Source organism: Pseudorasbora parva, chromosome 15 (genome assembly GCF_024679245.1).
Source record: "Pseudorasbora parva isolate DD20220531a chromosome 15, ASM2467924v1, whole genome shotgun sequence".
NCBI classification, from domain to species: domain Eukaryota; kingdom Metazoa; phylum Chordata; class Actinopteri; order Cypriniformes; family Gobionidae; genus Pseudorasbora; species Pseudorasbora parva.
Genome location: NC_090186.1, coordinates 26,788,179 through 27,076,536, shown reverse-complemented (window position 1 = coordinate 27,076,536; position 288,358 = coordinate 26,788,179). Strand labels below are relative to the sequence as shown.

At 39.3% G+C, this 288,358-nt stretch overlaps 13 protein-coding genes across 22 annotated transcripts; 4 read left to right on the top strand and 9 right to left on the bottom strand.

Moving 5' to 3' along the window:
- Positions 1 to 2,448: 2,448 nt before the first annotated feature.
- LOC137041340 (G-protein coupled receptor 176-like) lies at positions 2,449 to 16,021 on the bottom strand. Of its 2 annotated transcripts, none has more exons than XM_067417520.1 (3): positions 14,872 to 16,021; positions 5,167 to 5,419; positions 2,449 to 3,937 (listed from the first exon to the last, which is right to left on the bottom strand). In XM_067417520.1, the coding sequence occupies exons 1-3, from the start codon at positions 15,104 to 15,106 to the stop codon at positions 2,788 to 2,790; spliced, it is 1,638 nt and encodes a 545-aa protein (XP_067273621.1). In that variant the 5' UTR covers positions 15,107 to 16,021; the 3' UTR covers positions 2,449 to 2,787. The 2 variants fall into 2 exon arrangements, with proteins under 2 accessions (XP_067273621.1, XP_067273622.1); XM_067417521.1 differs by lacking the exon at positions 14,872 to 16,021 and adding an exon at positions 11,766 to 12,166.
- Positions 16,022 to 18,354: 2,333 nt separating this feature from the next.
- LOC137041341 (acyl-coenzyme A thioesterase 5-like) lies at positions 18,355 to 37,383 on the bottom strand. Its single transcript, XM_067417522.1, has 3 exons — positions 36,822 to 37,383; positions 19,853 to 20,055; positions 18,355 to 19,717 (listed from the first exon to the last, which is right to left on the bottom strand). The coding sequence occupies exons 1-3, from the start codon at positions 37,327 to 37,329 to the stop codon at positions 19,112 to 19,114; spliced, it is 1,317 nt and encodes a 438-aa protein (XP_067273623.1). The 5' UTR covers positions 37,330 to 37,383; the 3' UTR covers positions 18,355 to 19,111.
- Positions 37,384 to 61,002: 23,619 nt separating this feature from the next.
- On the bottom strand, positions 61,003 to 74,975 carry LOC137041339 (acyl-coenzyme A thioesterase 1-like). 2 transcript variants are annotated; one of them, XM_067417518.1, is made up of 3 exons: positions 74,395 to 74,975; positions 62,675 to 62,877; positions 61,003 to 62,570 (listed from the first exon to the last, which is right to left on the bottom strand). In XM_067417518.1, exons 1-3 carry the CDS (start codon positions 74,900 to 74,902, stop codon positions 61,965 to 61,967), a joined length of 1,317 nt encoding a protein of 438 aa, XP_067273619.1. In that variant the 5' UTR covers positions 74,903 to 74,975; the 3' UTR covers positions 61,003 to 61,964. The 2 variants fall into 2 exon arrangements, with proteins under 2 accessions (XP_067273619.1, XP_067273620.1); XM_067417519.1 differs by lacking the exon at positions 74,395 to 74,975 and adding an exon at positions 68,782 to 68,809.
- A 14,724-nt stretch (positions 74,976 to 89,699) lies between these two features.
- On the bottom strand, positions 89,700 to 92,678 carry LOC137041342 (acyl-coenzyme A thioesterase 1-like). Its single transcript, XM_067417523.1, has 3 exons — positions 91,892 to 92,678; positions 91,368 to 91,570; positions 89,700 to 91,263 (listed from the first exon to the last, which is right to left on the bottom strand). Exons 1-3 carry the CDS (start codon positions 92,394 to 92,396, stop codon positions 90,658 to 90,660), a joined length of 1,314 nt encoding a protein of 437 aa, XP_067273624.1. The 5' UTR covers positions 92,397 to 92,678; the 3' UTR covers positions 89,700 to 90,657.
- Positions 92,679 to 94,154: 1,476 nt separating this feature from the next.
- On the bottom strand, positions 94,155 to 100,717 carry LOC137041345 (neuropeptide FF receptor 2-like). Its single transcript, XM_067417524.1, has 2 exons — positions 99,590 to 100,717; positions 94,155 to 94,909 (listed from the first exon to the last, which is right to left on the bottom strand). The coding sequence occupies exons 1-2, from the start codon at positions 99,958 to 99,960 to the stop codon at positions 94,498 to 94,500; spliced, it is 783 nt and encodes a 260-aa protein (XP_067273625.1). The 5' UTR covers positions 99,961 to 100,717; the 3' UTR covers positions 94,155 to 94,497.
- Positions 100,718 to 116,771: 16,054 nt separating this feature from the next.
- On the bottom strand, positions 116,772 to 120,526 carry LOC137041919 (acyl-coenzyme A thioesterase 5-like). The gene is made up of 3 exons (XM_067418591.1): positions 119,967 to 120,526; positions 118,598 to 118,800; positions 116,772 to 118,517 (listed from the first exon to the last, which is right to left on the bottom strand). Exons 1-3 carry the CDS (start codon positions 120,472 to 120,474, stop codon positions 117,912 to 117,914), a joined length of 1,317 nt encoding a protein of 438 aa, XP_067274692.1. The 5' UTR covers positions 120,475 to 120,526; the 3' UTR covers positions 116,772 to 117,911.
- Positions 120,527 to 122,183: 1,657 nt separating this feature from the next.
- Positions 122,184 to 158,452, top strand: susd6 (sushi domain containing 6). 2 transcript variants are annotated; one of them, XM_067417516.1, is made up of 7 exons: positions 122,184 to 122,446; positions 127,393 to 127,547; positions 152,952 to 153,143; positions 153,328 to 153,522; positions 154,491 to 154,629; positions 155,209 to 155,630; positions 156,632 to 158,452. In XM_067417516.1, the coding sequence occupies exons 2-7, from the start codon at positions 127,436 to 127,438 to the stop codon at positions 156,655 to 156,657; spliced, it is 1,086 nt and encodes a 361-aa protein (XP_067273617.1). In that variant the 5' UTR covers positions 122,184 to 122,446; positions 127,393 to 127,435; the 3' UTR covers positions 156,658 to 158,452. The 2 variants fall into 2 exon arrangements, with proteins under 2 accessions (XP_067273617.1, XP_067273618.1); XM_067417517.1 differs by having other exon boundaries at positions 122,186 to 122,446; positions 155,212 to 155,630.
- Positions 158,453 to 159,880: 1,428 nt separating this feature from the next.
- srsf5b (serine and arginine rich splicing factor 5b) lies at positions 159,881 to 167,870 on the top strand. 2 transcript variants are annotated; one of them, XM_067417513.1, is made up of 8 exons: positions 159,881 to 160,024; positions 160,252 to 160,380; positions 161,070 to 161,140; positions 161,353 to 161,481; positions 163,970 to 164,039; positions 165,474 to 165,547; positions 165,751 to 165,858; positions 166,691 to 167,870. In XM_067417513.1, the coding sequence occupies exons 2-8, from the start codon at positions 160,255 to 160,257 to the stop codon at positions 166,941 to 166,943; spliced, it is 831 nt and encodes a 276-aa protein (XP_067273614.1). In that variant the 5' UTR covers positions 159,881 to 160,024; positions 160,252 to 160,254; the 3' UTR covers positions 166,944 to 167,870. The 2 variants fall into 2 exon arrangements, with proteins under 2 accessions (XP_067273614.1, XP_067273615.1); XM_067417514.1 differs by having other exon boundaries at positions 159,926 to 160,024; positions 160,255 to 160,380.
- Positions 167,871 to 186,659: 18,789 nt separating this feature from the next.
- slc10a1 (solute carrier family 10 member 1) lies at positions 186,660 to 223,063 on the bottom strand. The gene is made up of 6 exons (XM_067417512.1): positions 222,931 to 223,063; positions 218,318 to 218,730; positions 200,556 to 200,760; positions 191,721 to 191,899; positions 191,390 to 191,589; positions 186,660 to 186,887 (listed from the first exon to the last, which is right to left on the bottom strand). The coding sequence occupies exons 2-6, from the start codon at positions 218,725 to 218,727 to the stop codon at positions 186,832 to 186,834; spliced, it is 1,050 nt and encodes a 349-aa protein (XP_067273613.1). The 5' UTR covers positions 218,728 to 218,730; positions 222,931 to 223,063; the 3' UTR covers positions 186,660 to 186,831.
- LOC137041335 (uncharacterized) lies at positions 208,939 to 215,914 on the bottom strand. 2 transcript variants are annotated; one of them, XR_010898082.1, is made up of 3 exons: positions 215,841 to 215,914; positions 209,252 to 215,623; positions 208,939 to 209,034 (listed from the first exon to the last, which is right to left on the bottom strand). XR_010898082.1 is itself a non-coding variant. In XM_067417511.1 (2 exons), exon 2 carries the CDS (start codon positions 215,414 to 215,416, stop codon positions 209,528 to 209,530), a length of 5,889 nt encoding a protein of 1,962 aa, XP_067273612.1. In that variant the 5' UTR covers positions 215,417 to 215,623; positions 215,841 to 215,914; the 3' UTR covers positions 208,960 to 209,527. The 2 variants fall into 2 exon arrangements, 1 of the variants encoding a protein (XP_067273612.1); XM_067417511.1 differs by having other exon boundaries at positions 208,960 to 215,623.
- A 3,341-nt stretch (positions 223,064 to 226,404) lies between the features above and the next one.
- max (myc associated factor X) lies at positions 226,405 to 233,621 on the top strand. Of its 4 annotated transcripts, none has more exons than XM_067417508.1 (5): positions 226,405 to 226,614; positions 226,935 to 226,961; positions 230,074 to 230,181; positions 231,624 to 231,747; positions 232,242 to 233,621. In XM_067417508.1, the coding sequence occupies exons 1-5, from the start codon at positions 226,579 to 226,581 to the stop codon at positions 232,427 to 232,429; spliced, it is 483 nt and encodes a 160-aa protein (XP_067273609.1). In that variant the 5' UTR covers positions 226,405 to 226,578; the 3' UTR covers positions 232,430 to 233,621. The 4 variants fall into 4 exon arrangements, with proteins under 4 accessions (XP_067273609.1, XP_067273607.1, XP_067273611.1 ...); XM_067417506.1 differs by having other exon boundaries at positions 226,412 to 226,614; positions 231,609 to 231,747; XM_067417510.1 differs by lacking the exon at positions 226,935 to 226,961 and having other exon boundaries at positions 226,413 to 226,614.
- Positions 233,622 to 235,238: 1,617 nt separating this feature from the next.
- fntb (farnesyltransferase, CAAX box, subunit beta) lies at positions 235,239 to 255,134 on the bottom strand. Its single transcript, XM_067417503.1, has 12 exons — positions 254,925 to 255,134; positions 253,515 to 253,579; positions 248,588 to 248,660; positions 246,515 to 246,606; positions 244,278 to 244,424; positions 244,097 to 244,180; positions 243,709 to 243,795; positions 241,604 to 241,733; positions 241,076 to 241,208; positions 240,838 to 240,949; positions 236,134 to 236,248; positions 235,239 to 236,021 (listed from the first exon to the last, which is right to left on the bottom strand). Exons 1-12 carry the CDS (start codon positions 255,021 to 255,023, stop codon positions 235,899 to 235,901), a joined length of 1,260 nt encoding a protein of 419 aa, XP_067273604.1. The 5' UTR covers positions 255,024 to 255,134; the 3' UTR covers positions 235,239 to 235,898.
- A 2,459-nt stretch (positions 255,135 to 257,593) lies between these two features.
- On the top strand, positions 257,594 to 285,208 carry rab15 (RAB15, member RAS oncogene family). 2 transcript variants are annotated; one of them, XM_067417505.1, is made up of 8 exons: positions 257,904 to 258,003; positions 259,666 to 259,702; positions 277,166 to 277,226; positions 277,307 to 277,367; positions 277,467 to 277,544; positions 278,983 to 279,072; positions 283,718 to 283,783; positions 283,958 to 285,208. In XM_067417505.1, exons 3-8 carry the CDS (start codon positions 277,180 to 277,182, stop codon positions 284,114 to 284,116), a joined length of 501 nt encoding a protein of 166 aa, XP_067273606.1. In that variant the 5' UTR covers positions 257,904 to 258,003; positions 259,666 to 259,702; positions 277,166 to 277,179; the 3' UTR covers positions 284,117 to 285,208. The 2 variants fall into 2 exon arrangements, with proteins under 2 accessions (XP_067273605.1, XP_067273606.1); XM_067417504.1 differs by lacking the exon at positions 259,666 to 259,702 and having other exon boundaries at positions 257,594 to 258,003; positions 283,958 to 285,206.
- Positions 285,209 to 288,358: the final 3,150 nt, after the last annotated feature.

Genomic DNA, 288,358 nt, shown 5'->3' with positions numbered 1-288,358 from the left:
CAATTACATCATTCCTGCGTTATCCTCGATTTATTGACAGAATATGAATCAGTTCTATATAGCTCAACACAGTCTTGTTGTTTAAATCTCGTTTTCTTGATTTACTATGCCTAATATCGATTTTACGGCAGTGTGACTCATAGTAGCTGCTGAGCGAATGCACAGAGCATTATAAAATATAACTTCCAAAACACTCTAATGTATCTAATATGATAAAACAGCGCTGCATAGCACGACCAGAAGAAGTGGAAGCGGTCGTCTGATGCATAATAAAAGCTCTGTAAAATCAAGGTGTAACGGAAACATACAAAAATATTAATAATACTTAATATAAAAATGTAATACTTATAAAAAAGGATTCTAAAGTTTGAAATTGCTAACTCAAGTGCAAGCAAAAATTAACATCACCAGCCTCTAAGGACCAGATTTAATATCAAGGTTGACATCAGAGGCAATTATTTAATGTTTTATGAAAGTCGTTGGAAAAACCCAACAAAAAGACAGGAAATTCTCATCCAATTTAGTCAATCATTGCATGGCACAAGCTGGGTTATCGGTTGCCAAGCAACTCTAATTAAATAAACCTTTACCCAGAATTTTGATGTATTTAGTTTAGGTAAATTTGAGAGAAATGTCCTGCTTCTATCAGTCAATTTAACTAATGCTTTGAAAATTATAAAAATGGCATTATAAAAATAAAAAAAGTTTTAAAAGTGCCAAGTAAATGGATGACAATAATCACTGCATTTCCAAACAACACTTGACCTTTTTATACATTCAACCATTGTGGGGAAACAAAAGCACAATTATGTCAATTCACATAACATTTGTGGTGTAGCTAGAAATCCAAGCTAGCTGTTTCTGGATTTGGAAAACACATTAAATCTTCAAAATACACCAAGACATTTTAATTAATAACACCAAAACTGGCATCTGGCGGAAAACACACTGCCCTTTTAACTCATGTTTTCTTCTCAGTCACATGCAAGTGCCTAATCTTTAGCTTTGCCTTTGCCATAAAAGGCGATTAACTCAGAGAAACAATGATTCTTTTTTATGAAATACGTTTAATGAGACACACTTTATAATAAATACGGGTCAATTATTGAGGAAATGGCCACGCGGTAGAACAGTTTTAATGAACCACTGCCAAGAAATCGGCTTTAGAGATTTTCTGAATATTTCAGTGTTAAAACAATGTTCCTTTTTTTGCATTGTTTTGCTTGAATTTAAGTATTTCAGTTATACATTTTTAACAACCCAATGTTTACTTTAAAGGGATAGTTCACTTTAAAATGAAAATTCTGTGAACATATACTATTGAAAAATAAATAAATTCTTCCAAATAACTGATTATGTAAGAAATACAAATACAAGTATAATTAGCCAGAGAATGGCCTGGCTTTTGTAGAAAAGGTATAATTAAATGAAAGCGTGGAAGAATTATAAAAACAAAAGCCTGTGAGTCACCATGCTTACATAGTATGATTAAACTATTGTTCCAAACAACACTGTATCTCTAAGCAGAGGATGTCTTCTCATTGTGTTTCACCCCATAGAAACAGTAAATCTGATGTGTTTGTTCTCTAACAGGAGAGTCGTATCCCTCTGCAGAAGAGCTGATTAAATAATTCATAGTTGCATATTGAAATGCATTCTGTTTCCCACCAAACGGATCTGCAAATCTTGATAATAGCTGACCACAGATAAGGGCTGTGACTTGTTCTTAAAGGTAAATAGAAATAGAATCTGAACACTTCAATGCATGGGATTGAAAGTTTCTTCCCTATTTTTGGTCTTTAATAAATCATCATTCTTTAAAAAATACTAACAGCATTATTGAGTGTTAGAGTCAATAGCTGTCATTTCACCGTCTCTGATCACTATAGACCCAATTCAGTCCGGCTTTGAGCAACCTACTTCTAGCCAAAACAATCTTAAATTTGGTTACATGTTGTTTTTGCCAAAATAACTCACGAGATGTATGCTATTCCATCAAGTAGGTAAAGTCCACATGTTTAATAGAATAGTTCATTGATTACAAGGTGTTTGGTTTCATTTCTTTGACATGTTCATGTTCTAATGTCTATTCTTGGGCTATATAGTTAGACATCGACTCAGTTGTCTGAGAGCCCAAATTTGGCCTTGTTTTCAGCTAGAAGCCAGTGCTGTGTTTGGACAGCTACTACGTCTTTTAAACAAAATTGCTTGCTGGGTGTAAACCCACATTGGTTTTCCATTCCCAACACATGGCCATGGCAGCATTTTAGCACTGCAATATAGTGTACATAAAAGTTCATTTATATACTTTAATGTTGACTAAATTAGTTTCTAGCTGTTTAAACTATTTAAAATAGATTATGCTAAATAAAATGTGGACAGTGGGGGCGATGTTTCAACAAGTTCATCAGGACACATTAGTCACATTCAACACAGCATGGACATATCTACATAAAAAATATTGTGATTAATTTTATTCACCATTCCAACAAAACAAATGTCAAACAATCCATGTCTACCATATGGTGTTTCTTGCATTTCCTGTGAAAGATCAATTTCCTGTTCTGTCTGTCGGTACATGGAGATGAACGAATGTCTATTAAATCACTCAAACAGGCAGCAAGAGAGCATGTAAACTCTACCAAATTCCTACTGTAAACGTAAACTCTCCATGAGTTCTCTCCTTCATTGTTCTGCACTCATATAGAAAATGATTCCAAAATAACTTCAGATAAAAAAACAGGCAGTCTTTGCTTTTTATGATTTGGTCCATGGCACTCTTGTGTTTTAGGGGTCCACATTAGGAAAGGTACTAACTTTATTGTTTCTACTGATGCGTCTCTCGGGCCGAACTCTGGGCTGCTTGGTCTGGATCAGCTCCTCTGGTGTATTACCTAATGGAGGCAGGAGTCTTTTCTTACTGTTCCTGGTTTCAGGCAGCCATTGAGGAGGCAACTCAAACGGCCCAAAACCAAACTGCGTTGCATCCTCTGCATCCGTGGGAGTCGCGGGGGCGACCTGCGAAGAGGAGTAGGCACACGACTGAATAGGCGAATGTTTTGGTAACACTAAACCCTCTTCTTTAACCCCGTTCCCTGACTGTAGCTGACGCAGCTCTCCTCCTGGCATTCCATTCCCACCCTGTCCCTCATCTTTGGGTTGGAAGTTGGAAGCCACAGACGAAATCTCATTCTCATCCTCATCATCCTCATTTGGTCTGAAGATCTGCTGTTGACCGATATTGAACATCTCCAGGAGTTGACTGCCAGAGCGAACCACAGTCTCGCCCCCTAGTGGCCCTACCTCAGCCAGACCGCCGATGCTGACCATGTTCCTTCGGCTATAACGTCGATGCAGCCGTGCTAGCATATCAAGAAGGCAACGTCGCACAGAGCGGTTTACAGTTAGCAGAAACAGAGGGTTGGTGAGAAGAGAGACCTTTGGCAGCCACACAGCAGTCAGTTGTAACCAAGATGAGGCTTTTGCAGCCCCCAGCACGGCATGGTATATCACCAGAGCGGCGTAGGGAGTGCTGCAGAGTGCAAAGACTAGGACGATGGACAACAGAGTGGCATGAAGTTCAGACTCACGCTGTGACACATATGGAATTGAAATGCTGTTCTGAGGGGTGCGCAACGCTGCGATGATCACTTTCTTCTTCTGGCTGCTGCTTAATGCCCGGCGGATTAGTGCCATGGCTAAAAACACAACTGCCAGTGGTAAAATAAGTGTGGTAATGCTGTAAGTGACCATGTAAACCAGATGTCCGAACGACTGACCATCAGAACAAGACAAGGTGGCGTAGACATCCGTCACATTGCTTATGGCGAAAACAGGGACACTTGCCACCACGGCATGCACCCAGATGTAGATGACCAGGTCTCTGGATTTGGCATCTGATATCTTTCTCTCCAGTGGATACAACACTGAGTAGTACCTAAAAGCAAAAGAGAGGGATATAATGGGGCAGACAAAATTTTGCAGACAAAATTTAATAAGTATTTATATAGCACTTTACTATGTACTACTGTACACCCAAAAGCCCTTTCCAATCATGTCAGGGCTCTCTCCTCAACCACCAACAGTGTGCAGCATCCACTTGGATGACACAACGGCAGCCACAGAACAACGGAGCCAGTGCACTCCACACACCATATAGGTGGAGAGGAGAGAGAGTGATCGAGCCAATTCAGTGGATGGGATTATTAGGAGGCCATGATTGATAAAGGCCAATGGAGGGAATTTGGACAGGACACCGGATGCCATGGCATTTTTAATGACCACAGAAAGTCAGGACTCTTCCGAAGGACGATTGTTTCTCTTTCAAGCAGCTTTTTTTCCCCAAGCAGTTAGTCAATGCAGTGAAATCTGTTTGAGGAACCCCTGATTGCACAGGTTGTGTTAAATTTGTATTTTTTTTTTAATGAAACTTGTTCTAAATAAGAATCACTTGTTGGTTACCAGCCCTGTCTCAATTACAGAGGAGGGTCCAGCTGCGGCTTGGCGTTCCCGTCATAAAACAATAATGCCTATTGGACATTCCTGGTAGCGTCTCATCGACCAATCGCGATAAGTTTTGCAAGGCACACTGGGTATTATGTCAATTCCCCTTCCACAATTATTGTATTTAATGTATAATCTCCCCCCCTATAACCTTGATACTGTTTCCAGGGCTAAATTATTTATAATAGCACTGTAAAATGCCTTATGTGTGTGCAAAAAGTAGACGTATTTCATCGATTCATAACAGAAATCTCAGAAAATACAAAAGAAAATAAAAAAAAAATCTGTAAAATATAGATTAAGTATGTTTTATTATATGATTTGGCCCGTCATGGTGTGTCTATGATTTCTTTTTCTGAAGTGAAAAAATGTTGGTATCAAGAAAGGCTTCTGTGCTAAGCAAAATAAATTATTCAATGGATTGATAAAGGGTCTGGCTGAGTAGGTTGCTATGGAAGCACTAGTCTGTGAAACAGCTGGTGCCCATGGGTTGAGTACAACTTAAGAGATTCCAGATTGGTTCACGAGATAATTTACCTTATTTTTTATATCTTAAACAATTGTTTAATGATTGTTTGGTTGAGACTGATAATAGTGACCTCAAAGCTGAGACAATCACACTTCAGCTGGTAGCAAAAGATAAATACATGTATATCCACTCACCTGTCCAGGGCGATGACAGCAAAGCTGAGCACAGTGGCAGAGCAGAAAAGCCTGTGTAGGAACTTGATTGTTTTGCACAGCATGAGTGTATGAACCCATAGGCAACATAGGGGACTGGCATTTAGAACTATGTCAAAGGGCACACACACCAACCCGGCACAAATACCAGAATACGCCAGGTTCTTGATGAAGAGATTTGTGACAGACTTGAAGACGTTGGTGTAACAAGTGCACCACAGCACTGCGACATTACCTGGGGAGAACGAGATGAAAAGTAGAAAAGGTTGAAAGTTCAAAAGTCTATAGGTTAGTATCGAAGGACACACAATTGAATGGACTGCGATTCCCATCATGGCAATGAGTTACCTGAAGGATGCAAGCTAATTTAAAGGTCCCGTTCTTCGCGATTCCATCTTTCAAACTTTAGTTAGTGTGTAATGTTGCTGTTAGAGCATAAATAATACCTGTAAAATTATAAAGCCCAAAGTTCAATGCCAAGCGAGATATTTTATTTAACAGAAGTTCCCTTTCAAAGCCTACAGCGAACGGTCGCTTTGGACTACACCGCTGCACTTCCTGCTGTAATGACGTCACTAGAACCGTTTGTTGACTAACCCTCCGCCCACAAGTACACGCAAAATAGGGGGCGTGGTCTTGTTGCTCTCCCACGTGGATAAGAGCGCGCATTCAGCGCTTGCATCTCCCCGTTATGGTAAGAGGCGGGACCTCTCCAGGCAAAGTGCGCTAAGCTGCTGTCCAATCACAACACGGGAAGCGCTGGCCCAATCAGAACTCGTTACGTATTTCTGAAGGAGGGACTTCATAGAACAAGGAAATCATCAGGCCGTTTTTAGGACAGGGGAAACAGCGCTGTACAGATAAGTAAATTGTGTGTTTTTTTTACACGCGAAACATGAACTCATGTTATATTGCAAACATATTGTATTGTAAACATAATCAAAGCTTCGAAAACACGCGAAGAACGGGGCCTTTAAAGGGGGAAAGCCTGATTTTGGCAAGAAACAGTATGTCATTAGAGCTAATATCTCCAAGACCATATTTTGGGGATTTCCACTTGGATTTGGCCTACCCAAATTGAAAAGCTTCATAACACATACAGTGTTCTAAGTTCAAAATGTTGGTGTCATTTTACAGGAAACCCTTTGAAGTTACAGAAAACACTGCAAAAAGTCATAAACATGTAAGTATATGTTGTCTAAACTGTAATAACCCCCCAAAAAGTAGGCGCTTTTTTTATTTGTTTTTTTATTTAATACATTAATTTTTGAAAGTGTTTAACTCAGGCCCTGTGTGCTCTAGGAACCTGCAGACAGTTTGGACTATTTCCACTAAATTCCAGAAAATAGTGGACAAAAGAAGTTTGTCTGTGTCATGTTGTATGCAAGATTTATTCAAATGGATCTGAAGGGATGACCCCCCCCCCCCCCCCCGCTACCCCCTCCCACCACCATATACAATGGTATAAATGCAATATCCCAGTGTCATTAAATTAATTATACATGCTGGAAAATGCCCAAAACTGTCTGCAGGGCCCTAGAGCACACAGGGCCTGAGTTACACACTTTCACAAATGAATTTATATTTTAAAAAATCAAAAAGCGCTTAATTTTTTGAGGGGTTACAACAGCTTAGACAACATATACTTATATGTTTATCACTTTTAGCAGTGTTTTATGTAACTTTAAAGGGTTTCCTGTAAAATGACACCAACATTTTGAACTTAGAAGGTTTTTCAATTTGGGTAGGCCAGATCCAGGCGGATATGGCACCAGAGTAATTTAGTGTAAATAGATTACTTTGTGTAAAACAAATACCAAAGAGATGCATATCTCCAGAATGTAGAGAGTCTTAAGCTTTCAAAAGGTACCACATATGACATCATAGCTCCTCCACAGACATTTAAAATGGAAAATATATACATGACAATGTCATTCCCGTCCCTGTACAGGGTCCACAGAGTTTAAGTGGTTAAAGGGGGAAAGCCTGATTTTGGCAAGAAACAGTATGTTATTCATATCCAGTGATAAAAGACCCATGAGCTTCACAGCACAGAAGAATTGTTTGAATATTTAAATTGAAGCATGCATTGTAGCAAGTGATTGTGTAAGACCGGAGAAACTGTAAGATCTGTAGGAGATGGCGACTCACTGAGAAAACAAGGGAAATTAACATCTGAACTCACTCTTGTGCATTTAGCGTCTTTATCCGAGACAACATCAGTTAATCAACCAAAAATTGCCTTAATTTACATGTCTTTCCGTTCACTGCCTCTTTCCCCACCTCCCCAAAACAATTCACCCAAAATCAATATGGGTTAATATTAACAAGTGTTATACATGTTTGGTATCATTTGGAATGTCTCAGTGCAACTGATACAAAGGTCTCTTTCTCACAAAAGTAAAACAAAAGGTAACAAAGGTTGTAAAAATTATTTAAAGATATTTTGCTTATTATGATGGGTGTGTCCTCTGCCATGCATTTGGTCTTTATCTCCTGTTGTCAATAAAGGTCTATAGGACTTAATTAATGCTAATTCCCATTGCGAACCCATTGTTTACATCTGAAAGAGTTTTCTGTCTTGGTCTGGTATTTAATGGATGTTGCAGAAGGTTCAGGGTGTGATTATGTAACCAGATCAGCCTGTAATGCATTAGGTATCCTATTTCCTTGAGGTCAGGTATGCATTTCTTACTCTTTACTTCAGAGCATTTGATGTATCTGAAGTAATTTGATGTATCTGATTATGCAATTGGAATTATACATTTACATGACTAATTATAAATTATTACAATAATTTATTCAGATTTACTCTGAAATGTTTGATCTTAGTACGATCTGATGTATCCTTTGTTACCGTAAATCTGCGACCAGGGTTAAGTACGGATTGGAGCATGGGGGACATCTGGCGATTCTAGATTTCTGACTAACTGCTCCACTTTAACTAAGCAGCTACATTCTAGGGGGCCAGATAAAATACTATTGAGATAATACAGCATTATTTTATGGTACTGGCCATAACCGCTGGTTACTGTTACCACTTTAACTAAGTTGTTATATAGGCGACTGTAGGGGGCTACATGGGTCCTTTTTAAGAATAGCAACCATGAGGGGCATTGTTAAATCGCTTTAGCCATAACCTCTTGGTTAATGATCGTACTCTGTGAGTTTGTGATTGTGGGCCTGCATAACGGCCGGTGTGCGACTCTGAGAACCATATGAATTATTTCAATAAGATTAAAGAGTTAAACAGAATAATCAAATGTGTAACCAATCAGCATTTTAACCTAAATTTGAGGTCATGTTAAAATGGAGTCAGATAAAGGTTAATTGGAATTAAATTACTTTAATGCCAATCTACAGCCCTGCTGAAAAGGCCGAACGCGTAAGAAACCTTCACCCACTAATTGTAAGCAGTCATTGGGATGATTGGGTGGGCCTTACAAATGCAATACTGAGATGTTCACTTGAGGTAAGACACTGGTTGGGTATTTAACCTTTTTAAAGGAATATTCCAGGATCAATGGAAGCTAATCTCAATTGAATGCATTTGTGGCATAATATTGATTACCATATATGGGAAATACATTTTCAGTTGTCCCTCATTTCCTTGCTAAAGCAAAAACAAAAATATGTGAGACAATGGAAGTCAACAGGGCCATCATGTTAACATAATTTTAGTGTGAAAGTATAAATTATTGGAGTAAAATTATAGGGTTTTTTGCAACAGAACACCTAAAACCTGTAAAAGTCTTTAAATAATTGAAACAGCTTTACATTTTCTTTTTTTAAATACACAACAGAAGTTTTAAGTTTAACATTTATGCTTTTAAGTCCTCTAAAAAGGGGCCTATTCACTTTCTTTTCAAATTATTCACTTCCACAGTGTATTCTTTTATTAAGAAATAGAGGTCAGGTTGAAAGTCAAATGCTCCAACTTGTACTGAACCCAAAATATTATTTTAGGCACATGACAACACAACTGTAAGAGATAAGCATTTCAATACTTTCTTCATACCACAGATATGCATTTAAAACAATCAGTGAGAGCATGTTAAATGTTTTTCTTGCGGCTGAAGGAAAATGACACATGTAATTTCAAGTGGAAACTAAACTTTGAAGGAATGATGCACGGACATCCTGAATTCACACGCCTTGAATTGAAATGGAGCCTGAGGTGATTCTCTTCTTGGATGTTGATGTGAACGGAGCACTTATGGTGACAGGTGCTCTAGCCAGCCCCATTATTACGCTTGACACACTTTCTGAAGGTGCATCTTTTCCACAAAGATTGTGACTTTCATCTTTTCCCATTACCATGCAGGTGTAACGGGCAAAGCACCGAAGAATCCATCTGCAGCTGCCTCTGTGTTATTACCCTGGTGACATTTAGAGTGCACACTGACAGGGGCGGACGATTGTCCACTAGTTCCCAGAGGTCTAAGTTTATGGTTCACAGTGGTATTTAGATGTCACAGTGTGCAGCCAATAGTGCAGCCTTAACTTTTTTTAATATGTTTGAGAATTCTGAAATGTGAAAATGGATGTTGGCTGCCCCTTTCTGACTAACGTGGCTGTAATTATTATGTTTAATGAATCTTAATCACTGAAAATCAAAGGTAATGAAATGGTCAAAACATATTGTCCTCAATGATAGTTCATCCAAAAAGGAAAATTCTGTTATCATTTACTCATCTTTTGTGTTCTGCAGAAAAAATAAACTAATGGGTCTTCAGGTTTAAATCATCATGAGGGTGAATAAATGATTATAGGATTTTCATAAACTTTGAACTATCCCTTTAAAGTATTTGACTGAGAATAATTCAATATTTATGCATTTTAGTATGTAATATTCAACTTGAATGTATAAACAGCAAACATATGTTATTGGAATCTTCTGCCATCAGAAAAAAATGCTGGGTTAAAAACAATCCAAGTTGGGTTGAAAATGGACAAACCCAGAAATTGGGTTGTTTGAATGGGTCCATTTACTAAGGTTCAAACAACCACATTTCTGGGTTTGTCCATTTCCAACCCAACAGGTTGTTTTTAACCCGCATTTTTTTTTTGTTTTTTTTTAGATTGAACTGTATTCTTTTTATTTTGAGGGTACATGAGCCACGCTGTTTGTTAAATAAATGCCAATGACAGAACTTGAGTGCAATAATTACTAACCCATTGCCACAATGACTTTCTATAGCTAGTTATCACAATGAATGCCAGAAACACAAAATGTCCAACTAAAACTTGAGCCATAATCCAGTACAGAGACAGATCTTCAGATTATGAACATTTATACCATTCTGCAGGCTAATCAGTCATGTGATGTCTTATTTGTTTGAGCCTTACAAAATTGCCTTTCATCAGGAAAAAAAACCCTAAACAAGCAGAACAATGGACCTTTATATAATCAATGCTAAAATCTCATTTATTCTGAGGAGGGCTCTGAAATATTTTTCTTTCTGCAAATCTTGCATCATTTCCGTTGGCACAGAAGGGTGTGAATAAATTGCACTTAAGAAAATAAGATGATCAGTCGTGTTTCACAGCACCTATGCAATCTTTGTAAACCAAATTCAGCTTTTTGTGACCTTGGCATCATTGTAAGAGTGAGTGACTGCCAAAAACCTTGCATGTGACATCATACTGATTGTAAAAGCATTACACATCTCTGTTTGTATCGATTGAAAACAACCTCTAGTTTCTTTGCTCTTGGTTTGTCACATGGTTAATGGCTTAAATGTGATAAGCATGTTGCTGTAATGTGTAAGAATTCACAGTCATCTTAAAACATTTTCTTGGAAACATCATGGCAAATAATTTAGTAATATTATCTAAGACATTTTCTAAGTTAAATAATGTTGCTTTTAGTGAAAACAAGCAACCGCAAACTGTCATCAGAACAATTTGAATCTCAGCAAAAGTTATCCGGTTGAGTATGATGTACTGAAAAAAATCTATATAATAATGGAGGTGTCTTTAAACTGTTAACTAGTTGATTAATACAGTTAACTTTTTGAAGCAGCAACTTGCAATGGACAACTCAGGCTTGTGATTTAATTATGTTTTATTTAGGAAAGATTACTGCATATTATATAAATATATGCAGATTAAAAAGAGTTAAGGTCAATATTTAATGAACTCGTTCACAAAATGTAAAACCTGCACTTCATGCACTTTCATTGCAGAGAAGTTCAACAGTTTACAAAAGAGAAAACTAATCAGACAAAACCTCGCTAGAGAGGCCAATCTTAGAGTGTAACTAAACGAGCCAATGCAGATTGGCATGCAATGATTGCACCAGCTGCTCTTACACACAGATATAATACTCTATATAATGAGTAGCAGGTGGATTGCATATTAGCTTTTCTATTCCTGCTTTTATTTTTACCTTCTATAGAGCAAAAAATGTTGTTCTCAGAGGCAGTGAGCGAAAGGCTGCACTATTTCCTGTTTGTGTCACCACGACCATTCCCCGGCGTGCTTCAGAACCTAGGAGATAAGTTTCCCTAAAAGAGCTTACACAGGTAGAATTTTTAAAGATGACATTCTACCTGTGTGTCTCTGGATGCTGTACTCACCTGGAGCCAAGTGACGTGATCGAATCTCACGTGTCTGAGCGCAGAGCATGCTGAGGCGGTGGTCGTGGATCAGTCATGCACCCCCTGCGGGAAGATGCCCATCTCAGTACTGTAGTCAGTTCCTTTAAAGGAGCAGAGTTCCTGTGCCTCTGCCTTGATCTAACCCTTCCCAGAGGGTTACTTCGGGCAGTAGTGCAGGTGATCTGAGGATTGCGGTGAGTGCGCTTCCCTCTGGAAACCAACCCCCTGGGAACCTTCACTCCTTCCACACTACTTAATCAGTATCTGCTGCATTGTCTGCATATCATGACCCCATAAAAGAAAGGTTGCTTCGTTGGGCGAGAGAGTTAAATACTCCTCGCCTTCCCTCCTTAACCTCTTGGGACCTTGCTCTGGTGCTTAGAGCACTTCAGAACGACCCATTTGAGCTTTTGCCATCAGCAGAACTAAAGGTTCTATCTATGAAGACTTTGTTGCTAACCGCACTGGCCTCTATCAAGGCCTTGGTCGACGAATTGTGCCTAGAGTTTGGGCTGAGTAACACCCACATGGTACTGAGACCCCGGCCTGACTATGTGCCTAAGATTCCTACCACTCCCTTCAGGGACCAGGCAAGCGCTGCCCCCAAAGGAGGCAGACCAAGCCCTAACCTTGCTCTGTCCCGTCCACGTTCTGCAAATGTACGTGGACAGAACACATAGCTTCAGGACAGCTCTTTGTCTGTCATGGAGGCCAGCAGAAGGGAAAGGCTGTCTCCAAGCAGAGGATGGCCCACTGGATAGTGAATGCCATTACTTTGGCTTATCAAGCTCAAGGTTGCTCAGGTTGCAAGCTCACTCTACTGGGCTGGTTGACAGCCAACATATTCACTAGATCAGGGGTGTCCAAACTCGGTCCTAGAGGGCCACTGTCCTGCAGAGTTTAGCTCCAACTTGCCTCAACACACCTGCCTGGAAGTTTCTAGCATGTCAGGTGTGTTTAATTGGGGTTGGAGCTAAACTCTGCAGGACAGTGTTCCTCCATGAGTAGGATTGGACATCCCTGCACTAGAGATTCTATAGCTTTCATGGAGAGCTGGTATCCTCCTATGTTCTCACCTCAAATGGGTAGAAGCACCGAGAGGCCCGGGCTCATTGTTGGCTTGCTGCACCCTTAACTATGGTGATTATATTCTCCAGAGCAAATCCTGTCTGGTTCTCCATCACTCTTGGTGCCTGACATGATGGAGAATCTGGCCCCAGGCCTATTTCCTTTGTATAAATGAGAACCAGTTTTAGGTTGGGTACCATATGTGTGACCCTGAGGGGATCCCATTTGTATATTTTCCACAGTTGCTCCTAAACAGAAGCCTGTGTCTTTCCCTTATGGAGAGCACCCTTTTCTGATAAGGGTGAAGCCACCCCTAAAACCTCCTTTGTATTCCGACCCTATGGGTTTATACTCCACATAACTCCTTCGGGGTAGGATGTGGCTTCCGCAGTGTTCCTTTTCCAGTAGAAAAGGCATGCTATCCCAGTGTTATCCACTAGTCTCACTGAATGGGTCATGAGGGACAGCAGTGATTGACATTCTATGTGTTAGCCCTGTCTCATCAGGTAAAAGAAATCAAGAGGCTCACAAAGGGCACTGGAAGGGGCAACTGTCAAACAGTCGCTTTGGTAGGGATTCCTATTTGTCGGTCATTGGCGTGGCGTTGAGAGTCACCGACTAAATGGGACCATCTTGGCTATGTGTGTAACCCTCAATCCCTAAAGGAGGGAACAGAGATGCCACGTCCTGTCGCCATAACTGCTGTACCCCGCTGGGGTGCTGCGTGACCGGCTCAGATTCTCAGCTAAAAACAAATATGCAATCAACCTGATACTCATTATATACCCGCACTGCATGGCAGAGCAGCTGGTGCAATCATTGCATGCCAATGTGCATTGACTCGTTTAGTTACACTCAAAGTAGATTGGCCTCTCTAGCGAGATTCCTATTTGTCGATCAACGGTGTTGTGTCTCCGTTCCCTTTTTCATGGAACAAGGGGTAACATGCATAACCGAGATGTTTTGAACAACATCAGTATTGCTATAAAGAGAAAAAAACTCTTTATTCTTAATAACAAGTATTTAATTCTTCTCATACGTTCTCATGTTTTGACCAAGCATAAATTATTATGTATGGGTGCCATGCAAAACCAACCCATTGGGCCACTGAATCTGCATTAACGACAACAGTTGGGGCAACAGCCTTAGTCCTAATGGGTTGTTATCATGGCTATCAAAATCCAGTGTTCTGTATTTTGCGTACGTGAGTTTTTGTTGTAGGTGGCTATTGTAGATGGCTATAAAAAAAATGTTTTTAAAAAAATTATGTACTGTGCTAATTAATTGAGACTTCTTACAGCTCTTACAGGTTGTTGGCCTTGTTTGTTTCGTTGCTTCTATTGCTCTCCCCTTTTATGTAAGTCGCTTTGGATAAAAGCATCTGCTAAATGATTAAATGTAAATGTTAAATTTATTTTAACAAAGCCTTTTGAGATGGGGATTTCTCACAGTATAAATTATGCACGTCAATATTTTAAGTTGTTAACACAATGTAAAGTAAGGATTCAAGGAACATGACTTTGTAAAAATAAAAATAAAATTGTAAAATGATGTTAAATGTAAATTTACGTTGTACAAATTTTTGTGAAAAAACTGATAGCTTTTGATAGCATGACTAATTACAACACGTGCATCAGTGAAAGCTCCATAATGAACAGCCTTTGTTTACACAAACAAATCTCACCTGAAAATGCTATTTATCACGAAAAATATGTAGCCAATGCTCATGTTTATTAAATTTTCAAATTCCAAATATAATTTGTGCACCAACTGTAACCTTGAGTGGATATTCATTCACATGTAGCCTACAGTCCAAAACAAATGTCTATTAATAGTCTATTAATAATATTGGATAATGCACTTTACCTCATCAATTAACCAGTTAGATGCGACTGTTTGTGTTATTAAATATTATTATAAAGTGTTACCAAATATATTTAGAGATCATTGCAGCCCCCACACATTTGCTGACGAACAGCTAAACATTTTAATTCTCGTGTTTGTATAGGCTACTTACCCAAAAGGGAACCGATGAGGATGAAAACTTGAATGGTGGTGGTGAAATCTTTGTAGGCTCTTTCCTGCGCGTGCAGGATCTCCTCCAGCCGTGTCACCTCTTTATCCTGAGCATCAACCCACAGACCCACCGGAGACGACGCGTTTAGGAAACCTCGGTTCGAGGAGTTTAAACTTGTGGTTCCGTTTTCTGACAGTGGAAACCAGCGCTCCGCGTTTTCCGCCTCCATCATCATTCATATCTGAGGCGCCACTATAATTCTTTGGCTCAGGTCTCGCCGCGCGCACGTTATTGGTGAATAGCGCTTGAGCGTTATGATGTCGTGTCCATCATGATGAACATGCGAGCTTTCTCTAGTTTCTCCAAATTATCAAAAGCATGAAACATTTTGGGAAAACGCTGAACGGTGATCTTTCCCTAGCATAATCTCAGATAGGATTGCATCTGGCAGATTTGGTTAAATTTGCATTACGTAGCCAGGCTATCTCATCACTAACTGCCCCTTTCAGATTTGCGATATCGAAAGGCATCTTTCAGATATAAAAAGGCATGATTTCGTTTAACAGTAGCTACATAGCCTATCACAATAAAATCACAATGTCTTTAATGGAGCGATACGGTTAATGACGGCGACATTCACGCGCTTGTCACGCCACATCACCCAACTTCATTTTACTAGCCGTGTAAAACAGACGAAGATGGTATATAATAATACGGGTTATAAGCTATGCAATATTGAGCGAGCATTGGCTTAATAAAATATGTAACTGTCTGCAAATGATGTCTAAACAGTGTAGCTATAAGCCATAGACAATAAGATGGAGAAATTACCCACATACCCGTATGAGATCGTTATGAATGATCAAATCCAAGTGTCAGAAAACGAGATTTTTGTAAACGCATATCACGCTAAATATCGTGTCAGTGTGTGACCTGACTCCTGGCTTTTTAGCGTACACTACAGGCTTCAGTGAGAGTGACAATAGCGCTTTATTTCTTCAAATGAAAGGTGGGCGCTTACAATAAAACGTCACTGTATCCGATCGTTACGGCGTCTTCTAGAGGCGCGTGAGGATTTGAACGAGAAGTATTGAGCCCGTATTTGCTGCAGACACTTACTGCATGCAAAGAAAGCGATACAAGAAGAGTTTTCCTTATTGTGAATAGTAAATAATTAATCCGGTGAGCGAAACGCCAACATAATACTAAGTCTTTGCACTGCAGTGTGAATGTGCAAACCTTGAAAACAGCAGCCTATAGGCTCACACTGCACTGAATTTGTCTACGTGTTGCTTTAGTTTGTTTGTTTCTATAAAAGGAAGGTCAGTGTCCTTGTGGTCAGGGGAAATTTTAGACAACCCATGAGGAATCTCTAAAGCCTGCATAAAATGAGACAGTGGCTAGTTGTCACACAAGGATGTTGTCACAAGGGTTATATAAGGTTGTGTAAGAATTCCAGCCATCAAACACCTAATATTAAGTATTTGTGAAATCTACATGCAATACAACAGTGATGCACATGCAGCTCCGTTGTAATTTAGCAGCAAAAGGGCATATCTTGTTAGATAAAATGCTATATATAATCTACAATAGATTGCAATAAATAGTTTTGAGGCTAGTAAGCATTTTCTTCACCCTATAGTTTAATTTTTAAGATCCCTTTTCTTTCCCTAAAACCATATCAAATCTGATTTAAGACTTAATATTGTATATCCCTTAAAGGGATAGTTCACCCAAAAATGTAAATTAACCCATAATTTACTCTCCCTCAAGCCATCTTGTATATAACATTCTCGTTTCAGCCTAATACAATCAGTTATATTAAAAAATGTTCTGGCTAATCCAAGCTTTATAATGGCAGTGAATGGCCACCCAGGGGTTAATAAAGGCCTTCTGTAGTGAATCAATGGGTTTATTCAATGGGAAAAATATTTAAATATTACATATTTACAACTTTATAAAGTAAAATATAGTTTCTGCCATGCCGTCTTACACAATTAATATACGAAGAGTGTAATGTCTCTCGCAGTTCAAAACACATGCTACTTCTGATGTCATCATGCTTTTTTAATAAGTTACATACAGAAGGTTGTTTGGGATATATAACTTAATAAACGTGTTAAAATGTATATATTTCTTACAAAACCCCATCAATTTGCTTCAGAGGGCCTTTATTAACCCCCCAGAGTTGTGTGAAGTACTTTTATAATGGATGGATACATATAACTGATTGTATTCGTCTGAAAGAAGAATGTCATATATGGCTTGAGGGTGAGTAAATCATCCGTTTAGGTGATTGTTATTAATGGATAGCCTACTGCAATCTGCAATATTTTTCTCAAATAGCATCACTGCTGTTTAGACATAAGGGATTTTACTCATGCTAATACACCCTCATTATAAAAAAGTCCATGAATAGAGCGAAAGATCTCTGTAGCTCATATAACTGTAGTTACATACATGATGTAATTCCACACACAAGAACACAATCCATTCATGGTGATACCGTGCACTGCATGTTGTAGTAACAGCTCCTCTATAAATATAAAATGAACTGTTTCCAGTTAATCAACATGCAAGAACTCTTAAGAGCTTCCGCTCAAGTAGGCCGGGTTAAATGACAAGGGCTGCTGGATTTTTTCCTTGTCATAGTGCTCTCTAAATGATTTGCAAAGAGTACCACTGGAGATTTATTCAGAGAGCTCATCCATTTTCATGTAACCCCCCCATGTTGTTCTAAATTCTTTGACTTTCATTGTAAAGAAAAAAAACAGTTGTAAATTTCTTCAAAATCATCTTGAGGGTTTTGAATGAATTACAGAATTGTCATGAGTGTCCCGTTGAGGCATGGACTCCACTAAACCCCTGAAGGTGTGCCGTGGTATCTGGCACCAAGATGTTAGCAGCAGATCCTTTAAGTCCCTGGGGCCTCCGTGGATCAGACTTGTTTGTTCAGCTCATCACAGATGCTCGATTGGACTGAGATCGGGGGAATTTGAAGGCCAACACCTCGAACTCATTGTTGTGCTTCTCAAACCATTCTTTCCTTGGACCACTTTTGATAGATACTGACCACTGCAGAAATCTCAAGAGCTGCAGCTTTGGAGATGCTCTGACCCAGTCTTCTAGACATCACAATAACTTGGCCCTTGTCAAACTTGCTCAAATCCTTACGATTGCCCATTTTTCCTGTTTCTAACAAATCAACTTTGAGGACAAAATGTTCACTTGATGCCTAATATATCTCACCCACTAACAGGTGCCGTTATGAAAAGATAATCATTGTTATTAACTTTACTTGTGAACGATTGGCTTCCTAATAATCATTTGTGGATGCTGATCATTCCAGGGACAAACACATTAGGGTTTGATCAAAATCATGCAAATCAGACATAGGAGGCCACCTCTTAGAATAAGAAATATAGAATATTAGAATTACTCAAAATAATTAATAATACAACATAAAAAAACAGACATAATCTCAAGATATCTAATCATTCTTTATTGGAAGCTCCAGTATATGTTAGGTACATAAAGTAACTCACTTCCAACGGCCATGGTTGCATATCTCTGTCAGATAAACACCAAAAGTAAAGTGAGTATTTTTTACAATAAGATTCAAATGACTTTAAATAAATCAATGTTAAGTGGTCTCTACCGGTCAGATTTTTTTTAAATTAATATTTTTGCTTAAAAAATTGATAGTGACAGTAAATAATTTTACATTATTCCAAAGATTTCTATTTAAAAAATGGTGTTCTTTCCCAAAATCTCTGTTTTAGCAACATAACCGTTTTCATTCAACATTGATAATAATAAGAATTGTTTATGACAATCAAATCAACATATTAGAATGATTTCTGAAAGATTGTGTGACATTAAATGCTGGAATAATTCAGCTTTGCCAACACAGGAATAAATTACATTTTTCATTAAAATATAAAACTATTTTAAATTGTAATATTTCACAATATTACTGTTTTCACTGTGTTATTGATCAAATAAGTGCAGCATAAGTGAGCACAAGATTTGAAATGAAAAACATTTTACTGACCCCAAACTTAAACTTTAACACATACTGAATTAGTTTGATTTTACAAAAAAATTCTCCATACTTTGTATGAAACATCAGTAGATTTAAAAGCAAATCAACCATTATCAATAATTTGACCATTTTTTTTATTGCAAATCAACATTATAACTGGATGTCCTGACTCATGTACTATATGTTCCCTTTTTCTTACAACATAGATCTGCAATTGTGATCAGCAGCCGCTAGGTGTTTTTTGAAAAAATTCACAATCCTCTGCCATGCGTCTAACTGTGCTTCTGAATGAGCCTTGGGTTCCCCTCCAAACAAAACCACCTGGTTAGCTGCAGCATGAAAATTGGCGAGACAAAAGGGCATATAAGGCACCTCAATAAAGTGACCTGCTTTTTCATACCTCACCAGCTCGTAGTTATTTTTCCCATGTGCTTTGAGTCTGTCGCATGCGAGTTTTGCATAATAGGCACTTTGCCAATTCCGGTCAGCTTCTGACATTATAAACATGAAGTTACCAGAGGCACGCTCAATGGGAATAACGCTAGGAAGACCTATTTTGGACATCGGGTCATGCATGACATCCACGATATCCAAAAGGCCTGATGGTGTAATTTTTGCTCTTGTAATGTCGTACAAGAGGGGTGGAATACTGATGTCTTTGTAGTAGATGGGGACCAAAGTATTGGCATTGCATCCATTGATCCAAACAGTGGCCGATATACCAGGCAGGAAAGTTGCCATTGACAAAGCGAGATCTCCACTCTTTGATATGGACACTAGGCCAATTTTTTGATCGTTGACCTTTGAATACAACAAATGTTGGAATTTGAATTAATTAATAAATAATAATTAATAAATAAATTCTTATAAAATCTCCCATTGTAATTAGCTTCATATTATTTAGATTATGAGAACAATAAGGTTATACATACTAACCTCTGGCTGTTGTCTCAGGAAATCTATGCCTTCTTCAAAGTACTCGAGGTGAAATTTGTCAGCTCTTTTGGGTAAATCTTGGTAACCTTGAAAAGCCAAGGCAAAAACGGCAAAGCCTCGTTTTGCCAGCAGAGCTGCCCTCAACTCAAACGGACCTCCTCTAAACACATATGTATCCAATATCCCAGGAAAGGGTCCTTTACCTGAAAAATTAGAACATCAGCATTAAAAACGTACTCGGTTACTTTCGTAACCTCGGTTCCCTGAGAGAGAGGAACGAGTATTATGTATGGGGAAAACTCCTTTTCTCGAGAATATGAAGCAAAACTTTATTAATAAAGGTATCCATGTAAAGCGTAGTGCCGCTGTACGGCCATAACCCAGCGCGAGGAGCGCTCTTGTAGCGACTCAGGCGAATCAAACACACAATCGCCAGTTACATTTAACAAATATGTTTTGAAAGTTGTGCTTACTGACAGACCTTCCCCCAACACAACAGAGAAAGATTCTTCGTCACCCTGGAAACCATCTGATAAGATGTTTTATGGTTCAAAAGAATTTGGCCACATGAAGTCTTATACACAAAGAGCTTTTGCCTCAAATTATAGACAAACCATCTATAAATGAACATGCACCCCAGGACATTATATGTAAACACATAACTGTCTTGTAAAATGTTTATTCCGTATGGTATTTTGCATCTTTTTGTCTTTGTCCTAACAAAGTACTAGTTCAGATAACCTCATATATGTCATGTCTCCTATCAAATTAATGCTCACTTCACGACTTACACTTCCATGTATATCACTTATTCAGAAAATGCAGTGTGTGTTTGTTGCATTAATTATAGTATGAAGACTCAGAGACCCACTGAGTCGAACTTTCAAACAAAGAGCCATAAATCTGCTGAGGAATTTCCCGCCTGGAAATCCCAACAATCTCATTGGTTAAGTCTAACCCTGGAGGGTGGGACTTCTTCCAGACCTTAAAAGACCAGTGGAGACAATCTTCTCTCTCTTCTCTTCTCCGAAAATCTCTTGCTCTTAGGGGGGGGGGGGGGGGGGGGGGTTGCTGGCACATAAGCCATGCCACCAATGCAGGCCCTCCAAGCAGGCCTCATCTCTTCCAAAAATCTTCTCTTCTACAATCCGATCTTCAACAACACGAAGCGCCGCTAGAGAAAAGCCGCTTTCCTCTCTTCCTCGGAAAGAACCACCGGATATGCAGGAACAAACGCACACACGCGAGAAGCCACAACTAGAGCAAGTATTATCTTCCAAATTCAACTGCTGTAAAGAGGGTGTGTTATTTTTCCGTTGGGACAAGTTAACTCCGTGAAGGTCGTATTTGAGGAACTGAAGGAAAGCTGTTTCTTACCCTCCCCCACTCGTTGTCTCTCTCTCTCTCCCTCTCTCTCTCTCTTTTATCTCTCTCTAACTTCAGTCTATTCATTATTCTCTTTTATGTATTCTTTCGTTAATATCTATACTTCTACTCTCTTGATGCATATTTAGTATGTACTTTCTATGTGAATTGTAGTGTTATTTTTAGTCTGTGTTTATTAAACCTCCAAAAGACATTTAATGAGTTGAATCTGTTATTCTGCCACATACACGAAGTCAATGAAACTTGTGATCTAATGTTACCTAACTGCTTATGCTACTATGTTAGTAAAGTAAACTGTATGACCATTTGAAATATTGAACTTATCCTGATCAGTAAAGTTAATGTTTCTTATGCGCTCGTAAAGCAGTAATCCCTTATTGAGAATTGATTTGAAAAGTCTATAACTAATTTGCAGGACAAACTTAGTAGGATAATTTCAAGCAATTCCGTAAAGGGTTACTTGTATTTAATTAAACAATTTTCCCTATCGGAAAATTTTAATACGTAATGAATGACTGGCAAATAATATTCATAAATTCATGAATATTGAATATTAAATCCCTTTTGAGTTAATTATTCCCCGAGACATTAAACTCATGAGTCGTTGTTGTTACACTCTGATTGGCTGGGCGGCGGCAACTGCAGGAACCTATGGCGAGGCGGCTGAGAGGAACGAACCAATGGGGGGTGTTCCAGAAAGCCCGGCGTAAAAGGTGCTTATATTTGCATACAGGAGGCTATATAAGACCGTGATTCGCCATAGGTGTCAGGTTTTAAGATCGACTGAAGCGATACCTGAGAAGCATAAACACGGCACTGAACGTAATACTCGTTCCTCTCTCTCAGGGAACCGAGGTTACGAAAGTAACCGAGTACGTTCCCTTTCCAGAGAGGTTCCTCGTATTACGTATGGGGAACACAATGTAAAGCGCTGTGTGTGCTGACTGACCCAGAACACCCAAGCACATGTCAATAAATCCGCGAGAGACCAACAGAGGCGGCTTATAAGGGGGGAATGAAGAACCGGAAGAGTCGGTTCGTTTGAACAGCTGATCGGACATAGTCGGATCTTATGATGAATGAGAATGGTGCTTAAGGACTAATAAGTACAGGCCAAAACGTAAGGCAATCTGCCAGGGTCTATAGAGCCTAGATGGAGAGAAGCCCTGCTTGTAGAGCTGGAACCTCCAATTTGTAGAATCTGATAAAAGTGGACGGAGAGGCCCAGCCTGCCGCCGCACAGATATCTTCCAAAGAAATGCCACACGACCGAGCCCAAGATGAGGCCATGCCTCTAGTGGAGTGGGCTTTAACGCCTATAGGGCAAGTCAGGTTTTAGGATTCATATGCCAGCGAGATCGCGTCCACTATCCAGTGTGAGAGTCTTTGCTTCGTGACCGCACAACCTTTAGTGCAGCCGCCGAAGCAGACAAAGAGCTGGTCCGACTGCCTGAAGGGGGAGGTGCGCTCCAGATAAAGTCTCAAAGCTCTGACCGGGCAGAGTAGGTTCGCGCCCTGTTCGCCCTGAGATGCGGGTAATGGAAGCAGAGTAATAACCTGTGCTCTAAAAGTGGTAGAAAGCACTTTGGGTAAAGAACCATGTCTCGGTTTGAGAACAACCTTGGAGTTGTTGGGCCCGAACTTGAGACAGGACGGGTTCACTGAGAGTGCGTGTAGGTCACTCACACGTTTAACCGAGGCCAGAGCCAGCAGAAACGCGGGAAACGAGGTCCCAAATCGGGAGCGAGGGAGGGCGAGGGGGGTTCAATCTCCTAGCCCCGTTAATAAAACGTACAATGAGCTCACTTTTCCCTAGTGAATGTCCCGCGATCCGAGCGTGGTTAGCTGCTATGGCGGCGACATAAACTTTGAGCGTGGAGGGGGAACGACCCGCATCCAGTAGCTCTTAGAGAAAAGCGAGCACTTCTGCTGTTTCGCATGAGCGTGCGTCGATATTTCGGACGGCACACCAGTTAGAAAACACCGACCACTTCAGAGTATAGAGCCGCCTAGTCGCAGGGGCTCTAGCTTCCGCAATATTGTTCATAATTCTGTCAGAGAGGTTTCCCGATACCAGTTGATGGGCCATATGTGGAGGGCCCATAGTTCGGGACTGGGATGCCAGATCTTCCCCTTCGCCTGCGTGAGGAGGTATTTCCTCAGCGGAATGGGCCATGGGGCTGTGTCTGACAGCTGGATCAGATCGGAGAACCACGTTCGGTTCCTCCAGAGCGGGGCTATTAAAAGCACCGTGGATGCTGTCTCCCTGATTTTCTTGATGGTTTGCGGCAGCATCGCGATCGGGGGGAAAGCATATAGCGGGAGACTGGGCCAGGGCGTCCCTGCGTTTGGAGAAAAATATTGGGCAGTGTTGTCTTCTGAGGCGAAGAGATCCACCTTCGCTCTGCCGAAGGTGTTCCAAATTAAGAGAACCATTTGCGGGTGAAGAGACCATTCCCCTGGGGGAATGGGTCCCCTGGATAACATATCCGGACCCAGATTCAGAATTCCTGGCACGTGAGCCGCCCTCAGGGAGCTCAGGTTGTGCTCTGTCCATAAAAGGAGATGCTTCGCCATGCGGTGAAGAGAATGTGATCTCAGGCCGCCCTGGCAATTTATATACGCTACCACCGACATATGTTGTCTGTACGAACCAAGATGTGGTGGTTCTTTATATGTGGAAGGAAACCTCTCAGCGATAAGGCGACCGCTTTCATCTCTAGACAGTTTATGTGCAGCCGTTTTTCTGTTTCTGTCCACAGGCCAGAGATCGGCTTGCCCTCGTGTAGGGCTCCCCACCCGCGAGTGGAGGCATCTGTCGAGACCACTTTCAATTTCGTAACCGTGCCCATAAGCACGCCATTCCGATACCACTCTGTCCCCGTCCAAGGAGCCAAAGCTTTGACAACTTTGTGGTTCACTTTGACCGGAAGACAGCCCCATTTCCATGCGTAAGGTGGGACACGGGCGTGTAGCCAACGCTGGAGGGGACGCAAGTGTAACAGTCCCATCCTGAGCACTAACGATGCCGAGGCCATAAGGCCGAGCATCCTCTGAAAATGTTTCAGGGGAACACGAGTCCCGGCTTTGAATGAAGCCGCCATGTTCTGGACGGATAGCGCACGCTGTGTCGTTAGCCGCGCGTTCATGAGTCTCGAGTCTAAAATTATGCCCAGAAAAGATATATTTTGAGTGGGGGACAGCGAGCTCTTGGCGATATTGATCCTGAGACCCAAACAGTCTAAATGGTTGAGGAGCCAGGATCTGTGTGTTAGTAGTTGTGCTCGAGACTGGGCTATCACTAGCCAGTCGTCGAGGTAGTTGAGCACCCGCATCCCTTTCAGCCTGAGCGGGGCTAATACCGCGTCCATACATTTCGTAAACGTGCGGGGCGCCAGGGATAACCCGAATGGCAGGACCGTGTACTGATAAGCCTGCCCCTCGAAGGCGAATCTCAAGAATGGCCTGTGGTGGGGGGCTACCTGAACGTGAAAGTAGGCATCTTTCAGATCTATCGTGAAAAACCAGTCCCCGGGGTGAATGTGCGCGAGGATCTGTTTCACCGTCTCTTTTTGAGATTTATTTGGGCCGCCGTGATAACGGCGTTTGTGTGCAGGCGAGTGCGTTTGACAACGGGCTCGTTGGCTGCGAAACTGAGGTCGGCAGTCACCTGGGTGCAGGGAACTGGGAGACCAGGAGGGAGAGATGGGGGTCCGGCCGAGGCGAGACCTGACCATCTCCTCTTTCTCCTTGCGGCTAGGACGGCTTCGGAGGCTCGGGCTTCAACACAAGCTTGGGTCGAGGTCCCCGGCGTTCAGGAGGGGCGTCTAAGAAGGAGGCTTTATTCGTGTCCTTCATCTCGGTCAAATTCAGCCAAAGGTGCCTCTCTAAGACCGTCAGGTTAGCCATATTCTTTCCAATGGCTTGCGCGGTGGCTTTAGTAGCACGAAGGGCCAAGTCCGTCGCGCTGCGAAGGTCCTTCAAAACTTCGGGGACAGACTCGTCCAAAGAGGTCTGGCCTGGAACACCTGAAGGACAGCCATGGTGTGAAGGGCCGCGGAAGCCTGGCCAGCGGAGGCATACGCTCGGCCAGTGAGAGCAGAGGTGGTGCGGCAGGGCTTGGAAGGGTGCTGCGCCCTGGCCTGCCATCCTCTGGAGGAGGGCGGGCAGAGGTGCGCGGCGACAGCCTCTTCGAGGGGGGGGAAGAGACTCGTAGCCTTTTTCCTTGGCGCAGTTGACGGTAGAGAGCACTGAGGAAAAGGCGGATCTCGCGCGAGCAGAGTAGGGAGACTTCCAAGATTTAGTAAGCTCGTCATGTACCTCAGGGAAGAAAGGCGCGGGCTTCTGAGGAAAAGAGAGGCGGCGGCTTTCTAGGTACCACTCGTCCAGTCTGCTGCACGTTGGCTCTTCGGGCTGGGACCACTCGAGTCCGAGGTCTTCCACGGCCTTAGAGAGCACGCGGATAAGCTCCGCGTCAGCATTGTTTTTGGAGCTCATGGCGGTCTGCGTCGAAGCGGGGGGCTCCGAGACAGAAACTGACCACTCGCTACACGAAGCGGCAGTGGAGAGGCTGTCCTCGTCTTCCTCTGGCGACGGGCCACCGAAGGAAACCGAACAGGCCGCTCCATGAGAGGGGCGCTGTTCCTCCTGAGTGAAGGTGACCGGCGAAGGCGAGGCACGCGGGGAATGATCCGGCGTGCAGTCCCCCGACCGCTCTGGCAGCCTCTGGTCGCGGCGTTTCTTACGGCGCGGCCCAGCGGCAGGAGGAGGGACCTGGTTGAAGGTGGCGAGGCAAGCCCGAAGGGTCTGCAGCGCAATCACATCACACTCGGGGCAGCCGCCCCTGGAAAGCGCGAGCTGCGTGTGGTCCCGTCCGAGGCATGTCACACAGATGATGTGACGGCCGTTGCCGAGGAGAGGAGCTCTGCATGAGCCGCAGGAGGTGCGAGGCATTTGAAACAACGCCTTGCGCTCTTTTAGAAAGAAAGAATAAAAGGATACAGGCGCCGGATGGCGTAGCTGGAACGGCAGAGAAGGCGGAGAGGGAATCCGTTGTCCTCAGCTGCAGGTTCCGCTGGTGCTTTTCGACGGTGGTGCTTCTTCCGGAGGTCAGCGAAGGTGTCGCTGAAGGAGATAAAATCTGACACCTATGGCAAATCACGGTCTTATATAGCCTCCTGTATGCAAATATAAGCACCTTTTACGGCGGGCTTTCTGGAACGCCCCCCATTGGTTCGTTCCTCTCAGCCGCCTCACCATAGGTTCCTGCAGTTTCCGCGGCCCGGCCAATCAGAGCGCTCCTCGTGCTGGGCTATGGCCGTACAGCGGCACTACGCTTTACATGGATACCTTTATTAATAAAGTTTTGCTTCATATTCTCGAGAAAAGGAGTTTTCCCCATAGGTAATACGAGGAACCTCTCTCGAAAGGGAACTATACATTTGACAGGCTTGATTGAAATAATGGACAGCATTTGTGGGTGTTTTCAAACTGATGGGTGTTTATTAATCACGCAATGAAAATGATCCCCTTCACCCGGCCCCACCCCATGAGAAATGTAGCAGTGTTTTTTATTTTAGAGATTTTTATTGGATTTTGACATGCTTCAAAGCCTGCGATGATGGGAGACCGGACCATAAGCATGTAAATCTGTAGCCAGTTAAATATCTATAATACGCAACTATTAGTTAACAGTTTATTTCTTTCGTTAAATATAAGTGTTACAATATGTTGTAAACATTAATATATTACGTCCAAGTCTTTACCATCCCAGAAGATGATGTCCAGCTCAGGCCTTACCAGAGTCTCTATTGTGCATTATTCCCCGGTCCAACTCCAGCTTCTCCCGCTCAGCTCAATGAAAGTATAGAACAGTGTTTGTTTATTTGCATTTTGTCTTATAATTTTGAGTGACAGATGTCGCATTTGATTTAGCCTATTTTTTTCTGTGATAATTTTTAGCTGGTGTTGACAGTACATGAAAAATAAATGATTGCACGGACAACATATCCTATCACCAGTGTCTCTCTTTCTATAAGGGAAATTTAAAAGAGAGATTCTGGAAACAAAATCTAAATTTAGCTGGATCAGTCGGGTCGGGAATAAAATAATTTATAGCGGGTGAGCACGGAGTGAATTTTAAGTGTGAGCGGGAAGTTCGGAATAGCGGGAGCGGGACGAACAAAAAAGCCCCACGCAGATGTAATTTGTAGGCTATTTAAAAAAAGTGGGCCTCACTTTATATTAGGTGGCCTTAAGTACTATGTACTTACATTAAAAAATAAGTACAATGTACTTACTGTGTTCAAATTGTATTGCAAAGCACCTTTGCTGATACTGAGGTGGGATACAGGACAGGTGTGGTGGTGTGGGTCAGTTTAAGGGTAGGGTTAGGTGTAAGGGAAGTGCCAACTGTGTAATTACAAATGTAACTAAAATTAATTACAGACATAATTACATGCAGGTATTTTTTAATATGTAAATACGATGTAAAAACATGTATGTACACGATAAGTGCATTGTATCAAATTATTAATTAAAATGTTACTACATAGTGGTAAAGGCCACCTAATATAAAATGGGTACAAAAAGTGTAGAAAAAAAATAGAAAAAAGAAAGAAACAGTGAAAAGAGAGATAATGGACTGATTCCCCTTCTTGACAGAATGGTTGAGAAATAAATAGCTTTTATGCAAGTTAAAATTGGGAAAATAAAGTTCATCTTGTTTGCTCAGGGCAAGGAACTGTGCGAATGCACTAAACGTTTTGTTTACTTCAAGTGCTTGCGCTGTTGTGTTTAATAGTATCCAGGCTACACTTGAGTTAGCCTACCGACCCCTATACTGTCTTTATGGGAAATCTGATCGAATGCCACGGGAATGCGGACCAGTCAAATCCTGTAGTGTGCTATGAATGCTATGCACCCCAGTGTGCTATGAATTCTGGGATAGGGAAGGCTGTGAAGTTGTGGGAAGGTTCCATCTGCTGTACCCTTCCTTTGCCTGAGAAACGAAGGGCACATTTTGTATTTCTAAATGAAGTCGCTGGCCCTTTCCCAAATGGCACCCTAAACCCTCACGGTCTTCATCTGAGTCCGCATTTTAACAACTTAATGCCGCTTTGACTGCTGGGTAGAAGTCCTCTGCGTAGCTAGCAAACTTGTGGGCTCAGCTGCAAAGGAGGCGTTCATGAGCACCCTTCTTTAAGCTTAAATGATGAATGGGCACCCTACCGTCTTGTGGACTTGACAGGCACGTGCACGCAATGGCCATTGTAAGTCCACAAGACCGAAGGTGCACATGAAGTGTGCCATTTGGGACAGGGCCGCTCATGAATTGTGGCAGCCTTTGCCGCACCGCTGTGATGCAATCACACTTCAAATGAGGCCTTCAGAGGTGCAGCTTAGAGGGTGATCCAAAATGGCGCTCTAATCAGTCACGATTTGAGGAGCTCCTCATACTCAGTTAGAAAGGTTTTAAGATGTATATATATTTTTTCCAGATCACCTTTAATTGCTGTACTGGCTATTAAAATGGGAAAATCAGAGAAGAGAAAAAGTAGGAATGCACATGCACGACTATCTGAGCCAAGACAGACTCCACAGAATTCATGCTGTGCAAGGAAGAATTCCCATGTCTTCCAGAAACACCATGTAAGTCCCCTGCCATCAAACAACGCAAGACAGAGAGAAACTGCCATCACAACTGCCATCCTCTCACAATTTGTGGAGCTTTCTAGGCTGATTAATAATCGTTCGGATGCTTTGGAAAAGATGGTAGGGGAAACCATGTGTGATTGCTAGTATCAAAGAAACAATCAATGAAAATACTAGGCAGATCTCTTGAGTGCAAGATGTTATCGACTTTATGAGTGCTGGAGTAAAAGATTTGAAAGTGAAAATTGGCGCAACTGATTCACTAACCAGAAGAGTCAAGGTTAACTTGCATGAACAGGAGAAGCAGCTTATGCACCTTGAGGCTTACTCACGATGATGAAGTCTCAGAGTTCATGGGGTACCTGAAAGCGAATGAGATGGTTCGAGAAAAGATCATCGATGTCTGCCAGCATCTTCTGCCAGACGCGAAACACAAACTCCCGGATGTCGTGGACACCGTTCATCGTTTGGGTCGCAAACGGTTGAACGATAGCAAGCCCAGAGGAATCATCGTCCAGTTTACTTCTCCTTTTCAACGCGATGCGGTCTGGCGTGCAGCTAAAGATTCAAGTTTTCTTAAAAACAACAATTTGAAAATATCAGAGGATCTATCTACAGCGGAAAGAGAATGAAGAAACAAGCTATGGCCGTCATGGAAAAGGCGAGAAAAGAGAACAAGCGAGCTTACTTTGTGGGTGGAAGGGCCTTTTGTAAAGGGGTCTGAAATATTCCCTCCTGACTGATGTGCGTCTCTCATTAATTGTCTCTCGACATTAATATTGCGTCCACCCTTTTGGTTGACTGAAGTTCATTGATGTTCTGAAATAGAATCCTCAGTCTACAGTTCTTCCCAGGACACTGAAGACACTTATCTGGCGGTACTACACTGTTGACTGTTCTGCAAGACATTAAAAAAAATGGCTTTCACATGGGTTAAATAGTTCTATTTTAGAGCTTCTTACAGTCTGTTGTGATATGTTGTGACGTTCTAGTAGCCTATGGTTCAGACGTGCTGTCTGGCTTGTATATTACAATACAGTCTTCTAATAACTTAAACAATCCGGTATCATACTTTTATGTTCTAAATTTTAGATGTATTCAAAGTTTTATTTAATTAGTATTACATGCTGTTTTTCAATATATTGTTCCTATTTTTCGAGTTGCGGTTCTAGTGTTCGATTATTGACCAGTTAAAGGTTAGTAGCCTAAAAAAAGTTATTTGTTTAGCTTAGGTCTATTCAATTTTTTTTCCCTTTCTATTTTTTTCTCTTTAATTTCCTTTCTACTTCATGTCTTAATCTATTATTTCGTTAAATGCTAGAGGGCTACAAAATCTCACTAATCGAAACGCTATTTTCTTAAATCTCAAACAATTTAAGTCTGACTTTTGTTTTCTCCAAGAATGTCACTCAACTATAGAGGATCTTAATTTTTGGAGGTCACAATGGGGATTGGACAAATGGATATCTCATGGTACAACGCATTCAGCCGGTGTATGCATATAAAAAAAAAAAACAGTTTAAAGGAAAGGTGTTACTTAATGTAAGTGATTAGATGGACGTTATATCTGTCTCGTTACTGAAATCTCAAATTTGACATGTATTCTTGTCTGCGTTTATGGCTTTAAGCAGCAGAAAGGAAATGAAGCCTTGTTTAGTCGCATAGAGGAATGTGCTTTAAAATTATTGACTAAATACCCAAATTCCATGCTTATATTTGGTGGAGATTTTAATGTGGATTTAGATGGCAGTGTACACAGATGGCCTCCAAAACTCTCTGACAATTCTAGTTTATACTTGAAAATGTTTATGCAAAGATTTTCTTTGATTGATAGTTGGAGAGTATTGCATCCCTCTTAAAAAATGTTCACATGGTGCAATAATTCTCTTTCCTCTCAGTCCCGAATTGACATATGGCTCATCTCTAAAGAAATATGCAATACCTCTACTGATATTTTCCCATCACCATTTTCTGACCACAAGAGTATCTTTATTCGTACCCATTTTCTTGCCCCTGATAATGTGCGCGGATTCTCCTCTTACTGGAAACTTAACAACTCAATTCTCTCTTACAGTGAGGTAGAAAATGAAATTAATAAGATAATTCACAAAAATGGGAGGAGAATAGGTACAGCACCAATTGGGAATTTACAAAATATGAAATTAGCAAATATCTTAGAAATTTAGTACTGATTTGGCAAAAAAGAAAAAAGCTGATGAAAATTCCATTGTATGCAAAAATCACCAATTTGTTATCTAAAAATGTGGATGATTTACTTGATTATGTAAAAGCAGAATTGGTTGAATTACAGTGCAAACTGGATAACATATATAAACATAAAGCGGAAGGAGCGTTTATTAGATCACGCAGAAAATGGCTCGAAGAATGTGAATGAAACTCTGCATATTTTTTTTCAGATTGGAAAGACAACAAGCTAAAAATAACCAAATTCAAAAACTAAATTAACGGTACACTCTAAAAAATGCTGGGTTAAAAACAACCCAAGTTGGGTTGAAAATGCACCGACCCAACAATTGGGTTGTTTTAACCCAATGGTTGAGTTGTTCTTACCCAGCAATTGGGTTGTCTTAAGCAACATTTAACCCAACCACTGGGTTAAAACAACTCAACCACTGGGTTAAAACAACTCAACCATTGGGTTAAAACAACCCAATTGTTGGGTCGGTGCATTTTCAACCCAACTTGGGTTGTTTTTAACCCAGCATTTTTTAGAGTGTAATATCTGTGAGGACCCTAAAAATATTGCATAGTTCTGTGCCAAATTTTACAGTGATCTGTATACTTCTAAATTTTCCAAAGAACATATGAATGATTTCTTTAAATAAGTACTTAATGTAAACTAGTTAAGTAATATAGATAGTAACTTTTATGATTCCTCTATCACATTGAAGGAGATAAAGGAGGCTATTAATAATTTAAAAGCTAAAAAATCTCCAGGAACTGACGGACTCAGCTCAGAATTTTAGAAATTATTTAGTCATAGTATAGCTCCATTCTTGTTAAAGGTTTATGGGGAAGGTATAGAAAAAACATTACTTCCAGCCACATTGTGTCAAGGATTAATAACTCTTATCCCCAAATTAAATAAAGACCCCCTCTTAATAGACAATTGGCGCCCAATCACACTATAAATAATGATTATAACATTTTAGCTTTAGTCCTAGCAAAAAGATTAAAATACGTTTTGAACTCTATAATTGATGAAACGCAGTCTGGGTTTATGCAGAAAAGACACATTTCTATTTATATACGATTAGTACTAGATATGTTAGACTATTCAGAATTAATTGACAGCGATGGCTTCATTTTCTTTTTAGATTACTACAAAGCCTTTGACAAATTTTTATTTCATGCTCTTCAAAGAATTGGCTTTGGTGACTCCTTTTGCAGAATGATCCAAACACTATAAATAAACTGAAACAGCTCAGTTAACTTAAGTAATGGTACTTCACCTAGATTCTTTTTAAAACGAGGAGTAAGACAAGGATGCCCAGTTTCTCCTTACCTATTTCTAATTGCAACACAGTTCCTTAGCGCTCATATCAATAGTAGTCCCTTAAAGGGTATTACAATCGGCAACACTAAAATAAAAATAACTCAATTAGCGGATGATACAGCTTTATTCTTGAATGATTCGACAAAAATTCCAGTGGCTTTGGATATTCTTCAGTCCTTTTCTAAAGCATCTGGATTAAATCTAAATATGAATAAATGTGAATTGCTACCCAATAAAAATGTCTCTCTTTCTTCAATTCAGAATATTACCTTTAAAAATAGGGTAACATAACTAGGTATACAAATTACTAAAGACGAATGTAGGTGTTCAACAAACTTCAAACCTATCATTACCAAAACACAAAAAATGTAATTGCTGGCTATACAAAGAGATCTGTCCTTAAAAGGCAGAACACTGCTCTCTAAGGCAGAGGGTCTGTCTCGCTTGGCCTATGCAGCTCAGTCTCTGTTTGTGAACAAGCCCACTTCTAAATAAATTAATGAGATTTTAATAAAATGCTTATGGAAAAATAAGTGTCATTATATGAGAAAATCAGTCATACTAAACTCTTATAATAATGGTGGTCTGAACTTAATTGATTTTGACACCCTCAACAATACTTTAAAAATGAATTAGCTGAATCAGTACCTAACCAAACCATCTTCTATTTTCCCTCAACTTGTTTTTTCATGACTTGGTGGAATTTATTTTCTCTTAATGTGTAATTATGATATATCCAAACTCCCTATAAAACTATCCAACTTTCATCGTCAGGTTCTCTTAGTTTGGGCTTTAATTTATAAACATAACTTTTCACCACAGAGATGTTTTATCTGGAAGAATAAGAACATTTTATTCAAGAAGTAATAGCTATTTTATTATAATTGGTTCAGTAATGGTTTATTTTTGGTGGAGCAGTTGTTTAATAAGCAAGGTCTTTTGTTCAGATACTCAGAATTTCTTTCCGAATACCAAATACCAATAACCGCAAAAGAATTGGCCACATTAATGTGAGCTATTCCCTCTGGGTTATGTATGCTTTTTAAAAACTGAAATTACACCACCTCAGTATCTACTGCGTCCCTTCCCAAACCTTCTGATACCCCTGTTGGTCAAATTTGTTTCTCTGAGTCGAAAGCTAAAAACTATAAAATAAGATATCTATTTCTTAAAAATGTGATTTCTTTTCCAACAGTTATTTCCTTTTGGAATATTTTGTTTGTTAACATTCATTGGAAAAAGGTATCCCTTAACGTTAGTGTGTGTCCCGAAACGAACTTAGTTAAGAATACCTTCTTTAAGTCATACTTTCGTAAGGTTGGTCTGGACCACTCTTAGCTATACCTTATCACTATTAAAAGTTCATTCCACTAGTGGCCACCACTGTGAAAAAAGCTTCTTCATATGTCAGTCTATACGAATATAATTCTGAAGTTGTAATATACACCCAGTGTTCAATTAGGCTAGTTGAATAGTTTTTTTGTTTGGTTTTTATGCAAGGATTAAAATTGTCGTACAATTTTTGAGAGACGGTGTTAACATTAAGTGACATGGCATCTGACGCACAGGAACCAATGGCACATGTCGCGACACACGCAGTGGCACTTCCGGTTCTCATTGGCATATGTCAGTGGATAGTGACATGAAACGCTGACACTGGCAGTGACACTGAGTCGCGGACATGTCGCTGTATGTGACACTCACTGGCAGATGAGCTGAACAACTATACTAACGTAATTGTGGCACAAAAGCCAAAATAAATATCCTATTTTCGTGACTTCCCCCCCCCCCCCCTTAAATAAATGTTAATCTAACTTGTTAAATTTAGTAATATGTGTTAGTTTGTGACAAGCAGTATCTGAGTGGCATGTGCCACTGAATGATTTATGCAATGCCAATATAATTAGTTGTGAAATATTAAAGCCATGACTGAGTAGGCCTAAGTATGCAAAAAATAAATTTGATAAAGTATTTACAAATTTGCCTTAACATATCAGACTCTGATACTATCAGATACTGTATTTGCTACCGTCAAACTTGCAAACAAAATGTCAAATACACCACCCGTTGATGTTCCTCAACTGTCTTAAGTTATGATGTATCTTTAAGCTGGCTATACTGACACCTAGAGGAGAGCGTGCAGCATGATGCAAAATTAAAGCTTTACTACAGTAACGGATGCGACTGTTAATGCGATATTTGTAGTGACTTATGATGGTTTGTACGTGTTTTCTAGGATGTGCAGTTTGTGTGATCAACAACATTGGCACCAATATTGGTATTGAATAAATCATTCAGTGGCACATGCCACTCAGATACTGCCTGTCACAAACTAACACATATTACTAAATTTAACAAGTTAGATTAACATTTATTTAAGAGGGGGAAAAAAGTCACGAAAATAGGATATTTATTTTGGCTTTTGTGCCACAATTACGTGAGTATAGTTGTTCAGCTCATCTGCCAGTGAGTGTCACATACAGCGACATGTTCCGCGACTCAGTGTCACTGCCAGTGTCAGCGTTTCATGTCACTATCCACTGACATATGCCAATGAGAACCGGAAGTGCCACTGCGTGTGTCGCGACGTGCCATTGGCTCCTGTGCGTCAGATGCCATGTCACTTAATGTTAATACTGCTACTGGATTTTTTTATTACAAACACTAATGGTTGATAGCTTTTTAATGATATTATCCAAAGGTACATCAGCTGGCAAATCATTAGTCAGGAAAGGCTTAGCAGTCTATTTAAAGGGAATGATTGTGGAGGGGAGTTTAGTCAAACTTTGGCAGCGAGGCAGCGAATAGAATTGTGCTAAATCAAAGACGGCCCCATCTGCGAAGCCATTTAGTCGTGAAAACTTTAGTCCCCTGCTGCATGGGCAATCATCCCTGGTTGTGGAGTAAATCAAGACACTATGGAAAATATGTTGTAATGATTTAAATGACGCGTGATGCTCATGCGGTTGAGCATGAGATTGCTGGTTCATGCACTCATTTCAGAATTATGTAAAATTTAGGTGCCATTCTGTTTGATAAATGAAAGATCAACTATTTCTGATGTGCTTATTTTATAAAGAACATATTTTTTTCCGCATAACGCAGTGAAACAGCCCCTGCATAGAGTAAATAATCGATTCTTGAGCCATTGATATAAGCCAATTCAGCACCGCCGCCACGGACAGCACCTGTTAACGTCGCACTTAAGAAGGTTTACCTTAAGCGACCTCCTAAGGTATAGTTCGGGGGGAACACACCTAGAAATGGTATACCTTCAGTTAAGTTATACCTTTAGAGTCTTCGTAGCGCGCTAAGAGACAACGTTATCGGGAAATGCAGCCCTGGTCTTTGCAGCAGAAATTCTGTCTTACATATAAAGTGAAAGAAATTTCCTTTAAGCTCATACACAGGTTCTATCCTGTTAAGAAATTTATACAAAAATCTAAATCTGACATTGAATTAACATGCTCTTTTTGTTTGAATTCTGATGAAACTGTGGTTCACTTATTTTGGTCATGTCCTTATACTCAGAAGCTCTGAAAGTACTGTATTTGTCAAGTGTAACATTTTGCCAGGCTTCTCAATACATATGAGGAATGTTATATTTTGGGTATTTTGACTCAGACCTCATAAACGAAAATACCTGTTTTGCTATGAATTTAATCTTTTTCCTGAGCAAATTTTACATTCACAAATATAAATTTACAAACTGTCTCTGTCTTCTTAAAGGAAATTGAAAATTATTTAAATCTGATTTCAGTATCTACTAATAAGAATACTAAAAGGACTGATAGGATTTGCACTGCCTTTGATCTCTTCATGTGAACATTTGTATGTGATGTAATGGCCCTCATCTTGCTCTTCTTTTTTTCTCTTTCTTTACCTTTTTTATTTATCATTTCGATGGTTGTCTCATTTATTGTCGATGTTGTGTGTTGTATGCCTTCTTTTTGTGTGGTTCTGTTATCAGCAATAAAAAAAAAGAAAAAAGGTGCAGCTTTCACATTGGGACAGCTTCGTAGTGCCGCTATGACGTAACAGCACTTCAAATGCCTTCGAAGTGCGCGCACTTCACTTTGGGACACCGCTAGAGACATGGGCAAATCAGTTAACATCGTTGAAAAAACGCCCCTCTGATTAAGGCCTTGCCCACTGATCTGGTAAATCTATCATTACTATCCTGCGGAGATCTATACTTGGACCCTACTACCCTAAAAGTGTCAAGCAGTGTTACACTTCACTTTTTCACCACAAGGCGCCGCTACAAAACAGTCTGTATAAGTTATTGGCATCTTAATTTAGAGTTAGATTAATTTAAATACTTAAATCATCCTAGCTGAGAACCAATGCTAAATGGAGTGCCTTATGAACTTTAAAGTTATTTAAGACGTTTATACAGCAAAAATAACTGACCAGGTGGCATAAAAATAGTTCCTCTGATTCTGCCTTCGGCTACAGGAATTCTCCGGACGCCATCAGTCATGCAGTGCCTCTCGTTTGTTATTTTGGCGATGACTTTATCATCACTGACACATTCAAGGTCAACTAGAGCAGGGCGAGTTACGTCTGTTAGTGTAAACTTGCAGCTTACGACGTCTGCCTTCAGTGCCCAGAATAAGCCCATTGGTTCAACTCCGGTAAAGCTGCCACCAAGAGAAGGGTCGCGGTTGAGGTCAACTTGGCCACTTGCGTCTGCTTGGTAGGTGGCCGAAGCTTTGAAAACGAGTCCATTGTCATCTGTGATTTCAGAGCGTAAATCCACGCGTTGTTGTGGTTTTAAGCCACTCACTGTCACTTGCACTGGGTCTTCAAAAGAGCACTTATAACTTGGCAAAAGCCTAATATTGACCCCCGAACTGTAATGCATTTTCCCAGCACTTCTTGCGAAAGAGGTAAATGCAAACTTCAGCAGGGAACACATGTCGTCTGACTGTGTGAGTGTGACTGACTGACTACTGTCAGTTACAATGCTGTTGTTGTTTGCTGGCGGTTTGAAAACCAACTTTCGGTGCATTACCGCCATCAACTGGACTGGAGAGTGAAGCATTAATAATTCGAAAGAAAGAAAATAAACAAAAACAAACAAAAAAACTAAATTCTCCCTTCTATTTCTGTCTTTAAAATATTTTATAACCGTATCATATACTTTTAATTCTCTGCTTGATCTAAAAACACTTCTTCCATTTCCTACTTGCTGTAGCCTATTATTTTCCTGTCAAATGTCGAGAGCGCATTATTGTAGCGGGAAAGCACATTGCTATATTGCGCTGGCGCAAATCTCTCTCTGCTCGTGCGCGGATTATAATGCGCCAGTGCAAACCTCTTTCTGCTCGTGCGCGGAATAAAATGCGCGAGCGCAAATCTCTCTCTGCTCGCGTGCGGAATAAAATGCGCGAGCGCAAATCTCTCTCTGCTCCATACTCTGCTCGCGTGCGGAATGTAATGTACTGAGCGCGAATCTCCCTGCTCGCGTGCGAGAACTGTTCGTGCGCTCTCAAAATCAGATACGATGCTCTTGTACAATTTTTCTCTGGGATCACTCAGAGAATATGCCTGCACTTAAAACGTGTCCAATGCAATCGCGAATCTCTCCTCTTCGATTAAACTAAGCGTGTATGTGCACAGACTGTGTTCCGTGCGCTCGCAAGAGAAACTCTTCTTTACTGTTTCGTTCTCTTTGCTCTTGCCATAAACGCCGTCGAAACAGTGTTGCCAACTATTTTCCAAGGAAAGTAGCTGCCTGCCCAAAAAGTCGCTAAATGTCGTTAGATGCATATAGACAGTAAAAGGTAGACAATTAGCATATCCGTGACGCCATCACGCCGTCCTTGCGTTCAGTGTATTTTTTTACAGTCTATCCCTGCGTCCCAATTCGCATACTATCCATCCTAAATAGTATTCGAAAATAGAATTAGTATGTCCCAAATCGTAGTATGTTGAAAAGAGTATTCCAAAGATTCCCGGATGGTTTACTATTTCCGGTCCGAATTCACAGTATGGATCTATGGGCACTGTCGGTACACGATCCGTTCCACCTGCACGATCCGTTCTACGCATGCGCATAATTACGTAGTAGAAAACGTCACGGTTTTCCTACACTATCGGTACAAATGAAACACTTGACGGCAAGGCGGCACAATTTGCGTCATATTTGTGTTACATTTAACAGCATGTCTATTTTGATGCTTTTAAATGTAACACAAAATAAATAGCAAAGGACGTGAGTCGTTACATGAACGTATGATCAACCGTCAAAGACGGTTTGTGCCGTTTTTTAAAATTAATATCTGCTAATAGTTAACCTTTAAATTGAGTAATTTTGTATTAGTATGGATCTATATAGGCTATCTATATAATCTAAATGAGGAAAATAATCCCTTCAATGTTGTTTACAGAAGACAAGGGACATAATACCCTACCGCATCTGGTGATATAGACTAGTTTATGTGAATATTAAACAGCAAAAAAAAAATGCTACGAATCCTGAGTGTCCTCCTGACTCCTGTGTGTGTGGGTATGAATGGCGCTGATCCGCAGTTTACCTCAAACCCATAGGCCTACAAAGAATTGAGCTTGACAGTCGTGTGATTCCATCTCATACGAGGACATAAACGCATGTCCGTCATCTCCAGAGCCACTCTGAGAGTCACTTCATCTGCGTTTCACCGTTTCATTTGAGAAAAACCACCGTCATATCATAAACACGCAGAAACTAAAAGGTATATTCACGGCAACTCGTCAAAATGAAAGTTCGGTTTTACTTGAGAAATATATCACTGTTGTACTGTAGAATTTGTGGGAAATTTAATAGAAACTAAATTAAAATGAAAACAATAATAATATTGTTGTTTTATGAATTAATTAAGTTGCTATAACCTACTCTTTACTGGTAAATATTACAGCAAACAAACATCACAGACAATGGCAGACCAATGCAGCTCTTGCATAATGTCAATAATACTTCTATAATGACTTGTGTAAAATTATTTTCAATGTTTGATGTTGACTGCTATGTGTAAATGACTTGAAAGAAGCATTTGTTCACACAGAAGTTTTATTTATGAGTACACACACACACACACACATATGTCTCTCTCCCTCCGTCTCCCACACACACACTCTCTCCCTCTCACGCAGAGTGTGGGGTGCACAGTCACCCAGATACACCCACACTAACAAAATGTATATGGGTGACTGTGCACCCCAACTCCAGCATTTACTCTCAGGTTGAGGGTGTCTTTGCAAATTATCATGAATGTTTCCATGTCCTGGAGGTTTTCAAAAATAAACGTAAAAGGCTCCATGGCATCACAGTTCATCAACTCCAGCTCCCTCCATGCTTTCCTTCGTTCATCATGATCCATGGACATGTATTTTGGTTCTTGCACCTGGCCAGTGAAAAGCCCAACACTGTTCCTCACAATGTATTCTGCCTGGTACATATGTTTCAATGTGAGGGGCAGCTCCTCCACTTCTACTTGTTCCTCCTATGACAAAGTAAAATACCATTAATACAACATAAGATGTTTTGGGTCTTTCAAAAGGGGCCTTAAGACATATTTTCAGCATAAATTAAATAGTTATTATTAGTTATGGTTTTTTATGCTTTTATATTGTATTTTCATTAGGCTATTAATTGCGAACCTTTGTACTGTTTTTATTTGTAAGCCACTTTGGACAAAAGCATCTGCTAGCTCAAATAAACCATAACATGCACAAAGTAAATACAGGTAGGTCTCACAAAATTTGAATATTGTGGAAGTTTCAATAATTCAAATTTACAACGTGAATCTCATACGTTATGTAAATTCATTAGACACTATGCGAAATATTTATATTATGCATGTTCATTTTGATTACTACAGCTTATATCTAAAGAAAACCCCAAATTCAGTATCTCACAAAATTAGAATAGCACATACAACCAAAAATAAACAAAAATTTAATTACAGAAATTAGGACATTTTCCCTGAACTCTGTCAACACGACTCACTGTCAATTAATCGGCAGCAGTCTGCCTTTATCCAGAAACAGCTCAGATAACGTGACAGTAGTGTATAAAACTGTTACAGTCACCGACATAATATTTCTGTTCTCATCACAGCACAGAATAACAAAATACGTCCATAAGAACCTATTTATTATTTAACGTCCGTAAATTAAAACAGTGGACAGTATATTAGTTCATCATTTGTGTTCTGCATTGGGCTATGTGTAAATAATACGAAAATAAAAACTGCATGTAGGAGTGAAGAGGTTTGCTCCAGTCATGTAAAAATTTTACTGCGATTAACTCCTTACACTGATCATTGGAAAAAAGCGCATTATTGGTGTACATTAGGGATGTCAACGATTAATCGATGATCGATTAATTGTCGATAAGACATTTGATCGATAAGACTTATCGATCATCGATTAAGCAGGGTCATGCGCGTGCGTGCTGCTCAACCGCGAAACGGGAGGAAAAATTATGCGAGCGTGCCCCAGTTCTATTTGGGACCATTTTACAGCTGGAGTTACTCCTTCATCATGACTGCAAGTTTGCATGTGCAGTCGCAGCCTTTTGTTTTGTGCAAATGTAAGTTGTAATATTGTGTTTATATTGTGCAGGCCTATCTATAGCTGATTTATCTCATAAGGATGCATTTGGTTAATCATTAACGTTAGAGGCGGTAGTTAAAGCATGGTGGTGATCAGCTTCAGCTCCAACAGCAATGCACAGCTAATAATGACTATTATTGGGACTGTCATATTACACAACATTAATGAGAACACTAGTGTAATAAAACATTGTGATTGTTAATTATTTGGGTTTATTTGCCGTGTGTTTCATTGCATTGATCCAGGAGAGCACATGCACAACATGAGTCACGCATTCTGACTCGCGCATGTAACTTAGTTCAAGTGCACTTGTGCATTCGCATCAGATTGTGCTGAAGTAATTTGAAATATTACATTTTTTTTGTAATGTTATATATGTGATGAATCAGAATGCGTTTCTTTTAGTGAAATAAAACGCACTAGCAAGTGGCTTCAGTCAGTGATGGCTACCGGTTTTCATTCAGTGCTTCTGCTTTAGCGCATACAGAGCAATGCATAATAACTATGATTGGGACGATCATATTATATACCAGAAATGAGAACACTATTTTAATAAATGGTTGTAAAGTCATTGGGTTAAGGTGCCGTGTTAAGAGCGTTCTAGGAGGAGCGTGTGTACGCGTCTCCCATTCTGAATATGAATATCAGCAACTCAATTCAAGTTCACTTGTGCATTCGCAAAATTTTGTGTAGATATAATTTGTAATATTTTGTTAACTTTATATAAATCTGATTAATCTCATATAGGAAGCTTTTTGTTTAGTTAAATAATGCGCTAACAAAGAGATTCAGTGCCTTACCTTGCCTAACTTACCAGTGTTAATTCAGCGCATCCGCTTCAGCTCGCGCAGTTCAAACAGCAACGCACGACTAATAATAACTATGATTGGGACTGTCACATTACATAACATTAATGAAAACAATATTTTAATAAATCGTTTTGAATTAATTGGGTTGAGGTGACGCTTCAGCACGTTGTTCTTGGAAGTGCGTCCACACATTCTGAATAACAGATCTGAGGCGGGGTTCGTGTTGTATTACAGGTTATATTTGGTTATTAAATAAGTAATTTAATTAAATTATAAATCCATTTGACTGTTTGTTACGATCTTCTATTTTTGAATATATCACATGATGTAGCATGTTGTATACATCTATATAATGTATCCGTTTCAAGTTTTACATTTAATTCAGTAATTCACACACTTTTCCAAAATATTCTAATTTTTGGAGACCTACCTATATAGAATGCATACGTGGAAATGGTTGTCTGGTTAGTTTGGCCATACCTTGACTATTTGGGGTCGATAAAGGCTGTAAATAGGTGGTAGGGTGCCTGCCATCAGTTGTTCTGCCTCCTCTGTCCAGAAGGCAAAGCGCTGCCCTAAGTTCTGCCCATGCCTATTTAAAAGTATGGTACTGTTAATGCAGCACAATTGTAAAGCAGACATTGCAAGCAATGTTTTAGTGCTTGAAATGTGTCCTACCTTGCGATCGAGAATTTCTCCAGGATCTGGAGAGACCACCACTTCCGAATAGATGGTATGTCAGTCTGTAATATACATGTAATATTGGAGTCTTGCATTGTTTGTTTTTTAACATTCTTGGATACATACATTACATGAACTACAACTTACATCCAAAAAGTAAAACATGGCACCAGTACAGATGCAGAGGGCATACTGTTAAAGAGAAAAATAATGACTTTCTGTGATAGACAAACAATGTTTTTACAAAATGAATGCACTTTTTGTAACACATCACTTGAAGATATTAAACATTTATTTTTTGTATTGCCCTTTTTCTATTTCATTTTGGACTGACTTTAAAATAGATATTCCTAAAATTACTATTCCGCCCATTACTCCTAGCTGCTGCTACCCGTCTCCACTCACTTACCTCTCATAGCAACATTTTTAGCCATGCGTGAGACCTTCTTCTTCAACGCCGCATCCACTAGCCCGTAAACCAAATATCGCTGAACGGCATCGTAAAGGGCAAACTTCTCTGTTTTTCCTCTGAACTCCATTTTCATTCTATAAGAAAAAATATTTTTTTTCTGTCAGAAACCCTTCTCTGACACCAAATCCTGTCAGAAAATATTACATGCTACTGTCATTTCTTCACAACTTTATAAAAATCATGTATGCAATATGAAATAAGGTGAACAATTACTTTAAAAAAACAAATTTCTGTCAGAAACCCTTCTCTGACACCAAATCCTGTCAGAAAATATTACATGCTACTGTCATTTCTTCACAACTTTATAAAATCATGTAATCAATGTAACATCTGTTGTCAGTGTCATCTAGGCCTTATCACTTTATTTTTATTAGATTTCTTTTTTAGTCGTGAAGTTAGTTATAATATTTAAACAGTTTGTGCAAAAATAAAAAGTTACTCACCTCTGGAAATAGGCTTACTTTGTTGCCGAGTTGTTGCTGAGTGGATGATTTGCGGGGGGCAGTGGTATTAAACTTGACAGCAGTCTAATCAGCCAATATCTCCAAGGCACATTATGACAAGATGGTAACCTCTGGCCAATGATTTTATGATTTTCAATGATTTGACCCCAAACCCTCCCACCGAGCTCATACTCATACATGCTCCACTCGCCCATAGTCATACTTTGTAATTAACAACAATAATAATAAACATTAAAAAAAAAAACCGCCCATAGTCTGCAGCCAGACGCTTATCTTTTCTTTTGCTGTGAGTGAATGAAAGTCTCGTGGTATAAATATGCGCATGCGTGGAACAGATCGTGCAGTGTCGTAAATCGTTGCAAAACAGTATTTTCATTTGCGCATGCGCATTTTCTAAAGAGTCTACTACGCATGCGTAGAACGGATCGTGCAGTTGGAACGGATCGTGTACCGACTGTCACTACTCGATCCGTACCGGCAACACGATTTGTTCTGCGCATGCGCGAAAACTTACTCTTTGCCGCCACTTCCTGTCAGCGACAACTTTTTTGCGACAACGGTGTCACTTTCACGATTGTTATCATTGTTATCGTATCAGTATGGATTCTTTTGCGTTTTATGTACAAATACAAGAATTTCTATTGAAAGGTGAAATTTCTGACAATCCTGCAGATCGTCGGAAGGTGAAACGGGCGTCAACGAATTTTACTATCAAAGGTAACGTTAACGTTAACTGTATATATGTCATATTTGTTTTCTACAGAAGAAATACATTTTTACAGGTTTAAAACAACATGAGTAAATGATGAAACAATTTTCGTTATTTATTTATTTATTTATTTTTTATCCCTTTTACTTTACTTGTTTAGCTTCTGTATCTGGGTTTTAATATACAAGTGACTTTAATTTCTTGTAATCATTTAATTTTTATTTTGAGCTGGACCTTTTTCTGACTCCTTCTCGCTTAAAACAGACGACAGACTCTTCTACATCGGCCCCAGTAGTCAGTACATGCGGCTAGTTGTCCTGTCAGAGGAAGAGAAGAGGTCTGTTCTCACAGAGTGTCACAATAACCCTGGGACTGGTAATCACAGTGGTGTCAGAGGCACTCAAAACCGGGTTATTGCTGGCTACTATTGGTCTACAATTATCCAGGATGTGAAAGAATGGGTAATGTACTGTAGATGTGGTACCTTTTCTTTTACTTTTGCCAGTTTTATTATACAAATATCTATATTCAAGAATTTACCACCACTTTTGCCACTTCTGATTTTTAGATACCGGCTTTATTTAGAAGTTATATTTACTCTCACCACCAACTTGTGTCAACTGGCTATTTTTCTAGAATATTTTTTTTGTGCTTTTTAGGTCAGATCCTGTCACCACTGCCAGTTGAATGACCCCATCAAGACTGTTGTGCCAGTCTTGCATTCCATTAAGGTACTGCTTACAGTGTTTTAGCATACTGATGAGACTAACAACCTTGTCTCAAGCTTGTGTACAGTTTTACCAGTATTTGGCTGGTGCTATTTTTGTGCCATGCAGGTAAAAGAAGCTTGGGAGGTCCTTGGTTTGGATTTAATTGGACCACTGCCAGAAACAGCACGCAAAAACAAGTATGTCCTGACCATGACAGACCTGTACACCAAGTGGGTGATTGCAGAACCCATACAATCCAAGACAGCAGCTGAGGTGTCTGCAATAGTAACCGCAAAGATGTACTTGTTTGGCATGGTCAGGAAAATTATTACAGACCAAGGGAAGGAGTTTGTCAACAAGGTAAAGTTTTGTAAAGGTTTAATAATGTTTTCCCTTCTACTCTAGTCTCAAAATACATGTTGTTGTCTACAACAAATCCACTTACATTTAACTGATGATCCCTCTGCAGCTCAACAACAGCATATTCAGCATGCTGAAAATAAAACATGCTGTCTCCAGTGCTTACCATCCTCAGACCAACGGACAGGTAACTCTTTGGATCCTTGGATGTAAGATCTATTGTTGTCTTATGATTATTTGTCAACTTTTTAAATGCATTGATATGTGCAGGATGAAAGAACAAATCAAAATATCAAGCGTACTCTCAGGAAGTATGTGAATGATAACCACAATGACTGGGACCTCCACCTTCCCGCTGTGGTGTATGGAATCAACACTGCAAAGCAGGTTGTCTTAAAATGCTTATTTATTATATTTCTAATATCTACTGTTGTCAGTGTTATAACTGAATTAATGTATTTATTTAATATTAATGTCATGGGTGGTGTTTTTCACTTTTATACAAATGTAAATGGGAAGCTTACTATCTGATCAGTACTCCACTAGACACAGTCCCTACTTCCTCCTCTTCCATCGGCACCCACGTCTACCAGAGGTCATGAATGCCTGTCCCATGAGTGATGATTTTGAAGTTGCTGACCCAGAAGATGACATAGACACCAGAGTGAATAAGATGAAACTTCTCAATGAAACGGTTTGTATTTGAAAAATGAAGGTAAATGACGTAGTGAATAACTATAACTATTGGAATGAAACCTAGTAAGCATAGACAGATCTATGTATTTTCTTTGCTATGATTCTGCTTTATGTGTAACTGAACTCCTATGTCACTTTTACACTGTATATTACTGTATTTCAATTCAGAGTTTTCATTTTCGGGTAATATTCTTTTTTGTAGGTTCTTGGGAACATCGAGAGAGCACAGAACATGCAACAAAAGGTGTTCCAAAATCGCAAACGCAAGTTTGTGCGCGTATGTTCAATTCATGCCGGTGATGATGTTCTGCTCTCACGAGATCCCAAGAAACGGCGAACAGGAGACACTTTCACAAGCCAGCACCAAGGACCCTACACTGTGGCCAGCATTACTTCCAAAGGGGTGGCCACTATTGCTAAAGGGTCAATTTCCAAGAGAGTAAACGTGTCAAGACTGAGGACATACTACAGACTGAAAAGTAGTGTAGTGTGTTCAATAAACAGCATGTATAAGAGTTTACAATTAAAAGCTTAATTGAGAAATATTGGATATTTGTTTTTAATTTCCATTGTTACTAATTGTCATTTTTTCATCATCAGATGGACCAACTGAAAGGTTTCTTCAGGACCACAGTTATTCAAACCATAACGGTCCATTATCCACGGAGCATCCATATGCTTGTTTAAGTACAAAGTGGGAGAAGGAGTTGGGCCCTATTCAGGATGAACTGGTAAGCATTCAGTCTATTTAGTCACACTTTGCATATTTAAATGGTAACTACTACTTAATCATGTCAAATGCTCTTTAATTTTAGTTAAAGTATGTGTTGGACACAAAAAGGTCATCACGGGAGTTGATCATAAAGGAAGGCAAATTTTGCCTCACACGAGAAGACTTCTGGAGCCTGGGTTTAAGCCAATGCATGGAATCGAATGTGCGTATGTTTAGTGTCTTAATATACTGCACAAAAAACAAATTCCCAGATAATGCATAATGTTCCAACGTTCACAGAGATGTATTTGTTCTGCAATAACTTTTTAGATCGGAAATGCTTGCCTCAAGATTGTGGAGGAAACTGCACGAAAACATGTACTTTATATTACTATATCTATACTATTATATATTATATTAAGTATTTATTTTGATGCATGCATGTTTAACTTTTCATTTTCTTTCCATAAGGGAAAAAATGTTCACATTGTGGACCTCTATGTTGTTCCCACCTGGAAAGACAGAAATGTGGAGCTAGTGAATTGTTTGCCTGTAAGTTATTTTTTTGTTATCATATACTGATCAACTGAAAAAGAACAAACACACAAGTATATGATTTTTGTGCATGCATATTATTTTGTCCCAATACTATTAGGACAATGTGAGGTCTAAGGATGTCGTGCTATTTCCAGCTTGGAGCCGGCAGCAGGGTGAAGCTGACCACTATCTGCTCTGTGTTGAGTTTCTTTTTATAATCTTTCTAGTTTTAATATTTTCAAATTCAACAGGAAGGGTTAGTGCATTCAATTTTAATGGATATTAACAAAATGCCAATTGCAGGTTATGTTGCCAACGAAAAGGGAGATACTTTTTCTTGATTCTCTTCACCCTGATGGTTTTGGAGATGAGACTTACAGAACCATATTTAGGTTGAGACTAAACATATTTAATTTAACTGGCCTTGTTCCTGGCTTGTTCTTTGGTAACGATTTAAAAAAGGACCCTCGTTCTCAGGCTTAAAGTTCCTATAAGAGCCGCGTTCTCAGGCTTCAAGTTCCTATAAGAGCCTTGTTTATTTTTTTCAGGCTACAGAACTGATCATTTAATTACACATTATGTATTTTTTGTTTTCTTTGAAATGCCAGAGACATTGCAACCTTCATTGACCCGGGATCCTGGACTGAAAAAACAGGAAGAGACCTTGGGGTAAGTGTTTAATAAATAAAGAAAGTGTATACAGGTGTGGTACATGAGGGTGAGGGAATAATGTTAACCCCAAAAAATATTTAATTAGAATTCTGTAATTAATTACTCACACTCGTGTTGTTCCAAACCCATACGATTTTGTTCATCTTCGGAACACAAATTAAATGTATTTTTGATGAAATCTGAGAGCTTTCTGTCCCTCTACTGACAGCTACGCGACTGATACTTTGATGCTTCGAAAAGTTCCTAAAGACATTGTAAAAAAAAGCGTAAACAGAATGATCAGCGAACATCTCAGATTTCATCAAAAAGACATTAAATTTGTGTTCTAAAGATGAACGAAAGTCTTACAGGTTTGGAACAACATGAAGGTCAGTAATTCATGACAGAATTTTATTTTTTGGGTGAGTCAACCCTTTAAGTATGTATGTATACATGTTTAAACAAGCTATCAGTTGTTTTGAAACAAATGTTTTTTGGTCCTTTTTCAGCTTTTTCCTCAACAGAGGACAGATAATTCCTGTGCTGTCTACATGTTGATGGTAAGAATGTTTAATTTGCCAAATCTGTTAAATGATAAAAGCAAAGTCTCACAGTTATTTATATTTCACAGTATGCCCTCAGCACATGTACATCATGTCCATTGACATTCACAGAGGTAAGCTGGATTTTTACAAAAAATAAAGTGTACAAATTTGATTGCAAGTATGACATCAAACTACTGGTTTGTGTCAATTAATTTTTATTTTTGTGCATGTTTTTAGGAGGAGGTGCCATTGATTCGCCAGTGGTGGTGCATTCAGCTGATGGAGAGGTTTTGCCTAGAAGGGTATGACAAGACTCTACAGATAAAATTTTGGTGTCTTGTCTGTTTTTAGTCACTGTTAGTAAAGTGACAGGTGGTATACAAATAGTGCATATACATTTTTTCCAAAGACATGGAAAGAGATTTGCTTACTGGACAGAAGAAGCATCACAACTCCTTCAGGGAACCCTTCAGCCTGTCTTTAGGGTGGCCAAATCCACCACCAAACTGTCACCCAGCAGAAGAATTGTTGTTGAAGGGGACACTATGGTAATTGATTTAAGTGGTCCTTTATAAAGCAGTTGCATGCATGCTGGATAAATAGTTCAACTAGTTTGTGCCATTATTGTGTTTACCAGGCTCAACAGCCAGCCATTGTGAGAGACCTTCAAACAGCGTGGTACTGGGTAGACAATCACAGAGATGTATTCTGTGGGGAGGTGACAGAGCCTGCTTTTCTGAGGATGAACAGTGATGACCAACAAAATGCCCTCAGGAAGGTCCTAGGTGGTGAATCCTCTGAAGAAAAGGATGACTTTCTGTTTATATTTCAGCGGCAAGAGGACATGGAAACATTTTTGTCTCACTGTGCTGATGAACAAGGCCTGAAGGTCAATGCCATGTTCCTGAGTGAGTGAGTGAGTGAGTGAGTGAGTGAGTGAGTGAGTGAGTGAGTGAGTGAGTGAGTGAGGAGCGTGAGAGTGAGGAGCGTGAGAGTGAGGAGCGTGAGAGTGAGGAGCGTGAGAGTGAGGAGCGTGAGAGTGAGGAGCGTGAGAGTGAGGAGCGTGAGAGTGAGGAGCGTGAGAGTGAGGAGCGTGAGAGTGAGGAGCGTGAGAGTGAGGAGCGTGAGAGTGAGGAGCGTGAGAGTGAGGAGCGTGAGAGTGAGGAGCGTGAGAGTGAGGAGCGTGAGAGTGAGGAGCGTGAGAGTGAGGAGCGTGAGAGTGAGGAGCGTGAGAGTGAGGAGCGTGAGAGTGAGGAGCGTGAGAGTGAGGAGCGTGAGAGTGAGGAGCGTGAGAGTGAGGAGCGTGAGAGTGAGGAGCGTGAGAGTGAGGAGCGTGAGAGTGAGGAGCGTGAGAGTGAGGAGCGTGAGAGTGAGGAGCGTGAGAGTGAGGAGCGTGAGAGTGAGGAGCGTGAGAGTGAGGAGCGTGAGAGTGAGGAGCCTGAGAGTGAGGAGCCTGAGAGTGAGGAGCGTGAGAGTGAGGAGCGTGAGAGTGAGGAGCGTGAGAGTGAGGAGCGTGAGAGTGAGGAGCGTGAGAGTGAGGAGCGTGAGAGTGAGGAGCGTGAGAGTGAGGAGCGTGAGAGTGAGGAGCGTGAGAGTGAGGAGCGTGAGAGTGAGGAGCGTGAGAGTGAGGAGCCTGAGAGTGAGGAGCCTGAGAGTGAGGAGCCTGAGAGTGAGGAGCCTGAGAGTGAGGAGCGTGAGAGTGAGGAGCGTGAGAGTGAGGAGCGTGAGAGTGAGGAGCGTGAGAGTGAGGAGCGTGAGAGTGAGGAGCGTGAGAGTGAGGAGCGTGAGAGTGAGGAGCGTGAGAGTGAGGAGCGTGAGAGTGAGGAGCGTGAGAGTGAGGAGCGTGAGAGTGAGTGAGAGAGTGAGTGTGTGTGAGAGAGTGAGTGTGTGTGAGAGAGTGAGAGTGGGATTGGACTGTGAGGGAGGGAGTGCGAGGGAGGAAGTGCGAGGGAGGAACTGTGAGGCAGGGAGTGTGAGGCAGGGAGTGTGAGGGAGGAACTGTGAGGCAGGGAGTGTGAGGGAGGGAGTGTGAGGGAGGGAGTGTGAGGGAGGGAATGTGAGGGAGAACTGTGAGGGAGGAACTGTGAGGGAGGAACTGTGAGGGAGAACTGTGAGGGAGGAACTGTGAGGGATGGAGTGTGAGGGAGGGAGTGTGAGGGAGGAACTGTGAGGGAGGGAGTGTGAGGGAGGAACTGTGAGGGAGGGAGTGTGAGGGAGGAACTGTGAGGGATGGAGTGTGAGGGAGGGAGTGTGAGGGAGGAACTGTGAGGGAGGGAGTGTGAGGGAGGAACTGTGAGGGATGGAGTGTGAGGGAGGGAGTGTGAGGGAGGAACTGTGAGGGAGGAACTGTGAGGGATGGAGTGTGAGGGAGGGAGTGTGAGGGAGGAACTGTGAGGGATGGAGTGTGAGGGAGGGAGTGTGAGGGAGGAACTGTGAGGGAGGGAGTGTGAGGTTGAGAGGGAGTGAGGGAGGGAGTGTGTAAATAGACAGCTTAGAGTGAAATAAAAAAATAAAAGATGGAGGGAATTAATTAATTTACAAATAAATGAATTGAATGAATTTTAAAAAAAATGTCCCGTGTGAGGGAGGGACTGGGTGGGTGCAAGGGAGAGGGAGGGACTGGGTGGTTGGGTGGGAGGGAGAGGGAGGGACTGGGTGGGTGGGTGGGAGGGAGAGGGAGGGACTGGGTGGGTGGGAGGGAGAGGGAGGGACTGGGTGGGTGGGAGGGAGAGGGAGGGACTGGGTGGGAGGGAGAGGGAGGGACTGGGTGGGAGGGAGAGGGAGGGAGGGACTGGGAGGGAGGGAGGGAGGGACTGGGAGTGTGGGAGGAAGGGACTGGGAGTGAGGGAGGGACTGGGAGGGACTGGGAGGGAGGGAGGGACTGGGTGGGAGGGAAGGAGGGAAGGAAGGAAGGGACTGGGTGGGAGGGAGGGTGGGAGGGACGGAGGGAGGGACGGAGGGAAGGAAGGAAGGGACTCGGTGGGAGGGAGGGAAGGAAGGAAGGGACTGGGTGGGAGGGAGGGTGGGAGGGACGGAGGGAGGGTGGGAGGGAGGGAAGGAAGGAAGGGACTGGGTGGGAGGGAGGGAAGGAAGGAAGGGACTGGGTGGGAGGGAGGGAGGGAAGGAAGGAAGGGACTGGGAGGGAGGAAGGAAGGGACTGGGAGGGAAGGAAGGAAGGAAGGAAGGAAGGAAGGAAGGAAGGAAGGAAGGAAGGAAGGAAGGAAGGAAGGAAGGAAGGAAGGAAGGAAGGAAGGAAGGGACTGGGAGGGAGGGAGTGTGAGGGAGGAACTGTGAGGGATGGAGTGTGAGGGAGGGAGTGTGAGGGAGGAACTGTGAGGGAGGAACTGTGAGGGATGGAGTGTGAGGGAGGGAGTGTGAGGGAGGAACTGTGAGGGATGGAGTGTGAGGGAGGGAGTGTGAGGGAGGAACTGTGAGGGAGGGAGTGTGAGGTTGAGAGGGAGTGAGGGAGGGAGTGTGTAAATAGACAGCTTAGAGTGAAATAAAAAAATAAAAGATGGAGGGAATTAATTAATTTACAAATAAATGAATTGAATGAATTTTAAAAAAAATGTCCCGTGTGAGGGAGGGACTGGGTGGGTGCAAGGGAGAGGGAGGGACTGGGTGGTTGGGTGGGAGGGAGAGGGAGGGACTGGGTGGGTGGGTGGGAGGGAGAGGGAGGGACTGGGTGGGTGGGAGGGGGAGGGAGAGGGAGGGACTGGGTGGGTGGGAGGGAGAGGGAGGGACTGGGTGGGAGGGAGAGGGAGGGACTGGGTGGGAGGGAGAGGGAGGGAGGGACTGGGAGGGAGGGAGGGAGGGACTGGGAGTGTGGGAGGAAGGGACTGGGAGTGAGGGAGGGACTGGGAGGGACTGGGAGGGAGGGAGGGACTGGGTGGGAGGGAAGGAGGGAAGGAAGGAAGGGACTGGGTGGGAGGGAGGGTGGGAGGGACGGAGGGAGGGACGGAGGGAAGGAAGGAAGGGACTCGGTGGGAGGGAGGGAAGGAAGGAAGGGACTGGGTGGGAGGGAGGGTGGGAGGGACGGAGGGAGGGTGGGAGGGAGGGAAGGAAGGAAGGGACTGGGTGGGAGGGAGGGAAGGAAGGAAGGGACTGGGTGGGAGGGAGGGAGGGAAGGAAGGAAGGGACTGGGAGGGAGGAAGGAAGGGACTGGGAGGGAAGGAAGGAAGGAAGGAAGGAAGGAAGGAAGGAAGGAAGGAAGGAAGGAAGGAAGGAAGGAAGGAAGGAAGGAAGGAAGGAAGGGACTGGGAGGGAGGGACAGGGAGGGAGGAAGGAAGGAAGGAAGGGACTGGGAGGGAGGGAGGAAGGAAGGGACTGGGAGGGAGGGAGGAAGGAAGGGACTGGGAGGGAGGGAGGGAGGAAGGGACTGGGAGGGAGGGAGGGAGGAAGGAAGGGACTGGGAGGGAGGGAGGAAGGAAGGGACTGGGAGGGAGGGAGGAAGGAAGGGACTGGGAGTGAGGAAGGGACTGGGAGTGAGGGTGGGAGGAAGGGACTGGGAGGGAGGAAGTGTGTAAATAGACAGCTTAGGGAGGGAGTGAAAGAAAAATAGTAAAGATGGAGGCGATTAATTAATTTATGAATAAATGAATTGAATGAATAAAAAAGTGTCCCGTGTATTTCTTAAATGCACACATTTGTATTCTTTATAATGTAGACAAGTATGCTGAAATAAGTAGTACATATCTTTAGAAAATGAAATATTTAATGTAAACAAAAACATACATCTGTATTTCCCAAAATGGGGTCAAGCAAGTGTGAACTATTAAATCAATGTAATTAGTGCCACATAACCTTTGAATATATACATTTGTATTCTCCAAATGAGGTCTCGTAAATGTGGAGACTTAGATTCTTATAAAGATATATGATATACTATATGGTATAAATGCATCAAAACAACTACTTTACGCGTACAAAGACTCCCTGTTAATTTGTTGTTTTTTGGTTACATCTTATAAAGCATATTATAGTTTGCATTTGAATATCCCTCTACTAGTTATACAAGAGTTTAATATCCTATATGTTAAATATACAAAAACGTTTTTAAGGAACTTCATCTGTTAGTGTTTATTCAATTATTAAGGTTTATGGGAAATGATGAGCACTTATTTCACCAGCTGTGTAATATTTCTGTCACTAAGGAAAGTAAAGAACTAGATGTCTTAAATGTATTTGTATGATGGGTAAATATAAATATTCACAAAGCAAGATACCTTAATTTCAAACCTAACTGCAAAGTATTTGCTTATGATTAAAAGTTACCATCTCTTCAACCAAAAAACTCCAATAAAGAATAAATAAAGAAAAACCTTAAAAACGTCCCATATTATAGAATTATTTTTAAGGTAAATTGTAGTTTATCTTTATTTCCTTCTTTGTATCACCACATGTTCATTGTTTTGTATTGTTTATTTTGTATTGATTCATAATCATGCAATAAATTAAAAAAAACTCACGGTACGCATCTAGTGGTAGCCTAGTAACTAAAATAACAACTGCCGTAAATTGTTTTGCCATGTCAGACAGGAAGTAGATACATTTTCGCGCATGCGCAGAACAAATCGTGTTGCCGGTACGGATCGAGTAGTGACACCGACAGGCACTCTAACGGCTGATATTGCCCACAACCCATTGCGAGTTGGACGAGGATTCGATTAGAACTACAAACGCGGATAAAAAGCGTTAATAAACTACAAACATGACGGATGTGCGAGTTCGACGGTTAAGTAGAGAAGTTTAGATAAAGGGGTTTGAGTGACCAACTATCAATATTTAACCTGACAAAAAATATATTTATTCAGTGTTGTCCACATTATATTTCACATGCAGCAGCATTGTGAACTTTTGCAATGACACATTTGGCCATTAACCTTTAAATGCATCATTATATTTAAACTGCAAACACATGAGGAGAGTCTCTGCATTAAAGATCCACAAATGGCAGATCAACGAGCGGATACATTTCTCTCCGATAAGGTAGGAGATTAAACTGAATGTGAAGGATTTGAACTGTGACGAATCTGACGATGATTGACAGGGCAGATAAACGGTGACGGGATGCACGTAACTAAGCGACAGAGTCCGTTAAAGATGGCGAAGTAGTATGTCCCGAAGCTTGCATACTTTTCTCCTACACACTCAAAAGTATATACTTTTTCTTCACAAAAGGAGTACATACTTTTAGGACGTAGTATAAGTAGGCGAATTGGGACGCAGCATATGGTTCAGCCTGCAAAGGTACGTTCAAACCGTTCACACCAAGGGGGTAATCTAGTACTGCGTCCCAATTCGCCTACTTATACTACGTCCTAAAAGTATGTACTCTTTTTGTGAAGAAAAAGTATATACTTTTGAGGGTGTAGCAGAAAAGTATGCAAGCTTCGGGACATACCCTGCGTCCCAATTCGCATACTATCCATCCTAAATGGTATTCGAAAATAGAATTAGTATGTCCCAAATCGTAGTATGTTGAAAAGAGTATTCCAAAGATTCCCGGATGGTTTACTATTTCCGGTCCGAATTCACAGTATGGATCGATGGGCACTCTAACGGCTGATATTGCCCACAACCCATTGCGAGTTGGACGAGGATTCCGCGAGGATTCGATTAGAACTACAAACGCGGATAAAAAGCGTTAAAAAAACTACAAACATGACGGATGTGCGAGTTCGACGGTTAAGTAGAGAAGTTAAGATAAAGGGGTTTGAGTGACCAACTATCCAATATTTAACCTGACAAAAATATATTTATTCAGTGTTGTCCACATTATATTTCACCTGCAGCAGCATTGAGAACTTTTGTAATGACACGTTTGGCCATTAACTTTTAAATGCATCATTATATTTAAACTGAAAACACATGAGGAGAGTCTCTGCATTAAAGACCCACCCCACACATGGCAGATCAACGAGCGGCTACATTTCTCTCCCATACGGTAGGAGATTAAACTGAATGTGAAGGATTTGAACTGTGACGAATCTGACGATGATTGACAGGGCAGATAAACGGTGACGGGATGCACGTAACTAGTCCGTTAAAGATGGCGAAGTAGTATGTCCCGAAGCTTGCATACTTTTCTGCTACACACTCAAAAGTATATACTTTTTCTTCACAAAAAGAGTACATACTTTTAGGATGTAGTATAAGTAGGCGAATTGGGACGCAGCAATACTGATCGCCATCTTTAACGGACTCTGTCGCTTAGTTACGTGCATCCCGTTTATCTGCCCTGTCAATCATCGTCAGAATCGTCACAAAAAAAGACCACTTAACATGGATTTCTAAATGTTAAGTGGTCTCTTAATTTTTTTTTCCAGAGCTGTATTTGTATATGAAGAGTTCAGATGCAAAAGCCTCAAAAAGCCACTTCGGTCACATGACATCAGATATTCAATTATTTTTTCTTAATCAGATCAGTTGCACTGTTTATAACGTCCCGTTTGCATGTAAATAATTTATGTGATCACAAAATCAAGTGAGTTATCTACATTTTCAAACAAATTCATATGATATAGCTTGCTATTACATACTTTTAATAATGGGAATGCACACATATCTGTGAACTTATTACATAAATGTATTTAACATTTAATTATGCATTGTTTTTTTACAGCAAGAAACAGTTATGTATGAACTTACAACTTGCATGCAATGTAATACAATTTCCTCTTTCTTTCTGTCTTGCAGGATTACTTGCAGATTACTTTTATTTATTTAAAAAAAATTTAAATAGTATTTTTTTAATAGTTTTTTAAAAACTATTAAAACTATATAATTTATTTTGTTTAAAAGATCTCTACAATATCAAACTCAACAGCTCTTTTAAGAGTCAACCCTCACAAGAGCTTCTAGTGATTCTCAGCGAGTCTTGGCGTAAAACTGTCTTAATTTATATGTTTTAAAAACAATAGTATTTGCACAGAGTAAGTGAGACTTCCTTGTTTTACAGAAGAGAAGAAAGACCAGACCTTATATCGATGCTAAGAAAACAAGTCCTTTGTTTAGGGTGAGGAAGGAAGATGGACATCTTGTGCCCGAAGAAGACAGAAAAGTGCGCAAGTCCATTGGTATGTCTTGTATTGAAGCAATGCTGTAATATGTAGTACAAAATTTGATGTTGATCTCTCAAAGGACTATTCATTTCAACAGTGATCATTCTTTCTACTCTGATAAAATAAATCTGGGAAGAAACCCTCAATTTGTCCTTGGGGTCAATATGACCCCAATCGACATTTCATTCATTAAAAAAGAAAGTCTTTCTTTTTTTTTTTTTTTACCTGAAAAGACCAAAAGGGCCTCTCGGACTCAGTCAACCCATTCTTGTTTGTGGAGATGTAACGGAGAAAACCGAAGGCTGCAACAGCAAATATTTGTAATGGTATGTATGTGTTGGTTTGAACCCTTTATCAAACATTTTATTTAGCATTTGTTGTTACTTATTCTTACAAATCCCATAGCTCAATCAGTAAGAACATATTCCCAAAGTCTTAATAATTCACAAGATTTAACAAGTTGTCAAATTCGTATGATTCTCGTACATATAGCTCTGGAAAAAAGATCGTTGGTCTTTTCAGGTAAAAAAAAAAAAAAAAGAAAGAGAGAAAAAAGTCATAATATATAATATATAGCATTATAAAGTATACTATTTAAATAACAATATTTGGATTTTACATTAAAATGCATTTAAAGCATGGTAATTGTTGTGGCTACTGTTTATTTACAACAAATATCACATTAAAACTACCAATTGTTGTGGCTACTGTTTATTTACAACAAATATCACATTAAAACTACCAATACCGTGGTAAACGCATGGCAAGTGTTGTTGTTTATTTATTTTTATTGTGCTTCTACTACAAATGCCACGTTGGAACTACACTAGTAATTATTATTAAATATTAACAACTGTTTAAAGGTCTATAGCACGTCACGTGACAGTGTTTAATCACCCTATTAGCAAAGTGTGTTTATTTAGAAAGCAAAGAAATGCAAAGCCTCAGTGGAGATGATGACAGATACAATGCAGTGACTGAACATGATCGATAACGACAAGCAGAAAATACTTTATATCAAATATTAGGACATAATATGTATGACTACTCACCAACATGTGGCACACGTGATCTGATGCCAAACATCGCGATGTGTTCTGAATGAGACTTCTTCAGCGCGATTTCATACCGATAGAATTGCCGTCTAATGTTGACGCCAAAGGTTTCCCACTGAAAGCAATTGGGTTCCCAGTTCGTCCATCGCGTGACGCCGAGGGGTCTACCTGTGGCGTCTTCAGTGTGACGCCGGGGCGCGCGGCGCGGATAGAGACGAGGTGATTGCTTTTGGGTCTTTTCTTCTCACAATTCAATCGTTTGGCCTCGGATTAGTTGGAATTTTTCAATAAAGTGTGCCTGTTGTCTGTTACAGTCTGTGTTTTATATCATATAATACGCAAATGGGTAGGTTTAGGGCGGGGTGGGGTTTGACTGCTGTTTCAAACGTGTATCATAGCGTAAATAAATGTAAATACAATTGTGCTGGCTGATTAAATTGAGAATCACACTCCAACATGTCATAATGGAACAATTATAACCCAATAAATTCCATCATGACGATAACACATGCCCAACACGTCTGTTTATGACGTCCTAGGTTTCTCGTTGAAATCAGTGGATTACCCAGTACGTCGAAAAATGGCGATTTAGGGGTACCCTGTGCGTCAACAGTTGACGTCAGGGTCCCTTGACCGTTCGGCAACATTTGACGAGTAGGGGTGAGACTGTGTTGGAAAAGACTGTGGCTTGTGCTTAAAGCTACACTGTGTAACTTTTTTAGTTTATTCTTAGCTAAAAACACTTAGTTCTTTCAAAAATATGTGCTTATTAATGTATATTTACTACCTTTCAAGTAATAAAGTATTCTCGTAAGTTTATAATATGCCATTAAATATACATACGGGTGAGGGGTTCGAATGCCGGTTGCCATGTTGCTCCTCCATCTTGAAAGTACATTAGCCAAAGAGGGACATACCCATAAAGTCAAGCTTTGCCTTTCGCGTTTTAACACTCGATGGCACCGTGGCGAATGTGAAGAGGGGGATTGCCATGTTAATCTTGGACTAAATCAGCCACCGTAGGAGTTAAAACGAAATTGGAATTGAGAGGAACAGAAACTGAAAAATATCACACAGTGTAGCTTTAAGTATTAGTCAGGGCCTTTACCATTCTGCAGAATGTTCTTATTTGATTTTGACTTGCCACCATGTCTGTTTTGGCCCGGTCATGGTTAATCTACATCACACACACACGAAAAGAGACACCTTTTTATCACACAAAAATATTCAATGGAGCAAGCGCCCTTGGGTCCTTTGAAAGGCGCTATATAAGTTAAAGTGATTATTATTATTATTAGCTCATCTATTTATTCAATTCAATTTTAATTTAGGCTATAGCGCTTTTCACAATTGTTTTATTGTTTCAAAGCAGCTTTAGGCCTACATTAATAAAAGCAGGAGAACACACAGAAAAAAATCAGTGGACAACATAAGAAGCAGAGTACAATGACTATTAAACCATACTATACTGAGCGTAGTAAATAATGTTAAGTTTAGATAATTTATCAAAGCAGTACATGATGGAGTTACTTTACACAATTTCACTCATATCTGCAGTCCATTTAAATAAAAAAATTAACTGTTTCATAATCAGAGTAAAACAGCGTTTTTGGAGGTGTGAATGAACTTGTAATTGTGATGTTTCAGCGGAGTGGTAGTGTGTAATTGTTCTCTAGTCTTGTTGCCATGGTGAATCAGTGACTTTGTGATCGGTGGCGGGTCTGTTTGAGTGAGCCGTGAGCGCGCACCTATCCAAGATTGGTTTCACTGGCTTGATGAATCCGTGATTGCTCATCCTGGCTTGGTCTTTCTTTGTGCAACCAATTAGGCCTGAACACCCTTGTTTTGGATTCATTGAGCTCAGGGGCCGTTCTTCGTACGTTGCTAACTCAGTTAGCTGGATTGGTTAACTGACTGTTGAAAATTTCGCCATAATTACTTTATACACTGTAAAAAATTATTTACAAAAAAAATCAAAAGGTTGCCTTAAAATTTTGAGTTCATTGAAATTAAAATTTTGAGTTAATACAATGTACATGTTTTGAGATTTGACAACCTTTATTTAAATATTATTAAAAGATTTTGTAAGCATATTGAGTAATTGTGTGTGTTGTTTTTTTTTTTGATGACGCAGTGAAACATGCCAAATAGTGATTTATCATATTTTTAATGTGGTTCAGATACAATAATATTTTGAGTTTCTATTTATTAAACAAATTTCCTTCATTGTATCAACTCAAATTTTTATTTCAATAAACTCAAAATTAAGGCAACCAGGTTACTTACTTTTTTTATGTTAAACCAGCAAAAAACAACTTTTTTTTTTTTTTACAGTGTAGTTGTATTGGCGGTTTACACACATTGTGCAGCTAATCTTCGTCGTGCATTAATTTAAGTGATGACGAATATTACGGGAGTGGCTTGATGCAGCTCAAGAGATGCAGATAATTTGATCTTGACCATTAAGAAACTTTAATTAATATTCTCACATAACAAATCTGCTTCAAATTGAATCAAAAATGAAATTACAACTATGAAATAAAAATGTAAAGTGTGTGCAAATATTATAAAATCGTGAATATAAAAAATTGGGAATCATGTTCATCAAAACTTGACGCAAATTAGCTAACTTTTATGTTGGTTTGGTCGTTTGTCTGTTTCCTTATAAAGATCCAGAAATTAGTGTTTTTTCTTCTTCTTTTTTCTTTGACAATGTGGCTTTAGTTAGGCCTATATGATGTCATTACGTTGTCTTGACGCCAGCCAATCGCTGCATTGTTAATCGTGGTTTCGAGTATCGATGCGTCTGCCCTCTTTCAGGGAACACAGGCACGACAGCAATCTCAGATCATTTAATCAAGATATTTTAATCCAATCCGCAAATTCATTTGAAGAACCAAATTAGCCAGAGATCAGTTGTCACGATTAAAAGATCTGGGATCTGTCAAATCATCTCAGATGTATTAAGCGAGGTATAAAGAACTGGCCCCAGCTCAGTCATTTATCCTGGGTTTCTTAATTCTACTTTTGTGCAATAGGCCTCTGGGGAATTTGAAGTCAACACCTCAAACTCATTGTTGTGCTTCTCAAACCATTCTTTCCTTGGACCACTTTTGATAGATACTGACCACTGCAGAAAGCTCAAGAGCTGCAGTTTTGGAGATGCTCTGACCCAGTCTTCTAGACATCACAACTTGGCCCTTGTCAAACTTGCTCAAATCCTTACGATTGCCCATTTTTCCTGTTTCTAACAAATCAACTTTGAGGACAAAATGTTCACATGATGCCTAATATATCTCACCCACTAACAGGTGCCGTTATGAAGAGATAATCATTGTTATTCACTTAACTTGTGAACGATTGGCTTCCTAATAATCATTTGTGGATGCTGATCATTCCATCGACAAACACATTTGATCAAAATCATGCAAATCAGACATAGGAGGCCACCTCTTAGAATCAGAAATATAGAATATTAGAATAATTACTCAAAATAATTAATAATACAACATAAAAAACAGACATAATCTCAAGATATCTAATCATTCTTTATTGGAAGCTCCAGTATATGTTAGGTACATAAAGTAACTCACTTCCAACGGTCATGGTTGCATATCTCTGTCAGAGTCTGTACCCTGATGGAATGTTTATCTACACATAAACATTCAATAGAAAAGAAAATACTTTGAATGAAAACAACCAAAACTGAAACCATCGTTCAAAAACAATGAAAGTTTTTTTCCTCCATTAAGGCTAAAGATGTAATCAAAGCTTCTTTGAAATAAAGGCACCGGAGGCAGAGAGAATGAAAAAACAAGAATGCAGATAAACACCAAAAGTAAAGTGAGTATTTTTTACAATATGATTCAAATGACTTTAAATAAATCAATGTTAAGTGGTCTCTATACCGGTCAGATTTTTTTTTAAATTAATATTTTTGCTTAAAAAATTGATAGTGATAGTAAATAATTTTACATTGTTCCAAAGATTTATATTTAAAAAATGGTGTTCTTTCCCAAAATCTCTGTTTTAGCAACATAACCGTTTTCATTCAACATTGATAATAATAAGAATTGTTTATGACAATCAAATCAACATATTAGAATGATTTCTGAAGGATCGTGTGACATTAAATGCTGGAATAATTCAGCTTTGCCAACACAGGAATAAATTACATTTTTCATTAAAATATAAAACTATTTTAAATTGTAATATTTCACAATATTACTGTTTTCACTGTGTTATTGATCAAATAAGTGCAGCATAAGTGAGCACAAGATTTGAAATGAAAAAACATTTTACTGACCCCAAACTTAAACTTTAACACATACTGAATTAGTTTGATTTTACAAAAAAATTATCCATACTTTGTATGAAACATCAGTAGATTTAAAAGCAAATCAACCATTATCACTAATTTGACCATTTTTTTATTGCAAATCAACATTATAACTGGATGTCCTGACTCATGTACTATATGTGCCCTTTTTCTTACAACATAGATCTGCAATTGTGATCAGCAGCCGCTAGGTGTTTTTTGAAAAAATTCACAATCCTCTGCCATGCGTCTAACTGTGCTTCTGAATGAGCCTTGGGTTCCCCTCCAAACAAAACCACCTGGTTAACTGCAGCATGAAAATTGGCGAGACAAAAGGGCATATAAGGCACCTCAATAAAGTGACCTGCTTTTTCATACCTCACCAGCTCGTAGTTATTTTTCCCATGTGCTTTGAGTCTGTCGCATGCGAGTTTTGCATAATAGGCACTTTTCCAATTCCTGTCAGCTTCTGACATTATAAACATGAAGTTACCAGAGGCACGCTCAATGGGAATAACGCTAGGAAGACCTATTTTGGACATCGGGTCATGCAAGACATCCACGATATCCAAAAGGCCTGATGGTGTAATTTTTGATCTTGTAATGTCGAACAAGAGGGGTGGAATACTGATGTCTTTGTAGTAGATGGGGATCAAAGTATTGGCATTGCATCCATTGATCCAAACAGTGGCCGATATACCAGGCAGGAATGTTGCCATTGACAAAGCGAGATCTCCACTCTTTGATATGGACACTAGGCCAATTTTTTGATCTTTGACCTTTGAATACAACAAATGTTGGCATTTGAATTCTTATAAATCTCCCATTGTAATTAGCTTCATATTATTTAGATTATGAGAACAATAAGGTTATACATACTAACCTCTGGCTGTTGTCTCAGGAAATCTATGCCTTCTTCAAAGTACTCGAGGTGAAATTTGTCAGCACTTTTGGGTAAATCTTGGTAACCTTGAAAAGCCAAGGCAAAAACGGCAAAGCCTCGTTTTGCCAGCAGAGCTGCCCTCAACTCAAACGGACCTCCTCTAAACACATATGTATCCAAAATCCCAGGAAATGGTCCTTTACCTGAAAAATTTGAACATCAGCATTAAAAACTATACATTTGACAGGCTTGATTGATTGACAGCATTTGTGGGTGTTTTCAAACTGATGGGTGTTTATAAATCACGCAATGAAAATGATCCCCTTCACCCGGCCCCACCCCATGAGAAATGTAGCAGTGTTTTTTATTTTAGAGATTTTTATTGGATTTTGACATGCCTGCGAAGATGGGAGACCGGACCATAAGCATGTAAATCTGTAGCCAGTTAAATATCTATAATACGCAACTATTAGTTAACAGTTTATTTCTTTTGTTAAATATAACTGTTACAATATATTGTAAACATTTATATATTACGTCCAAGTCTTTATTTTAGTAGGCCTACTTATTTTTATTCAACTCATCATCTCAGATGCATCTACTTTTTATGACATGCCAGCCGTCGACCGATTCAGCCCCACAAACCTGCAGACAGTGGAAATATGCCCTTACCATCCCAGAAGATGATGTCCAGCTCAGGCCTTACCAGAGTCTCTATTGTGCATTATTCCCCGGTCCAACTCCAGCTTCTCCCGCTCAGCTCAATGAAAGTATAGAACAGTGTTTTCTTATGGTTTAGCTGTTAATTTAAATTTCTGTTGTTTCTGATGTTAAACTTAAGTTATTATTGTCATATTATTTATTTATTATTTTTATTTTATGACAAGAAAATATATGTATAAAAATAAATGTGTTTAATGTACAAATTATAACTTGCAAAAATAAACAATGTACAGAACAACAACTTCTCATTTATTTAGCCTATGTTCCAAGTTAAAGAAAATGAACAATAGACAGTATTTTCTTTGTTTAATTTACAAATAACTTGCATAAAAAATAATAATAGGCTAATAATAATAATATAGCCTAGCCTATATAATAAATTGTTCTATGCTGGCCACGACTTTACATTCAGCCTTTGGAGGAGACTTTCGGTAATGGACCGTCGTCAGTGAGAGACATTAATTCATATAAAAAACTTTATTTTAGCATCAAGCAGTTTTTAAAGCAGTTTTCGTTTATTTGCATTTTGTCTTATAATTTTGAGTGACAGATGTCACATTTGATTTAGCCTATTTTTTTCTGTGATAATTTTTAGCTGGTGTTGACAGTACATGAAAAATAAATGATTGCACGGACAACATATCCTATCACCAGTGTCTCTCTTTCTATAAGGGAAATTTAAAAGAGAGATTCTGGAAACAAAATCTAAATTTAGCTGGATCAGTCGGGTCGGGAATAAAATAAATTATAGCGGGTGAGCACAGAGTGAATTTTAAGTGTGAGCGGGATGGTGAAGTTCGGAATAGTGGGAGCGGGACGAAAAAAACACCACCCCACGCAGATGTAATTTGTAGGCAATTTTAAAAAAGTGGGCCCCACTTTATATTAGGTGGCCTTAAGTACTATGTACTTACATCAAAAATAAGTACAATGTTCTTACTGTGTTCAAATTGTATTGCAAAGCGCCTTTGCTGATACTGAGGTGGGATACGGGACAGGTGTGGTGGTGTGGGTCAGTTTAAGGGTAGGGTTAGGTGTAAGGGAAGTGCCAACTGTGTAATTACAAATGTAACTACATAAATTAATTACAGACATAATTACGTGCAGGTATTTTTAAAAATGTAAGTACGATGTAAAAACATCTACACGATAAGTGCATTGTATCAAATTATTAATTAAAATGTTACAACATAGTGGTAAAGGCCACCTAATATAAAATGGGTACAAAAAATGTAGAAAAAAAATAGAGAAAAGAAAGAAACAGTGAAAAGAGAGATAATGGACTGATTCCTCTTTTTGACAGAATGGTTGAGAAATAAATAGCATTTATGCAAGTTAAAATTGGGAAAATAAAGTTCATCTTGTTTGCTCAGGGCAAGGAACTGTGCGAATGCACTAAACGTTTTGTTTACTTCAAGTGCTTGCGCTGTTGTGTTCAATAGTATCCAGGCTACACTTGAGTTAGCCTACCGACCCCTATACTGTCTTTATGGGAAATCTAATCGAATGCCACGGGATTGCGTACCAGTCAAATCCTGTAGTGTGCTATGAATGCTATGCACCCCAGTGTGCTATGAATTCTGGGATAGGGAAGGCTGTGAAGTTGTGGGAAGGTTCCATCTGCTGTACCCATCCTTTGCCTGAGAAACGAAGGGCGCATTTTGTATTTCTAAATGAAGTCGCTGGCCCTTTCCCAAATGGCACCCTAAACCCTCACGGTCTTCATCTGAGTCCGCACTTTAACAACTTAATGCCGCTTTGACTGCTGGGTAGAAGTCCTCTGCGTAGCTAGCAAACTTATGGGCTCAGCTGCAAAGGAGGTGTTCACGAGCACCCTTCTTTAAGCTTAAATGATGAATGGGACACCCTACGGTCTTGTGGACTTAACAGACACGTGCACGCAATGGCCATTGTAAGTCGACAAGCCCGAAAGTGCACATGAAGTGTGCCATTTGGGACAGGGCCGCTCATGAATTGCGGCAGCCTTCGCCGCACCGCTGTGACGCAATCACACTTTAAATGAGGCCTTCAGAGGTGCAGCTGAGGGGGTGATCCAAAATGGCGCTCTAATCAGTCACGATTTGATGAGCTCCTGATACTCAGTTAGAAAGGTTTTAAGATTTTTTTTTTTTTCCAGATCACATTTAATTGCTGTAATGGCTATTAAAATGGGAAAATCTGAGAAAAGAAAAAGTAGGAATTTTAGGAATATTAATGTTCAATTCGCACGGGATTAAGACATCTCAGTAAAACTAGCAGATGTGGGAGGAGTAACTCGCTGTACACACCACGGTAACCTCCGTGTCGTCATGTGCTTATGACGTTGCTGTTATCACGTGAGCAAACACACATGAGCGCCAGTCTGAACTCCGTCTACAATATAGTGTTTGTTTTAATAAACAATTAGATCCAGTCTAACGATTCTGATTGGATTGTGTTGGTAATAGACACTTTCCTAGAGCTAAATTAAGTGTTGTGCCTCTAATAAGTGCTTTTGATCTTCTTTTTGTTTTAAATGATATGCGGAAAATACTGGAGGTTTGCCACAGAGTTGTCCCTCCACCTACAACGCAACCGAATGCTTCAAGCGCCTCAAAGCTCGCAAAATGCGTTTTTTAAAAAACTTTTAAAAAGGAAATGATGGAATTTTACCTCACATTTTTACAGCGGGTCTATTCGAACGGGATTAGTATTACCCCAGGTCATTTTTCGGGACCTTTTTACTGAAGGTAAAAGTCTTGGTAATCTTTACTGACATTGTCCGTAATGACTACTGAGATGGCACATTCGGACGGTACTAAAATCACTGAGAACCTCTGGTAAAAATTACTTTACCCCCACGTCCCCATGTTAATCTAATCCAGTCCAAATAGGGCTATAGACAGTAAAAGATTGTTTCTGAGCGTCTCCTTCTGTCTAAACGGTAATTTCTCAACTGTGCGACAGAGTCGCGTTGGTTATGACGCAATCGTTAGCCTAATTTTACAAAAACAGCTTCTACAGGGCGATAGTGTAGGTATTGAAGTTTTATGCATTGTCGTGTTTCTTTATAAATAAACAATGGACAAATGGAGTCTTTAAACGCCTCAGATGTAAAGTTATTCACTGTCAAAGTGACGCAAAAATGAATGGGATCAATGGGATGCAAACAGCAGGTGATGGCTTGGTTAGCAATGGCCGCCCCTATGGGTGGAACGCTTTCCGAGTACTAGATTACCCCCTTGGTCACAATGGGGATTGGACATATGGATATATCATAGCCTGACATGGTCATACTCAATTCTAGTCAGAATATGAGTCTGAAACTGCTCCATTGGGCTGTGATTATGAGGCGTGTTTCAACCGAACCAGGAAAGACCTCAATTGGATAGACCTACAACCAATCAGAGCAACGAAGGGACGCATTGTCAAATGTCAACAGAGTTCAACTGCACTGTGTTGCCAAGTCCGCTTTTTTTCTGCGGGTTCTTTTCTCTGTCCACGGGTTGAAGCGACTATTATGTGATATATAGACCCATGAGTGCGAATTTTAGCAGGCAACCTTGCCAAAATAAGACACCTTTTACCCCCCAAACGCCATTTTTTTCCCCGGAGAACCCCCCTAGTAGTTGCCGCGTTTTGTTGTAAAAAAAATGGCAACCCTGTCTGCACGCGCGTTGAAATCAGGCTGGAATATACAGTCCCTGACAAAAGTCTTGTCGCTTGTGTACAAATTGACCTAAAGTGCCACTGAAATATATTTCTAATCAAGATTTTTTTATAAGAAATGGCTCATTTTAATCCCACCAGCTTTTGTGATAATGTTTCAGTGAAAAACTAAACTTTCAAAAAGTATTCTAATATTCACAGCTTGGTAAAGCCCATTGAGTCAATTTTGCAAAGACATAAGTGTTGTCACCTTGTCATATGAGCTTCACCTGTGACTAATAATGGATCAATTAGGTCTCAAGTGTGTATAAAAAGAACCCCAATATGCTAGACCTTCACATCAACTGCAACTAGACCTCTGCAAACATGCCTAAGATTCACCCTGAGACTAAAGTTTTGATTATCAAGAGGCTGAAGACCAGATCCACTGCTGATGTGGCAGACACCTTCATTGTGTCTCAGCGTCAAGTACAGAGGATAAAAAAAAAGATTTGAAGAGACTGGAAACGTTTTTGATAAGCCCAGGTCAGGCAGACCCCGCAAGACAACTGCTCGAGAGGACCGTTTGTTGGCTCGAAAATCCAAGGCCAGCCCATTTTCCACTGCAGCAGAGCTCCACGAGACCTGGTCACCTGAAGTCCCTGTGTCAACCAGAACAGTTTGTAGGATTCTGTCTTGAAATGGCCTCCATGGTCGAATCAGTGCCCAGAAGCCAGCACTAAACAAAAGACAATTGAAAAACCATGTGGCATTTGCCAAGGCCCACAGCCTGCTAAAAGGATGGACGCTGGAAAAGTGGCAGAAGGTGGATTTTTCAGATGACTCTTCTGTTGAATTACACCACAGTCGCCGCAAATATTGCAGGAGACCTACTGGAGCCAGAATGGATCCGAGATTCACCCAGAAAACAGCGAAGTTTGGTGGCGGAAAAATCATGGTCTGGGGTTACATCCAGTATGGGGGTGTGCGAGAGATCTGCAGGGTGGAAGGCAACATCAATAGTCTAAAATACCAAGAAATCTTAGCTACCTCTTATTCCCAACCATAAAAGAGGCCAAATTCTGCAGCAGGACGGTGCTCCATCGCATACTTCCATCTCCACATCAAAGTTCCTCAAGGCGAAGAAGATCAAGATGCTCCAGGATTGGCCAGCCCAGTCACCAGACATGAACATCATTGAGCATATGTGGGGTAGGATGAAAGAGGACGCATGGAAGACGAAACCAAAGAATATTGATGAACTCTGGGAGGCATGCAAGACTGCTTTCTTAGCTATTCCTGATGACTTCATCAATAAATTGTATGAATCCTTGCCAAACCACATGGATGCAGTCCTTCAAGCTCATGGAAGTCATACAAGATATTAAATTTGGATCTCACAGCACCACAACTTAATTTGCTTAAGTTAAATATTAACATAATATTTTTGTATTTGCAGTAAATTTGTTCAATTTCTGTATAGGCGACAAAACTTTTGTCTTGCCAAAATTTGACCTTTCTGTCTTGATTAAATGATAAATATTTTTTCTATGAAAATTATTTATTTCAGTGCATTAAACATCATTTGGGAGGGTTTTAGCTTTTCATATGAGCTATTTCTAACACCAATTAATTAATTAAAAGTCAGGTTAATATCAGGTATTTCTAGAAAATAGATAAGCAACAAGACTTTTGTCAGGGACTGTACGATCTTTGCCAGTGTTGTAAAATAATTTAATGATACACAGAGTACTTACCCAACATGATCATCATTTCTGAGAGAAATTGTGATGGTGAATGCATATACAAACAAGCTGTCCGTTTAGGATTCAAACAAATATAATCCAAGCCCCTTTGATACAGCTTTATTCTTGAATGATTCGACAAAAATTCCAGTGGCTTTGGATATTCTTCAGTCCTTTTCTAAAGCATCTGGATTAAATCTAAATATGAATAAATGTGAATTGCTACCAATTAAAAATGTCTTTCTTTCTTCAATTCAGAATATCAACAAACTTCAAATCTATCATTACCAAAACACACAAAAAAATGTAATTGCTGGCTATACAAAGAGATCTGTCCTTAAAAGGCAGAACACTGCTCTCTAAGGCAGAGGGTCTGTCTCGCTTGGCCTATGCAGCTCAGTCTCTGTTTGTGGACAAGCCCACTTCTAAATGAATTAATGAGATTTTAATAAAATGCTTATTGAAAAATAAGTTATATGAGAAAATCAGTCATACTAAACTCTTACAATAATGGTGGTCTGAACTTTATTGATTTTGACACCCTCAACAATACTTTAAAAATGAATTAGCTGAATCAGTACCTAACCAAACCATCTTCTATTTTCCCTCAACTTGGTTTTTCATGACTTGGTGGAATTTATTTTCTCTTAATGTGTAATTATGATATATCCAAACTCCCTATAAAACTATCCAACTTTCATCGTCAGGTTCTCTTAGTTTGGGCTTTAATTTATAAACATAACTTTTCACCACAGAGATGTTTTATCTGGAAGAATAAGAACATTTTATTCAAGAAGTAATAGCTATTTTATTATAATTGGTTCAGTAATGGTTTATTTTTGGTGGAGCAGTTGTTTATTAAGCAAGGTCTTTTGTTCAGATACTCAGAATTTCTTTCCTAATACAAAATACCAATAACCGCAAAAGAATTGGCCACATTAATGTGAGCTATTCCCTCTGGGTTATGTATGCTTTTTAAAAACTGAAATTACACCACCTCAGTATCTACTGCGTCCCTTCCCAAACCTTCTGATACCCCTGTTGGTCAAATTTGTTTCTCTGAGTAGAAAGCTAAAAACTATAAAATAAGATATCTATTTCTTAAAAATGTGATTTCTTTTCCCACAGTTATTTCCTTTTGGAATAATTTGTTTGTTAACATTCATTGGAAAAAAATTTGGTCTTTACAGCAGAACTTCTGTCTTACAAATAAAGTGAACAATGTCCTTTAAGCTCATACACAGGTTCTATCCTGTTAAGAAATGTATACAAATATAAATCTGACATTGAATTAACATGCTCTTTTTGTTTGAATTCTGATAAAACTGTGGTTCACTTATTTTGGTCATGTCCTTATACTCAGAAGCTCTGAAAGTACTGTATTTGTCAAGTGTAACATTTTGCCAGGCTTCTCAATACATATGAGGAATGTTATATTTTGGTTATTTTGACTCAGACCCATAAACGAAAATATCTGTTTTGCTATGAATTTAATCTTTTTCCTGAGCAAATTTTACATTCACAAATATAAATTTACAAACTGTAAGCCTGTCTTATCTGTCTTCTTAAAGGAAATGGAAAATTATTTAAATGTGATTTCAATATCTACTAATAAGAATACTAAAAGGACTGATAGGATTTGCACTGCCTTTGATCTCTTCATGTGAACATTTGTATGTGATGATGGCACTAATCTTCCTCTTCTTTTTATTTATAATTTCTATGGTTGTCTCATTTATTGTCGATGTTGTGTGTTGTATGCCTTCTTTTGTGTGGTTCTGTTATCAGCAATAACATTTTTTTAAAAGGTGCAGCTTTCACATTGGGACAGCCTTCGTAGTGCCGCTATGACGTAACCGCACTTCCAATGCGGCCTTCGAAGTGCGCGCACTTCACTTTGGGACACCGCTAGAGACATGGGCAAATCAGGTAACACCGTTGAAAAAACGCCCCTCTGCACGCGTAAGCAGGGTGTAGGCAGCGCTGAAGCAGCGCGTGTGTAATGGGCCTTTCACACCGAACGCGGAATGCGCTGCGCTTGCCGTGGGGTTCAGCGCAGCCCTTCAGATGCGCTTCACTGGCCAGCGCAAAGTAGGCGGAGTTTTCAAAACTTATTGCGGGAGTTCTATATGTCTATTTCTATTCATTCAATCAGCAGCAAATATGTATCTGTCCCATGCTAAAAAGCGAGCGATAGCAATAACCCTTCTAGTAAGAAGAAGAAGAAGAAGAAGAAGAAGAGAGAGAGCAGCAAGGAAGAAGAGGTATATATACACACACACACAGTGTGGAAACAAGGCATATAAATAAGTCATATATATATATATATATATATATATATATATATATATATATATATATATATATATATATATATATATATATATATATCATTATCATTATTATGTATATATGCCTTGTTTGCACATTGTTTATGTGTGTATATGTGTGTATTATATTATAATATTGTACTGACACGCACAGTACAAGATGTTCATCCATTTTGATTTCCGTGCTCGTTTCGATGTACCGTTTCTATTGGCCGCGCGGGTAATCGTCACAGAGCCCAGCGGCAAAAGTTAAAATATTTTGAAATTTGACCGCAGCATGCGCGCAAGCTCGTCAAGGGTGCGCTCCGCTGCGCGTGAGCTTTGGTCGGCGCAGCAACAAACCGTCCTTGCGCGGCGCAAGCCATTGAAATGAATGGATTTCTTAGCGCAGCTGCGCAGTTGCCGCATTCGGTGTGAAAGGCCCATAAAGCAGTAGCAGCGCTCACACTTTTTCTTTTCACACAGGCAGCGTTTGTCGCGCGCAGTTGTCACGCGCAGTTGTGTACAGAGTACTCTATAATGGATAAGTTTGCATTTCTCTTTAAAGAGGGGGTGAAATGCTGTTTCATGCATACTGATCTTTTTACACTGTTAAAGACTTGGAATCCCATACTAAACATAGACAAAGTTTCAAAAGTTAAGGTGGACGTTTGATGGGAGTATTTCTTTGTCAAAAATACTACTTCCGGTTAGTCATAAGTTTCGGCAAGTTTTTTGAGATCATGCGTCCCCTTTGACGTTAATGGGGGCGGAATTTCCTTGTATGGGCCTTACGGACAATTCTACCGGAAGCGCGTGAGAGAGAGAGAGAGAGAGGGAGAGAGCGAAAGTAACAGGCTACCCCCATTAAAGCGCTGGCTCGTAGGCTGCTGCACAGGTGATGTGCACATAACAATGTCACCAAAAAAGTGTGTTTTTGGTTGCCAGACCAAGACAGTCCTGCACAGATTCCCCAAAAACCCCGCGTTAAGGCAACAGTGGATGTAATTTGCTTTTCCGGATCAGCAACTGAGTTGCGCGAATGTTTATATCTGTTCGCTGCATTTCGGTGCCGACTGTTTCATAAACAAGGCCCAGCTTGACGCCGGCTTTTCCAATCGCCTAATGCTGAAGGATGGAGCAGTCCCAACGATAAAGGTCCTAACGTTAGAACCGCAGGCTGTGAGTAAGAGTGCTTCAAATGTCTATGCTCATCAAGTAGCCCAAACATGATCACGTATAGTTAATTGATCAATGGAGCATGCGATGTGTAGTGTTTGTACATTTGTTTAGCTGGCCACTATATGTGTAACTTTATGTTTGTGTATTGTAAAAGCACTCCAAACAACAATACACAAAGAGGGGGGAAATATGTTGAACTAAATAAGCACGCTTCTTCATTCAAATGCGCTACTATTCCGTGTCTATCTATGTAAACACTAGCCTGCGGTGCAAAACCAGTCCGCTTACTAACGTTACAATTTTCTACACAAACCACGCGTAAACACACAAACACACGTGCACAACTGCACTTCCCACATGTACACCTTCAAAGACAAAAATACGACGATATAATTCAAGTATAAATATGTAAATAACACAAGCCGCTAAGCATATTATATAGTTAGTGTATAACTTGTACCACATAGAGACGTCCTGCTCTAGTCGTTTTTGCTGCTGCTCCTGTTCAACTGCAGCCTCTGGGTCTGATTCCGGATCATAGATGTATGGCTGTATCTGATTAAAAGCCATATTTTTATTTTGAATAAAGTTTTTTTCCCGCTGTTAGGGATGACACAGCTTTACGACGCACTCGACTCAACACAATAGCAGCAGCGAGCACACGTCATTATTTAGCTCCGCTCACACGACAGGCCCCCACCCGCTCGGCTTTTTTCGGAAAGACTCGGAACAGCGCATCTTTCTTATATAATTATTAAAAAAAATAAAGACTTTTCGGAGATATGCAGGATGCAATGCTACTCTATAGGTACTCAAGATTGACATGACACTGACTGAAACTGAGTGTTTCACCCCCCCTTTAATGTATTTGAAATGGGAATAAAGCAAAGATTTTTCATGAAGCTAATTTTATTTTAAAAAATCGTATCACTTGTTTCTGATGTTTTTTTTTATTTCGTTTAGTGCGAGTTTTTGATAGAAGAAAGGCCATCGCACTAAATGTCCATGAAAAGCACACTGCTAAAAAGAGAAACTTCAGGAAATTGTCTTGAAATATTGGATAGGCATCAAATTTACATGCATTACCCATCATAAACCTCTTAAAGATAATTCATAAATGACTGTAACAACTAAGAGGAAACTTCTTAATGATATATTGTAGGCTAAATGAGCAAATTATCTAAAAACGTTTTTTTTTAAATGACAAAATAACGCACATCATAGTCTACATGTCTATACTGTATGTGTGCTATATTAATGTGTGTACATTCTATTCGCCTATCCATATTTAGTTGTTCGTTCGAGAGACAACGAAAGATTGTCAAAAACACTTTAAAATGACTTACCATCACCACTCTGAAGACTGACACCACCTGCTTTTGTTTATCGTTTCTGTTTTTATGCCAGCATATAGTTATAATATATACATAATTTAATTCATATTTAATTTAAGCTAAACTGGCATACATTATTTAAAATTAGTTTTGTTGTTCAGGCAAAAACTTATGGCAGTGACTTCGGTTTTTGTGTAGAACTTTTTTTTCAGAGCGCCGGATGTCATAGCCTATGGTGACTCAGAAACACACGGAACACTTCACTAAATTATTTCATGGTTAAATGTGTTATTTTTGATGTTAACCAGGTTAATTTTGATCAGAACAATGCACTGTTGCTTTAATTCATCGTGAGCAGCGCGTCAAAAATAGAGCTGGCGCCGAAACGATCGCGGCACTGCCGCTTCTGCTCTGCTCCTGCTACGCGCCGCTGCGCTGCCTCTGCTGCCGGTGTGAATGCACTCGATCATTTGTTAACACGAGCGCCGAAAAAAATACGCCCTGCTTACGCGTGCAGTGTGAAGCCGGAGGCCTTGCCCACTGATCTGGTAAATCTATTACTATCCTGCAGAGATCTATACTTGGACCCTACTACCCTAAAAGTGTCAAGCAGTGTTACACTTCACTTTTTCACCACAAGGCGCCGCTACAAAACAGTCTATGTACAAGTTATTAGCATTTTAATTTAGAGTTAGATTCATTTAAATACTTAAGTCATCCTAGCTAAGAACCAATGCTAAATGGAGTGCCTTACGAACTTTAAAGTTCTTTAAGACGTTTATACAGCAAAAATAACTGACCAGGTGGCATAAAAATAGTTCCTCTGATTCTGCCTTCGGTTACAGGAATTCTCCGGACGCCATCGGTCATGCAGTGCCTCTCGTTTGTTATTTTGGCGATGACTTTATCGTCACTGACACATTCAAGGTCAACGAGAGCAGGGCGAGTTACGTCTGTTAGTGTAAACTTGCAGCTTACGTCGTCTGCCTTCAGTGCCCAGAATAAGCCCATTGGTTCAACTCCGGTAAAGCTGCCACCAAGAGAAGGGTCGCGGTTGAGGTCAACTTGACCACTTGCGTCTGCTTGGTAGGTGGCCGAAGCTCTGAAAACGAGTCCATTGTCATCTGTGATTTTAGAGCGTAAATCCACGCGTTGTTGTGGTTTTAAGCCACTCACTGTCACTTGCACTAGGTCTTCAAAAGAGCACTTATAACTTGGCAAAAGCCTAATATTGACCCCCAAACTGTAGTGCATTTTCCCAGCGCTTCTTGCGAAAGAGGTAAATGCACACTTCAGCAGTGAAAACATGTCGTCTGACGTCTGTGTAGAGAAATGAGAAATGACCCTTTTCTTGGTGGCAGTGACCAGAGTGTGACTGGGTGACTACTGTCAGTTACAATGCTGTTGTTGAGTGCGTCTCAATCAGCTCCCTAGTTCAGTTGTCAGGGCACTGATCAGGGAGTCAGCCCATTGACTTTATGTCCTGATCAGTGCCCTGACTAGTGAACTAGGGAGCTGATTAAGACGCAGGGGTTGTTTGCTTTGCAACTTTCGGTGCATTACCGCCCTCAACTGGACTGGAGAGCAGGGGGTGGGGGGACGAAGTCCGGAGTCCGGGGAGTAAATTTCGAGGGGGGACGGAGTTGGAGAAACAATAGTAAGGATTACTTTTTTTGTGTGTGTGTGGAAATTAAAATTAAAATAGTTTAGCCACTCAATAGTCTACAATATAATAGCCACATAAACGTAACGTAATGTATAATGATATAAACTTCTGTGGAATATTCTGTGATAATGGCAGCGCAATGTTGACTTTTGTGATTAGCCAGTAGGCCTACCGGCTGACTGCAGCCGATGGAAATAATTATCCATTTAATTCTGTGCACATTTTATTCGGATTATTCCTCACAGAACTTCAGTTCAAAACAGACCGCCTGAGGTAACCCAGCTACCTAATAACGTTGTATTAACGTTCTCATTAGGTTCTAAGAACGTTAAATAACATTCTTCTAAGGGTGTGGAGTATGATCAAATAAAATATTCCTGTTTTCTCCTTTAATGTACTTGCTTTTGTTTATTGACATCTTGTTCTTTCTTTAAAAAAAGCTCAAACCAATTTTTTAATTGACTTTTATATTTATATTACATTTATATTTAATACATTATTAGTTTACTAGATTTTTCTTCTGATTGTAAATATATATATATATATATATATATATATATATATATATATATATATATATATATATATATATACACGAAAATAGCTTTAAGTGTCATTAAGTTGTCTCTGGATATACAAATTATGTATCTGAAGTTTGAGAAAAAAGCTGTATGACTAATTTGTAATGACTAATACTTTTTTTAATGTAGAAACGTTTTTAAAACGTTCCACTAACAATGTAAGAATAACGTTTTATAGCTAACGTTTTTAGAACGTTTCTCAATAGCAAATAACGTTGGCACAACGTTCTAATAACGTTACTGCAAGAACTTTTTTTGATAACTTTGAGAGAACTTTGAGAGAACATTAGCCAATTTACTGAGAACATTCCCTGTTAGCTGGGAAATTATCTGAAATAATTTTGACCGATAATCTGAATAGAAACCGTTATTTTAAATGGATAAAGCTCTGTTAAGGCAGTGTTTCCCAACCGGGGTGCCGAGAGCAGGGGTGCCGTGTATTTGCACCGCGGTTCATCTCACATCTGATGACGCACCAATATGGACTAACTTGAAAATAATGCTTTATGTATGTTTCTGTCATACATAAAGAAAAAAAAGAAAAGAAAAAAAGATCAGGGAGACGGTATCCACAGTGCTTTTAATAGCCCCACTTTGGAAGAACTGCACATGGTTCTCCGAACTGATTCAGCTGTCAGACACAGCCCCATGGCCCATTCCGCTGAGCTGTGGGCCCTCCACGTATGGCCCATCAACGGGTATCCGGGAACCTCTCTGACAAGTTATGAACACTATTTCGGAAGCTAGAGCCCCCGCTATCTGGCAGCTCTGCTTTGAAGTGGTCAGTGGTTTTCTAATCAGTGTGCTGCACAAAACATCGATGCACACTCATGCAAACTGGCGGAACTGCTCGCTTTCTCCAAGAGCAAATGGACGTGGGTCGTTCCCCCTCCACGCTCAAAGTATATGTCTCTGCCATAGCAGCTAACCACGCTCCGATCGCAGCACATTCACTAGGGAAAAGTGATCTTATTGTATGTTTTCTTAAAGGAGCCAGGAGATTAAATCCGCCTTGACCCTTCCTCAGTCCCTATTGGGACCTCGCCCGTGGTTTTAGAAGCCGTGAAGGGTCCCCCCTCCTAACCACTTCAGACCACGAGCTTGAAGCATGTATCACTCAAAAACTCTTTTCTGCTGGCTTTGGCCTCAGTTAAGTGAGTGGCTGGCTTACAGGCACTCTCCGTGAGCCCTTCCTGTCTTGAGTTCGGGTCCAGCAACTTCAAGGTTGTGCTCAAACCAAGACATGGTTTTATACTCAAAGTGCTATCAACCCCTTCAGTATGCAGGTCTTTACATTGCTTCCTTTACCCGCGTCTCAGAGAATAAGACGCGAACCTATTCTGCCCAGTCAGAACATTGAGATTGTATCTAGAGCGCTCCGCCCCCTTCAGGCAGTCGGATAAGCTCTTCATTGCTTCGGTGGCCGCACTAAAGTTTCTACTAAAGTCATGAAACAAGACTCTCACACTGGATAGTGGATGCGATCTCACTAGCTTATAGGTCTAGAACCTAACCTGTCCTACAGGCATTAAAGCCCACTCCACTAGAGGCATGGCCTTGTCTAGGGCTTGGTCATGTGGCACTTCCATGGAATATATTTGTGCGGCGGCAGGCTGGGCCTCTCCGCCCACTTTTATCAGATTCTACAATTTGAAGGTCCCAGCTTTACAAGCAATGCTTTTCTCCGTCTAGGGCTCTATCTGCAGCCCTGGCAACACGATTGCTTATTGCGTTCCGCTTATACTCAATCGTTCATTACACTCTACCATAGATCCGACTATGTCTGGTCAGGTGTTCAAACGAACCGACTCTTCCGGTTCTTTCACTCTCCTTATGAAGCCCGCCTGTGTCGGTCTCTCTTAAGGTTTTTTGACTTTCCCTCATTCAGTTGGGGATTTTGGGTCAGTCAGCACACACGGCGTTTTACATTGTGTTCCCATACGCAATACGAGAAACCTCTCTCAAAAGGGAACGCACTCAGTTACTTTCGTAACCTCGGTTCCCTGAGAGAGAGAACACACATGTATTGCTTTCCGTGCCGTGTTCATGCTTCTCAGGTGTCGCTTCAGTCAATTTTAAAACCTGACACCTATGGTGAATCAAGGTCTTATATAGCCTCCTGTATGCTAATATAAGCCCCCTTTTTTGGCGGTCTCTCTGGAGCGCCCCCATTGGTTCGCTCCTCTCAGCCGCCTCACCATAGGTTCCTGCAGTTGCCGCGGCCTGGCCAATCAGAGCGCTCCTCGCGCCGGGCTATGGCCGTGCAGCTGCACTGCGCTTTACATAGATACCTTTATTAATAAAGTTTTGCTTCATATTCTCGAGAAAAGAAGTTTTTCCCATACACAATACTCGTTCCCTCTCTCTTAGGGAACCGAGGTTACGAAAGTAACCGAGTACGTTCTCTTTTAAGTCTTGAGCTTGAACGGACAAACTCGCACAAAAAGTATGTCAACATGTCCATCTTGATGAGTATCCAAGCAGAATATGGCTTAAGAGAAGTTTATACAGTCGAAAAAGACGAGCGTATCCCTGTATTAAGTTTAAAGGGGCAGTAGCCTTTACTGCTGTCTGTTTAATGTCAAACAAAAGATACATCACTGATTGAATAGCTTTTGTAAGTTTTATACGGATTAATCTTTCATTTAAACAGTTAAATATGCAGTTATTTTACATTTGATTACTCTATTCAATTTCTCTATCTAAAAACTAATGTTAGACCTACCTAAAAAACCTGAAAAGCATTGTTTATTTTATCAGTATCTTTGCTTGATAGTATTTATCTGTGCTGCTGCTTGTATTCAAGTTATTGGTTCTTTATTTGTTATTTTATTTATTTTTAATTTACAGTAGGCCTATTTCGTTTTTTCCCTGGATATAGCAAATGCTAAAATGGGGGGTGGCAACGGTTTACCTGGCAATTATTATTTTATTTATTTAATCAAGTAACATTTCATATCTCTAGCATGATGGAAAATTGTAACTTTAGGGTTCACACATAGGTGTCAAAACCATTGTGTGTGTGTGGGACAACCCACCCAATTTTTAAGACCAATGATATTGGACCCACTCACTTTTATTGTCTCTAATTCAGCACGTCTGTTTAGAAACACTTATTAGCCTATTTAAAACATGTTAAACACTTTATTTCCCCTTTTTAAATAATTTTCTCCATTTTTATTGAAAATAAATGCCTTTCCGATCTGATCTGATCTGATCTGATATGTGATGAGAAAAGTTAGGCTAGTAGAGCCAGTGTGGTAAAAGGCGGATTCGAACCTCTGATCGTCAAAACTTGAAGCCATGCATCTTACCCTACACTATAGCCATGATAAATAACTCAGTGATTTCTGTAATTTTGTCTGGCCCAATCAATCGTTTAGTAAACGGCACTATTTCTATCTGGACACAGAGCATAATAAACATGCAATTGTTCATTATCATTAGCTACCTGTGAAACTGTAGATTTCTATGGCAGTTAAATTAATATTGTCTCTTTATTAGACTATTGGTATTGACTGGTTTGAGGTCTTTTATTATATAGGCAAGAGATATGGCCTCAAATGCACCATAATGCAGGATATCACAGCGACGAAATAATACATTTTCTGGGGGAGAACCCCCAGAACCCTCGCAAAAAAATGCCCCACCTTTAATATTTTTCACCAGCTGCTATTGGGACCCACCAACTTTTTAATTAGCCTCCACACATGGGTTCACATGGCAATAATGTGTTAAAAACTGAAAAGATTTTGAGATGACAACATTGTCAAAACCCTGTTCACATATCCATCACTTAACCTGAGGACAACTTAATTAGAAGGTATCTTAAACTGTGCAAAAAAACAAACAAAAAAACAACAACCACATTTACAAACTACAGTCCGCCCAGTGAAATTCGGCCATTTCCAGCTGCTGGAGAGTGAAGCATTAATAATTCAAAAGAAAGAAAATAAACAAAAACAAACAAAAAAACTAAATTCTCCCTTCTATTTCTGTCTTTAAAATATTTTATAACAGCATCATATACTTTTTTCTCTGCTTGATCTAAAAACACTTCTTCCATTTCCTACTTGCTGTAGCCTATTATTTTCCTGTCAAATGTCGAGAGCGCATTATTGTAGCGGGAAAGTACATTGATATATTTTGGATAAAAGCGCTATATATAAATGCAGTCCATTTATATTGCGCGACCGCAAACCTCTCTCTGCTCGCGTGCGGAATAAAATGCGCGAGCGCAAATCTCTCTCTGCTCGCGTGCGGAATGTACTGAGCGCGAATCTCACTGCTCGCGTGCGAGAACTGTGCGTGCGCTCTCAAAATCAGATAAGATGCTCTTGTACAATTTTTCTCTGGGATCACTCAGAGAATATGCATGCACTTAAAACGTGTCCAGTGCAATCGCGAATCTCTTCTCTTCGCTTAAACTAAGCGTGTATGTGCACAGACTGTGTTCCGTGCGCTCGCAAGAAGAGAAATACTCTTCTTTACAGTTTTGTTCTCTTTGTTCTTGCCATAAACGCCGTCGAAACAGTGTTGCCAACTATTTTCTATTATATATATATATATATATATATATATATATATATATATATATATATATATATATATATAATAGAATATATATATATATACAGTCTTGTTCAAAATAATAGCAGTACAATGTGACTAACCAGAATAATCAAGGTTTTTAGTATATTTTTTATTGCTACCTGGCAAACAAGTTACCAGTAGGTTCAGTAGATTCTCAGAAAACAAACAAGACCCAGCATTCATGATATGCACGCTCTTAAGGCTGTGCGATTGGGCAATTAGTTGAAAGGGGTGTGTTCAAAAAAATAGCAGTGTCTACCTTTGACTGTACAAACTCAAAACTATTTTGTACAAACATTTTTTTTCTGGGATTTAGCAATCCTGTGAATCACTTAACTAATATTTAGTTGTATGACCACAGTTTTTTAAAACTGCTTGACATCTGTGTGGCATGGAGTCAACCAACTTGTGGCACCTCTCAGCTGTTATTCCACTCCATGATTCTTTAACAACATTCCACAATTCATTCACATTTCTTGGTTTTGCTTCAGAAACAGCATTTTTGATATCACCCCACAAGTTCTCAATTGGATTAAGGTCTGGAGATTGGGCTGGCCACTCCATAACATTAATTTTGTTGGTTTGGAACCAAGACTTTGCCCGTTTACTAGTGTGTTTTGGGTCATTGTCTTGTTGAAACAACCGTTTCAAGGGCATGTCCTCTTCAGCATAGGGCAACATGACCTTTTCAAGTATTTTAACATATGCAAACTAATCCATGATCCCTGGTATGCGATAAATAGGCCCAACACCATAGTAGGAGAAACATGCCCATATCATGATGCTTGCACCTCCATGCTTCACTGTCTTCACTGTGTACTGTGGCTTGAATTCAGAGTTTGGGGGGCGTCTCACAAACTGCCTGTGGCCCTTGGACCCAAAAAGAACAATTTTACTCTCATCAGTCCACAAAATGTTCCTCCATTTCTCTTTAGGCCAGTTGATGTGTTCTTTGGCAAATTGTAACCTCTTCTGCACATGCCTTTTTTTTAACAGAGGGACTTTGCGGGGGATTCTTGAAAATAGATTAGCTTCACACAGACGTCTTCTAACTGTCACAGTACTTACAGGTAACTCCAGACTGTCTTTGATCATCCTGGAGGTGATCATTGGCTGAGCCTTTGCCATTCTGGTTATTCTTCTATCCATTTTGATGGTTGTCTTCCGTTTTCTTCCACGTCTCTCTGGTTTTGCTCTCCATTTTAAGGCATTGGAGATCATTTTAGCTGAACAGCCTATCATTTTTTGCACCTCTTTATAGGTTTTCCCCTCTCTAATCAACTTTTTAATCAAAGTACGCTGTTCTTCTGAACAATGTCTTGAACGACCCATTTTCCTCAGCTTTCAAATGCATGTTCAACAAGTGTTGGCTTCATCCTTAAATAGGGGCCACCTGATTCACACCTGTTTCTTCACAAAATTGATGACCTCAGTGATTGAATGCCACACTGCTATTTTTTTGAACACACCCCTTTCAACTAATTCAACTAATTGCCCAATTGCACAGCCTTAAGAGCGTGCATATCATGAATGCTGGGTCTTGTTTGTTTTCTGAGAATCTACTGAACCTACTGGTAACTTGTTTGCCACGTAGCAATAAAAAAATATACGAAAAACCTTGATTATTCTGGTTAGTCACATTGTACTGCTATTATTTTGAACAAGACTGTATATATATATATATATGGGTGTGTATTATATGAATTATATCCAGATTAATAATAATAATAATTCATTACATTTATATAGCGCTTTTCTAGGCACTCAAAGCGTTTACATTGAAGGGGGAATCTCCTCAAAACCACCACCAATGTGCAGCATCCACTTGGAAAAATGTTTAATGATATAGGCTATGTATTCGATAAAGATGTGTCTGTTTCAAATGTGTTTATTGATCAAAACTGACCTTGTTACTAGAGCAATGTTGAAATGTTACTAGAGATGATACTCAAAATCAAACAGGTTTTTTTTCCTCAAGGCACAAGCTATAGGCTATATATATATGTAATTATGAAATACTATGAACACACTGCACAAGGTACAGCTGACAGGACCATGAGGGTCAATAAGCTTACTAACACCCCTCATGGCCTTGTCAGCTGTACCCTGCTCTCCTCCTCTTCCTGACTAAAATGGGCCTCATAAACTAATCTGTGTATGTCCAATTTCAGCCTCTCTTTTCTTCCTGGTTTTAGCTGTTTAATTTGGGGCAACAAGCTTCGAATGAATAGTTAACCTGGGTCATAGCAGTTCTACTGCAATACACTTTAAATGAACAGTTCACCTAAAAAGTAAAATTCTCTCATAATTAACTTACAGTCATGTTGTTCTAAACTCTTTGACTTTTATTGTAAAGAAAAAAAACTGTTGGAACTTTCTTCAAAATCATCTTGAGGGTTTTGAGTAAATGAAAGTGTACATTTGAGTTGTCATGAGTGAACTGTCCCATTGAGGCATGGACTCCACTAGACCCTGAAGGTGTGCTGTGGTATCTGGCACCAAGATGTTAGCAGCAGATCCTTTAAGTCCCTGGGGCCTCCATGGATCAGACTTGTTTGTTCAGCAAATCACAGATGCTCGATTCGATTGAGATCAGGGGCCCGTTCTTCGTACGTCGCTAACTTAGTTAGCTGGACTTGATTGTTGACGATTTGGCTTGATCTTGGATTGTTTGGTTCTTCGAAGCTCATCCTGGACTTGCTGTCATAGCAACAGGTCTTAAATCTGCTCGGGAGCAGGCTTATTTCATGTTCAGGATTAGATTGCATCTTGAGGTGATACTTAAAATCTGTCCCAGCCACTGCTACTTTATAACAAGAGTTCATTACTGAACCAGGGGCAATAATAATTTACAATAATAATAAATATAAAAGTTTATTTGAAAATAATATTTTAATGTTGTGTAAAATTTGTGTTTAATACTATAGACACAGTCACTTGATTAAGAAATTTAATTGTGAATTGTGATGGAATGATTACTTTATAGATGTATTGGAGGTTTACACACATTGTGCCGTTAATCTTTGTTTTTTGTTTTGTTTTTTATTACCAGAAAAAAAGTAAAATACAGCAAAGAAAATATATTAAAACACATATACAACAAAATAAAATAAAATAAAAAAAGAACAATGAAACAAAAAAAATGCCAGAGTATACAAACCTTGATAAATTAATAATAATAATAAAAAAATCTATTCTTTAAGAATAGTCTTTCTTGCTTTTTTATTCATAATATTCTTTAAACTGGTGCAATAGTCCTTAGTCTCCTGAAGTAAATGAATAAAATGTGGCTTGGATCCTGACCATTTCTTCTTGTGTATATGACATTTTCTCAAAATAATAAAAAGTTGTACAATAAAGGTGAAATTGACGGATATTATGGGAGTGGCTTGATGCAGCTCAAGAGATGCAGATAATTTGATCTTGACCATTAAGAAACTTTAATTAATATTCTCACATAACAAATCTGTTTAAAATTGAATTAAAAATTAAATTACAACATTAAAATAAAAATGTAAAGTGTGTACGAATATTATAAAATTGTGAATATAAATAATTAGGAACACGTTCATCAAAACAGTGCACATTTAATTTATCTAACTTTTATGTTGGTTAGTTCGTTTGTCTGTTTCCTTATAAAGGTTCTTCTTTTTTTTTGTGACAAGTTCTTTGCCAGGTGGCTTTTTTAATTATATGATGTCATTGCGTTGTCTTGACGCCAGCCAATCGCTTCATTGTTGATCGTGGTTTCGAGTATCGATGCGTCTGCCCTCTTCAGGGAACACAGGCACGAGAAGTGAGCTCAGATAATTTAATCCAGATATATTAAACCAATCCGCAAATTCGTTTGAAGAACCAAATTAGCCAGAGATCAGTTATGAGGATTAAAACCCTGATTGTTTTAGAGGAGGACAGTTGTTAAAATGACAGCTGTTGGGCATTTCGTGGAATTGTTCTTGGTATGGTTTCACAAACAAGGACATATTTAATCTTTTGGTACATCAGCATCACATGGACAACACATTTAACAATGTTAAAAAATTCAGGTCTCCATTTGAATATTTTCTAGTGACTGATCACATATATTTTTTTCTTTCTTTATGATGTATGCCTTGTTATTGGGCCTAGAGCCTAATATAAAATTTTAGTTGGCCAAATTGAATTTCTGTTAATTAAATTGCATCAATTCGCAGAAATTCAATTTGGGCAACTGAAAAATTTAGATGTGATCAGTCACTAGAAAATGTTCTATTAGAGAACTGAATTTTTTTTACAGTGTAAGTATCAGGATGTAAAAAGAATATGCATCTTTTCCACAGAAAGAACCAGCCTCATAAATGTATGACTTTTTCCTTCTTCGTCAGTGTGGCCCTAATACTCTGGCATATTAAATACACATTTCATATAAATATAAAAACACAAAGTGTAACATTATGTTTCTTTATTGAATACGGATTTAAAAAAAGCAGGTAAACCATCAGCTCTTTATGACACTGAAGTCACACAATGATTCTTTAAGATGGAAAGCACAGAATCAAAGCATATTATACAACAAAATGATAAATACACATTCAAAGATCTGTATATAACTCACTCCGCTGCACATTGCAATAAATGCAAGACAAATCCATACACATCACCTGAACAGACAAATGAATGGATGCATGTCCTCCAATGTGGCCTGCTGAGGGACCAATATGTGTTGAATTATTTTAGTTAGTATGTGTGCTTGCAATTTTGGTTAAATATATCCTGCGGTGGCAGAGGAATTTGTTTGTTTTTTTGTGTTCAGTTAGTTTTTTTTATTGATTTGTCCTCTTATGATGTTTGTGCTGTACACTGTGTGTAATACAAGCTTGCAGGTAGGCTATACTGCAAAAATGCTCTTCTTATTTAGTTTTTTTTTTTCTTGTTTCCAGTCCAAATATCTAAAAATTCTTAAATCAAGATGCATTTACTAGATAAGTAAAATGACATAAGATATGTTTCCTTGTTATCTTAAAAATAAAATTAAAATGAAGTGAGTTCTTGCTGAAGGGGGGGATTTTGAAATCCACTGCCGCTTCAATATACCTGTATATATTTATATCCTAATTAACTTCATAATCAAAATTTTAATCAATATTTATCCTATATTATTATAATGATTCTATCCAGTTATGATTTTGTTTTAGTTTCTTGTTTTCTAAAGTGTGTATTTGGTCTCTGAGGAGTGACTGAGGGTCTGGCCTAGAGATGTGTGATGTGTCACTAAACACTGGCAACAAGGTCATGTGTTTGGATTTTGGAGGTATCACACACCCCTAACATGTCAGGAGTGCAGCAACAGGGTTTGCTCACTTAGCCCGGCTTACAGATATGAAAGATGGATTTGTCTTTCATTTAATTTATTATGTTTTATTCCTTTTATATTTCCTTTTACTGAAACACTAAAGACTCAAGATGAATATTGCCTGTACTATTGTGTGTCCCTCTCACTAAAAGAAAGCACATGTTATCAGTATGTTTTGGTAAGAACTGGTTAAAACTGGAGCGTAATCAGCTCCAACCTTGGAGAGACTGTGTATCTGTGTATGTGCGCAATATTCTATGCTACAGATCAGAATGGTGTTCAATGGGCACCCTAAGAGATGGGTGGACTTGTTGTTCTGGGCAAGCTGGCGTCTGCTCCAGATCTGGAAGGTCACCACGGGCCTAATTCGGGGTGAAAGCGTCAACAAGTGACACGTCAGTGGAAACGTGCATCAGATTAACTGACTTGAGTGGAAATTTACCATGACTGTGCATTGTCTCTGAGCCAATCAGAACCATCCACATCGCAGTAATGACGTGGATAAGACCTTGAAAATGGTATAACTGTTGGGACAATTGTATGTACGATAGGGCGAGGCAACGAGACGGTGAGAGAGGGAGCGCGGCCTACCAACTCCTTGTGAGACTTGAAGCTGGCTTCTGCTTTTGAAACTGCAAACTATTCTTAAGTAAATTTTTCTTTTATTTAATTGCAATCCTGACTCTGTCTTCATTTCTTCACTACTGGTCCTGGGTCATAAGCTGTTAACCCCTAACATTGCTTAAAACAAGCAAAATGATCTGCCAATGGGGTGAGAAAAACAATCTTATTTCTGTTTGGGACGGAAACAAGAAACAAGATTTCAATCAGAAACAAGATTATTTTTCTCACCCCGCAAAGGCAAATCATTTTGCCTGTTTTAAGCAAATACTTCATCGTATTTTTAAGAAAACAAGGAAAAATATCATGTCATTTTAAATGCATCTTGATTTAAGAATTGTTGGATATTTAGACTAGAAACAAGACAAAATGACTAGAAGAGCATTTTTTGCAGTGCAATACACAAGCATAAATTGTACCCAGAACTGGTGCCTGCTCACATTGTCTGTACCGTTTTAGCAGTGAAAAGACTGTGGCTTGTGCTTAAAGCTACACTGTGTAACTTTTTTAGTTTATTCTTAGCTAAAAACACTTAGTTCTTTCAAAAATATATGTGCTTATTAATGTATATTTACTACCTTTCAAGTAATAAAGTATTCTCGTAAGTTTATAATATGCCATTAAATATACATACGGGTGAGGGGTTCGAATGCCGGTTGCCATGTTGCCTCTCCATCTTGAAAGTACATTAGCCAAAGAGGGTCATACCCATAAAGTCAAGCTTTGCCTTTCGCGTTTTAACACTCGATGGCACCGTGTCGAATGTGAAGAGGGGGATTGCCATGTTAATCTTGGACTAAATTGGCCACCGTAGGAGTTAAAACGAAATTGGAATTGAGAGGAACAGAAACTGAAAAATATCACACAGTGTAGCTTTAAGTATTAGTCAGGGCCTTTACCATTCTGCAGAATGTTCTTATTTGATTTTGACTTGCCACCATGTTCGTTTTGGCCCGGTCATGGTTAATCTACATCACACACACACGAAAAGAGACACCTTTTTATCACACAAAAATATTCAATGGAGCAAGCGCCCTTGGGTCCTTTGAAAGGCGCTATATAAATTAAAGTGATTATTATTATTATTATTATTAGCTCATCTATTTATTCAATTCAATTTTAATTTAGGCTATAACGCTTTTCACAATTGTTTCATTGTTTCAAAGCAGCTTTAGGCCTACATTAATAAAAGCAGGAGAACACAGAAAAAATCAGTGGACAACATAAGAAGCAGAGTACAATGACTATTAAACCATACTACTGAGCGTAGTAAATAATGTTAAGTTTAGATAATTTATCAAAGCAGTACATGATGGAGTTACTTTACACAATTTCACTCATATCTGCAGTCCATTTAAATAAAAAAATTAACTGTTTCATAATCAGAGTAAAACAGCGTTTTTGGAGGTGTGAATGAACTTGTAATTGTGATGTTTCAGCGGAGTGGTAGTGTGTAATTGTTCTCTAGTCTTGTTGCCATGGTGAATCAGTGACTCTGTGATCGGTGGCGGGTCTGTTTGAGTGAGCCGTGAGCGCGCACCTATCCAAGATTGGTTTCACTGGCTTGATGAATCCGTGATTGCTCATCCTGGCTTGGTCTTTCTTTGTGCAACCAATTAGGCCTGAACACCCTTGTTTTGGATTCACTGAGCTCAGGGGCCGTTCTTCGTACATTGCTAACTCAGTTAGCTAGATTGGTTAACTGACTGTTGACAATTTCGCCATAATTACTTTATACACTGTAAAAAATTATTTACAAAAAAAATCAAAAGGTTGCCTTAAAATTTTGAGTTCATTGAAATTAAAATTTTGAGTTAATACAATGTACATTTTTTAAGATTCGACAACCTTTATTTAAATATTATTCAAAGATTTTGTAAGCATATTGAGTAATTGTGTTTGTTTTATTTCTGATGACGCAGTGAAACATGCCAAATAGTGATTTATCATATTTTTAATGTGGTTCAGATACAATATTCTTTTGAGTTTCTATTTATTAAACAAATTTCCTTCATTGTATCAACTCGAATTTTTATTTCAATAAACTCAAAATTAAGGCAACCAGGTTACTTACTTTTTTTATGTTAAACCAGCAAAAAACAATTTTTTTTATTTTTTACAGTGTAGTTGTATTGGCGGTTTACACACATTGTGCAGCTAATCTTCGTCGTGCATTAATTTAAGTGATGACGAATATTATGGGACTGGCTTGATGCAGCTCAAGAGATGCAGATAATTTGATCTTGACCATTAAGAAACTTTAATTAATATTCTCACATAACAAATCTGCTTCAAATTGAATCAAAAATGAAATTACAACTATGAAATAAAAATGTAAAGTGTGTGCAAATATTATAAAATCGTGAATATAAAAAATTGGGAATCATGTTCATCAAAACTTGATGCAAATTAGCTAACTTTTATGTTGGTTTGGTCGTTTGTCTGTTTCCTTATAAAGATCCAGAAATTCGTGTTTTTTTCTTCTTCTTTTTTCTTTGACAATGTGGCTTTAGTTAGGACTATATGATGTCATTACGTTGTCTTGACGCCGGCCAATCGCTGCATTGTTGATCGTGGTTTCGAGTATTGATGCGTCTGCCCTCTTTCAGGGAACACAGGCACGACAGCAATCTCAGATCATTTAATCAAGATATTTTAATCCAATCCGCAAATTCATTTGAAGAACCAAATTAGCCAGAGATCAGTTGTCACGATCTGTCAAATCATCTCAGATGTATTAAGCGAGGTATGAAGAACTGGCCCCAGCTCAGTCATTTATCCTGGATGTCTTAATTCTACTTTTGTGCAATAGGCCTCTGGGGAATTTGGAGGCCAAGTCAACACCTCAAACTCATTGTTGCGCTTCTCAAACCCTTCTTTCCTTGGACCACTTTTGATAGATACTCACCACTGCAGAAAGCTCAAGAGCTGCAGTTTTGGAGATGCTCTGACCCAGTCTTCTAGACATCACAATAACTTGGCCCTTGTCAAACTTGCTCAAATCCTTACGAATGCCCATTTTTCCTGCTTCTAACACATCAACTTTGAGGACAAAATGTTCACTTGATGCCTAATATATCTCACCCACTAACAGGTGCCGTTATGAAAAGATAATCATTGTTATTCACTTTACTTGTGAACGATTGGCTTCCTAATAATCATTTGTGGATGCTGATCATTCCATCGACAAACACATTTGATCAAAATCATGCAAATCAGACATAGGAGGCCACCTCTTAGAATCAGAAATATAGAATATTAGAATAATTACTCAAAATAATTAATAATACAACATAAAAAACAGACATAATCTCAAGATATCTAATCATTCTTTATTGGAAGCTCCAGTATATGTTAGGTACATAAAGTAACTCACTTCCAACGGTCATGGTTGCATATCTCTGTCAGAGTCTGTACCCTGATGGAATGTTTATCTACACATAAACATTCAATAGAAAAGAAAATACTTTGAATGAAAACAACCAAAACTGAAACCATCGTTCAAAAACAATGAAAGTTTTTTTCCTCCATTAAGGCTAAAGATGTAATCAAAGCTTCTTTGAAATAAAGGCACCGGAGGCAGAGAGAATGAAAAAACAAGAATGCAGATAAACACCAAAAGTAAAGTGAATATTTTTTACAATATGATTCAAATAACTTTAAATAAATCAATGTTAAGTGGTCTCTACCGGTCAGATTTTTTTTAATGAATATTTTTGCTTAAAAAATTGATAGTGATAGTAAATAATTTTAAATTGTTCCAAAGATTTCTATTTAAAAAATGGTGTTCTTTCCCAAAATCTCTGTTTTAGCAACATAACCGTTTTCATTCAACATTGATAATAATAAGAATTGTTTATGACAATCAAATCAACATATTAGAATGATTTCTGAAGGATCATGTGACATTAAATGCTGGAATAATTCAGCTTTGCCAACACAGGAATAAATTACATTTTTCATTAAAATATACAACTATTTTAAATTGTAATATTTCACAATATTACTGTTTTCACTGTGTTATTGATCAAATAAGTGCAGCATAAGTGAGCACAAGATTTGAAATGAAAAAAACATTTTACTGACCCCAAACTTAAACTTTAACACATACTGAATCAGTTTGATTTTACAAAACAATTCTCCATACTTTGTATGAAACATCAGTAGATTTAAAAGCAAATCAACCATTATCAATAATTTGACCATTTTTTATTGCAAGTCAACATTATAACTGGATGTCCTGACTCATGTACTATATGTTCCCTTTTTCTTACAACATAGATCTGCAATTGTGATCAGCAGCCGCTAGGTGTTTTTTGAAAAAATTCACAATCCTCTGCCATGCGTCTAACTGTGCTTCTGAATGAGCCTTGGGTTCCCCTCCAAACAAAACCACCTGGTTAGCTACAGCATGAAAATTGGCAAGACAAAAGGGCATATGAGGCACCTCAATAAAGTGACCTGCTTTTTCATACCTCACCAGCTCGTAGTTATTTTTCCCATGTGCTTTGAGTCTGTCGCATGCGAGTTTTGCATAATAGGCACTTTGCCAATTCCTGTCAGCTTCTGACATTATAAACATGAAGTTACCAGAGGCACGCTCAATGGGAATAACGCTAGGAAGACCTATTTTGGACATCGGGTCATGCATGACATCCCCAACATCCAAAAGGCCTGACGGTGTCATTTTTGCTCTTGTAACATCGAACAAGAGGGGTGGAATACTGATGTCTTTGTAGTAGACGGGGAGCATAGTATTGGCATTGCATCCATTGATCCAAACAGTGGCCGATATACCAGGCAGGAATGTTGCCATTGACAAAGCGAGATCTCCACTCTTTGATATGGACACTAGGCCAATTTTTTGATCTTTGACCTTTGAATACAATAAATGTTGGAATTTGAATTCTTATAAATATCCCATTGTAATTAGCTTAATATTATTTAGATTATGAGAACAATAAGGTTATACATACTAACCTCTGGCTGTTGTCGCAGGAAATCTATGCCTTCTTCAAAGTACTCGAGGTGAAATTTGTCAGCTCTTTTGGGTAAATCTTGGTAACCTTGAAAAGCCAAGGCAAAAACGGCAAAGCCTCGTTTTGCCAGCAGAGCTGCCCTCAACTCAAACGGAACTCCTCTAAACACATATGTATCCAAAATCCCAGGAAATGGTCCTTTACCTGAAAAATTAGAACATTGCATTAAAGGGTTAGTTCACCCAAAAATTTAAATTATTTCATTAATTACTCACCCTCATGTCGTTGGACACCCGTAAAACCATTGTTCATCTTATAATTTATTATTATCATAAAAGTGTTACACTGCACTTTTTCACCACAAGGCGCCGCTACAAAACAGTCTAAGTACAAGTTAATATTTAGCATTATAATTTAGAGTTAGATTTAAATACTTAAGTCATCCTAGCTGAGAACCAATGCTAAATGGAGTGCCTTACGAACTTTAAAGTTCTTTAAGACGCTTATACAGCAAAAATCACTGACCAGGTGGCATAAAAATAGTTCCTCTGATTCTGCCTTCGGTTACAGGAATTCTCCGGACGCCATCGGTCATGCAGTGCCTCTCGTTTGTTATTTTGGCGATGACTTTATCGTCACTGACACATTCAAGGTTAACGAGAGCAGGGCGTGTTACGTCTGTTAGTGTAAACTTGCAGCTTACGTCTGCCTTCAGTGCCCAGAATAAGCCCATTGGTTCAACTCCGGTAAAGCTGCCACCAAGAGAAGGGTCGCGGTTGAGGTCAACTTGACCACTTGCGTCTGCTTGGTAGGTGGCCGAAGCTCTGAAAACGAGTCCCTTGTCATCTGTGATTTCAGAGCGTAAATCCACACGTTGTTGTGGTTTTAAGCCACTCACTGTCACTTGCACTGGGTCTTCAAAAGAGCACTTATAACTTGGCAAAAGCCTAATATTGACCCCCGAACTGTAGTGCATTTTCCCAGCGCTTCTTGCGAAAGAGGTAAATGCAAACTTCAGCAGGGAAAACATGTCGTCTGACTGTCTATGTGACTGACCACTGTCAGTTAGTTAGGTTACAATTGTTGTTGCCGGTTGCTACCTTCTTCTTCTTCTAATAGCGGTTGGCAAACCAACTTTCGGTGCATTAACGCCATCAAATGGACTGGGGAATGAAGCACTAATAATTAGAAAGAAAAGAAAAAAAGAAAAAAAACTAAATTCTCCCGCTATTTCGGTCAATAAAAATATTTTATAACAGCATCACATATTTTTCATTCTCTGCTTGATCTAAAAAAACACTTCTTCCATTTCCTACTTGCTGTATTATAGCCTACACATCTGCCTTAACCATCACAGTTCCATATTTCTTGCCATTCATTATTTAGAAATTCTTTAATTTTCCTGAACCTCTTTTTTAATATATATATATATATATATATATATATATATATATATATATATATATATATATATATATATATATATATATATATATATATATATATATATATATATATATATATAATTTTTTTTTTTTTTTTTTACTAAGAGTAACTTTTATTTCAGTCTCTAAATGTTTTAAAGATTGGTTAGCTTATCGACCAATATATTAGCCTCCACTCCCACATGTGCAGGAACCCATAAAAACCTTATTAAGCTTCATTACCAAGTCTTAGCAAACTTATAAGAATCTCATAGATTATATCTTGCCTTGATGATTTTAGTCCACTTGCAAGGCTTGATATTGCTGCATAAGAGTCATATTGTTGCTGCCTTCAGTATTCGGAATCTTGTTTTTTTTAGCCCAAAACCTGAAAGAGAATATTATTGAACATTAGCAGAAAAGTTTACAAAGACTGAGATTGCAATCAGTTGACACATCAATTATTATTATTATTATTAAAAAATAATTTTTCAGGGTATGATTACTAACAGGAAATGAAAGAAAAATTGGAATTCACACACTTCTTTCTTCTCATCAAAAGAGAAATAAATCTGATCCTGTTGCTTGCCACATCATCCAAATATTCAAATTCTAGATAGTTTTTGTTTTGTTTTAGTTTTTTAATGAAAGACAAAGCATTTGCACTAATTACATCTATTACGTTTTAAAGAGAGAAAAAAAGCTAAACATATCATGTAATTATCAGATCTTTTTCAATTTATGTTGATTTTAATTCCCCCTTACACAGTGAATAAAAAGAGAACACAATAGTAGAAAAGAAAAAAGACCATAAGGGACCGTTTAAAATCACTAAAGGGCTAAATAAAGTATCTACATAAGTAGGCCAATTCAAATGAATAATTTGCAAACTTCACAAATATTCACTTATTGCTTTTTAATTAGTCTATAATACTGTCAATATACTTCTTGGTTTTACTCAGTAGGCTAAGGCATGAAGGTTGTGTTTTCATTGAATAAAAATAGGAAATTAATAAAAAATAGATGAGGAGAGACAATGGCAGCCACACAGCAGTCAGTTGTAACCAAGATGAGGCTATTGCAGCCCCCAGCACGGCATGGTATATCACCAGAGCGGCGTAGGGAGTGCTGCAGTGTGCAAAGACTAGGACGATGGACAACAGAGTGGCACGAAGTTCAGACTCACGCTGTGACACATATGGAATGGAAATGCTGTTCTGAGGGGTGCGCAACGCTGCGATGATCACTTTCTTCTTCTGGCTGCTGCTTAATGCCCGGCGGATTAGTGCCATGGCTAAAAACACAACTGCCAGTGGTAAAATAAGTGTGGTAATGCTGTAAGTGACCATGTAAACCAGATGTCCGAAAGACTGACCATCAGAACAAGACAAGGTGGCGTAGACATCCGTCACATTGCTTATGGCGAAAACAGGGCACTTGCCACCATGGTGATCTCTGTGTGTGTATTTTCTTACCTGTTGGTGGTGGTTACTTTCGGGTTCTCTAACTCCTCCCACTCATTTCGGCAATTGTTCACCTGTCGCGTCTCATCGGCTGTTCTCTTTAAAATGCACGCTGTTCTGTCTCTCGTTGCATGCTCATTGCCTTGGTTGGTCTCTGTCATTCTGTCCAGTCCAGTCGGAAGCTCTTTATTCTGTCTCTCTCTTCAGTCCTCCTCTGATTCTGTCGCAGGCATCTGGATGCTTGTCAATTCCAGAATTTGCAGACCTGTGGATGTACGTGAACTTGTCCTCGAGTGAACTCTGTCCTGTTTTCCCGAGGTGACTGGTGCGCTTTGTTTTTAGGCGAGATCCAGTCTCTTCCAGGTTCCGGTGAGCTTCCGTTCCTGTCGGGTTTTGTTCTGCCTTCTGTTAGTGCTTGGACGGTATTGTCAGTCATCTGTCGTGTGAGGATTTCTCTCCGGTCACCGACCAGAGTGGATTTCATTGGACGCCGCTTGTGGTCTCTCTTCTGTGGACTGTGACTGTAGTACTTGTGAACTTGCATTTGGCTCCGAGACCTTTTGTGACACACGGCATGCACCCAGATGTAGATGACCAGGTCTCTGGATTTGGCATCTGATATCTTTCTCTCCAGTGGATACAACACTGAGTAGTACCTAAAAGCAAAAGAGAGGGATATAATGGGGCAGACAAGTATTTATATAGCACTTTACTATGTACTACTGTACACCCAAAAGCCCTTTCCAATCATGTCAGGGCTCTCTCCTCAACCACCAACAGTGTGCAGCATCCACTTGGATGACACAACGGCAGCCACAGAACAACGGAGCCAGTGCACTCCACACACCATATAGGTGGAGAGGAGAGAGAGTGATCGAGCCAATTCAGTGGATGGGATTATTAGGAGGCCATGATTGATAAAGGCCAATGGAGGGAATTTGGACAGGACACCGGATGCCATGGCATTTTTAATGACCACAGAAAGTCAGGACTCTTCTGAACGACGATTGTTTCTCTTTCAAGCAGCTTTTTTTTCCAAGCAGTTAGTCAATGCAGTGAAATCTGTTTGAGGAACCCCCGATTGCACAGGTTGTGTTAAATTTGTATTTTTTTTTTAAATGAAACTGGTTCTAAATAAGAATCACTTGTTGGTTACCAGCCCTGTCTCAATTACAGAGGAGGGTCCAGCTGCGGCTTGGCGTTCCCGTCATAAAATAATAATGCCTATTGGACATTCCTGGTAGCGTCTCATCGACCAATCGCGATAAGTTTCGCAAGGCACACTGGGTATGATGTCATTTCCCCTTCCATATGCATGATTTTTTCCCCCCAAACCAGTTCAGCAGAAATCCTGCAACTGATTCTAAACATTTCTTTGGCCATGTCAATCAGAATAACGATTGCTTACACCCAACCCTGATCCATAAACCTACCCATCACTGTAACCTCAGCCAATGAAATCGGTTGCAGGACGGGATTACCGATGAAATGGTTTGGGAAAAAATGATCTAGGGCAGATCCATAGAGAGATTTGTGTCCTCAACTTGTAGAATGAACATGTACTCCACAACCCCAACATTCTCATTAGATTTAGCTACCATGGAGCCTCCCTGAAATGATCGTGTGGTAATATCAGTAAATTAAGCCTAGTCAAGCTCCTTCTAAAACGGCTTAGGCATCTCGATGTTAGCTGATGTCTGCCTATGCTTAAAGTTAGGACTGAGATATAGACATAAAGTCCTACACGTAAATGTAAGCTTAATATGCTAGATCTTATTTTGAAGCTTCTGTTTGAGAAAAACTAACTAGTGAATGTTGAACATATTAATCCGGATGTTGACTGCTAGCAGCTTAGCAGAAGAGGCGAAGAAGAAGGGGGTATTCCAGTCTGCGAAAACGGTAAGGCCCACCAGTATGATAATGCCCATTTTTGGCCGCAGTTGGATGATATTGCAATTACATAACCGTAGTATTGAAATGAGTGGATTTTGCCAAGTCAAGGCAACTTTATTTATATAGCACTTTTACAATGACGATTGTTTCAAAGCAGCTTCACAGTGTTAAACAGGAAAATATAGCAACAAAATTTGGTTCTGGAGAAACCAAAATGGTTGTTTCTGGTTCGCCCTAGAGAAAACGGTGATGTCATCAGCTCATTTTAATTTATCATATAGTGTCAATGTGGGCAGATCAGTAATATAGTTGAGATAGTTAATTTAGTAATTCATTGTATTTGGATATTTAGTTGAAAACTTACATCGAAATTTTAGTGTCCCCAACTGAGCAAGCCAAGCCAAAGGCGACAGTGGCAAAGAAGTAAAACTCCATCAGGGCATGATGGAAAAAAAAAAAACTTTGGGAGAAACCAGACTCAGTCGGAGTGCCAGTTCTCCTCTGGCCTATTAACAAACAGTGTATGATTATTATTCTGGCAACCTTACAGGTCAGAAATCAAGTCACGGTGTCACGTAAGATACAGGTTTATTGAGGATGACGCGTCGATTAACAATTATTAAATAGGACTATTCAAAGGATCGGATAGGGATATTGTCGAGCATGTACACCACATCGCAATAGCAACCATAATGAATATTATCATTTATAAAGCTCAAAAATGTTAGTGACTGGTGTTTTAGTGATTTCCTGCAAATATGGAGAAAATAAAGAGACTAAAAATTAAATATGTACAGTGTCACGTGGTTAGGGTGCAAACAATTTACTTCTTGTTTTCACAATTATTCAGTTTTGTTGAGTGTGGTTCGCAGGTTTTGTTGAGTGTGGTCATAGAATGAGTAAATATATTGATGGCAACAGTAGTGACCAATCGTATAAGATGAATTCAGAGTTTAAAATGTGTTTATAACTGGGCTGATACATATATAAGAATTGTAATTACTGCTGAAACATATCAATTCAGTATACACTTATCCCACTGGCCACAATTCTGACTGACCATAAAACACAATTTTTCATACACTTTTCCTAACAACACATAATTTGGATATTTTCATGTCTGGGGAAAAAATTGGGATTAAAGGGGGGGGGGGGTGAAACACTCAGTCAATCTCATGTCAATCTTGAGTACCTATAGAGTAGTATTGCATCCTTCATATCTCCGAAAAGTCTTTAGTTTTATTATATTTATAAAAGAAATATAGGCTGTACCGAGTCTTTCCAGAAAAAAACGAGCGCCTGGAGGCGTATCGAGTGGGCGGAGCTAAAGAATGACGACCGCGAACAAAGCGGTGACGTCCTCAAGCGTGGAGAAACCCATCGCTATCTCAGCTAATACAGATAATGATCCACAATCAAATCTGAGGCAGAAATAAATTGAACAGGAAAAACAGCAGCAGCAGGACGTCCGTCTCTGTGGTATGTACTGTATTTAACCATTGCAGTACTTTTCTGATGTTGACAGGTTTGTTGCCTGGTGTGACTCTAATAACTTGCTTTTAAACGAAAAAAAGACTGTTGAAATGATTTTTGATCCTAGATCTGTGGGGGATCACAGTCCTGTTATAATACATGGCAATATTATTGAACAGGTTTCTTCAATCAAATATTTAGGTGTTTATGTAGACAACTTATTATGTTGGTCTCCTCACATTAACAGTCTATGCTCTAGATTACAGCAAAGGTTATACTTCCTGCGAAGGTTAAAAGTGTTTGGAGTAAATCAGAAGATCCTGGTTCTGTTTTATCAATCTGTATTTGAGAGTTTAATAAGGTATGGAATCACTGCTTGGTATGGGAACCTGACTGTTCAATTAAAAACAAAATTAGTACGCCTAGTAAACACTGCTCAAAAAATTATAGGGTTTAAGAATAAACAAATTATACAAGAGGTGTACGAGGCATCTATTTTTAAACAAGCTAAAAAAATTGTTGCTGATGACACACATATTTTACATATGTATTTTAATTTGTTACCATCAGGGAGACGATTTAGGGTCTTGAAGTGTAAGTCAAATCGTTACAAAAACTCCTTTGTGCCAATTGCGGTCAAACTCTTAAATAGAGAATCTTATGTCTGATATATAATGCTGTTATTTTATATTAAAATGTAGGCTTTTAATGTATGTTTGTATGTACGTATGTATGTATGTATTGTCTTATTGTACACTGGCCATGTCATGATGTCTAAGACAAATTTCCCAGCAATGGGACAATAAAGTATATTCTATTCTATTCTATTCTATTCTATTCTATTAGTGGCCTGTCAACATTTGTGTGTTTACTCGCAGTTTATGAGGACATGATTCGGTTTATGGAATATTGTATGCGACTAAACCTTAGCAGTAGCAAGCAAAACGGTTTTGCACGTCAGACTAGTGTAACGTTATACATAGAACAGCAATGGAGTAACGTTAGCGCATTTGAATGATGAAGAACGTGATCGTGTCTTTTACTGATGTTTATTTATGCGACGGTAGCCAACAGCATAGACATTTGAAGCAGTTTTACTCACCGGCTGCTTCCAAAGCAGGACCGAAACTTTATCGCTGGGACTTTTCCGTCAAAAACACACTTCTTTGGTATGATTTGGTGAAGTCCTGACAGCAGTGGCGTGTAAATCCACTTTGAGACGCGACTGAAGCGATGTTGTGAAGCTTCCCGTCATTTCTGCGTTCAAATCGGTTCAAATGCAGCGCTGCCTTCCCAGAATGCTGTGTTGAAGCGTTGAAGTCGCTTGATGTCACCCATAGGAATAAAGTGAAGCACGGCGCGCGACATAAGTGTTCACGGACGACTGGATCTGCACCTGAGAGAGTGTTTATGGACGTGCATTTCCTCTCTCGCTCTAGTCGCGAGCCCGTACGGCCCATACAAGGACCTTCCTCTCTTATTAACGTCAAGTCGAGCCATACTCGAAAAAAACTCTCCGAAACTTGTGAGAAACCGGAAGGAGTATTTTTGACACAGAAATACTCTATCAAACGTCCAACATTAGTTTTTGAAACTTTGTCTATGTTTAGGATGGGAATCCAAGTCTAAGTCTAAGTCTTTACACAAGTCAAAGTGTAAAAAGCTCAGTATGCATGAAACAGCATTTCACCCACCTTTTAAATGAGCTTGTTGAGTCTAACAAGCATTAGAACCTAAAGTAGTAAGCTATGTGTGATTTGCTAACAATAATCAGTTCACTCTGTAAAAGAATGATTTGTTCGGACAACTTAAGAGATTCCAGATTGGTTCACGAGATAATTTACCTTATTTTTTTTATCTTAACAAATTGTTTAATGATTGTTTGGTTGAGACTGATAATAGTGACCTCAAAGCTGAGACAATTATACTTCAGCTGGTAGCAAAAGATAAATACATGTATATCCACTCACCTGTCCAGGGCGATGACAGCAAAGCTGAGCACAGTGGCAGAGCAGAAAAGCCTGTGTAGGAACTTGATTGTTTTGCACAGCATGAGTGTATGAACCCATAGGCAACATAGGGGACTGGCATTTAGAACTATGTAAAAAGGCACACACACCAACCCGGCACAAATACCAGAACACGCCAGGTTCTTGATGAAGAGATTTGTGACAGACTTGAAGACGTTGGTGTAACAAGTGCACCACAGCACTGCGACATTACCTGGGGAGAACGAGATGAAAAGTAGAAAAGGTTGAAGGTTCACAAGCCTATAGGTCAGTATCGAAGGACACACAATTGAATGGACAGCCTTCATCTGATTGTCAACAGCGGTTCCCATGGCAATAAGTTACCTGAAGGATGCAAGCTAATTTAAAGGAGGAAAGCCTGATTTTGGCAAGAAACAGTATGTTATTCATATCCAGTGATATGTACCCATGAGCTTCACAGCACAGAAGAATTGTTTGAATATTTAAATTGAAGCATGCATTGTAGCAAGTGATTGTGTAAGACTGGATAAACTGTAAGATCTGTAGGAGATGGCGACTCACTGAGAAAACAAGGGAAATTAACATCTGAACTCACTCTTGTGCATTTAGCGTCTTTATCCGAGACAACAAAAGTTAATCAACCAAAAATTGCCTTAATTTACATGTCTTTCCGTTCACTGCCTCTTTCCCCACCTCCCCAAAACAATTCACCCAAAATCAATATGGGTTAATATTAACAAGTGTTATACATGTTTGGTATCATTTGGAATGTCTCAGTGCGACTGATACAAAGGTCTCTTTCTCACAAAAGTAAAACAAAAGGTAACAAAGGTTGTAAAAGTTATTTAAAGATATTTTGCTTATTATGATGGGTGTGTCCTCTGCAATGCAATTTGGTCTTTATCTCCTATTGTCAATAAAGGTCTATAGGACTTAATTAATGCTAATTCCCATTGCGAACCCATTGTTTACATCTGAAAGAGTTTTCTGTCTTGGTCTGGTATTTAATGGATGTTGCAGAAGGTTCAGGGTGTGATTATGTAACCAGATCACCCTGTAATGCATTAGGTATCCTATTTCCTTGAGGTCAGGTATGCATTTCTTACTCTTTACTTCAGACCATTTGCTGTATCTGAAGTAAATTTAATGTATCTATTATCTTTGAATTGATTATGTAAATGTAATTATACATTTACATGACTAATAATAAATTACAATAATTTATTCAGATTTACTCTGAAATGTTTGATCTTAGTACGATCTGATGTATCCTTTGTTACCGCATATCTGCGACCAGGGTTAAGAACGGATTGGAGCATGGGGGACATCTGGCGATTCTAGATTTCTGACTTAACTGCTCCCCTTTAACTAAGCAGCTACATTCTAGAGCTTATTGTATAGGAAAAAAATGAACCGGATTGGTGCTTGCAACCATGAGCTATTACAGTTAATGCCCAGAGCCCCCACTCAGCTAAAACGGCATCTTTGAGGCCATAAACGTAAAGGGTGTCTTTGTGCCTCTTAACAGACACAAAATACAATTAAAATGTCTGTACAACATGAACAGGGCCCTTATATGAAAACGAGATGCGTTTAGGCACTTAGCCATTATTTAAATTCACCTGTTTTAGGCGGCTAGCTGTATATCGCGCTGAAGTCCCGTGGGAACTCCGTTGTAGCCGGAAAAAATAGTCCAGTTGGGAATAACATCGTTTGTATGAAGAGGCTCTGCTCAACGGCTCGAAGACAGTTAAGTGTAGTTCAGGTAATGGAGATGATAGTTGTAGGGTGGTGATCAGCGCAAGACCAGACAAAGAGTGTTTGGATGAGGAGTGCTTATATGTGGCTATGGTGATGATGCGCAGGTGTTAGTATTCGGGTGTTTGGGAACAAGTTAGCGTGGCGTGAGTGTCCGTGTCCGATGGTGCGGGAAGTGCGGTTGTGACAGTACCCCCTCCTCCACGGGTGGCTCCTAACGGCTGGGATGGTGGGCGGCGACGGGGTCTGCCACGGCCCGAGGAGCGGATCGTTCAGGGTGGTCCTGATGAAATTGTGTCAGAAGGTTGGGGTCAAGAATGTCATTCCTGGAGATCCAGCAGCGTTCATCAGGTCCATAGTCCTCCAAGTCCACCAGGTACTCTAGCTGTGACCCCCGTCGCCACGAGTCAAGGATAGCTCTCACCTGATAGACGTTGGTGTCCTCATAGATGACAGGAGGAGGAGGTGTGGCATTATCACCAGGCTCTGTGGAAGGAGACAAGGGGTCAGTGAAAGGTTTAAGAAGGGATACGTGGAAAGATGGTGCAATGCGGTAATGTGCTGGAAGGTTCAACCGGTAGGTCACTTCGTTCAGTTGCCTGTCGATGGTGAATGGGCCGATGTAGCGTGGACTCAGCTTATGACAAGGCAGCCGGAGGCGGATGTACCTGGTGGATAGCCAGACCTTCTGGCCAGGTTGGTATTGCGATGTGGGTCCTCTCCTGACATCAGCCTGTGTTTTGTGCCTCCGGACTGCCTGCTGGAGTTACACGTGTGCTGAGTCCCAGACCCTCTCGCTCTGGTGGAACCAATAATCCACCACTGGGATCTCTGAGGGCTCACCCGACCAAGGGAAGAGAGGCGGTTGGTATCCGAGGACACACTGGAATGGGGTAAGCCCTGTGGTGGACTGCTGGAGGGAATTCTGCACGTATTCGGCCCAGGATAGATATTGGCTCCAGCCCTCCTGGTTCCAGTGGCAGTATACCCTCAGGAATCTCCCGATCTCTTGAATCTTCAGTTCAGTCTGGCCATTGGTCTGAGGATGGTTCCCAGATGATAAGTTGACGGATACTCCTAGGAGACAGAAGAAGTCTGACCAGATACGGGAGATGAATTGAGGTCCTCGGTCGGATACGATGTCTTCCGGGAGCCCAAAGTGCCGGAAGACGTGCATGAAGACGCGGTCAGCAATCCCTTGAGGGGAATAAGTTTGCAGGACTTTGAGAAGCGGTCTACGACCACTAATACACAGGTGAACCCTTGCGAAGGAGGAAGATCCGTCATAAAGTCGACCCCAATGTGAGTCCAGGGACGTTCCGGGATGGGCAGAGGCACAAGCTTACCCTCGGGCAGTCTCCTAGGAGTATCGGCAGTGGCACAGACTGAACATCCCTTGACATATCGGGAGACGTCCCGAGGCATTGAGGGCCACCAGTAGCGTTGACGGAGGAGCGAGAGGGTCCTTCTCCTGCCTGGGTGTCCAGAGCCCAGTGAAGAATGAGCTAAGTCCAAGAGGGGAAGGCGATGGTGAGGCGGTACATACATATGCCCCTCTGGACCTCCCGGCAGAGCAGGGTTTTGGGCATTCTCCTGTTGGATCTGCTGGTGGATGGCCCACTGAATAGGGCTGACGATCATGGCTGGCTGGAGGATGGTTTCAGGGTTCTCATGATCAGGGTCCACTTGGTACAGATGAGACAGGGCATCTGCCCTTTTGTTTTGGTCTCCAGGGCGATACGTCGCCTTGAAGTTGAATCGGGGGTGAAGAATAGGGCCCAACGGGTCTGGAGATGGTTAAGTCGTTTGGCATCTCTGATATATTCTAGGTTACGATGATCAGTGATGACCTAAAAAGGGTGTGCTGCTCCCTCCAGCCAATATCTCCACTCTTTCAATGTGAGTTTGATGGTGAGGAGTTACCAATGTCATAGTTCTGCTCAGCTGGGGTTAGCTTTTTGGAGAAGAAGGCACATGGATGGAGCCATGAGGGTTTCCCCTGCCGCTGCGACAATACCGCTCCAATCTTGGTGGAAGAGGCATCCACCTCCACGATGAACTAGCGCTGAGGATCAGGGTGTACCAGGATCAGAGCGGATTGGAAGGCGAGCTTCAATTGATGAAAGGCTTCTTCGGCGGATGAGTTCCAGGACAGAGACTTGGGCCGGTTCTTCAATAGGGAGGTTAGCGAGGAGCTGAGCAGACTGTAGTTCTTGATGAAGCATCGGTAGAAGTTGGTGAATCCCAGGAAGCGTTGCAGCTCCTCGATGGTGCTGGGTCAGTGGTATCCACCTTCCTCTGGTCCAGCTTGACTCCATGGTTGTCGATTATGTACCCAAGAAACTGGATGGAGGAACTCACACTTCTCCAACTTGAGATATAGGTGATGGGCTCGGAGCTTCTAAAGGACTTGCTGAACATGCCCCTCATGCTCCCTCAGGTCAAGCGAGTAGATGAGGATATCATCAATGTAGACAATGACAAATTTATTCAGGATTTCTCAGAATACCATTCTGGAAGACCGAAGTTGAGTTGGACAGCCCATATGGCATCACCTGATACTTGTTGTGAGTATCAGGTGATGTTCCACTCATTGTCTTCCACTCGTCTCCCTTACGAATGCGAATGAGATTGTATGCGCTTCTTAAGTCGAGCTTGGAGAAGATGGCAGCTCCTCGAATCTGCTCCAGAGCTGCCGGGACCAGAGTTATGATCATTGTCCATGTTTTTTTTTGTGGAAACTGTATTACATTTGTCTTTCATGATTTTTTGAATAGAAATAGAAAATCTCTTTTTTAAAGAATGTTAATGTAACAGATGTCACTTATGATCAATGTAATGTATCAAATTTATTTGAATGTGTATAACAAACATATCACATGAAAGACTATAGACCTATTGCTTAAGTTTTAAAGCTGACGTTTCTTCACTGTGTTGATTTATAGGCCTACATATGTTTGCTGTTATTTACAGCCAAATAGGCCTTACAATATTGCTTTTGTTTTTCAAAAAATTAGAAGATTTGAAAGCTTGTCATGGTGTAACTTGGGAGGAAACGATTTGTCTACAAAAAAAGCTTTGAATACAAACAATGCAGAACTTTATTTATTTATTCTTTTTTTTACTTAAAAAATACAAAACAATTCAGTATGTTCTCAAGACATTTAACAAACAATGTTCATCAGCATAAGGACACAATAACTACATACAATAAAAAAATAAAATGAAAGGGCAACACAAACATTCATTGGCTGCACCGATGTACACGAATGACGTCATGCGCATGCACGTGGAGGTCAGTCTGATTCTGGCAGGCAGTCGAATTTCGGCACAACACACCTTCTGCCGCGGCCAAGCCACAGACAGTATAACGTTAGTGTTATTGTGTGTTTCATGTGATCCTTTATTCAGTCATTCTCTTAAAATAAACCCATAACACGTGTTATGGGTTTATTTTGTGCCGATTCACCGTCGATAGACTGGTGTATGCCGTTTTGAGTGTGTATTTGAATGTACACATACATGGCATGAATAAAATATTTACATTATCAGCACATAATTCCAGATGTTTTTTTTAAAAGTGTGAGACTATGCATTTGTGTTTATGTACTTTGTATTCATCAATGTTGAAATTGATAATGTAAAAACAATAACAAAGAAGCATCTGCGTGTAGGTGTTTAATCATTAAAATTTTCCAACTACATGACTGTTGCAATGTTGAACTCCATCATATCACTGATAATCCCTGGTGTAAAGTGACCGCTACACACACACACACACACACACACACACACACCACCGCGTGTGTCGAAGCAGATGCAGAAGTGAAGTCCCGTCTCTTCACCTGCACAAAACGCCACCATGCAGCTTTTCTAACTTTTTTTTTTTTTTTTAGAAAACCTGTGGACTCGATGTCCTAGGCTGAACACAATAATTTTCCATGACAATGATAAATTGAAATAGAAAAACTACCGAAAATACACTGATTTCTACTGACTACCAACCTATTCTGCACTGAGGAAACGCAGAGCTTGGCAGACGACGCCCTCTCGTGACGTAATATGATGCTATATAAATAAATTATTGTTTGATTGATTGATGTTGAAAAAACTGTGTTTTTTTACAAACAGCCAACAAAATGGCCACTTTATCTGCTAAATTTGTGCTCTTATGTCTTTTAAAAACATTTAAATCCTGCATTACCTTTTCATACGGCATTTTCATACAAGGTTATATGTTCATTTGAAAAAAAAAATTCCTGCAATATGCTCTTTAATGTAAACCTGCACTTCATGCACTTTCATTGCAGAGAAGTTCAACAGTTTACAAAAGAGAAAACTAATCAGACAAAACCTTGCTAGGCCAATCTGAGTGTAACTAAACGAGCCAATGCAGATTGGCATGCAATGATTGCACCAGCTGCTCTTACACACAGATATAATACTCTATATAATGAGTAGCAGGTGGATTGCATATTAGCTTTTCTATTCCTGCTTTTCATTTACCTTCTATAGAGCAAAAAATGTTGTTCTCAGAGGCAGTGAGCGAAAGGCTGCACTATTTCCTGTTTGTGTCACCACAACCATTCCTCTGCGTGCTTCAGAACCTAGGAGTTTCTCTAAAGAGCTTACACAGGTAGAATTTTTAAAGATGACATTCTACCTGTGTGTTTCTGGATGCTGTACTCACCTGGAGCCAAGTGATGTGATCGCATCTCACATGTCTGGGAGCAGAGCAGAGCATGCTGAGGTGGTGGTCGTGGATGAGTCATGCACCCCCTGCGGGAAGATGCCCATCTCAGTACTGTGGTCAGATTCTTTAAAGGAGCAGAGTTCCTGTGCCTCTGCCTTGATCTAACCCTTCCCAGAGGGTTACTTCGGGCAGTAGTGCAGGTGATCTGAGGATTGCGGTGAGTGCGCTTCCCTCGGGAAACCAACCCCCTGGGAACCTTCACTCCTTCCACACTACTTAATCAGTATCTGCTGCATTGTCTGCATATCATGACCCCATAGAAAGTAAGGTTGCTTCGTTGGGCGAGAGAGTTAAATACTCCTCGTCTTCCACCCTAACCCTTTTGGGACCTTGCTCTGGTGCTTAGAGCACTTCAGAATGACCCATTTGAGCTTTTGCCGTCAGCATAACTAAAGGTTCTATCTATGAAGACTTTGTTGCTAACCGCACTGGCCTCTATCAAGGCCTTGGTCGACGAATTGTGCCTAGAGTTTGGGCTGAGTAACACCCACATGGTACTGAGACCCCGGCCTGACTATGTGCCTAAGGTTCCTACCACTCCCTTCAGGGACCAGGCAAGCGCTGCCCCCAAAGGAGGCAGACCAAGCCCTAACCTTGCTCTGTCCCATCCACTTTCTGCAAATGTACGTGGACAGAACACAAAGCTTCAGGACAGCTCTTTGTCTGTTATGGAGGTAAGCAGAAGGGAAAGGCTTTCTCCAAGCAGTGGATGGGCCACTGGATAGTGAATGCCATCACTTTGGCTTATCAAGCACAAGGTTGCTCAGGTTGCAAGCTCACTCTACTAGGAGTGTTGCATCCTCCTGGGCTTGGCACGTGGTGCCTCACAAACAGATATTTGTAGAGCTGTGGGCTGGTTGACAGCCAACATATTCACTAGATCAGGGGTGTCCAAACTCGGTCCTGGAGGGCCACTGTCCTGCAGAGTTTAGCTCCAACTTGCCTCAACACACCTGCCTGGAAGTTTCTAGCATGCCTAGTAAGACCTTGATTAGCTGGTTCAGGTGTGTTTAATTGGTGTTGAAGCTAAACTCTGCAGGACAGTGGCCCTCCAGGACCAAGTTTGGACACCCCTGATCTAGATTCTTTAGCTTTCATGGAGAGCTGGTATCCTCCTGTGTTCTCACCTCAAATGGGTAGAAGCACCCAGAGGCCCAGGCTCATTGTTGGCTTGCTGCAGCCTTAACTTTGGTGATTATATTCTCCAGAGCAAATCCTGTCTGGTCCTCCATCACCCTTGGTGCCTGACATCATAGAGAATCTGGCCCCAGGCCTATTTTCTTTTGTATCCCTGAGAACCAGTTTTAGGTTGGGTACCATATGTGACCCTGAGGGGATCCCATTTGTATATTTTCCACAGTTGCTCCTAATAAGAAGCCTGTGTCTTTCCCTTATGGAGAGCACCCTTTTCTGATTAGGGTGAAGCCACCCCTAAAACCTCCTTTGTATTCCGACCCTATGGGTTTATACTCCACATAACTCCTTTGGGGTAGGATGTGGCTTCCGCAGTGTTCCTTTTCCAGTAGAAAAGGCCTGCTATCGCAGTGTTATCCACTAGTCTCACTGAATGGGTCATGCGGGACAGCAGTGATTAACATTCTATGTGTTAGCCCTGTCTCATCAGGTAAAAGAAATCAAAAGGCTCACAAAGGGCACTGGAAGGGGCAACTGTCAAACAGTCGCTTTGGTAGGGATTCCTATTTGTTGGTCATTGGCGTGGCGTCGAGAGTCACCGACTAAATGGGACCATCTTGGATATATAATAACTCTCATTCCCTAAAGGAGGGAAAAGAGATGTCACATCCTGTCGCTATAACTGCTGTACCCTGCTGGGGTGTTGCGTGACCGGCTCAGCTCCTCAGCTAAAAACAAATATGCAATCCACCTGACACTCATCAATCAAGTAGATTGGCCTCTCTCTAGCGAGATTCCTATTTGTTGATCAACGAAGTGGTGTCTCCGTTCCCTTTTTAAGGGAACAAGGGATAACATGCATAACCGAGATGTTTTGAACAACATCATTGCAATAAAGAGAAAAAAACTGGAAGAAAACAAGTATTTAATTCTTGCCATACGTTCTCATGCTTTGACCAAGCATAAATGATTATTTAAACAAAGGCTTTTGAGATGGGCATTTCTCACAGTATAAATTATGCATGTCAATATTTTAAGTTGTTAACACAATGTAAAGTAAGGATTTTAATGTTTATGAAAATAATGTTTAAATTGTAAAATAATGTTTAAATGTAAATTTACATTGTACAAATTGTGAAGGAAAAAACTTGATGTAGCATGACTAATTACAACTAATTGCATCAGTGAAAGCTCCATAATGAACAGCCTTTGTCACACAAAAAATCTCACCTGAAAATGCATTTTATCACGGAAAATATGTAGCCAATGCTCATGTTGATAAAATTTTCACATTACAAATATAATTTGTGCACCAACTGTAACCTTGAGTGGATATTCATTCACATGTAGTCTACAGTTCAAAATGTCTTTTAATAGGCTCATATTGGATAATGCACTTTACCTCATCAATTAACCAGTTAGATGTGACTGTTTGTGTTATTAAATATTATTGTAAAGTGTTACCAAATATATTTAGAGATCATTGGAGCCCCCACACATTTGCTGACGAACAGCCAAAGCATTTTTATTCTCGTGTTTGGCTACTTACATAAAAAAGGAACGGATGAGGATGAAAACTTGAATGGTGGTGGTGAAATCTTTGTAGGCTCTTTCCTGCGCATGCAGAATCACCTCCAGCCATGTCACCTCTTTATCCTGAGCATCTGGAGTTTAAACTTGTGGTTCCGTTTTCTGATAGTGGAAACCCGCGCTCCGCGTTTTCCGTCTCCATCATCATTCATATCTGAGGCGCCACTATTATTCTTTGGCTCAGGTTTTGCCGCGCACAGGTTAGTGAATAGCGCTTGAGCGTTATGATGTCGTGTCCATCATGATGAACATGCAAGTTTTCTCAAGTCTCTCCAAATTGACGAAGCGTGAAACATTTTGGGAAAACGCTGAACGCTGATCTTCCCCGAGCATAATCTCAGATAGGATTGCATCTGGCAGATTTGGTTAAATTTGCATTACGTAGCCTAATTAGGCTCTCATCACTAAACTTCCCCTTTCAGATTTGCGATATCGAAAGTCATCTTTCAGATATAAAAAGGCATGATTTCGTTCACAGTACATATCACAATAAAATCACAATGTCTTTAATGGAGCGATACTTAATGACGGCGACATTCACGCGCTTGTCACGCCACATCACCCAACTTCATTTTACTAGCCGTGTAAAACAGACGAAGATATATAGCCTAATAATACGGGTTTAGGTTATAAGCTATGCAATATTGAGCGAGCATTGGCTTACTAAAATATGTAACTGTCTGCAAATTATGTCTAAAAAGTGTATAAGCCATAGACAATAAGATGGAGAAATTACACACACCCGTATGAGATCGTTATGAATGATCAAATCCAAGTGTCAGAAAACGAGATTTTTGTAAACGCATATCACGCTAAATATCGTGTCAGTGTGTGACCTGACTCCTGGCTTTTTAGCGTACACTACAGGCTTCAGTGAGAGTGACAATAGCGCTTTATTTCTTCAAATGAAAGGTGGGCGCGGTACAATAAAACGTCACCGTATCCGATCATCACGGCGTCTTCTAGAGGCGCGTGAGGATTTGAACGAGCGGTATTGTGCCCGTATTTGCTGCAGACACGTACTGCATGCAAAGAAAGCGATATAAGAAGAGTTCCCTTTCGAGAGAGGTTCCTCGTATAATGTATGGGGAAAACTCCTTTTCTCAAGAATATGAAGCAAAACTTTATTAATAAAGGTATCCATGTAAAGCGTAGTGCCGCTGTACTGCCATAGCCCAGCGCGAGGAGCGCTCTGATTGGCCGGGCCGCGGCAACTGCAGGAACCTATGGTGAGGCGGCTGAGAGGAACGAACCAATGGGGGGCGTTCCAGAAAGCCCGCCGTAAAAGGTCCTTATATTTGCATACAGGAGGCTATATAATTCCGTGATTCGCCATAGGTGTCAGATATTTTCTCCTTCAGCGATACCTTCGCTGACCTCCGGAAGAAGCAACCGCCGTCGAACAAGCACCAGCTTGCCTGCAGCTGTGAGGACGTCGGATTCCCCCGTTCTCCGCCTTCATCTCTGCCGTTCCAGCTACGCCATCCGGCGCGTATCCTTGATTACACTCACTTCTAAAAGAGCGCGAGGCGTTGTTTCAAATGCCTCGCATTTCCTGCGGCTCGTGTAGAGCCCCTCTCCTCTGCGGCGACCGTCACATCATCTGTGTGACATGCCTCGGACGGGAGATCCGCCTTTTCCTCAGCGTTCTCTACCGTCGACGGCGCCAAGGAAAAAGGCTACGAGTCTCTTCCCCCCCTCGAAGAGGCTGTCGCCGCGCACCTCTGCCCGCCCTCCTCCAGAGGATGGCAGGCCAGGGTCTCCGCTGGCCAGGCTTCCGCGGCTCTTCACACCATGGCTGTCCTTCAGGTGTTCCAGGCCAGACTTCTCCGCTCTTTGGACGAGTCTGTCCCCGACTCCGAAGTTTTAAAGGACCTTCGCAGCGCGACGGACTTGGCCCTTCGTGCTACTAAAGCCACCGCGCAAGCCATTGGAAAGAATATGGCTAACCTGACGGTCTTAGAGAGGCACCTTTGGCTGAATTTGACTGAGATGAAGGACGCGGATAAAGCCTCCTTCTTGGATGCCCCCATCTCTACTACCGGTCTCTTCGGTCCGTCAGTCGTGGGCTTCGCGGAGCGTTTCACTGAAGCGCAAAAGGCTTCTCAGGCTATGAGGCACTTTCTACCCAAGCGCTCCAGCTCTCCTTCGGGCCGGGGACGCCCTCAAGGTAGACCGCCACCCTCTCAATCCGCTAAGCCGGCTGCGCCACCTTCTCGGCCTCGCTCCTCTTCTGGAACGCGCCAACGCTCCCGCTCCATGAACCGCAGCAGGCAGCCTGAATGCCGGGGACCTCGACCCAAGCTTGTGTTGAACCCCGAGCCTCCGAAGCCGTCCTAGCCGCGAGGAGAAAGAGGAGATGGTCAGGTCTCGCCTCGGCCGGACCCCCATCTCTCCCTCCCGGTCTCCCAGTTCCCTGCTGCACCCAGGTGACTGCCGACCTCAATTTCGCAGCCAACGAGCCCGTTGTCAAACGCACTCGCCTGCACACAAACCCAAATAAATCTCAAAAAGAGCTTTTTCTCTGTAGTAAATGTGCCCACTTATCAGTCTGCACTCCTACACTCATATACCCCTCCCATCCATGCTATAAATGTCCCGGCGCCCACTCCACAGTGCACGCCGCCACACATAAGCATTAACCCCTCTATGTCACAAGCACAAAATGGCAGCACTACCGAGTTCCCTCTAGTAGGCGACCCTTATCCGCGCCGGCTCCAGCCACTATCGGGTCGGGCTCAGTGTATCAAATTGGGTTGTGAAATAGTAAAAAGAGGCTACTCGCTACAGTTCGCTCGCAGGCCCCCGTGCTTTCGCGCCGTGGTCGAGACCTCGGTGAAAAACAGCGTCAGTCACGTGCTTCGCACCGAGATTTCGAAACTGTTAGAGAAGGGTGCGGTGGAGCCTGTTCCCCCATCCCGAAGCGAGTCGGGCTTCTACAGCCGATTCTTTCTCGTTCCGAAGAAGGACGGAGGGCTCAGGCCCATCCTAGATCTAAGGCATTTGAACAAAGCTCTAATGTCTCGCTCTTTCAAAATGCTGACGGTGAAACAGATCCTCGCGCACATTCGCCCCGGGGACTGGTTTTTCACGATAGATCTGAAAGATGCGTGCTTTCATGTTCAGGTAGCCCCCCACCACAGGCCATTCTTGAGATTCGCCTTCAAGGGGCAGGCTTATCAGTACACGGTCCTGCCATTCGGGTTATCCCTGGCGCCCCGCACGTTTACGAAATGTATGGACGCGGCATTAGCCCCGCTCAGGCTGAAAGGGATGCGGGTGCTCAACTACCTCGACGACTGGCTAGTGATAGCCCAGTCTCGAGCACAACTACTAACACACAGATCCTGGCTCCTCAACCACTTAGACTGTTTGGGTCTCAGGATCAATATCGCCAAGCGCTCGCTGTCCGCCACTCAAAATATATCTTTTCTGGGCATAATTTTAGACTCGAGACTCATGAACGCGTGGCTAACGACACAGCGCGCGCTATCCGTCCAGAACATGGCGGCTTCATTCAATGCTGGGACTCGTGTTCCCCTGAAACATTTTCAGAGGATGCTTGGCCTTATTGCCTCGGCATCGTCAGTGCTCAGGCTGGGACTGTTACACATGCGTCCCCTCCAGCGTTGGCTACACGCCTGTGTCCCTCCTTACGCATGGAAATGGGGGCGTCTTCCCGTCAAAGTGAACCATAGCGGTGTCAAAGCTTTGGCTCCTTGGACGAGGACAGAGTGGTATCGGAGGGGCGTGCTTATGGGCACGGTTACGAAGTTGAAAGTGGTCTCGACAGATGCCTCCACTCGAGGGTGGGGAGCCCTACACGAGGGCAAGCCGATCTCTGGCCTGTGGACAGAAACAGAGAAACAGCTGCACATAAACTGTCTAGAGATGAAAGCGGTCGCCTTATCGCTGAGAGCTTTCCTTCCACATATAAAGAACCACCACGTCTTGGTTCATACAGACAACATGTTGGTGGTAGCGTATATAAATCGCCAGGGCGGCCTGAGATCACATTCTCCTTTTATGGGAAGAGCACAACCTGAGCTCCCAGGCTCACGTGCCAGGTATTCTGAATCTGGGTCCAGATATGTTATCCAGGGGACCCATTCCCCCAGGGGAATGGTCTCTTCACCCGCAAACGGTTCTCTTAATTTGGAACACCTTCGGCAGAGCGAAGGTGGATCTCTTCGCCTCAGAAGACAACACTCACTGCCCAATATTTTTCTCCAAACACAGGCATGCCCTGGTCCATGTCTGGCCCAATCTCCCGCTATATGCTTTTCCCCCGATCGCGATTCTGCCGCAAACCATCAAGAAAATCAGAGAGACAGCATCCACGGTGCTTTTAATAGCCCCGCTCTGGAGGAACCGAACGTGGTTCTCCGATCTGATCCAGCTGTCAGACACAGCCCCATGGCCCATTCCGCTGAGGAAAGACCTCCTCACGCAGGCGAAGGGGAAGATCTGGCATCCCAGTCCCGATCTATGGGCCCTCCACATATGGCCCATCAACTGGTATTGGAAAACCTCTCTGAATGAGTTATGAACACTATTACGGAAGCTAGAGCCCCTGCGACCAGGCGGCTCTATGTTCTGAAGTGGTCGGTGTTTTCTAACTGGTGTGCCGTCCGAAATATCAATGCACGCTCATGCGAAACAGCAGAAGTGCTCACTTTTCTCCAAGAGCTACTGGACGCGGGTCGTTCCCCCTCCACGCTCAAAGTTTATGTCGCCGCCATAGCAGCTAACCACGCTCAGATCGCGGGACATTCGCTAGGGAAAAGTGAGCTCATTGTACGTTTTCTTAAAGGGGCTAGGAGATTGAACCCCCCTCGCCCTCCCTCGGTTCCTATTTGGGACCTCGCAGTGGTGTTAGACGCTATGAAGGGTCCCCCCTTCGAGCCACTCCAGACGGCGACCATAAAGCTTTAATCACTCAAAACCGCGTTTCTGCTGGCTCTGGCCTCGGTTAAAAGTGACCTACACGCACTCTCAGTGAGCCTGTCCTGTCTCGAGTTGTTCTCAAACGGAGACATGGTTTTATACCCAAAGTGCTTTCTACCCCTTTTAGAGCACAGGTTATTACTCTGCTTCCATTACCCAGGTCTCAGGGTGAACAGGACGCGAACCTACTCTGCCCAGTCAGAGCTTTGAGACTGTATCTGGAGCGCTCCTCCCCCTTCAGGCAGTCGGACCACCTCTTTGTCTGCTTCGGCGGCCGCACTAAAGGTTGTGCTGTCACGAAGCAAAGACTCTCACACTGGATAGTGGATGCGATCTCGCTGGCATATGAGTCTAAAAACCTGACTTGCCCTATAGGCGTTAAAGCCCACTACACTAGTAGACGCATGGCCTCATCTTGGGCTTGGTCGTGTGGCATTTCTTTGGAAGATATCTGTGCGGCGGCAGGCTGGGCCTCTCCGTCCACTTTGATCAGATTCTACAAATTGGAGGTTCCAGCTCTACAAGCAGGGCTTCTCTCCATCTAGGCTCTATCTTGACCCTGGCAAACAGATTGCCTTACGTTTTGGCCTGTACACATTAGTCCTTAAGCACTATTCATTCATCATAAGATCCGACTATGTCCGATCAGCTGTTCAAACAAACCGACTCTTCCAGTTCTTCATTCCCCTTATAAGCCGCCTCTGTCGGTCTCTCAGGGGTTTATTGACATGTGCTTTGAGTATACTGGGTCAGTCAGCACACACGGCGCTTTACATTGTGTTCCCCATACGTAATACGAGTAACCTCTCTCGAAAGGGAACGTACTCGGTTACTTTCGTAACCTCGGTTCCCTGAGAGAGAGGAACGAGTATTACGTTCCGTGCCGTGTTTATGCTTCTCAGGTATCGCTTCAGTCGATCTTAAAACCTGACACCTATGGCGAATCAGGGTCTTATATAGCCTCCTGTATGCAAATATAAGCACCTTTTACGGCGGGCTTTCTGGAACGCCCCCCATTGGTTCGTTCCTCTCAGCCGCCTCACCATAGGTTCCTGCAGTTGCCGCGGCCCGGCCAATCAGAGCGCTCCTCGCGCTGGGCTATGGCCGTACAGCTGCACTACGCTTTACATGGATACCTTTATTAATTAAAGTTTTGCTTCATATTCTTGAGAAAAGGAGTTTTCCTCATATGTAATACTCGTTCCTCTCTCTCAGGGAACCGAGGTTACGAAAGTAACCGAGTACGTTTTCCTTACTGTGAATAGTAAATAATTAATCCGGTGAGCGAAACGCCAACATAATACTAAGTCTTTGCACTGCAGTGTGAATGTGCAAACCTTGAAAACAGCAGCCTATAGGCTCACACTGCACTGAATTTGTCTACGTGTTGCTTTAGTTTGTTTGTTTCTATAAAAGGAAGGTCAGTGTCCTTGTGGTCAGGGGAAATTTTAGACAACCCATGAGGAATCTCTAAAGCCTGCATAAAATGAGACGGTGGCTAGTTGTCACAGAAGGATGTTGTCACAAGGGTTATATAAGGTTGTGTAAGAATTCCAGCCATCAAACACCTAATATTAAGTATTTGTGAAATCTACATGCAATACAACAGTGATGCACATGCAGCTCCGTTGTAATTTAGCAGCAAAAGGGCATAATCCCATTTAATCCCTTTAAGATCCCTTTTCTTCCCCTAAAACCATATCAAATCTGATTTAAGACTTGATATTTTATATCCCTTAAAGGGATAGTTCACCAAAAAATTAAATTAACCCATAATTTACTCACCCTCAAACCATCTTGTATATGACATTCTCGTTTCAGCCTAATACAATCAGAGTTATATTAAAAAATGTTCTAGCTAATCCAAGCTTTATAATGGCAGTGAATGAAAAATAAAACCAAAAAAATAAAATTCTATCATAATTAACTTACCGTCATGTTGTTCTAAACTCTTTGACTTTCATTGTAAAGAAAAAAAACTGTTGGAACTTTCTTCAAAATCATCTTGAGGGTTTTGAGTAAATGAAAGAATTGTCATGAGTGAACTGTCCCGTTGAGGCATGGACTCCACTAGACCCCTGAAGGTGTGCTGTGGTATCTGGCACCAAGATTTTAGCAGCAGATCCTTTAAGTCCCTGGGGCCTCCATGGATCGGACTTGTTTGTTCAGCACATCACAGATGCTCGATTGGATTGAGATCTAGGGAATTTGAAGGCCAAGTCAACACCTCAAACTCATTGTTGTGCTTCTCAAACCATTTTTGATTTGTGGCAGGGTGCATTATCCTGCTGAAAGAGGCCAAAATGGTCTGCAACAATGCATAGGTAGGTGGTACGTGTCAAAGTAACATACATCCACATGAATGGCAGGACCCAGTTTCCCAGCAGAACGTTACCCAAAAAGCATCAAACTGTGATGCATTGTATATTCTGACACCTTTCTATCAGAATCAGCATTAATTTCTTGAGCAATTTGAGCTACAGTAGCTCTGTTTGAGCAGACCATGTGGGCCAACTTCCCACATGCATTAATGAGCCTTGGCAGCCCATGGTCCTGTCGCAGGTTCACCACTGTTCCTTCCTTGGACCACTTTGTAGATGCTCTGACCCAGTCTTCTAGACATCACAATAACTTGGCCCTTGTCAAACTTGCTCAAATCCTTACGATTGCCCATTTTTCCTGCATCAACTTTGAGGACAAAATGTTCACTTGATGCCTAATATATCTCACCCACTAACAGGTGCCGTTATGAAGAGATAATCATTGTTATTCACTTTACTTGTGAACGATTGGCTTCCTAATAATCATTTGTGGATGCTGATCATTCCATCGACAAACACATTAGGGTTTGATCAAAATCATGCAAATCAGACATAGGAGGCCACCTCTTAGAATCAGAAATATAGAATATTAGAATAATTACTCAAAATAATTAATAATACAACATAAAAAACAGACATAATCTCAAGATATCTAATCATTCTTTATTGGAAGCTACAGTATATGTTAGGTACATAAAGTAACTCACTTCCAACGGTCATTTACATTTACATTTATGCATTTGGCAGACGCTTTTATCCAAAGTGACTTACATTGCATTCAAAGTACACATTTTACATTATTGTCAGTTCTTGCTTTCCCTGGGAATCGAACCCATGACCTTGGCGTTGCTAGCGCCACGCTCTACTGGTTGAGCTACAGGAAGGTCATGGTTGCATATCTCTGTCAGAGTCTGTACCCTGATGGAATGTTTATCTACACATAAACATTCAATAGAAAAGAAAATACTTTAGATGAAAACAACCAAAACTGAAACCATCGTTCAAAAACAATGAAAGTTTTTTTCCTCCATTAAGGCTAAAGATGTAATCAAAGCTTCTTTGAAATAAAGGCACTGGAGGCAGAGAGAATGAAAAAACAAGAATGCAGATAAACACCAAAAGTAAAGTGAGTATTTTTTACAATATGATTCAAATGACTTTAAATAAATCAATGTTAAGTGGTCTCTACCGGTCAGATTTTTTTTAATGAATATTTTTGCTTAAAAAATTGATAGTGATAGTAAATAATTTTACATTGTTCCAAAGATTTCTATTTAAAAAATGGTGTTCTTTCCCAAAATCTCTGTTTTAGCAACATAACCGTTTTCATTCAACATTGATAATAATAAGAATTGTTTATGACAATCAAATCAACATATTAGAATGATTTCTGAAGGATCATGTGACATTAAATGCTGGAATAATTCAGCTTTGCCAACACAGGAATAAATTACATTTTTCATTAAAATATACAACTATTTTAAATTGTAATATTTCACAATATTACTGTTTTTACATTATTAATTAGTATTATTAATCATTATTAGTATTATTGATCAAATAAGTGCAGCATAAGTGAGCACAAGATTTGAAATGAAAAAACATTTTACTGACCCCAAACTTAAACTTTAACACATACTGAATCAGTTTGATTTTACAAAAAAATTCTCCATACTTTGTATGAAACATCAGTAGATTTAAAAGCAAATCAACCATTATCACTAATTTGACCATTTTTTATTGCAAATCAACATTATAACTGGATGTCCTGACTCATGTACTATATGTGCCCTTTTTCCTACAACATAGATCTGCAATTGTGATCAGCAGCCGCTAGGTGTTTTTTGAAAAAATTCACAATCCTCTGCCATGCGTCTAACTGTGCTTCTGAATGAGCCTTGGGTTCCCCTCCAAACAAAACCACCTGGTTAGCTGCAGCATGAAAATTAGCGAGACAAAAGGGCATATAAGGCACCTCAATAAAGTGACCTGCTTTTTCATACCTCACCAGCTCGTAGTTATTTTTCCCATGTGCTTTGAGTCTGTCGCATGCGAGTTTTGCATAATAGGCACTTTGCCAATTCCTGTCAGCTTCTGACATTATAAACATGAAGTTACCAGAGGCACGCTCAATGGGAATAACGCTAGGAAGACCTATTTTGGACATCGGGTCATACATGACATCCCCAACATCCAAAAGGCCTGATGGTGTAATTTTTGATCTTGTAATGTCGTACAAGAGGGGTGGAATACTGATGTCTTTGTAGTAGATGGGGATCAAAGTATTGGCATTGCATCCATTGATCCAAACAGTGGCCGATATACCAGGCAGGAATGTTGCCATTGACAAAGCGAGATCTCCACTCTTTGATATGGACACTAGGCCAATTTTTTGATCTTTGACCTTTGAATACAACAGATGTTGGCATTTGAATTCTTATAAATCTCCCATTGTAATTACATATAAAGGTTATACATACTAACCTCTGGCTGTTGTCTCAGGAAATCTATGCCTTCTTCAAAGTACTCGAGGTGAAATTTGTCAGCTCTTTTGGGTAAATCTTGGTAACCTTGAAAAGCCAAGGCAAAAACGGCAAAGCCTCGTTTTGCCAGCAGAGCTGCCCTCAACTCAAACGGAACTCCTCTAAATGTAAATGTATCCAAAATCCCAGGAAATGGTCCTTTACCTAAAAAAAATTCGAACTTCAGCATTAAAAACTATACATTTGACAGGCTTGATTGATTGACAGCATTTGTGGGTGTTTTCAAACTGATGGGTGTTTATAAATCACGCAATGAAAATGATCCCCTTCACCCGGCCCCACCCCTAAGCTCTACCCACACTGACATGGGACACAGCTAGAGACATGGGCAAATCAGGTAACACCGTTGAAAAAACGCCCCTCTGTTTATGGCCTTGCCCACTGATCTGGTAACTCCTATTACTTTCCTGCAGAGACCTTTACTTGGACCCTACTACCCTAATCAAGCAGTGTTACACTTCACTTTTTCACCACAAGGCGCTGCTACAAAACAGTCTAAGTACAAGTTAAAGGGTTAGTTCACCCAAAAAGGAAATTTATGTCATTAATGACTCCACACCTGTAAGACCTCCGATCATCTTCGGAACACAGTTTAAGATATTTTATATTTAGTCCAACAGCGTATCTAAGTGTAGGCACTCTATACTATCCAGAAAGGGAATAAAAATCATCAAAGTAGTCCATTTGTGACAACAGTTAGTTAGTTAGAATCTCTTGAAGAATTGAAAATACATTTTGGTCCAAAAATAACAAAAACTGCGACTTTATTGTTTTCAAACCTCAAATAAAGATTAAAACAGTCTTATGAATCAATACGCCGATTCATTACCATTTTAATCTTTATTTGAGGTTTGGAAAAAAAAGCGGAAGAGAAGACAATGCTGAATAAAGTTGTAGTTTTTGCTATTTTTGGACCAAAATGAATTTTTGATGCTTCAAGAAATTCCAATTAACTAACTGATGTCACATAAGGACTACTTTGATTATGCTTTTTTAAATTCCCTTTCTGGACATGGACAGTAGGCCTATAATGTGCCTACACTTAGATACGCTGTCAGACTAAATATAAAATATCTTAAACTGTGTTCCGCGGATGAACGGAGGTCTTACGGTGTGGAACGACATTAGGGTGAGTTATTAATGACATAAATTTCGTTTTTGGGTGAATTAACCCTTTAATTTTTAGCATTATAATTTGGAGTTAGATTAATTTAAATACTTAAGTCATCCTTTCTGAGAACCAATGCTATATGGAGTGCCTTACGAATTTTAAAGTTCTTTAAGACGTTTACACAGCAAAAATAACTGACCAGGTGGCATAAAAATAGTTCCTCTGATTCTGCCTTCGGTTACAGGAATTCTCCGGACGCCATCGGTCATGCAGTGCCTCTCGTTTGTTATTTGGACGATGACTTTATCGTCACTGACACATTCAAGGTTAACGAGAGCAGGGCGAGTTACGTCTGTTAGTGTAAACTTGCAGCTTACGACGTCTGCCTTCAGCGCCCAGAATAAGCCCATTGGTTCAACTCCGGTAAAGCTGCCACCAAGAGAAGGGTCGCGGTTGAGGTCAACTTGACCACTTGCGTCTGCTTGGTAGGTGGCCGAAGCTCTGAAAACGAGTCCATTGTCATCTGTGATTTCAGAGCGTAAATCCACTCGTTGTTGTGGTTTTAAGCCACTCACTGTCACTTGCACTGGGTCTTCAAAAGAGCACTTATAACTTGGCAAAAGCCTAATATTGACCCCAGAACTGTAGTGTATTTTCCCAGCACTTCTTGCGAAAGAGGTAAATCCACACTTCAGCAGGGAAAACATGTCTTCTGACGTCTGTGTGACCTATGTGTGTGACTGACCACTGTCAGTTAGGTTACAATTGTTGTTGCCATGGTTGTTGCCGGTTGCTACCTTCTTCTTCTTCTAATGGCGGTTGGCAAACCAACTCTCGGTGCATTACCGCCCTCAACTGGACTGGAGAGTGAAGCACTAAGAAAAAAAAAACTAAATTCTCCCTTCTATTTCTGTCTTTAAAAATATTTTGTAACAGCATCACATATTTTTCATTCTCTGCTTGATCTAAAAACACTTCTTCCATTTCCTACTTGCTGTATTATAGCCTAGGCCTACACATCTGCCCTAACCATCACAGTTCCATATTTCTTGCCATTCATTATGGAGAAATTCTTTCATTTTCCCGTACCTCTTTTTTTTTCTTTTTTTTTTTCTAAGAGTAACCTGTATTTCAATCTCTAAATGTTTTAAAGCTTGCTTAGCTTATCGACCAATTTATTAGCCTCCACTCCCACATGTGCAGGAACCCATAAAAAACGTATTAAGGTTACTTTACCAAGTCTTAGCAAACTTATAAGAATCTCATATCTTGCCTTGATGATTTTAGTCCAATTGCAAGCCTTGATATTGCTGAATAATATTCTTAATAAATAGCGTCATATTGTTGCTCCCTTTATTCTGAATCTTTTTTTTAGCCCAAAACCTGGAAGAGAATATTATTAAACATTAGCAGAAAAGTTTACAAAGACTAAGCTTGCAATCAGTTGACACAACATTTATTTTATTATTATTATTAAAAATATTTTTTCAGGGTATGATTACAATTTTTAAAGTGCACCTCTTTACATTTATGGTTAACAGGAAATGAAAGAAAAACTGGAATTCACACACTTCTTTCTTCTCATAAAAAAGAGAAATAAATCTGATCCTGTTGCTTGCCACATCATCCAAATATTCAAATTCTAGACCTCTGTTTTTGACAGAGCATTTATTCAATTACGTTTAAAGAGAGAACAAAAAGCTAAAAATATTATTTTTTTCAGTGATATCATGTAATTCTCAGATCTTTTTCAGTTTACGTTGATTTTAATTCCCCCTTACACTGAATAAAAAAGAGAACACGATAGTAGAAAAGGAAAAAAAAGACCATAAGGGACCATTTAAAATCACAAAAGGGCTAAATAAAGTATGCCAATTTAATAATAATGATTCAATAATTTCCAAACTTCACAAAATTAACTTATGGCTTTTAAGTCTATAATACTGTCAATATACTTCGTGGTTTCACTCAGTAGGCTGAGGCATGAAGGTCGTGTTTTCATTTAATAAATATAGGATTAAAAAAAAAAAAAAAAATATATATATATATATATATATATATATATATATATATATATATATATATATATATATATATATATATATATATATATAGCCTAAAATAAATTAAATAATGAAAAGTGCGTTATAAATATTTACTTGTTGTGCGTTATTAAATATTTTAAATCTATTATTATTATAATAAATTGTGATGTCAGAATTACATTTTATTTATGAAAGGCACTGCAAAAAAAGTCGTCGAATGTATTGCCGTGTCAATGACCAGGCAAAATGTTTATTGCAATCACGATTGTGTGTCAGATCGCATTCCCATCCTCTTCCAAGTTACAGCTGATTTCCCGTGAACCAGCAGACCTCGTAAGTCCCGCCCCCCTCGCGTACAGTTCGCCATGGTCGTCATGGAGACGGTGTGAGAGCGAGGCCGCTGGTGGAGCTCGAAGCTCTTTCCTACTGTTGGGAGGAGGTACTCCGATCTGGCCCCGCTGGCTGTTCTCAACCTTCTCCGTAGACGGATGTTCAGTTCGAAAAGGCCCGTCAGAATCTCAGAGTACATTCCATACCAACATATACCGCGTTTACAGTAACCCTGGGATTTCCATCTATTAAACGCAGCTCCATGGTGACCCGATACTGATTATAAAGAGGAGGGCATTCACTGGTAAGATCTCTTTTTTGCGTTGTGAAGGTTAGTTAGCTGAGCTAACACGGTTAGCCACCCGGAGTCTTTAGGATCTAAATCACTGGGTAGCGTAAAATCGAACAGATTTCGATAGCCGAATGATTCAGTCTGTGTACTTGAATGTATAACTAGTAGGTCGGTAAGTTATTGACTGGTAAGGACTTTAACAAGGGGAGCTATTCCAGCCATATTGCTCGCTAGTGAATACTAATCCAATCATCAGCGCTGTTCCGAACACAGCAAATGCTCTTTTTTTGTGAAAGATAAAGTCGAGTATTTGTTGTATATGTTAATCACATTGTCCTTATGTCATTATCTGGCGAGTTTCAATTTGAGAAGTGGCTGTTAATGAGTGTGTCATAACGCGATTTCTAAAGTCTCCAGTCCGGCGATGCGGACAAAGCCTGTTGTTAGCTTCCTACCCATAGGCTGCCATTTTACTTCAGTTAAATATGTGTTGTATGTGTATTATTAAACATCAGTTTTTGTTTTAGATACATTGGCATGTAACGTTATATTCGTCGAGGTGTTACGGTATTTTCTCGGCCAGCAACGGACCTCAAATATCGTTGTGGTCTTTTGTGCTTGCGCCAACCGGTGCGTCGTGCGTATATCTAGAGACTTACAGTCAACATGTAAGTTAATTAAAATATACATTCTGTTTTTATGACATGTCGAAACATTGGACTCTTACAAACGCAAATACATACGTACGTACGCACGCGCACATGCAGAAAGTGCTGTGCGTAAACAATGTTTACTTCACACGTAAAAAATCTTGTGATCGGAAAGTTAGGAAACTTAATCGCGATTATTAGTGAATCGTCTTTTTTGTTTGATTGCTTATGGTAATTTTGTTTTGTTCACATTAGTTGGAGAGCACGGCTCGATCTGTTCCCTTTGTTGTTCTTGTTCTGCTCTCGGAACAGTTGCACGTGTCAGCGCGTGTGACTTTAAGCCCGGACATACTGAGGCTTATTTCTATCTTGCATAGAATAACTACGTTAGCAGGTCTCTCAGCCCACTCTAGTTCTCTCCAAATACCGGCTTGTTTTTTTGTTTTGTTTTATAAAAATGTGCTGCTAGTTTTTATTGTGGCGATAAGGTCTGGGCCATTTCTCGTAGTGAAAACAAGATTAGTGTCATCTGCCTACAACTAATTGCTTCATAATTTGCTTATATCTCTCATTTGGAGCCAACGTACATTGTTTGTTTTTTTGTTTTTGTAATACTTGTAACCCAACCACACCTTTACTTTGTTTTTCTATATAGCATGTCTTGACCTAAATGTGAAGCTACCTGTTGAAACTTGATCAAGAGGTTGTTTCAATGTGATATCATGTAGACAATGTAATAGTTACTTTGAAAAACTTCCCATCACAAACTCTTGTTGGCTCCCTATGGATAACCACTTCTTCCTCGTTGCTTTTTGTATGCAAATGTGTAAATAGCTGTGTGAGCCATATTTTACTCAACAAAAGTCTTTACTGTCATGCAGGCTGGACTCTTCTTGCAGCTATTCTCAGCTGTACTTCTGTCTTTCTCTCTTCTATCTTGTACTAAACTCTTTGGAAGGGCTCTGTTTTTGGACATGTCTTGCTCATAGCGTTTAAACCTGAAGGCAGCTCTGGTATGATGAAGCAGGAAACTGTTGCCACGTTACTTTTGGCATCTGGCCTGTTTTGCTGTTCCGTTTAAAGGAAATTGACTAGTGTGATAGGATTATGGCTTTATAATGTAGTTTAAAAAACATATTTCCCTTTTTCTTCTTTTTTTACCACAAAGTGGTAAAGAAATGCTCTCAAAAATAAAAAAGATACAAAAATAGATTCTTAAAAGGGATAGCACCAAAAAAAAAAAAAAAAAAAAAAATACAATTGAATCAGTTTCAGTAACTCTTCCTCATGTTGTTCCAAACCAGTATAGTTTGTTTATCTTCTTCTTTGCTAACACAATTTAAGATATGTTTTAATGGAACCTGAGAGATTTCGGTCCCTCCATTAAAAGTCCATTCTACAAAAATGCTGATGCTTCAAAAAGTCCATAAATTGTCCTAAATTCCATATAATTTGAGTTCAGTTTAACCCAAGTTTAATCTACACCAATGATTTATATTATTTGATGTGCTCTAATATGTGCGTTTCTCAATATTATGTTTAAATTATTAATCTTATTAAAAGCCTAAAGTAAATCTCTGTGTATATCTTAGACTAAGATTAAATTTGATTCATATGGTTCTCTTTATGAACTTTTTGAAGAATCTAAGGTTTACATTAGTGAAGCCTTAGTGCTTAATATTTTGGTCAGATTTTTTTGTAGCTGTTCACACGTTTTAAACGCGTGAATAGATTCATGGTCCTGGACTCACCTGTATGCGCAAAAGAACAATAAAAAGACGTCACTCAGCACTGTTATACGGAAGTAAACGTGGAGAACATTAAAGTGATTATACGTTTATTTATAGTGTGATCTGCCAGCGAATTTAAGTGCACAAAGAGGAAGATGCGAAAAAAAACAGCATTTTTTTTACATTTATGATGCGAGCCCTCATGTTTTCATTGTAAATAGAGCTGCTGTATCTAAAATACTTATGAGTTCTTCCACTGAATACCTTTCACAAATGTCTTGATAACACTGGGTTTAAGTGACTCCCATGAGCACAGAATTATGACAAATCTATAGTGACGTAAATGCCACATGAATTCTGATACGACTTTTTAGGCTGTCGCATTGCAAAACATCTGACCTGTATCTGATTAAGAGCCACATATGGAAGTGGCACAAATAGGAATTGAAAAGACCCGATACCATGTGGTTTGTGCTTTTCACATCTTCATGGGAAAAACAGATATGAGTCGTATTGTGAGCAAAAAAATTTGGGCCACATTTACCCACAGTCTTGTTGTGGTGTGTAATGGACTTTCAGTATAGGAACAGAAATCTCTTAGGTTTCATAACCTGTGTTTTGAATGTGAACAAAACTCTTATGGGTTTGGACATGATGAAATAAATCCGCTTTATAGATTTTTGCTACATTTTGTACTAGCTTGGTTCTTGAACAGCTTGTGATTTATCTGTATTTTAAAATATTTATAGGCAGTTGTTGTTGGTTATTTGTGTTATGATATTACGCTTACTCGGGATGCCATCTACTCCGTCCTTAGTCACTTTTACTGAATCCATGCTGTATTGCTGCTTTCCACTCTGGGATCCTGTTGGCACAGAGCATTTTGTTGCAGAATGTTCTTCTGCACTAGTCTGTTTGGTACATGAGACAGCAGGCGAGCTCTTCTCTGCCAGTGGGATGTGCGTCACACTCCTTGTGCTCCTTGGGCACCCTAGTGCTTCTCCGGAGCTAGTAAGGGAAAGGTGTGGCGGTGGTGGCAGATTGGCCTCACGTGGGAGCTGTAGCTGCACCCTCAGCATCCTGTCTGTTTCTAGGGCTCGTGCGCCCCATGTTTTTGAACCTAATCTTCCTTCTGCACACACATGTATCTTCTTTTAGAGGAATGCTGACAAATGGCTTGTGCTTACTTAGCAGCAATGTTGCAGCACCTGCTCTCATTTGTCTGATGGCCGTGCTCTTGTTTTTCCGCTAAGTGCATATTTGCTAATAGGCTTAATATATAATATGAATAACACCATAGAGGTGTACAAGATGCTCTGTAGCATCTGTTCTCTATTATAAAATGTATTGTGACATGAGCAATTCAGTTCCTTGAGGTTTCTCAGTTCACACATCACCCAATCATTGAGAACAGTGTTGCTTTTCAACAAACTGTTTGTTCCAATTTTCTTGAATATAAAACATTGCCTAGTTTGCTTTATTAAAACTGCTATATGCTCTGTTTTTTACATTTTAAAACTATTGTGATTGGAATCATTTGTGGAATAAGTCATGTTGTTAGAATGATGATCTGACTATAATGTGAGGTAGGTATGTGAGTAGCATGATGTATGTAAATCCCATCTATGGAAATCAGCTTCATTTTTGGTGAAATTCTGCAAGCATAGATTTCATGTGAGCAGGCGTGGGCAATATACCGGTAGACACGATTAACCGGTAGAAATTTGTGAACCGGTAAAGATTTTGTATCGCCCCTATCGCGGTTATGCTCAGAGCTTATCATTTGAATGCATTTTTAAGCATTGCGGTTTAAAAAAACAAATGGTTTTAAACCATTGAAACGCAATAAAATAACTAATTTCACTATATGCACGTGCTGTCTGACAGAAAAGAGTGTGTTAGTGCTGAACTAAGGGCCTTTTGCCGGCTTATTGGGTTTAAACTGTCTAACACACACACACACACACACACACACACACACACACACACACACACACACACACACTTGTGTGCCAAAATGCCTTTCTTCACAAGTAATTCTTATTACTTTGGCTAGTATTTGTTGTTTTTGTTAGTTTTTAGTTATTTGTGAAATTGAAATTGTTGACACAAATTATGCAATTTCTATGTTATCTAATTTGTTATCTAAAAAAGTTAAAATAACTACATTGTGATATAAACTGTCAGAAAAAAGGTGCATTGCTGTTGCATTGCATTGCATTGCATTGCATGTGCATTGCAAGGTGGTGCCCTAAGGTACAAAACCGAAAAGGTACTAATATGCACCTTTTAAGGTACAAATATGCACTCTTAAAGTACTGATATGTACATCTTAAGGTACTAATATGTCCCATTTAGGGGTGAGTAAGGTACAAAAATGTACCTTTTCCATTTTGTACCTTAGGCGTACCACCCCAATGACAGCACTGTCCCTTTTTTCTAATAATAATAACATTATCGTATGTAAGTGTGGTAAAGGAAAGTATTCATAAAGTGTGTTGTAGCTACTGCTTCTGTTTTGCATTTAATACACTAACTACCGAGATCCCTGTAGTAATAAGTGTGTTTGTGTCATCAGGTTCAGCCGGAGAGGACTCTTGCTGCACAAGCAGTGCTGAAAGATGTGCAATGGAATGGTAGCGTGTGAGACGAGAGCCTCGCTCGCTCACAGGGTGGCCGCCAAATCCCTGCTGCTCCTTCTCCTCGGCATGCTCCCCACAGGCCAAGCTTCAGGTAAGATTATTCACAAAAACCTCCGCCAAACTCCTACATCTCGACCTTCCACTGCCGTCCACTCTCTGATATTTAAGATGCTGACAGCTGCCTCATTGATTTATTTCGTAGGAAGTAATATGTCCTTAGATTATGAAATATGTAAAGTAACTTGTGGGATGGAAGTGTCACGGAATGCTTTTTCAATGCATTACATTGAATTCAGTTTCTGCATAATTCTGAGTCACAGATGGTTTACAGTGGCTCGGTTTTGTCTGTTGGCATCCATGATTCTAATCGTCAAAGACAAAGGTTTCGTTCTTTTGTTTGTATCGCGCTTTGATCAGTGCTTTAATAACAGAAATAACCGTTGGACTTAAGCTACCGGATGGAATAAAATGAGCATCATTTCTTTGTTTTCAGCCGAGCATCTGGGAGGTGTTGGTGGGGGCTGGGCACACACTCACTCTCTTTCTTTCTCTCCACTGAGGGTGTGTGTACGTCTGTCGCCCCTTGTCTGTAAGAGCCTCATCCAGAGTCTCCCTCCCTAAACTATATCTATATCATGCTCTATGTGGCAGATTTGACCTGAGAACTAAGACAGATGTCCATGTTGACAGGCAGTCGATGTGTTGTTATAAAGACTGTGGTGTGTATGTGTGAACGTATTCACTTGTGTGTGTGTTTTTATAAATCCTAAGTTATTCTTTAACTCAGGTGGGACTAGTTTTTAGCCTGGTTAGGTCAGGTGGTTTGTGGTTCACCAATTTGAAAACTTCCCGGGTAAAATAACAGTTGGTGCTCGAAGAACTGTTGGAATCCCATCCAATCAAATGAAGTTGACAAGGAGCTAAATATAGTATAATTATTATTTCTAAGATAGAACTATTACCGTGTTGTACAAATCTGCATTAAATAATGATACTTATTCCTATCATTTCAAATCGTCTATCAACAAAAATGTTGGAAATTACGTGAATGTAAAAATAAAATTAACATGCAGTGAAATTGACTACTTATACACACACTGCGTTTCAAATATTATCACATATCAATATGTATTGAAAATTATTTTTGACATATGTAAGTATTAGAAAATTATTGAAAATTATTTTTTATATAAGTATTAGGGGTGTTGACAAGATAATGGCCTCAAGATCTTGCGAGATTAAAGTGTGACGAGATTTCTGGTCGAGGTGAAAATCTGTCTCATGTCATGTTGTCATGACGGAGTGTGAGGGTGAAGTTAGGATATAATATGCCGCAGCAACGTAAACATTATGCCTTTAATGTAGTTTAGCTTTTTATAGTAATAAAAATAATTTAATTCCAGTGGATAACGGTCGCTGTTCGAGCCATACATCACTGTGCGCATCACTGATCACATGACGAGAAGACCGTGGTGAAAAATTCATTGTAAAATGTGCATTAAGCACACCACATACTATCCACAGATAATGCACAATCGCAAAATTTAAAGTGAAAGTAAACCTGAGCGCACATTCAATCGTGATTTCAATAAGTTACCGCTGATTGAAAGCAGCTTCCTGAGCCATGCAAATATCTCCCAATATGAAAACTATGTTAGGCTGGGCTGTGTAGTTAACCATATCTTAGCTCTTTGAATATTGAGATAGTACTTTGATTATGGTTGCACTTATTGTTTGTTCAACAAAAGTTATTTCAGGTCAACAGTTGTAGAAGCTCATAAATCATGTGCAGTTCTAAGGTCTGAAGAGACAATCATACAGAAGAGGAGCCAGTCAGTTGAGTTTGTGGCAAAACCTTTTACAGTGCTTAAGTATTATCTTTTACTGCATATGATAATTCATATTTAGAAAGAAGAACTGAAATGAGATTGAAAACCTTTCAAAATGCACATGCAGTGTATTTCATGGAGATTTCTTAAAGGGGTGATGAATCCAGAAATCATCTTTTCCTTGAGCTTTTGATATATAAATGGTCATGGTAATATAAGAATATCCTCTTAAGTTTCAGAGCTGAAAATTTCCTTGTTGGTCAAAGAAAAACTTTTATAGACACCAGGCCCAGCAAACGATCTTGTGCTTCATTCTTACGTCATAGCGCTACGTAACACACACCTCTACAGCACGTCTGATCCAGTAGCCCCGCCCACCGACTCATGGAGCTGATCGGCTAGTGCTAGCTGGTCAACAAAAAGAAACATGCCGAGGAAGATAGCAAGATATTGTGCTATTCCTGGTTGTGGAAGAACACCGTCGCTCCATAAGCTTCCTTCTGATCCTAATATTAGGAATGTGTGGTTGAACTTAAACTTTCCTGACGTGGGAAAGGCATGTTCACTGTAGGATCATTTGTAAACAAATCTCTAGTCGATGCTGGATTTGGATCCGACAGGAATGGTGCAGCACACTTATGTGAGTAAAACGTATTTTTATATGTAATAGTACTGCATTGTTATAGATCGTTTTGCCTAATGTGTACGTCTAACAGAAACATACCTTTAGCACGCTGGACTCAGACACATATGGGCCAGGGCTCGCAAAGCCCTGCAGGCTGATGAATCTCATAATATTCCGTTCTTGATCTGTGCTGTTGTCTCTCTCGACTTGACATTTTAAAGGCAGCGCGTGTGTGTGTGTGTGTGTGTGTGTGTGTGTGTGTGCCCGGTTCACGCTTATATCAACCGATCATGCGGGCTATGTGTAATATAAAAGTAATAGTCCAATCAATCGTGGGTGGATGAGAAATAAATCATTGTGTTTGTTTGATAAAGACATTTACAAGCCCTTTGATCAAGATAATCATTCCAGTGGTCGCTTCTCCCTCAATCTCTCCTCTCCCTTATGTGAACTGACAGGGGAGTTTAAGCTCATTAAATATGCAAATCTTATCCAATCCTAGCCGTGGGCGTTTACTTCCAAGTCTCCAATGCAGCACGCCCATCAAAACCCAGCGTTCAGGAGAGAGCCTCAAAACCAGTGTAGAAAATAGCCTATAACTTATTAGTTATGATGTTTTTGAATGTAAAAACCACACGAACATCATTAGTTGACCTCAGACAACGGTATAAAATAATTAGAAAAGCCAGTTCATGACACCTTTAAAAATACTATGTGAAAATTGTCTCGTCTCGTTCTTGTGAACCCAATCTCGTGTCTTGTCTCTTTAGCTAAGTCTCATCACACCCCTAATAAGTATTGTTTCTTTCAGTAGATTTTTAAAATCTAAATAGTCCTCTGTTTATAATTGCAATTCTAAAGAAAACTAGTCCAGCCTGAATAGCATTTAACTCTCCGTTCCCAAAACCACATGGCATCTGCACTATTTCCTCTTAATAATGAGCAAATGAGTGTCTCTTGCCTTATGTAATATGTGAGTCATTGAGAGCGTTGCACTTGGAGAATAAATGATAGAGATTGAGGGATGGTGGGATTGGGCTGGACTACTGATCCCATGTGGCCACATTCCCATATTGATTCAGCAACACAAAGTCGAGCCAGGGACAAAAGTGTCCCAAGTGATCCAAAGTAATTTGTGTGTGTATGCATGGATGTATTGCTGCTCACACGTGTTTGGCATGAATCTAGTACATCGGCTGAAAGCTACGTGTTCAGCCTTCCCACTGACCGAGCAGCAGACAGAAGGGATGATTTTTCAAGGTCATCCGATGAAAGTCTGTTGATGATATTGTGCCATATTTTAGGCTGTTTTTCCTTTCATCCATCCAAGCATCCATTTTTTTTTGTTCTGTCCATCTCTTCAGTGTGCTTAAATGTGAAGCGTGTAATAAGTGGTAGTAAAAATAATAATAATAAAAAAATTCAGACAAACAGCTAGTCTTGCACAATTTTACAGTATTAGTTGAACGTGTTGATTTGCTATTGTGAAAACTTATTGTAATTTTATTTGGTGCCATTAGTTGTGCAGAAATTACATGCTCCATCCTTAATCTATGTTTATACAATAGCCGGAGTATATTTTAAAGCAGGGGTCCCCAATCTCGGTCCTGAAGGGCCACTGTCCTGCAGAGTTTAGCTCCAACCCCAATCAAACACACCGGAAACAGCTAATCAATAGCTGTGTCTCATTTCAGAAGGCTGCATCCTCCGGAGGTCCTTCTTTCACAGGAATTCGGAGTGTGCATGAGGTGTAGCCTTCACTGCTGGAGATAACCCACAATTCTTTGCATCTCCTTTAACAACCGTCATATTTTTTTTAATATTATATGAAAAAACGGCACCACCGCCAGATATACATGTGAGCGTAGGTGTGGTGTTTAAATTAAGTAGTTCAAGCTTTTTTTTTTTTTTAAGCTTTTTAAACAGATAGTTGTGGTAAACAGGATTACAACTGTTTAGTGCATTTTAAACGTTTAGAACAGTACATTACTGTCAAGACAAGAAACATTTCATAGTCATTTTCAAGTTATAAATCATTTTCATCCATATAACTGGCGTGAGAGTGCAACGATGCTGAACTTGTTGGCATAGCAACGTCTCTTTTAATTCTGATTGAGGACACAGGATGCAGGAGTATACTGCATCCTAAACAGGATGTGTCCTTTGGAGGGGGGTACACGATTTACAGCTATGTATACAGCAGATAGTAATTTTTTGAGAAACCATAAAGAGGTATCTACAGATCAAGCATAATAACAGAAACAATTAATAATCTTGGAGAGAGTTTAATCGTGTTGACTGTCATAATCGAACACAGCACACAGTTTGAAAGCTGAATGGAGAACGACTGATAGCCACAGCAGAGGGAAGCATTGACGTGAACTTGAATTTAATGACTTAAATATTCATTTGTACTCACATTTCCTGTTAGCCTAGAAATCTAGACGCACCCTAGCGACAGAAAATCGAATCTGCCGCGAGTGTCGTCTAGCAACTCTCAATACAATTCTGAGCTGTAAAAACCAAACTCTGGTCGGGCCAATCACATCGTGTATAGAGTCGGTGGGCGGGGCTTAACAAAATGATGACAGAGTTGTGCTTGCGTGCTACTAGTAAACACTGAAGCTGGCGAACGGCGATCTTTCAAATCAGCTTTGACTGCTACTAATTTTTTCCCCATCAAAATAAAAGTCCCGCGGCTCACGAGACATGTGTTGTTCATCTCCTTAACAATCGCTCCAGCGGCCTTGCTCAGCTCCACAACACTCGGACCTGCTCTGCTTCATACTACAGTAACGTTAATAACTGCATCCATGAACATGATTTCTGCCTGAGTCCTAGCCCGATTCTTTTTCACCGGCTGTGAGGTGAAGACCGCATGTCCCAAGATGGCGCTCTCAGACTTGGCGTCATCAAACTATGACTTTGTTTTGAATAGTTGCATAGTGCACCTTTAATGCACTTCTATCTAAATTAGACATATGATTTCTTTCCCAGCTGGATAAACTCAGACATAACCGACTGTGTGTTTGGAAAAAAATAACAGTATTTGACAGTTTAAGCACAATAGGACACAAGAGAACTTAGTTTAGTGCTCACGCGACACAGCTTTCTATGTGTGTGCTCAGAAAACTGCATATTAAACGATTAAACTGATATGGCTTTAAAACGCATCCAAATAATGATGACAAAAAACTGCAGTTATGACAGCATAACCAAGATAGAGATGATGATAAAAAAACTGATGTTTTGTTTGTTGTTGGCAGAGTATCACATGCATGAGTTGTAAAGGCTCCACCCTCTTCTGGAAAGTGGGGTGGTGGGCAGCCGTTCATTTGCATTTAAAAACACACGAAAACAGCATCTTTTTGCTTTCACCCAAAAAGGGACATTTACAGAATGGTATAATAAAGTAGGTAAATTGAGCTGAAACTTCAGACTCATTCTGGGAAAACCTGAGACTTGTAGTGCACTTGTAGACCCTTTAAGTCTTAATGGACGGTAATGCATGAAATCTACCCCTCACAGGAAGTCCTAGACCTAGATCTGTATTGGTCTGACAGAACATGCTGAAGGAAGGATTCAAGGCTTCTGAGTAAAGGAGGAACCTGAATCAGATATGCAAATCTCCACAGCTATGTTCCAACAAGTAGCAGAAGCTGTTAATTATGAATTAATACCTATAAAGTGTTCAGGTCTGCTCATACTTTTGGCAATGTAGCTTGTTTGGCAGGTCATCAATGTCAATTTCAAGACCAGGATGTGCGAGACTATTCAACTAGTAAACAACTGCTCCTGCATTTAATGTGTTGCTTTATATTTTTACAAAAATACATTTTTGTAAAATCACAAAACTGTATATTTTTATACAATTATAGGCATATATTATTTTATGGCGGAAAACAAATTCATTAAATTTTACCTCTGATTTTGCACGTGTTGGTTTTCTCTTTGATGCTCGCGGCGGGTTCAAAGTAGGGATGGGCAATATCTAAAAAAAATTTTTTTTTAAATCTAGATTTTGTAAATTATTACAATATTCGATTTATATCTCTGTTTGCAATTGCTTTTTTTAATAATGCTAATAACAATATGATTTTATTTTGCCCCATTAAAAACAACAAAAACTATTTAGATAGAACTAAATTAAATACAAAACGTTTATGTTTAGTGAACAGGTTGGGATGACATAAATCATATTTCATGATACGAGTAATATATTTAAATCTTCTGCTTCCAATGTTTAGTGAACATTAGCTGTCCTGTTAATGTATTGAACAGACCTCTGCACTATTTGGGTTATCTGGTACGTTCTTTGGGAAAGTATGCTTGAATTTGAAATATTCGATATTCACAATATTTTAAAATTAAAATGATTGTGATGATATCGTCAATATTCGATATATCCCCCAGGCATAGTTCAAAGACATGTCCACTTGGAATATGAGATTGATTGATTAGGGAGCCTACACAAAACCTTTCTGTTTTCTTCTATGCCATGTCAAACTAGTACAATTAAGCGTTCTTATAGACTTGTTATACTAACGGTTATGAGAGACAATGCGATATGAAATTTGATATTGGATTAGAAATTAGAAACATTATGAATGAAACTTGATGCATTTCTATCAAGATCCTTATGAAGAGAATATGCGTTATATAGTTGTTTGTAAAATACCACAGTTTGTGGATTACAACCTTACAGTGAACTGCTTGAAACATTTACTGAACAATGTCATTTTAATATACCTAGATAATGTTCCACAAAGTTTAGATACAAGCATAGTGTGACCAAACGTCCTGTTTTACCAGGACATAGATATTTTGGTTAGAAATGGTATTTTGTAATATAACAATTTTCTATCCATACACAGTGGGCATACTTTAAATGTATTGAAATTAATAAGGCATCTTTGAGTAAACTTCGAATATCATTTAAGTATCTCATTGCCGGGCCGAGTGTCCTGGTTTTTGGTAATCAAAATATGGTCACCCTATACAAGTAGGGACCAGATCCTACTTTATTACGTTGTTTTCATGTTATTCTTTTATAAAGCTTGTCTATAGCATTGCTTCATTCTCATGCGTTTCTAACAGAAACAAACCAGAGGAAGTAGCACAGGAAGGCAACAACAACAAAAAAACCTTGCTGTGCCCAGAGGCTGATCTTAGGGTTTCTGGAGCTTGACTTAGCCCACACTATTTCAGAGTGTGATGATGAAAAGCAGATCCCTAAAGGCACACAGCTAAAGTCGCTCTGGTTTTAGGCACATTGTGAACTACAGGAAGTTCCCATGTTACTCACTTCTTACTTTGATGTATCAATATAACACTTCCATATGTTAGCAAGTGTTGATTCTCAACTCACCAAAGATTGTTTTCAAACCATTATGACCTGAAAGGTATTGGATGAGGTGCTGGCATTTTGAGCTAACATGCATAAACCTGATGATTACACCTCGGCTATTAAATTCGAGTTAAATTGAATTTTGCAACAAATAGTTTATTGTTGATTGATTCTTTTCAGGTACTTTTATGCGCTTGCTAAAACCCTTAGAGGAATCACTTGAAATGAGGTTTGAGGTTGGTAAGATTCCTTTTAATGTTTTTGAAACAAGTCTCTTAAAGTCACCAAAACTCTATCTGATCAAAAACAGTACAAACAGTAATTTAGTGAAATCATATTATAATTAGGCCTGTCACGATAGTCAATAAATCAATTAATCACATGATAAAAAAAAAAAAACTTTGGGGGAAAAAAATTAAGTTAAAAACTTAATGTTCTTAAACTGAAAAACACTTAAACTGTTTTCATTAAAGCTCAAATTTTTCCGGTCAAGACCCAGACCAGTGCAAGTCCACGCACTTATGATAAAATGTGGAATATGCATATGATTGGCACTTCTCTTGTATGTGTCAGTGTGTAAGTGTACCATGAGAGAAGTTTTGATCAAATTATTAAAAGGCATTGCAGCTTTGTGGGAATTAATATTTTTCTTCTATAAGCAAATAACACTTAAATTTTCGTCAATGGGAGGCACTGAAGATGACGTGTCCATATTGTTTACGTTCTATGGTGGACATAAACAACAAACTGACACTGACAGAGGGCGTGCTTGTTTTGTGAAAAGCGCTCGCTCCCATTTTAAAACTCAAAGTTCCCTAAAAATGCTAATCTGGTATTAATCTCAGACACAGTCCATTATGTCTTAAATGAATGTGAATAACAGGAGGTGGAATATGCATCATACAGATATGCATTAGTATAGCCTGACAAGCCAGACCCACAGCAAGATGTTTGGTCTGGAAACTCACCATTGACAGGGCTCGGACAGGGGCGGGATAAACGGTTGTCTTTCAAACTTCCTCTGCACGGGATAGGATAGCGCTACAACCAACCAGAGCAATGAAGGTGAACCAAAGCTCGCTGACTGATTAAACATTCGACGTATCCGGTCGGCAAAACTCCGAACACATCTTCCCTTTTTAAAAATGACTTCAGTGCCGTTCTTTGTTCTTTTCTCAGAGAAAAGCTTAACTCCAAGTCTTCCAGAGTCGCGGCTCAAAGCTGATTCGAAAGACCGCAGTTCGCCAGTTTCTGTGTTTAAGCACGCAAACGCAACTCGGCCGTCGTCATTATGGCCCCGCCCACCGACTCTACACGATGTGATTGGCCCGGCAAGAGTTTGGGGATTACAGCTCAGAAGGGTATTGAGAGTTCCTAGATGACACTCGCTGGCAGATTAAATTTGCTGCCGCTAGGGTGCGTCTAGATTTCTAGGCTAGCATTAGTATGCTGCTTAAGCAAATTATTTTATATATGTACATATTTTTCATTTACAATTTGAAAATGTTATTGTGGGGCTTTATTCTTTTCTTGGAAAAGAAACCCTGTACTTGCATTTTATTTTGATTAACTCCAGTTTGATTTTACAAATAGCTCACATGTGCAGGTTTTTCCTGGGTCAAAAATGGTCTTAGGTGGTGGCTGACAGACCTGGTCTCACACACACACGCACAGACACAATAAAAGTAGCCTATCCACGTGATCTGCAAGCGCAATACTGACAATAAATTTAAAAAATGCTACGAAACTAATTCTTGCTTATCAATAGCTGTTGATATATCATATTATGTATGATCTCTTATCTTGTTATTTCTTTTGTTCCAACAGGTTGAATTGTTTTGGTATAGAATCATATTAATATTAGAAACAGCATTAACAGTTAACAAATAGCCAAATTTTCTGCCATATACAATTTAATAAAATGATCAGCTAGCTAACAAACATCTTTGTTCTGATTTCACCTCACTCAAGTCTAAACTAAATGATTTTAGACTATTTATTTTACTACACATTCAACATGCATAAGATGAAATACTGTGGATATTAAAACTAATAATTCTTACTCTCCACTCTTGCTAAATTGGGTAAGCACACTTGTGTTCTCATTTCTGAGGTGTTCTGAGTAAATGATTAAACTGATTCGTTCATTTCAGTATTAAACAGATCAGTTCTTATTACCGTCGTTAAAATGATTCGGTTCAAATGAGTCATTTGGTCATAAATCGTTCATTAGTAGATCCGTTGTGTGTGAATCCCGGCTGTTAGAACATCGCGCAAGGTTTGTCACACAGAAAACACTTAATAACTGGATAGAATTTGTTTCCTGTTTATTTAAAGTATGATTTATGTCAGCTGTTTAGCTGGTCAGAGAAGATCAACGTTTTTTGAGCGCAATTCACACCGAGCGGTAATTCAAAACAATTGTCCGAATGCGCAACGTTCAGCATGGATTTGATGTGAAATATGAGAGAGCTAAGAAGGTGCTTATTTTGAAGACAGAGAGAGTGTGCGCGGGGTGGAGTTCTCTGCTCTTTATGTACCTTCAGCTGTGGTCTTGACCAGTCTTAAGACAAAATCCCGAGTCATCTTTGCCCGAGACGAGACTGAGTAAAGATGCGGTTGATACCGAGAAGAGACCAAGACCTTTAAAAAGTGGTCTCGAGACCAAGACCGATCTCGGGTACTACAACACTACACAGCGCCAAACGAAATGGAGTCTCGCGCACTCCGCGTTGACGTCATTTTTGACGTCACCGTCACCACGCGCAGTCGCGCACCCTCGCCCCGGTGCGGACGCGTTGCGTAAACGAGGGTTAAAGCTACACTGAAGTTGGCAGTTTGATAAATGCAAGTAAATTTGTCAGTTCGATCTTTGTCTGCTAAAAAAGGCACATAATTTCCTGTAGAGATAGCAATACACATTCTCCTTTTTTTGCGAAATAAATGAAAAGGATGTCATCAATGTCTTCTCTCTTGCAGTATCAAATACTCACCTAGCTTTCCTCAAGTCAAGTTCAGTTTGTGCATGATTACAAGATATAACTTTTTTTTTTAAAGTTGCATCCTAAATTGTTGATAATTAAGTTTTTAAGATAATTAAATTTCTGAAGTGTTAACGATAAAAAAACAACAAGAACCGTACAGAACCGAACCGTGGGTTTTGTGAACCGTGCCATCCCTAATATGCACCTCAGATGTTAAAGTTTTCATCCATTTTATTTATTGGTTTTGGTTGTTTTGTTCATTTATTGTGGATATTAGAAATTTAGAAATCTTTAGAAATAAAAGTTTATTGATCTTTGAAAAAATGTACCTGCATTTTGCCATTATCATTATTTTAGATGAAAATGTTCTCAGGACGACAATATTATCGTTTATCGCAATAATTTCTTGGCCAATTTATCGACCAGCTAAATTTTTTGTCGTGACGGGCCTAATTACAATTTAAAATAACTTTTCTATTTTCATATATTTTATTATGTAATTTATTCTTTTATGGCAAAGCTGTTTTTTCAGCAGCCATTTCTCTAGTCTTCAGTGTCACACAACCCTTTAGAAATCATCATAAAATTATCAAAGTTTTTGTGGTGTTTTCTTAAACCGTGATGCATTTTAAATGTCTTTAATTTTCACTCAAAGATCAATTGCTGGATAAAATGTTCTTTAAAAAAATGCAGAGGCAGGATTCTCGTGCTTTAGGAAGTGGGTTGTGTGGGTTTGAGTAATGTCTGCAAATTGATCTTTGTAACCATCGATACCGGTACATGCCCCAATAGAAGTGTTGTTTGTTTGATTGCAGCACATCATGTGAAAAATAAAATGACAATTGAAATGAGAACCATCAACATAAACTTTCCATTCCCCAGGTTTGTGTCCAATCGCATTGTAGTGAAACTTTAAAACAGTTACAGGGCTGACCTGACTCTTCTTTGGAAAATCCATGTGAAAAATATTTATTTTCCCCATCAAATAAGCTTACTAAGTTTTCTACAGAAAATCATATGTTGCTAACACAGGTTTAGCAAATGTTGTGCAATCCTTCAATTTTATATCAAATATTTTTAGAGGATGTTTGTGTGGGTGTCAGATCATTTGGGTTAGGAATTATATGAATCATAGTGCTTGTGTCTCTTGTGTTCATTGTGAAAAATAGTGTTTGATTGATGGGGACTTGCCGTTTTATACCTTCAGTGCAGTGTGTGTCGTGGAAGCACAAAAGACTGTAGGATGTCCCATTTGTCATGCCATAATTCGGAAGGCTGCATGCGCCTTTCTTGTGACCGTATGTGCTCTCAATGAGGACTAGGAATGGCATGAGTACTCAAGTACTTGAACATGATAGTGACCTCAATCATGAAAACGGTGATATATATATAAAAAATGTATTTATTTTTTTGTTTTTGGTTGTTATGGCCTTATGAACAGTACCTATGGTCTGATTTGTCCAGACCGAAAAAATAAAGAAGTGAATCTGTGGATTTTAACCTTCGGGTTTACCAGTCTGACTCGAACCATTAGGCCAAAACTGCCGTTGCAGAGCCATTCTGCCATAATACATGACAATATGATAACTGTTGAAATAGAAGGTTGTAAATTCTTTGTGCTTTAGTTGCCCATATTTCAGTCTTGTTGTAATGTGAAGAGCACATCCACAATGGCAGTATTCAGACAAGCAAGTTTGCTCTTGCATTCATGTCCTTTTTTCAGATGTAAGTTGTAATATAATATTACTTTAAAGGGATACTTCATCGCTTTTCCATATTAAACTATGTTATTCCCTTAACTAAAACGAGTTGATACATACCTCTCTCTCGTCTCAGTGCGTGCACTTAATCGCTCTGATGCGCAGTGACGATCTGATAGCATTTAGCTTAGCCCACTAAGCCCAGTTCATTCACTATGGTACCAAACAGAGATCACGACCAAACACCTCCACGTTTTCCTTATTCAAATACACATATATTTGAACGATCAAGTATGGTGACATGAAATAAAACGTGCCGCTTTTCTAAGCAGATTAAAAAGGAGAACTATAATGTATGGCGGAATAGCACTTCTGAGAGTACTTCGACTCGCCGCAGTAAAAAGTCCCGGCTGAAACATCCTCCCTCACATCTCCCCCTCCCTCCTATTGACAGAAATGAGAAAACAGCTTAATATGAAAAAGCGGTGAAGTATCCCTTTAATGTTGTATATATCTGATTAATCACATGTAGGATGCATTTGGTTGAGTTTAGTAACCCCTAAGCAAAGCGTTTTAGCAGTATATCTGTGTTCATTGAGCTTCAAATATGCACAGGATGTCTGGAATCACTTGTTAAAGTAGAGATGAAAATACAGTAAAGTGAAAGATCTGCAGCACCAATTTGCCATATGTATAACATTATATTTAGAACTAGTGTTGCGTATTCTCTGTGCTTTAGTTGCCTGTGCTTCAGCACATTGTTACGGGAAGACTGCATCCACAACCAGAGTTCTGACAAGCGACACACATTCTGACAAGCGTTCTCATCCTTTTGTTCGGATGTAAGTTGTATTATTTTTATGTTGTATATATATCTTAATAATCTCATATAAGATGTGTTTGGTTCTGTTTATTATCCACCCACGCCCTTATCAAACACAATGGCATGACTGCATTTAAAGGTTGATGTCTGGTTTATCATGGCTAGAAAGAGGCTATAATATAAAAGTATTTATGTGAAATGCGAATCGAAAATTACATTTTAGACATTAAACATTCACTCCCTATTTTATTTGCTTGCATGGTTGCTTTTTTAGTTTTGTAACTAGCACTCAATATTTCAAATATTCATTACACATCAGGGAAATCACACAGTTTGTCCCTCTGGGGCTTATAAAAACCCATTCACATCCTGTCACTTTCAATGAGAATACTCTAGCAGCAGTGGCTCTCATAGTGATTCAATTACGGAACCCACATCTTGCCTTGTATAGCCAGACGAGACAGAGTTACTTATTCACAGTAAGTCATTATGAGGAAGTTAAAATCTATGTGACTAACAGAAAGACAGTTCCTCATATGAATATTAGCTTAGATTTTTTCCTAATAGACGACATTTAAATAGAGTTGCCTAAATGTGGAACAAACACAGTTGTTTAATTTCCTTAATTTCAAATTTGTATAGCCGCGTTTCCACCATGGGAACTTTCCTCAGGAACTAGGGACTTGTGGGTGATACTCTCAGTGTGTTTCGACTGCAGGAACCGGGGTAAAGTTCCGGGTAAAGATTTCCCCCCTCAAAACGGCCCTGCTCACAAAAGCCGCGTTTCCACCACAGGAGCTTTACCTAGGAACCAGGAACTTTGGGTGGTACTCGGTGTGTTTTGACCACAGGAACCATAGTCTAAATGAAGTTCCGGGTAAAAATTTTCCCCTCCAAACGGCCCTGCTCGCGAGGTAGTACTTTTTCAAAGTTCAGGAACTTTCGATGGCAGGACTTGGGCGCTGAACATGCTGATTGGTTTAGCATTTTATTTCAACCGGCATTTTTAAAAGTCTTTTGCGAGGTTCGGTCTACGTTCAGTAGATATCAGACTTGCTCTCTGTCTGATGGTGCGCGTTCGTCTCAGCCATCTCACGTTCAATGTCCGTAATAGCTGATAATAATATACATTGTCATTTTAAATCTAGCTTTACAAGCTTTCTGAATATGCTGCATGCTGCTGTATCTGCATATTAGTGCTCTTTTCTGTCGTTGTTAATTACCTCTTCAGTAAACCTATACATAACCAGCAAAAGCAGCACTGCTTGAATCTCTTCCATACTTGTTTTTTTTTTTTTTTTACAGTCTATTTTTCACCATGTAAACGACCTGACCGATTACTTTTAAGTGTCCGTCCTTACATGACGTGACAGCGTGCTGCGCTCATGTTGACAAGAGAGGAAAGCTAATTTTTCTGAGGGGTAAACTTTTTATTTCGTAAGCTATGAAGATAATGTTGGAGTAATGACACAGCATATATTGCCCCAGGCAGTTTTTACTTTAACTGCGTCTGACAGAAGAATTTTTTTTCTGAGATGATTATTACACTTTACAACAAATAAATAGCTTATATAATACTGTATTAGTCCTGGTGGCCATTAAGAGTTGCTATGGCTACAGTTAACTCATTCCAGCTGCTGGAGAAAACAGCGTTGACATTTTTGATGTGGCAGACAAACTGCACGTCACAAAATGATTGCGATTGAAAGTCATCACATGTAAACACCATATCGGTTTAGATAACTATGTCTCATGTAAACAGTCCACTAAGTGTTTCAATCGGTACACACAAAAGTGATTACTGTCCGTCACTGACTTGGAGGAGCAGTTGTGTGCAGTCCTACATCAGTGGACTAATTTGCCTAATCTTCACGGAACTTTAGATCGCGGTGGAAACGCAGACAGTTGCAGGTCTGGGGGGAGAAAAGTTCTTGTAAAAAAAGTTCCTGGTTCAAATTGTTCTGGGTAATTTTGGTGGAAACGGGGCTAAAGTAGTAATTTTTCATAGTTCAGGAACTTTTGGGGGTGGGATTTGGGCACTGAACATCCTGATTGGTTGAGCTCACACAGCATTTTATTTGGCCCCACATTATATTAGGTGGCCTTAAGTACTATGTAGTAAAATTTTTATTAATCATTTGATACAATGCACCTATTGTGTACATACCGTATTTTCCGGACTATAAGTCGCACTTTTTTTCATAGTTTGGCTGGTCCTGCGACTTATAGTCAGGTGCGACTTATATATCAAATTTAATTCATACTGACTGACAAGAATAAACATATAGCCGCGAGAATGCGCTCTATGCTGCTCCTGTAGCCTAATATTTACTTATAGACAACAACTTAGAAAGACTGAACACAAACAAAATGCCCCCATAAAGAAAATCTTATTCTGCAAAATACAAACAGCATGTAGTAAAACATGCAGCGGAGAACGATTCTCACAGCGTTCGTCTCGCACGGCAGAGCCTCTCCCGGCAGAGAGTTCAAGCTTCTGTGGACTCGTTCCTTCAGCTCTGGCCATCTTGCTTACAGTCCGCAAGTAGATTTCTTTTTCTTCTTCATCACAATTAAAGTAACCTCTGCTTTTCGCCAGTCCCTTACAAGTTTCTCACTCCCTTCAAACTTTCTTTTTTCTGCTCGGGTTATGCAGTGAAGCGGGCACGAGCGAGTGCACGCGAGCAGGTGCTCGCACACGCGCGCGGGTGCTCGCGTGCTCGCATGCGCGCGGCTCCAGCTCTGCCCTAATGCGACTTATAGTCCAGTGCGACTTATATATGTTTTTTTCCGCGTCATGACGCATTTTTTGACTGATGCGACTTATACTCCGGAGCGACTTATAGTCCGGAAAATACGGTACTTGTTTTTAGATTGTGCTTACATTTTTAAAAATACCTGCATGTAATTACGTCTGTAATTAATTTCTGTAATTACATTTGTAATTACACCGTTGGCATTTCCCTTACACCTAACCATACCCTTAAACTGACCCACACCTGTCCCTAACTCTACCCGTATCCCACCTCAATATCAGCAAAGGTGTTTTGCAATACAATTTGAACAGTTATAACATTGTACTTATTTTTTGATGTAAGTACATTTACATTACATTTACATTTATGCATTTAGCAGACGCTTTTATCCAAAGCGACTTACAACTCAGGAGAACAGGAAGCGATCCGTCAAGAAGAGGCAAAGAAACACAAAAAGTGCCCCAAATACCAAGCTTTGCATACCGCTCAGAGTAGCAAAAACCAGAAAAGGGAAGAAAAAGAGAGGAGGAAAGAGGTTTTTTTTATATATTTTTTTATTTTTTTTATTTATGTAAGATTAAGTGCTCATGGAAGAGATGAGTTTTTACCTGTCTTTTGAATGAAGCGAGTGATTCTGTCGTGCGTATGGAGGACGGAAGATCGTTCCACCAACCAGGAACAATGAAAGAAAAAGTTTTAGAGAGGGATTTCATGCCTCTCTGTGATGGTACCACAAGCCTTCGCTCGTTTGCTGAGCGAAGGCTTCTGGTGGGGGTGTAGACTCGTAGGAGTGAGTCGAAGTATGCGGGTGCTGAGCTTGCGGAAGATCCATAAGCAAGAGTCAGGGCTTTGAATTTGATCCGGGCAGCAAGTGGGAGCCAATGCAGAGAGATGAATAGAGGTGTGACATGAGCCATTTTGGGCTCATTGAATACAAGACGTGCCCCAGCGTTCTGGATCATTTGCAACGGTTTGATTGCACAAGATGGAAGTCCAGCCAGCATTGCAATAGTCAAGTCTAGAAATGACCAGGGCTTGGAAAAGAAGCTGTGTTGCATGCTCTGTAAGAAACGGTCTGATTTTCCTGATGTTGTACAACGCAAACCTGCATGACCGAGCTGTCTGAGATGTGGTCTTTGAAGGACAGCTGGTCATCAAAGTTTACTCCAAGATTTCTGACCGACCCTGAAGGAGTAATCAAAGATGAACCTAGCTGGATGGTAAAATCGTGTTGTATGGTGGGATTAGCAGGGAAAACAAGGCTACTGTTTAGCCTTGTTCAGCCTTAAGTACATAGTAGTTAAGGCCACCTAATATAAAGTGGGTCTTTTTATTTCAACCTAAAAGTCTGTTGTGGTGCGTGCAGTAAGAGTCGTTTGCTAAAAAGAATTTGAACGATTACTTTAACGTGGCGATTAGAAATTCGATGAATTGTTCAGCCCTAATTTTCAATGAAAATCTGTAAATTGGATGTCTGATTCATGAACAAATCATTATTTTGAGTTAAACCTTTTCAGTGAATTATGCTTGTTTTTGTGAACAAGACTTTTGCAAAACAAGGTGAACTTTCGGTTCCAGACCTTTTCAATTATACCTTCGACCGGTGTCAATTATTTTAAGGTTGCTGTTAAAGTTGCTGTAAGATTGCTGTGACTATAGTGTTTTGTATCTGTTGCGTGTTGAACCAACCGCTTGGTGGTTTGGCTCATGATGTGACTGGCGTGAGATTAAAAAAGTGAAACTATTTACATAAATCCATCTGAGAAAACAATACTCCACCCTTTTTTGCTTGGCACTGCCAAAAAAACTTAAACAAAAAAATCTCCCCCACCTTGCTTCAAAACAACTAACTGCACCATCTGTCTTTGTGGACAGTGTTTGATAGCCATTCACTGTTGACTCTCTAATTCGCCTAGTCACGTTTAAACAGATGCCCTTTTCGCACTCAGGTTCCTAGTAGCCATTAGCCAGCACAATTGATGTCAGCACCTCTGAGCACAGCTGCTGGCCAAGGATCCAAGCAGCTGAATGGCAGCAGCTTTTGCTCCGACTGCTTGTGTGCACCACAGAGGCTCCAGTCTGTCATTAGCTGTGGGCCGAGTGCATTCCTGGAGTGGGTGAGCCAAGGCACAGCAGATCCCGAACACAAGAGCACTGTGTCTAGAGCCATCCGCTGATAGCAGACACAGCAGGGGCACCGGGTGCCCCCTCTCGCTCTCTATTCCTTCTTTTTTTTTCTCTCTGTACATAGAAGAGGAGTTACTTGTGCCTCACAGCTGTCCGAATAGAATTGGGAGGGTGCAAACACCCATCTGCCACTTTTCACTGTGACAAAGGCTAGAAGAACAATAGAGTCTTCCTCTGTATCTTCTGTCAGATTGAGTCTCTCGGTTTTCCCTCCTAGTCGATTTGGTTTGTGGGGACGAGCTGCTTAAATCAGTCAGCTGCCGACCTCGGGGTGTAAGTGGGGGTCATAAAGAACACGTGGAGCTTTGGTTAATGCTTTTGTTCTGTCTCTCAGAAGACAGGCGCCCTTCTGTTGTCCTCAGGTCCCAAATGAAAAGATAATCGTTATATAGGGATGCATTGGTATTTGTGTATTAATTTATTTTCTTGAATCCTTTTTTTTTTGGTCAATAATCAATATTTTATCAGTTATTGCAACACGATAAATCAGTACCATATCGATAATGGGCCAATATTAGAAATGTTTACGTTTATTTCTATCTGTATTTTTTTTATATTAGTTACTGTGCATTTTCATTTAGATTACCATTGTCAATGTTTTAAATACTAATAATTGTATAACACTGTTAAATGTAATCTTTTGTCAACCTTAGAACCGAATATTCATTTTTCATACTGTATATTATAATGCTGTGATCTCTGCATTCACCTGGCAATTAAAATTATTATTTTTTGTTTAACATTTATTTAGACAATATGGTATCCAATTTTAATATCCATTTCTTGCTTAACATGAAAATAATTATAGGCCTTTTAGTATTTTAAAATTATATAATTATTATTACAGATTTGTATTAATGTGTTGATCTAAGCTACACTGTCCCTGTGGATAAAAAAGGTCCAAAACAAAAATGTTTAACAGTGTTTAAATGAAAGTGCCGAGATGTTTTATATTTTGGTCAATGTTTGTGTGTAATAAAATGCATAAATCTGTGGATTTAGGCATTAGATTGTCGAACAGTCATGGTTTTATTCTTGATTGGATCAGTCATTTATCCACGAAGCGTCTCCTGGATGTCTTGTCAGGGCTCGTTTTGTTGTAGCAGCCAAGTTTTTTTCCCCCGTGTTATAGACATGCATGTGGAAACTCATTCCTCTCTCCTCTATCCCTGCAGGAGTAACACCCCTTTCCCTGAAACTCTCTTTCCTAACATCCCTTCCTGCTCTGCCTTGATAGGCTGTGGGTGTGCTTTATCTTTCACAGTCAGCTTTTCCCATCACAGATATGCGACGCCCCTGCTGTGTTTCCCTTTAACCCATTGAGTCTGCTCCAAACACATGTGGGAACAGTAAACCAGATGCATACACTCACACACGTCAACTCGTTCCTCCCTCTCGCCTGCAGGAGGATTCATGTCCTAACCATGTTCTGTTATGTACACAGAAACGTGAGACTCGAGTATCTTGCGGCCTCCTCTCTCTCATGCAGCGTTTTCTTACAAGAAGGAAACCACATACTGTTATTAGCCCTTTGAGAGCCATTCAAGACCGGTTTTGTCACGGGTGGGTCTCGTATCTCAGCAGCTGCAGTGCGCTTGTTTCTTCAACAACGTCAAACTCGCAGCACAATAAACACCACTGGATATCTCAGGAGGTTTGTAGAGCAGGCTTTGGTGATAACTTTATTAAGAGTTCACTGAACAAATATCTATTATGAATGAATCACCATGGGAGTTTAGAGCAGGGCATTATGGTGGTAGAAATGTGTCAGCTGGAATAGATTCTGCTATACCATTTTACTACCGTTTAAAGCCATGAACAGACTACTGGAGTTTCAGGTCCGATTTACCCTTTCCAACATTCAAAGAAAAAAATCATGTCCAGGGTATCGGTCGGTTCCGATGTTTGGCCCAGATTATCTGATAATGTGAGGCATTTACAGATCTTAAATCTTTAACCTCCCGCTGCTTTTTCTGCTCGCAGACAAATCTGGGCCACCCCGACAATAACAAACATGGTTGACATTTAGGTTTTTAAATCGAGATGATTACAACTATGATTACATCAGTACTTCCACAATAGCCAGTGAGAGATAAGTCTACAAGGAGACTGAAGTGATGGAGACCTTTGAAGCGAATGTGGACAGAGGTGGATGGAGGAATGGCTGGTTGAAATGTGCCAACAACACGGCTGTTTTTTCTCGCTACAAAGAATAAGTATTGACACAGCAAGTTTCCTGGACACAGTATAATTCAGTTTACGTTCACTTCCCCGTGAGGTGCTAAATCCGGCATGATAAGAATATCTTGTAGTTTGTGATGTGCCACGATTTTCAACTCTTGTGGTGTGTGCAGGTTGGAGATTTGAAAGAAAATCTGTGATGATTCTCCTTACGTGCGTGATGCAGCCCGATTTTACAATCTGTTAACATTTTAAATTAATTCAACTTTGCATAAAATGCAGCTCTTATCACTTTTTACCCAGCCGCCCAATCGCAGTGAAGGAGGGGCGGGACAAATACAACACCGACCAACCGCCAAATTCTGCATGCACAATGTCAACAGATGACGACAACAAACATAATAACAGAACAAAATAATTTAAAACAAGAGCCAGAGCAAATAGTTTACAATATCAACATTTTTATAGAGACACAATACAGACACAAACTATCTGTGAGATACTAGTAACATTTCTGCAGATATTCCATATCATAGCAACTGTAGCAAGCAAAGAGCCTCAACTAAAAAAAGCGTTGTGCTGCCAAAGCACTCTCAAGCCGTAATAGCTAGGCGTTTCCAGCAGCCTTAAAATGCTTTGGTGGAAGCATTTTAAAAAATCGTATTTTTGAACAGTAGTGTGTTTTTCCAAACTTTATTTATTAGCTATGGTAATGTGAGCGATTCTGTTTTTCTGCCTGTATACGGTAGAAACATTTAGCTTAATTTTAAATTAAATTTATATTTATACTTAATATATATATATATTTTTTGTAGTATGTATTTTCAATTTAGTATAGTTTTTGTATTTTAGGGCTGCCAATGTTAACGTGCTAACTAGTATAATTTGAACATGTTTAACAGTGTACTTTTAATTCTATTTATTGACATTTAAAAGCTTAATGCATGCAGTTTGTAAAGAATTCACATTTTTAATGGTCTACCGTGTATCATTTTATTGTTTTAGGTTGGTGCCATGGTTTCAGTTTTATACTATTATGTTTTAATTTCAGTGAACAAAAATGAACTCTGTAAAAACTTACATAAATGGGAACTGTTTCTGTACTGACACCAGACTACTTATTCATTCTCACATGAGATTAAGTCATTTTCATTTAAAAATATTTATAAATCATTAGAGGATCAAAAAATAGAAATTACCACGTGGTTGACAAATTTTAGGGCTGCATTTCCAGTTAAAGGAAGTCATGATATAATTTTGTTGTGATTATAAAATGAATCATGTCGTGATTTTTTTAAGATTTTTGTCATACCAGCCATCTCTTATTTGTAGGTTCATGTCTGTGGGAGATCCTCCCTCCTTAGTTTCTACAAATTCCATAAATGTGAGAGAGGAACAAATCCCCCTCCTACCATTTACTGACAAGCATTTTCGTACAATCCCAGGGATTTGAATTAGGAGAGATGAGGGGAAAACAATAGAGATTGAAAAACACTTCAGCCCATGTCATAAGGAGATCTCCAACAAAAACATATTTACCAGGAAGGATTTTTTTTGTGTGACAGACAGCAGGGTCTAATCCATGCCTGGACCTCTGGGTTTTGGTCTCACTGAGCAGCTGTGCACTGCAGTGGTCAGTAATGTGATCCGCTTTTTAGACCACAGCCATTTCTAATGAAGGATAATTAGAATTTTATTCCGCTGTTAATCCCCTCGTTTTTTTCTTTCTTTCTTCTGGGTGTTGCATCATGGACAGATGGAGGATGAAGGCCGTTTAGGACCATGTGTTTGACATTTAGTTTCATTGTTGAAATCTCACTCCAAATGCTAAATTTCTCATTATCTAAACAAGGCATTTTATTCAGATTATTGGTGTTTAGTAGGGTAGGTCAAGGATCCAGTTCGAGTTTTGTGGTAAATTTGATCTGCTATTCAAGGTAGACTAAATTAACCTGGTTTCTAATTAAACTTCTGCAGGTCAAACAGGTTAAATGGGATCTCAGTTGGAACATGACTACATATTTTTGGACGTTATGTTTTCAAACACACAACCCATCCCATGTGATACTCCTAAAATAGGCATCTACAAGTGCACAATCAGGTTTAGATATTGCAAAGGCCCAGTCCAACTTGTAATAGCAGGTCTGGGCAGCCGCCATTTGCAAACGTTCTTCCGCAAATCTGAGATTCTTTTCACATTTTCCCTTGAATAGATCCTAGATACCTTTCGGTGACACATGAACTAACAATGAAATGACAACAAGGAAGAAAAACACTTTTTTGAAAATCCAATCAGACCTAAGGCAAAACAATGTTGAGGTTTAAGTGTGCCTATATATAGTCTAATTCTCTTCCTTTGGTAACAGGTTTATTTGTGGAATAAAAAAGGATAAGTCAAGAATAAATCAATAAGCCACTTGAAGTATAATGATTTTACCATGGCCAAGGGGTATAATGCTTTGTGTTGTGTCGAAACCCCCCTTAATCATGATAAACTCTATATATTCAAGTGGCTTATTATTTAATAGTGGCTTGTATAAAACTGGCCAACAGCAATACAATAGACTGGTTCAATAAGTAGTTAATTTGAATAATAATTAATCATGAATGAATAAATTCTATTAATCAGAATACGTTTTTTGGTAACACTATATTTTACAGTGTCCTTGTTACATACATGTACTTACATGTATGTAATAACATAACATAATAATAGTAATAACAGTAAATGATGCATAATTACGTGCAACTAACCCTCAACCAATTTCAGTACTTAAATGTATTATTACACTGTAACAATGACACCTTAAAATAAAGTTTAACCAAATGTTCTTTTGCCAAATAATTGGTTTCCAGGCTTTTTTTTTCTTCCATTTATTAATTATTACTGCATTTTATATTTTATTTTCATTTTTGTACTTTTTACAGTTGCTGTATATATTTAAATTAAATGTTTTATTATTTTACAATTTAAGGACAGTACTTGGTTCTACATGACTTCAAGTGTGGCTCATCCACTTTTCATTTAAAAAAAGTGCATTAAAATACAGATCGTAGACTTCTACAAAAAAAAAAAAACTGCTTACAGATGTTGCACATTTGATATAATGGATTGTGAAGCTTTTCATCTGTAGTTCGTATCCTGAATGTTTCTCGTGTGTCAAAACAGAAGTGATTGAGCTGTATGTCCAACCTCTGAGTCCATAATCGGCTGATCGCAGCTTAAGAGTATGTTAAAAGCTCAGATTAGGCAACACAGTGATCGAGGTGGTCTCTCCAAACAGACCCTGTTTGTTTGATTTTGTTTTCTTTCCTTTCTGCTGGATTAATGTAATGAGGGGATAGATGTGTTTACGTGTTTCAAGTGATCTATTGTGTGTATAAAGCTACAACTCAGGCTCAGGAAATGTGTTAAGGAATGTGTTTTTCGGTCGTGTGAGAAAGACGAACAAAATGAGATGGAAAGAGATACCACTGGCTTTATGCCATTAAGCCCGAGGGCAGAAATATAGTATTCTGTTATGCTTTTCAAAGCTGGACCTTATGTGTGTAATCTGGGTGAAGTTTTTGTTAAATTGAGGAATACCAGACAGCAATATGAGAATAAGACCTACTTGTGTCCCCTTTTTATCTTTGACACGTTATGAATTTTAGGGTTAGTACAAATAAGTTTTAGGTCACTTACTCTGGAGCTTTTGGTGTGATGTTAGTTCCCAACTACTTAGAAGTGATAGAAATTATCAACAAAGTAGTTTATCACTGTTATTTTTCTTCAGAACATTTCAATGCAGCCATAAGGTGCAGTCACAATTAACGCTGCTCTGCAAAATGTAGTCATTTTGATTCGAAATGAAGGTGAAAAAGTTTCTCAGATTTCATATAAATTCTCAGAAAAATGCAATCTGAGTTATATAAAAAAATGTCCTTGCTCTTCCAAGCTTTATAATGGTAGTGAATGGGGGTTGAGATTTTGATGTCCAAAAAAGTGCATCCATCCATCATAAAAGTACTCCACACAGCTCTGAAGGGTTCATAAAGGCCCTCTGAAGCAAAGTGATGTGTTTGTGTAAGAAAAAAATATCCATATTTAAAATTATATAAACTAAAATAACTAGCTTCCGACAGATGGCCTTACGCATCGATTTACGGCAAGAGTGACCCTTGACCTGACGCGTATTGACGAACATGGACGCGCAGAGGATAGAGCAAAACAAAACACCTTGATAACAAGTCTAAGTCTAAAACGGAAATTTTTAAAGATAAATGTTTTTTTTTTTTTTGATGTAGGATTTTGATATAAGAGAAGTTTAGCATGTTGCCCAGCCCTATTTGTTTGAACCACGAGAGGCCATCCTATCATACACTGTGCCACTCTTTTGGCGTAAGTCAACTTGCATAGGCCGTCAGCCAGAAGTTATTAGTTTATAAACTTTTAAAAATGGATATTTCTCTTACAAAAACCCATCACTTTGCTTCAGAAGGCCTTTATTAACCTCCTGGAGATTACATTTAGGATGGATGCACTTTTTTGGACGACCCCCATTCACTATCTTTATAAAGCTTGGAAGAGCAGTAATATATTTTTAATATAATCATCTGTGTTAGTCTGAAAGAAGTTGATCATAAATGCACCTAGAATGGCTTGAGGGTGAGTAAACCATGGAATAACTTTCATTTTTGGGTGAACTATCCCTTTAAGTGCGGCATTGGGTATTTGAAGTGCACTTTTTTTTCTATTTGGAATTTTCTTTGTGAACACTAATCGCACCATTCATATCACAAAACAGCATAGAATAGTGCATATGGGCTTGACTTGGGATGCACCTTTTGATTTAATTTCAAATTCCTGAGATCTTAGCCTTTTCTTCGGGTTAGATTTGTCAATAAGTGGCTTTTATCATTATTAAATAACTGTAGTTTATGTAGTCTGTACTGCAGTCTTATTGAAGGACACTATAACAATAACTGGCTCCAAGAGAAAATTTAACTGGTTGGCTCTTTTTTTTCCCCCCTAGTTGAACATGATGGTTTTATGCTAACCTCTGCTCTTTCTCTCTCTGTAGGTTGTCCCAGACCCTCAGTTGTGCCTCATGGCCGAGGGAACCTGACGGAAACGAACCGCGGCTCCTTCCCTGTTGGCACACTATTGCAGTACAGCTGTGATCCAGGATACACGCTGGACGGCTACAGCATCATCACATGCACTGTCTCAGGCCACTGGTCCTCTGACCCCCCTCGCTGCGTCAAAAATGACGGTATTTACTATTTAACCTTGTCTTTATCCCCTGATCCATCAGTATTAATTTCCACAAAGGTGAATGCTGTGTTCACATCATGTTGGAATTATGAATTTCTGAGTAGAAAAAAAGTTCTTTGTTCAACTTCTAAATGAATATGAAAGCTCTTCCTCGCACTGATCCTCAAGCTTTTTACCGATAGTTTGTCAACCACCGAGTGAGCCGGAGAACGGAGGATATAACTGCCACCCCTCACCATGCCACAGACTGACCCAGGGTACTGTGATTGAGTACTTCTGTGCTGAGGGTTACGTTTTAAAAGGAGGGTATCAGTTCCGAACCTGTGACAATGGAGAGTGGAAATCATCCATGCAGATCAGCTGTCATCCTGTCCAAGGTATGTTACACAAGAGCAGGAGCTTTATCCACACGCTCGGCCATTTGGATATTCTGGCATCATGTTACATATGGGCAGTTTTATGTCTTCTTGGCAAATGTTAAGAAACAGATAATTATTTTAACTATATTAAAGGGATAGTTCACCTAGATAGGAAAATTGTCATCATTTACTCACCGAACCTGTATGAGTTTCTTTGTTCTGCTGAACACAAAAGAAGATATTTTGAAGAATGTTTGTAACCAAGCAGATAGAACAACCATTCACTACTATAGTAGGGAAAAAATAGTAATACTATGGTAGTTGAATGGTAGTAGTGAATGGTATGGTAGTTCTATCTGCTTGGTTACAAACATTCTTTAAAATATCTTCTTTTGTGTTCAGCAGAACAAAGAAACTCATACAGGTTTGGAACAACGTGAGGGTGAGTAAATGATGATGATTTTTGGGTGAACTGTCCCTTTAAATTATAGTAATGTAGATAGTAGTTCAGGTGAGTTTAGTACAGAATCTGAAGTTTTAGGTCAGAAAGCATCCATCATTTTTTGTAAGACAATCATATTTCATTGTTTTGGAGCTCTGAAAATTGAGATGAAAATTGTCATTTGTGGCCTAAATGTGTATTATTATTATTTTCCTCCACGCAACTTGACTACTGTATCGTTTAAATCTGATTGTTTGGTTTTGTCCCTGAAAAAAAAGACAACAAAAAAAACATCTAAAACAGCCCAAAGTAGTTTGCTGGGTTTTATCTGTTTGGTCAGCTGGTTTCCCAGCTAATCCTGCTGAAATCACCCCAAACCCCCTCTAAAATCTCCAAAACAGGCCAGGTTAAACAGTTTAGATAGGATAGTAGACCAGCTAAACACTATGGACTGGTTTAAATCTGCTTTTCTATTATATCTGGTTATATACTTCCATAAACCTTTACACACTGCAGTGAATCAAACAAACTGTTTCTCTTCCAGGGGAGGAGCAGCACTCTACACTGCCCATGCCAGCTCTGTCTATCGTGGCCTCCACCGCCAGTTCTGTGGCCCTCATCCTGCTACTGGTGGTGCTGTTTGTTTTGCTTCAGCCCAAACTCAAGTCCTTCCACCACAGCCGGTGAGGCCCTGTCTCCCTCTTACTGAGCGTATCTTCTTCTGTGAGAATTGTTTCATTCCCAAAAGAACAGTTCTTATTTGAATTACGTTTTAAATTATGATTATACTTCAGCAAAAAAGAAAATAAATAGTGGAAGCAAAAACGGTATTCAGTATACTTTTAGATATTTAAAAGACACTTAAAAATATAATATTTGATGTTTGTCCTGATTTAGACTACCTAAAAGCTTGCGTTGGTACACTCTGTTTGATGTTTTATTATACAGTACATTTTTTTGTTTTTGTTTATTTTCAGTACTTTTTGGTACCACTGAATGCATTGAGAATGTGAAAAAGTGTTAAGTTTCGTGAAGTGTTAGTATATGCACTATAGTAGCATGCAGAGTTGGAAACGGTTAATATTGAGAGATCCTAATTCCAACTGTTTGACATGAACAAATATGGCACCTCCCCTACGGCGCTGTTGTTCCAGTAATTTGCTGTTGCATAATCAGCCCACTGTGATGTAAGCCACTGGTCAGGATTTGATAGCCTTTAAGCTGTACTTTTATTCCCATATCTCTCCTTTTCTCTTTCAAAGCAGCCGGGAGCAGGGTGTATCAGGACAGCCTATCTCCATCATGGTGGAGGGCGTTCAGGTCTCGCTGCCCTCCTACGAAGAGGCCGTTTACGGCGCAGGCGGCAGTTCCGTGCCACCTCCTGAGTCCCGGGTTCAGATCGTGCTGTCGGAGGGCCCGCAGGCAGAGGATTTGAACGAACCTCTCGAGCAGGCTCAGACAAGTTACAGTTTCCCTTCCACCTCAAATGCTGCACCCTTGTGTCACGCAGAGACTGTATTGGTTCACCAGGTGCCCACTTCCTCCTCTCCATCCTCCTCATCCTCTCACTCCTGGGCTGCTGAGCAGCCTGGTGCCGCAGCGCCTCTCCACCGCAGGCAGAGCAGCGAGAGCAGCGATCAGCACAGCTTGCTTTCAGTCACCTCTGCCGAAGACTATGGTGATGGTGAGTGAACGTGCAAATCTAGATGTAGAGGTGATGTGGGGATTAATGATGTATGAAGTCCATGTTAAATAAAAAAACATTTTGAAATTTGAAATGTGGAAAAAAAATGTGTGTATATATATATATATATATATATATATATATATATAGTATTTTATTTTTTGCTATATATAATTTAATTCAGGTTACTTTGGATTGTAAAGTATGTGGTGTGACTTCCCAAAACAATTTAATAATACTAATTCATAATCTTCATAATCTCATATAAGTATATGTATATATGGAAAAAATGTGTCATAAAATAACTTGATATTTTAAAATACTTACTCATAACATTTTAGTGTGTGTGTAAAGTGTTTTTCTTTTTTACAATATCATGCATTATTAATTTATATAGTGCCAGATTTACAGGGAAAATTAAAGAGTGCAATTTTATCAAAGCGCTGATGGGAGTGGAAAGTTCTGCCTGTTCTCTACTGAGGACACGCTAATTAAAGACAGAAAAAAATCGAATACGTTTACAGGTGCAGCCTGATAATTTCTATAATGACCAACAAAATCAACCAGTTATCATCTGGTATAAGACATGCTTTTTTTGGCTGTTAAATGATGGCACAAACAGTAGCAAATTGACGAGCATAAACCTTAGCGAATCACCGTGCATTATTAATTAAAAAAATCTCCTCATAAATTATTACAAATGCATATGCAACAAGGTCAGCCGCAAAAATAACTGGCCCTTAATATTGAGTATTATTACAACCTAACTACATTTTACTACCTGAACTATCCTGGTCAGGTCATAAAAAGGTTCAGTTATTTAATATTTTAAGAGATTTATGCATGACTTAATTTTTTTTAACAACTTTTTTTCTTTATGACAGAAAAGTTGTACCACCAGACTTGTTTGACGTTTGCTCCCTCAAAACGGTGATTGATATTACAATGTTAATTTTTATTTTCATGCCTAACCTTATGCCTTCTTCATGTCTTTCCTTCAGATATTCCATTGCTAAAGGAAGCCTGAGTCTGTGCAGCCCTCCTCCCTCTCTCTGTCATCGCTGGCCAGCACTGTAACCCCTAAAGCTTCTCACCAAACACTTACCCCACGCCCACCCTTCAGAAAGCAGCCGTAAATAAGATCTGTCAGCTGTCCCTCTGCCAACAAATCACCCGGCCCTGGGGTCTACAAGCTGCGTGGCCCCCATGGAGTCTGGCAGCTCTATTCACAGAAAGAACTTTTGACCAGATGACCCCTCAAAGGGATGCGCAAATGCTCGAGTTTAACTTTTCTTGCAGGTGCGCTAATAATCAGTTGCACTCACAGGCTTACCTCGTCATGGCGAGGATTCACTAATTACAGAGAATGCATTCAGATTACGTTGTGGACCTCTGCTCCGTCAATGACTGTGACCTCTTGCGAAGGGGAGAGTTCAGCAAGGATTTGCTAAGCCAGGCCCTTTTCTCTTTGATGCTGCATGTTCTGTGCAATTTCTATTCTCTGTTTCGTTCTACACGCGTACACACAGGAACACGGCACACAAGAAGCATGACGCATAGCACCATCTCGACACTTGTCCCTTGTGCGAGACGCAGGGTTGAACTGATTTACATTGTACTGTATACAAATACATGCTTGCCTTTTTATTTGTCAAGAAGTACCTGTGCTGTGCTCTGTGTGTGTGTGTGTGTGTGCGTGTGCGTGCGCGCGTGTTTCTGATGCCTGTGTGACTGTGGCTGTTGTGATTCGAAAGGAGCTGAAGTATCATCTAAGCTTCTTTTCCCCAAAATAGGAAACATTTTCAATACCTCCATTTTCTAATCGAGACGATATTTAACTAGGATGGATGTTCTTGTCTACGTGTCTGTTTGTCCAAAGTGGGGGAGACATACTTTCAGTACTTTTGAGATCATTGTTCTCATTCAGAGAAATAATTCAACTTTATTTCTTCCTTTTTAAAGCAAGTATAGCTCTCTCATGTTTATGCGTTGCACGCACAAGTAAAGGAAACTTTTTTTTTTTTTTCTCACATGCATGTTCTTTTTCCAAGAGGACTTTGTTGGGTATGGACTAAGTTCATTGCTGGGCTGTACCTTATGAGCTTTGACTTGGATAAGTAATATTTGGAATATAATATAATTCAACGTTAAATGAAAATCAAGCTGCATATATTCCATTTGAATGCTTTGCAAAGCCAGCTGGCGCATGGCTAACATCTTAAAGATGACTATCAAAGATAGAAGCACCTTCTATTAAGTTTTCTTAATAAATAATTTGACTAATGTGCTATTGAGATGGTATTTGTAAAGAGAATTAATCGGAGATCTCATCAGATCTTGTATCTTATTCACACACACACACACACACACACACACACACACACACATATATATATATATATATATATATATATATATATAATGCAGCTTCAGAAAATGGCCTTGTTCTTCACCCATAATGTTCTTTTGGCAAATGGGCATTTGAAAAACCAATGAATCTTTTGTTTGAGTTGCTTTTCGTTGTGCGTTACACATCCTTGACCATTGGACATTGCCACCTCATGTGTATATCCCCTGTGTGGTTCACGCGAGATTCTGTTGTGTCACCATGCATCATATATATATATATTTGTGTGTGTGTGTGTGTGTGTGTGTGTGTGTGTGTGTGTGTGTGTGTGTGTGTGTGTGTGTGTGTGTGTGTGTGTGTGTGTGTGTCTGACTGACTTTGGAGAGAGAGGGCAGTTTGTCTATCTGCACATCCTCAGTTTTGTGTTCCTGGCTTCGTTTTGTAAATTTATTTACTTTTTTTTTTTTTTTTTTTTTTAAAGCAAACTGAAGGCAAAATATTACTGCTGCCTTAACTTGTACATTTCATACATTTCTCACTTTGTAATCATGTTTTTTCTGTCTCAATGGCTTTATGGTAATTTGTCTTCAGTTTCCTTATGGCCTTACTTTTTTTTTTTTTTTTGCTATGCATAAACATTGTCTTGTTGAATTTGAGACGTAGGGTTTTACTCCTTTGGAGGATGTGACATAAGATTGTCCACCCGAACTTCCTTTTTTTCAGTGATTGTGAAATATGAACCTATGAGTTTTATTTCTTTTTGTTTCATTCAAAGGATGTTTTTAAGTTAGAAAAAAGAATGGTCGCAATTAAAAAAGGATATCCAGGATGTGTGTGAAACACTGTTGTACGGTGTTTTTCTGCAAATGTAATTTAAGTTGACTCATCCACCCAGCTCCCCATCCCCGTTACACTTTTTTTTTTTTTTTGGTTTTCCCTCTGTACATTGCTGTGGGTGTGAAGATAGTATTTTAATATTTGTATAAAGTTTAATTTAATTCTACAGTGTGTATATAACTATTTCTAATTAAAGCTTTCATTTGAAGTGCACAAGTGTTGTATATTTTTTGTGTGTGTTTTGTGTTTTTTATGTTACGATTTACTATGGATACTTTTAATAGTATATCCATATTGTCATATGACGAGGGATTCCTTTGTATCTAGGGTAAAGTGCAGTACCGTTAGTAAGTAATTAATATGGTGCTTTACCGCCATCTTGTGGTGGAGCTTTATAAGTAACGTAAGTAGTCAAATGAGTCAAATTAATACTGAATCATTTCCGCGAATCGGCTCTTTTGGACAATTCTTTCAAAGAACCGAATTGAAAGAGCGATGCAGTAATTTATTTACGAGTCATATCTGATTACTCGTCTCGTCTTTCTTGACAACCTGTTTTTTTGTTACCCGTTTTCAAACGAACTTGATTAACAAGACCGTTTATTGTTATTTCTTGATCACAATCTGCAATTAATTTATTGCAGCCTTAATATAGCACATTGAGAAGCTTAATAGTCCATCAGAAGGTTTTTTTTTAATGTGAGCTGAACCAGAAGATGATGGTTCCCCGTTCAGTAACCCAAATGTACTATTATCAGCGATTCAGTCTGATTCATGATTTTGAACCGACTCAACTGTTTTTTTGAAAACAGCAGATCAAAGTACAGTTCGCTGCAGTGTATACACGTATTTAAACTATATAAAATATTTTATCGGAAATAAATATGGCAGATCAGATTATTTGTCAAAGTAAAAAAAACAAAATTATACTATAGACAATAACATTGACACGACAGAATACATTTAATCTCATAGCAATCATTTTAATCTCAAAATCATACCAAAATCACAATTTTAACCTATTACAATTTTTTTGTCCACCCACCTATAGTTACAAAACGCATTAAATTAGCACCGCGTTCCGAACTGATCTCCGATCAGCTTTGATCGTCGCGCGCACCTCGCAGCTCTAAACTGACTGACTCCATTTTGTGTGAAGGGGATTGTTCGCGAAGGCACGACTCATTCAGCAGAGAAAGATTAAACAGAGGTATGTTCCTGAGACTCTGCATCTTCACAGTTGCCTGAATTCAGCTTTTAAGATATGCGTTGTTTAACCGACTGTTTTGTGGAACGATTCACCAATTAATGAGCTGATTTGGGAAGTGGGTTTCTTAAGGCCCTCCATAGCCTTCGTCGGTGTTTGACGCTTGTAAAATAACAGCATCATTATGTCACGGTTGTTGTATTTTAACCTTGTTTACATTTATTTTAAAGAAGATGAGCGGTTGTCGTATTTTCATTGGTCGATTAAACCCCTCTGCTCGGGAGAAGGACGTCGAGCGGTTCTTCAAAGGATATGGGAGAATCAGAGACATTGACCTGAAAAGAGGCTTCGGATTTGTGGTACGTCTTTGCCTTCAGTAAACAATTTCATAAAATTGCCTGTATTGCAACAACGTACTGTTTGTATTGAATTGAAATTACAAACGTAACAAGCGATTTTACTGTGTGCATGTATGTCGGTGCCTAACCTAAATAAGTTAATATTAATAGCACATGGGCCGTGTTTCAAAACCTAGTGAGCTTTCTACATAGACCGCGTTTTAAAATATAAAGCTCTTCTGATTTTGAGAGAGCCACGTAATCATGTGTGAGTAATTTACTTTTTCGGGTTATAAGCAACGTTATACTTTTTATTTTAATACTATATATATTCAAATTCAGCAGCCATTACTCCAGTTTTCAGTGTCACATGATCCTTCGGAAATCAGTGACGTCTTTGTCACCTTTAATCCATTCAGCATATCTTTGCAGAATAAAAGTATTTATTTATTTTCATGTCTTGAAAATAAATTATTTTATGTCTTGCTGACCTCAACCTTTTGAACGGTAGTATAGTATTGTCATATGAAATGCATACACATACAACATCGAGCAATTAACAATTCTTAAATGTAAAAAATGAATACTAAATATGAATCGGAAAAGTAATTAGGAAAAATAAACTAAAGCTCAAGAAAGGAGATGCATCAATGATCCTCTTCAGTATAGTAATATTCACATGTAAATCTTAAGTGCTATTTTTTTTACAGGAATTTGATGATCCAAGAGATGCGGAAGATGCTGTTTATGAGCTTGATGGAAAAGAGCTCTGCAATGAGAGGTATAATTTAACTCAGTGCCTATTTGTATACTGGTTCTCACAATACACATAGTTTCAAAACAGCCTTAATTGATCTCAGTGAGCATGCAAGCAAACTCTACAATAGTAACAAAAATCTAAGCTGTTTATGTAGAAAAGAAGAAGCCTTGAAGGGAACTGAGACTTTGCTGAGGCAGACACATGTATGGCAGTTTTTGTTTTGTTTTTTGCAGAGTAACTATTGAACATGCCCGTGTCCGCCTGCGTGGGGGCCGAGGTCGTGGTGGTGCTGGTGGAGGTAGTGGTGGTGGTGGAGGACGTTTCCCTGCTCGCTATAGTCGTGGCTCCCAGGACAGCCGGAGGTAGGAGTCAATCTTTCTCAAAAACTCTCCGAAACTTGTGAGAAACCGGAAGGAGTATTTTTAACACAGAAATACTCCATCAAACGTCCAACATTAGTTTTTGAATCTTTGTCTATGTTTAGGATGGGAAGCTTTATAATTTTACAGGTATTATTTATGCTCTAACAGCAACATTACACACAAACTAAAGTTTGAACGATGGAATCGCAAAGAATGGGACCTTTAAATCTACAGGTAACGCTAATAAACACTAAATACAGTCGCATAATGCTGATGTTGTTAACATGAAAAAGTAGGGATGGGCGATATGGCCCAAAAAAATTGTCACAATATAATTTTCCATATGAGTCAATATCGATAAATAAATGTTAAATCTTTATTTCTTTAAAGTTTAAAGGCATATTTTTGCTCCTGAGTGAAAGATGTAGAAAGCAGACAGTTAACTATGGTTTTAAACTATCCTTTATTGTCAAAACATGACACACTTCCCAAACAGGTGAACAATTAAACAAAGGTAGATTTATTTATTAAAATCTTGCATCATCCAAGCAAATCATACAATAGTCCATAAACCAAATCATGTCCTCATAAACTGTGAGTAAACACACACAAATGTTGACAGGCCACTAAATACAGTACATACCACAGAGACGGACATCTTGCTGTTGTTGCTTCCCCTGTTCAATTTATTTCAGCCTCTGGATCTGATTCTGGATCATATCTGTATTAGTTGAATCTGATTTAGGGTAATGTTTTCTTCTCCACGCTTGAGGACGTCACCACTTTGTGCGCGATCGTCATTCTTTAGCTCTGCCCACACGATACGCCTCCAGCCACTCGTTTTTTTTTCCGGAAAGACTCGGTACAGTCATATTTCTTTTATAAATATAATAAAACTAAAGACTTTTCGGAGATATGAAGGATGCAATACTACTCTATAGGTACTCAAGATTGACATGAGATTGATTTAAATTCTGTGTGGTGAACGTGAACCTATGATAAGCAGTCCACGTACGTCGCTCTGTTTTATGTCGGATGGGATCGGCAAAATATCTCCAAACCACTGAAGTTGAGCGAATTAACTTGTCAACGATATCTGTGTCCTCCATGCCGGTTGTGAGCGCAGAATTTTCTTCACTATCGCTCATTTTTCTCGCTCCACTTCACTCCAATCCTCCAAGCCTGTCAGACACTGTGACTGTAAACAACAGCGCGTGGAGCTGCCAGAAGCCCGTTCTGCAATACGCATGCACAGCATTACATATAGCGCGTAAGCATTATATTGAGAATTTATCGAACTGTTATCGTTTTATCGAGGAAAATTATATTGTGATAATTATCGTTTTATCACCCAGCCCTATGAACAAGTATACGGATAATAATAATTTGCATGGTTTGATGTTATACAGGCAATTGTTAGATTTATTCACCGTTGGTTGCACAATTTATTGTAATGTTTTGTTGCCAAAAGTGGCAGACATGTTACTTAATTGTTCAGATGACATTTTCTAGTTAAATGTCTTATTAAGGTTATAATTCCAAGAGTACAGTTTACCACATCGGTGCGGTAACTGAATGACAGCCGCACAAACTCCACAAAACATAACATTGATCCGCCCTGAGGAGCCGTGCTAACGCACAACTCTCATACAGATGATAACTCCACAAATAACTGCAATAGCAGATTTCAAACAAGAGATGCCGCCATATCACCCTGTAGCCCAAGACTGGTTTCCCACTGAAGCTAAGCAGGGCTGAGCCTGGCCAGTACCTGGATGGGAGACCAACTGGGAAAACCAGGTAGCTGCTGGTAGAGGTGTTAGTGAGGCCAGCAGGGAGTGCTCACCCTGTGGTCTGTGTGGGTCCTAACACCCCAGTATAGTGATGGGGACGCTATACTGACAAAGAGCACCGTCTCTCGGATGAGACGTTAAACCGAGGTCCTGACTCTCTGTGGTCATTAAAAAATCCCAGGATGTCTTTCGGAAAAAGAGTAGGGGTGTAACCCCGGCATCCTGGCCAAATTTGCCCATTGGCCTCTGTCCATCATGGCCTCCTAATCATCTGTTCTAATCATCCCCCTATTATGATTGGCTTCATCACTCGGTCTCCTCTCCAACAATCAGCTGGTGTGTGGTGAGCGTTCTGGCGCAACATGACTGCCGTCGCATCATCCAGGTGGATGCTGCACATTGGTGGTGGTTGAGGAGATTCCCCCTTCTATGTAAAGCGCTTTGAGTGCCTTGAAAAGCGCTATATAAATCGGACACATTATTATTATTATTATTATTATTATGCCAAAAAAGAGGCAAAACTTACGGACTGCAGCTTTTTTTTAAAGGAAATTAATACTATTATTCATAAAAGATGCATTAAATCTATCAAAAAGTGATAGTAAAGTCAAATTTGCACAATATGTTTAGGATAAATAAAGTTGAATATGTTCAGGAGAAATAAAGTCAATAAATCGAACTCTCTCAACTTTCAGGAACCCTCCACCAATGCGTACGGAGAACCGTCTCATTGTGGAGAACTTGTCGTCAAGAGTCAGCTGGCAGGTGAGTCTTCATCAGTTTCCTGTCATGTTTTTGGGGAGTCAGTATTCCCAAACACTTCAAATAACAAAAAAGAAAGAAAAAAAGGATTTCTTCATAGATGATTAGAATATGTAGAGTTAAATTGATTTATTACCCAATTAAATGTAAATCAATGGCAGAAGTACTTTCAAATTCAAGGTCATATAATACTGAGGAAACAGTAAGGTTAAGTCACTTTGCCTCTGTTTTAACCAATTGTTCACCCCTCTATTTGCCAGCCTGACTGTTGTGTCGTATGGAAGAGCTCGCTAATGGTGGAGTTAACCCCTACAGGGTCCCTCTCTCTGGTTAAGCCACTCCCATTGTGTCCCACGCCTAGTTGACCTCCGCCGATCGCACGAGAGCTCTCTGTGAGTGATGCCCTCTCGCTCTAGACGCAGCGGCTGCCGCTACAAAGCGCAGTTTGTGACGGTGCCGAGCTGAAAGAGAGAGAGAGAGACAGAGAGTGAAAGCGAGAGATCGAGAGAGAGAGGGGCAGAAAGAGAGCGAGAGAAAAAGAGAAAAAGAGAGCGAATCTCTGGCTTACGCAGTCAATCGAGGGGTTCGGTAATTTGAGAGGCTTCGATCGGTATACACACCCACCCTGCTCTCTGGTGGTCCCACACACGTGGCCGAGGATAAAACAGCCCGATGGGTACGTTCCCAGGTATTAGTCTATAATCTCTTCCTCGCTGTTTACGCTCGGTGCCCATGAGGGGACGGCACAAATAGGGTACGATCGATGGAGGGAGGCCTTGTGCACTACCACACTGTATGCACTTTTGTTTTGGTAAGAATGCATTTGCCATGTAAATGTACATTTTACTAAATGTGGGGCCCTTTTTTTACGAGCTGCTCGGCTCCACATAGTTGCTGTGCTAGTCTTGAGTATTGTTGTACAGGGGTCCGGGAATGTCACAGCATTGCAAGCCAAAATTCCCTGGTCGGCATTGTTCCCTTGATTAATACACCCTTTTCACAGTGCTCATTAATTTTGGCAATGAAACCGAAGCAATGTTTGCGCATTTCAGAAGCCAGGGGCAGCATCCCAAAGCTTTACTTAGAAATTCGAAAGACCATGATTGAAGGGCTGATTCACCCCTCTGCAGCACTCCATGTCATGCTTCCAAGTGTCCGCTTGGCTTTGCTTTTTTTGCAATTCTTTTCTGATTACTATTTCGGAACGTTATCCTACACTTTTTTTTGTTGGTTACAAATCTATCCGTGTGCTGCAGTTTTATACCTTCAACTTCATTTTAATGTTTGCATATTGACCATGGTCCAGGCTTGAGCAAGATCTGAGAGGTTCTCGGACCCCAACTTTGCTAGTTAGTTTACCCTGATACTTCATAAAACGTGCAAATGTGCTCGCCGTAGTTACCTTGCTAACTCAAAATGCTGCTGTACTGTGTGTAGGATTTAAAGGATTTCATGAGACAGGCTGGAGAGGTTACTTTTGCAGATGCCCATCGGCCAAAGCTTAATGAGGGGTGAGCTGGGTATTTTCTCTCATGTTACTCTCCTGTTTTTTTTGTTTTTGTTTTTTGCATTGAATTTGATCAATTACAGTAACTGTAAATATATGTACTGTTAACTGGTTGCATATCACAATGAAGACAAATCATGGATTGAATCTAAATTGATATTGTATTACTTTTTGGAGGTTTTGTGTAATATTTTTATCTTTTTACAGTGTGGTTGAGTTTGCCAGTCATAATGATCTAAAAAATGCTGTGGAGAAGTTGTCTGGGAAAGAGATCAATGGAAGGAAAATCAAACTTGTTGAGGCATCCAGGAAAAAGTGAGTTATTCTTGTCTTTAGTTGTCTGTTATTGGTTAAAGTTTATTGTGTGTATAATATGCACACACACACATTTATATGTTAGTACTGTCAAATTGATCAATCACGATTAATTGCATTTGTTTTATCAAAAATACAGAAGAAACAGTTATATTGTGAAATATTACAATGATTCAATGAAGGATCATTTGACACTGAAGACTGGAGTAATGGCTTATAAAAATGTATCAGAAATAAATTGTATTTTAAAGTATATTAAAATTAAAAAACATTATTTTAAATTACAATAATATTTTACAATATTACTGTAATATTACATATGACCTTTTCTGGGGGGGGGGGTAAAATAAATGTAGGCTTGAGGAGCATAAGAGACTTCAAAAACAAAAAATAGTAATGTTTATGAACTTTTGATTGGAATGTGTGTATTTCTATATGTATGTAATATAGTACTGTATCTAATATAAGAATAAACATCTAAATATATTTATCATAATTACTACAATAATATTATTACTAATTTTTAACTATTAACTAAGTTCAATAAGTTTATTTATTAATATACTTTTTTTTTTGTAAATTAAGGTTTTTGTCTATAAAAATATAGATTATATTAAGAAATGTTTCTTGAGCAGCAAATCAGCATATTAGCATGATTTCTGAAGGATGATGTGACACTGAAGACTGGAGTAATGATGCTGAAAACTTTTTGATCAAATAAATGCAGCCTTAATAAAAAATACAAATCGTATTACCCCCAAACTCTTGAACGGTAGTGCTGTGTACATAGATCAATGAATTGATTTGCTCTTTGCTTTCTCTTGTCCTGCAGATCCAGAACTCGGTCTCGTTCCAATAGCTCATCTCGTTCTCGTTCACGAGGGCGATCCGCATCACGTTCTCGTAGCCGCTCCCGTTCCCACAGCCCCAAATCACATAACCACTCAAGAAGTCGGTCACCCCGTTCAGTCAGTACCTCTCCTGTGCGGCCCAAAGAAGCAGCACGTGCTGAATCAGCATCCCCGCCGACCCCGGCACAGCGCCCCTCGGCGTCTCGTTCCCCGTCCGCTGACAGCCGTCATTAGACACCGCTGCACTGGGTGCTGAGGGAAGCGTCTGTGGTCAGGCTTTGCAAGAGGCCGATGAAGTTTATCACAGCAATATTGTCCCACCTTTGGTCAATTTAGGTCCCGAAAGTGGAGGAACGGCCTCTCTCCGTGCCAGTGGTTTCACAGCTCTGTCGTTCTTTTAAAGGTATTTGACAGGAGAGTCCATTTAAATCAGGACTATAGTTATTTTTGTTGGGTTTTTCATGTCTAAAATGGGGTTTTTTTGTGGTTATTTTTAATCACTACATACAGAGTGAGGTTTGATTTCTGTTGCGATTTTCTTTAATTGTATAAACATATTTATGGACAAGCCAGTAAATATGATTGTTTTCAGTAAGTTTGAACCTTTGTTGTGTTCTGAACTTGTAATTAGGGTTTTATGAATAATGCAAATTGTTTGTAGCGTAGATGCTTGAGTTATAATGAAAAGTTTAAGAATTATGAGTTCCCTTCACGCTGCATGAATAAAGAAATCTTGTTACACATTTGTGAATCCCTGTTTTATATACCAGCCTATTCATATGTGTGCATTTGATTTCTCATTGTGTAACGTTATACACGTTTTAATGTTGCATTTGTTTCAATGATTAAATTCTGCTTGTTTTGCAATGCATACTCGTATTCTTTTTTTTCTTTTTTACAAAATGATGAGATTTAATATGCCATATTTTTGCTGTATTATATAACTGTCTCATGCTTCTGAGTATTTTTTTATTTTGTTTTACAGTATGTATAATGTTGACTCAATGTCAGGCTTTGACTGGATATGTTTTGATGCATGTTTTTCATTCATTGGAATATGAATCACCTTCCTGTACCACGGTATAAATATTATTAATTCAATGTTTTTAAACATTTATAGTTTGTAGCACTGTACAAAAAAAATAAATCCCCTTAATAATGTTTTAGCACTAGGGTCAGTTCATCTGTAAACTCAGTCATTACACATTAGAAATATTCAATTAAGTTAACTACAGTACACCAAGGGTTTACCCAAAAATGAAAATTAGATGTTTGTCTACTTACCCCCAGTGAATCCAACATGTAGGTGTGTCTGTTTCTGCAGATTTTTAACTCCAACCTTTGCTGTGTGTCAGTCATATAATGGGGTGAATAGGTAACAATTCTATGAGAGGAAAGCATACAAACAAAAATATATATGCTTAGGCAATGTGCACAAAAACTGCTGCTCCTCACAACACATTGAATTGTTAAGACACGAGCGAACCGATCGGTTTCTGTGAGAAACACAACAGTATTTGTTATTTTATTTTTTACCTCATATCCCGACGAGTCTCATCAAGTTTTCCCATCGGCAGTAACTTCCGTCGGATGAGGTCAAGCTGGTGCGATCATAGATATATATATAGACAGAGGTTGACAGTAACTAAGTACATTTACTTGAGTACTGTATTTAAGTACACTTTTTGAGTATCTGTACTTTACCGGATTATTATTTTTTCTGGAAACTTATGACTTTTACTTCACTACATTTGAAAGACAAATATCGTACTTTTTACTCCACTACATTTCTATCTAGGTCGAAAGTCGTTTCTGCAGCAGCTCTGAAAGTCGGTGGATGATTTTTTCCTTCTTTAAAAGGTTTTTTGTTGTTGTTTCAGACAGTCTATCAGGAATCACTCTTATATTGTCATATACATTTCCCCAACTTTTTTTGAACACTGATCAGTTCATAGCAAAATGGAAGAAGACAGTTCATAGGCACAAGTGTGTGCACCCATAGCCATACTTTGAAAGTATGCTTGAGTTAAAAAAAAAAAAAAAATTCAAGATTAGTTTAGTTGGCATACACTTGGTACATGTCTTATAAAATATTAAAAATAAAAACGTCTGGGAAAAAGAGGAGGGTAAAGTTGGGAGAATATCAGATGTGTATCAGTGTATTGGATCCATGCATTCGGCCTTAAAGTGACAGCAGCTTTGTAACGTACAAGTATTTAAATTAGTTTTAAGTTAGTCGTATGGTATTATGTCAGATGGAGCATCAATGACTGGCTTAAACCATGATGACAGTGTGCAACAATAATAATAAAACAATACAACAACAATAATAAAATAATGCATTGGCATAAAAAAGGAAATTTACTTTTATACTTAAGTCATTTTTAAAACAAATACTTCTGTACTTTTACTTCAGTAAAAAATCTGTTTTTACAACTTGCACTTGTAACGGAGTAATATTTGACCAGTAGTACTTTTACTTTTACTCAAGTAATAGAGTTGTGTACTTTGTCCACCTCTGTATATAGAATCCTCAGTCGTGCCTGCACAGATTGATCGAATGATGAATCTACATCAGGGGTCCCCATCTCGGTCCTGGAGGGCCACTGTCCTGCACAGTTTAGCTCCATCAAACACACCTAAAACAGCTAGTCAATGCCTATAAATGCATTGATTAGCTGTTTCAGGTGTGTTTGATTGGGGTTTGAGCTAAACTCTGCAGGACAGTGGCCCTCCAGAACCGAGATTGGTGACCCCTGATCTACATGGTATATATCTATGATCGCGCCAGCTTGACCTCATCTGACGGAAGTTACTGCCGATGGGAAAACTTGATGATACTCGTCAGGATATGAGGTAAAAAAAATAACAGAAATACTCTTCGGTTTCTCACAGAAACCGATCGGTAAGTGTCTTTGTAAATCAATGTCGTGATTTTGTTAGATTACACTTGTCAATAATTCAGATTTATACAATTCAAATTCAGATCATTTTGTCATATTTCTAGCTCCATAGTGGAGCAGCAGGGTTTTTGTTGCCTAAGCATGTTTTTGTTTTTTTTTTGCTCTCAGACTTGTTACCTATTCCTATACCTATTATATGACTGGCACACAGCAACGGTTGGAGTAAAAATCTTCATTTGTGTTCTACTGAAGAAAAAGACACACCTACATGTTGGATGAACTGGGGGTAAGCAGATAAACATTACATTTTCATTTTTGGGTGAACTAACCCTTTAACATTAAGGTTGCAACTTAGTTTTTCTCACTTGAAAGTGTTTTGAAAAATTAAGCATCAGACTCCAAGACATTAGTTCTCTGTATATTTATTTTTATGGCTTTGATGTCTATTGAATAGTTTAATTAAATAAATAATCAAGTAATTATTTATTTGTAGATAATCAAGTTTAAAAATTGGCACCCATTTCAAGGCAGCTGAAAAAGCAGATTTTATGTTGTGCAACCACATACAATTGCACAATGTGTTGAAACTTTTCAGGCCGATGCTGTTCTAGGAAGAAAAAAAATGCTTTCTTCTACTTGGTTTATCATTCTTTCTTCTCTGTGTTCCCAGTATCCACTGTACTTTGGTCCAAAATTTCTCAATTCTTTTTTTACCCATTTAATCCCAAAATTGTTCTTGCAATTTACTCTTTAGACCCCCCTTCTCTGATTTTATGTTGGTTAAGTTAGTGAAATATTAGGTTTTATTCTTGGTCACAATGACCGGTGGGAAACAGCATAGTCAGAATTCATACAAATTCTTCAGTTAGACCTATTTGCACATTTAAAACTTAAAATAACAATAACATATACAACATAAGAATGAGATATGATTAGAATTTACTTCAGAACTTTATTTCTATTGTTCATGATGTTTACAGAGTAAAAAAAAAAAAAAAAGGATTTGGGTATGAAAATTGCAACCCATTGAAATAAATATAAAAATCTAGGTAACACGTTGAGGGGAAGAGGTGACCAACAAACCTCGAAAATATCTAGGCACTTATAAATGTAGTTATTACTCCTAAATATTTAGAGCGTTGCATGGTTGTTGGTGCCAGACAGGCCGGTCTGAGTATTTCACAATCTGCTCAGTTACTGGGATTTTCACGCACAAACATTTCTAGGGTTTACAAAGAATGGTGTGAAAAGGGAAAAACATCCAGTATGCGGCAGTCCTGTGGGCGAAAATGCCTTGTTGATGCTAAAGATCAGAGGAGAATGGGCCGACTGATTTAAGCTGGTAGAAGAGCAACTTTGACTGAAATAACCACTCGTTCTTCTTTTGTGCTTATGTGATGCACACTTTACTGTAAAACTGAAAGAAACACAAATATACAAATTACAAAATGGTTCACAAAATATAATGGATATTTTCCTCATTCCCATTTACACATTTAAACAACTAAAAAAACAACATATATATATATATATATATATATATATATATATATATATATATATAATATCATAAAACACATATGCTTGAAGAAATTTTTTTTAGCCCTATTAGCATATTAGCCGTTAGATCGCACTAGCTTTCAGCATTAAACATCGATCTCTAAGCCTCTCTAAGCCTCTCAAAGCCTCTCTTCATGATCCGCAAATGTAAAAAAAGATCTACAAATAGATACAAAGTCCTCAAACAAACTCTTTGTGATCCACAGATATTGCATGGTCCACAAAAAGATTAAAAATCCACAAATAAACATTTCCTGATTCAAAAATACAAATCAGTGACTTGTACTTGAAATACAGAATTTTAATGAATGTAAAGTGACTTGTTTGCAGGTGAAGATCATGTTCTGTTTGTAGAATGTGTAGGCCTAGATTGTGCAAACAAACTCCTCATGATCCGCAAATATAAAACAAGATCTACAAATAGATAAAAAGAATCCACAAACAGACTCATGACATACAAATATAAAATGCAATCTACAAATAGATTTAAAATCTGCAACCCAACTCTTTATGATTCACAAGGGTCATTATTTGTTTGTAGATTGTGTTGCATTTATTTTCCGAATTTTGGCACAACTGTTTCGCTGTTTTCCCATTAAGAAAGCTGCAAATACCCTGCTCACAATTTTTTTAAACAAGCACAGCCTAACTTTTATTTTCAAACCACTGTAAAAAGACATTCTTACACATTCTGTGCAAAGCTCAGCATGCAAGTGTTGAATCCGTGTTTGCAGATCACAGGGCATTTGTAACACAGTAGCCTAGAAATCTAGACGCACCCTAGCGGCAGAAAATTGAATTTGCCCGCAAGTGTCTAGGAACTTTCAATACCCTTCTGAGCTGTATTCCTCACAATCTGGACGGGCCAATCACATCGTGTATAGAGTCGGCGGGCGGGGCCATAATGACGATGCCGAGTTGCGTTTGCGCTGTTGTCTAGTAAACACAGAAACTGGCCAAAGGCGGCGGTCTTTCGAATCAGCTTTGACTGCGACTCTGGAAGACTTGGAGTTAAGCTTTTCTCTGAGAAAAGAACAAAGAACGGCACTGAAGTCATTCTTAAAAAGGGAAGATGTGTTCGGAGTTTAGCCGACCGGTGAATGTTTAATCTATCAACAAGCTCTGTTTCACCTTCGTTGCTCTGGTTGGTGTAGCGCTATCCTATCACGTGCAGAGGGAGTTTGAAAGACAACCGTTTATCCCGCCCCTCGGATTGAGCCCTGTCAATGGTGAGTTTCCAGACCAAACATCTTGATGTGGGTCTGGCTCGTCAGGCTACATGGGTTGTCAGGGCGGGCAATCGACTAAAGCCCCGTTTCCACCACAGGGACTTTACCCAGGAACCAGGAACTTTGGGTGGTACTTGGTGTGTTTAGACCAAGGGGGTAATCTAGCGCTCGGAAAGCATTCCACCCCTAGGGGCTGCCATTGCTAACCAAGCCATCACCTGCTGTTAGCATCCCATTGACTCCCATTCATTTTTGAGTCACTTTGACAGTGAATAACTTTACATCAGAGGCGTTTAAAGACTCCATTTGTCCATTGTTTATTTCTAAAGAAACACGACAATGTATAAAAGGCTCCATTACCTTGTATCTTACACTAACGCCCCGCAGAAGCTGTTTTTGTAAAAATAGGCTAACGATTGCGTCATAACCAACGCGACTCTGTCGCACAGTTGAGAAATTACCGTATAGACCTGAGGAGACGCTCGCAGGCAATCTTTTACTGTCTATGAGACAGTCGGGGGCACGTGGAGACTTAAAGTCTGATAAAGTCAAGGGTAAAAAATGGGGAGAAGCCCATAGTGAGCCAAAAGCAACGGGAGAAAATATTTAAACAACGTGATTAAGATTTCACTTTCCACAACTACTAGAAGAATCACAGCTGTCCGACAGGAGGCTCACGTCACATCTACGTCGTCAAGCTCAGTCTGAGCCTGCGCAGTTCTCTCAGCCATCAGGAAGTGAGTGCCCCTAGGTTGACTTCATTCTTTCGCCGTTGACGTCAATGGGATCGCTCGGTCCATTTCTTTTACTGTCTATGGTTTAGACCACAGGAACCATAGTCTAAATGAAGTTCCGGGTAAATATTTCCCCCTCCAAACGGCCCTGCTCGCGAGGTGGTACTTTTTCAAAGTTCAGGAACTTTCGAAGGCGGGACTTGGGCGCTGAACATGCTGATTGGTTTAGCTCACGCAGCATTTTATTTCAACCGGCATTTTTAAAAGTCTTTTGTGAGGTTCGGTCTACATTCAGTAGATATCAGTCTTGCTCTCTGTCTGATGGTGCGCGTTCGTCTCAGCCATCTCACGTGCAATGTCCGTAATAGCTGATAATAATATACATTGTCATTTTAAATCTAGCTTTACAAGCTTTCTGAATATGCTGCATGCTGCTGTATCTGCATATTAGTGCTCTTTTCTGTCGTTGTTAATTACCTCTTAGTAAACCTATACATAACCAGCAAAAGCAGCACGGCTTGAATCTCTTCCATACTTGTTATTATTTTTTTTTACAGTCTATATTTTTCACCATGTAAACGACCTGACCGATTACTTTTAAGTGTCCGTCTTTACCATAGACCTTACATGACGTGACAGCGTGCGCCGCGCTCATGTTGACAAGAGAGGAAAGCTAATTTTTCTGAGGGGTAAACTTTTTATTTCGTAAGTTATGAAGATAATGTTGGAGTAATGACACAGCGTATATTGCCCCAGGCAGTTTTTACTTTAACTGCGCCTGACAGAAGAAATTTTTTCTTTTTCTGAGATGATTATTACACTTTACAACAAATAAATAGCTTATTATATAATACTGTATTAGTCCTGGTGGCCGTTAAGAGTTGCTATGTGTACAGTTAACACATTCCAGCTGCTGGAGAAAACAGCGTTGACATTTTTGATGCGGCAGACAAACTGCACGTCACAAAATGATTGCGATTGAAAGTCATCACATGTAAACACCAGATCGGTTTAGATAACGTCTCATGTAAACAGTCCACTAAATCTTTCAATCGGTACACTACACACAAAAATGACTGTCCGTCAGTGACTTGGAGGAGCAGTCGTACAGGGGGGTGGGGGGGGGTGGGAGTTCCAGTAAAAAAGTTCCTGGTACAAAATGTTCCGGGTAATTTTGGTGGAAACGGGGCTTTAGTAGCTGAGTGACATTTAAAGAATAACTTTATCGCACCCCAGTACGTATAACGTTATGCACTATCGTTGAAACTGCCCAGAACCGGAGAATCCAGACCGGCGGTGACCCAATCTGTTTCTAGACCTGCCAAACTGCTGTGTGTGTGTGTGTGTACTCCATAGAGGAGTAATTATCCCTGAACAGAAACTGCTAAAAATTGCGCTCATGGGTCTATATATCACATAATAGTCGCTTCAACCCACGGACATAGAAAACAACCTGCGGGGGAAAAAACGCGGACTTGGCAACACAGTGCAGTTGAACTCTGTTGACATTAGACAAAGCGTCTTTTCGTTGCTCTGATTGGTTGTAGGTCTATCCAATTGATGTCTTTCCTGGTTCGTTTGAACACGCCCCATAATCACAGCCCAATGGAGCAGTTTCAGACTCATATTCTGACTAGAATTGAGTATGACCACGTCAGGCAAGGCTTTATCTAGTTTGTTATTAAAAATTTTATGAATTTTAATCTTGTGTCTTTATTAGCTACACACAAAATAGCTATTTTTAGTCGTCAAGCATATTGGTTTTAATTGTATTAGCTACCATTCATTTCGCATGGATAGTGACAATTACTGTATGTCGATTCAGCATTTTAAATGTCTGGTGCAATCTAGTCCATATTTCAGTGCTTTTGCCATATTGTTTTTTTACTCAAGGATGAACATGCCAAGCATTTATTACCAAGCATTTATTTTTATCATATAAGGTTCTGGGCTGCCATAGACTCCCATGGCGGAAGAAGAAACGGGAGAATAATGATAAGAACGCTAATGATTTCAATTGGCCCCTAATAAATTGGACTGGGTTGCCCTGACAGATAAAAATCCGGAAAACTTTGTTCTACATATCATGACAACACTCTTTTTTTGCGTTATATTGCACCTCATATCGAATACATAACATACATTTAGCAGCTGTTAAAAGCCAGCACTACTCAACAAGAGTCGTCAAGATCGTCAGCATAGGCCTACATGAAATGATTAATTACAATATTGTCAAGCACACGTCTTACAATCACTTAATTGTTCTGACAATTCATTCACATAAACATTAAAAAGGGTCAAGCCAGCTGAGCTTTGAAAATACACGGTCAAGCCAGCCGCACTTTTTTTCAGTATAGGCGTCTAATCGTGCTCTTATGGGTGCTGGAAGCGGTCACATTGGATTTAAAGACTGTAATGAAGGAGTTTAATTTATACTTTTGTATTTGTCCCTAAAAAGGTTAAGACCAACATTTAAAAAAAAAAAAAGGCCTATATATATTGCTATATTTTCCATCTTATTTGGACACACATAATACAATTTAATGTTTTTTTTTTTTTTTAAATAAACATGACTTATTTTAATTTTAATGTTTGCATATGCTATAGGCTACATTAAAATTATTATAGGATACCTAATTTTTTAATAACTTTTTGATTGTAATGTTTTTATATGCAATAGCCTACATTAATTATTATAATACTTTATTAATTTTATTATTACTTTTTATATTACTATATGATAACATATAATATTTTAATTATTATACATTATTTATTTCAATTTATTGTATTACTTTTTGATTTTAATGTTTTTAGATATGATATTTAGCCTTACTTGGTCATACAAATTGTGAGCAGGGCATTTGCAGCTTTCTTAATGGGAAAACAGCGAAACAGTTGTGCCAAAATTCTGAAAATAAATGCAACACAATCTAATAATGACCCTCATGCGCAGACAAATCACTTTGCATTCATTCACATCCTGGTCGTCAAGTACAAGTCACTGATTTCTGTTTGTGAATCATAAAGAGTTGGTTTGCAGATTTTAAATCTATTTGTAGATTGCATTTTATATTTGTCTGTCATGAAGAGTCTGTTTGTGGATTTTTTAAAATTTATTTGTAGATCTTGTTTTACATTTGCGGATCATGAGGAGTTTTTTTGCAGATTTTTAACTTATTTTGTTTTGTGTTTACAAATTGTAACTTGCATTTTTTTAACCTAGTCTCTTCATTTTCAATGATTATGGCATTATTTTGTCACAACAGTGAAATAATAGTGTCAGAATTCTGAAAACAAATGTGACACAATCTACAAACATAATATGATCTTCACCTGCAAACAAGTCACTTTAAATTCATTCAAATTCTGGATTTCAGTCACTGATTTGTATTTGTGAATCAGGAAATGTTTGTATGTGTGTATCTTTAATCTTTTTGTAGACCATGCTTTTTATTTGTGGATCACAAAGAGTTTGTTTGAGGACTTTGTATCTATTTGTAGATCTTGTTTTACATTTGCGGATCATGAAGTCTTTGTTTGTGGATTTTTTTTCTATTTGTAGATTGTGTTTTGTGTTTACAAGTTGTAATATCTATTTGTGACTTTTATTCTGTCCATTTTCAATGATTTTGGCATCAAAATACCCCCATAGAGAGGTATTCTACAACAGCTGAAGACCCCACCGGGTAGGCTACCACTCATCTCACTACAAATAAAGTCTACAATGTGCACAAGCTCACCAAAATTGAACAGTTGAAGACTGGAAAAATAAACAATATGATATTAGGAGCCTAGTTTCGTTTCAACATGGTTTATTGGAACTGAACATTAGTGTGCATTTCCCCCCCACTACATGCCAAACTTATAGGCTTTATCAGCATTAAAAGTTAAATATCATTGATGCTTTTTGCAGTGCAAATTTTGTTTGGAAGTTGGGAAAGAAGACCATACGTTTTCATCAGTTATTTTATCTACAGATCAATACAGATTTCTGCTCATTCAAAATCAGATAAAGATAACTGTAAGCAGGTAAGCACTATGATATTACATGTGTTTGAATGCATTAGAGAACGATTACGTGTGTGAATAAGCTGTTTAAAATGTGCTTTCACCAGTATGTAGAAGTTAAAAAAAATCCCTTAAACTTTAACTCGTTGGGCTCATGCCCGTATCACCGTGATCCATCTGAATCAAGCTAGTTGTTTACCGTGTGAGTTCTGAACACTGCACTTTGCTTATTTAAATATTTTCATTTCGAATTGTTTCTACACATATTAGGCAACATATTTCTCATGTCTGTGAGGCAAGCCTGCTGAGTTTCAGTTTATTTATGAGACGCGCTTCAGTTCATGAGCAATGAAAGCCATCGCTTCCACGACCTCACATCACGATTATTTGCTTCTTATTTATTAAATACATGCAATTGGCCGAAGAAACCTTTAGGCTATTAAAATTAAGAGACAATTTTTACAAAATGAAAGAAAGGCTTTTTACAAAACAAAACTTAATATTAATTAAATATAACCACCAAAATCATTTCTGACCCACTCGCATCTGTGCACTTCTCATAATCAGATGAAATAAAAAAATAATAGTATAATATTTAAACATAAATATAAAAGAGAAAAAAAAACATTGTTTAATGGCTACAACAAGTAGTAAGCTACAGATTTATGTCATGTCTGAGCTGGATTATTGAGCTGAGACACACTGGCTTCGCCGCTTCGCTCATTAGACATTGCAGGCTCCTTCTCCTCAGAACGCCCACGTATTCAAAAATGGTCAGGTTTAAATTGCGCTTGGGCTCATAATTACAGTTAATGTGTCCTGTAGGGCCGGTCTCTCGGGTGCACGGGCTCGGGTAGAGTCGGGCTTGATTTTTTCAAGCCGATCTAAGCTCTAGTTCTGGCTAAAAATGTATTTATTAGGCTATGTGCTGGCCCGTTGGCATGAATTGTACTCGTGATGGAGCGGTAGTGGAGCGCGAATGAAAACCCCAGCGCTTCCACTTTTAAAAAATCCACTCCTCACTCCATTCAAAATCTTGCCGTGCCACTCCTCGCTCCGCTCCCACTCCACTCTGCTCACATACTCTGGAATGATGAGTCTCGATTTCTGTTGAGACATTCAGAATTTGGCGTAAACAGAATGAGAAAATGGATCCGTCATGCCTTGTTACCACTATGCAGGCTGGTGGTGGTGGTGTAATGGTGTGGGGGATGTTTTTCTTGACACACTTTAGGCCCCTAAGTGCCAATTGGGCATCGTTTAAATGCCACGGCCTACCTGAGCATTGTTTCTGACCATGTCATCCTCTGATGGCTACTTCCAGCAGAAAAATGCACCATGTCACAAAACTTCATCATTTCAAACTGGTTTCTTGAACATGACAATAGCCCCTTTCACACTGCGATTCCGGCAAATACACGGATAATGCAATTTGGTCCATTCTCACTGCCAGCGAAATACCGTAATATGTGTGCTTTCACACACAACGCTTAACAGTCCCAGGTCGAGTTGACACGTGACATCCTGATGTGACGTATAATGGCGAGCGATCTCAGCTTCAGCGCGGATAGTAAGGAGCTCCGTCGTCTCGACTTGACATTTCTTCTTGTTTAATTTTAGTTTCTTTTGTATACGAACACTCTCTGCGTTTAAAACACAGACTAGCTCTTCTGGCATTGCAGGGTTGTATTATTGAAAAAACAAGCTCTAGGAGTCGCACGATAACTACGTACACGTTGTGGCATTAGTTTCAGCTTTTGTTCACACAGCGCTCGTCCCAAGTCGAATCCCACAATATTACTAGGTCCCCGACCCGGGTCGAATTCGGTAATCAATCCCGGGACGTGGTTGCTTTCACACAGAAGGCGACCTGGCAATGTTCCGGGAATATTGCAGGTCCGACGTGCAGTGTGAAAGGGGCTAATGAGTTCACTGTACTAAAACGGCCCCCACAGTCACCAGATCTCAACCCAATAGAGCATATTTGGGATGTGGTGGAACGAGAGCTTCGTGACCTGGATGTGCATCCCACAAATCTCCATCAACTGCAAGATGCTATCCTGTCAATATGGGCCAACATTTCTAAAGAATGCTTTCAGCACCTTGTTGAATCAATGCCACGTAGAATTAAGGCAGTTCTGAAGGTGAAAGAGGGTCAAACACATTAGTATGGTGTTCCTAATAATCCTTTAGGTGAGTCTAGATAGACAGACGGACAGACAGAAGTATAGACAGACAGACAGACAGACAGAAGTATAGACAGACAGACAGACAGAATAGACAGACAGAAAGAAGTATAGATAGACAGATAGAAGTATAGGACAGACAGACACACAGACGGACACATAGACAGGCAGAAGTATAAAAAGACAAAAGGTAGACAGACAGAAGTACAGATGGATGGATCGATGGAGTTCCTCAAACAAATGGATAAAATGGGCAAGAAAAATCAATATAAAGTAGTCTATCATGGGTCTTTGGGCCCTATTGAATGGAATGGAAAAAGGCACATGGTCTAAAAGGGCTCTACCCACTGATCCTGTTTAGTGGTTTTACCTATTCTCTTAATGATTCATGGGTGCGTTTTGGATGTAACGTGCAATAAAGCAATCAGAGTCTTATGATCCCCCATTCCCTTTAAAAGCCAGTTGCGCTTGCACCATGACGGATTCGCTTTTTACATGGTGGAATTTGCAAGCGGAAAGACTGAACGCTTCTCCAGAGAGGAATCATTTTATTTTTAATCTTTAAAAATGCTTGTGTGCTGCTGTGCATCCCTGTGTGTGGATAAGCAGAGTCTATGTGAGTTGTGTATTCGCCTGTAGGCACATATTACTAACACGCCCCTTTAAATAACACAAAAAATACACTATTGACTTTAGACCAGGTTTTTGTTGGTCAATGGCTGGTCGGACCATGGATGAACAAATGGCTGTGAGTGCATTTGCTGTCTAAACATTAGATTGGCGCTGCTGAAACTAGCAAAACACTCTTGTGTTTGATACGGCCCTTTGGCTTTTCCAAGAACAAACAATTTAACAAAGTAAGGTTAGCATCCTCAAAACACTAAGTTAAGACTGTGGGAAATTTAACTTTCATATATTTTAGATTCATTGCACACCAACTAAAATATTTCAGGTCTTTTATTGTTTTAATACTGATGATTTTGGCATACAGCTCATGAAAACCCCAAATTCCTTTCTCAAAAAATTAGCATATCATGAAAAGGTTCTCTAAACGAGAGTCGGTGGGCGGGGCCATAATGACGACGGCAGAGTTGTGTTTGCATGCTTCTAGTAAACACAGAAACTGGCGAACGGCGGTCTTTCGAATCAGCTTTGACCGCGACTCTGGAAGACTTGGAGTTAAGCTTTTCTTTGAGAAAAGAACAAAGATCGGCACTGAAGTCATTCTTAAAAAGGGAAGATGTGTTCGGAGTTTTGCTGACCGGATACGGTGAATGTTTAATCTGTCAACAAGCTCTGTTTCACCTTCGCTGCTATGGTTGGTGTAGCACTATCCTATCGCGTGCGTAGTTTGAAAAACAACCGTTTATCCCGCCCCTCGGATTGAGCCATGTCTATGGTGAGTTTCCAGACCAAACATCTTGTGGGTCTGGCTTGTCAGGCTATAGATGAAATATGCATTTTTTTTAAAAATAGAAATTTGGGGTTTTCATGAGCTGTATGCCAAAATCATCAGTATTAAAACAATAAAAGACCTGAAATATTTCAGTTGGTGTGCAATGTATCGAAAATAAGTTTAATTTTTATCACTATATTATGGAAAATAATTAACTTTATCACATATGCTACTCCGACAATCATTGTGTATATGATAAACAAAAGAGGTAAAATACAACAGCCTTGAGTTAAACCAGTGGAACAGTAGCCTACTGATGGTCAAAATGAGAACCATTGACACTGAGTCACTGAGGACATTCTTATAGAAAATCCCAAATCCACTCAATATACAAGTTGAAAAGAGATATAAGTTCCTCAAACAAATGGATAAAATGGGCATTAAAAATCAATATAAAGTAGTCTATCATGGGTCTTTGGGCCCTATTGAATGGAATGGAAAAAGACACATGGTCCAAAAGGGCTCTACCCACTGATCCATATCCTGTTTAGTGGTTTTACCTATTCTCTTAATGATTCATGGGTGCGTTTTGGATGTAACGTGCAATAAAGCAATCAGAGTCTTATGTTCTCCCATTCCCTTTAAAAGCCAGTTGCGCTTGCACCATGACGGATTCGCTTTTTACATGGCGGAATTTGCAAGCGGAAAGACTGAACGCTTCTCCAGAGAGGAATCATTTTATTTTTAATCTTTAAAAATGCTTGTGTGCTGCTGTGCATCCCTGTGTGTGGATAAGCAGAGTCTATGTGCGTTGTGTATTCGCCTGTAGGCACATATTACTAACACGCCCTTTAAATAACACAAAAAATACTGCACTATTGACTTAAGACCAGGTTTTTGTTGGTCAATGGCTGGTCAGACCATGGGTGAACAAATGGCCGTGAGTGCATTTGCTGTCTAAACATTAGATTGGCGCTGCTGAAACTAGCAAAACACTCTTGCATTGTGCCGAGTGTTTGATACGGCCCTTTGGCTTTTCCAAGAACAAACAATTTAACAAAGTAAGGTTAGCATCCTCAAAACTTCTGCTCTGTCTAAATGCAAACTGCAAAGGCTCAAGACTATCTTTGGACTGCTGTAAAATTTCTCAAAACACGTCATAACTATTGAAGCGCTATCGGCCTAAAATCATTGAGTTCCCTTGGAGCCCTATTCCTAGCTACAGGAACTATCATAGATTTGTTCCAAGTTTTAGTTACTTGAGGGATTGAGAAAAAATATAAGGAAAAACCTCACACAACTGTTCAGCACACGTGTAACTGTAAGGCCAAAGAACTTTCCTCTGACCACACCTGCACCTTCCTTTCCTGCATTTTCTCCCTCCGTAACACAGACTTATAAACAGGGAGAAGGTGCACCACACTGATCTTCACATTGTGAAACCAATAGGAGGGCCTGCTACAGCTTACATTGCTCCCTTAATAGATCCTTAACAGAGATCCAATATATTATCATGTCTTGTATGGCAGTTTGGCATTTAAATCCATGAGAACCAAGTTTGAAGCATCCGGAGATTATTGATTAGTCTTAAATTTGATAAAACTAAAAACAAAAAAACAAAAGAAATTGACATGTTTAAATAAAATTGAAATACATTTAAATTTTTTAAAGGGCATTTAACAATTTCAATTTTAAAAGGTACACAATTTCACTACATTTTAGGTGTGGAATATGTTTTCATTTTACTTTAAATTGCATTATATACAGGTCCTTCTAAAAAAAAATAGCATATTGTGATAAAGTTATTATTTTCCATAATGTAATGACAAAAATTTAACTTTCATATATTTTAGATTTATTGCACACCAACTGAAATATTTCAGGTCTTTTATTGTTTTAATACTGATGATTTTGGCATACAGCTCATGAAAACCCCAATTTCCTATCTCAAAAAATTAGCATATCATGAAAAGGTTCTCTAAACGAGCTATTAACCTAATCATCTGAATCAACTAATTAACTCTAAACACCTGCAAAAGATTCCTAAAGCTTTTAAAAACTCCCAGCCAGGTTCATTACTCAATACCGCAACCATGGGTAAGACTGCCGACCTGACTGCTGTCCAGAAGGCCATCAATGACACCCTCAAGCGAGAGGGTAAGACACAGAAAGAAATTTCTGAACAAATAGGCTGTTCCCAGAGTGCTGTATCAAGGCACCTCAGTGGGAAGTCTGTGGGAAGGAAAAAGTGTGGCAAAAAACGCTGCAGTAGGCTACAGAGAAGTAGCACTGGACTGTTGCTCAGTGGTCCAAAGTACTTTTTTCAGATGAAAGCAAATTTTGCATGTCATTCGGAAATCAAGGTGCCAGAGTCTGGAGGAAGACTGGGGAGAAGGAAATGCCAAAATGCCTGAAGTCCAGTGTCAAGTACCCACAGTCAGTGATGGTCTGGGGTGCCATGTCAGCTGCTGGTGTTGGTCCACTGTGTTTTATGAAGGGCAGGGTCAATGCAGCTAGCTATCAGGAGATTTTGGAGCACTTCATGCTTCCATCTGCTGAAAAGCTATATGGAGATGAAGATTTCGTTTTTTCAGCACGACCTGGCACCTGCTCACAGTGCCAAAACCACTGGTAAATGGTTTACTGACCATGGTATTACTGTGCCCAATTGGCCTGCCAACTCTCCTGACCTGAACCCCATAGAGAATCTGTGGGATATTGTGAAGAGAAAGTTGAGAGACGCAAGACCCAACACTCTGGATGAGCTTAAGGCCGCTATCGAAGCATCCTGGGCCTCCATAACACCTCAGGTGGTTAAAAAAGGATGGACATGGTCAGAAACAATGCTCAGGTTGTAACGAATGGTTATTTCAGTCAAAGTTGCTCTTCTATCAGCTTGAATCAGTCGGCCCATTCTCCTCTGACCTCTAGCATCAACAAGGCATTTTCGCCCACTAGACTGCCGCATACTGGATGTTTTTCCCTTTTCACATCATTCTTTGTAAACCCTAGAAATGGTTGTGTGTGAAAATCCCAGTAACTGAGCAGATTGTGAAATAGTCAGACCCGCCCATCTGGCACCATCAACCATGCAACGCTCTAAATTGCTTAAATCACCTTTCTTTCCCATTCTGCCATTCAGTTTGGGGTTCAGGAGATTGTCCAGGACTACATCCCTAAATGCATTGAACCAACTGTCATGTGATTGGTTGATTAGATAATTGCATTAATGAGAAATTGAACAGGTGTTCCTAATAATCCTTTAGGTGGGTGGATTCTGAAATCTGCTGCTGCTTCAATATACCTCTATATATCCGAAAATCATACATTATTCTATTCTATATATTAAATTTATAATCAAAGCCTTAATCAATTTATCCTCTTTTATTATTATGATGATTTTTAATGATTCTTTCCAGTAATGATTTTGCTTAACAGAACCACTGATTGTTTCTTGTTTTCTAAAGTGTATTTTTGGTCTCTGAGGAGTGACTGAGGGTCTGGGTGTCGCTAAACACTTGATAGCAACATGTTGTCGTGTGTTTGGATTTTGGAGGCATCACACACTCCTAACATGCCAGGAGTGCAGTAATAGTGTTTGCTTGCTTAGCCCAGCTTCCAGATATGAAATATGGATTTGTCTTTCATTTTTATTTATATTTTATTAATTTTATATTTCCTTTACTGAAACACTAAACAATCAAGAGGACTTTTGCCTGTACTACTGTCTGTACCTCTCACTGAGATAAAACACACAATATCAGTATGTTTTGAGAAAGAACTGGAGATCAATCAACTCCAACCTTGGAGAAATGGAGTGTATCTGTGTATGTGCGCAATATTCTGTACAGATCAGTGTTGAGATAGTGTACAATGGACATCCTAAGAGATAGGTGGGCTTGTTGTTCTGGGCAAGTTGGCGCCTGCTCCAGACCTGGAAAGTCACTACGGGCCTAATTCCGGGGAAAGCGTCAACAAGTGATCTAGGGACACGTGCATCTGATTTACTGACAATGTGTGGACATTTACCATGACTGGTCATTTTCTCTGAGCCAGTTTAAATCCTCCACCTTGCAATAATGATGTGGATAGACCTTAAAAACAGTATAAACGTTGGGACAATTGTATGTACAATATGACGAGACGGGTAGAGGGACAGAGGCCTACAGACTCCTTGTGAGACTTGAAACTGGCTTCTGCTGATGAAACTGCAAACTATTCTTTAAACTGCAAACTACATTTTTCTTTTAATGAATTGCACTCCTGACTCTTGGTGATCATTTTTCACTACTGGTCTTGGGTCATAAACTGTTAACCCCTAACATATACATACAGTGGCATGAAAAAGTATCAGAAGCCTTTGGGATTTCTCACATTTCTGCATAAAATCACCATCAAATGTGATCTGATCTTTGTCAAAATGACACAAATGAAAAAACAGTGTCTGCTTTAACTAAAACCACCCAAACATTTGTAGGTTTTCATATTTTTAATAAGGATAACATGCAAACAATGACAGAAGGGGGAGAAATAAGTAACTGAACCATCACATTAAATATCTGGTTGCCACCCCTTTGGCAGCAATAACTTCAACCAGACGCTTCCTGTAGTTGCAGATCAGTCTGGCACATCGATCAGGACCATACCTCTTTAAAAAATGCTGCAGTTCAGTCAGAGTCCTGGGATGGCTGGCATGAATCGCTGTCTTGAGGTCATGCCACAACATCTCAATGGGGTTCAAGACAGGACTTTGACTTGGCCACTCCAGATTGTGTATTTTGTTCTTCTGAAAACATTCTGAAGTTGATTTACTTCTGTGTTTTGGGCCATTGTCCTGTTGCAGCATCCATCCTCTTTTTAGCTTCAACTTTCTGACAGACAGCCTCAGCTTTTCCTGCAAAACATCCTGATAAACTTTTGAATTCATTTTTCCATTAATGACTGCAAGTTGTCCAGGCCCTGAGGCAGCAAACCATGCTTCACTACGGGGATGAGGTATTGATGTTGGGGAGATTTTCCATTTTTCCTCCACACATGACGTTGTGTGTTCCTCCCAAACAGTTCAACTTTCGTTTCATCAGTCAACAAAATATTTTGCCAGAAGTTCTGTGGAATGTCCAAGTGCCTTTCTGCGAACATTAAACGTGCAGCAATGTTTTTTTTAGACAGCAGTGGCTTCCTCCGTGGAGTCCTCCATGAACACCATTCTTGGCCAGTGTTTTACTTATAGTCGAGATATTGGACTGTGCCAGTGATTTCTGTAAGTCTTTAGCAGACACTCTAGGGTTCATTTTAACCTCTCTGAGTATACCGTGCTAAACTCTTTTGTCATTTTTGGGGGATAGCCACTCCTTGGGAGAGAAGCAATGGTGCCAAACTCTCTCCATTTGTAGACAATTTCTCTAACTGTGGATTGGTGAACATCCAAACTCTTTGAGATGATTTTGTAACCTTTCCCAGCTTTATACAAATCAATAATTCTTGATCGCAGGTCTTCAGAGAGCTCTTTTGAGCGAGCCATGGTGCACATCAGACAATGCTTCTCATCAAGACAATTCTTTCTAGGTGTGTGTTTTATAGTGAGCAGGGCAGCTTTAAGCCACTCTTCAGTGATTGGACACACCCCTGACTTAAATTGTTTGGTAAAAATTGGTATTAATTGCTCTAAAAGTCTCCTTAGGCAAAAGGTTCAGTTACTTATTCCTCCCCCTTCTGTCATTGTTTGCATGTTATCCTCAATAAAAATATGAAAACATATAAATGTTTGGGTGGTTTTAGTTAAAGCAGACCCTGTTTTTTCATTTGTGTCATTTTGACAAAGATCAGATCACATTTGATGGTGATTTTATGCAGAAATTTATTGTATTTTTTATATGGTATTAAAACAATTATTAGTGTTTTAGTTAAGACTGTAGTACAGTACAAAAGAAGAAGGTTTTACAGTTAACTTTATTGTTTTTGAATGTAAAAAGCATTTTAAAACTGGCCATCTAGTTCTATATTTACTATACAGTTTCATTTATTTAAACTGGAATAAAAACAGCATATGGTGATATTTTGTCTTAAAATGGCTTTTTTTCAGCATAATAATGACTGATTTCCATCAGATTCCATTAGTTTCTTCAGCTGCTCCTTCCACTGCTGTGTACACTTGTGTTTCTGTGCAAGAAAAGAGAAAACTTTTTTTTAGAATTTATAATACTTATAATATTTCTTTAAAAAAATAAGCACTACATAAATCTTTAGGTTAATTAAACATATTTCTACCACTTTTATGCTTTAAAGATACAATAAATTGATAAACATTCTTTCCAGAAATGTAATTTCATATCAGTCATTTCAAAAAGTAACGACACCCTTTAGAATTGTGTAGTTTTATGTATCAGAACATCAGAATTGCATTCGCATTATTTATTTAACCAAAAAAAGCCAAAATGGAAAAGCCATGGGTGAAAAACAAAGGCTAGAAGACGCATGTAGTACATGGTGGTTGCACAATGTAATGTTTTAAATCATTTATTTTTGGAAGCAAACCCCTCTATGTTGTGGATGTAGTTGCTGATTTTGGCTTATTGCCTACCAATGCAATGTCATTGCTATGCCAAAAGCAGATATTACTGAAAACAAAGGAGCTACATGGACACACAAATCGGATCTGAATAGTTGCTATTTACAGTGTGGATGTCTATAATTTTATATCGGATTCCAAACAGATTTGGATTGACAGTGTAAACTTGTAAAGCCACTTTTAGTAGCAATAAGTTGAAGGAATCATTTTATGACAGTATCACTCTTTTGAATCATTTTTAAAGAAAATGTTGGCCGCTCTTCTTTACCAATTTGCTTCAGTTCATTGAGGGCTTTTGTTTATGCACAGCTCTTTTAAGGTCCCACCTCAACATTTCAGTCGTGTTTAGGTCTGGACTTTGACTGGACCATTGCAACACCTTGATTATTTTCTTTCTCAGCCATTCTGTTGTAGTTTTGCTGGTGTGCTTGTGATCACTGTCCTGTTGCATGACCCTATATTGGCCAAGCTTTAGCTGTTAGAGCCTCTGTGATCTGTAGTGAAAGGGGAATTCTGAAATCCACTGCCACTTCAAAATGTTCAAAATGCTTAGGCCATGTCTGATGACAGCCAATTTTCAACACTAAAATGCTGTTTTCTTGTTAAACAGTTTAATACTGTAGTTAGCAATGCATTGTGGGCTGCTTAATTTGGAGGAACAGGAAAGAGGCCCTAAACAGTATGCTAATGTTTTAAATTACAGTACACAACAGTATTTTTTGGAAACTGAGTGTTGACTGTGGAGTTTGGAGTACGATCAGAAGTTTGATACAACAAATCGAGGCTACTGCTTTTGGACAATTTTCTTTAATAAAACCTAGAAATAATGTGCCATTAACTCCTGGGGAGACTTCAGGAAACAATATTTGGATAGGAGATTTTCCAGAAGAGGACACAAAATTTAAATGACGTGCTTCATATCATCGAGTGTTCTTCATCCACCTCTATCGGGTCTTGCATCTACAAAATAAACGGTAATTGAAATCTTTTTCATTTCACAAATAATGTTTGATATCAAACTGATGCTCAGGAGCTTATCTTGCTTGGGATTTGAACATTTCGTTTAACAGTGAGGCTCAGATTTGAATAGCCAAAACAATATTACTTTTGGGTGGGTTTTTTTTGTTTAATTTTGGTAACATTTGCAGTAGAACTCCCCCAATATCTGTAAAAAATAAAATTGCTACCCATAATTTTTTGATTGCCAAATCTATTTAGTAGTTTGACTGTAGGTAGCCTACCTCATTCGCCTGCAGGTTGCTCTCACCTAGTGTTTACTAATTATTGACCTTTTATAATTGTTCTTCTTAAAAATCTTACCATGGTAAGAAAAATGTATTTGTTCCCTAAAGGTGTCTGCTACTTCAGATGACATTGAGACAATTTAGTCTTCCTGCAAGTCCTAGTCTGATACTGCCTAGTATATTTCATTTAGATTCATTGATAGACACATTGTATATCATTTACACACGGTAATATATATGCTTTGACTTGAAGTTTCAGGTGCAACTGGGCAAGTCCGGTCATCTTTGAGGACCGTGTTATCTCTTACACGGCATTACACCAACATTTCCAATGGGACTTACTGCTGTATTTGCAATCTACTACATTCAACCTTCAGTTTCAAGATGAGGGACCCTGCACTCTGGAATTCATTTAGAGGTAAAAACTCTTCATTACTTGTCATCATTATATGGATATATACAATTAAATTAATGTGTTTGTATTTTTTTTCAGCATAAAATTGTTTTAGTACTGTACATTTCAAGCCACGCACATGGTATTTTGCTTGACTACAGGCTTTATATACTATATTGTAATAATTAAAAATATATATGTATGTAATTTTTTTAAAAGTAAATATCCAAATTGTAAAAATTTGTAAAAATTTGTAAAAATCTGCATTGTAAAAAGCGCTAGATAAATAAAGTTGACTTGACTTTAATATAATTTAATTTGATGTCACTTTTATATGTCATTTAAGTCCACTCTATTTGTGCAATGAAGAAAGACAAAAAACAAAACAAGCATTTAACTGAAAGCATGTTGTTGCAACACTCTGATCTTAGACTATTTTTTTTTCAGGTGCTTTGTTGGTATAAATCCAGAGAAAGGGACAAAGGCCAAAAGGGGCAAGGTTGTCTCCAAGAAGAACGGTATGGTCGTCCAGAAGAAGTCTTTTGAGACGTGTCGCCATGCTACTGAAGAATCTCCTTGACTTTTAATGGAACTTTGATATAAATCGGTGAGCTCTTTAATCTCGCTCTCTTTATTTTGACAGTCTGGCTTTACCACATTAAACCACAAGAGAACTGGTATTATTAACTTTTCTAAGCATTAGCTTGGAGTGTATACTGTATGTTCGTGATTTTACAGTTTATTTATTATTATGATTGGTTGTTGCTGTTTGACAGTGACAATAATCTGGAATAATACTGCAGACGTTTATAACGGCAGAGATTGTTGTTCTGTTTTTTTAAGTCCATAAAAGTGCACATATACATCATATAACTGCTCCACACGGCTCCGGCGGGTTAAAAAGGGCGTTCTGACGTGAATTATTGCGTTTGTGTCAGAAAAATATCCATATTTAAAATTTTATAAAGTAAATTATCTAGCTTCAGGCTAATCACCGTTCGTATTCAGTTTATGAAAAAAGTATTGCGCCTCTCGCAGTTCAAAACGCTTGCGCTACGTCTGACATTGCACACCAGTTACGCACATCAGACGTAGCGTAAGCATTTTGAAATGAAAAGAAGAATTTAAAAGAAGAATGTCATATATACTGACTTGAGGGTTAGTAAATCATGTTCTAGGTGAACTAACTCTTTATTGCCGTAGTCTAAAGCAGGTACTGCTAGGCTCTTTTTACTACTAGAAATCTCTTAGAAATGTCCAACAGGATTTTGTTTTATTTTTTTCCATTTTTTGTATTCATGCTGACATTGTTCTTTGGAATAAAGGTATTTGATTTTGAAGTTATTGCTTATTTTCCATAATATGCACAATAATGCATATCTTAAGCAATTCCCTATAGCCCTGAGAATACTGAAGTTAATTGCAATTCATATTGATTGCAATAAAGACTGATATTTTAGGAAACTGCTACATTTATTGTGATTCTAATACACAGTAAAAAATAAAATAAATATTTTTAAAAAGGCAGCATATTTCTGTGATTATTTGAAAATTATAATATATATTTATATATTGAAAATATATTGTTTAGGTTGTTACTTTAATTCTCACAGTTTACTGTATTAGACTGTGAAATCATGTAACAGTGTGACTACAGACATATACAGCATTTCTGGTAGACTACTACTGTATTGTAGATGTAGATGGCTATAAAAAAATAAAATATAAAAAAATATTGTGTACTGTGCTAATTAATTGAGACTTCTTACAGCTCTTACAGGTTGTTGGCCTTGTTTGTTTCGTTGCTTCTATTGCTTCTTTTTGTAAGTCGCTTTGGCTAAAAGCGTCTGCTAAATGATTAAATGTAAATGTACTGTACAGTCATTTTACATATGAATACCGTAAAAATAACGGTATACTGCTGGCGTCTCTGCTGCCAGCTCTTTACTGTTATTTTACAGGAAAATGTTTTACAGTGTACGCTCGTCAGAGCATATGCATTTTTAACTGCATCGCTTCGCTTTAGAAGGCCTTAATTAAACTCCTGGAGCCGTGTGGAGCAGTTATGATTTTATGGACTTCAAAAATGACCCAAAAGTCACTGCCATTATAAAGCTTGGAAGAGCAAGGACATTTTAATATGACTTCGATTGTGTTTGTCTAAAAGAAGAATGCCATATACACCTAGGATGACTTGCGGGTGAGTAAATCATGGGATAATTTTCATTTTTGGGAGAACCCTTTAATTATCATGGAAGCAGTAAGGGTGTACTTAGTTTGTCACCCATGGCTTTTCTATTTTGGCATGGTGGCATATGTTGTTGTTCATCTGCGGTTGTATTTACCTAATTTTAATACCTGCCAAGGACCAGGATGATTTTTTTCCTGATACATTAAAACATTTAATTCAATAGGGTATCCTTTCTTTTTCACAAGTTTAATGGACTTCATGTACCTGTTTGAGATGGTCTCAGCTTCTGAATGCATCTGAACAGGACTAGGAAGATAAGAGCCTCGACTATCTGGAACACAATGTAGATGGCAGGAAAGAAATACAGCTGACCAATGAGCTCAGCAGGAAAGGCCATCTTCAGGATTGTGGTACACAGTTGGATGTTCTGACAGCCTACCTCCATAGAAATAGTCCGTCTGCAACTGAGGACCCAAGGACACGAATGAACATCAAACTTATGAAAATGCTCTGTGACTGAAAAATAAATCAATTGGTTGATATCTTAATAATGGATTTGGCCAATACAATTTCATATTCCAGTGGACATACATACGGTGCATTCATCCTGAACAGAGTGGACAGGATATATCCACATATGTATCCAATCAATGGCATCAATGCTGCAATGGCTATAAGTTGTGGAGATAGCACTGTGAAAATTTTTCCTCCATCAGATATACCAGCAAAAACACCAATGAGAACACAGGAGATCAGCATCACCATCAACCCAACCTACAAGCCAACAGGGAGTAAAACAGGAAAATAGTTGCAGAGCATGCTTATAATTCATATACAGGTCCTTCTCAAAAAAATTAGCATATTGTGATAAAGTTCACTATTTTCCATAGGCCTAATGTAATGATAAAAATGTAACTTTCATATATTTTAGATTCATTGCACACCAACTGAAATATTTCAGGTCTTTTTAATTGTTTTAATACTGATGATTTTGACATACAGCTCATGAAAACCAAAAATCTAAAAAAATTAGCATATTTCATCCGACCAATAAAAGAAAAGTGTTTTTAATACAAAAAAGTCAACCTTTAAATAATTATGTTCAGTCATGCACTCAATACTTGGTCTGGAATCCTTTTGCAGAAATGACTGCTTCAATGCGGCGTGGCATGGAGGCGATCAGCCTGTGGCACTGCTGAGGTGTTATGGAGGCCCAGGATGCTTCGATAGCGGCCTTAAGCTCATCCAGAGTGTTGGGTCTTTCGTCTCTCAACTTTCTCTTCACAATATCCCACAGATTCTCTATGGGGTTCAGGTCAGGAGAGTTGGGAGGCCAATTGAGCACAGTAATACCATGGTCAGTAAACCATTTACCAGTGGTTTTGGCACTGTGAGCAGGTGCCAGGTCGTGCTGAAAAACCAAATCTTCATCTCCATAAAGCTTTTCAGCAGATGGAAGCATGAAGTGCTCCAAAATCTCCTGATAGCTAGCTGCACTGACCCTGCCCTTGATAAAACACAGTGGACCAACACCAGCAGCTGACATGGCACCCCAGCCCATCACTGACTGTGGGTATACTTGACACTGGACTTCAGGCATTTTGGCATTTCCTTCACCCCAGTCTTCCTCCAGACTCTGCCACCTTGATTTCCAAATGACATGCAAAATTTGCTTTAATTCGAAAAAAGTACTTTGGACCACTGAGCAACAGTCAATGTCTGTGTTTCCGCATTCAAGTCTATTTGATTGTGGGATTTTTTTTCCCAAGTGATGCTCAGTGCAGAGCTAAATGGGCCAAATGGGTGGAGCTTGTTTCATTTAGGTTTAGGGTTAAAGGGATAGTTCACCCAAAAATGAAATCTACCCCATGATTTACTCACCCTCAAGCCATCCTAGGTGTATATGACATTCTTCATTCAGATGATTTCAGAGAAGTTATATTTAAAAATGTCCTGGCTAATCTAAGCATTATAATGGCAGTGAATGGCAGCCCAACATTTTAAGGCCAAAAAAGTGCATCCATCCATTATTAAATTACTCCACATGGCCTAAAGAAGTTAATAAAGTCCTTCTGAAGTGAATTGATACGTTTGTGTAAGAAAAATATCCATATTTAAATTGTTATAAAGTAAAATACTTAGCATCTGCCAGACCGTCACCCGTATTCAGTTTACAGGGAAAGTTTAATGCCTCGCAGTTCAAACTGCTTACGTATCGTCCAACGTCATACATCACTCCAGTTACGCTGTTTTACTTTATGTATATACTTTATGTAGTAGGTATACTAATATCACTGACTCATGAACGAGCGGCTTATGTTATAAGAACCACCACGTCTTGGTAACGTACATAAAATCGCCAGGGCAGCCGAGATCAGACTCTCTTCACTGCATGGCTAAGCATCTCCTTTTATGGGCAGAGCACAATCTGAGCTCCCTGAGGGCGGCTCACGTGCCAGGTATTCTGAATCAGGGTCCAGACATGTTATCCAGAGGACCCATTCCCCTAGGGGAACGGTCTCTTCACCCGCAAACAATTCAGCTCGTAAAACACTCGCTTCCCAGTATTTTTCTGCAAACGCAGGGACGCCCTGGCCCATGTTTGGCCCAGACTCCCTCTATATGCTCCCTCCGATAGTGATGCTGCTGCAAACCATCAAAAAGATCAGGGAGACAGTATCCACAGTGCTTTTAATAGCCCCACTTTGGAAGAACTGCACATGGTTCTCCGAACTGATTCAGATGTCAGATACAGCCCCATGGCCCATTCGCTAAGGAAATATCTCCTCACGCCGGCGAAAGGAAAGATCTGGCATCCCAGTCCCGAGCTGTGGGTCCTCCACGTATGGCCCATCAACGGGTATCCGGAAACTTCTCTGACAAATAACAAACACTATTTCGGAAACTAGAGCCCCCGCTATCAGGCAGCTCTGCTTTGAAGTGGTCAGTGGTTATCTAATCAGTGTGCTGCGGGAAATATTGATGCACACTCATGCGAACTGGCGGAACTGCTCGCTTTCTCCAAGAGTTAATGGCCGCGGGTCGTTCCCCCTCCACGCTCCAAGTTTATGTCGCCGCCATAGCAGCTAACCACGCTCAGATCGCGGGACATTCACTAGAGAAAAGTGATCTTATTGTACGTTTTCTTAAAGGAGCCAGGCGATTAAACCCACCTCGCCCCTTCCTCAGTCCCTATTTGGGACCTCGCCGTGGTTTTAGAAGCCGTGAAGGGTCCCCCCTCCTAACCACTTCAGACCACAAGCTTGAAGCACGTATCACTCAAAACCGCTTTTTTTGCTGGCTTTGGCCTCGGTTAAGAAAGTGGGTGGCTTACACGCACTCTCCGTGAGCCCTTTCTGTCTTGAGTTTGGGTCCAGAAACTTCAAGGTTGTGCTCAAACCGAAGCATGGTTTTATACCCAAAGTGCTATCAACCCCTTTCAGTAATCAGGTCATTACACTGCTTCCTTTACCCGCATCTCAGAGAATAAGACGCAAACCTATTCTGCCCGGTCAGAGCATTGAGATTGTATCTAGAGCGCTCCGCCCCCTTCAGGCAGTCGGATCAGCTCTTCATTGCTTCGGTGGCCGCACTAAGGTTTGTGCTGTCATGAAACAGACTCTCACACTGGATAGTGGACGCGATAGTGGATAGATAGATCTCACTAGCATATAGGTCTAGAACCTAACCTGTCCTTCAGCCATTAAAGCTCACTCCACTAGAGGCATGGCCTCGTATTGGGCTTGGTCATGTGGCTCTTCTATGGAAGATATCTGTGCGGTAGCAGGCTGGGCCTCTCCAGCCACTTTTATCAGATTCTACAATTTGGAGGTCCCAACTTTACTGCTGGCTTTTCTCCGTCTAAGGGCTCTATCTGCAGCCCTGGCAACACGATTGCTTATATTGTGTTCCGCTTATACTCAATCGTTCATAAGCACCATTACACTCTACCATAGATCCGACTATGTCCGGTCAGGTGTTCAAACGAACCGACTCTTCCGTTTCTTTTCATTCTCCTTATGAAGCCCGCCTGTGTCGGTCTCTCTAAAGGTTTTTTGACTTTCCCTCATTCAGTTGGGGATTTTGGGTCAGTCAGCTTGCATAGCGTTTTACATTGTGTTGGATACTCTGGGTTCGGGCAAAATTTCCGAGCCCGGAGCCCTCCCCGGACAGATACGCATAAAAGTTACTCTATGTAATTGATGTAAGTGTGAACTCGTGAAACACAATTAGAAGCCAACTATACTTTCCCGATCAAAATACAAGTACAAGTATAGGCCAAATATACTAAGACTTTTTAATCATTATAATTCAAGTATAATTAAGTGCAATTTTAAGTATATTTCTGAGAAGTCTTTAAAGTATATTTCTGAGAAGTACAAAAAGGAGACAGATTTTTTTTAGTTTAAAAGAAAAATACTAACATAACTTATTTTTCATAAGAACATGCACTGCAGTTATGTCTTCTTTCGCTTTATAGGCTCAGGATCTTTAAAACAGACTGGATTCTGATTAGCTGTCAATGGTTTTGTCATTCATCAGCTGAAATAAAAAAAATAAAAAAAAATCGCTCTGAAAGTGATTCCAATGTTATCTTGTCATTATAGTTGCTGTGTGATGCTATTCTCATAAAATTAGAATACATTTTAAAATGTTATAGTTCCCTTTCAATATCAGTCTTTCAGGATTTTCTTTTGTTCTGCTGTCGCTACTAGAGCAATGAAGAAAATGCACTTACTATTTATAATTGCATTATAGACGTAATATTGCGAATTCTATATTGCTGCGCGTTTCTATAAGCAATAATATTAAACCATGTGTTAGATTCTTGCTAGTGGCAAAAGAGAGAGAGAGAGAGAGAGAGAGAGAGAGAGAGAGAGAGAGAGAGAGAGAGAGACTATCTCATGCGGATACAGCGCGTACGACACACAGTCCCTGTTAATGAGTGACGATGATGGCCAACAAAAGTTTAGTCTGGTTACACTTCAGTCCTGTGATATTAATCTAATTGTATTTTAGATTTTGGTTGCCAGGAATCAAAAATGAGCGTTCCGTCTTGCGCAACTTCCTTCCCTTCACAGCTGTGAGCATTGTTTCCACCTAAACCCCAAACTTATGCCAGAATCAACACAATCTGTGATTATTGTAAAATGCAGTCTCTACTGTTGCTAAATTGTGAAACGCTTTTGTTATATAAATAGATAGAGCTATTAAAAGCACAATAATCCATGCAAGAGTATCCAAGTTCAAGGCAGTTTATGTTTGTGCGCTTTGAAACCGACCGCAACTCGCACATTATAGGCTTTGTGTGCACGTCTAAACCATCAAATACGTACACAACAAATAGCCTATGTCAAAATGACCGCTTGGAGAGTATTCACTTAAACACAGTTTATATCTTAAATGGGCGTTAATAGTTGGGAGAAAATATTATGAATATTATGAGATCTGCATTCGGTCTTAAAGGGGCAGCGTCTAATAACCCTGACTATTGTGTCATTAATGTGAATCAAACAAAAGGCGAAGAGAAAGATACTCGCAGCTAGTAATAGATTAAAAAGAATTAGGGTGCTTTCTCACCTGCCTCATTTAGTTCGGTTGAATCGTACTAGAGTTTGTTTCCCCCTTTGCAATTGCAGCAATTGCACTCGGGTGCGCACCAAAAGCGGACCAAACAAGCGTACCGAGACCTCCTTGAAGAGGAGGTCATGGTACGCTTTCAAACGAACTCTGGAGCGGTTCGTTAGTGGTGAGAACGTGATCCTACCTCGAACAGAACCAACTGCAAAAGTACTGATAATTTTTGGACTTAACCAGCTGCCGTAGTTAGCTGCGCTGACATTGTGTGCATGACATTATTACCTGATAGATTGTTGGAAATATTTTCGGGAAGATGAGTACGTCAGTTAAGAATAATTAATGCACGCCTCCGCTTGAAGTGACGAGTGATATCCGCTTGCCGTTTCAGTGCATTAGAACATTGTTTTCACGTCGCATCTGCGCTTCATTATAGAAATGTATGGTTTGCATACTGTGGTAAATACACACAGTGTAGTAGATTATGGTCAGGGACAAAACTAGCCCATGCAGTCGTCTCTCCATAATGTTATTATAGTTTGCTGGCTTTGCCTCTTCTGTTGGAATTTTCCCACACGTAAATTCTGACCAATCGAAAAGCAGTTTAGGAAATACGCCATGGCCAATGAGTGATGTGGATGTTGTCACGTGCTTGTGTTTTGGTTCGTTTCAACTGGTTCGGACCAAAGCAATCAGTGTGGTGTGAAAAGGAACCAAAAAAGCTGAAAAATGCAAAAATGTATAATTGTTTGCCCTTGGTTCGGACCAAATGAACTGAACTAGAGATGTGAAAGCACCCTTAATCTATTATTTTTGTACAGTGAAAACTATGCAGTGTTATATTATATTTGATAGATGTCTTTTGTAGATTATACCCAAACAGTAATGTTAGTAGACCTTCTTGAAATTAAAGCACCGTATTTTATTTGTAAATTTGTTTTATTGTATATTTACTGTATTTATTTGACCATTTGTTTGTACTTTGTTTCTTGTTCTTATCGTATGCATATATAAATAAAAAATGCCTGTACAAATGCACTGGTGATAGATGTTTAATATTCATTTTGTTTAAACATTGCTTTATAATCTGAACATGTAAAATATCTATAGCAAAATAAACAGCAATGTTAATTATTTTCTTAGTTTTTCTTTTTTTATAATAAAGTCTAACAAAAAGAACCGATAAGGATACCGTTCTTACCGGATCGATAAGCAGTAAGAGTAGTAATACCGTTAAAAACTTAACGATACCCATCCCTACAGCACGCCAACGTTAGTTAATCTGCCTCAGTTTCACAGCGAGGTTCGCTGTCAGTCTTTGACAGGAATGACCTGGTGGTCAAGTATCTACATGGAGGAAACCAGTGCAGTGTGTTTCAACCAGGTTTCAACCTACGTTTATCATAACAATGCGGTGCCAGTGCTGCCGCAGTTTAGCCAACCCATTTACCCCGAACCCCTGAAACACTGGTCTGGTAGTCCTCATTGCATTGTTTTAACACTGGAGGCATACTGTTGTGAGACATATGATGCTTTGCAACTTGTTATTCTACTATTTTTATTTCTACTGTGAGACACTTCGCTTAGGGCCATTTGCGATGCATATGCCGAGCACTGTTTGCTGTAATCTCCTTATTCAGTAGAAATATTCTGAGGAAATGTCATTCCCCTACTTGTGTACTTGAATGGCATTGGGTGCAATCAGGCTTCAGTATTTCTAGGAGAAAAGTGTTTCCCCATAGTGTCATGGAATCAGTGAACTGAGGTTATGTTGGCAACTGGAAACATCATTCTAGTTATCCTTGGTATGAATGGCATGAAATTCATATCTTTGGTATGAAAAATCTAGTCATTTCATGCAATAACACTCCATGGGATCAGGAATTTTGTGTGATCAAGAACAAAAGATGTCCCCACATATTGTTAGCTTCTTGTTTATTCAACTGTTGAACAAAAGCAGTGTCACGGTCCCGCTTCTGGTCCAATAAAAAGATGGTTAGATTTTCAAAATAGAGTAGATATATTTGAAACAGAAGTCAGGTAGCTTCCAAACAGAATGATACCGAGTGTATCAAAAATAACACAAACAATACTGGGCCATAACTGAAATAACCAGGGTGGTGATGATAGTGGTATCATCAAGGGAGGCAAAGATAGGAGGAGTGGCCAGGTGGTGACCCAGAGCACAACTAGGATGAAAGTCCATGGTGGATTCGATGGAGGGATAAGCTATGATGGAGTGAGCACCGGCGGGGAGCAGATGGGGACGACCGATGCAGATGGTTCTGGAGACAGAGGCGAAGCAGCAGTGATGAGAGTCTGGGGTTACCAGGATGCCCGAGGTCTGAGTGAGAGTGGGTGCGACAGAGGACCAATCAAACCCGCCGGGAATGTGGAGCTGAAAGGGTGGGGAGACCGAGCGCAGTGGCTGGTCCATGCCACAGGAAGGGGGACAGTTGACCAAGGTGAAGCTGGAGGACGAGGGAGCCCAGTGTAGCCTTAAGGCCAAAGGTCTCTGGTGGAGCTGAGGGGACAGCAATGATAACAGTATCCATACAGGGTGATATAACAGGATTTATGGTAGGAGGGACAGTGGTGATGAGGGCACAGACGATTCAGGGCTGAGTAGAACCAGCAATGATGAGGGCACAGACGATTCAGGGCTGAGTAGAACCAGCAATGATGAGGGCACAGACCATTCAGGGCTGAGTAGAACCAGCAATGATGAGGGCACAGACGATTCAGGGCTGAGTAGAACCAGCAATGATGAGGGCACAGACGATTCAGGGCTGAGTAGAACCAGCAATGATGAGGGCACAGACCATTCAGGGCTGAGTAGAACCAGCAATGATGAGGGCACAGACGTTTCAGGGCTGAGTAGAACCAGCAATGATGAGGGCACAGACCATTCAGGGCTGAGTAGAACCAGCAATGATGAGGGCACAGACGATTCAGGGCTGAGTAGAACCAGCAATGATGAGGGCACACACCATTCAGGGCTGAGTAGAACCAGCAATGATGAGGGCACAGACCATTCAGGGCTGAGTAGAACCAGCAATGATGAGGGCACAGACGATTCAGGGCTGAGTAGAACCAGCAATGATGAGGGCACAGACGATTCAGGGCTGAGTAGAACCAGCAATGATGAGAGCACAGACGATTCAGCGCTGAGTAGAACCAGCAATGATGAGGGCACAGACGATTCAGGGCTGAGTAGAACCAGCAATGATGAGGGCACAGACGATTCAGGGCTGAGTAGAACCAGCAATGATGAGGGCACAGACGATTCAGGGCTGAGTAGAACCAGCTATTATGAGGGCACAGACGATTCAGGGCTGAGTAGAACCAGCTATTATGAGGGCACAGACCATTCAGGGCTGAGTAGAACCAGCAATGATGAGGGCACAGACGTTTCAGGGCTGAGTAGAACCAGCAATGATGAGGGCACAGACCATTCAGGGCTTAGTAGAACCAGCAATGATGAGGGCACAGACCACTAATCTCTATTACAATAGAAAATGTCAGGAAACTAGACCAAAGGAAACAAACTAAATGTCCATGAAAATGAAATTCAACATAACTGGTATAGTCACACTCGTTGTCGTGGGAGTTTTACTTAATGTATTGTAACAGACCATTGAACTGGGGAACATGTGTTTATTATTTGCCATATATCAACCTGGGAGCACAACACCCTGAAACATAAGACCTGGTGCTGTTTTCAGGATATTAGCATGACCGTTATTCGGCCGTAGGAACAATGCAAGCCTGTGCACTGTCAATACATTGCAATTTGTTTTATTTATTACAATCTAGAAATTGTTAAAGTGTCCATGTATTAATTAACACACACCTGGATGATGATCTTAGAATACCGGGGCACTTTGTAGTTGATCAGGACCCCAATACCGCAGGGCACCAGGATCATAATCAGGGCAAAAATGATGCCAGTGAAAGGAACATACTGCACCAGGTTTGGGAAACCCTGGCTGTACAGGAAGAGCAGGAGGGGCATCATACCCAATCCCAGTGCTGTGGAGCATGTAGTCATAACAATACTGTGAGAGAGGGGGAAAAAATGTCAAATTAAGAAATATCTGTCAGACACACTAAAAAACTGTGTTTTGATTTGACCCATCCAACAACAACACTTCAATTATGTAATAATGGTGTTCAGGTAAAGGACAATACATTCTTAACATTTTTTTCTTTCTGTTTTCACATTAATATGAACAATACAGTCTATTTTTTGGTCTCAGTATACTCACTAGCTCACTGGAAAAATACAAGAAGCTTATGGTAGGTTCAGTGTAATTCTGTGAATCCACAGGATCTGTAGCATGTCTTTAAACGGCACCAAGTATGTACATTTTATTTGTGCCTGACTTGCATGACTTAAGCATTGGGCAACTACTACGGATGCACCGATACTTGTATTGGTTTTCAAGAACTAGACCAATACAGAAACTATTGTTTGGTACTATATAATATATATTTATACAATATATATTTCCTTCAGTTTATTTATTATTAATTACGCCTGTTTAAATGTTAAAATCTTTGATTGCTCTGTCATATTTTATCTTTCATTTAATTGCACTGTGATATTAAGAGCTGCTTCAGCAGGGCTCAAAGCTAAGGATTTTTTCTTTCTTTCCTATTGGCCTGGTCAGGTGAGTAGTTCAAATGTTTAGATGTTTCGGTAGGGACCTAGTTTGTGGAGCAGCCTGCCAGCACAACTTACAGCTGCTCTCTCCCTATCAATTTTTAAATCTCTTTTGAAAACCTATTTGTTTTCTTTAGCTTTTAAAAGATGTTGATGGTATTATTTCTTATGTGTTGCTTAGGTTACTGTTGTGTTTATCTGACTTGTACAGCCCTTTGGTCAGTCCTCAGACTGTTTTAAAATGTGCTTTATAAATAAAAGGTCTAGAACTAGAAACCATTGATATATCACTTCTCTATTACAGTTTTGAATCTACTGCAGAAACTCCTCTGACAGCTCTGTCTGTTTTATCATTGTTTAGCATGTCTTTGTTTGTGTTGTGCTTGAACACGTCTCTGTCTTGGGCTGCGTCCGAAAACCTAGGCTGATGACTCGTTGCCTCGCTGCCTTATCAGACAATGGCTTGTAAGGCAGCGTTTGGTGCATGAAGGCACCTCACGAAACAGACTTCTGGCAGTGTAACAGTTTAATGAGCTACAGCAAAATAGAGAGAGCTTTGGTGAGAACTAAACACATATTTAATTACTACATTAGTCATTTCTCGCTAGAAGTTACTTCAAAAGTGGAAAATATTGGTTAAAAAAAATAAATTTACACTCAAACTGACCAGCAAACACAACTTTCGGATGCCATCTTTCCCCCCCAGCTCAATATCAAATGCAGCGAAAGATATATGTATGCTTTCAAAAATTGATCAGATGAAGGTATCTCAGGAGACAGGAAGTGAAGCAAACATTAGATTCAGACATTGCTTGATGCCTTCTTGCCTTCAAATGTGTCCTCCAAAGGCAGCATTTTCCAGGTTTCAGACGCAGCCTTGGTTTGTGTTTGCCCTGCGCTTCTTGTATCCCACCTCCTTGTTTCCTTTTACCACACCCCCTTGTTTAGTCCTCATTTCACTAACTGTGTGCTCAACTGTTCCTTTTGAGTGTCCTCACCATAGATATCCATAATAAGGGCTAGATGTCTTACGGCGGAGTCACCATCGTCATCACCGGCGGCCATCTTGTCACAGACAAGCTTTCTGTCGGGCTCTGTGGAACCTGATGTAAGATGAGTGATCTGTACGAACATAAATACTCTTATCTCGCTGAAATCTTGACGGATTTACAAATGGTTTGGTTTCTTACAAACGTTATTAACATGGCTACAAATCTGGATGCTTTAACACGTTGAAATTGCAGCTTTTCGTTTCGATAAATGACTTAATCGTGCAGCTTGTGTATCATGGCTAATTTACATGCACGTTATCAAGGGGGCTGAGACCACAATCGAGCTGTTCAATTATATAGGTTTTATTGACACCAATAACGATTTTATGACAACCAATCTTTTGTCTAGTTAAAATAAACTTAGTTTGCATGTTTTTTTTGTTTAATAAAACAAAAATACAAATTATTTTATTATAATGGTGATATTCTTATTATAAAAACATATATATATATATATATATATATATATATATATATATATATATATATATATATATATATATATATATATATATGTTTTTATGTATATGTATATATATATATATATATATATATATACATATATATATATATATATATGCTTATAGAGACATATAGACACAAATATATATATCATTTCTCGTGTTGCCATTCGGTACACAGTTTTAGTAGCCTATATATTGATTTAACATAAATACCTTGTGTGTATGTATATTCATTGCAGCTATCTGTTCTGTTCAATGTTACTTTCATATTGAAGTCCATGGTTATAATTATTCATAAGTATGTAGTGTCATAACTACATCTCTGACATTTATAACAAACAAAACAGTTTGAAAATCGGTTGAAAATTGAGCAAGTTATGGTTATTTAAAAGTACATGCACCATTAAAACACACTGTTACGAGTGAGCGAGCTGCCTGTGACAAGATGGCCACCACCAGTTGCTGACGGCGACCTCCATTGGCCAACAGCGCGCACGAGACATCTTGCCTTCCTTATTTGTATTCTGGTGCTGCGTCCCAATTCACCAAGGGGGTAATCTATCACTCGGAAAGCGTTCCACCCCTAGGGGCTGCCATTGCTAACCAAGCCATCACCTGCTGTTAGCATCCCATTGACTCCCATTCATTTTTGAGTCAGTTTGACAGTGAATAACTTTACATCTGAAGCGTTTAAAGACTCCATTTGTCCATTGTTTATTTCTAAAGAAACACGACAATGCATAAAAGGCTCCGTTACCTTGTATCTTACACTATCGCCCCGTAGAAGCTGTTTTTGTAAAAATAGGCTAACGATTGCGTCATAACCAACTCGACTCTGTCGCACAGTTGAGAAATTACCCTATAGACCTGAGGAGACGCTCGCAGGCAATCTTTTACTGTCTATGAGACAGTCGGGGGGACATGGAGACATACAGTCTGATAAAGTCAAGGGAGAAGAATCGGGAGAAGCCCATAGTGAGCCAAAAGCAACGGGAGAAAATATTTAAACAACGTGATTCACATTTCACTTTCCACAACTACTAGAAGACCTACAGCTGTCAGACAGTTTGCTTACGTCACATCTACGTCGTCAAGCTCAGTCTGAGCCTGCGCAGTTCGCTCAGCCATCAGGAAACGAGTGCTCCTTTACTGACCTCACTTTCCGCTGTTGAAGTCAATGGGATAGCTCTGTCCATTTCTTTTACTGTCTATGCAATTCACCTACTTATACTACGTCCTAAAAGTATGTACTCTTTTTGTGAAGAAAAAGTACATACTTTTGAGTGTGTAGCAGAAAAGTATGCAAGCTTCGGGACATACTACTTCGTCATCTTTAACAGACTCCATCGCTTAGTTATGTGTATCCTGTCACCGTTTATCTGCCCTGTCAATCATCGTCAGATTCGTCAGTTCAAATCCTCCACATTCAGTTTAAACTCCTACCATATCGGAGGCAAATATAGCCGCACATTGATTTGTCATGTGTGGGTCTTTAATGCAAAGACTCTTCTCGTGTGTTTGCAGTTTAAATATAATGACGCATTTAAAAGTTAATGGCCAAACGTATCATTACGAAAGTTCACAATGCTGCTGCAATGTGTATAGCACTGAATAAATATATTTTTGTCAGGTTAAATACTGATAATTAATCACTCAAACCTTTATCTAAACCTCTCTACTTAACCGTCTGACTTGCACATCCATCATGTTTGGAGTTTTTAACACTTTTTATCCGCGTTTGTAATTCTAATCAAATCCTTGTCTAACTCGCAATGGGTTGTGGGCAATATCAGGCATTAGGAGTGTGCATTGATCTGCACTTCGAATTCTGACCAGAAATATTAGACCACCCGGGTATCTTTGGAGTACTCTTTTCAGCATACTACGATTTAGGACACATTAATTACATTTTCGAATACTATTTAGTATGGATAGTATGCGAATTGGGACACAGGGTGAGTGTGTTCAGCAGTTCCTCATGTCTTCTGCTCGCTTTATAATGTGTGCTCTTTCCCTCATGTGTTGCTGGCTCGTTACACATTTTAACTACGTGTGCTTTGTGAGTACTGCTTTTTGGTCCTGCCTTGTTACCGGTCCTGAAAGCAGAGCTTCCCTGGCAGCTTGTTCTCTTGGCCTAGCAACAGTTTGGTGTGTTTCCTAAGATACCTCCTAGGATTCCTGCCTGGCCATTGCTGGTATCCTCTGGTCTCAATGCTCTGACAGAACTGTTCTCCAGTCTACAACCTTCTTGAGCTGGATATAGTGGCTGCTCTTTGCTTGTGATTGTGTTCCTTATCCGCCTACTGTTTGGACTGTTCACCTCCTCACCATTCCTTGTCTTTGTCAGCTGTCTTGTTAATAAACCGCTGATCACTCATTCCTGCATTTGAGTCCTCTTTCAGAGAACTGTGACACTACTAGCTTAATGAATGTAAACATAAAACGAAGACAATTAAAGGTGCACTATGTAGTATTTTTGCAGTAAAATATCCAAAAACCACTAGGCCAGTGTTATATATTTTGTTCAGTTGAGTACCTACAATATCCCAAATGTTTCCAACTATTTGTAAATTGTGAGAAAATTGCTATTTTAACTAAAGACCGGGACGTTTCAGCATAGCGTCTGAGGAAGTCACCTGTCAATTGCGTCATATCTGCACTACCCTCGGTTTCGGGTTTTATTTGGCAGGAGAGCTTTACTCTTAGCAGTGTGAATAAGTGAACGCATGGAGTAACGTCATAACACCATTTTAAACACACTTAAATGTATCTAATATGATAAACAGAGCTGCATTACCTCATAATCATAACCGGAAGAGTGGAAATACTGCAGGCGCCCAGCGAATGTGTCCCATCCTGTCATGATAAACATCCCGGTGTTTGCGAGGCGGGTATTTGTGTAACAATCTCTCCAGCAGCCATGCTCAGCTCCACAACACTCGACCCTGCTCTGCTTTACACTACAGTAACATTAAAAACTGTATGCATGAACGTGATTTCTGCCCGAGTCCTATTTTCCACCGGCTGTGAGGTGAAGACCACATGTCCCAAGATACTGCGCTCAAACTTTGCGTCATCAAACTACGCATTTGTTTTGAATAGGCGCCCTCTAGTGGACGGAAAGTTGCATAGTGCACCTTTAAACAGTCAGTAATAAAATAAGACCAAAAAATCGAATTCCAATTATAGCACAAAGAAATTCAATTTAACATATATATAAGTTAAATAAACAGTGATTTTCTGATTTTCAGGTAGGTCTAACAGTAGTTTTCTGGTACAAAATTTGAATAAAGTAATCAAATGTAAAATAACACTGTATAGTCTTCACTGTATAAATGAAATATAGATGTTTTTTTTTTTACAAAAGTTAGAAAAGTAATTCAGTCAGAAGCAATGATTTATTTGTCCTTTGTTTGATTAACTTTAAAAACACAGCAGCATATTTATTAAGCTATTATGAATGCACAAATCAAATAACTACTGCTAAACTTGCGTTTTATATCTTTACTTTTTACATTCACTTAAGACATTGCAAACTATGTTTAGGATACAGGCTAATACAGGTGTTTTTAGATCAATTTGTGTGAATTTGTTAGTTCAAGTGCAATAAGACGTGAAAGAGAATTTAGTTTAGTATTCAAACGCTGTCTGAGACTCGTTATGATAATAAATCACTCGTTATAATAATAAGTCACATAACAGATCGAGTTTTTACTGGCCCACATATACTAGTTTTAATCCAACTGAGAATGTGGAACAAGGGAACAATAAGCAATCAAAAGCATTCAACAGAAGTTTCTCTTTACCTTCATTTATACTTAGTAATATGTGCCTTGTTTTACTTTATTTGCTATTGACAAATCCGACCAAACTACAAACTTTCCAGCAATGTGTGTGAAAAAAGGATGTGTTCGACAAGCTTGTGACAAACTTTCTGATATATCCATTCTGCTCTCTGTCTGCTTATCACAAGCAATGCACTGTACACACTGTGTGGTAGCTATCGGTTATTGGTCTCAGAACAATTGGGTCGATACCGGTACTGTTATCATTGCCCTAGCAACTACAATCTACTATATCTAGGATTTTCATTAGCTATATATTACCATATCACATCGTTATTATATATACAAATATGTATAATGTATATGAAATAATTACAATTGGATGTTCAATTTTTTTGAAAATTAAAGCTCTGTTTGTATAATATAGCATATATATTATACATATACAATGCATCTGGAAAGTATTCAGCACTTCACTTTTTCCGTATTTTATGTTACATTCATTATTTTCCTCAAAATTCTACGAATAATACCAGATGAAAGAAGATGTTTGAAATCTTTTCAAATGTATTGAAAAGAAAAAAAATCACGAGTACATAAGTATTTACAGCTTTTGCCATGACACTCAAAATTGACCTCATGGCAATCCTGTTTCCACTGATCATCCTTGAGATGTTTCAACTTGGAGTTGTTACGTCTAAAACAAAGGAAAACTGGTGCAAGGACTCAAGTGCAGGTCAATTAAGATTTATTTATAAAAATAAACATAAATACAAAACAAAACACACGTGGGGGCAACATAAGCTAGAAATAACCAAACACACTGAAAACATTCCAAAAAGGAATCACATGGGACAGCTGGAGGCGTAGACAAGACAGAACAACGATCAGACAAGGAGTAAAAAACACAAGGAACTTATTAAGGAAAGAAATCAAGAGGGAACACAGGTGAGGCAAATGAACCAATAACGAGATAAGGGGGGTGGGATCTAGACAAAAGACAGGAGAACATGCCCAGAATAACAAAACACCAGAAGTGCTACATGTGACATTACCCCCCTCCTTACTAGAACTACCAGACCACTCTCCATAAATTATATGTAAGTGCGAACTCGTGAATCACATGTACATAAGTATTCACAGCCTTCACTCAGTATTTTGTTGAAGCACCTTTAGCATCAATTACAGCCTCAAGCATTTTTGAGCATGATGCTACATGCTTGTCACACCTATTTTTGGGAAGTTTCTCCTTTTGTTTTTTTGCAGGACATATCAAGCTCCATCAGGTTGGATAGGCAGCGTCGGTGCAAAGCCATTTTCAGATCTCTCCAAAAACGTTCAATCGGGTTCAAGTCTGGGCTCTGGCTGGCCCACTGAAGGACATTCACAGAGTTATCCCAAAGCCACTCCTTTGTTATCTTGACTGTGTGCTTAGGGTTCTGAAGATATACCTTCGCCCCAGTCTGAGGTCCAGAGCGGCCTGGAGCAGGTTTTCATCAAGGATGTCTCTGTAAATTGCTGCATTTATCTTTCATTCAATCCTGACCAGTTCCTGCCGCTGAAAAACATCCCCACAGCATGATGCTGCCACCACCATGTTTTACTGTAGGGATGGTATTGGCCAGGTGATGAGCAGTGATTGGTTTCCTACAGACATGATGCTTGCCATTCAGACCAAAGAGTTACATTTGTTTCATCAGACCAGATAATTTTGTTTCTCATGGTCTGAGACTCCTTCAGGTGCCTTCTGTCAAACTCCAGGTGAGCTGTCATATGTCTGGCCACTCTACCATACAGGCTTGATTGGTGGAGTGTTGCAGAGATAATTGCTTCTGGAAGGTTCTAATCTCTCCACAGAGAAATGCTGTCATAGTGACTATCAGGTTCTTGGTCAACTCCCTGACTAAGGCCCTTCTCCCCCGATCGCTCAGTTTGTGGTAGAGTTCAGCTCTAGGAAGAGTCCTGGTTGTTCCAAACTTCTTCCATTTATGGATGGTGGAGGCCACTGTGCTCATTGTCCTTCACTGCTGCAGAAATGTTTCTGTACCCTTCCCCAGATCTGTACAATCCTGTCTTGAAAGTATACAGAAAATTCCTTAAACTTCATGGCTTGGTTTGTGCTCTGGCATGCACTGTTAACGGTGGGACCTTTATGTAGACAAGTGTGTGCCTTTCCAAACCATGTCCAATTAACTGAATTTACCACAGGTGGACTCCTGTCACATGCCTGTTCTGTCTCGTGTAGCTGTTCTGCCCTTTATCTCAAACGCCTTGCTTGAGTATGCAGTCAGATAACGCCTCCCAAAGACAACAGACACAGGGATTGATTTTCAAGCTTTACTGTTGCCCAAGGAATAACGTAAAACTGTAGAAATACAAAATACAGAATTCTACTGTAAATGTACAGCGTCTACATGTTCATATAACACAACGAAGGCTCTTTACATCACATAGTTAGCATTAACTATATCAGAAATTGGTCTTACAATTCACAAAATAAAGAAGAAATCCACATTTGACATATTATATAACAATTTAAAGTAAATATGCATAGAAATAATGATGTAGCATCATGTACATACCGAAAGTGCCTTCAAAACAACTTAAATTTGAGGAGCGATAGAAGCCATGACCGCATGCTCTTCTCTGCTGCTGCTGAAACTAGGCTCACGTTTGTGATGTCATCATATAAGGACAATATTATGTGCAGTTCCCAACTTTGAACAGAAGGGGTCACTTTACGACCACTTATTAAAAGAATCATAAAATAAATGCTGAATGTTCATAGAGAACAGCACACTCCCCGTCTGGTATTCAGGAAATACCAAACCTTCTGACTTGAGTTAATCCTGAATAGCCTATTCAGAATCTTCGTGAAGGAGGAGTACTATCTCATTGATAGGCCTCAGAAACAGTTTAGGTCCATCTTTCCCAATGATTTTCACTTGTACTTTTCGTACTCGCCCATCTTGGCTGGGGTAAGTTTCTGTTATGATGCCGAGGGGCCAATCATTCCGTTTAGACTGAGAGTCCTTGAGCAGAACTATGCATCCTCTGGAAATGTTGGGCTTTTGATGTTGCCATTTTCGTCGATGCTGAAGGGTTGAAAGGTACTGTTTACGCCATCTGTCCCAGAAGGTATTTGCGAGGCTTTGCACTGTACGCCACTGTTTTTTGTACAGGTCAGGCTTTCCGAAGTCCCCAGGTGGAACTGAGCTGGTACCAGTCTTTTGGGTAAGTAATGTGGCAGGTGTGAGGATGAAAGGATCTGCTGGATCGGTTGACACAGGTATCAGTGGTCTATTGTTTATAATGGCAGTGACCTCTGCCATGAAGGTGGAGAGTACCTCATGTGTGAGTTTAGAGGATGTCATCTGAAGAAGCATAGAATCCAAGATCCTGCGAGCAATGCCAATCATCCTTTCCCATACGCCACCCATATGCGACGAATGTGGAGGGTTGAATGTCCATAGGCAGCTGTGATCTGACAGGAATTGTTTCACTGCCTTTTCATCCACATTGGAAGATATTTGCAAGTCCTTACAGGCTCCAATGAAATTGGTCCCTCTGTCGGAGCGAATGTGTTTCACTGGACCCCGAATTGCCAGAAACCTCCTTAACGCATTAATGAAGCAGGAGGTATCCATGGACTCAATCACCTCGATATGAATGGCTCTGATACTTAGACATGTAAAGAGCACTGCCCATCTTTTGCTTTCTGCATAGCCACCTCTTGTCCTACGAGCAGATACTGACCAGGGCCCAAACACATCTAATCCCACATGTGTGAAGGGAGGCTCCATGCTGAGCCTGTCAGCTGGCAGATCTGCCATCTTTTGAGTCTCGCAGCCCCTCCTGAGTCTACGGCATAGAACGCAGGAATGGATGAGACTGTTCACCCGTCTTTTGACTCCTATTATCCAGTAGCCGGCGGATCTTATCGCTCCCTCTGTGAAGTGGCGACCCTGATGATGCGTTTGCTCGTGAAAGTGCCGTGTTAGAAGTAATGCTACATGGTTCCTACCAGGTATAATGAGGGGTCTCTTTTCTTCAGAACCTAGTTCCGCTTTAACCAGACGACCTCCGACCCTCAACAGTCCGCTCTGATCAATGAAGGGATCTAGTTTTCGAAGTGTGCTGGTTTTGGGAAGTGATTTGTTTAGTTTGAGGCACTGCAGCTCGTCAGCATACGTTTCCTGTTGTACTGCTCGAATGACGACTTCTGTGCTCTGAAGTATTGTATCAGCACTAAGAGGAAGATCGCAACAGTGCCATCCTTTGCATGCCTGAGGGGGGTTGTTTTGGTCCTGCTTATAAGAGCGTGCAATGTGAATCAGCTTTCCAACAGCTCTGATCAGTCGGCTCCATTCCGAAAAGCGTTCAAAACGTTTTGAAACCCTGGTATACAACACTGTTACTTCTGGACGAACTTCTGAATCTCGATCAGGATCAACAAGTGCAAAGGGTTCTCTAGGGGATGTCTCTCTTTTTGGGTGTTGCAAGAATGCCGGTCCACTGAACCAGATGGTGTCCTGCAATTTGGTTGGAGCTACTGGTCGGGTTGCAACATCAGCTGGATTATGCTCTGAGCTCACATAATGCCATTGTTCCGGATCGGTGCTGTTCCGGATTCTCTGTACACGATTGCTTACATAGACATGAAATCTACGTTTCTCATTGTAGATATAGCCAAGGACCACTCTACTATCTGTGTAGAAGGTAATCTCATTGAATTTGACAGCCATCTCCGCAGTGATCGTTTCCATCATGTTCACAGCCAAGACAGCCGCACAGAGTTCCAGACGAGGTATAGTGTGCTCTGGTTGTGGCGCTAGCCTTGCTTTGCCTGTGATAAACCCCATATGACAGTTACCATCTGAGTCAACGGTTTTGAGGTAAGCAACTGCTGCAATTACTTTCTCAGAAGCATCAGAAAAAACACAGAGCTCCTTGAATTTGGCGCCTGACACTGATGTAGGCCCGTAGCTTCTTGGGACTGGTACATGTTGCAGTTCTTGCAAGGAATCTCTCCATTCCTCCCACACCTCTTGTTTGTGCACAGGTAAGGGTGCATCCCAGTCGGTAGCATTCTCAGTTAGTTCCCGCAGTAGTACTTTGCCTTGAACTGTGATTGGGGCCACAAATCCCAGTGGGTCATACAAACTGTTTATTACAGACAGCAATCCACGCCTAGTGTAAGGCCTTTTATCCTTCTGGACATGGAAGTTGAAGCAGTCTGTGTCCAGATTCCAAAGCAAGCCGAGACTGCGTTGCATTGGAAGTGAGCTGGCACCTAAATCCAGTTCTTTCAGTGAGTTTGCATAATCTTCAGACGGAAAAGCTTTCATCACTTCCTTGCTGTTTGAAGCCAATTTATGCAACTTCAAATTAGATCCAGCCAGCATGTCCTGTGTCCTTTTTAACAGGTCGATTGCCATCTCTGGGGAGGGTACGGATTTCAATCCATCATCCATATAAAAGTCTTGCTCCACAAACTGTCGGGCGTCTTGACCGAATTCCTCTTCTCCTTCTTGAGCTGCACGACGAAGACAATAAATGGCCACTGCTGGAGAGGGACTGTTCCCAAACACGTGCACCTTCATACGGTATTCTGTGAGCTCATCCTCTGGGTTATTTTCATGAAACCAAAGGAATCTGAGGTGGTTTCTGTCTGCAGGTCGAACTTTAAAGCAGTGGAACATTTGTTGAATGTCTACCATGAAGGCGACAGGCTCTTTGCGAAAACGCATGAGGACTCCAAGGAGACTGTTGTTGAGGTCGGGACCAGTCAAGAGAACCTTGTTCAATGACGCACCTTTGCATTGAGCGCTTGAGTCAAAGACCACTCGGATCTGGGATGGCTTTTTTGGATGATATACACCAAAAGACGGTAAGTACCAACACTGTTCATTGGTACCAACTGAAGGAGCTATTTCTGCATGATCATTTTGGAGTAGCTTCTCCATAAAGGCTACAAAGTCTTTCTTCATCTCAGGCTTCCTCCTGAAAGATCGTAGAAGGGAATTGAAGCGTTCCACAGCTTGTGGGCGATTGTTTGGAAGATATTGCCTTGGCTGCTTGAATGGAAGTGGGGCAACCCAGGAATTTTCCTCGTCTTTATAGACTTCTCTGTCCATGATCTGCAGAAAGAGTCTGTCCTCTATAGACGGAGCTGTTTTCTCGTCGTCTTTTGTTCTCTGGAATACATCCCATTCTGCTAGACTTTGAGTCCCCTCCTTGATGAGGGGCATGCTTTGGAATCTATTCTTAACGCTGTAATTGTTAGGACAAGGATGAAAGTAGGTAGACCGACCATTCTCCATAATGGTGGTGTGGTAAGTTTGAACGGAGGTAGGTTTATGAACTTTCCCAAGACACATGTCTCCAATGATTACCCATCCTAAGTCCAACTTTTGCGCGAAGGGAGCATTTGGTGGCCCGTTCACTTGCTTATGGGCTTTGTGGACTCTGATTATATCTCTGCCTAACAGGAGAAGAATGGGAACATGATGATCTGGCTCTGGAATGTACCTCGCAAGATGTTTTAGATGGCTGTGGTTACTGACCACTCCTGGAGTGGGGATTTCAGAACGATTGTCTGGAATTTCGTTACACTCAAGTAGCACTGGTAAGGGTAAAACTAAGCTTCCGTCAAAGGATTCCACTTGAAAGCCTCGTGCTAGCCTGCCTTCTGTTTCGACTGTCCCAGCGCATGTTTTGAGAGTGTAGGCTACGTTACACTCTGTAATGCCAAACAGATCGAAGAATTCTGATCTTGCAAGCGATCTGTTGCTTTGATCGTCTAGTATCACATATGTTTTGACCGCTTTCTCTGGGTGGCCTCCTGGAAATACTTTCACGAGACATACCTTGGAGCATGAGCGTGGAAGTTGACTGGTTCCACATACCTCTGTACAAGCTGAGGAAACCTCGGATTCCATGGGTATGTCCTCATTCACATTGTGATCCTCCAGTGTCAGGGATCTCGGTTCTTTCACCCATGGTGCTGGGCCTGGATGGAGCGCTGCCATGTGGGTAATGCTGCCACATTCTGAACACTTAACATCCTGATCACAGTTTTTTGCCATGTGTAATACAGAGTTGCAACATTTGAAGCATATACCTTGATGTTTGAGCAATGACTTCCTCTCTTCCATAGGTTTCATCCTGAATCCTCTGCATCTGGACAGAGGGTGAGGCTTATTGTGTAGAAAGCAGTGTTTTGCTGGGTTTACCTTATTTTTGAGTTCACTGAAAGCTGATGACTTTTCAGAGGAGACCTGAGTCTTGTGTGTGATGACAGCTCTGGGAAAAACAGGTTTGTTTAACTGTTTGTTTGGTCTGCGAGATTCGTCCTGTACAGTTGTGAGAAAGAAACTTGGATCATTGCGCATCTTAGCTTGCTGACATACAAAGTCTACTAGGAACTTGAAAGGTGGGAAGGAAACCCTGCAGTCCTCTTTGTACTTAGACCCCACTGTGAGCCACTTTTCTTGTAAGCTGAACGGCAATTTCTGTATTATCGGATTTACTCCCCGTGGAGTATCTAGATAGGAAAGACCCATTAGATCGCCATCCTGCTTAGCTGCCTGAATCTCCATGAGCAAATCTCCTAGCTCCCGCAGTCTTTGACTTTCTCTGTTTGATATTTTTGGGAAGTTTTCCAATTTCCTGAATAGTGCACTTTCTACCATTTCTGGCGAGCCATACGTTTCATAAAGTCTCTCCCAAATCAGACTGAGCCCTTGTAGTGGATGGTTAATGTGCACAGCTCTGATTCGTTTTGCATGCTCAGCTGACTCACATCCCAGCCATTTTACTAGCAAGTCCATCTCCTCACTAGGTGAGAGATTAAGGTCTTTAGTGGCATTTATGAAAGACGCCCTCCATGCTCTGAAAGTCTCTGGATGATCGTTAAACTGCGTAAGGCCGGTGGACACCAATTCACGTCTTGCGATAAACTTCACAACATCAGACATTTGATTATTTGTATACTGGTTACCTTTATCTTCCCCAGCTTGTAAAGGTGAAGCTGACTGAGTCTGAAAAAAGCTGAGCGGCATCTGCCTGTCCACACTCCTATCCTCACAGCTCTGAAATGCTGCAGAATGTTGGCGATATACATCGTGGGATGACCTGAAGAACGCCTCATGCTGAACGGGGTGTTTAAACCGTACATCCATGGACTGAGAAATGATAGGGTACTGTCTACCCTCTGCATGGGTAGGCTGAGACTTGGGTGGTGTGGCATAAAAACTATGCTGACCCTCCTGCTGCAAGCACGATTCAGTAGTCTGTGTTGGTTGTACTTCTGAAATGTTTATGCCTCCATTATCATGAAACGGGCCGTCCATTACTGGCATTTGTGAATCCACGACACTATCTGCCTGATTTGATAAGTAAGCCTGTGTGCGTTCTGTTGAATCTTCTATAGGTAGCTCTATTACACTCAAATTCCCTCTACTTTCCTGCTCTGCTGCTGTCTCTAAAGCCTCTGCCTTCGCTTGTATTGCTGCAGCTCTCTTTTCCAGTCTTAAAGTCTCTAGTGATACCTCAAGCTGGGCTTTCTGTATTTTCAGTTCGCTCTCTTTCTTAGCAAACGCTACTTCTGCTTTAGCCGCTTCGGCCTCTGCTCTAGCCATTGCAGCGGCTGTGGTTACAGCTGATGAGCCTCTCGAGTGTCGTGACGAACATGATGCATTAGATACTCGCCTCAGTGATCCAGATTTGGAGCTTGACTTTGACATTGTTGAAAGAAGATCACCTCATGAACTTGCTTGCTCCCCGCCGTGGAGTTAGAACATAGAAGTTGGTCATCGAAGACTTTCGTTTTACTGTTCTGCCCTTTATCTCAAACGCCTTGCTTGAGTATGCAGTCAGATAACGCCTCCCAAAGACAACAGACACAGGGATTGATTTTCAAGCTTTACTGTTGCCCAAGGAATAACGTAAAACTGTAGAAATACAAAATACAGAATTCTACTGTAAATGTACAGCGTCTACATGTTCATATAACACAACGAAGGCTCTTTACATCACATAGTTAGCATTAACTATATCAAAAATTGGTCTTACAATTCACAAAATAAAGAAGAAATCCACATTTGACATATTATATAACAATTTAAAGTAAATATGCATAGAAATAATGATGTAGCATCATGTACATACCGAAAGTGCCTTCAAAACAACTTAAATTTGAGGAGCGATAGAAGCCATGACCGCATGCTCTTCTCTGCTGCTGCTGAAACTAGGCTCACGTTTGTGATGTCATCATATAAGGACAATATTATGTGCAGTTCCCAACTTTGAACAGAAGGGGTCACTTTACGACCACTTATTAAAAGAATCATAAAATAAATGCTGAATGTTCATAGAGAACAGCACAGTAGCACTTGTTGTGTTTTGTTATTTTAGGCATGTTCTCCTGTCTTTTGTTTAGATCCCACCCACCTTGTTATCTCATTATTGTTTCATTTGGCCCACCTGTGTTCCCTCTTGATTTCTTTCCTTAATAAGTTCCTTGTGTTTGTTAGTCCTTGTTGGATCGTTGTTCTGTCTTGTCTACGCCTCCTGTTTTCCCTGTGATTCCTTTTTGGTATGTTTTCAGTTTATTTGGTTATTTCTAGTTTATGTTGCCCCCTTGTGGGTTTTGTTTTGTATTATGTCTATTTTTATAAATAAATCTTCATTTATCTGCACTTGAGTCCTTGCACCAGTTTTTCTTTTTTTTTTAGATGTAACATAACGATCCAACCATGTCGAGGACTCAGCAAAGAAAGGACTTGATCCCGGAATCATTTACCACCTGTCCTCAGTATGAGAGAATTCTACGATTTTGAGTCCTCCAACTACTCCGCCAGGAGGGGAGGGAGATCAGGAGGTCCCTGAAGACGGCCAAGGGGCTTAAACTTAGTGACTCTGCTCTCAAGGACCTTTTTAATAATGCTCTAGATGAGCCCATGGATTGGCTGCTCAGGAAGGCATATTATGAAAGCAACTTTGAGGTGATGGTGGAGGGAGTTAGTCCCAGGGAGTTAGTCCCTGCTCTGGCGGTCCCGAGGCAGGTGGTTCTGAGGCAGAGGAGGAGGAGGAGAAAGGCCCCCTCCATGCCTGTTCTGGTGGACCCTGCTCTGGTGGTCCCTGCTTCAGTGGTCCCAGTTCTGGTGGATTGTGTTTCGGTGGATCATGTTCCAGTGGTCCAAGCTCCGGTGGTCCCTGCTCCAGTGGTCCCAGTTCCAATGGCTCATGTTCTAGTGGATCATGCTCCAGTGGTCCCAGTGTTCCGGTGGTCCCAGTCCCAGTGGATTGTGTTCAGGTGGTGCCTGTTCCGGTGGTACCATTTCCGGTGGATCATGTTGCAGTGGTCCCAGTTCTGGTGGTCCATGTTCCGGTGGACTCTGTTCTGTTGTTCCCGAGTACAGTGGTTCCGAAACAGAGGGGGAGGAGAAAGACTCCCGTCGTGTCTGTTCCAGTGGACTCTGTTCCTGTGGACCTAGTTTTGGTGATCCCTATTCCGGTGGATCCAGTACTGGTAGTCTCCATTCCAGTGGATAGTTCCGGTGGTCGCTGCTCTGCCAGACGTACGACCCTTTTTTAATATGCCCTTCACTCGCGAACTTCCCTCCATCTCGTTCACTTGGATGTGCGTCATTGCTTACCATGCATGAGTGCCCACTACTGACAGAACCTTTGCAATGGACTGAATTGGAACACCCTAAGCCTTGATCACTTGGAATCCACAATGGAGTGTATTTATTCATTTATTTTTTCCTTTACGAAATTGTTTAATGCAACATTCTATATGTATATATGTGTTTTGGGGTTGTTTTAAATGTTTTTAAAAATATTTAAAACATCTTAGAGTTGTTTGTGGTGGGCTAAATTGAACGTGATATATACGGTAACGTCACAATCGTGTTCCATTCTATATGTATATAAAGCTGCCTGAAGTGTACATATGAAGTAGACTCGCTCCCTCAGTCAAAATTGAGGGAGCAAGGGTCTGTCCATATAAACTTCCCTTATCCACCTCATGAAGTGGAATGCACTTCCAAAACTTGTTGTTGATTAGCTGAGTGCTCTCTACCTGTGTCAATTATCTGAACAAGCTTCTCCTGAAACTTGTTTATAAAACATTCATTGTTTTTTTTATTAATAGATTTGCAAAGACAAAAACACTTCTTTCACATTATGTTTATGGGGCTTTATTTGTAGAACTTTGAGGAATATAATTAATTTAATCCATTTTGGAATAAGGCTGTAACATAACAAACATGGAAAAAGTGAAACACTGCGAATACTATCCAGATGCACTGTATATCAGTATAGATATTTTAATGAGAAAAGCATTGGAGGGTAGCTGCAGCCGATCAGTGAAAAAAATATCCTGTTTTGATTTGATTTTCCTCAAATCTGAATTAGAATGAATGATACAGTACGCCTAAATAACTAAATAACAAATCAAACTCAAAAGTACCACAAGGAACTGTCTAGGCTAGGGCATGCAAACACGTCAGTGATCTGTTATTGCCCTGTTGGCTTTGCAAATGATTTAAAGAAAATCTATAGAATTGCATTTTTGCAGGAGATCTTTTCCCCATTATTCTACTTTGGGACAGTAGGCTATTTATTATCTCAAGAATTACCTGAGGTTCATGTCTCCCTGAAGGGCCAGAGCAAAGATGTTTGAGATGTTTCCTCCCGGACAGCATCCACAGATTAACACAGATAAGCTCTCCATAGGAGCTAATTGAAACAGCTTTGCTAGGCAGAAGGCGGTAAGAGGCATTATTCCATATTGAGCCCCAACTGCAATCGCCACCCCTTTGGGTTTGATGAGATGATTCTTGATCTTTGAGATCTCCATTGTGCAACCAAGAGACACCATGGTGATAAAAAGAATGACAACTAATGCCAAGCGGACGACCATGTCTGCATTGTCACTGAATGCAGAGTCACTTGGAGGGGTGGTGTTTACATTTATGTAGAAGCTTGAAAAGTTGAATTCGATGGTTGAATTGATAGTGACCACCATTTTTGACATTTCTTTTTTCATAAGCTGTGAGATAGAATTAAAAGGAAGTTAAAGTGTGTGAAAAGGCAATTCAAAAACTTGTTTCTTAACACATTAGAAATGTATAGCTGAAATTGAAAACACGTTACTAGAACTGTGAAGTAGGCTATATGTAATAGCCTACATGCCTGTGTGGTGGCGGGTAGCTATTCAGCAAATTTTGTTTTGTTTTGTTTTTCACAACGTACAACAACTGCAGACAAATGTGATCCTAATCAAAATAAAGCCAGATGAAGATGTCAATGAATGCTGTGCTTGATGACTCCGGATACGAACGCAGGTGATCTGCCGCGCTCTGTTGTAGCGGATCATATTGAACGCGAAAAAGGGCATTTCGCGCATGCATGAACTGAGTTTTGTGGAGAAATGTTCGTCTTGCAAATAAGAAAGTATTTTGAGCGAACGAAAATTAATTTTGCATTTAAAATAAGCTTATTTGGATGTGCGCAATTTTTAGAAGAACAAGCCTGCATTCCAATGTGCACAATAGGCTACACACCCTATTAGTATATGAAAAATGAGTACGCTAATCCAGTCTCAACTAAAAAAAATATATATTTTTTAAAGAACATCGGTCATGTTTTATTTTATTTTAAATAAATTCGAAGATATGAAGTATATGTATTATTATTTTACTGTTTTTACATTGCATTTCTATGTTTATTTGATGGCTTTTATTTTTACAATATTTTTGTTCACATTCATTATATAGGCGAAAAGTCTGTCCATTTTTTTTCTGGAAATATGTAACATAGAGACCCTAAATAGCTTAAAAATAACTTGAAGATCAGTAAGAAGAACTATTAGACCTATCTAGGCTACTTCCCAGCTAACAGGGAACGTTCTCAGAACGTTGGCTAACGTTCTCTGAAAGTTCTCTCAAAGTTATCAAAAATCGTTCTTGCAGTAACGTTATTAGAACGTTGTGCCAACGTTATTTGCTATTGAGAAACGTTCTAAAAACGTTAGCTATAAAACGCTATTCTTACATTGTTAGTGGAACGTTTTAAAAACGTTACTACATTAAAAAAAAGTATTAGTCATTACAAATTAGTCATACAGCATTTTTCTCAAACTTCAGATACATAATTTGTATATCCAGAGACAACTTATTGACACTTAAATGCCATTTTCATGTAAATATTTATTTTTTTACAATCAGAAGAAAAATCTAGTAACTAATTATGTATTAAATATAAATGTAATATAAATATAAAAGTCAATTAAAAAAGTGGTTTTAACTTTTTTTAAGAAAGAATAAGATGTCAATAAACAAAAGCTCATACTCCACACCCTTATAAGAACGTTATCTAACGTTCCTATAACCTAATGAGAACGTTAATAAAACGTTCCACAAACTGGACATTTCTTCCTAGAACATTCAAAAACATTTTTAGAACTTAATGGGAACGTTAAGGAAACGTTTTTATAACCTAAAATTGTTAGCTGGGTTGATACGATTTGGTAGGCCTACTAATTTAGAAAAAATTAGACACGCACGTGTGTTTGTCAATAGACATTTGAACTTGGAAATAAATGTTAAAGACTTTATAACAGTGTTAAATTAGATTTTCCGCGTATAGCCTATTTCCACCATGTATATTTCCTTGTCCGCTGTAGAGTAATGTCTTGTGAGAGGTTGTTAAGCCAGCCTATCAGAATTTAGCAGTCTCATCTCTGATTGGCTGGAATTATGTCATAGTGTAACGTTGAGTTGTGTTGAGCAAGCGAGCCGTCGAGCAGTCTGAGCGGGTATCAGATTGCAAGCAAACGAGACGTTGCACATGTGAAATATAACGTCGGCGCACATCCAAATAAGCTTATTTTAAATGCAAAATTGATTTTCATTCACTCGAAATACTCTTATTTGCGAGACGAACATTTCTCCGCAAAACTCAGTTCACGCGCACGCGAAATGCCCATTTGTGCGCTCAAAATATGATCTTGCGCTCGCAGAATTGTGGCGGAATATTAATCCCATAGATAATAATAAATAATAATAATAGATTTTATTTATAACGCACTTTTCATTCCGAAGAATCTCAAAGTGCAACAATGGAAAAGGAAAAACACAATTTAACACCATTTAGGGTAGACCGAACTACAGTTGGTACACTTTTTGCTTTTTCAGTTACCACACCAAAACTGAGGTCTGAAAATAAGTGTTTTTTTCATTTGACATTTCCTTTACTTGTCTACTAAAATATTAATAATTCTTAATATCTATAATAAGTAGGTCAAATTTGCCACAATTAGCTCATTAACACAATACGCTTTTTCGTTCCGAACAGTAGGCCTACCCGAGTAGCCTACAGTTGAGACACCCATCTAGCCTAGAAATCTAGACGCACCCTAGCGGTAGCCAATTTAATTTGCCCGCAAGTATCTAGGAACTCTCAATACCCTTCTGAGCTGTGTTCCTCAAAATCTGGACGGGCCAATCACATCGTGTATAGAGTCGGCGGGCGGGGCCATAATGACTACGGCCGAGTTGCGTTTGCATGCTTCTAGTAAACACAGAAACTGGCGAACGGCGGCGGTCTTTCGAATCAGCTCTGACCGCGACTCTGGAAGACTTGGAGTTAAGCTTTTCTCTGAGAAAAGAACAAAGAGCGGCACTGAAGTCATTCTTTAAAAGGGAAGATGTGTTCGTAGTTTAGCCGACCGGATACGGTGAATGTTTAATCAGTCAGCGAGCTCTGCTTCACCTTCGTTGCTCTGGTTGGTTGTAGCGCTATCCTATCGCGTGCAGAGGGAGTTTGAAAGACAACCGTTTATCCCGCCCCTCGGATTGAGCCCTGTCAATGGTGAGTTTCCAGACCAAACATCTTGATGTGGGTCTGGCTTGTCAGGCGACCACCCATCCGTAATGCTGTAAAACTGCCCAACCCATTCATTGAATTTGTAAAATATCTTTTAAAATGAGAATTCAACATATTTCCATTTAGTATTTTATTAAAATTGCCATTTGCCATTGGCAGATTATTTTGCTTATTTTAAGCAAAAACTAGGGAAAACAAATTTTAAATCCCAAAACAAGAGTGATTTTTACTAGTCTAGTAAATACTTCTTACTTTATTTATTTTTTAATTTAATGTTTTTGATGTTTGGACTTGAATTAAGACAAAAATACTATGAGAAAAGTATTTCATTGTGCAACTAAATTGCATGTGCTGCAATAGGATTCTAGTGAGGGGTACAATCGATACACTGCGTCTCAACTGTACCCCGCTGACCACCTCGGACATTTCTCCATATTTTAGGAATGCCTTACATGAGTCATGACCATAGACTGCAAATAAATGGTCATGACACACAGTCATACAATATGTCAGTTTTCAGAGCACAGATTAAGGTTTAAGAAAATGTAAGTTAACTTTAACAGTCATGTAAAGATGAGAAGCTATTCAATGTGGAAGAGCTTGGTGAAATGAAAAATTGACGTTAGAAAAAAAACTTTCACCGATATCTTCGGACTGGAGAAGCGCACAGACTTCAAATTTTCCACGATTAAATAGGACACTAATACGCATGTGCATAGCAAATATCACAGATCAGACTTGTTGTTCACGCAAGTTATTTGAGGTGTCTCAAATGTACCCCTGTACCAACTGTACTCGGTCTACCCTATATCGAAATGTTATTAAATTTACATAGAACCAAACTTAAACACAGATTTAATAATAAACTCGTCCGTTTTCATTTACTAAATATGAAGTGTGTAACGTTATCTGCTATTGTACGTTGTACTTTAATCATGTCCAACATATGAATATCACTAACTTACATGATTTGCTCAATAAAAGCATACTTTGAGATTCTGATTTGCTTAATAAAAGTCTACTTTAAGATTCTGTTGATAAACATGTTAGTAGTGCATTACTACTTTTGAACAATAGCCTTTTGAAGAATAGACACAAGCATTTCGCGTGCAATGTATCTGGTTGCCATGTCAATCTCGCGTATATGATTCTGATCTCTATGTTATCAATTAAACCCCTTGAATAGAAGTCTACACATATTGTAAATTTGTAAAAGCTTAATTCTATTGCCCCCCTCACCCAAGCATAAAAAGCTACGCCTATTCAAATAATATTTAAGTAATTCAATAAACAAAAACAACAGTTTTAAAAGTTGTTAAAAGTAGTCTGTTTTTCTTCTTCTGTAGATAAATCCCAAGCCTACCTTTGATTCATGTAGTGCTTTAGTGAATGTGCAGGATTCTCTAGAAAGCCAGACTGAGCAAGTGAGAGAAAATAGTGGTTTGCTATCTGTCTTCTGATCTGGTTCAGTTTTTTCTTCTTCTGTCAACTTGTTTGTTCTTTAACCCTTTAAGGCCTAATCTATCCATAACTGTTTCACCTTATACATTTGATATAATGTAATAATTTCTAAACACAGACACAGTCATACATCTGTTAGAAATAACAGTTATGACCAAACGTATAGATTTTATCTCAGCTTTTTTTCCCACCCATTTGTTACAAAAAAAAAGAAGAAAAAAAGAGAGAGCAGCATTAAAAATATACTAATTTGCAACATAAAATCAACCTTTTTCAGAAATGTATGCGACCCTGTAATAAAGTAATGGTATTTATAGATATTTTTACTTCAAAGTTTCACGGCAACATACAGTTTGTCTGTTCCATGTTTGGTTCTGTATCCAATGCTGGTGTTATGCAGATTGATGATTTCTTTGATAAGTTTCCACATTCTGTAACCATGAAAGCTGAAATCTTTGCAAAACGGTGATTCTTGTGTTCTCTGCTACCGACTGTCTGTAACCACATCCTACACAATGCAGCACTCAGTCTCACACAATATGCCAATGGATTCAAGTACAAGAACCAGCATGCACAAAAGAACAAAATGTTTTAAGTTAGTCAGCCTCTACCAACTGAACAGGTCATGTTTTGATTTAATGTGGCTTTTTATATAGGCAAAAGGCTAGAGGTTATGTCCTTATCCTCATTAACATCAGGTATAAACTAAACTAGCCAGTTATTAAAATGCACATGCATTTGATGCTTTTATCCAAAGTGACATACATATATTCAGGGTACATTCCCTGGGAATCAAACCAAAAATGGTTATTATTATATTATATCATCATAAACAGTACTGTGAATTAATAGATAAATTAAATAAAGGTAAAATACATAAAATACCAGTTATGTATTTTAATGAAATATTATTATGTTATTCTATATTATGTTATGTTGTATTATAGCCTATTATCAACAATAGTAGCCTACTGTGAATTAATCAAGACTAGTTATGTATTTTTAATGATATATTATTATATTTATTATACTATATTATAGCCTACTATAGCATATTATCAACAACAGTACTCTGAATTAATCAAGACTAGTTATGTATTTTTAATGATATATGTATTATACTATATTATATTATATTGTATATTATCAACAACAGTACTATGACTTAATCAAAATCAGTTAAGTATTTTTTAAAATACATACTAAGTACTACCAATGATTTAAGATCACTGATTAAAAACATTTAAGAAACAAATCTGAAAAGTGTATTCTTTTAAGGCGTTTTCTTAATTTATAGTGCCATCTAGTGTTTAATATCAAATACTTGCTAAACATTCTATAAAAAAAATATATATATATATATAATATATATATCTGAAAAGTGCACCACTGTACTTTATGGTGCATCAAAATTAAATTCATTTTATGTTATTAATCTCATGTTTTAAGTAAAGTTTACAAGCTTTTTTATCTAATATAATGGTACTTCTTACATTATGAAGTGGTATGACTGCATATGTGTGTGTGTGTGTGTGTGTGTGTGTGTGTGTGAGCCTGTTTATGTGGTTTATGAGGACACAAATTTGTATAACTACATGGGTATTACACTGGTATTACACTATAAATGTGGTTTATGAGGACATATCAAATATATATATATTTATAATGTGTGTGTGTATATATATATTTATAATGAGTGTGTGTGTGTGTGTGTATATATATATATATATATATATATATATATATATATATATATATATATATATATATATATATATATATATATATATATATATTATAGTATATGCACTTGCACTTGCATTGCTTTTTTTTGAAAGGGAACCGGGTGGGACAGATTAATCCTGCAGTGAAGCAGAGCCCCCCTGAGGAGGTATGGGGGAAGGGTGCTGCTGGTGGGTCACAGATTGTCTGTGCTCATAGCTGTGAGCTGCCACATAAACAAAGCTGCTTTTTAGGACAGCCACCCTTCAGCCCGCTTCATATGTAGTCAGTTTTTTCCTCCACATCCAGAACTAGCATGGAACATTGTGAAAATCACTGAAAAGGGTTGTGCTCTCGCCTAGGACTGCAATGCATTCCCAGTATTGACACCTAATGTTCTGCATTTGTGTACGTTCTTTGACCACAGTAGGCACAATATGGATAAAAAAAATTGTGCATGGTCTATATAAATAATTTAAAAAGGAAATAAATCTAATGCACCAATAAGTTGGTTAATGAATGTTTAATTGCAATTAAAGCAAAATTGGGTGACTTAGTTTATTTGGTATGGAGAAGGGTGCTGGTGGGTCACGTATATTATTTTTTCTTGTGTAAGGTGGGTCAGAGTAAAGATAGGGTAATGAGAAAGGGTCAGTGACAGTATTGGTGTTTTGCACGAGTCCCCCTTTTTGGTACTCTGACCTTGTGGGGGAGTGAACACAACAATGTGCTTGTTTTTACCCTTTTACTGATCCAGTAACTCTTATAATCCACTGTTTAAGCTCCTTATCTTTAGCACTATTTTGAGGAGAGAGGGGAAAATACACTGGACATTTGACTTGCTTTTTAGGGAGTCTGACAGTTGATCTTTATTATTGGCTGTTTATTTATAACATGCACAAAACAATTTATTTTTAAATCATATCTCTCAGAAAATATATAAAAGTTCTAGCATGTGGATAATGGTCTGCAGTATTGATGTGTGAGATAAAGCCTTTTTGACTATTAAGCAAAATGTATGTTATTGGTAATTAATAGTGTATGTCAGAATATTGAAACCATTATTTAGGCATTTATACTTTTTAAAATAAATACATTTATATAGATTAAATTTGTTTGACAATCGCAGCCATAACAGCAAATAATATGTTGTTATTCTCAGAAATTCTGTAAGAATGATGAGTATTTTTCATTGACCTCTGGACATTCTTTTGATATTTCAAAAAGTTAAAAAACTCAGAACTTTTTATTAATTTTATTTTTACATTTTATTTTGATTTTATTTAATGTTTTTTTACTCCTTGATTTTTTAAGTATCTAAAATATAGTTTATTAATAAGAAATTGTAAAGAAAACTGTTGTATTTCAAAAAAGTATTACTTACACATATTTGTTGTATTAGTAATCAGCACATTAGCCACAAACAGCACTGAGCACTTTCCACGTGTCTTGCTGGTAGCGCGACATAAAATGAACTACAATTACCACGAGTCATTCCCACTATAAGGCCTTTCCTACAACGCGAAGTATAGGCTCCACCCCGAAATAATGTCTGGTTGTTGTAGTTTTACATAATAGATTTGTTGTTACATCGACCGACAGCAAAGTCCTAAAAAACAACAAGTCCCACAATGCTTTGCGCCGCAATCACAGACGTGACACGCCACGGTAAATGTCCGTGTGTAGGCGAGTCACGTGTGGAGACTAGTCCGTTGATCTCGTTTCGTGTAAGCAGTGTATCTCTCCTGTTTGTTCATTTGATTTGGGCCCCGTTTCATGTTGTTTTCAAAACAACATTTCGTGTAGATTTATCTATCTTCGCCGAAGAATGAGCGACAACGATGATATCGAGGTCGATAGTGATGTGAGTATATTATTTGTGTTTGTATTCTGCATGTTTGAGAGTGAAACCTTGTATTTTCGATCCTTGAGCCTCATACGAGGCTAGCCTTTTAGCTAGTTAGCCAACCTAGCGTTTGAAATAATTTTTTAGCCAGCTTAATGAGAATATCCAGCCAGATGAGCAATTATACACGGGGTCGAGCCTATACTTGTCTCAATATTTGTACATTTGCGATGCTATGTACTAAAACAGTGCATTGTATACATCAATAGCCAGTTAAGTATCACTCTTACAGCTGTAACGTTAGCTACAATTGTACTTTCTGTTCTGTTTTCTTACAGGAAGAATCACCGAGATTTCACTCTGTGGTGCGTAATAAGCGGAGCAATTAATCCAGTTTAGCCTTTAATGCCGAAAATATCTTCTCTTTTTGAGATTAGCTACAATTTATTTCCGGGTAGGTACTAAATGGCCATAACTAATTTGCATCGTTGAACGACAAAACAAGAGAGAATCAAGCCTAAAATGGGGGTAGATGTGGAGGATTCGATGAACACAGTCTACTTGTTTTGAGTCGGTTCAGGGAGTTCAGTGCTCGACAGCAGGGCACTTGCTGCAGGAGGGAGGGAGGGACGGACGTGAGCAGCGCAGTGCTTATAGAGCCGCATCTACAATGCGAGTGGCGGCGCGATACGCCAGAACGCTCGCGTCTTAATCAACAAACGAATTCTCTATAATCGAGCGGTCTGGTGTGTCGCGACGCTAGCAGGTGTACATGGCATAATGGTCGATGTCCATAATACGGCAGACTTGTAATTAATAATAATAGATTTTATTTATAATGCACTTTTCATTCCGAAGAATCTCTAAGTGCAAAATTGTAATGCATGCCTTTCACCCCAACGAGATATTGTTTTTCTTAGCTCAAACGGTGTGTGTGAATAAATAAGCATCATTAAATATTAATCCTGAACCTATGGAACGTCCCACCCCGTCTATATATATATATATATATATATATATATATATATATATATATATATATATATATATATATATATATATATATATATATATATAACCAAATTATCAATACACATACTAAACAGTGAGAGAAAAAATAATATTTTTTCCCCCTGTGACGTTATGGTTTGTAATTCAACCTAGATGTGTGAAAAACAATTAGGATAGTTCTGTCATTTTCTGTTATTGTGCTGTTCCAAACAATGTGAAACGCAAAATATCACTGGCAAATTGAGAACATATGCATGTGAATGTTTTTATGAAGTTTGGCAGTCCCCAATATTATTTTGTTTTTAAAAAAATCTGTATTAAAGTTGTGTTACATGTTTAAATCAATATAAAGCTAATCATGAAATTTTAAAAATTGTAAAAAATCACTTTAAATGAACTGTAAAATGTTCAGTGTGTACTAATGCGTTTGGTTTCTGTCAAGCTTTCACGCCTTACATTACTCATGTGTTTATGCTGTTACAGCACAATGATTTTGTTTTTGCCATTATGACATCGCAATAATCCAGAGGATTGAACAAGTCCGTGAACCTGCTGTATGGATTGATATCTAAAACATGCGTCATGCGTTTGATGAGATGTTGTAGATGTGCAGTAATGACACAAAGTATGTGTTAAGACAGAAGTTAAAACAGTTAAATATCTTTCAGAAAATGAAATAAGATGGAAATTTGGGCATTTCCAAAAACTTAAACTGGCCTGGCTTTCCATGCATTTAGACATTTCTTGGGATTTTGTGGGATGGGACCACAGTCAAACCAGAATGATGTTAGTATGTATTTTAAAGATTTTAACTATCAATTTATAGTTGGCACTTATTTCTCCACAGGGATTTTTTTTCAAAGTCCCATAACCCTAACCTGTTTGCTCAGCATGCACTCTGCTGTTTTTTTAGAGAATGGGCTTGTAGACTCTTCAAACTATAGACTGAGAATAATTTTAGATTCATCATGAAGTTAAACACTATTATAATGTTATTTTCATTGCCATTTTTTGGCATTCCAACCAGTAAATGTTTTTTAATGTTCAAGAGATGGGGATTTGTAACGTTTACTCTTTTTATCAGTCCAAACCCAGATGACTGACTGAGTTCTGCGGAACAAAAAGACCTGTCGAACTGTCAATAATATGATGGAAGTTAATGCAGTCCAAAATGACATTAGACCTCATTGCCTTTCATTGAATGGATAAGAAACAAGTTCTGTGTTCCACAGTAGAATGTCATACAGGTTTGACAATGCAATGACGATGGAAGTTTTGTTTTTGGGTGAACTTTCACTTTAAGTAGTGACCGGTCAGTCTTTGTTATGTGGGTCGGTGGGGTTCATGGTGTGGTGTTTAAAATAGCACTCATTACAAAGCAGGCTTGTTTTTACTAGCCTTGATTTTTTCATTGGGTAGACTGGAGACACAAGGTCTGGGACGTCCCTAAAGTCCTGTTTATCTCCCCCTTCTTTTTGTGCTGGGAGAAAATAGTTTTTTATCAGGATGTTGAGATTGTAAGACAACAGAAGTGCATGTAGAGTATTTTCAAAGTTCTCAGCAACACTTCTTGTCATTTTGCTTTATGTAATTTATAGCCCTTTATACCTTTAATTTTACTGGAGACATTGTGCTTATTATTATGGTATTGTGGAGAAGCCATATGCAGAGTATAGTTGTTGACTATACTTGAGTGCAGAATAGCCCTTGACATGTTGAGCAGTCTGTCTCCTCATGTGCATGTAATTCAATCCTGATACTGGCAGTGTACAGTGTCACCTTTTAGACATCAGACAGACAGCCCGGATCTGCCAGTAACATCATGGCCACACCTCGCCTTTCTAGGTGGCGTGTAGACATTGTAATGTCTTTGTGCTGCCCGGTGGCACTTCGGCATTTGTATAACTGCTTTCATTTTGCCCTTTTTTTCCACGAAATGCAAAAGAGGCTCTTGTTAATGAGTCACTGGATTTGAAACAGGTTTTACAGCTGTGCCTTTATGTAATAACAGTGTCTTGGCCAAGCCCAGTGACATTGGACTCCAGTGGCCATGTTGTTTTCTCAGCGCAACAGTCTCAGGGTACTAAAACCTGGCCCAATGTAGAGGCTTTTTGTGGGATAGTGCGATTTCAATCTTTTTTTGTTGTTCTATTTTAACAGATTTTTTAAATTCACATATTAGTATGTCTTAAATTAACTAAAGGAAGTTATAAATTGTACTAGGATGCTCTGACAAACAGTCCAAAAGAATAAGCTGCAAAAAAACAGACAACTTGTTTCTTTTACAAGTCTCTCAGAAATGTTTTTATACGCAACACTTAATTAACCCAGTAGAATGGAATCAAGTTTTTGTTGAATGAAACAAGTTTGTTAGTTGAACTGTAAATGTTTCCTTATGACTAACACTGTTCCCCAATGGCACCATGACAAGCGAAGAGGCTGAAGCCATTGTGATTCTCATTGCAGGCAGACAAACGGGCACATCACAATGCGCTGGAGCGCAAACGTAGGGACCACATCAAAGACAGCTTTCACAGCCTTCGGGATTCCGTTCCCGCCTTGCAAGGGGAAAAGGTTGGTAAATGTCATTGGTAAAATCATGAGGAACACAAGTAGGCATAAAGGATGTTTGTTTCGTGTGCTTTTTGTCAATGAAATGTCTACTGTGTTACAATGAAACTGTTTATTGAATGTGATGAGTTTAAATGTGATCATGAGCTGATTAGCTTAGGATTTCCATGATGTTTTAAGTTGGAGTCGGGGTGTGAATGACGAGCGTTTTGAGAATTGAGAGCAGAGTAGACTGAATGAAGTGATCCATGAACAGACGTGGTGCCAGGAAGCCATTGCAGGGAGATATGTGGTTTCGCTTTCCTCTTGTGTCTCGTATCTAACAGAGCTCAAGAGTTTAGTAGAATCATTGTTTGACCTTTATGTTAGAGCTACTTTTCTTCAAGGTATATATGAAAAGGTGCATGGTTTCTGTTATATTTTTTGTCCATTAGAATTTGAGTCGCATGACTAGGGATGCATAATAGATTGGTGGAATATTTGTTATCGTCAGATATGAGTTAAGCTTTCTGGTATTTCTTGATAGTGGATGTTTGATTGTGCTTTATTTTTACATTTAGATTAATTTAGCGTTAGATAGTAGCATAGGTAAAGTTAAATGAATTATTTTGCACTACACTCATGTAGTTCATTTTAAATGTTTTAATGGTGTTAAATGTAATTTTTAACAATCTCAAAATGAATATCCATGTTAATGCTTAACATTATAATGTTGTGAATCACTTGTAGCATTTAAAATGATTTGTAAATGTTTGCTTAATGTTTAAATGTTCCTTTTTAGACAAATATTGTAGTGTTTTAATATTGGCCATTTATCGCTTCTCAGCCTTATAGCATTTTTTAACTTTCTCAGTATTGGCCGAAATTTTCCAATGTGTAGCCATGGGCCTACAATATGCTTTTTTCGGGCATGTAGAGTTTTTCATGGGCTAATATGAATAAATCTCTATTTAAATGCAAAGAGACAACATAGGAAAGGAGGCAATGTAAGCATTATGGAGCACTCTGACCATTAAAATTCATAACATTTAAGTATATAATTAATGGAGTGCTAATTGCCCGCCTATATTACAGTATAGAAACTATAAAATGTATTTTCTTTCTGCCTTATTCTGATTAAAAAGCCTCATTAAGTGGTTGCAGTGGCTTTAAACCACACGATGGTGTTTTACATTGTATAAAATCCATGATGACTATGTACTACAAACACTTGTGCATTAAGCAATAATAAAATTGTCATTAGGAAAAATATAGGCCATAAATGATTGGTTATTGTTCAGCAGTGTATTAATTAAAAGCAAGCTATAAGAAAAAAGCTGTTTGTATGTGTTCATTAGGGTTGTTTAAATGAAATGGGCTTGTGGTTTATGTGTGTACAATGAAACTGCATTCCTTGCGTCAAATTCTAGTTTTTCATTTGTTGCTGACAGCAATCTATCAAACAGGCATCCCGAGCTCAAATCCTAGACAAAGCCACAGAGTACATCCAGTACATGCGACGGAAAAACCACACACACCAGCAGGACATTGATGACCTGAAGAGGCAGAACGCCCTGCTGGAGCAACAAGGTGGGTGTTGTTTTGTTGGCTGTTATTAACATATTAAATGTTAAATGAATGAAATGGACACTAAATAGAATAGAGCTGTAATATTTAGAACTGTAATATTTATTGCACAGGCCCCAACTGACCAACAAATATTTCTTTAATGTTGTGGCTCTACCTTCTCCTTTGGTAGTAGAGCTCACGTTATCCTTTGTGTTCTTAACCACTAATTTTGTGGTGGCATGTAACGAAGTGAAGTGCTTCATTAGATTACTATTACTTGCCACCGACGTGGAGTGCATAAGTTGCACGTTACATAAACCTTTGAAATCATTGGACATGATATCGCCGTATTTTATTCTCAGTAACGGTAATGGAGTTGTAACTGGGAAAACAGTAATTAGTCCTTACTGGAAAAAAATAATGCCGTTAGTAGTGCTGTTTATCTCTAACGCCGTTATCCCATCACTGGTGCTGAAGGACAAGCCTAATTTGGCTGTTGTCTCTTTAATTTCCAGTGCGGGCACTGGAGAAAGTAAAGGGGACCACACAGCTTCAGGCCAACTACTCCTCTTCAGACAGCAGCCTGTACACCAACCCCAAGGGCAGCGCTGTATCAGCCTTCGACGGTGGATCCGACTCGAGCTCGGAGTCTGAGCCAGAAGAACAGCGTACCCGGAAGAAGCACCGTGGGGAGGATAGCTAAATAGCGGATCCTCGGCCCGCTCCACAAAGTTCTCCTAAGGGGAGGGAGAGTCATAGCATTGGCCTGTTTCTTGTTGTTTTTTTGTGTACCTCAATCTCCCCAATCCACCTTGATCAATCTCTTTCAGTGAATGTCAACCCACGCTCTTCGCCAGGTATGCTAGAGCAAGGGACGCCAGTTACGGGAAGAACACTCACGGACAACACGGCTTGTTTTTACTCTCCCTCCCTCTCCGACTCTGTTCGTCCATCTTGCGTCCTGGCACACGCAACAACAAACGATGATTTAAACCCAAAATGAGGCAGCTTTGCAACTTAAGGACTTGATGCTTTGTTTTTGTTTTTGTACCCTTGTCGCAATCCCTCCAGGTGGAAATTCAAAGGGGTGAATGAGGCGTACAACTCCTAGCACTGCTTAAAATATACATTTTTATCGAATATCTTAAAGCCTGCTTAGAACGTACCCATAGCTGAATTGTCCCGAGTGGTTTGCCTTTCTAAATATTTGTTACTTTTCCATAAAGGAATGTTTTTGAAGCATCTATCAGTGTACCCCCTTGTTAAACCTATGGGATGAGTGATCCTTTTTGACATGTTATCGATAAAATCCCTTATTTAAAAAGAAAAAAGAAAACCAACATTCTTTATGGGAAGGCTGCTGAGCTTGTGTTGTATTTGTTGTTTTAGCCTGATGTAGTGAAGTTTACAGGTTGGGGGGAAAAAAAGATTATTTTTTTCTTTTAAAAAAGGGGGTTAAAAAGTGAAAAGGCATATATTTTGCATCTGTCATCTGAGCCTCCCAAACATGTATTTTATGTATTTCACTCCATATTGGGAATATAAACGTTCCAAATGATGTTTCCCTCCCCCCACAAAGATAGTCAATATTGAAAGAGTAGATTCATGTTGTGACTTTTAAAGGTAAATGTTCTAAATGTTATTGGAAATTTGACCGCTGCACACCGCAAAAGTTGCATTTTGAGTGTCTAGGAGACGTGAGTGAGTGCGTGCGCGCGCGTGTGTGTATCTTTTACCATATTTTCCACTTAGAACATTAGTAAAACTGAGTAGGTCTTTCTTTCTGATTCCATTCCATGGAAATTACAGGTATGTTGTACATACTGCCAACAATTGTCTTGCAAGTTGAGGCCTACCTTTACAATGAGAATATAAATAAACTATTTTATCCTTTACATATGCTGTGGTTTTTATACCAGTGGTTCTCTGCCTTTTTGATTCCAGGGGGGTATTCCAGAAAGCAGGTTATGTGCCTTACCCGGGTATGTTTAAGAGTAAGTTAGCGGATGACCTCAACTTTCGGTTCTAAAAACGAAGGTAACTTTCAGGTAATGTAAGTGGCCATGGCAACTCACTCTCTGAACATTACCTTCTCCGGAGCAGGTAATTTTCCAGGGTTAGTTTGCTTAAGAGGTATTCAGATGTTTTGTTTTTGTGGAGAAAAAAAAATATTATAGTAATTATAATAACCAAATGTGTTTGTTATATAATATTCAATATTATATATTCTAAAGAATTATAATAAATACATATGTTAATGAAATTCAACAATATTAGTCACCGCACATGGATGTGCATTTCATGGGGTACTTCAGCGCTAGGAAGATGAATCTGCATTTAAACTGGATTAATGTATATAGTAGAAATGTGAAATGAATTTTTTAATTTGGTGCTTTTTAGACTGAGAATAGACAGAAAATGTATTTGTCTCATGGGGAAAGACAACAATTCCCAATATGCTTTACTGCCCTACGAGGCCACTCCCAAAGCCACTGCTACTGAATCACTGTGACTGGATCACTTTTACTTTCCCACTGTGGTCATTTTCATAAAATCAGTACAGTTAGAGAACAAATATTACAATTAAAAACTGAGCGTGTGTGTTCAATATGTGTTTCGCTGAGGGAGTGTCACACAGCGCTGCAGGAGCTCCATTCATCGTGATAAGCTCTTTTGAGGAGAGCTGAGGTAAACTCGACCGCGGCATAGATTCACAGCGCGTGTTCAGTTCATGCCTTTGGAAGCTTAACTTTCATAGGAATTCATTTGAGAAGTTGAAACACTTATTTTGCTCCGCCGGCCTGCAGCCGCGAGCTGAGTGCGATCTCCCATACCCCACGCGCGAGTTGAAAACATGCGGAAATGGCTCCCTCTGCTGGCTGTAGTCTTTAGCCTATGGCCAACAATTCCTCCGGGGAGCCATATGCTAATCGCTGAAGTAACCCTTTAAGTAGCTCTTTTAAATGTGCCTTGGGAAGAAAAAAACAGTACTGGTGTGCATCAATGTTATAATGGGCATCAATGTTTGAACTTGGCATAGTTGTAAAAAGATATTCATAAATCTATTATTTGTATATAAATATATAATATATTCTACATATCAAGATGTGTATTGTTTTGTTCTTTACTCACCCTCATGTTTCAATTTAATATTGATGCTAAGCTCAAAAACTGACTTAAAAGTGGTCCATATTGTTTGTGCACTGTGATCAATTTCTCTGAAACCATATAACAGCTTTGTGTAAGAAATAATTTTAAATTTACATTATTCATTGAAAATGTTCCCCTCATATTCTGCATATTCAAGGGTTACAAATCAGGAGATGTGAAAGGCTTTTACTCGCCCTATTTGAATGAGAACAAATTCTATGGAATTAAATACACACACACAAAGCCAGCCTCAGTCCTCGTTCACTTTAATTTATGGAAAACAATGTCAGCATTGTGCTCAATCTCCATTTGCGTTCCACAAAAGAATACATCATGCGGTTTTAAAAAGACATGAGAGTGAGTAAATTATAGAATTGTTCTTTTAATGTAATAGGATGAAATGCCATTTTGTTTTGATACTTCATACCAGCATTATTATTAAATGATCGAATACAGTTGTAATGCTCATTAAACAGCACAGGTGATAAAACAAAAACTAAAAAATTACAAAACGTAAACCGTAGTCATGGCTGAGTAGATGAGTTTGTTGTACCAAGAAAATTTTTGCATACTTGACAGTGAAAATAGGGTTCAGTCATATCTGTCAAATAGCATTAAAGTAAAAACTTAAGTCATACAATGGACTGCCCATAGTGAATATAGATCATACATAATCCACCAACCGAGAAATAAAAAAAAACTTTCATCCAAGTCTTTATTTCTGATCAGAACCTACTGCCACATGCTCTCTGGGAAACGCTTAACGCCAAAATAAGCTGGTAAGTGCAATAAAATACCAATCAATGACACCTTGCCTAGTCAGTCTCTACTGTTTTCCCTGGCTAAAACCCATAACCCCATGCTGAAGCTGTAGTATATCAGGCCTTTGGAGTGTTTCCCCATCTGTAGATACTGTACAGACCAGCAAATTTGGCTACAGCATTTACAGAAGACGCCTCTGCATTAGGTCAAGCTACCTCAAATCCTGCTCAAAAATGTTTACAATAGAAAAAGAAGAAAGTCTATGACTGGTCCATCGCACTTGACGTAGCTCCAGTCTGAAGTGGAACAGGTAACCGGTGGAAGTGTTCAATCGCTTGGGCGACCTTCTCTGGACAGATGTTGTAAACTGGATGAGTTGGTGCCTGAAAAGAAGAAATATGAGAACATTTTGTGATATAAATACATTATTCTTGCATTATACATCAAGATGGGGGGGGGGGGGGGGGTCTCAACTGAATTTGAAGTATCTCTTACCAGTCTGTTTTCGTCTCGACCGAGGATCAGCTCATTATGGAGGTCTTTGTTTCCGAAATGCTGTGCAATTGAGAGTCCGCTCAGACAGTAGCATGTGTGGTAGAAATCTCTAGACCTGTGGGGAATCAATGATGAACTACTGATTTCCTAATGGTTTGGTCTGTATAGTTAGTAAAAGGACAAAATATCCAAGCCAATTGTATATTTCAAATTCACAATTTAATTTGACCTACTGTTTAACCCTTACAGATGTAATGGCCTACTACAGGCCAATGGATTTTTATGACCTTTCCAGTTAGACATCGGTCTCTTTGTTTGTTACTGGAAAAGGGCACATTTACAAATAATTTAAAATCAGATTCGCAAACTAATCATTCCGACCAGTTTGTGAACCGCTTTGACCGATTCACTGAAAAGAATCCATTCAGAAGAATGATTCACTTACAAACTGGAAAGTTTGGTGTCACACAAAGTAGACGAGCAATATCTAGCAGGTGAATGTTTCAGAGCAGGGCAGAACTACAACATGTTTATTATTATTAATTATGATAGGATTTTAAATAAACTTTTAGTTAATTCCATGACTAGATTTTTATTCAATTATAAAATAATTTCTCTCCATAACTGAAAATGCAGTTACAATAGAAAACATCTTCACTCAAGTAGATATTTCCATTAATAGATTAAATATTTAGGTTAAATATATAATCATTCCATAATTTCATAAATACATTATCTCCAAGAAGATACAACAACATTTGTATATCCTAAGTGGTTCTATTAATCATTATTCAAATCAATTGACTGATTGTTTGGCTGTATTAACTAGGTCAGCCGTACTCGTTACATCATAAAAAGAGTGGCATCTACGCTACTGTTAGTCTCTCTGTTTATCCCGGATCTGGGCCGTGTCCGGATCAGATGGTGGACCTGTGCCTGAACGCCAACGCATCCTGGAGTGTCTGCTGAGACCGTGTCAATTGTTGTCTCCTCTGAATTTGCCTCACCGGCACGTCATGCTCAAAAAACCCGTCTCCGTGCAATAACTCCGATCTTTCAAGTATTCATACTCGTGTAATCGACGCACAGTCCTAAATAAACCCATCTCTTCCATGATAGCCTGAAATTTTGAATATTCCGATCTAATATGATTTCTGACCTGTAAGGTTGCCAGAATAATAATCATACACGGTGTGTTAATAGGCCAGAGGAGAACTGGCACCCCGACTGAGTCTGGTTTCTCCCAATGTTTATTTTTCTCCATCATGCCCTGATTGAGTTGGGGACACTAAAATTATGATCAAAGTTATTCAACTAAATATACAAATAGAACTAGGTCTTATTTAATTCTATAAACTATAATACTGATCTGCCAACATTGTTGCTATATGATAAATTAAAATAAGCTGATAACATCACTGTTTCCTCCAGAACGACTGTATAGCCAAATCTAATTTTGTTGCAATATTTTCCTGTTAAACACTGTGAAGCTGCTTTGACACAATCGTGATTGTAAAAGCGCTATATAAAGTTGATTGTTTGATTGATTAGGTTTATTCAAGTTCTCTGGGGTCTCGTGGGGACGTAATTATTTAAAATGAGACACAATAAGCAAAAACCACCCAAAACACCACATTTCTTATTTTTAGTTCACTGAAAATATATCTGGATACAGTGTATCTGGAAAGTATTCACAGCGCTTCTTTTTTCCACATTTTATGTTACAGCCTCATGAGAGAGAGAGAGAGGGAGAGAGAGAGAGGGAGGGAGAGAGAGAGAGAGAGAGAGAGAGAGAGAGAGAGAGAGAGAGAGAGAGAGAGAGAGAGAGAGAGAGAGAGAGAGAGAGAGAGAGAGAGAGAAACGACAGCTTTGCAGCAACACTGTCATTTCTCCATAAAACTCAAACGTAATGACAGAATCAGCACGATCAGTGATCGTTGTAAAATACAGTCTAGCTACTGTTGGTTGTGGGACGCGTTTAATAATAAAAAGAGCGATTAAAACCACAAAAATGTCCGCAAGAGATTGTTCCCAAGTCGGCGCGCGCGCTCTGAAACAGCCGCAACGAGACGAGGAAATTACACTTTCGGTTTCACACTCGCGTCTAAACGATCAAATGTACACAAACATCTATGTCAAAATGACCGGATTGGAGAGTCATTTAAACACAACACAGTTTGTGTCTAAAATGGTCGTAGTTAGTTATTATGGATATAGTCGGGAGAAAATGTAGTGCATCTGCCTATTATCAGTCGCCCATAGATCTGCACATCTGTCTTAAAGAGGCAGCGGTGTAAATAAACATGCTGACGAATTACTGCGAATTAAACATCCAAATGCAAAGAGCAAATCACTCACAGCTCTTGAATGAATAACTCCAGCTTTAATAAGCATTAATATTTAGGTATTAATATTTATATTTTTACATTTGATTACTACAATGAATATATATATATATATATATATATATATATATATATATATATATATATATATATATATATATATATATAAATAAATAAATCTCAAAAAGTACCGATAAGAATACCGTTAAAGTATTTTAAAGTAATACCGTTAAAGTAAGCATAAAGTCTTTTTGAGTATGATGCTACAAGCTTTTGGCCAGTTTCTCCCATTATTCTTTGCAGGACCTCTCAAGCTCCATTAGGTTGGATGGGGAGCGTCAGTGCCATAGTCATTTTCAGATCTCTCCAGAGATGTTCAAGTCTGGGCTCTGGCTGGGCCACTCAATGACATTCATAGAGTTGTCCCGTAGCATCCTTTGTTATCTTGGCTGTGCGCTTAGGGTAATTGACCTGTTGGAAGATGAACCTTCGGCAAAGAGTTCAATCTTTGATTCATCAGACCAGAGAATTTGGTTTCTCATTGTCTGAGAGTCCTTCAGGTGCATTTTGGCAAACTCCAGGTAAGCCGTCATTGGTCTGATTGGTGGAGTGCTGCAGCGAGATGGTTGTTCTTCTGGAAGATTCTCCTCTCTCCACAGAGAAAAGCTGGAGCTCTGTCAGAGTGACCATCGGGTTCTTGGTCACCTCCCTGATTAATGCCAAGTTCAGACTGCATAATTTTCAAACTGGTCAGATCACTGCTGTTTTCACACTGTTTGACTATTTGGAGTAGGATTCAGTCGCTGCTGTGTTCACACTGCACGATAGATCGGTGACAGGGGGTTTCACATTTCATGAATGTACAAGAGGAAGAATCACAGACAACTCTGTCCCATCTGCGAACTACGTTTAACAACCAAACACACAAGAAGTGAAAAGGAAACAACACGAGATCACGAGTGTCAGACCGGAGTTATTGCGCGAGACTGGAATTGTTATTAAAAATATAAACTGCAGAAAGCTTGCGATCCAAATTGTTTGTTTGCTGATTTGCAGCGAAAATGAGAAAAAGAAATAAGATTATGGAGGAGGAAATGGTAGACATAGGGAGCAAGGATTGTGTTCCGCAAAGAGAGTTGGAGGGAAATAAATAATTGTGCAATGTAATGCTATTACGGCTGGTCAAACAAATGTTTGTGCTTTGTTTCTGTTTGATATAATTGTAAATACATCTATTAGAATACTGATATTCTGGTCTAACACTCCTCCCCGAACTTTCCGCTGCCCTGTATCTTGCGCTCTCATTGGTTGTCGGTCATCACCAATGTCATTTTCAATCAAAACACATTTCATAAAGCCAGGAGTTAGAATCACTGACCGGTCCAGATATTTAGCATGCCAAATATCTGGTATCTCTGAATGAGAATGAGCACCGTTTTGCCTATGATTTTGGGTAGCGTGAACTCGGCATAAGGCCCTTCTCCTCCTGTCGCTCAGTTTGGACGGGCTGCCAGCTAGAGGAAGAGTCCTGGTGTTTCCAAACTTCTTCCATTTACAGATGATGGAGGCCGCAGTGCTCATTGGGACCTTCAATGCTGCAGAAATGTTTTTGTACCCTTCCCGAGATCTGTCTCGATACAATCCTGTCTCAGGTGTCTACAAACAATTCCTTGGACTTCATGGCTTGGTTTGTTCTCCGACATGCATTGTTAACTATGGAACCTTATATAGACAGGGTTGTGCCTTTCCAAATCATGTCCAATACACTGAATTAACCACAGGTGGACTTCAATCACATTGTAGAAACATACCAAGGATGATGAGTGGAAACAGGATGCACCTGAACTCAATTTTGAGTGTCATGGCTAAGCTGTGAATACTTATGTGCATGTCATTTTTTAGTTTTTTTATTTTTAATAAAAATTGCAAAGATTTTCAAACAAACTTCTTTCACATTGTCATTATTGTAGAATTTTTGTAGAATTTTGAGGAAAATAAAATAATAAGATGTGGAAAAAGTTAAGCGCTCTAAATACTTTCCAGATGCACTGTATAATATGGAGAAGTCTCACTGTAAAAGTTTAGACCTGAAAATGTAATGTATAAAAATGTTTATTGTGTTTTAAATGTTCTACATGTGGCAAGCGCTAAAATATTTAATTGGTAGAAATTGCAATTACAAAATATTTGTAAAAATATACAGTAAATCACAAGCAACTTTAAAAGTTATGAAGCATTCAAATATTATTGGGGGCATTTTGAGAATCACAGTTTTTTTTTTGTCACATTACTAGTGATATTGTAAGCTGACATGCTAGACATACAAACGAATGCATTTGTGTGTGTGAGCTGTACTCACTTGCCCGGTTTGTCCAGAAGGCCTCCACCAGGATTCTGGCAGCAGAGGAGGATGTATTCCTGCAGGGCCTTTCTCTCAAACATCCAGCTACTCAGACTCAGCGTTGAGTCTCCTATACACACAGTAATATTTTGTTCATAGGTTAAATTACTACACATGACATTAGACCCCAATATATCCATGTTGGGTTTAAATTTTGACACACAGTACATGCTTGATTATCGCTATACATTTTCACCTTCTTTAAAAAGAGCCCTGTGGAGTAACGGTAATAGTCCTGCTTGCCAGAAGGAATAACAGCCATCAACCAGCTTGTTACAGCGGCCTTGAAATCCACCTTCAAAACGCATTTGTTTGCTGGTTACCCAGCGCTAATGAAGGAAAAGAGAGAAAAGCCTCCAATTTACAGGTTTACAAGAATCAGCATAGGAATATCATTAGTGCTGCTGCCTTATCGTTAAGACAAAGCTGCCTGTGCACTGGGACTGTAAAATACCCTAATGTCACTGTCTGCCAAAGATCCTAGTGGAGATATGATGATATAAGCATCTACAACATTGCGGCACACTGATGTTAATATTTCCAAGCATATTTAGTGTCCCTGAGGAACCAGTAATGAGATGCTCCTCCAACTCAGGATACACACAACTGACCTTTAACGCATCTCATAAACCTCAGTTTATTCACTCTAATGGACAGGAAGAGCCAGGTTAAATGAAAGGTGGAAATGTAGACAGTGCAAAACAAGGCAAGACAAAGGACTTACTAACAAGGCTTTGAGATCCAGCATGTGTTCTTTGCCCAGTATGACTAGGGCAGCAGTACCACAGAAGGTGTAGCCGCCATGTGCCTCAAGTCCTGGTACGCCACCTAAACCGCCCTCCCAATTCTGACAGCTGCAGTTTAAAGGAAAGCACAACATCTTAGTATTTATGGGTCATTCTAAAAAATGTATTGTGCAGTGTCTGACATTTAACTCTTTTATGGACTGTTTACACAATGTTCTAAATGTTTATTTTTGCCTAAAACGTGAAAGCCATGGCAGAGGAATGGGGATAAATGGTCTGGAGATGCATTTTTTTATACTTTATGTTGAATAAAAATGATGTTGTTCTACATGCAAAAGGTGTGAAAAACACAAGAGCAATGGTCCGTCCAGACCTGTCTATATGTTTACATAGAAAAGCAATGGAAAAGCAAATCATTATAATGTAAAAACATGTTTTGTCTGATATATACACACACTATATTGCAAAAGTTTTGGGATGCACATGAACTTAAATGACATCCCATTCTTAATCTGTAGGGTTTAATGTGGAGTTAGCCCACCCTTTGCAGCTATAATAGCATCAGCTCTCCTGGGAAGGCTTTAGGAGTGTGGAATTTTTGACCCTTTTCTAGAAGTGTATTTGTGAGGTCAGGCACTGAAGTTGGATGAGAAAGGCCTGGCTCGCAGTCTCTGCTCTAATTCATCCCAAAGGTGTCAGGACTCTGTCCAGGACAGTCAAGTTCCTCGCTCATCCGTGTCTTTACGGACCTTGCTTTGTTAATTGGTGCACAGTCATGTTGGAACAGGAAGGGGCTATCCCCAAACTTTTCCCAGAGGTTGAGAGCATGAAATTGTCCAAAATGTCTTGGTATGCTGAAGCAGACCTTTCACTGGGACTAACGGGTCAATAATTCCCCCTCAACGAAACTTTACACTTGACACAATGCAGTCAGGCAAGTACATGTCTTCACTGCTCTTGAGTCCAATTACAGGGTGCTTTACGCCACTGCATCCGATTTGCATTGCACTTGGTGATGTAAGGCTTGGATGCAGCTGCTCAGCCATGGAAAGCAATTCCATGAAGCTCTCTACGCACTGTTCTTGAGCTAATCTGAAGGCCACACTAAATTTGGAGGTCTGTAGCTATTGACTCAGAAAGTGGGCAACTTCTGCGCCTCAACATGTGCTGACCTCACTCTGTGATTTTACACGGCCTACCACTTCGTAGCTGAGTAGCTGTTGTTCCTTATTGCTTCCACTTTGTTAACATGTTATAATTTACTGAGCTCCTGAGAATGACCCATTCCTCCACAAATGTTTGTAGCAGTAGTCTGCATGCCTAGGTGCTAGGATTTTATACATGGCCATGGATGTGATTGGAACGCCTGAATTCAATGATTTGGAGGGCTGTCCTAATACTTTTGGCAATATAGTGTTGTGGCGAGGTGGACGAGTGAGAGGCAAGGGAGGAGAGAGCAAGACCGGGGCGTGATGGCGAATGAGCATCACCTGCGTGCCACAAGTGTTTATTGTTTTTTATGTAAAATCTGCTTTTTTGTTCAACCCTGTTATGATGGTTGACATCAAATTTAAGGGAAAAACTGTGTATTTATTTAAATCACATAATTTTTAAGCAGTATTTGATTATGTTTATCACTGTATTGGTTTTGTCAAGCTTGATAGTACAACTTTGTTATGGAGGAAAACATTATAAATAATACATTTCTATAGTTCTGACATTGCATAACTCTTCAACCTTCAACTCCAACCAGTGTTGTTATAAATAAAAAAAAGTATTAAATATTTGTATATAATTTTCATTAATTGAAACAAAGCTGCTATTAAATATAAATAACAGATGAAAACCTTAACTAAAAATAAAACAGAAAATGGAAATATTACAACAACAAAAAAACATACACAAGTGAAAAAACCACAAATCAAAATGAAATGAGAATGGAAAATATAAAAATAAAAGCAAATTCAAACCATTATTATTAATAGTAACTTAAATAGTATAAATACTAAAAAAACACTGACCCCAACATAATCTGAATGAAACTGAATTGGCACGTTTTGAAAGAGAATGTGGAAGGAGTTACCTGATAATCCAATTGTGCGTCCCATCAAACAGAGTGGGAGTGATGATGTTAGTGAGTGAAGCCACAGAAGCTGCACAATATGCGCTCCTATCAGATCAGACAAACAAGAGCAACCCAGAGTCAACAGGCAGACAATGATCACATCCATGCATGTTAATAAACACGAGTTACATTATTAGAAGAAGACTGAAAGTCTGTAAGGTCAGCGCTGACTTATGGTGAACAAATCATTTTCTAGCACTAATCTTTCTGTTAGGAACAGTAAAAGGTCACTCCTGAATAATGCCTCAGTAGTATAGTAGTGACATCTGAACATGGAGAATAAAGAGATGTATGGCTGTTGTGAAGATGCTTCAGGGTATGTTGAAACCACGGTGACAGAACTCACCTGACGTCCACCTCCCCGCCCACATGCATCACAAAGGAGCCATCTGGCTGCTTCACAGAGTACAGGAAGTCCAGGAGCTTCTCTCTGATGGGGGAGGGGACAAACAGAATGTGCTACTATGGCAATATGATCCATGCAACATCTGAAGGTAAACACGCGATAATACAAAGCAAAATGAGACCTTTTGATGACTTTGTAAGCCTCCTCTGTACCCAGAATGCAAAGGGTGTTGACAGCTGCATAGGTGGGTGCCAGGTGAGCGTGCTGACCCGGACCTCCACCGAAGCCACCTGTCGGGCTCTGACATCTGGCCAGAAACTGGCACACGCTAGCAGACAACATTCATGGTCATGATATATTTACATCAGCAGGCATGTAAATGTGTGAGAAGAACTAAATATTTAAGCAAAAGCCAGAAATCTCCTAGTTAAATTACTTTCATTTATTTTTTTACCAAAAACGATTTAGTCTAAATTGAAAATAAGTTTCTAAATACTAAAAATCAATCATTTTAAAAGCTGCAAGTACAACTAGGCATGCAACATAAGGAATGTAAAGTATGAGAAATCAAAATTTGCTAAAGATTACATTTTACGGTGTCATTAATTTAAAAAAGTGCTTTAAAAGGGACATTTTTAGATTGACGACACCATTTTTAGAAATAGGGCTTATTCAACTTCTTTCCTGCATTTAGATATGTGGGCAAATGCCTTTTTGTCTCAGTGCATGCATTGTTTTAGTTTAGCAGGGTCACCGCTAGCTTAGCTTAGCATAATGAATGGAACACTATGTTGCCAGCTAGCATGTCCCGAGTAAAAGTGATCAAAAAAAAAAAAAAAAACTAATTACTTCATGTGGATTCATGAGTACAAATAGCGATACAGATTAAGACTAGCTGATTTCATAGGCAGATATTGACAATAGCCGTTGCTAGGCCCTTTTTAGGGGGCCCCTAAATTTATGCCTCATGACTCCTAAAAAATATGGGATTAACCTTTAAAACATATGAACCTGGCAGGAGGCTTCGGCTTTGTTTTATGCGATTTATAATGTAGGCCTAATTAACGAACAAGAAATATTAACAAAGCCATTTTCCTCAGATTAGGCATAAGATAAATTAATATAATTCCATTTGTAACATTCAGTAAATAGAACAAAACTCAGCTTTTTCAGCCTGTATTGGGCATAAGATTAGTAATGAATGTGTTTATATTGCAAATTAATTTAATAAACAGTAAATTAACATGTCTAAGAAAATGATTCATAAAACATATAAATATCAGTTATGTAAACCATATGTTTATTCACTGATGAAAATGGAAAAAAACTATATCAGTCAAAGCTCAGCATTATGAGGGGAAGAGACAGGGCAAGATAAAAACAGAGAAAAAGAGAGATGTGGAGATAAGAAAGACAAATAATTGAATGCCCAGTGACATGATTTTCAAGCTATTGTTATCAAATTTTTTGGCATTCAGAACATCTTAAAATGCACATATGTAGATCATAGAAATCAACATTTTCTTCGGGGAGCATGCCCCCAAACCCCCCTAACATTTGGGATCTCTGTGGTTATAAACCTGACTACATTATTGGGTATGATGTACAGTATGGCCATGCAGTAAGGTGTTAATATTTGCTTTATAAGTAATAAACAGCCAATATCCTATGGGGATGCATGTTTACAGCTTGTACAGCATGTTTGAAGCTACTAGTTAATAGCACAATTTGGACTGATCTCTGGCTAATTTGGTTTTTCAAACAAATTTGTGGATTTGATTAAAATATCTGGATTAAGTTGTCTGAGATTACTGTGCATTCTTGTTTCCATTGGAAAGGGCAGACATATCGATACTCGAAACGAGGATCTGCAATGCAGCGATTGGCTGGCGGCAAGACAGCAACGTTCATCATTAATTAAAGTGTTTCTTAAATTAAAGTTTCTTAAGACTTATATTTTAATTCCTCAAAGAATAAATCTCTCATCTAAACTGTCTGTGTCTATATTTTTATGGTCTCCACAACATTACATTATTATTATTTTTCAAATAAATGTTGAAATTACTATTGTTCCTGGTTCAAAAAGCTACTCTTGTAAGAAAGTAGCAGTAAATGGATCAGACTTTGAATATCACCTCCACTTAAAAAAATGCAATCTATTCTTGTTTAAAAGGAAAAAGCCTGTTCCTGAACAGGTTTGAGCTTATGGACCTGTTGCTATGACAGCAACTCTAGGATGATCTTCGAAGAACCTAACATCCTGGATCATGTCAAATTGTCAACAATGAAATCCAGATAACCGAGTAATACACGTGCGAAGAATGGCCCCTGGATAGTAACTGGGTAAGGGGACATAAACACCTGCCTCCATGCCACGTGTACACTGATGATGATGTGCAGAGAAAGGCTGGTACTCACTCGGAGGCAACAGCTGCTGGCACGGGCTCCTCTAGCAGCTCCAGACTATGCAGGATCCAATAGCACAGCCAAGGCCGGCTGGCATCCAAACACTGAAGCCAGACAACATGCAGATTCAGCAGCCATTACCAGCACTCTTACACACAGAGCTGCACTAGAACATGATGTTCCCTTACAAATACACAGAAATTAGAAGCACGGTGTTCTCTCCCACCCACTTACATTCACAAGTAATGTATCACATGGTCTTAAAAGTGCAAGGCTGTATCCTTAATGGCTTTGTAAACCAGTTTAGTGTGTTTGTGTTATAGGCACAATATATAGGATTTTTGGATTTAAATATCAAATCCACTAGAACAATGTTATAAATGTTGTTGACTTGTGTACTTACATTATCCCAAATATTTCCAAGAATGTTAAAATCCAGAGAAATAAGCGATTTTAACCAGGACATGGACCTTGTCCGTGCATCGCCTATCAATGACATCATAATCACGTTACCCTCGATTTCCAGTTTTATGAAACCATGGAAACGCTTTGATATATTATGTGTTTTATTAGACAGTTGAGATGTTTGGAGACATTCATCAAAAGAAAACTAATCGTTACACTGAAAAAAGAGGTGTGTTGGATTTACATGATTTAATAATGGGTTCCAGATGAATCAATTAAAGGTGCACTATGTAGTATTTTTGCAGTAAAATATCCAAAAACCACTAGGCCAGTGTTATATATTTTGTCCAGTTGAGTTCTTACAATATCCCAGATGTTTCCAACTATTTGTAAATTATGAGAAAATTGCTATTTTAACTAAGGACAGGGACGTTTCAGCATTGCATTTGACGGAGTCGCCTGTCAATTGCGTCATATCTGCACTACCCTCGGTTTCGGCTTTTATTTGGCAGGAGCGCTTTACTCTTAGCAGTGTGAACAAGTGAACGCACGGAGTAATGTCATAACATCGTTTTAAACACACTTAAATGTATGTAATATGATAAACAGAGCTCCATTACCTCAAAATCATAACCGGAAGAGCGGATCTGTGCAGGCGCCCGGCAACTGTCTCCCGTCCCTTCATAATAAAAGTCCCGGTATTCGCGAGGCGGGTATTTGTTTAACAATCGCTCCAGCAGCTGTGCTCAGGTCCACAACACTCGGTCCTGCTCTGCTTTACACTACAGTAACGTTAATAACCGCATACATGAACGTGATTTCTGCCTGAGTCCTATTTTCCGCCGGCTGTGATGAGAAGACCACATCTCCCAAGATGCTGCGCTCACACTTTGCATCATCAAACTACGCATTTGTTTTGAATAGGCGCCCTCCAGTGGACGGAAAGCTGCATAGTGCACCTTTAAGTTAAACAAACATAATTTGTTCACATAACTTCAACATCATGGAATTAAGTAATTTTAAGCAACCGAATTGACTAGTCTCAAAATGATTTTAATATGGTTTCCTAACAACAGTAGTATGCAAAGGGGGACTTGAAACACCTGCCTCTTTAATCAAATCACAAGCTTATTTTGTTTTTGTATATTTTTGTGGTCACTTGATATGTTTAGGTAAAACACCAGATAGTAAAAACATCATACTTCAGTTCTCAAAAATATAAATATATATTTTTACTAAATTAATTGTCATTTGCCTTGTCAAATGACTATTACTTTAACTTATATGGTGGAGAAGGAGACGTTTGTTAGAAGGATCGAGTGAACGATCTGTAAGCAACATATGTATCTACGGTTGTATTTTGTAATACAAAATAATATTAACCTTTGTCATTAGACACACTATTTAGTTTGTATAGTAACAGTTTCCTGCTGTTACTGTACTAGCATCTTGTGTTATCGGGACAATGCTGTCTCTCCAAGAAACTTTCAATTTAATCTATCTATCTATCCATCTTCAAGATTTTTCATTGAACCCCTCATAGCCCCTTGATCTCCCCTGGTTTGGAAACATTATACTAGATAAAACAACATGGGGGTGAGTAAATAATGGCATCATTTTCATGTATAAGTCATCTATCCATCTATCTATCATATATCGTTTTTTTAAGACATTGTTTACCTCATATGCATCAGATAGATGGCGTAAACCTTTCTTCAGATAATGATAGTGTTGTTCCCTCAGTAAAGCGGGCCTGAAAAAAAAAATCAATTTATTCATCTTATTAGAACTTTGCTTATTACTATTGCAAATGATGCTGTAACCAATTTTTTCATTAAAAATATCTAATTCAACTGGCAAAATATAACTTTCAACTTTTATCAAGATTCATAATAGCTCACAAAAAGGTAACAACTTATTTGTACAAAGCAAGTTCAACCACTGAGCTGGCATCCTCCAATTATCCCCATCAAAGGAAGTGGCAGTGTTAAAATGATAGAGTCAGTGAGTCAGAACAGCCTTCACACAGTACGCTTGACTTCAGTGCCGGCCGCAGAGGTGCCGGGGCATGTCTAATTTGAGGGTACCTCAGCTGAGAGAACAGATCTTTAACCCTTGTTCTCTCTCTACTCTGCTTCTCTCTACTGAGCCAAAGAAAGCATTGCATTCATTACATTTGTGACAAGCTGATCAGAGCAATGTGCGACCTTCAATAGGCACGTTTAATGTGAAGTAATGCTGTAGTAAAAATTTTTTTTGCAGAATAATGAATTTTTCCTTTCATGCCTGAAATGAACTATAATTAAACGGACACTCTGTAGACTTAGACAATTTAAAACAGCTCTTCTCTATTTTAATATCTTTAAAAATAAAAAAATTCTGTGATGGAAAAGCTGAATTTTCAGCATCATTACTCCAGTCTTCAGTCACATGATCATTCAGAAATCATTCTAATAACCTGATTTATTTGGCACATAAATCTTTGTGTCATTGTAAATGTTTATACTGTGACTTGTGATCAATTTAATGCATCCTTATACAATATACACCGATCAGGCATGTCATTATGACTACCTTCCTAATATTGGGATGTGATGGTCCCTCTTTTGCTGCCAAAACAGCCCTGCCCCTGACCCGTCGAGGCATGGACTCCACTAGACCCGTAAAGGTGTGCTGTAGTATATGGTACCAAGATGTTAGCAGCAGATCCTTTAAGTCCTGTAAACTGCGAGGTGGGGCCTCCATGGATCAGCCTTGTTTGTTCAGCACATCCCACAGCTGCTAGATTGGATTGAGATCTGGGGAATTTGGAGGCCAAACTTCTTGTGCTCCTCAAACCATTCCTGAACCATTTTTGCTTTTGGCTGGGTGCGTTATCCTGATGAAAGAGGCCACAGTCACTAGGGAATAACGTTTCCACAAAAGGGAGTTACATGGTCTGCAACAATGGTTAGATAGGTGGTACATGTCAAAAGTAAAATTCGCATGGATGGCAGGACCCAAGGTTTCCCAGCAGAACATTGCCCAAAGAATACCACTGCCTCCGCCAGCTTGCCTTCTTCTCATAGCGCATCATGGAACCATGTCTTCCCCAGGTAAGCGACGCACACTGTCATTCATGTGATATAAAAGAAAATGTGATCTTCATCAGACCAGGCCACCTTCTTCCATTGCTCCGTGGTCCAGTTCTGATGCTCACGTGCCCACTGTTGGTGCTTTCTGTGGTGGACAGGGGTCAGCATGGGCACCCTGACTGGTCTACGGCTACGCAGCCCCATAAACAACAAACTGAGATGCACTGTGTATTCTGACACCATTTTATCAGAATTAGCACTAACTTCTTAAGCAATTTGAGCTACAGTAGCTTGTCTGTTTGATCAGACCACACGGCCAGCCTTCGCTCCCCAAGTGCATCAATGAGCCTTGGCCGGCAATGACCCTGTCGCCGGTTCACCACTGTTTCTTCCTTGGACACTTTTAATAGATACTGACCACTACAGACCGGGAAAACCCCACAAGAGCTCCAGTTTTGGAGATGCTCTGACCCAGTCATCTAGCCATCACAATCTGGCCCTTGTCAAACCCTTACGCTTGCCCATTTTTCCTGCTTCAAATACATCAAATTTGAGGACAAGATGTTCACTTGCTGCCTAATATAATATTAATAATATTACATTTTATTTATAAGGCACTTTATATTAAACAAAATTCTCAAAATGCTACAGAATTAAAAACAATCGACACCAATAAACAAATAAGTAAATAAAATAAATAAAACAGAAAAATTAAGAAGTAACAAATCAATTAAAAGCTCTGCTAAAAATGTGGGTTTTAAGACCACGCTTAAAAGCATGTACAGTCTGTGGGGTCCGCAGGTGGTCAGGGAGAGCATTCCATAGACTAGGGGCTGCTAAGCAGAAGGCCTGATCTCCCATAGTATGGAGTTTGGTCGAGGGAGTTCCAAGAAGATACAGAGAAACAGAGCGGAGGTTACGTGTGGAAGTTTGTGTGGTGAGGAGTTCCTTGAGATTCCTTCCCAGATGCACTGGTGGGTAAGGAGAGAGATCTTACTCGATCCTGAAAGACACAGGAAGCCAGTGGAGAGAATGGGGGTGATGTGGTTGTATTTGCGCACTCTCATGAGGATCCTAGCAGCGCTGTTCTGAATACACTGAAGCCTCTGGAGATTTTTGCTAGGGATGCCGATAAGGAGCGCATTGCAGTAGTCCAGCCTGGAGGAGACAAAGGTGTTGCCAATGTTAGAATAGGACGAAGTTTGGCAATGTTTCTGAGGTTGAAGAAGGAGGTCTTACACAGGTGTTTGATGTGCGCTTCAAAAGTAAGCTGCGATTCCATTCTGACCCCTAAATTGGTGACTGAAGTAGAAGGACCTAAAGCAATGCTGGTCATAACAGATTTCCGGACCTGAAGTGGAGTGCCGACTAGGATAGCTTCAGTCTTGGAGCTGTTTAGCTGCAGAAAGTTTTGCTTCATCCACGCGTTTATCTCATCCAGGCATGTGATCAAAGTGGATGGTGTGACGTCAGCAGAGGGAGATGAACTTGTCCTGAGGTAAAGTTGAGTGTCATCAGCATAGCAGTGAAAAGAAATCCCATGCCGGCTGATGAGACGGCCAAGGGGGAGCATGCAAAGTATGAACAGGGTGGGGCCGAGCACTGAGCCTTAGCCTTGGACACCACAGGTGACATTGTGTGACACAATGGGAGAACTGGAAGAACTGAAGCAACATATTCAGTTCTCCCAGTGAGATAAGAAGAAAACCAGTTGTGGACCGAGTCAGAGAGAACGATGGTGGAATGGTGAAGGAGGATGTTATGATCAACAGTATCGAAAGCTTGCAGTTAAGTCCAGGAGGATGAGAAGGGATGGGGAACCAGCATCTGCCGCCATCAATAGATCGTTTGTGACCCTGACCAAAGCTATTTCTTTGCTGTTGCCTGAGCGGAAACCAGACTGAAATTTCTCATAAAGATTGTTTTGCTCCAAATGGACCTGAAGCTGTGCAGCAACAACTTTTTCCAGCACCTTACAGTACCCAGTAACAGGTACCGTAATAATCAGAGATAATCAGTGTTATTCACTTCACCTGTCAGTGATCATAATGTTATGCCTGATCTGTTTAAGTATTCTTTATTATTCTTTTTTAACAACCCTTTTGACCGCAACGTTTTGAACAGTAGTGATGTCATTAGGGACATCCCCCCCCCCCCCCATATCATCATATTGATATTAAAGGGTTACTTCAGCGATTAGCATATGGCTTTGTATCAGTAGAAACCCTGGAGTATATTCAAATGATTGTGCTTTCCCCTCTCATATCCCCCTGAGACAAGAGATTTATGCATTTTATTTCTGGAAAATGATATGACGCAAATTGACGATTTTTGCATCATAGGAGGAATGTTTGGCCAGAGGCTAAAGACTACAGCCAGCAGAGGGAGCCATTTCCACATGTTTTGAACTCGCGCATGAGGGATGGGAGATTACAATCAGAGAACAGCTGGCAGCTACAGGCACTCATTAAAACGGAGCTATGGTGAGCAATGTAAGTCTTTTAACTTCTCAAATTAATTTATATGAAAGTTAAGCTTGAAAAGGCATGAACTAAAATGCGCCAGTGAACTGAACTCGCGTTGCGAATGTATGCCGCGAGTGTAGTTGCGATTACCTCAGCTCTCATCACGAGAGCTCAATCAGCTCATTTATCTCACTCCTGCAGTTAGTGCTCAGTTCTGTGATACTTGCGCGGTAACTCACTCATTATATTGAACAGACACTTTCAGTTTTTAATTGTAGTGTTTTTTCCAACTCAGTCACAGTAATCAAGTTGGTGGCTTTGGGAATGGCCTCACAGGGCAGTGAAGCATTCTGGGAATTGTAGTCTTTCATCCCCATGAGACAAAAATCAAAAGTCTTTTTTCAGTCTATAAAGCACCAAATTCAAAAATAATTTCACATGTCTAGTACATTGATGACCCAGTTTTCATCTTCCTAGCGCTGAAGTAACCCTTTAAGCACAATAAATGGTAAGCATGGCATCATCTGAACATGCGTCTATTCCCAGAATGACTGTTTGTCTCACTGACAACATAGGCAAAAGTAATATCTGGATATGTGGCAGAACAGCTGATATTCTACTATAGCATTTCTTCTAAATGTTTAGGTCACACAATCTTTGTCTGGCAGTCTGATTACATCAGTTTTAATTGCATTTGGGTTTCTTATTTCATCTATGAGTGCTCTCTGTATAAAGGAGACAAGTTCTGAAATACACAGACATTATGCTGCGGTGACCGAAGGAAAAATTCACAAGTATATATGCTATAGACTTTAGGTTTTCCTGCATAAGATGTGATGCTGCAAAGTAATACATTTTTAAAAAAAAATGAAAACACAACTATGCTAAAAAACATAGCAGACACAAGCAAAGGATAATCTGATGTGGGGTTTGCTGCCAAAGACATCATCACACACAAAATATGTACTTGAATAACAGTGATTGCCATCCAAAAGCAGCACATTGAAACTCAATACTGTGTGGATCCTGCTTTGTGTTAATGGCCAGAGAAGGCTGAATTTTACTTACTGCGGTGAGGTGTGAATTTGCTGGTAAACACTGTATACCTCTTGAATACTGCATTCAACTTTTTTCTGGATTCAATGATAAAACAAGAAACAAAAAGGTGAAGGTGAGATAAACAAACTGAAAATGTGACAACGACAAGCCAAATGACATGCAGACAGAAGGATCCACTGTGGTTGATGCTCACTGTGCAGATATGAGTGGCTGACATCACAACCTGCTCAACGTGTCATACAAAGACGCAATAGTTTACGATATATTTATCAGTGCTTGAACATTTCTTTCTAAACGTCTGAGGTAAAATGACAATTAAAACAATAGCTTAAAATTAAAATACGATTTAATAATATAATTTTAGTTTTGTATTAGTGCTGTCAAAATGATTCATTACGATTAATTGCATCCAAAATGAAAGTTTGTGTTTACATGATATAGTGTATACTGTTTCTAATTATTATGTATATATAAAAACACTCATTCATGTATATATTTAAGAAATATTTACACACACACACACACACACACACACACACACACACACACACACACACACACACACACACACACATCTCTCTCTCTCCATATATATACACACATATTATATATATATATATATATATATATATATATATATATATATATATATATATATATATATATATATATATATATATACACACACACATACATACATGTAACGTGTAAATACATAATATTTATACACAGTACACACACACATATATCATGTAAACACCTTTTTTTATTTTGGATGTGATTAATCAAGATTAATCGATTTAACAGCAATAGTAGGTATATAATATGAATTTAAACAAAATTTTAATTCATGTAAAAAGTCTCTGTGAAGCAAATTAAATATACATTTTCCATGCATTGGTGATAAGATTTACAACTTCCACTAATTTATCATTTACAATTTAATTAAGTGTCAACCACCCATATAAAAACGAAGGTCATATTACAGTGACAACATAAAATAGCATAACAAGTATAAGCAGATTTTCATTATAGCACAACATTCCATATTGTTCCTGACAGAGTAAAGTTAAAAAAAGTTTATAAATGGATAGTTAAAAGTCTGTAATTATTTACGCACTCTTATATTGTTCTTCCAAAACAAAAAATTATGAAAGAATATAAGTTTTTGGTGACCTATCCTTTTAAATCAATCTGTATTACATACAGCAGTATAACAGAACTAGATGAATACATATAGGGTGCCGCAGTGGAATTTGTATAATTACACTCTTCTGCACGTGCAGAACACACAGCATGATTCTGGGTATGCACTGACTACTGTATACTTTATCACAGCAAAACACAGAAGCAGAGTAAATAGAGAGTTAGCTCTGCGCTAGTACCAGTTAGCTAACTAATACTAAGAGTTAAGCTCACCTGTTCTCTCGAGGTCACCGTTTGCACGTCGTCATCGTTGAAAAGCTCAGAGGAGTGTGATTCATGAAAGCATCGCAGAGGTAGAGACGCCTCTTCCATGATGAGGTTTGAAAACACATGCACTGCAATAGAAAGGGAACAGTTTTCCAAGCAGAGCAAGTGTCAAGAGCGCGTGGGCGGGGTTTCCTCAATGGAGGCAAGTGACTTAGAACTCAAGTACGGGAAGCCTGAAGGTACATTTGACAAACTGGTATTGATGCGAATTTCGGATAAACGGTTCTCTCAAACAGTTCGGTTCAGAAAAGATCCAGCGATTCTTTTACGTCATGACGTATTACGCATCCAACCGTACCTAATGCGTTACATTAATTTATTCTTTTTTTTATTTTATTAAAGTCACAGTATGTAAGATTTTTTAATTAAAACGTGCAAAAACTACCACTAGTAATACTAATTACATTATCCCAAATGTTTCCAAGAATGTTTACATCTAGAGAAAGAAGCAATTTTAACTAGGACATGAACCGAATCCATTAAAGGTGAACTATGTAGTATTTTTGCAGTAAAATATCCAAAAACCACTAGGCCAGTGTTATATATTTTGTTCAGTTGAGTACCTACAATATTCCAGATGTTTCCAACTATTTGTAAATTGTGAGAAAATTGCTATTTTAACTAAGGACAGGGACGTTGCAGCATTGCATTTGAGGGAGTCTCCTGTCAATTGCGTCATATCTGCGTTACCCTCGGTTTCGGCTTTTATTTGGCAGGAGCGCTTTACTCTTAGCAGTGTGAACAAGTGAATGCACGGAGTAACGCCATAACATCGTTTTAAACACACTTAAATGTATCTAATATGATAAACAGAGCTCCATTACCTCAAAATCATAACCGGAAGAGCGGACCTGTGCAGGCGCCCGGCAAATGAGTCCCGTCCCGTCATAATAAAAGTCCCGGTATTCGCGAGGCGGGTATTTGTTTAACAATCGCTCCAGCAGCTGTGCTCAGGTCCATAACACTCGGTCCTGCTCTGCTTTAGACTACAGTAACGTTAATAACCGCATGCATGAACGTGATTTCTGCCCGAGTCCTATTTTCCACCGGCTGTGATGAGAAGACCACATCTCCCAAGATGCTGCGCTCACACTTTGCGTCATCAAACTACGCATTTGTTTTGCAAAGGCGCCCTCCAGTGGACGGAAGCTGCATAGTGCACCTTTAATGACATCATACCCATGTTACCTTCGATTTAGTTTTATTTTATAGAAACCATAGACCATAAAAAATATAGAGCATAAAAAATATGGATGAAGTGACTTCATTCTCTTCCACTGAAGTAATAGTCGGAATATGGCGCTGACATCTTATGCAGAGAGCAGTAACTAGAGGCGCGAATATCAAAAGCCTGCCCACACTTTCACAGATGCAGAACAATTCATGTTGGTGTGAAATAAACAGTTATGGAAATGTATGAAAGCTAAAGCTCCCATCTCCGCCCAAAAATCCTGAAAAATGTCTGTTAGTGCCTCAGTGACAACTTTACTCAGACAAGCCGTCAATTTCAGCTGTCAATCATGACGTCACACCCCCACCGTTTTTATAGCATAAAATAACTAACTAAAACTAAACTTATTTAATAAATTAAACACTTGAAATGAAATCATCATGATTAAAACTGCCTACAATGACAGAAAGAGCCATGTCCGTTCTTGTCTCTCAAATTAGCAATTGCTCCAGTGGCCTCGCTCTGGCTTTCAGCCCCACCCTGATTCATACTAATATATATAGCGAATCTTTAATGCATTCATCCGGACCGTGAATATATTTTTTTTTCAACAGCTGTAGAGGTGAATATAGCCCACAACTCCCATGATTCCGCAAAATCAAGGAATCAAGCCCGTTTTGAAAAAGCGACCTCTAGTGGCGAAAATGACATATTTTGCCTTTAATAGGCATTTTAATAGTCTATATTTAAATCATGCCTATTTATAATTGTATTAATTGATTATTGCTTGTGTGAGTGTGTGATATGTAATATGTTTTATCTTTTCATGCATGTTGTACGTTTTTTAGCTGATCTTGTCCAAGGAGTTTACCGTTTTTTTTGTTTCCTTAATAATAATAAAAATAATTTTCTTATTTTTTTTATCCTAAACCATTTAAATCCTAAACCGTTTAAAATAATAGCCTACATATATACAAAGCTGATTATAACCCGGTGTAGCCTAATGTTTTATTAATAATTACATTTATTTGAAGCTCGTGTCCCAGTTTGTTGTCCATGATTCAATTCATATAATACATTTTTAAACAGGTACTCAATGCACTGGCTGCAAACACGTTTGAACATTCGTTCACGAATCGTTCAGTCCGGATTTACGAACCGATTCAGCTGATTCGCCCAAAAGATTCTACAAAAAAAGGACAAAATTTGGTCATAAATTTGGTCACAAATCGGGCACCGCTAATTTGCTAAATGTACGCCTAGTCAATGTGTTTTTTTTTGTCGACTGAAAAAAAAGGATCAATGAGTTCATCACGGTCTAAAATTATATTTCAGATTTTATATGCCCCAATTTTATATTTTTACAATATTTATATTAGGTTCTAAACTAGGCTACTATAAAGGTATTTTTTATTATGTTCAGTCTTTGTATGCAATTCATCTAGGTAAACATGCCAGTATCAAAAGCATGATGCTGTGTGTGCCCGTTATCTCCGCCCATTTCCTGAGGTGTGAAGGATGTCGGTGAAACGTACAGAGAGCATACTGTAGCCCACCGCACCCACTGACCGATTTCTGCCTACATCGACTACTGCTTTATCTACAGTCATTCGGGAAATCGGCACGTAAACACGGACCCGGTCGATGGAAAAAGCCAGAAGATGATACTTTGAAGAGGGTGGACATGGAAACCCGACGCTGAGTTCCTTTAATTGTGACCATAAGACACCATGGCCAAACAGTATGATGTGCTGTTTAGACTCCTGCTTCTCGGAGACTCCGGTGTCGGCAAAACCTGTTTATTATGCAGATTCACGGACAATGAATTTCATCCCTCTCACATTTCCACCATCGGTAAGAGTGTTACTTTCATGCATCCTTTCAAAGAGTTGCAGAACAAACAGCACATACCGATAAGAAAACCCATAGCAGCGCTGGGCCATTATAGTCTATGAGCCGTGAAAAGAATGGCTTGTAAATTACACCACATAGTGAGATGTATTCACACAACCTGTTCTAGTTCTTTCGGAGTGCCTTGCTGTATATGTACGAAGTCTTAAAATGTTGCTTTTTACACTGCTGTCACACACCTATAGCCTAGTGTTTGCTCTAGATTGTCCTGGGATAATATAAAGGCACTTATCTAAATGAATATCAAATTATAGGTCGCGTACGAATAGCAGTGAAGACACAGCAAGTGCAGGTGTATGTTATTGCATGGGTTCTCTCTAATAGGTTGATGCATAAAAGTGTCCTGTCAGCCATTCCAACTCACACATGGTGTTTTATGCAAGTAGCCTACTTTGCATTGATATGAAATGGAAATCAGGTTTAACAAATTGTAAGTTGTGTAATCTGTGAGAAATGGAAATGCTTTTTATTGGAATCCCTAATGACATTTTCTTTATAATGACTATTTTATCACTGCAAGCTTTTTAGCTCCCAGCAGTAGGGATCTTTTTAGTTAATGGAATGGAAAAACAAAATTTGGTTTTAAAAAAGGTATTTCATAAACCTCTCATTTCAGTGTTCAAATAGTGTGTGCTTGGTCTAATGGGATATCTTCCCCAGTGTGTATTTGAAGAGAGATTATTTTACTACAATTTCCAAAAGTACATACTTTTATATTTTTCTCATATGCTAAATTCTAATATGCAAAGGGACACAATTATTTTTACTGATTGTCATTAGAATGCCTATTACTTAAAGGGTTAGTTCGCCCAAAAATGAAATTGATGTTATTAATGATTCACCCTAATGTCGTTCCTCACCAGTAAGACCTCCGTTCATCTTTAGAACACAGTTAAGGATATTTCCTTTTTTAGTCCCAGAGTATATGCAGTCTATGCACATGCACACTGTACTGTCCATGTCCAGAAACCGAATAAAAACATCATCAAAGTAGTCCATATATGACATCAGTTGGTTAATTAGAATCTCTTGAAGCATCGAAAATACATTTTGGTCCAAAAATAACAAAAACTATGACTTTATTCAGCATCAGTCTTCTCTTCCACGTTTGTTTTCAAACCTCAAATAAAGATTCAAACGGTCATGAATCAGTGAATCGATCAATGATTCGGATCGCCAGTGTCACATGATTTCAGCAGTTTGGCAGTTTGACACGTGATCCAAACTGCTGAAATCACATGACATTGGCGATGAACGGAGGTCTTATGGGTGAGGAACGACATTAGGAGTCATTAATGACATTAATTTCATTTTTGGGTGAACTAACCCTTTAAGTCTTGACAAACCCATTCTAAATACATTTTATTTTGACATAGTTATTATCATTCATGCAAACTAATGTGATGCTTATAATGTATATCTTTCCAAACCTTTATGACTTTCTTTTTGCTACCATGGAAACCGTGGAAGTAGTGTTCTAAAAAAAAAAAGCTCTTTTCCATACATTGAATGTGAATGATAACCACAATTATTCCTACACAATTACATTGTGTGGAAAAGAGTAGCTTGGACAGTTTGCTAAATATTTAATTTTGTGTTTCACAGAGGGAAGAAAGTCATATGGGTTTGGAATGACATGAGGGTGAGTAAATGATGACTGACTGAACTGTTACTTTTGTATGAACTGTCCTTTTAAGAGTCTTCTTTTTAAAGGGGTCACACAGTTTCTGCCAATCTCAGTTTCTGTATTGCATCCTTCATATCTCAGAAGAGTCTTTAATTTGATCAGATTTATGAAAGACAGATATGCTATACTGAACATTTCCGAAAACAGCCAAGCTTGTGGAGACGTTCAGTGGGCAGAGCTTAAAGGGTTAGATCACCCAAAAATGAAATTGATGTCATTAAGGACTCACCCTAATGTCGTTCCTCACCAGTAAGACCACCGTTCATCATCAGAACACAGTTTAAGATATTTTATATTTTAGTCCCAGAGCATATGCAGTCTTTGCCCACTTTACTGTCCATGTCCAGAAACAGAAAGCTAATAAAAACATCATCAAAGTAGTCCATATGTGACATCAGTTGGTTGATTAGAATCTCTTGAAGCATCGAAAATACATTTCGGTCCAAAAATATCAAAAACTATGACTTTATTCAGCATCGTCTTCTCTTTCATGTTCCTCCAAAAAGATTCAAACGTTTCATGAATCAGTGAATCGATCAATGATTCGGGTCGGCAATATATCCGGTGATTTCAGCAGTTTGTCAGTTTGATGCGATCAGAACTGCTGAAATCACGTGACATTGGCGACCTGAATCATTGATCGATTCACTGATTCATGAACCGTTTGAATCTTTTTGGAGGAACACAGAAGAGAAGAAAATGCTGAATAAAGTCATAGTTTTTTATATTTTTGAACCAAAATGTATTTTTGATGCTTCAGGAGATTCTAATCAATCAACTGATGTCACATATGGACCACTTTGATGCAGGGGTTGCACCGACTAGTCGACCTTAATGCTCTGTCATGCCGCTTTAAAGGCCCACTGAAGTGCCTTGAAACGCGCCGCATTATTCAATGTTTTGACGTAATTTCCCCTAAATCGGCTCCAGCTGTTAGCAGCTCCTCCCCTTTTTTTGAAACAGCCAATAGCGTTTCGTTAATATAAAGTTTGACTAGAGCGCAAGAGCGGACCTTCCTGTTTCGAAAGCCAGTTTCCTCTAACACTGTTTACCATCATAATCGCCTCCATATCGCTTTAAAGGGCAGCATTCTGTGCAGAATTCAAATAAGTCGATATGTTTGTTGTCTGCGCGGACTCGCGCATATGATCCTCGCTGTGCTCTCGTGTCTGTAGTCTAAGGGCGTTTTCACACCTGAAAGTCCGCACTAAGGTCCGAACCAAAGCTCGTGTTTGGACATTTGGTTCGTTTTGGTTTGCTTTCACATTGCAGTTATGTCAGCGCACCAAAGAACTTTACATGACGCACTGGCGTCCTGTCGTCATCATCTATGTGGGCTGCATCTTAACATTGATTGGTTTGTTAGCGGACGTGCGTCTGACGTCAGTGTGTTGTCAATTCAGCGGCTAACTTTTGACAAGAATGAACAGCAGACGCATCGTTGCCAATACTGTTAATATTATGGCATTACTATCTGCAGCACCATCTATACTCGAGGCAAATTCACCAAATGAACGTCCTCGTTGTGCAAACATTTTATCGGCGCCGACAGGAAAGGAGAAGCTCCTAGAAGATAGGCTTTTTAGCCAAACAATGTATTTTATTTTATAGTTATGTTATGTTTAAATATTATAATGTTATTTTTAAATTTCATCTAGACTAAATTGATTATGAAACGTGCACAGATGTGCAATATATGTCAAAGACATTAAGATTTGTTTTGTAGAAAGCTTTATTTTGTATCTTAATTTTAATAAATGTTTCATCGTTTGCCTGAATTTAATAAATAAGCTTAAATAAATAATATAGCAGACATCCCGTGACGGAGTGATCATTTGCGTTGCACATGAACTGGAGCGGTCTCATAAATAAACCGAAACTCATATAGTCAAGCAGAGCACGCTGTTCACGCGAGCTGACATGAGTACACAAGCGGTTCTGGTTAAAATGCTGCGCGCTCCATCACTGCTGCTCACATGTGCAGTGAGTTTAATCTGTGTTTTTTCACTAATCCTACACCAGAACTTCCTGTAAATGGTCTGAAAGTCCGAACTATACAGAAAATGCTTTCACACAAAAAACGAACCGAACCTTTGTTCTGTTTGGTCCGGACCGAGACTACCTCTTTTCGTGGGACCAAATTTCGTCTGTTTGGTCCGGACCATGGTCCGGGGGAGGTTTCACACCTGTAATTTTGGTTCGTACCAAACTGAAAAGTCCGAAAATCCGGACCAAACAAGGTAGGTGTGAAAGCACCCTAAATTTAGACCAGAGCCGTTGGGGTGTGTGCGCTGCTGCGGTGTGTGAAACTAATGTGAAAACAGATTTAATTCGCCTCAAATGAAAGCAGATTTACACTGAATCGTTTCCATATGTAGTATCACAAATATAGTGTGCTATGTGCCTTTCACCATGTAGAAATTAGTAGACGTGTGTTAACAACTGACCGATTTCAGCAGTGTAGGGGCGGGCTTTAGATTCTAGAGAGCATTTTGATTGGACAGAAGATTTGACGAGAAAGTGAAGTCTGCGATGATGTCACCAAAATCTGAGATTCATTTTAACGGAAATGAGAGACTGTAAATTTTGAATGCGCATATCTCCTAAATGCAAATTTTGTCATAGTTTTGGAACATACCAGCTTATTCATAACTTTAAGGCTAACACAGTCATACTAAAAGCTAAAAAACTTCAATTTTGATTTCAGTGGACCTTTAAGCTTGACGTCGACTAGTCGCTGGCCTATAAACAATTTCCTGACACGCAGGCTCTGTTTTGAACAGTTAAAAATGACAAATAAATGCATACTCTGTGAGCTCTCCACAAGACATGTTTGATTATACCATCTGGGTGCTCAAAATTGATCGGGAGAATGCAGGCTTATTGTACACGTAAGTTAATCATCGCGCTTAACTGCGTGCTTCATTGCAACGCGCACACACACACACACACACACACACACACACACACACACACACACACACACACTATGGAGATCGCGCGCACCTTACACAAAACCATTCAGTAGCGCAGACATTTGACAACACTGTTCTGTGATTTATCAATAAAATAGCTTAGAACTGAAAAGTTCTAGCATATATTTCTTGATAACTAACTCACAGCTTCACTATTAGTAGACGCTGCCAGGTAGAATAAATTCACACACAATCACTCACTAATGCATTCATATCTTTATTGTGCTAATTTATCTGTATCTTATTCAGAATGAGCAGAAATCTGTGAGAAATATAACGACCATAACACAAAAGAACTGATACAAAAGCTGTTATGTAGGACCAATAACCTTATGGGCAGTGCTGTGTCATATGCCATGGCTGTCCTGTGCACAAGAAGACCCGAGTTCGCGTTTCAGCTCGAGGCTCATGGTTATTTGTTTATTAATGATGTCATCAGCGACTAGTCGACGTCGACTCGACTTTAATCACATAAATGTCGACTTTAAAAAAATGGAAGTCGTTCAACTCCTACTTTGATGAGGTTTTTATTAACTTTCTGGACATTAGCAGTAAAGTGTGCATAGACGGCATATGCTCTGGGACTAAAATATAAAATATCTTAAACTGTATTCCGATGATGAACGGAGGTCTTACGTGTAAAGAACGAAATTAGGGTGAGTCATTACTTGACATAAATTTCATTTTTGGGTGAACTAACCCTTTAAGAGTCACAAGCACACACAGACACTATCATGTCATTATCCCTGCATAACCTTTGATTTACTATATGTTTGTGTTGTTTACATTATATGCACTAATGTACCGATAGCCATTAAAACACAGACATTTGATGCACGGATATAACCTGGATTATTTTAGCGCTGAGATCACTCCCTCTTTTAATTTCCAAATCCAGCTTCGAACTGGGCCTTGTTTATAAAACATTCATCACCAAAATTCTGGGGACGAACAAACACACTAGCACAACTTCTTTAATGGAGGGTTATTTGGGAAACTGAACAAGGTTATCTTTCCCTCACAACCAAAAACACACTTATTTGGGGACATGTGACACAAAATGACAGCGCTGCCGACATCTCCCATGACCAGAATGAAGCTTGTTGATGGCCGTGCTCTTTCTGTGGTTGATGTGCGTATGTCCTCATCCGGGAGAAATACTCATATAAAGCATCCGAAAAGTATTCAGATTGCTTCACTTTTTTTCCACATTTTGTTACAGCCTTATTCCAAAATGTATTAAATTCATAATTTTCCCCTTCAATTCTGCAAACAATACCACGTGTACCGACAATAATACCACCAATAATGACAAAGTCAAAGAAGTTTGTTTGAAATCTTTGCATGTACGTAAATATTCACAGCCTTTGCAATAAATCTCAAAATCTGCAGCACTCCACCAAATAAGGCCTGTAAGGTGGACTGGCCAGACAGAAGCCACTCCTCAGTAAAAGGCTGCCTGGAGTTTGCCAAAAGGCACCTAAAAGACTCTCAGCACACGAGAAACAAAATTCTCTAGTCTGATGAAACATAGATTGAACTCTTTCGCCAAAATGGGAAGTATCATGTCTGGAGGAAACCAGGCACTGCTCATCACCTGGCCAATACCATCTCTATAGTGGAGCATGGTGGTGGCAGCATCATGATGTGGGGATGCTTTTCAGCAGCAGGAACTTGGAGACTAGTCAGGATCGAGGGGAAGATGAATGCAGCAATGTACAGAGACATCCTTAATGAAAACCTGCTCCTTTTTTTTTTATATATAAAATTGGAAAGATTACAAATAAACTTCTTTCATTTTGTCCTTCTGGGGTATTGTTTGTAGAATACTTTCAGGATGCACTGTATTAGGAATTCTTTTCTTTATGACGTCATAAAGGGCCATATTGAAAAAAAATAAACATTCCGAAACTTATACGAATTTGTACAGATTATACGGATTTGGCACAGAAATACTCTGTCATTAGTCCAACTAATTTTTTGAAAGTTTGGCCTTGTTTAGCATGGAAACATCCGTTTATCCGATTGTAACAGATTTTTTTAAAAAGAAAAAGTATAGGGCTATACTTAATTCTGTGCATTTTTATATGTATTTAATTCCAACTTTGAGAGCACTGGATCATCATTACCACATTAAAAGGTGTCATGAATTTGGTTTTTTATACTGTTGTCTGAGGTCAACTTATGATGTTCGTGTGGTTTTTACATTCAAAAACATCATAACTAATAATAACTAGTAATAGGCTATTTTCTACACTGGTTTTGAGGCTCTCTCCTGAACGCTGGGTTTTGATGGGTGTGCTGCAATGGAGACTTGGAAGTAAATGCCCACGCCTAGGATTGGAGAAGATTTTTGGAGAAGATTTGCATATTTAAAGAGCTTCAGCTCCCCTGTCATATCTATGCCCTTGTAAGTTCACATGAGGGAGGGATTGATTTGAAAGCGGCAATCTGAATGATTCTCTTGACCACAGGGCTCGTAAACTAGCCTAGAAATCTAGACGTTCCCTAGCGGCAGCAAATCTAATCTGCCCACGAGTGTCGTCTAGCAACTCTCTAGTAAATACCCTTCTGAGCTGTAAACGCCAAACTTTTGTCGGGCCAATCGCATTGTGTATAGAGTCGGTGGGCGGGGCCATAATGACGACGGCCGAGTTGTGTTTGCGTGCTTCTAGTAAACACAGAAACTGGCGAACGGCGGTCTGTCGAATCAGCTTTGGCCGCGACTCTGGAGGACTTGGAGTTAAGCTTTTCTCTGAGAAAAGAGCAAAGAACGGCGCTGAAGTCATTCTTAAAAAGGGAAGATGTGTTCAGAATTTTGCCGACCGGATACGGCGAATGTTTAATCTATCAACGAGCTCCGTTTCACCTTCGCTGCTCTGGTTGGTTGTAGCGCTATCCTATCGCGTGCAGAGGGAGTTTGAAAGACAACCGTTTATCCCGCCCCTCGGATTGAGCCCTGTCAATGGTGAGTTTCCAGACCAAACATCTTGATGTGGGTCTGGCTTGTCAGGCTACTCGTAAACGTCTTTATCAAACAAACCCAATGATTTATTTCTTACCCACCCATGATTGATTGGAATATTATTTTTGTATTATATGGCCCGCCCGATCGGTGGATCGGTGAAGCGTGCTCCCTTCAAATGTCAATTCAAGAGACAGTGAACAGATCAAGAAAGGAATATTATTTCACTATTTGAGATTCACCATTTCCATTTTGGTAGCCCGTCAGGAAAACACATAGCCCCGGGACGTTGAGTCCAGGGAGCTAAAGGTATGTTCTGTTAGACACGTACACATAAACAAAACTATCTATAACAATGCAATACTATTACTTATTACACGGCTCTGTGAAATACTTGATTCTGATTGGTCAATCGCGCATTCCAGCAGTATGTTATTTCCAGATAACAACCGCTCATCCGGGTACTAAGAGTTATCTTGACTGGTACTACTTCTATGCTTAATGCTGGTGCCATCTTGTGGCTGTTAATACTTAAACAGCCATGGCTACAATGGTAGACTTCAAGGCGGGTTTCCTTTTAAGTTTTAAATATGGATATTTTTCTTACACACACGCATCGATTCGAATCAGAAGGCTCTATCAACCCATCGGAGCCGTGTGGAGCACGTTATTTGACGGACAGCTGCATTTTTTATGGACTTAAAAACAGCCAATGTTTCAACTACTGCTTGGATTAACGTTAGCCTGGACCTTTTAAATATAACTCCGATTGTATTTGTCTGAAAGAAGAATGTCATATACACCTATAATGACTTGAGGGTGAGTAAACCATAGGCTTGGTTTCATTTTTGGGTAAACTACATATAAAACTACGTATCCCTTACATATAAACAAGACGTTTTACTCACATAAGTGTGCTGCACCATTCCTGTCAGATCCAATATAGAAGAAACAGCATTGTGTTTTAGGCCTCGTCCACACGAAGCCAGCGCTTTCCTAATCCTATCATTTTTTTTCCTCGTTTCAAGAAATATCTGCGTCCACACAGGATTAAGAAAACGGACTAAAAACGATGTAGTTTGCATGCCAGGCCAGTGTGTGGCGCTGTAATTCTGCCGTAGAAATACACTAAAAACGGATAAGAGTTGTGGCTGGCAGGGGTATAGCAGTGGTCGGAGGTGAGCCAGAATCTCACAATTAAATAACAATAAATACATTTGCTACTGAACAGATGTGTTTTATTAATGCCTACACCGACCCCGACCCTAAAAATACCCTTACAATAATGCAGATACGGTAATTAAATGACGCAATATTGATGTGCGCATGCCCAGTGCCCGTAGTTGTATCCCTTACCTCTTTCACCGTCCTGGATGTAGTGTGATGACTTCACCGTTTCAGAAAATATACAGATTCGCTGTACACACGAAAACGGAAGATGATCGTTTTCAGATTTATCCGCTTTGGGACCCGGTTTCGAAAAATATCGGATTCATGCTTCAGAAACACTGGATCCGTGTGGACGAAACACTGATACGGTACAAAATTTATACGTATACAGCTAAACGCGTCTCCGTGTGGACGGAGCCTTAATCTCAATATGTCTGAAAATCCAGCATCGACCTGAGACTTGTTTACAAACGATTCCGCTGTGAAATGAAGCAAACACACGTAATGTTTTCCCCCATCAGCTGGAACTTCCTATTATTATGATCCAAAGGAAGCTTATGCAGCGACTGTGTTCTTCTACAACCAGGAAAAGTGCAATATCTTGCTATCTTCTTCTGCATGTTTATTGCTGCTGGCTAATGTGATCTGAACAGCTTTAAAGGGATAGTTCGCTCAATTTATCATCATACTATCAATACTACGAAAGATGTGAGGATGTGTAAATGATGACAAAATTCACATTTTTATGTGAACTATTCATTTTAATGAAGCATTTGATGCACTGAACCCATACCAACATTTTTATCTCTCAATTAAGTCCCATGCTTCATTAGATGTGGAGTGAATGTCAGGCTGTTATTTTGCAAAAGTTCAGGGTATGCTCTGTGTAGCTCTCTCAGTGTTTCCAAGGGAGCAGATGATATCAAGCGGCTTACTCTTGAAATTAGACATATGATTCGATGCCCTCCTATTTCGGATTATGATATCGCCCTAATCAATAACGAATCAGAAGCCCTGACTCATTCCTGCAGCCGGCTGTATGTCCCGCCAGAGTTTATTTAATATGGTGGGATGGATCTCTTTTTGTTAAGTAGTGATGTGATACAGAACAATCTTTAACTGCTGGAAAAAAGGTTTAGTCTGACTGGTCCTGAGAGATGGCTGGCGTCTCACCCTAAAACATGGTTCAATAAGCTCAAGTCCGCAGGGCTATAATGACCCATATATATTATGATACTAGGCTGTCAAGGACCTAAGCGCTGTACTAAATATTATTCACCGTGAAAGAGATGTCTGTGTGGTCTGAAAGTAATTTTGAAGCATTAGCTAATGGTTCTTAGAATTTATATATTGGCCTTGAGGCAACATGCTGTTATGTTGAATTGTTATTGCTATATAGAAAGCAGCTGCTGATTGATTAGCTTGATGATAAATAAAACAAGGTATGAGCTCCATTTCTATTTCATTAGTTTTAGGAAATAGTTTGAGATGCTGTCAGCGCTAGAGAAATTGGACTTGTTTAAATTTGTACTTGCTAATCACCATAGCATGTCTGTCTGTTGTTTTGTTGAAATTATTTCCGTTTCCAATTAGCCACTGTCTCAGAAGGGAAGTGTCAAAGAGATGATTTAATTGTTACAGCTCTGGCACATTATGAAAAGTTTAATACTCATTACCGTCTGTCGAGTGGCCATTAGATTGAAGGTCTGCTTTAATTGTCTTGATATTTCTGGTGTTCAGAAACCTTATAATGTATAGTATTTGATAATAATTCACTACAATACTTAAGTATTGTAGTTTAAATCTTGCAATTCAGACTTTATAACACACAATTGTGAAACATAAAGCCAGAATTGTGAGATAAAAAAAATGTTTTATTCCACGGCGGAAACAAGCCTCCATAATATTCAGTTGTCAAACCAGACACTGTAAAATCATCTGCTGAAAATTTTAGCTGACAACATTCAGGTTTTAGGATATTGGTTTACTTTAATATCTGCACCGGTTAAAATACGTATTGAACACGTCACCATTTTTCTTAGTAAATATATTTCTAAAGGTGCTATTGACATGTCATTTTCACCAGATGTTGGTAACAACCCATACAATCCACTCATTAAGAAATCAAACCATAGATGTCCGTAAATAAAGTTATGTTTAATAATGTTAAATGATACAAGGAAAAAGTATTGAACACATGAAGAAAGGGAGGTGCAAAAAGGCATAGAAAGCCAAGACATTCAGTAATTAGAATGCAATCCTGACTCTTGTCAATGCAAATTAATATCAGCTGGTTAAGTCCCAACTGATAGCCTATAAAAAGGTGTCACACAAGAAACATCTCATGATGGGTAAAAGCAAAGAGCTCTCTCAAGACCCTTGCAACCTTGCTGCAAAATATACAGATGGCATTGGTTACAGAAGAATTTCAAAACTTCTGAATGTTGCATTGAGCACTGTTGGGCCATAATCTGTAAGGGGAAAGAACATAATTTCACCATAAACCGTCCACAACCAGGTGCTCTTTGCAAGATTTCTAACAGAGGAGTGAAAATAATTATCAGAAGTGTTGTCCAAGAGCCAAGTACCACTTGTGGACCACTTCATAAAGACCTGGAAACAGCAGGTACAATTGGTACAATTGTTGTACAATTGGTACAATTGTTTCAAAGAATACAATAAATAATGCACTCACCCAAAATTGCCCTGTATGCACGCTCACCACGCAAGATTCAGCTTACGGTAATGGCAAACTGTATATAATTGATGGAAGGATAAATGGAAAAATGTACGAAGACATTCTTGCTAAAAATCTGCTGCCATTTACCAGGATGATGAAGATGAAACGAGGATGGACATTTCAGGAAGACAATGATCCCATGCAAACACACAGCCAAGTTTCAGAGAAAGAAAATAAAGCTGTTAGAATGGCCCAGCCAATAAACCGGACTTGAATCCAATTGAAAATCTATGGAAAGAACTAAAGATCAGAGTTCATAGAAGAATGTTTGTGTGGAAGAATGGGCCAAAATCACTCCTCAGCAATGCATGCAACTCGTTTCTCCTTACAGAAGGCATCTTGAAGCTGTCATTACCAACAAAGGCTTTTGTACAAAGTATTAAATAGTTTCAGTGAGCGTGTTCAATACTTGTTCCCTGTGTCATTTAACATTAAAAAACACAACTTAATTTACGCACATCTATGATTTGATCTCTTTACATGTGTGGATTGTGTGGGTTGTTACCAACATCTGGTGAAAATTTTATGCCAATATACTTAAAATTCATTTAGTTATGCTCAAGTTGTTGCAAACCTGTATATGTTTTCTTTGTAATTTCTTTCTCAGAAATATCTTCCTTTGTGTTCAGCAGAAGAAAGAAATTCTTACAGGTTTGGAACATCTTGAGGGTGAGCAAATTATGACATAATTTTCATTTTTGGGTGAACTATGACAAGTGAGTAGCATAGCATTCCTCTTGTTCAACATAATCTCAAAAGTTCATCTAAATACTTTATTATATACCCTTTGTTGTCAATGACAGAGGTCAAACGTTTTCTGTAAGTCGCCACACTGTTGCTGGTAGTTTGGCCCATTCCTCCATGCAGAACTCCTCTAGAGCAGTGATGTTTTGGGGCTGTGACCAGGACCTTGAAATGCTTCTTACGAAGACACTCATTCGTTGCCTGGGCGGTGTGTTTGGGATCATTGTCATGCTGAAAGAACCAGCCATGCTTCATCTTCAATATCCTTGCTGATGGAGGGAGGTTTTTACTCAAAATCTCACTATAAATGGCCACATTCATTCTTTCCTTTACACGAATGGTCCCTGGTCCCTTTGCAGAAAAACAGCCCCAAAGCGTGATGTTTTCACCTCCATGCTTCACAGTAGGTATGGTGCAACTCAGCATTCTTTCTCCTCCAAACATGAAAAGTTGAGCTTTTACCAGAAAGTTCTATTTTGGTTTAATCGGACCATATGACATTCTCCCAATCCTTTTCTGGATAATCCAAATGCTCTCTAGCAAACTTCAGATGGGCCCGGACATGCAGTGGCTTAAAGCAGGGGGACACATCTGCAGGATTTGAGTCCCTGGCGGCATAGTGTATTACTAATGGTAGCCTTTGTTACTTTGGCTTTAGCTTTCTGCAGGTCATTCATTAGGTCCCCTCGTGTGGTTCTGGGATTTTTGCTCACCTCTCTTGTGATCCTTTTGACCCCACAGGGTGAGATCTTGCGTGGGGACCCAGATCGAGGGAGATTATGAGTGGTCTTGTATGTCTTCCATTTCCTAATTGCTCCCACAGTTGATTTCTTCACACCAAGCTGCTTATCTATTGCAGATTCAATCTTCCCAGCCTGGTGCAGGTCTACAATTTTGTTCTGATTTCCTTTGACAGCTCTTTGGTCTTGGCCATAGTGGAGTTTGGAGTCTGACTGTTTGAGGCTGTTGACAGGTGTCTTTTATATTGATAATGAGTTCAAACAGGTACCATTAATACTGGTAACGAGTGGTGGACAGAGGAGCCTCTTAAATTAGTTGTCACAGGTCTGTGAGAGCCAGAAATCTTGCTTTTTTGTAGTTGACCAAATACTTACTTTCCACCATAATATGCAAATAAATTCTTTAAAAATCAGACAATGTGATTTTCTGGATTTTTTCTCATTGTGTCTCATAGTTAAAGTGTACCTATGATGAAAATTAAAGGCCTCTCTCATAGTTTTAAGTGGGAGAACTTGCACAATTGGTGGCTGACTAAATACCTTTTTGCCCCATTGTATAGTGCACAAGACAAAATAGCTGAATTTAGTCAAATTACCCCGTTTAAAAGTTTGTGATACATTGATTCTTAATGCAATGTGTCATTACCTGGATAATACACCGATTTTTTTTTGTTGTTGATGGTTTTTCATGAGTCCTTTGTTTGTCCTGAGCAGTTGTGTCCTGAGCCCAATGTTCTTCAGAAAAATCCTCCAGGTCCTGCACATGCTTCAGTTCTCCAGTATCTTTTGCATATTTGAACCCTCTCCAGCAGTGACTATAATTTTGAGATCATCTTTTCAAACTGAGGACAATTGAGGGTCTCAAACACAACTATTAAAAAAAAAGATTCAAACATTTACTGGTGCTCCTGAAGGAAACCCGACGCATTAAGTGCCAGGGGTGAAAACTTATTGAATTTGAAGATCAAGATAAATTGTATTTAATTTGTCTTCCGGGAATGTAAGTATCTTCTGTTGCTTCTGAAGGGCAGGTACTAAATATTTTTTATATATTTAAACAAAATAAGAAAACGTTGGACATCATCATAATCCTGTACAACAGTTTTCACCCCCCAGCTCTTAAATGGTTTTTGACCCTTTTAATTGTTGTGTTTGAGTCGTTTAATTGTTGAGTTCAGTCGTCCTCAGTGTGAAAAGATGGAACTAAAAATCATAGTCACTGCTGTAGAGGGTTTAAATATGCCAGAAATGCTGGAAATCTGAAGATCTGGAGGATTTTGTTAATGCGTCCATATTGTACATTTCAGCATCTATGCAAATGTGCAAAATGTATGTTTTGTACCTGAAATTATGTATTGATACCTACATATTAACAATGAGACCATGCTGGCTTGTCATGTGATCCAACATGGCTGCTCCCATGAGTGGACCTGCTGAAAACAAAACATCTTTTAATAGGCTACTGATAAAACTGCCGTCTTCATCTCATGTGAGTGCATAATTTTAAACATTTTCCAGATAAACTACTATTTACTACTATATGTAAGAAGAATTACAGTCAACTTGAGGTAAGGCAAAATTGTTGGTTTGGTTTCCCTTTTATTTTTGTGGTATTTTACAGCATTGTAGTTGTCCATTCACTGCTCATGATTCTGAAAGAGAAAGGGAGAGGTAGTTCTTTCCTCATTTTCCTTTGCCTCAGGTCAGCCAATTCAGTGGCTGTAGTGTTGACCTTTCTGTGTCCCTGTTTGACAGCTCAGAGCACTAACATGACTTTTATTTATAAAGAGGAGACTATGGAGCTCTCCAGATGGCATTAAACTGCATTCAAAATGGATTTATACTCATGTCTTATTTTAGTATTTCTTGTACTTGGTTTTTCTTGTGCGTGGAATGCCATCTGGTTCCAGGCATTGAACTGAATCCTTTGAAGTTGAAACAAATCTAGTAGTTTAAATCATGTTAGATCGAAGACCTCTACAAGCTGCCTAAGTCTATACAACAAAGAAAATAATTAACTGGTCCTTTTTTTATTCACATTGCAGTCAGATTGCAGTGCATGTTAAAAATAGAAGAGTCATAATTGGTCTTGAGAGTGGAGTTTAACGGGAAAAACAACTATTCAAGGAGCTGGAAGATCTCACATTGGACCATATTGACAGATACTCTGTTATTGCAGATAATTGCTGTTTTCTTGGAATTTCCTTGCCTATCTCAGCTTTACAAGAGAAGTGTTTTCTTTTAGGGCTCAAGATCCTGTTATGATTTCACACCTTACAAGAACACGTCATTTTCATGTTCACTTCATAATATGTGTCTAAATAAATTGTATAAACTATTAAACTCACAAGGCTCTATTATATACCTGCTGTGTGTTTTGTTTTGTTGCAAGTTTCAGCCTAACACAGTTTATCATTTTCACGTCCGGCACCGAAATTTTATAAAAAACCTGGTTGCAGTATTTTTGTGTTATTTAAAGGGGTGATGAATTGAGAAATCAACTTTCCCTTGAGCTTTTGATATATAAAAGGTCATGGTAATATAAGATTATCTTGCAAGTTTCCAAGCTGAAAACTTCCTTGTTAGCCAAAGAAAAGCTTTTATAGACACCAGGCCCAGAAAACGATTTTGCTTCGCATATTGACGTCATTGACTGACGAAACACCTCCTCTACAGAATAATAAGCATGCGTAATTCAGTAGCCCCGCCCACCGACTCATCTGATCACGCTAGCCAGCAGCAATAAACATGCTGAAGAATATAGCAAGATATTGTGGAAGAACACAGTCCTGCAAAAGCTTCCTTCTGATCCTAATATTAGGAATGTTTGGTTGAACTTTATTTTTAATGAAGTTCCAGCTGTGGTGGGGAAGACATTGTGTTCACTTGATTTCACTGCGGGATTGTTTGTAAACAAATCTCACAATGCTATTCTTTAAATTGGATCTGACAGGAATGGTGCAGCACACTTATGTGAGTAAAACTTGTTTTTTATATGTAATAGTATTGCATTGTTATAGATAGTTTTGCTTATGTGTACGTGTCTAACAGAACATACCTTTAGCACACTGGACTCAGACATGTATGGGCCAAGGCTCGCATAGCTTAACGTCCCGTTGCTGTGGGTTTTCCAGACAGGATACCAAAACAGAAGCCCGTCGGCAGACAGATGAATCTCTTAATATTCCTTTCTTGTTCTTCTATTCTCTCTCTCTTGACTTGACATTTGCGTGTGTCAGTGCGTGCGTGCGTGCGTGCGTGCGTGCGTGCGTGTGTGTGTGTGCGCGATTCGCACTTATATCGAATGATCGTGCGGGCTAATACAAAAATAATAGTCCAATCAATCGCTGAATGAGAAATAAATCATTGTGTTTGTTTGATAAAGCCGTACTTGAATCTTTCTGGTTTCCGCTTTCAAAACAATCCCTTCCTTGTGTGAACTGAACTTACAGGGGCATAGATATGACAGGGGAACTGAAGCTCATTAAATATGCAAATCTTATCCAATCCAAGCTGTGCGCGTTTACTTCCAAGTCTCCAGTGCAGCACACCCATCAAAACCCAGCGTTTTGGAGAGAGCCTCAAAACCAGTGTAGAAAATAGCCTATTAATTATTGGTTGTGATCTTTTTGAATGTAAAAACAACACAAACATTATTAGTTGACCTCAGACAACAGTATACATTTTTTTTAAAAGCCAGTTCATGACACCTTTAAAGGGTGCATTAGTAATATGTGCCCATAGGCAGAAACACAATGGTGTACACTGGATGCCACAATTCTCAATATAATATTGAACCGTTCTGTACGACATTCACAGTTCAATATTTGCTTGTGAATTGCATTTTTGCATTTTTCGAATCGGTTTTGCATTAAATTAATGATTTCTATTTCTCTCCGTTTGAAATATTTCTCTTAATTTATTTCTGCTCTGTTTGAGTCTACCTTTGAGTCCACACGCTGATATGAGCAAATATTGAATGATATGCACTAAATATCAGGGGGCTAAACTTACTGCGCTAATACTGTCAAAAACACACAGGGTTATAAATACAGTCAGTTATGTCTAAAGTGAAAGTATGATTGTGTGTGCCTGTATATGAGATGCCAGCAGGTCTGTATTGACAGCGGCACAGCCTAGTGATTGTGAACACTTAAAGGGACAGTTCACCTCTAAAATTATGTTAATAAAACAAAAGACAGAGAAAATCACTCACTGCTCTTGAATAAAGTAATAATACAGTAGTTTTTAATCATTGCATATTGTATTTTGAACATGTAGTTTTAATTTTAACCTACATTTATTCATTCAATTTCATACTTAAATGTTACTGTACAGCTCTGAGACGTCACTGTAAATCTTTATTTATTTTATATTATACAATAGACTAGGAATGTGTACAAGGCTTTTTTTAAAGTAAAGTTAAAGGTCCCGCTTTTTTATGTGTTTTTGAAGCTTGGATTGTTTTTACAGTATGCAAAATAACATGAGTTCATGTTTCGCGTGTAAAAAAAACTGTATTTTTCACACAATTTACTTATCTGTATACCGCTGTTTTCTCCGTCCTAAAACGGCCTGATGATTTCCTTGTTCTACGAAGTCCCTCCTTCAGAAATACGTACTGAGTTCTGATTGGGCCAGCGCTTCCCGTGTTGGGATTGGTCAGCATCTTAGCTCACGGTGCCCAGAAAGGTCCCGCCTCTTACCACAACGGGGAGATGAATGCCCTCAATGTGTGCTCTTCTCCACGTGCTCTTCTTCTACAGCAGGAAGTCCAGGGCTGTAGTCCAAACCGGCCGGTCGCTGTAGGCTTTGAAAGGGAACTTCTGTTAAATAAAATATCTCGCTTGGCATTGAACTTTGAGCTTTATAATTTTACAGGTATTATTTATGCTCTAACAGATACACACTAACTAAAGTTTGAAAGATGCGATCGTGAAGAACAGGACCTTTCAGTTTAAGTAAGGTCTTTCAAGTCTTTTAAGTAAAATAAAGAAAGAGTATTATGAATAACTTTCTGTTCCTGTCGACTAAGAATAGAATAAAAAAGAAGCAAAAAAAAAAAAAAACGAACCGAAAGCCATGGTTAAAAACCGAGGTATGTATTGACTAACTGTATTGTTGCATCCCTAGTGTACACTGCTTGTTACACACATGGACATGCAGCACACAAACATGCCAAATATTAAACATAAAAGAATGACAATGTAAAAGATTATTATTGTGTACATAGAGGTAAAAATGCCTACCTCATAATTGATAGTCATTGAATGTATCAGAATTACCTGCGCCATGCAATTCAGACCATGTGCTTAGATTGTTAAACTAGGCCACATCATTTGAATAAAGGGAATCATATTAATTATTTGTTTCTCATTTCACTTTTATATTTTATTGAAGAGAGGGATACATTTGAAATCATTTCACTACTTTCATTTAAGCAGATGTTCCCTGTATCTCCAATATCACTTTATCTAGCCTTTTTAATATCCCTTATAATATTACACTGACAAAAGCCATTTCTTGAATGATACTCCAGGAAGTTCATTTTGTTGAGAAAATAACAGCACAGGCATGAAGTATTAGCAATAGATTTGATTCATTTTTTGCTGTTTTGTTGTATTTGCCTCCTGTTTAATTAAATTACAGAAATCTGTATGGAAAAAATTCTAAATGTCATATATCAATAAAAGCATTAACATCAACACCCCTATGTAGGCAGACTCCTTGTTTCCACTCTACGTTCTGTCCTGTAAATGTTTTTGCCATTGATATAATAAATAAATCTCTCAAGTGCTTAAGCTTGACCCTAAAAGGAAGTGCTATACCCTTTTATAGAAATGGATTATTAAATTGCAACAAAAGCATATATTATTTTTAATAAAACAACCAAGGAATCTTTAGTCTTCAGTCACTCGGCTCTGTACTCTCATGCCACTTCATCAGCACAGTTCACTGCCTTTTATGAGTCTGATTTGAACTGATCAGTAAAATGAATGGTTTCATGAAAAAGCATTGATTGAGTGCTCATTTTATTGTCAAATATTTAAAATCGTTATGAAATGTTTTCCTTTTCTACTCCAGGTGTTGATTTCAAAATGAAGACCTTAGAAATAGATGGCATTAAAGTACGAATACAAATATGGTATGTTTTATTTTTCTCTGAAATAATATAATATCGTTTGATCAATTGGTTTTGCTAATCAGATGTCTTTATGTCTGCAGGGACACAGCAGGTCAGGAGAGATATCAGACCATCACTAAGCAGTACTACAGAAGAGCACAGGTGACCTACACATCCACAAAACAAGTCATTAAAGATCCAATAGAGATGTCCATTGCGTGATAATTCTCTGATAAACACGGATTGATTCTGTGTTAACAGGGCATTTTTCTGGTGTATGACATCACAAGCGAGCGCTCGTTCCAGCACATCATGAAGTGGGCCAGTGATGTAGATGAGGTGAGGCTGTGGAGTTTAAAGCATATCTGTCTTTATTACTGCAACTAAATATAACCTGCTTCATATTTCTATCTCTTCATTTAAATTCCTCCACCCCTCGTTCTCTCTGTTACTCTCAGTCCACATTGGGGTTCTAACAGTCGGAGGCTACATTGCAAATCTGGGAAAGATGAAATTTAAGGATAATCTCCCAATTTAATTTTAAGGGTTAGTTCACTCAAAAATGAAATTGATGTTATTATTGATTCACCCTAATGTCGTTCCACACCCGTAAGACCTCCGTTCATCTTTAGAACACAGTTAAGATATTTTATATTTAGTCTGAGAGCGTATCTAAGTGTATGCACACTATACTGTCCATGTCCAGAAAGCTAATAAAAACATCATCATAGTGGTCCATATGTGACATCAGTTAGTTAATTAATATTCAAACGGTTATGAATCAGCAGATTGATTCATGATTCGGATCGCCAATGTCACGTGATTTCAGCAGTTTGACATGCGATCCGAATCATGAATCAATCCGCTGATTCATAACTGTTTTTAATCTTTATTTGAGGATTGAAAACAAACCAGGAAGAGAAGACAATGCTGAATAAAGTCATAGTTTTTGATATTTTTGGACCAAAATGTATTTTCGATGCTTCAAGAGATTCTAATAAACCAACTGTTGTCACATATGGACTACTTTGATGATGTTTTTATTCCCTTTCTGGACATGGATAGTATAGTGTGTATACACTTTCATACACTTTCAGACTAAATATAAAATATCTTAAACTGTGTTCTGAAGATGAACGGAGGTCTTACTGGTGTGGAACGACATTAGGGTGAGTCATTAATGACATACATTTCATTTTTGGGTGAACTAACCCTTTAATAAACAGCAATTTTATATTTTAGGATTTTGACAAACAAAGAAACATTATGATGTGACACTTAATCAGAAATATTTAAGATTTTGAAATATTTAAGTGAGTTACTTGTTAATAAGTTTTACTAATTGTAATTTTACATAGACTTTTGTTTTCTTTTTTTTAGAGCAGCAAAACATTTAATTTATTTATTTATAGGTTTTTATTATCAATAGTAATTTTCATACTTGTTTTGCCTTTTTATTTTAAAATATATTATTGTCAGAAATAAAACACTAAAATATGAATCGCAGATCTTTATTGTGACTTTTGGATCCCACTGTATGATTCGTATATTATATTTAAAAAAAAACATTGCCCCATATTTTCCCAAAAAGAATGCAAAATAAAACAGGATGACTAAACGAACAAAGACAGAAACTGTATTAAACCAACACTGGTTATTGATCTTGCTCAAACCGGTGCACTGCGGTTATATACATTCTTTGACTAATATCATATTTGTCTGTTTCTGCTCTGCTTTATTCATCCGCCTCTATTGAACTTCTTCTGGTTCTGTCCAGTATGCCCCTGAGAAGGTGCAAAAGATACTTGTTGGGAACAAGTCTGATGAAGAACAGAAGAGACAGGTAGCTACAGAACAGGGTGATAAGGTAAAAAAATCTTCCTGTGCACTGCATCTTTCATTCATAATGCTATTTACTCCACATTTACTCTTTTGTGTGATAAACTTAATATCTATCCAAGTTTCAAGACCTCTTTCAAACATCTTAAAGGGATAGTTCACCCAAAAAGAAAAATTCTGACATTAATTGCTTACCTTTGTTCCAAACTCGTAAGACTTTTTTAAATCGGAACTTCGGAACACAAATGAAGATATTTTTTATGAAATTTGAGTGACTTCAATCCCTCCATTGGCAGCTATGCACCAATTTGACACTTCAAAAAGTTTATCATAAATCGTAAATCTAATACAAATAAATTGAGCGGATTTGTCAACATTTTCTGAAGAGACATGATCACTTTATATGATGAACAGATTGAATTAATCAACACACACATCAGTTGTGGTAAACGGAAGCTTAAGCATGTTCACTTGATGTGTGTGATGTTAGGCTTGTTTGAGATGCGCCTTGCCTTGCCTGAAATAAAGGCGAGACTAGGCGGCTGCAGTGAGGGGAGGAGTGAAAAAAGTTCAGGCAAGCCGGACAGTTCTCTCTTCTCGTAGTGGATCAGACACCTACGAGATCAGTTGCGGATATCGCGGGATTCACACTCGTGCGCTCTGTTGCTGATAAACTGGATGTAATTTAAGTTCTGTTGCTTTTATATGAAAATAAATATTACACCAAAGTTTTTGTTATTTATTTCCATTCGAAAGACCTGTATATCAAGCATTTTTACTTTAATTACATACATGTTTTTATATATTTTTATTAATATGACAACAATCACATAACCAACAGAGAGATCGCACTCTCCGAGAGTTTGAGAATATCCACACATAATTTATACACATAAAAATATGATATCAGAGTTTTAAAATCAAATATTTTAAAAAGAGAACCATACATCACGGTTGTTTAAACCAATGAGCATTAAGCTGTGTCGTCAGCAAGTCGTTTCCCATCATGCTTTTGCTCCGCGCAGTCGATGGAGAGCAACTGCGCTCGACTGCAGAATCCGACACATCCGCCTGGCCATCGCGAGAGATTTTTGACATACGTCAGCATGACATCAGAGCAAGGCGGACCGCCCTCGGACACATTTCTAACCGGCATGCATCTTGCGCTGATCACTGGTGATCGGTTCTGCGCAGATTTTGCTCATCTCAAACAAGCCTGTTCTCATGTGTTAAGCAGAATAATTCAGCTTCCGCAAGACCCAATGAGGTTCATTCTCGAGTTACGCAGCTCGTTTGAGCTTCAGCAAGACCCAATGAGGTTCATTCTCGAGTTACGCAGCTCGTTTGAGCTTCCGCAAGACCCAATGAGGTTCATTCTCGAGTTACGCTGCTCGTTTGAGCTTCAGCAAGACCCAATGAGGTTCATTCTCGAGTTACGCAGCTCGTTTGAGCTTCCGCAAGACCCAATGAGGTTCATTCTCGAGTTACGCTGCTCGTTTGAGCTTCAGCAAGACCCAATGAGGTTCATTCTCGAGTTACGCAGCTCGTTTGAGCTTCCGCAAGACCCAATGAGGTTCATTCTCGAGTTACGCAGCTCGTTTGAGCTTCCGCAAGACCCAATGAGGTTCATTCTCGAGTTACGCAGCTCGTTTGAGCTTCAGCAAGACCCAATGAGGTTCATTCTCGAGTTACGCAGCTCGTTTGAGCTTCAGCAAGACCCAATGAGGTTCATTCTTGTGTTACGCAGCTCGTTTGACCTTCTGCAAGACCCAATGAGGTTCATTCTCGAGTTACGCAGCTCGTTTGAGCTTCAGCAAGACCCAATGAGGTTCATTCTCGAGTTACGCAGCTCGTTTGAGATTCAGCAAGACCCAATGAGGTTCATTCTCGAGTTACGCAGCTCGTTTGAGCTTCAGCAAGACCCAATGAGGTTCATTCTCGAGTTACGCTGCTCGTTTGAGCTTCAGCAAGACCCAATGAGGTTTATTCTCGAGTTACGCAGCTCGTTTGAGCTTCAGCAAGACCCAATGAGGTTCATTCTCGAGTTACGCAGCTCGTTTGAGCTTCAGCAAGACCCAATGAGGTTTATTCTCGAGTTACGCAGCTCGTTTGAGCTTCCGCAAGACCCAATGAGGTTCATTCTCGAGTTACGCAGCTCGTTTGAGCTTCAGCAAGACCCAATGAGGTTCATTCTCGAGTTACGCAGCTCGTTTGAGCTTCAGCAAGACCCAATGAGGTTCATTCTTGTGTTACGCAGCTCGTTTGAGCTTCAGCAAGACCCAATGAGGTTCATTCTCGAGTTACGCAGCTCGTTTGAGCTTCCGCAAGACCCAATGAGGTTCATTCTCGAGTTACGCAGCTCGTTTGAGCTTCAGCAAGACCCAATGAGGTTCATTCTCGAGTTACGCAGCTCGTTTGAGCTTCAGCAAGACCCAATGAGGTTCATTCTCGAGTTACGCAGCTCGTTTGAGCTTCAGCAAGACCCAATGAGGTTCATTCTCGAGTTACGCTGCTCGTTTGAGCTTCAGCAAGACCCAATGAGGTTCATTCTCGAGTTACGCAGCTCGTTTGAGCTTCCGCAAGACCCAATGAGGTTCATTCTCGAGTTACGCAGCTCGTTTGAGCTTCAGCAAGACCCAATGAGGTTCATTCTCGAGTTACGCAGCTCGTTTGAGCTTCAGCAAGACCCAATGAGGTTCATTCTTGTGTTACGCAGCTCGTTTGAGCTTCCGCAAGACCCAATGAGGTTCATTCTTGTGTTACGCAGCTTGTTTGAGCTTCAGCAAGACCCAATGAGGTTCATTCTTGTGTTACGCAGCTCGTTTGAGCTTCAGCAAGACCCAATGAGGTTTATTCTTGAGTTACGCAGCTCGTTTGAGCTTCAGCAAGACCCAATGAGGTTCATTCTTGAGTTACGCAGCTCGTTTGAGCTTCAGCAAGACCCAATGAGGTTCATTCTCGAGTTACGCAGCTCGTTTGAGCTTCAGCAAGACCCAATGAGGTTCATTCTCGAGTTACGCAGCTCGTTTGAGCTTCAGCAAGACCCAATGAGGTTCATTCTCGAGTTACGCTGCTCGTTTGAGCTTCAGCAAGACCCAATGAGGTTCATTCTCGAGTTACGCAGCTCGTTTGAGCTTCAGCAAGACCCAATGAGGTTCATTCTCGAGTTACGCAGCTCGTTTGAGCTTCAGCAAGACCCAATGAGGTTCATTCTCGAGTTACGCAGCTCGTTTGAGCTTCCGCAAGACCCAATGAGGTTCATTCTCGAGTTACGCAGGTCGTTTTAGCTTCCGCAAGACCCAATGAGGTTCATTCTCGAGTTACGCAGCTCGTTTGAGCTTCAGCAAGACCCAATGAGGTTCATTCTCGAGTTACGCAGCTCGTTTGAGCTTCCGCAAGACCCAATGAGGTTCATTCTCGAGTTACGCAGCTCGTTTGAGCTTCAGCAAGACCCAATGAGGTTCATTCTTGTGTTACGCAGCTCGTTTGAGCTTGAGGAAGACCCAATGAGGTTCATTCTCGAGTTACGCAGCTCGTTTGAGCTTCAGCAAGACCCAATGAGGTTCATTCTTGTGTTACGCAGCTCGTTTGAGCTTCAGCAAGACCCAATGAGGTTCATTCTTGAGTTACGCAGCTTGTTTGAGTTTCAGCAAGACCCAATGAGGTTTATTCTCGAGTTACGCAGCTCGTTTGAGCTTCAGCAAGACCCAATGAGGTTCATTCTTGTGTTACGCAGCTCGTTTGAGCTTCAGCAAGACCCAATGAGGTTCATTCTTGTGTTACGCAGCTCGTTTGAGCTTCAGCAAGACCCAATGAGGTTCATTCTTGTGTTACGCAGCTTGTTTGAGCTTCAGCAAGACCCAATGAGGTTTATTCTCGAGTTACGCAGCTCGTTTGAGCTTCAGCAAGACCCAATGAGGTTCATTCTCGAGTTACGCAGCTCGTTTGAGCTTGAGGAAGGCGCTATATAAATAAAACGTATTATTATTTGTCAATATATCAATATTCAATATATCAATTATCAATATTCTCAATCATCAGTTAATGTCCAATATTCCAACCCTGTGATGTGTGGCAACAGCTGCAGCGCGAGATATCAATGGAGAATGCTCAAGGAAACATAAACAGTGCATAACTATAACATTCTCCCATTGATTAAGAAAGGTCGTTTTTTATATATATATATATATATATATATATATATATATATATATATAGGTGTAAGTAAAATGTGTCAGGGTGTCTTGACCATCCAATCAGGGTACTTAAAATAAAGCCCTGCCATATATGGTATTTCAATAGAAAATCAAGGCAGAGATGTGTGTGCAAAATATGTGAATGTGTGTTGTCTATCGTCTGGGTGTGCGAATGTGTCCAAGGACTACTTAATGTTTTGTCTAATTGTGTGCACTACAAAAAAAGTCAGTGCTATACAAGGAAAATTTGAAAGTGAAGCCCAAGAAATAAGAAAATATTAACATTATAAATATTTAGTCGATTAGACTACCGGTAATTATTAGTTGTGTGTAGACTATCAATGGAGGGATATGTTGAATGGAATATCAATGGAATGTTTTTCGAAGATGAACGAAAGTCTAACGGGTTTGAAAGGACTTCAGTGTGAGTCATTTTTGGGTAAACTAACCCTTTAATCATCTTTTTTTTTGCTCCAGCTTGCCAAGGCTTATGGAATGGACTTTTTTGAGACAAGTGCCTTTACCAACCACAACATTACAGAGGTACAATGTTTCCATCTTGCATTTTTCTTTTCAGTATTTCATGTTTTGTCCATTTTAGATATTTTAAGAATGGATAAAACAAGTTGTTCATGCAACTGTCTGATCATTTTTTAGTTTTTTGCACATTTTTATTGTCTACAGCTATGTAGATTAATATTTTTCCTTCCATTACAGTCTTTCACCCGATTGGCTGAATTAGTCTTACAGGCCAATAAGAAGGATCTTGATTTGTTGGGAGGATCCATGAATGATGAGTTTGATCTGGCTGTTTTGGAGGAGCAGGAAGGATTGTGTAATGTTAGCGACGACACCCGTAAGTCCTGCTGGTGCTGAGGACAGAAAGTGACATTTCTCAGTTGATTTCCATATTTATGTTCCAATTACATTTGAATATTTTTCAGTTTAAAAAAGGCGATCACAAGGGCACTTCAAGGCAACTGTACATTATTAAGTTAGGCTCATTCAAGCCACATTTTCAGAGTCACTCTTAAGTTATCCTATATATATATAAAGAACAGGTTGATTTAAGTGTGAGGCAGCATTGACAGGATGCTTTATTTAACAGGGTTATGTGGCTGGAACGCCCATGTTAACATGTAATGTTCATTCTTGTGTTATACTATGGGACTTCATGTGAATATTTCCAGATCTGATTTGGCTTTCTAGAGAATTCTCTAAAACCTTGAATGCACCTACTTGACATTGAAGGCTCTTTCAAGGTAATACATTTATTCTTGAGTGATGAATTGATGAAGCTAGAGTTTCTCATGTCAGTGTAACAATATAAGCTTCTTTTTTTTCTGTAAAAAATATTGTCACTAATCTTGCTGCTTACCAGTTCTGGTCCACTGTGATTGCAAATGAATGCAAGGGTTTTTATCTCATTAATCTGAGGTTATTGTACTAAAATATGATCATTTAATGCGGTATTTATACCAATATTACATTTCTTTTGTTATCACTCTTTAGCTGATTAGAATAGTCGGAATGTTTCAACTTTTACTCTATAAATGATTCTGCTATTGTTGAAGTTTAACTTTCATCACAGCACACCAGACAATATTTTCATCCTACATTAATCAACAGCTCATCCATCCCAACTTCTATGAAATGTATGCAGAATGAACTGTTGTGATCGCCAGTATTAATGCTGGTGTGCATCGCTGCAGTGACATGGGTTGTATTGCTAATGATTCAATGTATATTACACTATTGCAGCATTTATATGTGCAAGTGGTATTGTACTATGTTGATTTAAATTAATTCTTGAATAATGCTGATATGTTTACCTGTGCTATCATGAATTATGTCCACAAAACAATTAGAGAAATTTAAATACGTATGTGGTTATTTATTATTAAACCGTAATATTGTGATTCTGTTTGGGGGGTCAAATATTTACAAATAAACATTTAATTATGAAAATGTTTTTTATTTTATTTATTGAAATTATAGTACTAAATTACATTCGGTATAAAAACATAATAATGTGATTCAGGGGCGTGGGACTGGGGGGATAAAGGGTACTGAGTTACCAGGGCCCGAGGCAGGGGGGGGGCCTTAGAAGTCAGTTTTCTATACATACACATACATGGTACGGGGGCCCAGCAAGATGGTTTGTACCCAGGGCCCAAAATTTGGTGCTACGCCCCTGATGTGATTTGATGATGGCGTTGATCTTAACAAATCTCTGTAAGCTCAACACCGCAAGTCAACACTAGGAGGCAGCTGTGCAAAGCTCAAATCCAGGCATGGAACAACAACAGGGAGGAAAGAAAGTGTTTTTATGTAATAATTCTCATGACTGGGAGATGTGTCCTTTAGCATTTGCGAAGTATTTTGATCATGAAGTCAGTTCTTTTGCTTAATTTTATCAAGGTCATTATGCTTTCTCTCAGAACAGAAATGTATGCCTTGTTAAGTTACCTTCAAAAATATTTTGAAACAAAATATTCTGCTTGTACATTTTTGTAGCAAAGCAGATCACTCCGTGTGCAGCTGGATGAAGTCTGGACAGTGAGAGCACTGTTTTGACAAGCAAATTTCATGACATGTCCTCATGTTTGCAAGCAAGTCATACACGGATAGATGCAAATTGCAAATATATTACAAAATAAAATGATCTAAGTTACCAAATTACTACATTCCCTATGAACACTTTCCTCTTTGTGAAAACAAAAGCTGATGTATTGGTAACACTGTGAAATAAGTTTAACTTTAGTTAACTACATTAGTTAAAGGGATAGTTCACCTAAAAATGAAAATTAACCCATGATTTACTCACCCTCAAGTCATCCTAGGTGCATATGACATTCTTCTTTCAGATGAATACAGAATACAGTTATATAAAAAATGTCCTGGGTCTTCCAAGCTTTATAATGGCAGTGACTGTTGTGTAATTTCATAAAAATGCATCTATCCGTCATAAAACTGCTCCACACAGCTCTCGGGGGTTAATAAAGGCCTTCTGAAGCTTTCTGAAGATGTGTTTGTGCTAGACAAATATCCATATTTAAAACTTTATTAAGTCAATTATAGCTTTTTCTTATGGCCATCCTCTCTGGGCACACCCGATCTCGTCTGATCATTGCTTTTTTTAATAGCTTCCAGCGAATCGCCTTCCATATTCAACTTGTGGAAAAAGTGTAGCGCTAAATATGATTTAAAATATGATATAATGGACCTACATTAGCCAACATTAAGTAATGAACAGTTGTATATTTATTAACTAACATAAAAAAGTATAAATATAGCAACAATTAATTGTTACCAATTTATGTTGTCTGTACTGTGAAAATTTACATGGGCCAAAAAACACTTAATATGTGAACTATCTCTTTAACGGTGTGCAAAAGGCAACATTTTTATGTAACCCCACTTTCTCAACATCTGAATGACTGATGCAAAATAGTAATGAATGAAATAGCATGCAATACGTCACGTCCATACACATCCATTTACAAGAACTGAGAGTATTTCTTCATTAATAACGGAGTACTACGAGTCTGTTTGGCACATATGAACTCATGTGAAGGTTCTCATATTTACAAAAAACACTTTGATTTGCCTGTAACTCTGGTACTTCCCTTTTATACATTGTGCATTGTGAGAGGGTGGATTTGTAAGGCTAGTTAGTAAATCTATTCAGGTGCCACGGCGTGTTCTCCTGCCGATGACGCCATGTGTCATCCCTGAGGTACTGTGTGCCAAAGGGAAGAGCTCCAGAGCCTCTAATGAAAAGTCGGAGCTGAAAAATTTGACTTTTTACATTTCCCAGGGACACAAACGCCTGAAAAAGTATAAAGATGTTAAAAACCGAAGGACTAACCTGGATTGCATAATGATGGTTAGCATGTAATAAGTGTCTGGAGACTACATGAGGACACATTTGGCTCACTTTTTTTTGTTGTTGCTTTAATCTTGCTATTGTCATTAGTCTCACTTTTGAGTCAAACAAGATTTAATCTTTTTTTCGTCATCCCTATTGTCAGCATTCAGAGTTTTGGAATCCGGGATCAAGCTGAAAGAGGAGGAAAACAGCCCTTAGCTCCCCATTAGTTTTCCAGTTAATCCTGTCATGCCATAACCAAATACTTCCATGCAGTTGGCTCTTACCTATCCTCATTTAATCATTGATTTGCTCATAACAAAAACGAATGCCTGGCATTGAGCGGAATAAACCAATGTGTCCTTAGGACAGACGAGAGGAGAGAGAGAAACGAGATGTGCTTTAGTATTATTTTTGGGGTGCGTACGCATGTAGCGGGGGCGTTTGGTGAGGAGGGGGGAGGGGGGGGTCCAGCTTCAGGACACTTCTGCTAAGCACCGTGTTGTCATCCTCCCACCTCGCCACACTGTGCTTTCACACCAGAGTGAGTCACGCTGGCTCTCTGAGCTCTGAAGGTGCGCAATGTGGAATGCTAAGCACCCTGAGAGAACTTCACAGAATTCAGACTCTTTCTACTCTGGCTTCTCATCTCTTCTTTATACCTGCTTGGAGAAAAGCTCAGAGAAAGCGGCTTGATCTTTGTTTTCCATATGCGGGCTGAACTAAATGTACATTTGTGTTGTCTAAGTTTAACTTTCTATCTATACTATCTACTATCTATCTATTATGGCTTGTATATTGACACAAATTTCACAATTTGCTTCAATTTCTATTCACAAATTTCGATTCCATTCTGTTTTTGATTCAATATTGATTATTTTGGATATATATCGGATACAGCACATGGCAAATTAATGTCGTAATGAGTGTCAGTAAGTGCTACATTGCTAGGTTAAAATTAATTTATTTGTATACAAACACTTAAATTATACTATCGAGATTATGATCGAGATATACTAACTTTACAATTACATAATCATATTTCTACACCAAATTTTTTTTTGTGAAATATAAACATTTAAATGGTGGCTGTCAGAAAAACGTTACTGATTTATTCAAACATGCATTAAATATTGAAGAACATTAAAAATTATAATGAATAAGACCTATGCAATGTGGTAAATATTTATTGAAAATGCTCCTCTCTATAATAAATATGCACCACACAAGTCACTATCTATCTATCT

What these genes read in the sequence shown, in the direction of transcription:
- max (XM_067417506.1), top strand. Translation starts at nt 226,579, where the DNA reads ATGAGCGACAACGATGATATCGAGGTCGATAGTGAT. An exon ending in CACCGAGATTTCACTCTGTG is followed by an intron (nt 226,962 to 230,073) that starts GTGCGTAATAAG and finishes TTCTCATTGCAG; the next exon opens with GCAGACAAACGGGCACATCA. An exon ending in CGCCCTGCTGGAGCAACAAG is followed by an intron (nt 231,748 to 232,241) that starts GTGGGTGTTGTT and finishes TTTAATTTCCAG; the next exon opens with TGCGGGCACTGGAGAAAGTA.
- LOC137041339 (XM_067417518.1), bottom strand. Translation starts at nt 74,902, where the DNA reads ATGTTTTCACTGCTGAAGTGTGCATTTACCTCTTTCGCAAGAAGCGCT. An exon ending in AACTATTTTTATGCCACCTG is followed by an intron (nt 62,878 to 74,394) that starts GTCAGTTATTTT and finishes CAAATTTTTCAG; the next exon opens with GTAAAGGACCATTTCCTGGG. An exon ending in TCCTGAGACAACAGCCAGAG is followed by an intron (nt 62,571 to 62,674) that starts GTTAGTATGTAT and finishes TTGTATTCAAAG; the next exon opens with GTCAAAGATCAAAAAATTGG.
- LOC137041340 (XM_067417520.1), bottom strand. Translation starts at nt 15,106, where the DNA reads ATGATGATGGAGGCGGAAAACGCGGAGCGCTGGTTTCCACTGTCAGAA. An exon ending in CCTCATCGGTTCCCTTTTGG is followed by an intron (nt 5,420 to 14,871) that starts GTAAGTAGCCTA and finishes CGTTCTCCCCAG; the next exon opens with GTAATGTCGCAGTGCTGTGG. An exon ending in GCTGTCATCGCCCTGGACAG is followed by an intron (nt 3,938 to 5,166) that starts GTGAGTGGATAT and finishes TTTTGCTTTTAG; the next exon opens with GTACTACTCAGTGTTGTATC.
- susd6 (XM_067417516.1), top strand. Translation starts at nt 127,436, where the DNA reads ATGTGCAATGGAATGGTAGCGTGTGAGACGAGAGCCTCGCTCGCTCAC. An exon ending in TCGCTGCGTCAAAAATGACG is followed by an intron (nt 153,144 to 153,327) that starts GTATTTACTATT and finishes TTTTACCGATAG; the next exon opens with TTTGTCAACCACCGAGTGAG. An exon ending in TGCCGAAGACTATGGTGATG is followed by an intron (nt 155,631 to 156,631) that starts GTGAGTGAACGT and finishes TCTTTCCTTCAG; the next exon opens with ATATTCCATTGCTAAAGGAA.
- slc10a1 (XM_067417512.1), bottom strand. Translation starts at nt 218,727, where the DNA reads ATGAAAAAAGAAATGTCAAAAATGGTGGTCACTATCAATTCAACCATC. An exon ending in CTGTTCAGGATGAATGCACC is followed by an intron (nt 191,590 to 191,720) that starts GTATGTATGTCC and finishes TTGGGTCCTCAG; the next exon opens with TTGCAGACGGACTATTTCTA. An exon ending in GCTGAGACCATCTCAAACAG is followed by an intron (nt 186,888 to 191,389) that starts GTACATGAAGTC and finishes TTTCTTGCACAG; the next exon opens with AAACACAAGTGTACACAGCA.
- fntb (XM_067417503.1), bottom strand. Translation starts at nt 255,023, where the DNA reads ATGGAAGAGGCGTCTCTACCTCTGCGATGCTTTCATGAATCACACTCC. An exon ending in GGCGGGGAGGTGGACGTCAG is followed by an intron (nt 243,796 to 244,096) that starts GTGAGTTCTGTC and finishes CTGATCTGATAG; the next exon opens with GAGCGCATATTGTGCAGCTT. An exon ending in ACGCACAATTGGATTATCAG is followed by an intron (nt 241,734 to 243,708) that starts GTAACTCCTTCC and finishes TTTAAACTGCAG; the next exon opens with CTGTCAGAATTGGGAGGGCG.
- LOC137041345 (XM_067417524.1), bottom strand. Translation starts at nt 99,960, where the DNA reads ATGGGAACCGCTGTTGACAATCAGATGAAGGCTGTCCATTCAATTGTG. An exon ending in GCTGTCATCGCCCTGGACAG is followed by an intron (nt 94,910 to 99,589) that starts GTGAGTGGATAT and finishes TTTTGCTTTTAG; the next exon opens with GTACTACTCAGTGTTGTATC.
- rab15 (XM_067417504.1), top strand. Translation starts at nt 257,880, where the DNA reads ATGGCCAAACAGTATGATGTGCTGTTTAGACTCCTGCTTCTCGGAGAC. An exon ending in AAAGTACGAATACAAATATG is followed by an intron (nt 277,227 to 277,306) that starts GTATGTTTTATT and finishes TTATGTCTGCAG; the next exon opens with GGACACAGCAGGTCAGGAGA. An exon ending in AGTACTACAGAAGAGCACAG is followed by an intron (nt 277,368 to 277,466) that starts GTGACCTACACA and finishes CTGTGTTAACAG; the next exon opens with GGCATTTTTCTGGTGTATGA.
- LOC137041341 (XM_067417522.1), bottom strand. Translation starts at nt 37,329, where the DNA reads ATGTGTTCCCTGCTGAAGTTTGCATTTACCTCTTTCGCAAGAAGTGCT. An exon ending in AACTATTTTTATGCCACCTG is followed by an intron (nt 20,056 to 36,821) that starts GTCAGTTATTTT and finishes CTAATTTTTCAG; the next exon opens with GTAAAGGACCCTTTCCTGGG. An exon ending in TCCTGAGACAACAGCCAGAG is followed by an intron (nt 19,718 to 19,852) that starts GTTAGTATGTAT and finishes TTGTATTCAAAG; the next exon opens with GTCAACGATCAAAAAATTGG.
- LOC137041342 (XM_067417523.1), bottom strand. Translation starts at nt 92,396, where the DNA reads ATGTTTTCCCTGCTGAAGTTTGCATTTACCTCTTTCGCAAGAAGCGCT. An exon ending in AACTATTTTTATGCCACCTG is followed by an intron (nt 91,571 to 91,891) that starts GTCAGTGATTTT and finishes CTAATTTTTCAG; the next exon opens with GTAAAGGACCATTTCCTGGG. An exon ending in TCCTGCGACAACAGCCAGAG is followed by an intron (nt 91,264 to 91,367) that starts GTTAGTATGTAT and finishes TTGTATTCAAAG; the next exon opens with GTCAAAGATCAAAAAATTGG.
- srsf5b (XM_067417513.1), top strand. Translation starts at nt 160,255, where the DNA reads ATGAGCGGTTGTCGTATTTTCATTGGTCGATTAAACCCCTCTGCTCGG. An exon ending in CGGCCAAAGCTTAATGAGGG is followed by an intron (nt 165,548 to 165,750) that starts GTGAGCTGGGTA and finishes ATCTTTTTACAG; the next exon opens with TGTGGTTGAGTTTGCCAGTC. An exon ending in GTTGAGGCATCCAGGAAAAA is followed by an intron (nt 165,859 to 166,690) that starts GTGAGTTATTCT and finishes CTTGTCCTGCAG; the next exon opens with ATCCAGAACTCGGTCTCGTT.
- LOC137041919 (XM_067418591.1), bottom strand. Translation starts at nt 120,474, where the DNA reads ATGTTTTCCCTGCTGAAGTGTGGATTTACCTCTTTCGCAAGAAGTGCT. An exon ending in AACTATTTTTATGCCACCTG is followed by an intron (nt 118,801 to 119,966) that starts GTCAGTTATTTT and finishes AATTTTTTTTAG; the next exon opens with GTAAAGGACCATTTCCTGGG. An exon ending in TCCTGAGACAACAGCCAGAG is followed by an intron (nt 118,518 to 118,597) that starts GTTAGTATGTAT and finishes TTGTATTCAAAG; the next exon opens with GTCAAAGATCAAAAAATTGG.
- LOC137041335 (XM_067417511.1), bottom strand. Translation starts at nt 215,416, where the DNA reads ATGTCAAAGTCAAGCTCCAAATCTGGATCACTGAGGCGAGTATCTAAT.